The following is a 222,810-nucleotide window of genomic DNA, read 5'->3' as shown; positions in this document are numbered from 1 at the left end:
TAAATCAACAGCACCATATGATAGACAGCTGAGAACCAGTAGAGATTTAAGTCAAAGCAGACGAATAGGATCAGTGAGGTTGGTGAAAGCAAAATCTTTTTCTTGGTGCCTAAGTAGAGAATTGAATGTTTTGCTTTTATTATCTAAGTCGTACACATTCATACTCAAACCTATTTGGAAATAGAGAAGCTTTTAAAGCCAAACAACCAGGTATTTTTAAAACATCCGATAGTTTCATTAAATTGAGCCTGTTGTTTCCGAAACAATAAATTGTTTAAATTCAATCATTTAAAAATAACAATTATACCTCATCAGGGTCTGAGAATATAGTACTATGTCAGTTTTTCATATCAAAGATAAAACTGGTGAAACTCACTTTTCTTTCATCTAACAACCTCTACAATTCCCTTTGTGTGTTGGGGCGGGGGATATGTATGTGTTCCCTTTTCATGGGCAACAACATCAAGATCAGAACATCAGGAAAGAAGCAGATAACATAAAGAACATGTAGCGGAGCCTCAAAAGAAAATGACTGTTCAATATTTGCAATTGACAAAAAGGTCAAAATACTGAAGTACATTCATTATTTTAGATCTATCAGAGCATTCAAGCCACTAAGTAGATTCAAAGGCTTTGTTGTTACTTCAGAAATGGAGGCAGCTCACAGAGAACATTAAACTCTTCTTGCAGTCTCATAACAGGTTGTCACTGTGCAACTAATGTATATGGCATTGCACGGTTTATGAAATATATATTTCTTATTGATTCTATGCTTTCAAGTTGAATTTTCAATCCAGGAATCAATAATTTATGGAATTAATTTTTCATTGTAACTTTCTCACAGCTGCTGAAATAGGAATGTTCTGACACTAAGCAGGAATATAAATTGAACATATTTCTGTGTAGCATTCTAGGGAGTAGTGAATCAGGAAGTTAAGCTGTTACAGAATTGTCAAATATATTTGTGTATTCAATTTCAATACATTTGGGCCTGAATCATGAAGACACCTCTAAAAGCACAACTTAAACAGCTTTATTTGTTCTATAAATGAATGAATTGTGGTAATACATAAACTCCTGAATAAAAATTCATTAGCAGGATTAACTGTTAAACTTTTATTTCTAGCAAATATCTCACAAGTTAGTTAGCCCTAACCCAAGAGATTAAAGCTTGAAATAAATTAATTCAAGCCTAAAAGTAATAAGGGTAAGAATTTTAATAAAAATAGAGGCCTCAATTGGTACTATTCAACTTACAACTACTAACATTCAATGAAGTCTGATACGTTAATATTGAGACATAAGCCCAGTGGGACTTTCTAAGTAAGAGTAAATACTTCAGTGTTTGACTATACTTATTCTATACTTTTTAGGGCTTCCCTGGTGGCTCAGATGGTGAAGAATCTGCCTGCAGTGCAGGAGACCTGGGTTTGATCCCTGGGTCAGGAAGTTCCCCGGAGAAGGGAATGGCAACCCACTCCAGTATTCTTGCCTGGAAAATCTCATAGACAGAGGAGCCTGGTGGGGTACAGTCCACGGGGTCGCAAAGAGTTGGACACGACTGAGCAGCTAACACTTTTCATTAGTGCTTAAGAGGTACCAGACATTGTAATAAATGAAAGAGATTCATCAGCGGACAAAAGAGAAAAAAAAGCCCTGCTGTTGTGGAGTTTACATTCCAGTGAAAGAACAAAGGCTATAAACAATAAACACAGTAAGTACATGCATTATACAGCATGTTAGAGGGTGATGAATGCTATTAAAAAACAAAAGAGGCTAACACAGATCAAGAATGGTTCCAGTTTTAAATGAGCAAACCAGGGTGGGTGGGTTTCACTGGAAAGATGACAGAGTTAAGATGTGAAGGGCAGAGAAAGTGAGTTAAGAATATATGGTTGGCGGTGGGGGTTAGGCGGGGGGCTGGCTGAGTGGTAAACAATCTGCCTGCCAATGCCAGAGACATGGGTTTAATGCCTGGTCTGGAAGATCCCACATGCTGAGGGGCAACTAAGCCGGTATGCCACAACTATTAAGCCTGTGCCCTAGAACCCGGAAGCCACAACTGTTGATCTCGTGTGCCCCAACTACTGAAGCCTGTGTGCCCTACGGCCTGTGCCCCACAACAAGAGAAGCCACCACCACGAGAACCCCACACTAGAGAGTAGCCCTGCTCTCTGCAACTAGAGAAAAGTTCACACAGCAATGAAGACCCAGTACAGCCAAAAATAAATAAAATTATATATGTGTAAAAAGAATATGTCTGGGGAGAAAACACTTTAGACAGAAGAGCTGGTGCAAAAGCAGGAGCACACCTGGTAGGTATGAAGAGCAGGAAGGGAGTCAGTGTGAAACAGAAGAAGCAAGTGAGAGAGACAGTAGTAGGAACGATAGGGAAACTGGGTCACATAGGACCTTGTAGATCATCATGAGGACTTTAGCTTTAATTCTGAGAGCTGAGAGCCATTAGAGGGTTTTAAGCAGAGGGAAAACAAAATCCATGTTCTGCTTTAACCAGATTACCCTGGTTGCTACATTGAAAAATGACTTTAGGGAGCAAGGCATACATAAACATGGAAACGTGTTAGGAGGCTAATGCAATAATCCAGATGAGAGTTGATAGTGGCTCAGACAAGGGAGGTGGTTGGGCTCTGAATATTTTAATATTTTGAAAGTACAGGCAAGATTTTCTGATGAGTGAGAGAAAGAGAGGCAAATAAGAGAGAGGCAAGGTATTTAAATCTAACAACAGGAAAAATGTGAGTTATTAACAGAAATGGGGAAGACTAGGGGAGATACAGGTTTGCAGGAGAAATTAGAAGTTGTCTTGACCATGTGAAATTTGAGATGTCTGCTGGTGAAAATATTAAATAGGCAGTTGTTTATACCAACCTGAAGGAGAAAAGCTAAGGCTGGTGATAGAAATTTGGGATTTGTTAGCATACTGATTACCTCTAAAGCCATGAGTTGATGAGATCACTGAGGGAGTGAATAAGTGGACTCTTGAACAACACAAGGGTTAGAGGCACAATCAGAAATCTGTATACAACTTTTGACTCCCCCACAACTTAACTGCTAATAGGCCACTGTTGACTAGAAATCTTACCAATAACATGAACAGTTGATTAACATATTATATGTGTGATACGCACTACAATAAAGTAATCTGGGTCTTCCCTGGTGACTCAGACAATAAAGAACCCATCTGCATTGCAGGAGACAAGGCCTTGATCCCTGGGTTGAGAAGATCCCCTGGAGAAGGGAATAGCTACCCAACACCAGTATTCTTGCCTGAAGAATTCCATGGACAGAGGAGCCTGGCAGGCTACAGTCCATGGGGTGCTAAAGAGTCAGACATGACTGACCAACTAACGCTTTCAAAGTTAGCTAGAGGAAAGAAAATATTATTAAGAAAATCATAAAAGAAAATACATTTACAGTACAGTAGTGTACAGTATTTATTGGTACCATAAGTTTGCACAATTTATTTACAAGATGAATCATGTCAGTACCTGTATTAATACCGTCTTTTTTTGTTGTTGTCATTTCAGTACTTGGGCTCTCTCTAGTTGCCCTGAAGCATGTGGGATCTTGCTTCCCCTATGAAAGTGAATCACGTCTGACTCTTTGTGACATCATGGATGCCTCAGTCCTTGCCAGGCTCCTCTGTCCATGGTGATTCTTCAGGCAAGAATCCTGGAGTGGGATCCATGCCCTCCTCCAGGGGATCTTCCCAACCCAGGGAATGAACTCAGGTCTCCCTTGTTGCAGATGGATTCTTTACTATCTGAGCCACCAGGGAAGCACATTAGTTCCCCTATCAGGGATCAAACCCATGTTCCCTGCATTGCAAGGTGGATTCTTAACCACTGGACCACCAGGAAAGTCCCAATATTGTCTTATATGATACAAAACACTGTAGATGTTATATGTATTACTAACATTAGACATCAAAATGGAAAAGATAATGTGAAAATAAATTAATTTTTATTTACAGGTATAACAATTCATGCATTGATAACAAAGCAGTAATATGATTGCTCTATGGTAGACTAATGTTTTTGACACAGTTACTTCGTGGTCGGCCATGGTTCCATGGTGTAATGATGAGCACTCTGGCATCTGAATCCAGCAATCCGAGTTCAAGTCTCGGTGGGACCTTTTCCTTTAGGCCACACTGATTGATTCTGGGGCTTCCCAGGTGGCTCAGTGGTAGAGAATCTGCCAGTCAATGTAGGAGCCACAGGAGATATGGGTTTGATCCCTGGGTCGGGAAAATTCCCTAGAGGAGGAAATGGCAACCCACTCTAGTATTCTTGCCTGGGAAATCCCATGGATAGAGGAGCCTAGCGGGCTACAGTCCATGGGGTCAGAAAAGAATCGGACACACTGAGCGACTGAGCATGCACTTCATGGTAGCCTGGCCTATACACTAATGAATGAATCATTATAAACATTTTATGGCATTCTTATTAGTCATTATAATACAGTACTGGAAACATTGTTACTTACACACACACACACACACACACACACACACACACACTTACCTGTGATGATAGGCGATACTGCAGTTTCTCCAACCACGAGAAAGAGGCATACTATATGGTAATATAATTCTTTGAAAGCAAAGTTATGGAACTGTAAGAAAACTAACACTATTAATTTTACATTAACAATCACTCTTCTTGGATTTCCTTGGTGGTACAGTGGATAAGAATCCGCCTGTCAGTGCAGGGGACACGGGTTTGATCTTTGGTCTGGGAAGATTCCACATGCCTCGGGCAACTAAAGTCCGTGTGGCTCAACTGATGAGCCCATGTATTGCAACTACTGAAGCCCATATGCCTAGAGCCTGTGCTCTGCCACAAGAGAAGCCCCACAGCGAGAAGCCTGGGCACTGCAACAAAGAGTAACCCTTGCTTTCTGTAACTAGAGAAAACCTGCGTGCAGCAACAAAGACCCAGCACAACCAAAAACAAATAAAATATCACTTATGTCTGTGTAAAGACAGACTAGTATTTACATATATTTTATGCATTCATGACATGTCTAAATTTTTTCTGTATTTCTAGCTTAATGATTTGTGAGTTTCTTCAAATTGTCACAATTCTCCCCCAAATTTTCCAATATTTTTATCGAAAAAAATTCATGTATAAATGGACCCATGCAGTTCAAGAGTCAACTGTTTGGTGAGAGAAGAAACAGATGCAAGAATTGCACTTGGGGTGCTTCCAAGAGTTTGGATATTGAGGGAAAAACAACAAAGGATGTTGCAAAGTGGCCTGTGAGGTTAAAGGAAAACCTTGAGCACTTGGTGTGGGAAAGCCAAGGAAGAACATGTTTCCAAGAGAAGGAAGTGATCAACTGCAACAAATTAACGCTGATTGAGTAAGTAAAATCGTATTGAAAACTGCTGAATTTAGCAAGGATCTTGAAGAGAGCAATTTCTGTGGCATGGAGGAAATTTTAAAAACCTAACCAGTATGTTTAAGAAAGAATGGGAGAAGAGAGGTTAAGAACAGAAATTATAATCCTTTTGAGTTTTACTGTAAGGACAGCAGAGAAATAGGATGGTTAGTTGGAGCTGGAAATTGGGTCAAGAGATTTGAAGATGGGCGAAATAACAGCATATTTATTTGCTATTGAGAATGGTCCAGTGTAGAGAAGAAAATTGTTATTGTGCAAGATACAAGACAGAATTACTGGAACTGTGTTCTTGAGTAAACAAGAGATGGGGTCTAGTGTCCACCTGGAGAACTGATCTTAAATAACAGCATGAACAGTTCATTTCATATAATCGGAGGGTAAGCAAAATTTGTGGGCACAGATGATGAAAGATGAATACATGTGTTTATGTGCCTCTGTGGAAGTTCATTTCCATTTCTGGACGATCTTATTTATCTCATTTAATTAGTAAACAAGATCTACAGCTGAAAGTAAGGATGAAGAAGAGATCTGTAGAGAGGAAAAGGTATGAAACAGTTATCTACAAGAGTGGGAGAATGAATGGACTGGGCAAACAATACAATTGCCTGATATCATTAAGGGAACATTTAAACAATAATGAAAACAGCAGGTAAACCTATTAAGTACTCATGTTTTAAGCACTATTCTAAAAGACTGACATACATCAACCCATAAACTGGCAGAATTATTATCCTAATGTTAAGATATGAAAACTGAGAAGTCTCATGGCTCAGTAAACGCTGGGGGCATGATACGGAGCCAAGTTGTTTGACTCCACAGACTAGGCTCATTCTTTTATGAAATCAAATATTTGTTGATTGATTGAATGAAGGAAAAAAGGATAAATTAAAGACAGGGAGACTAATCAATGCTATCTCCATGGTATGTGACTGACTAAGTCATTTTTGCTACACATGCGACGTAAATGTTGTGTTCCAGATCTTCTAACTGGGTCCATATGAGCAGGAGAGGTAGAGGTAGGGATGTGGTCTATACATTTGAAAGACTTAGGCATGAACCCCAGCTCTTTTATCACTAGCTATATTTTCAAGGCCAGTAACTATTTCTCTAAGCTCCAGTTTTTTGAAATAACACATGTTTTACAGCCTTTATGGGGAAGATTAATATAATCATTTACGTAAAGAACCTGGTATAGTACCTGGTACAGAGTAGATTTTCAATATCATTAGTTTTCTTTTCCCTCCATATTCTGGTGTGTTGCCCAAAAACTTCAGTACCCTCCCCAGCACAGACCCTTCTTTGCACTTGTCAGTTTCCCTATCACAACTGGAGTCTCTGCTCTCAACCCAGCTGAGACTCCTTGTAGCATCACAGTTAAAGAGGGAACTGCCATCCTGCACTCCGCCTGCTGAAACCCTCTTCAGTTTAATCTTGAATGTCTCCTCTACTCCTCTGCTATTAGCCTGCTCTGAAACGTGAGGACCTTCCAAGGAGAGGTCCTCCAAACCCTCCTGCCCACACCAGCTGCTGACTCAATTCCTTGAGTTCGCAAACCCAGGTGGTGTGGCTCCAGCCAGGTCTTGACTCCTCTGGTGTGTCTTGTCATGTCTTAACTGTCCAAAAGAGGCAGCAAAAGAGTGCATCTAATTTTAATATCATTTATAGAAAACTCCACATTATACAAAATGGCTACTTAAGGGTATAATTAATCGTATCACAAGAGTTCCGCAGAGGATTTTTTCCTGGAGCACTTTCTCTCCATCTTTTATAAAGGAAGACATAGAAATCATTTCGTACTCTAGCCATTAGGCTCTAGGCAAGTGGTGGTTTTCCTTTTTCCTTATTTTTGAATTTTTACAATTGTGAGCACCAGTGCCTAATAATTTGCTGAGCTTCATTTAGGTTTGAAACAACAGAGTCCCAAGAGGAAATACACAGGTCTCTATACGTAACATTTACAGCTATTAATGAAACCGTATTTTTTCATAATTTGAATAAACTGGAGGTCACTTTGATTTTATGTTCACAGTAGTACTATACGAATTGAGCCTAAATTTAATAAATTGTGAAAAATCAGTTCCAGGCAGCTAAATCTAACGTGAAAAATCCCTTGCATTTTCTTACACACTTTCTGGTAGGAGCCAATTTTGCGCTCTAAAGAGGGAGACACGTGGGCGTGGTTGTTCGTCTGCGGCTGCGCAGAAGCCTTGAAAGCGGAGCGTGCGGAGGCGGCCTGGGCCTCCTGTGCCGCCAACAGGGCTTCTTCTGGAAAGTTCCTGAAGCTTGCGAGCAGCGGAGCTGTCTCCGTGCAGATTAGGTGTGTTTGCAAGTTTGGGAATGAGGCTGCGGATAACCTGGTTCTTCTGCCAGTGTGGTTTTTCCTCAGTCTTGAAAAACCTTGAGGTAAAGGTCAGCGGACAGATCTTTACCTCAGAGATTTAGCGGGTGAGAAAGGATCCTCCGCAGCCTTTTCTTCGTTTGGGAGCTGTGTGGAAACGGGATTTCTCGGGTTGTTCATGTAAGATTGGGGAACAGCTTTCTTTTCCAAAGCTCTGACTTCCACCGCGTGGTTTATATTCTCCTTCGGTGTAGTTTCTATTTCTTCATACCTCCCACTCCTGGGAGGTTGGGGAAGGGGAGGGGATGGGGTGGGGAAGATTCTTCTAGAAAGTAGGAAATCGAGGAGGCTGTGAAGATTTGTAGGCCAGTCCCTGTGACTTGACTGATGAGGAGACTGAGCGGTAAAGCGAGTTACAGTAAAGAGGTTATTGTGCAATGTTAAATTTATTTAAATTTGAAAACTTGGGAAAGACAAAACCATAACGACAAAAGCCCAGAATATTAGGGCCTTGGACCTGGCAGATGAGGCCATTGGGTCCAACCTTTGATTTTCAGATGAGGAAACAGGCCACCTGGATCAGAAACAAAGGATTTTTTGAAAATTGGTGGCAAAGCAGTAACCAAAGTTTCAGATTCTTGTTGGTTCCTCTGGCCCCCAAATCCCAGAGGGATCTGAGAATAACATAAGTAGACCTCAGTGAAGGTACATTCAGTTCCTTGTGTTAACAGAGATAAACACTGAGTGGAAGAACGCTTATTAATTACTAGTGACAAGCCTACTTGCCTGATTTCTCAGTTTTGCTTATTACACGTGAAAAATATTCTATACAATCCAGCAAAAACCTGCAGGAACACTAAAGGCCCCTTAAAACTTATCTATCCCATTAATCTCTAATTATTTTCCAAAATGCCTGTATCAGTTTACATTTTAACTACCTATGTGTAAGAATCCTCGTTGCTTTATATCCTTGTCAGTTTTTTTTTTAACTTTTTTTAAATTTTTGTCACTCTTATTGCAGCTGTTCTCAACAGTTCTATGAGATAATTAAACCTGCAAAACATGATTTGAGAGATTATTTTCTCATGACTATTACCATTCTAGATGTATAGAAGAAAAGCAAAATCATGATATATCATGGATATCTTAGGGAGGGCTAGGCAAACTGTGACCCTTGAGCTGAATCTGGCCCTCCACATTTGGAGCCAAGAATAGTTGTGGATCAAGTGATTGAGAAAAAAAATCAAAGAAAAGTAATACTTGTGACACATGAACATTATATGAAATTCCTATCTTAGTGTACTTAAAGTTTTAAGAAATACAGTCACATTCATTTGTTTCCTTTTTACCTATAGCTGCTTTCATGCTGCAGTGGCAGAGCTGAGTCGTTGCAACTGAAATTAAATGGCTCACAAAGCCTGAAATATTTACTCTCCAGCCTTATACAAAAAAGTTTCCTCACCTTGGTCTAATGGCATTAGAGTTTCATATCCCAGAACCCTAATTAGGAAGGCTCTCATGGGTACAAAATAATACTTCCCTGTCATCTTAATCTGCATGTAATTTAACTTTTTGAGTGTGTTATAAGTGAGCTTTTAAAAAGTAGGTAGAATTTTAGCAGGCAGAGATCAGGATGGTTGTTTCAGATAGAAGAAAATAGTATGGTATGGTAGTGAGGTGAGAAAGTATAGTGTTTCTCTGTTATAGAGGGAGGGTTGACTATATATAACTTACAGGCCCAGTGTGAAATGAAAACAGAACCTCTTCGTTAAAAATTCACATTCTCAAGAAAGCAATAGGAGAATAATAGCAATAAACCAAGTATAGATAAATAAATAAATATGCCATAAAATATAACTACACCATAATATAATGTAAATATATCATATAAATATAAATAAATAAATAAACCAATCCTTTTAAGTGTGGGGCCCTATGAGACTACACAGATTGCATGTCAGTGAAGCTGCCCCTGTTAGTGGGAAGTAATTCTGGAAAGGAAACATGGGGCCAGATTTTGGGAAGAGGAGTTTGAATGCTAGGCTAACAAATTTGGATTTAATTTCTTAAGCCTTAGGAAACCATTGAAGTTTTCTGGACAGAAGAGTGATATAGCTATAACTCAAGTTTTAGGAAAATTATTTGAGAAGAGTTTGTAGAATGGATTTGAAAGGAGGGTTAGGAGGTAATTACAGTAGTTCAGGCATGAGGTAATAAACATGGTACTAATTGAAAAAGGAAAAGAGCTAGATCCAGATTTGGACTCATTCACTTTTTTTTTTTTCATTTATTATGGAAAGAATACTTAATATAGATCTACCCTCTTAATACAACTGTAAGTATATATTATAGTGTTGTGTACTCCTAGGTGGCACAATAGTAAAGAATCCGCCTGCCAATGCAGGAGACACAAGGGATGTCGGTTCAGTCCTTGGGTTGAGAAGATCCTCTGGAGTAGGAAATGGCAACCCATTCCAGTATTCTTGCCTGGAAAATCCCATGGACAGAAAAGCCTGGCCGGCTACGGTCCATGGGGTCAGAAAGAGTTGGACATGACTGATTGAGCACATACACAGTGTTGTACAGATCTCTAGAGCTTATTCATCCATGGAAGAAAATTACCTGAGTGTAATAAAAGCCATAAGTGATGAGCTCACAGCTAGTAACATGCTCAAAGGTGAAAAAGTGAAAATTTTTCCTGTTAAGACCAGGAACAAGGCAGATATGTCCACCTTCACCATTTCCATTCTGCATAGTACTAGAAGTCCTGGCCAGATCAGTTAGGCAAGAAAAAAACTGTTAGAAATAATACATCAATTCAGTAAAGTTGCAGAGTACAAAATCCACATATAAAAATCAGTTGCATTTCTGTATACAAACAAACTACATGAAAAGGAAATTAGGAAAATAATTCCATTTATAAAAGCACAAAAAGAGTAAAATATTTAGGAATACACTTTACTAAGGAGGTGAAAGACTTGTATACTGAAAACTACAGAATATCAATGAAAGAAATGGAAGAAACAAGTAAATGGAATGATATCTTGCGTCCATGGATTGGAAGACTTAATAACTGTTAACATGTCCAGTCTACCAAAAGTAAACCCATTCATATTCATTCTGTAGGTATATATGCCCTTTGACACCATCCTCTCTCAGCCTGAATTTCCTAATATGTATAATTATATAGTCTTTTCCTTTTCACATTTGTTGTTGAAGAACCAACCAAAACTGAAGTTCAGTGCTCAGTTTCTTGTATTCTCTTTTGAGCATTCCTCACGTTATAAAATATATATATTTAAATATGTGTGTATACACATTCCATATCTAACTGATCTTTTGTTTTGTGATGGTTATGTCTCTATTCTGAGCAGCCTTTAATTTTATTATCAAGTTTGAATCACTTCTGCTTTCTCTCTCTTTTTCTTTCCAAACTGGCCTTTCTAGAAGGAAAAGCCTGGTTTGTGGATGCCAACTAAATCAAGTAACAAAACATTTATAAACTATCTACTGTGGACTAGTATGGAGGAAGAACAAAAAATGAAATATCATTAGAAAAGGTTTCATGGAAATGCTGAGGCATAATCTAAACTACAGCATAAAAAAAAATAAAATAAAAAATAAACTACAGCATAACCATAAGATTTGAACGTTCTAAGGAGTGGAAATAACAGACATGAAATTCTGTTATTTATAAGACATGGGCCAGCTTTCCTTTAAGCCCGCAAACTTTCTGTTTAAAAAAATAAAAATTACATGTTTAGAAATAACAGTCTAATGTACATTGTGCTTTTTGCTTACCAGTATTTAGCATTTATTGAAACTTACTATTTAATTATTAATGCAGTACACATTTCAATAATAATTACCACTTATTATGTGCTCTGCTGTTTTACATGATCTATGTATAACACATTGATCTTCTTAATAGCTCTGTGGGGCAGGAAATATCCTCATTTTAAAGATGAGCAAACTGCTGCATGAAGAAGTTAAGTGATTTTCCCAAGGTCAGATCATTTACCAGTGACAGGTAGCAGAGCCAAGGATTCAAATCAGGCAGCCTGGCTCCAGAGGCCACTCTTTTAACCAGTACACTATCTTGCTACTTTATGATCTGATTTAATCCTCACAGGAATGTTGTAAAAGAGGGTGTTTTCTCTGCATTTTAAATTGAAGACACCTGAGGTTTAGAGAAGTAACTTGCCCAAGTGCATATCAGCTGGTAGGTGACAGAACCAGGATTTGAACCTAGGGTCTTCCCTGGTGGCTCAGTCTGCCTGCAGTGCAGGAGACCCAGGTTCAATCCCTGGGTTGGGAAGATCCTATGGAGAAGGAAATGGCAACTCACTCCAGTATTCTTGCTTGGAGAATTCCATAGACAGAGGAGCCTGGTGGGCTACAGTCCATGGGGTCACAAAGAGTTGGATACGACTCAGTGACTAACACTTTACTTTCACTCCAACCCCAGAATTTGTGTTCTTGACCACTATGTTATACTGCACTGACGATGACTAAGACAGTCTTTTTAAGTAATTTTAAAAAAATAATTACTTATTTTTGGTTGTGCCAAGTCTTCGTTGCTGCCTGGGCTTTTCTCTAGTTTCAGCGAATGGGAACTACTCTGTTGCATTGTGTTGCAATGCATGGGCTTTTCATTGTGGTAACTTCTCTTGTCGCCTAGGCTCTAGGGCACATGGGCTTCAGTAGGTGCAGCTCCTAGACCTCAGAGCACAGGCTCAATAGTTGTGCTGCATGGGCTTAGTTGCTGCACAGCATGTAGGATCTTCCGAGATCAATGATCAAATCCGTGTCTCCTACATTGGCAGGTGGATTCTTTACCTCTGAGTCACTAGGGAAGCCCTATCATAGTCTTTATAAAAATAAGCCCAAAACTGCATATTTTAGCCTTTAAAAAATCTAGATACTCTTGATCCCATTTACTTTGTGTTTTGATTTTATGTTTGAGAATTCCCAGTATCTGTAGCTCCCAAAGCCATACTGGGTAGGTCTCCGTGCCAGATAAACATTGTGCTCTCTGAGTTTGTCTCAATTTCCAGTCCAGAAAGGTATACCTCTTTGGGGCCTTCTTTCCTCCTCTAAGAGCTCACCTTAGTCCTATCTTCTTACCTCCATGTAGATAGAATTTATTATAGATATATCCTCATCATAGTAATTTCTGTGTTTTAAGAACATGAAAAAAAGCTGCTTCTAATAGAAATTTAGGAGATTCCTGTTTTGATAATTAGACATCTTCAGTTTCATACTATTGTAAAAGATCTTACCACTTGAAAAAAGATGCTGTAGAAGCAAAGATTGTTTCCTAGCCATATAAGCAGTACAGGTTATTTTATCCAGAAGTTCAATGTGTTTTTCCTTTTGGAAAATAATTGGCATGTGGTAACTTTGGGGACCTTTTTCAATGACTGTCAAAGTGCTTCAAAAGGGTTATTTTTCACTTTTCAACGGAAGATTAGCTTTGCTTTCTTTGCTTGATTTCAGCTGCCTGGCATTAATTTTGGTTTTCATAGCAGCAAGAGTAAGAAACCGGTAATGAAGTAGATAGAATTACTGTAGATTTCAGAGTCCCACCACTGGAAACATTTTGAATAGCTCCAGTGTTGAACACCTGTGCTTCTTTTTTTGACACACAGAATTTGCTAATTGAAAAATGATACACTCATTATTATATGTAGCTATATTGTGGTATAATTGATGTGTAATTAATTGTAGTGTATATGATTTTTTGATACATTTGTACACCTTTGAAATCATCTTTACCAGTCAATATAATGAACGTAGCCATCATTCCCCAAAGTTTCCCCCTACCCTTTCTAATTCTTCCTTCTGTCATTACTCCTCCATCATTACCATTGTGTTTTCTGTCACTGTGTTAGTTTGCATTTTCCAGAGCTTTATAACAAAGGGAATCACATAGTAATCCTTTATATATATTTTTTGGCTTCTTTCACTCAGCATAATAATTTTTTAGATCCAGGTTGTTGTGTGAATTGGTAGTTTGTTCCTTTACATTGCTGGTGATGCTAGAGTATAGATATATCACAATATCCATTCTTCTGCTAAGGGATATTTGAGTTGTTTCCAGTTTGGGGGTATTATGAATAAAGCCTTTGTGTTTATCTCATTGTATAGACACAGGCTTTCTTTTGCCTTTGTAAAAATACCTAGGAGTGAAATGACTAGATTATATGGTAGGTGTATGATTAACTTTTAAAGAAGTTGCCAAGATATTTTCAAACTGATTGTACCACATATTTTATGAATCACAGTGTATGAAAGAGTTCCAGTTTCTCCACATCCTTATCAACACTTGATATTGTTTTTGTTGTTTAGTCACTTAAGTCATGTCTGACTCTTTTGTGACCCCATGGACTGTAGTTTGCCAGGCTCTTCAGTCCTTGAGATTTCCTGGGCAAGAATACTGGAGTCCATTACCATTTCCTTCTTCAGGGGATCTTCCTGATCCAGGGATCAAACCCAAGTCTCCTGCTTGGTGGGTGGATTCTTTACCACTGAGTCACCTGGGAAGCCCTGCCAATTAAATATAAGTGAAAGTGAAGTTGCTCAGTCATGTCCACCTCTTCGTGACCCCATGAACTGTAACCTACCAGGCTCCTCTGTCCATGGGATTTTCTAGGCAAGAGTACTGGAGTGGGTTGCCATTTCCTTCTCCAGGAGATCTTCCCCAACCCAGGGATCGAAGCTGGGTCTCCCTCATTGTAGGCAGACGCTTTACTGTCTGAACCACCAGGCAGTCTTTTTTAATATAGGGATTAAATATAGGGATAGGGTAAAGATTTCTTGGATATGCAGGGGGTCAAAGTGTATCTCTATATCTATTAATAAATGTATGTGTCATGCATTCTTTTTTCCAAAAAACAACTAAAGAATGCTTCTGCAAAATGAACAAATAAATCAAGGGAAAGATAGCTCTAACATAAGAGGGAGGAGAAAGGAATTCCCAGGATGACAGCTAATGAATCAGACCCAGATCTCCAGTTTATATTGAAGGGGGAAGGCTAGAGTTGAGTGAGAAGAGATCTATAGGGGAGAAAAATGTAACTGAGGGAGTATTTATGTTGGAGCATTTTAAAATACTGAAAGTCCTGTAAAAGTGATCTATTATTTTGTTTTGGCTTGGTTAAAGGAGTTGACAGAAGTATATAATGATGGTAATAATACAATATGTCATATTTATGTTTTCCTATGTATTATGCCATTTGATTTTTTAAACTATTCTGAGAAAATAGAAAGCCCAGTGTTATTCTTCTTCTTGTTTGTCATTATATTCCCATGAAAATATGCTCAAAGACATTGAATGATCACAGTAATAGATAACAAGACTAGATCCCTGGTCTAACTCCTGGCTACCAAAAAGTCTGAATGTGTGTCTTATATTATTCTCCTAAACTAATTTAAACCATCTCTGCACCTCAGATTTCTTAACACATAAGAAAGGCACATGGCAAAAATCTCCCTCTTCATGGCAGTCAACCAGTAACCCCCTGACTTGTTCCCAGTTTGCTATGACCTTTATTTTGCTTCTTATATCTGAACTTACTGTTTGAACTTCCTAAAAGTGCTGGGCACTGTGCTCAGCATTGGGAATACAAAGATGAATAAAACATGGTCCCACTCCTTGAGGAGCTTCCAGTGAGGAGTCTTTTCATTGAGAATACAGCTATATAAACAAATAAAACTATATTAATGATTGATATAATAAAGATATGTTTGGAGTACTATAGTTCTACGAAAGAGGAAGGTCCTAATTGCCTGTAGAGAATAGGAAAAGCACAAACTGTGTATTATTAAAATTACATAGGAATTGTCAAGGAGAGGAAGGGAGTTTTAGTTAAAAATATGTAAAGGGATGAGATGTGAAAAACATTTTGTTCAGGACTACAAGGTCTTCAGATTAGCTAGAGTATTGGTAATATGTTGAGGAATGGCAGGACATGAGGCTGAATAGGTAGGAATTTGTATAACTTCAGTTTAGACTTTGTTCTGTAAACCATGGTGAATTATTGAAGGATTTTAATTGGGGAGGAATATGATATTTATGAGTTGAATAGTTAAGAAAATCAAATGGCATAATACATAGGAAAACATAAATATGACATATTATATTATTACCATCATTATATACTTCTGTCAACTCCTTTAACCAAGCCAAAACAAAATAATAAATCACTTTTACAGGACTTTCGGTACTTTCTCAAATGATTCTGTGTATTGCAAAGTCAGTTGTAATTGGAAATTTGAGACCAGATCAAATGCCCAATTTAAATCACCAGTGATAATACAGTGAAGTGAAGTTGCTCAGTCATGTCCACCTCTTTGCGACCCCGTGGACTGTAGCCCACCAGGCTCCTCCATCCATGGAATTTTCTAGGCAAGAGTACTGGAGTGGGTTGCCATTTCCTTCTCCAGGGGATCTTCCTGGGTTCGAACCCCGGGTCTCCTGCACTGTGGGCAGACACTTTACCGTCTGAGCTACCAGGGAATCTTAGTAGTGATAATTGAAGGGTGGCAGAAATGCCACCCCAGAATATGCCTATTTGGCATAAGGATTATTTTGAGCTGATTATTTTTTAAAAAACAGACACAGAAGAAGCTCTGAAAACAGAATAGAAGTTACCCTTTTGTGAAGGATATTTACATTTATGAAGGAAATCTTTTGTAGGTGTCTTCGTCTCTGTTTCTGGGAAAGAAGGATGATTCTAAATCATAGAAAGCTCCTATCAGTGGAAATGGCACCAACTTAAATCTGCATAACAAAACTTACCCTTGGTACTGTGCCTTTCCTAATTGTTGTTCAGTTGATAATTCGTGTCTGACGGTGAATCCATGGATTGCAGCCCACCAGGCTCCTCTGTCCATGGAATTCTCCAAGCAGGAATACTGAAATGGGTAGCCATTCCCTTCTCCAGGGGATCTTCCTGACCCTGTGATCAAACCATGGTCTGCATCTGCAGGCAGATTCTTTACTGACTGAGCTATAGGGTCGCAAAGAGTTGGACACAACTGAAGTGACTTTAACAAAAACAGTGTATAACAAGACAGATACTCTTTTAGTGTCAAATTTTGACTGTCAAATATTCTTTAGAATGTCTCGATTACCCTAATTTTATTTCTTTCTGAAATTTACTCATTCATCAAGCAAACATTTCTATGTGTTATTTTTGCTGTTATTTTTCTCAGATTGTTGGCACCACTAGAAGCTGATTTGATCCAAAGAGATGGCTGAAAGTGATGGAAAACAAAAAATAAAATGGACAACCACCATTATTATTAGCTCATCTCTTAAGGTAAAAGAGGCATTTGGGCCATTGATCTTGAATTAAAAATTAAGCAATAGAACAGTATTTTAAAATACCTTTAGCTTGATTATCCAAAGTTGTGTGAATCAGCAAGTATATAATCTAAAATGTAAATTTTAAAGATAAATTAGGAAGATCACAGCATCCATTTTCCTACTTCTCTAAATACCTGAAAGTTGGACATTTTCTTAAGTTTTTCTCTTTTTTTTTTTTTTCCTCGCTAAGCCTATTCTAAGAGATGTTAAATGATTCCAGAAACACCGATTCATATGCACATACATTACTTAAGGTTTTTTGGAGAAGTAAACAACAGGAACTGACCTGTCTAGACTTAGTAGCATTGAGAGGAGGCTGTCTCCCTACAGCTTGAAGGGGGAAGGAATGGGAAGTTGAATGCCTGAGGGCAATTGATCAGTGCTTTAACTCTACAACTAGCAGGATCATCTAACCCTTTCCCTGATGTTTATCTAATGGATACCACCTAATGTCTAGAATGAGGGGGCAAGAGATGATTCTTCATGGTAAAGAAGAGAGAGGTTAGAATAAAACTTTGCATACGATTTTTAAAAATCTACCATGTTCTTTCATTGTTGCCTCAAGCTGCCCTCTGCTCTGTTGGCTTTAGCCATCTAGCTCCATACCCATTTTAAGACGGCCTTAAGTTTCATTGGAATTTTTCATGCTTCTTTTTGTTAGATTTCTGGAATCCGTATTTTTCTCCCGTATTTCTTGTTTCTTTAGCTTTGCCAGAGTGATTTTAAGAGAGGAAGCCAGCAACCAATACTAATTTGCCAAGAAAACTGCTTTTTATTTATTTATTATGTTTTATCTATCTTATTTGTCTCACCTTTTCTGTTTTTTTTTTTTTTTTTGCCTCTTTTTGTATTGATTGTTAATATTGTCTCATATTTTTTTTCCTTAACTAGCTTTGGAAGTTATATGCTCTATTTCTGTTTTTTTAATAGTTACCCTAGAAAATTTAACATACATACTTAGCCCCACAAAGTCCAAAGTAAATAATAATTTTTTGTTGTTGTTTTTGTTGTTCAGTCGTTCAGTTGTGTCTGACTCTTCACAACCTCATGGTCTGTAGCAGGCCAGGCTCCTCTGTTCTCTACTACCTCCCAAAGTTTGCTTTAATTCTTGTCCATAGAGTGGGTGATGTTTTTGCTTTTTAATATGCTGTCTAGGCTTGTCAAAGCTTTCCTTCCAAGAAGCAAGTGTCTTTTAATTTCATGGCTATAGTCACTGCAGTGATTTTGGAGCCAAAGAAAATAAAATCTGTCTCTGCTTCCACTTTTTTTCCCTTCTGTTTGCCATGAAGTGATGGGACTGGATGCCATGATCTTGTTTTTTTAATGTTGAGTTTCAGGCCAGCTTTTTCAGTCTCCTGTTTCATCCTCATCAAGAGGCTCCTTAGTTCCTCTTCACTTTCTGCCATCTCCATATTTGAGGTTGTTGATATTTCTCCTGGCAATCTTGATTCTATCTTGTGCTTCACCCAGCCTGGCATTTTGCATGATGTACTGTGCCTGTAGGTTAAATAAGATGACATTATATAGCCTTGTCATACTCCTTTCCCAATTAGGAACCAGTCCATTGTTCCTTGTCTGGTTTTAACTGTTGCTTCTTGACCCGCATACAATTTTCCACACTTGGTTGTGATCCACACAGTCAGTCTTTATCATAGTCAGTGAAGCAGGAGTAGATGTTTTTCTGAAACTCCCTTGCTTTTGCCATGATCCAACGAACATTGACAATTTGATCTCTGGTTCCTCTGCCTCTTTGAAATTCATCTTGTACTCTGAAAGTTCTTGATTCACCTACTGCTGAAGCCTAGCTTGAAAGATTTTGAGCATTACCTTGCTAGCATGTGAAATGAGCACACTTGTACAGTATTTTGAACATTCTTTGGCATTACCCTTCTTTGGGATTGGAATGAAAACTGACGACCTCCAGTCCTGTGGCCACTGATGAGTTTTCTAAATTTACTGACATAATTGAGTGCAGCACTTGAACAGCATCATCTTTTAGGATTTTAAATAGCGCATCTGGAATTCCATCACTTCCACTAGCCTTGTTTGTAGTAATGCTTTTTAAGGCCCATTTGACTTCACACAACTGGTGAAGAATCTGTCCGCAATGTGGGAGACCTGAGTTGGGAAGATCCCCTGGAGAAGGGAAAGGCTACCCACTCCAGTATTCTGGCTTGGAGAATTCCATGGACTGTATAGTCCATGGGGTTGCAAAGAGTCGGACACGAGTGAACAACTTTCACTTTCACTGACTTCACGCTCCAGGATGTCTGGCTTTAGGTGAGTCACCACACCATCATGATTATCTGGGTTATTAAGACCTTTTTTGTATAGTTCAGTATGTTCTTGCCACCTCTTCTTAATCTCTTCTGCTGTTAGGTCCTTACCATTTCTGTCCTGTATTGTGCCCATCTTTGCATGAAATGTTCCCTTGATATCCAGTTTTCTTGAAGAGATCTTTATCTTTCCCAATCTATTATTTTCCTCTCTTTCTTTGCATTGTTCATTTAAGAAGGCCTTCTTATCTCTCCTTGGTATTCTCTGGAACACCGCATTCATTTGGGAATATTTTCCCCTTTCTCCCTTTCTTTTCACTTCTTTATTCAGCTATTTGTAAAGCCTCCTCAGACAACCACTTTGCCTTCTTACATTTCTTTTTCTTTGGAATGGTTTTGGTCACTGCTTCCTGTACAATGTTACGAACCTCTCTCCATAGTTCTTCAGGCACTCTGTCTACCAGATCTAAATCTTTGAACCTATTCATCACTTCCACTGTATAATCAAAAGGATTTGATTCAGGTCATACGTGCATGGCGTCATGCTTTTCCCTACTTTCTTCAATTTAAGCCTAAATTTTGCAATAAGGACTTTAAGATCTGAACCACAATCAGCTCCAGGTCTTGTTTTTTGCTGACTATATAGAGCTTCTCCATCGTTGGCTACAAAAAACAATCAGTTTGATTTTGGTGTTCACCATCTGGTGATGTCCATGTATAGACTCATCTCTTGGGTTGCTGCAAAAGGCTGTTTGCTACTTATCTTCCTCTTACATGACAAATATTAGAACACTAATTCCAATCTTGAATGTGGAGTAGCTCCTCTCAGCCCTCCTGCGCCTGCGCAGCAGCTGCTCCTTGGCGGTGGGGTAGCTCCTCTAGGGTGGGGCCCCTGACCTCCAGGGTGGGGTAGTTCCTCTCGACCGCTGCCCCTGACCTCGGGCGTGTGGTAGCTCTTCTCTGTCACCACCCCTTACCTCGGACGTGCTAAACTGAAGAAAGTAGGGAAAACCACTAGACCATTCAGGTATGACCTAAATCAAATCCCTTATGACTATACAGTGGAAGTGAGAAATAGATTTAAGGGACTAGATCTGATAGACAGAGAGCCTGATGAACTATGGACGGAGGTTCGTGTCATTGTACAGGAGACAGGGATCAAGACCATCCTCATGGAAAAGAAATGCAAAAAGGCAAAATGGTTGTCTGAGGAGGCCTTACAAATAGCTGTGAAAGGAAGAGAAGTGAAAAGCAAAGAAGAAAAGGAAAGATACTCCCATTTGAATGCAGAATTCCAAATAATAGCCAGGAGAGATAAGAAAGCCGTCCTCAGCGATAAATGCAAAGAAATAGAGGAAAACAACAGAATGGAAAGACTAGAGATCTCTTCAAAAAATTAGAGCTACCAAGGAAATATTTCATGTAAAAATGGGCTCAATAAAGGACAGAAATGGTATGGACTTAACAGAAGCAGAAGATATTAAGAAGAGGTGGCAAGAGTACACAGAAGAACTGTACAAAAATCTTCACGACCCAGATAATCACAATGGTGTGATCAGTCACCTAGAGGCAGACATCCTGGAATGTGAAGTCAAGTGGGCCTTAGAAAGCATCACTACGAACAAAGCTAGTGGATGTGATGGAATTCTAGTTGAGCTATTTCAAATCCTGAAAGATGATGCTGTGAAAGTGCTGCACTCAATATACCAACAAATTTGGAAAACTCAGCAGTGGCCACAGGACTGGAAAATGTCAGTTTTCATTCCAGTCCCAAAGGAAGGCAATCCCAGAGAATGCTCAAACTACCACACAATTGCACTCATCTCACACGCTAGTAAGGTAATGCTCAAAATTCTCCAAGCCAGGCTTCAGCAATACGTGAACCGAGAACTTCCAGATGTTCAAGCTGGTTTTAGAAAAGTCAGAGGAACCAGAGATCAAATTGCCAATATCCGCTGGATCATCGAAAAAGCAAGAGAGTTCCAGAAGAACATCTATTTCTGCTTTATTGACTACGTGAAAGCCTTCGACTGTGTGGGTCACAATAAACTGTGGAAAATTTTGAAGGAGATGGGAATACCAGACCACCTGACCTGCATCTTGAGAAACCTGTATGCAGGTCAGGAAGCAACAGTTAGAACTGGACATGGAACAACAGATTGGTTCCAAACAGGGAAAGGAGTACGTCAAGCCTATATATTGTCACCCTGCTTATTTAACTTCTATGCAGAGTACATCATGAGAAATGCTGGGCTGGAAGAAGCACAAGCTGGAATCAAGATTGCTGGGAGAAATATCAATAACCTCAGATATGCAGATGACACCACCCTTATGGCAAAAAGTGAAGAGGAACTAAAAAGCCTCTTGATGAAAGTGAAAGAGGAGAGTGAAAAAGTTGGCTTAAAGCTTAACATTCAGAAAACTAAGATCATGGCATCTGGTCCAATCACTTTATGGGAAATAGATGGCAAGACAGTGGAAACAGTGTCAGACTTTATTTTGTGGGCTCCAAAATCACTGCAGATGGTGACTGCAGCCATGAAATTAAAAGGCGCTTACTCCTTGGAAGGAAAGTTATGACCAACCTAGATAGCATATTAAAAAGCAGAGACATTACTTTGCCAACAAAGGTCTGTCTGGTCAAGGCTATGGTTTTTACAGTGGTCATGTATGGATGTGAGAGTTGGACTGTGAAGAAAGCTGAGCGCCGAAAAATTGATGCTTTTGAACTGTGGTGTTGGAGAAGACTCTTGAGAGTCCCTTGGACTGCAGGGAGATCCAACTAGTCCATCCTAAAGGAGGTAAGTCCTGGGTGTTCATTGGAAGGACTGATGCTGAAGCTGAAGCTCCAATACTTTGGCCACCTCATGTGAAGAGTTGACTTGTTGGAAAAGACCCTGCTGCTGGGAGGGATTGGGGGCAGGAGGAGAAGGGGACAACAGAAGATAAGATGGCTGGATGGCATCACCGACTCGATGGGCATGAGTTTGAGTAAACTCTGGGAGTTTGTGATGGACAGGGAGGCCTGGCGTGCTGTGATTCATGGGGTCACAAAGAGTTGGACACGACTGAGCGACTGAACTGAACTGAATTCCAATCACCCTCTTCTGTATTTGTTATCATATAGTTTAATTTCCTCAATTTTTTAACTCCACAAAGCATTATTATTACTTTCTAAAGTTAGTATTTGTTTAGATTTACTCATGTCTTTGTTACTTTTTTTGCTCTTCTTTTGGCTCAAACCTTCTGTTTTGGATCATTTTCCTTTTTATCTGAAGAATATAATTTAGAAATTAGTTCAATGAGGACCATCTCAGTCCTCCTCTCAAAATACAGTTGACCCTTGAACAATGTGGGGGTTATAGGTGCTGATCCCTTCACAGCTGAAAATTCACCTTTAACTTTACATTTGGCCCATTGTATCAGCAGCTCTGCGTGTGAGGATACAGTGAACCTCAGATTGTGTAATATATGTATTTATTGAAAAAAATTCACATATAAATGGACCTACACAGTTCAAATCCATGTTGTACAAGAATCAACTATATTTTTGTTTCCCCTTGATCTTGAAAGATGTTTTAAAAATCAATTTAACTGAGGTGAGACTTATATACAATAAAATATACACATTTAAAGTGTAAGCTTAATGAATTTTGACAAATGTGTATACCCGTGTAACCATCACCCCAATCAAAATATATAGAACGTTTTCATTGCTCCAGAAAATTGTTTCATGCCCTTTTATAATCAGACCCTTTCCAGTTCCCTGCCTCAAGCAACCGTTGATCTGATTTATCTCAGATTTATAGTTAGTTTTGCCTGTTGTAGTTGTTCTGTTGCTCAGTCATGTCCAACTCTTTGCAACCCCATCAACTGTAGCATTCCAGGCTCCCTGTCCTTCACTATCTCCAGTAGTTTGCTCAGATTCATGTCCACTGAGTTGGTGATGCTGTCTAGCCATCTCATCCTGTGCCGCCCCCTTCTTCTTTTATCTTCAATCTTTCCCAATGAAAGTCGCTCAGTCATGTCCAACTCTACGCAACCCCATGGACTGTATAGTCCAGGGAATTCTCCAGGCCAGAATACTAGAGTAGGTAGTAGTTCCTGTCTCCAGGGGATTTCCCAACCCAGGGATCGAACTCAGGTCTCCCGCATCACAGGAGGATTCCTTACCAGCTGAGCCACAAGGGAAGCCCCGTCATTCCCAGCATCAGGGTCTTTTCTAGTGAGTCACCTCTTTGCATCAGGTGCCAAAAGTATTAGAGCTTGTTTCTCCATCAGTCCTTCCAGTGAATATTCAGGGTTGATTTCCTTTAGCATTGACTGGTTTGATCTGTTACATCCTTTTATATAATTTCTAATTCTTTGCTAAAATTCTCCATCTTGGCCTTTTCTCTCCTTGAATATAGTAAACATCTATTTTAAGATACATAGGTAACTTTACTGTATGTATGTCCTGTTACTGTTTCTATTACTTGTTGTTTCTCATAGTTCTCTTTTCATGTAATTTTGTCTCTTTATATGTCTGATTATTTTTGATTGATGGATGGAATTTGTATTTGAAAAAAAAGTGTTTGTAGAAATTATTTGAGGCCTACAATAGTGTTATATTCCTCTAGATAAACCTTAATTCTGAGAGAAAATTAAACCTTTAATTCTCTAAGCAGGGTTTCCAGATAAAATCTAGGACACTCAGTTAAACTTAAAAGTTTCAGGTAAATAATGAATTTAGTTTAAGTTCATCCCAAATATTGCATGGGACATACTTATATTAATACTAAAATATGTTTATCTGAAATTGAAATTTAATTGGATGTTCTATATTTTTATTTGCTGATCTGGCAACCCAGCTTCTATTGTATGTAATAAAGGAGCTTATGTCCTGTTCATTTCAGTGATACTTGTTATGTTTGAATTGCGAAAATATTCAGATAATTTTCTTTGTTCTGTAGCTGAAATGAGGAGACCTAATTGGGAAAGGTTGCTCTAGGGAGTGCTTCTGCAAGGTGCTTAGGAGCACTAGTAACACAGTATCACTTTAATCCAATTTCAGGGATTGAAATGGTTTGAAGCTAGGCTGCAGCCCCTATGAGAGCTGTTCCACTTTTGTCACAAGCTCTCTTCAGCCTCTCATCTGTCTCTTCCTGAATTGACAGACGCCCTCAGGGGAGAAAATGGCCTAAATGCCTATCTCTTATCTTTGAATTTCTGTATAGGTCTTGATCTTGTAATTTTTCACTAGCCTGCTAGCTCTCTGATGCATTCAAGCAGATTTTTGAAAATTTTCCAGCTTTCCTAGATGCCTTCAGCAGGAGAGTTGGCCTTATCTGCCATCACTGGAAGCAATGTATAATTTGAAAACAGCAGAAAACTCATGGGAAGAGTCTTAATTGAACTCTAAGTCAGGATCTGTTTGAGTAGCATAAAATACTCTATCTTTAAGAAGGAATCAAATATTTGGTACCTAATTCCAACCTGTATGCTTAAAATATACACAGGCAAATATAGAATAATAATGAGGCAAAATATAAAATGTGAGGGGTTTCTATCTACTTGGAGACTAACAAGCTTGAGTTTCAACCCGTCAATAAATACTATGAACCACTTATATTTTAATGCTTTGCTCAGTCACTTCAGTGGTGTCCAACTCTTCGCAACCCCATGGACTGTATCCCACCAGGCTTCTCTGTCCATGGGATTTTCCCGGCAAGAGTACTGGAGTGGGTTGCCATGACCCTCATCCAGGGGATCTTCCTCCTGTGTCTTCTGCATTGCAGGCGGATAATGAGTGCTGAGCCACTGGGGAAGTGCTTTAGGTAATATCTAATTGTTAATAGCTTCTTTTATAGCTGTACCATATATAGCTTAAAGATTTGATCATTGAGACACTAAATGTGGTCTCTCTATGGAGAAAAAAACTTAAAAAAAAAAAGTAAAAATATTTAGTTCTCCTGGAATACACCATGGGTTTGGAAATGAGTTGTGTTACTACAGCTATTACTTAAGGAAGAAATTAAGGACAATATGAAAGAATTAAACTATAAGAGCAAACACAAACTTCTTTTTAAAAAACAACTTAAAGATGGATTCTGACATGCATTAATGAATAAATAGAAGGTGACGTTTTTCTTAGATGTGGTGTGTTAGATGATTGACAGAACCGTGAAGTGCCATTCAGAAAACTACAAAGACACAATCAATTCTCCAGTTCGTCTGTTTACAGTTCCTTTTAGTAAACTTTTCAAATGTCTTAAGCACTTAGGTGAGTTAGAAAACATGTATGAAGACAATAGGACTTCTGGTTTAAATACTAAGCATCTAATTTCTAGACCTCAAATATTTCTAATTTCCTATTTATCCACATAATTATGGGTATGTGAAGAATCCATCTTCAAGTTGCCTTTTAAAAAGAAGTTTGTGTTTGCTCTTATAGTTTAATTCTTTAATATTGTCCTTAGTTTCTTCCCTAAGTAACATAACTAGTACACAACTCATTTTCAAACCCATAGTGTATTTTAGGAGAACTAAATATTTTTACTTTTTTTTCTTAAGTTTTTTTCCTCCATAGAGAGAGCACATTTAGTGTCTCAGTGATCAAATCTTTAGGTGTACAGTTATAAACAAAGCTATTAAACTTGATGTTTTTTCATTAGCTTTAATTAACTATTAAAAAGATGTCTTAAGTCTGTATTTCTGAAATTTTTTTTTTAAAGAGTTATGAAGTTGCAGCTGCCCTAGAAAATCGAAGGCACAAGGTTCGGTATTCAGATTCAGTGGAAAATGGATCAATTATATTTTCTCTTTCTGGTACAGTGTATTTGCTGACTTCCTTGATTTAAATTTGTTAATAAATACGTGCATGTAAATTCTAATTATTCGGTAGTTCAGTAACGGAGTAATAAGCTTAAGGTGTTATTTTTGGGGAAAGGTGAATGTGTAATAAAACTTGTTACTCCTACAAAAGCAGTACATGTGGCCAGTTGCAAAATACATTCCTTTTTAGATTATAATTGTTGAACTAAAGTTAAATCACTGGAGTCTAGTAGAGAATGGTACAAACTACTTGCTTTGAAACTAACATGAAAGTACAACAAAGCCACCCTCCCTAACAATCAACATTTAAAATGTTACTCATATTAACAAAGAGGCTAGCATCATATTGATCAAAATCCATATACAAAAACAATACAGGATGTAAAGCAATCATCCTTCAATTAAAAAATTAGGTGGGAAAAAAAACAATATAGAATGTTTTTCATGATTTTGTACAAGAGTTTACTGAACATAATATAAACAAATACTAACTAAAAGAAGCAAATGGGGACAAATGTTCCTGAAATCATAAAACTATACAACTGTGAGTCATAGGCCAAGGAATTAGATTAGGATATGAGAAAACTGGGGGCATGGGAAGGGGGCAGCTCTACTTGTGCTTGGAAAATGATAGAAGTGATAAAAAGATGTGGAGGTAAAGGATTTTATTAGAATGGTTATGAATAGACCTGTTGTCTAACAGATTTTGGAAGACAGCACTTTCAAAAGCTCCTAGAAATAGAGATCCAAGCTGAAAATGGTCCAACCTCAAATTCATCCTTCCTGGTTGGATAGAGAGCCCTCTAGAGAGAAGTAAAATATTTTTGGTAAATACCTACTCTATTGTATGCTTTGGTCACTTTATATACATTCTCTTATTTAAGCCTTTTAACAAACCTGTCAAAAAACTATTATTCCAACCTTACAGATGAGGTAATTTAGATTCAGAAAGGTTATATAAATTTTAACGTTAAGTTCATTCAATTAGTATAATCACATAGTTATTTACTTCCTGAGATTGTGTCTTCCACTCATCTTTTAAAGAACTAATCAGATTAAGCTTCTTTTCTGGACCATTCTTTTTTTTTGGAGGTGGGGGAAGACTGCCACATGGCGTGCAGGATCTTAGTTCCCTGACCAGGGATCGAACCTGTGCCCTCTGCAGTGGAAGCACTGAGTCCTAACCAGTGGACTACCAGGGAAGCCTTCTGGAGCATTCTTATACACTTGATACTGTTTCAGAGACCCTAGATATCTGCTCCTGAGTGTGTTAATTTATATAATGGTTTATGTTGTGATACAAAAGATTCTCCAAGAAATAACTAAAAGCTTGCTTAAAACTACTTTTCTTTAGTTGATTTCCGGCTTTTAAAAATTATAACATGAAAAACTAACATGTAACTAAAATTAGGCCTTACTTTCATTGTGGATAGTGCCTTAAAGGAAAAAAAGGGTTACTGACCCAGAAAGCGTTTTTCCCTAAAATATTTAAATTGTCATCCTTTTATTACAGAGCACTTCAAAGAACTACCTATTTTGCTGTGTAAGACTTTTGTTATAGTGATTTCCATCTGTTATGGGTTTAGGGCCTGGACACCTACAGATATGTTTAATTTATAGTTATTTTTGTTGATTTTACTAAGTTTATAAAAAATTTTTATTAATATGACAAAGTGACATTTTATATTACATTCACCTTTCCTAGGAGTTGCATTTTTATTGATGGATTCTAGAGAATGCTTTATGTCTGCTGAAGAAACATTTCTAGCCAAAATTGAGAAGTTTATTAACATTCACCAAAATAGTTTTTTGGTTCTGTCTGCTGCCCTGCATGGACCTGAAGAATGGAAACTGATGTTCAGGATTCAGCAGAGGTATGGACAGTAACACTACAGACCTGTTTTCCTTATTTTATGTACTTCTGAATTGTTTCAGGCAAGTGAATTATGTTTTGCCAAAAGATAAACTTCATAATGTTAACCTTCCATTTTTAATACAATGCAAGCCAAAGAGCTATTCTATGAATGAGAGTGACAAGTTTCAGAATGTATGCTGATTTATGGATTTCTTCAGCAAGACTAAATCAGAAGTGAACACTTTTTAGTCAAATAAGTTCTGGTTTTAAAGCCATATTAAATCCTCTGTGGAATAAGGCAGGCATGAATGAATAAACAAATGACAAACAAAGGATTTTTGTCTCTTCTTTCCACTTAGGATAACAAATGTTAAGTCATATGGTCTATTTAACTTAAATGATGTTTCCCTCCCTAGATTCCTGGGCAGTAACTTACGGATACTTCCAGTACACAACACAGGAAATGCTGTTAATCTTATGTGCACCATAGCTAAGGTAAGTCACCTGAGGAAAATCACATACATACACACACACTGATAAACTTTGAGATTCTTTACTTCAAAATGCATTCCCTATTCAATGGAACTGACAAATATTCTGTTTCCCTTAGAGAAGCTGCTATTTCCAAACACATGCAACTCTCCCAAGCCTGAACTTGGCCTCTCAAGTCTTCTCAATTCCAGTAGCAACTATCAGAATCACTCATTTAGGTCAAAAGAGCATTTGATCGTATATACATTGTGTTAGCCCTATTGGTAACTTAAATCTTCTTTCAGATTCTCAAGTGTAAATATTGGTAGTCATGAACTACAACATAATTCACTTGTCAGAGTGCAAACATGCTATTTTATAACTTGACTAGTTTCCACTTTTCTTTTCATGCTTCTTCTCCATAAAGTGTGCTCCCAACTCCTATAGGCAGAGTTAGGTGTTCCTTACTCTTTTACTTGGAACAGATCCCTGTTGAAGCAATTTTTTTTAAAGATTTTTTTCCCATTTATTTTTATTAGTTGGAGACTAATTACTTTACAATATTGTAGTGGTTTTTGCCATACATTGACATGAATCAGTCATGGATTTACATGCATCCCGATCCCCCCTCCCGCCTCCCTCCCCATCCCATCCCTCAGGGTCTTCCCAGTGCACCGGCCCAGAGCACTTGTCTCATGCATCCAACCTGGGCTGGTGGTCTGTTTCACCCTTGATAGTATACTTGTTTCAATGCTATTCTCTCAGATCATCCCACCCTCGCCTTCTCACGCAAAGTCCAAAAGTCTGTTCTGTACATCTGTGTCTCTTTTTCTGTTTTGCATATTGGGTTATCGTTACCATCTTTTTAAATTCCATATATATGCGTTAGTATACTGTATTGGTCTTTATCTTTCTGGTTTACTTCACTCTGTATAATGGGCTCCAGTTTCATCCATCTCATTAGAACTGATTCAAATGAATTCTTTTTAATGGCTGAGTAATATTCCATTGTGTGTATGTACCATAGCTTCCTTATCCATTCGCCTGCTGATGGGCATCTAGGTTGTGAAGCAATTCTTAATAGTACTCTACTTTTCTGGTTTGCATGTTTGAAATTCCATAAAGACAAAGATCAGGTATTTTTCTATTACTCTAATAACTCATACATAGTACTGATTAATACCTGTTGAATAAGTTAGGTATTTTATGATGTGACCCTGTAAAAATACCTTATTTCTTAAATGTTTCATGTTTATATCTTCTTCCAGATCACCTCCAAATCATACATAGATAGCATCTGCTACAGAATGATAACAACTAAAGCTTACATCATTGAGCAAAGTCCTGTGTGGAAAACACTTCAAAAGATAAAACTGAGTAGTGATACATTTAACCCAAATTAGATTATCAACTATAAATGTTCTTGGGAAGGATATTAAAATAAAATACATATAATTAAAAGTGATTTTACTTTCAGAGTTCTGTTAATTCCTTTAATAATGTTCAAAAAATATTGGTACATGTATATAAAACTTAGAAGCTTTTTAATGATACAAATTAAGTTGGAAGAACAAATGTTTAATTGCAAATAAGTATACAGCATTTTCTAATTAGCCCCTTGGGTTAAAGAAAAAGTCATATATACCTTTTTATAATACAAGCCAGCCACTATTTCTAAAATTAATCTTCACAGATACTTTCACACTGTAACTATTGCTGGAAAGCTGGTGATAGAGGACTGTCCTCTAAGACTCCTGAGGCAGGGAAAAAAAGGGAAATCAGGAGTAGTACACAGACTCAGAATTTTTCTTTAAGCTCTTACAGTGCTATGATAGCCAGTTTAACACTGAGAGTTCTAAAATAGCATCTAACTGGAACATAAAGTGTATCAGAATTTTTAGAAACTCACAACTGTATGAATAAAGGTAATTCCAGTACATTTTATGAAATCATAAAATTATTGATTCATATTAGATTTTTTCAACAGTAGTATTTAAAATACACATGGGCATTATTTACCATATAGATACCTTTTTAAAAGGAAACAATGCTACTGATCCATAATGTGTCATTGCTGAAACAGATAAGTAAGAGAAGCTACATTTATTTTCTATCAGTGTGTTTTACAGAAAAACTTCTATAAAGGTATTAAATAAACCATAATGAAAAATATAGTATATTACTAGTTTTTATTTAGGAGATGGAGCTTTCACTTTATCCCATATTTTCCTCAGAGGTAGACTTTGTTTTTGTTTCAATGAGTTCTTCTACTCGAGCCAGAACACTTTCAATCAAATCAAATGTGAAAAGAGCTGAATGTAGGACCTATAATGCCAAGAAAAATTAGTTACTAAGGCTGTGTTTAAAACAAAGCAAAGCAAAAAAGAGAAAAGAGTTCAATTGGATGTAGCTTAGGAAAATTTCATATCTACCTTAAGCTGCATTTCAGGAGGCATATTTGGGATCTCCTCTCTACCTACATTTAGTGAACAATGATCTTTAGACTTCTGGACTTCTGTAAGAGAAGGAAAAAACCGTGTCACACTTAACCATTAAAAATTCTCAGATTTCAATAAATTTATAATTTGTTTACTAACTTAAAAAAAAAAGCCAGTTATTTGTGTAAATTAAGTCTTATGGTTTTAATAGGTAGTTGTGTTGTTGTTGTTTAGTTGCCAAGTCATGTCTGACTCTTGGACTGTAGCCTGCTTGCTACGTCCTTTGTGGGATTTCCCAGGCAAGAATACTGGAGTGGGTTGCTATTTCCTTCTCCAGGGGATCTTTCTGACCTGGGATTGAACCCATGTCTCCTGCATTGGCAGGCAGATTCTTTACCACTGAGCCACCAGGGAAGATTTAATAGCTCAGGGTATGCTGAAAACTGGCTGTGAACAAATAAAAATATCAAAATTCTGTAACATGTGAATTAATGTTTCTTCAGGTGAGTAGCATTATTTTGGCATGTACATGATGAATGAAACTTTTGTCAACATAAAATCAGAATTATAACCTGTTACACTAAGACAAAATTTTTATTAATAGTGATGTCTATAGAAATATCACCATAGTTATATGGAAAAGATTACAAGATTATTAGAATAGAACTGCTGACTTTAAAAAGTAATTCTGGACCTAAGATTCTTTTTTGTAATTTGTACAAATTTAGTAGAGGTTGAGATTTAGTAAAGATATCATGGGGGATGGACCCTGCAATACTAAAAGAAGTACAGTGATATCCAAACAAATATTTGTGATACAATTAGATTCTAATCAGAACTTGAGGTTTTAAACCAGACTATGCTCCAGTTTGGTTTAAATATTTAACCCAATTTCAGTATTAATTGGAATATATATTCACAAAGAATCATTTTAATTATAAATAAAATGACTCAGTTGTCATGGTTCCTTGTTGGCTATAAGTTAGACAAGTACAAGATAAAGTTCTTTATTTCGAATATAAATGAGTTTAAAAAATCTAATTTTTAGGCTTAACTGGAAATGAAATTTCACATTACCAACCTTGGCTATTCTTAATTTCTGCTTCATAATGTGCTTTTGACATATTGAGTCCTGTATGGAGGGGCTTTAAGAAATTATTCTCAATCTTTTCAAGTTCTGTCCACAAACCGGTCTGTTTGGAAGAATTAATGAAACAATTAAGTTATTTCATTCAAGATTTATTGTCTACTAGTATTAAACAAGTGCTGAGTGTTGGAGAAACAGAAATGAGTAAGACATGATCCTTGCCTTTCAAAGTAGAGTTGACTGTTTGTTAATACATTCATTACTACATCTAGTTATTGTATGTAAATACCAATCAAAACAAAAACACACTGGTTTAGCATATTCATTATTGTGCCATTTGGACAGCTTCTAGTTTTGAGATCTATAACTTACAAGTTTTATCCATGAGAAAATTATCTGAAAATAATCCACATAGTCTGAGACATTTCTCTTTCCTTATAAACCATCTCCACAATGACTCTTAAGTTGTAAGTCCCTTCAACTCCTTATCTTTCAAATGATATCCTTGTCACAGATCTAGTGCCTTCTCTATTGATGGAAACTTCTAAGACAAAGCTGACTTAAGACTTTCTTGGTCATCATTAAAGATGGAGATTTTACCTGCCTGGGACAGTTTAGGATTATTTTGTCATTTGTATTAGAGATTTTTGTTCTAAGAGCACTTCTTCCTATAGTATGAAAAGGGAATCATGAAGTCTTAGTTTTTTTTTAAAAGAAGAAAAAGAAAATTCATTGGTATTGCTCAGTTTCCAGTTACTTATTACAAAGGAAAGTACCTTAGGCAAAAAATGAAAACTTAGGAATCCAATTATCCTTAACTAGAACTGGATGATATGGAAACCTATTTTGTAATTGAGCTTATTTTGATCCAAGTACTACATAACATTTAACATATATAGCCCTCAAAAATAAAATCTACATGTATCTGTGTTGAATAATCTATAATCGCACTGTCACATATATCCCTTTAATTTAAATCTGTCCTCTCTCATTATTCCTATATTATGAGGAAAAGTGGAGTTCTTGAGGAACTATCAAGAATCCACAATCTCAAAAATATGCATACTTTTCCACCCACCATCTATGAACTTAACCTGGGGAAGAATTAAAGATGTATGTTGTAATGATTTCACTGCAGATACATTTATAAAAATGTTTAAATAGTGAAAAATTGGAAATAATGACAGTTTTTCACATCAGGAGTGGGGTAACTTCCATATCCACACAATGGAACACTACACTGCTGTTAAAATAGTACTCTCCAGTACATATTGGTGAGTGGTAAAAAAGTGATAAAAAGGCAGCAGTATGACTCCTATAATATGATCTTTTAAAAAAAAGTATGTACAGATTTGCTGGTATAAAGCCTAAAAGGGCATACACTGTAATATCAAAAATAAATGGTGAGATTTTATTATTTTCTTTCTCCTTATTTATCCTGATTTTTAAACAGTGAACCTGTTTCAATTGTATACTTTAAAAAACATTTTTAAACATCCATTAAAACCTAAGGTTGTTGTCCGTACATGAAAAATGTGGGTTATGCATTAGTACAGCAGAAACTTCAACGAGTATAGTCACACAGGATATCAAGCATGTTACGCTACCATATGCACCCACTGCTTGCATTTCTCTTATGTTCCTCCCTCTCTCTCCAGCCTTTTCTTTTACCTTCTCTATCCCCACACCCACTTTTTATAACCTTCTTTCCCTTTTCCTCTAAGCTTAAAAGTAGAACCCATTGCTACTAACCAATAACACAGATGGCTTTCAAGGATGCAGGTACTGATGACCCTCTACAGATTAAAACACATTCAAACATAAAAAGTACAAAGAAAACACCTTTATGCTCACACTAAGCTAAAACACATTCAAACATAAAAAGTACAAAGAAAACACCTTTATACTCACACTAAGCTTTGTCAAATGCAAACATCTTGCCCTATCTACTTAAAAAGACAAATTAGATATGGTTGAAGCCCTCTTTATTCAAGAGTAAGCCATTAACTATGCAAAATTTTCTAAAACTTGAGGTTTAAGCAGTTAATATATTTATACATCCCAATTTTGCATGTTTAAAGATACATAAATGATATAAAAAAATACAAAAATGACATCCTACTTTAGCTCCCTTTTGTTCAATCCTATGTTTCTGAGGGTTATTTATGTTATAGCACTAATCCTTTCACTTTAACTGATATACAGGCATCCCACTATATGACTTATCCTATTACTAGTTTTCTTAAATATTTCAAGCAGTGCTCACTTAAACTGCTGCATATCTTTTCTTGTTCACGTGGGATAAGTTTTTCTAGGGTAGCATTTTTCAAAATATTTTTACCATGGCCCACAATAAGAAATATAACTTATATCACAACTCAACACACATTTATATAGTTGAAACAAATGTTTCACAAAATGTTCTATTTATAATAGCAAATATAATTCTATCAATATTTAAATATAATACAGAAAAACCCCAAAATAATTCCAAAATAAACATTAAGAGCATGGTGTGCCTGGAGTCACTGACATCTAGTCTGGTACTGAGCCTGGTCCTTTTCTTTCTACGTATTTTTTAAGGTCTGGTGTGTTGAGGTATCATTTACATACAGTAAGCTCTTCTTAGCTGTACAGTTCTGAGTTTTGACGAAGACATACAGCAGTATAACCACCTCCACTATACAGATAGTTTCATGACCCCAGAAGTTCCCTTGTGTCCCTTTGTAGTCTGTTTTCTTCCCCCACCCCAAAGAGCTACTAGTATTTGGTCTACATCCTGTTCCTGGCAAAGAGCTCCTAAAACTCTTGAATTTCCTAAGTGAAGAGTGGTCAAAGTGCATTTTGTTATTCATAACAAGCTCTTTCAGCCAGGAATATAACTGTTGGAATGCCCCTAATAAGAAGGGGGCTGGTTGTCAGAGGAACTGTGTGATTGGAGGCTTAAAACTGTCAGCTCCTCACCACAAACGCCTGGTAGGAGAGAGGGGCTGGAGACTGAGCTGTCACCAGTGATTTAATCAACCATGCTTACGTAACGAAACCTCCAAAAAACTCAAAAGAATGGGGTTCAGAGAGTTTCCTGGTTAATGAACAGGCAGAGGTGCTGGGAGAGTAGTTTCAAGGGAGGGCATGAAAACTCAGTGCTCCTTCCCTCACACCTTGCCTCATGCATCTCTTTTATCTGGCTGTGCTAAGTTACATCCTTTTACAATAAACCAGTGATCTAGTAAGTAAAATGTTCTGAGTTCTCTGAACAACTTTAGCAAATTAATTGAACCTGAGGAGGGGGTTGCGAGAACCTGTTTTAGCCAGTCTGTCAGAAGTCAGATCAATATCTGGACTTGTAATTGGCATCTGAAGAGGGAAGGGAGCTAATGTTGTGGGACTGAGCCCTGAGCCTCTGTAATCTGATGCTATCTCCAGGTAGAGTGTCAGAAGGGGACTGAATTGTAGGACATCTACTTGGTGTCAAAAAATTCCTTGATATAGGAAAATCTCTACACATTTGGTAACCAAAACTACAAAAAACGAGGTTAACATTGAGAGTAGAGCAGAAAAACAGGAATGTTGTTCCTCTACAGGTAGAAAGACAAAATTATCAAATGGAGAAGCAAAGGATCTAGAACAGCCAAAAATTTTTTTAAAGAACAAAGTTGGCATACTCACACGTAAGACTTACTATAAAGCTACAGTAATCAAAGTAAAAGAAGAGAGTTCAATGGAACAGAATAGAATCCAAAAGTACACCTATACTTATATGATCTTTTGATCTTTGACAAAGGTGACAAGACAATTTGATTATAGCCTTTTCAACAAATACTACTGGAGTCAAAACAAAACTACCTTAACCCATACTTCACCATATAAAAAATTTACTTCAAGTCAATCATAAGTATAAACATAAAAATCTAAATACTAAAACTTCTATTAGAAAATCTGTGATCTCGGATTAAAACAAAGATTTGTTAGAATCCAAAGAAATGATTTAAAAGAATAGAATTGATATGCTGGACTTCCTCAAAACTTAACATTTCTGTTCTTTAAAAAATTCTATTAAGATAATGAAAATATAAGCCACACACTGAAAGAAAATATAAAAACCATACCTAATAAAAGACTTATGTCCAGAATATAGGAAAGTTTCCTTTAAAAGATGTTGGTCTAAGTTGAAAAAATTTTCTTTCACTCTTAATTAGTAATAGAAGTTATTTGAAATCTTATTGTCAAAATGTTGATAAATTTAATGTCTTAATATTCATTCTTTGGTGTAAATGAAGAACTAAGCTTCCCTAATTAATTCTCTGAAGCCAACAGGTTTAACCTAACTACTGAGTCAGGATTTTAAAAAGGAAATGAATCTTTTATCAAATATTTTTCTTGAATTTTTAAATTTCTCCTTTAGGAAGTAATGACTAAAAGTTTACAACAGAAAAATGAGATGTAACAATGTATCTAATTTTATATTCAGATTGAATTCATTAACAATATTCTATTCAATAATGTCTGAAATATACATCAGTTAAAACAACTTAAGGTTTCCTTCTATAACAGTAATGTCTTCTACAACTGACAGATAAGTTTAACATATGAAAAATATACTCATGTTTTCCTGTGGTTTCAATTTTTATGTCTTAGGCGTGTCAGAAAATTAGATACATATGCCAATTTTGCCACTCAAAATTATCTTTGAAAATAACTGTCAAATAAGATTGCTTTTCAACTAGAAAACATGTACATTATCCTTGAGTTCTTATGTCCTACTTCAAACTTTCCAAAGGTACAATAAATGAACTCTGATATGATACATTGGTCATGCTTAGATCCAATCACTGAAAAAGTTTCAAGAGTTTGGTTTATCAGTGAACTGCTAAAATTAACAATTTTCACCACTTATACAATATAGTTATATCCAGAGGGATTTACTTGAAGACTAAAATTTTCCAATTGACTTAAAAACAACTTGCTAGGGCTTCTGACAATGTAAGAAGAGAATTGTTCACAGTTCTGCTCTGTCACTTATCATCGCTGTAAACTTTCTACTTTAAGTTTTAGTGACCCATGGTGTGTTTCCAGTTCAGTAAATATAGCTAATCTTTAGATGTATATACAGGTTAAGGTGAAACAATACAATCTCATATTGCTTTGCAAATACCAGATATCAATTTAAGTGCTACACAATTTATTTCATCAAGAAGCATCAGAACCTTTGCATCCATGTTTTGCAATATAGATTTTCTAAAACATGTTACCATTAAAACATACTTTTAAATAAATCAATAGACACAATCGAACACTGTATATGCTGGAAAAATAAACAGCGATTTTTCTCATTTGCTAAAGAATATGTAATTATATATGCTGATAATGAGACTAGAAGAATGTTAGTAACTTCATCTTTCAAACCATTATAGGGCCTCATTCACAAGTTCAGAATGTTGTTTCTAGATGTCTCTAATTTGGAAGGTTTTTAGCTTTCACTTGCAAAAAAAAGTATATTTTAGACCATCATTTTCATTGGGTATTTACTTTTGATGAAACCATCTTAAATAACCTTAGCTTTAAAGTTATATTCATTTTCTTCCTTTTTAGAATGTGGCTCAAATTAAGGCTAAGTCTACTAATTGTAGGGTTAGTATTTTTCTGAATATTGGCGCTCTTTACAGTTTCAGATCAACAGTTGAAAGTGAATGTTTCTATATTTTTCACTTATTTTTCTTATTGTCATAAATTTGGAAAAAAAAGTTTTCTCCCTCAGAGTTCATTCTGAAAATACACAGATTAAAATAATTTGTGAACTTTCACAATTTTACTGATAGGAGGTACAGTTTGCTTCCCACCTAACCACATACTATGTTACTATAAAATTAAACTGTACAGTATCATAGCCTTTCTGCTAACTGACCATTAAATACATCATAAGAGATATTGAAAAGCAACATACATCTTATTCCTAGCCAATCTGTCATATCCCTTCCATTTTCAAACCTTGTTCTTTGCAAGTGACCACAAAATTTGCTGCAATATCCATAACTCTTACTAAGAATCTGTGCAAACAACCTCAATTATATTCTATTTCATTTTGTAAAACTTGCCAATCTAAATTATTAAATTGATTTAAGGACTCAATAAGATGCCTTAAGACAGAAGGTGCTGAGTTAAAGAGTATTTATTCAATTTCACTGGATAATGCCAAATTGCCCAAAAATGATTATCCACTTTGTTTCATCACTGTTCTGTATCCACCTTTTTAACATTTGCCACTATGCTGGCTGTGAAACAGTATCTCGCTGCAGTTTTAAGTGTATATATACTTCCATAAACACAACTGATATTGGGAATACTGTCTTGTGGTTATTGGTCATTTGGGTTTCCTCTTCAGTAAGCTGCCTTACAATATCTGCATCCCTTACTTATTTTTCTTATTTGCGGTCTTGATTCTTGCTTTATAGTTATCTGATTTTTTGATACTAACTATTGGGCGGAGGAAGTATTTTGTTGTTTTTTTTCTCTCTCTTTTTGTGGCTTTTTCAGTTTGTATGCATTTTCTTTCCTTGAACAGGTTTTAGTTTCAATGTTACTAGTTTTATCAATCTATTCTTCTGTGGTTAGTGCTTCTTTACTTAAGAAACCCTTCTCTACCCTTGGGTTACACAGTATTTTAAACATTTCTAAATTCCTTTTCAATGTTAAGTCTTTATTTGGAATTTTGTATATTATGTGACATAGGCATATAATTCCCCCCTTCCCATATGTATGACAAATTACCCATCCTCATCATCTATTGAACAGTCCCATTCTTCCCCCATTTTTCCCCCTCATATTACACATATTTTTACATGTTTTTCTAAGTATCTCATATTTTTTGTTATAATTACAATAAAAATATTTTCTGCTGGACTAACATTTTTATCATGATTATATATTGAATATATTAAATGCTTTTTCTCTATAACTACTGGTATAATCAAGTACTTCCTCTACTTTAACCTACGAAATTATGTTACCTTACATTACCAGAATAAATCCAACTGAGTTTGATGACTTAGAACAAGTTTTTTTTGCTAGATCTGGTTTGGTAATATTAGTATCTATATATCTGCTTCCCTGAGTAGCTAAGCTGGTAAAGAATCTGCCTGCAATGCAGGAGACCCCAGTTTGATTCCTGAGTCATGAAGATCTGCTGGAGAAGGGACAGGCTACCCACTCCAGTATTCTTGGGCTTCCCCAGTGGCTCAGCTTGTTAAGAATCTGCCTGCAATGTGGGACAGCCTGTAATTTCAGTGAAGCACACGATCCTAAACTGTTTGGGTATTAAGGTCATACCTTACTAAACATAACATTTAGACACAACTACACATTTTCTAGTCTTTTGAATGTTTTGTATGAGACTTGAGTATATGTTTTTTGAAATTATGGTAAAAATTATCTGCCCTCTGATTTCTCTTAGTAGATTGCTGCAGTTTTGTTAGATTATATTTTCTAACAAATTCCGTTTTCTTGAAGTTGCAGAATTTATTGGAATATTTTCATGTAACTTTCCTTTTGTTCTTTAATCTGTGCTGTATTTATACTTCCTTTTTAATTAACATATTGTGTCTTCACCCATTTTTAATATCAATCTAAACAAGTACATATTAGGAATTTCTAAAAATTGAATTATGTAAACTATCCAGGTGATTTTTTATTAGACCCATATGCTGAGAAACAATGATCTAGAGTGATGCTGTCCAATGCCAAGGAGGAACTGAATTTTTAATTTAGAAAATTTAAAAATTAATTTAAAACTTAATAGTCATGTGTGGCTAATGTCTACTGGACAGTGTAACTCTAGGAGGTCTAATAGAGACCTCCTAAAATAAAAGACTTCAATAAAAGACTTTAGTTTCTCTTAATGGCAATAATTTAATACACAGTCCATAATCTAAAATTTACAATAAGGTAATAAAATGTGCCAAATTAGGCTAAAGAAAATTTGTGCACATTCAGTTCTGCATAATTTCACAAATTTTTCATGTGATGAATAACAGTAGTATTTTTTTAGAAACACGTAGGAGTGAAGAAGCTGTGGAAACAAGAATATTTTCTCTTTTACATTAAGATGGTGTGCGTGTGTACTGAGTCGCTCAGCTGCGTCTGACTCCTTGCAACCCCATGGGCTGTAGTTCACTAGGCTTCTCTGTCTATGGAATTTTCCAGGCAAGACTATTTGAGTGGGTTCCCATGCTCTCCTCCAGGGGAACTTCCCGACTCAGGGATTGAACCTGCGTCTCCTGCATTGCAGGGGGATTCTTTAAGATAATTAGATTTATTAAAAAAAAAAAAAAGAAGAAGAAAATCATCTTTTCCTTCAATGTCTAGAAAAAAGTAACAAGATTTTTACAAATAGTTCTAAGGATAAAAATTTGAAATGTTTACAAGTGCTTACTTTAAAATTTTATACCCAAGTTAACACACTGGTAGAGTAGTTCTGAGACCATTTCAGTTTTAGAGCTTAACTATACATTTCAAATTTCACTGTAGCTTGCTGCACAAAATAGAAAGGCAGTTTTATACCACAGTGAAATTTATTATGAGGACAGGGACCTTGCAAAGGACAGAGTCTACCATGATATTGAAAAATAAAAGGAAGGAAATGAATAAGACCCAGTTTTTCCCTTCTAATTTGTGTATCATGTCTTATTTATGAAACAATATTGTAGAACTTTATCACTCGTAATATTAAGGAAGGTTATAACCTTAAGTCATTTGGCTCTGCAAATAACACACAAGGTATGTTTTAATCTTGGAGGAAGAAATTTAAATGAGAACCTAAAATGTGGATTATATAGAACTATATGTATGTGGACCTGGACCTATGCCAGGTATTTATTGTTCTATCCTAAATGAAAAGTATATATGTGTACATTACATAATTCAATTTTTTAAAGTTCCTGATACACACTTATGGCCTTCACAGTCTTATATTCTTTCTTTTGATCCTGCTTTCTACATATTACAATCACAGATTATTTAGAAAAAAAATAGGTAAGCAGGGATAGGTAAGGAAATGAATAGATAGAAGGTGAGGGATAAATTATTATAGGCTGTGTATTAGAATAAATTACTGTAATTAAACAATTATCACTTATATAAAGATACCTACCAAATAATAGGGAACACTAGTCTAAAAATTAAGTTGGTTTTACCAGTAGAGAGAGATGGAGGTTTAAGATCCAAGAAGTTATGTGAAACTGAAGTGTGGGGAAAGTGCTTTTAAATTATTATGCAAAGAGATGAAGAGATGAAATAGTAAGGTGAGGAAGGGAATGATTTATGAAGAAAATCAGATGACAGTAACCCAAACTAGCAGGAAAAGAAATGGATCATTATTCAATTATGAATCACCTTGTTTTATATTTTAATGATCCTGTTCTTAGTTTTTCTGTACACTTTTTTTATTGCTTTTCAGCTTTTCATCTGACTAGTTACCACTATAGGATATTTAACTTAAAGACAGGTACTGGTAGGAGTCCTTTTGAATAAAACTACTCACAATTCAGCATCATTAGCATATCATTTTGCTTCTCCTTTAATCAAATATTTCTAAAAACTCAGAAGCTATTATTTTTTTGTTAACCACAGCAGATATGCCTCTCATTTATATTCATGACCTGCTTTGACTGCACTTGGGAGAAATGCTTCCATGATGAATAAGCTGCCTCAAAGATGTTAGGTTACCATCTTGGATTGATTTTTTGATTTGTTTTGGTTTTTTTTGCCAGTTTCCATGGTATGATAATTCTGTTTTTTTTTTTTTGGTATGATAATTCTTATGGTAACTTGCATGGCAATTCTATGGAATAGCTGATTCTTAAGAAAAAATTTTAAAACTTACATAAGAAGGCAGTCTTACAAGCTGGTTATATCCTTTTCTTTACTATCTAACATTCGAGCCAAGTAAATGTGAGGTATTGTCCGTGGATGTCAGAGTGGACACTGCACAATGCTGAGACTGCTCTGCCGTCCCTCTCTGCTGCCCCTGCGGTACACTGTGCTCCGTGCCAGCTAATAATAAGCCTATCACTCCTAATCAAGAAGATGCTTTCTCCCCCTGTCGGACAAATCAGATCATTTCTAGATATGGCCTCTTCCTGACGAGAGTAAAAACTCATACCATACTTTAAGGACACAATCCTGAAGCCTCAAGGCTTCCACTGCTCCTGAATTTACTACAAAAAAAAAAAAAAAAGAGGAAGTTCTAGTCACTGCATTTGGTCATGGCTATTTCTGCTTCTTGCTAATTATATGTCCTTGTGCAAGTTATAGATCCTTCCTGTGCTAACATTATCTATGAAAAATAAAAACTAAAGAGCACTAAGAGCATAGTGAAGAATATATGATAGCACCTGGACAGGGTAGAGCTGTCAGGGGCTAGGGATGGGTGTGAAATGATGACATCAGAATTAACTGGGAGGGAAAAAGCTTCTTGTGATGTTAGTAATGTCCTCTATTTGATAAGGATTTGGATAACAGATCTAAGCATTTGTTAAAACTCAGTTAATGTACAATTAAAATTTGGGCATTAAAAAAAAATTGGGGCATTAGATTTTATGTAAACTTTAACTCAAAGAAAAACTATACACAAATATTTAACTCTTTTGAATGAAATATGTGAAGTATTTATGGGAAAGTATGATGATGTTTGTAGTTTACCCTGAACTGCATCAAAAAAGAGAAGAGACTGAAGGATGCGTAGAGGATAGAGAGATGGATAAATGATAATAGCAGAGTAAAATGTTAACAGTAGAATCTCTGTAGTGCATAAAACAGTGATCACTGTGAAATTCTTTCAACTTGGCTTTATGTTTGAAAGAATGTTAGGAAAAAAAGCATCCTTGTTTATAGAGTATCCACTAGTCAGTGACAGCACATAACCATTTTTGGCTGAAGAGCAATAAATGGGAAGGCAAATCACTGAATCTAATAGATTCAGTCAAAAATCTACTGCTGCTTTTTCCATAAATGTTTGATCCCAAATCATGATTTACTTAAAAAAAAAATAAAGGCTCTGGCATTCTTATATAAAACTCAATTACTTTCATTTCATTTATTACTTTCTAAAAAGCTTAATCATGCATATAATTCAGGTAGTCACAGTTAATAAGATGACACATATAAAGAAAGCAACTATTAGAATAGAGTTAAGTAGAAAGAGAAGATAAAAAGCAAATATAATTTTGCTGTATGACAAATCTCTCTCAAATAGTTTTCTACTTATTAAATACCTCTTATGGTACACTATTTTTAAAAATTTCAACTTCCTACACATTATTCAAAAGGTGTTGTCAACAGATTTAGTGCTGAAAATGCTTCAGTTTGTCAAGTCCGATGAGGGGGATATCAGATTATTTTATATAGCTCAGACATAAATTATGAGCTATATAGATGAAGGTTAATGAACAAGGTAAGCAAACATATGCTGAGTGTTGAAAGGTTAGTTAACTTAGGAGCTGCAACTTACCTACCTAACAGAGCTGAGTGATGCTCACAGCGAGAGCACAGAGGCACAAGAGGAAAGGAAAGGGCAGCTGGATGTGGGGTGGTAAGGACTCCTGGGAATAAACGTCAACTTTAAAGAATAACTGTTGGCACTTACTGCAGCGGGGTAAAATATTACTCACTGGCTTAAGTAGGTATTGATAAGAAAATAACAAACCATTCCTTATGCATTAGAATAATACAGTTACTTTTACAAAAAACTCACTTACTTGGTTGTCTTTTTCATTATCTTTGATAACCAAATATCTCAATAAATTCAATGAAGCCATTATCCTGTTAATTAAAAAAAATATGATTTGTTACTTACAGTACAATTTTATATAATCAACAATTTCAGTGAATAAGGTTAAGTTAAAACCTTGGGTATACTTCTGCAATTATGTCTGGACATCTGAAACTTTTCCTTTAAAATATTTTATCACATATCTTCCTCCCTTAACATAATTTATTACTCTCGTTCTCCAAGTTCACAAAATTTAATTGTGAAAATTACTATTCTTTTTCCCCAAGGGAAACTTGTTATCTTTAATGTTTGAGAGTACCATCTTTTGCTTCTTGAATTTTAAGATTCCTTTTATACACAAGTATTTCTCAACATCCATTCTAGTAATACTAAAAGTAAAATTACATGTTGTATATGAAAAAAAAAATGTATGACTTGGAAAACAAAACAATAAAATCCAAACATATAAGCAACTAAAATTACTTAAACATGTAAATATGTAATTTTAAGAACTAACAATTAACTATAAAATCACAGGAAAATATGTTTTATTTTAGTTTAGGTTCCCAAAGCAGGGGTTTCACATTTTATTCTGAATTTACCATGTGAACCTTAGTTCACATCACCTCACCTATCTGAGTTTTGCAGTAGATCTGTTTCAGCACCCTCTGGGAGAAAGAGAACCAAATCTAGAAGGGAAATCAGCTGTGGTCCTGTGAACCATTTGTTATGTGTTTTCTGAGAAGCAAAAGAAAACATGAAAAAGGCGTTAAATAACAGGTTGATAAATATATGTGTTTTCCTAGTACCTTGATACTACAAAAATAAGCCATTACACATTTTAAATACATATTTTTAACTTTGATTTCCATTCTCTCATTCACTATTTCCAGGCACTTGGAAACAAACCCTGCTAGTTTGACAGCACTGGTATGCCTTCTCTGTCCTCTATATGGAATTACTGAGCATTTACAAACAGACTTCAGTTTCCATTAATATTTCACAAGTATGCAGCAAAAAAAAGAACTCATATTATTAGAACTAATACAATTTAAATCTATAGTTAACAAATTTCCAAATCCAAATTTTTAAAAAAGTAGAAATGGGGGGAAAATATACAAGCATACCTCATTTTACTGCTTTTACATATTGAAGGCTTATGGCAACTTTGTGTCAAGGAAGTCTATCAGCACCATGTTTCCAACAGTATTTATTCACTTCACATCTGTGTCACATTTTGCTAATTCTCCAAAATTTCAAACTCACTACTATATACTTGTCAGGGTGATCTGTGATCAGTGATCTTTGATGTTATTATCATCTACTGTTTTGGGGCACCATGAACCATGCTCACAGAAGACAGTGAACTTAAAAAGGGTGTGTGTTTTGACTGCTCCAATGTCTCGCCATTCCTCTCTCTCTCTCCCTCTCCTTGGTCTTCCCTATTTCCTGAGATATAGCAATACTGAAATTAGGCCAATTAATTACCCTACGATGTATTCAAGTAAAAGGAAGAGTCATATAAGCCTCATTTTAAATTAAAAGCTAGAAATGATTAAGCTTAGTGAGGAAGCATGTTGAAGGCCAAGCTAGGCCTCTTGTGCCAAAAACAGTTAGCCAAATTAGCCTAAATGCAAAGGAAAAGTTCTTGAAGGAAATTTAAGAGCTACTTCACTGAACACACAAATGATAAGAAAGTGAAACAGCCTTACTGCTGATATAGAGACAGTTTTAGTGGTCTGGATAGAAGATCAAACCAACCACAACATTCTCTTAAGCTAAAATGTAATCTAGGTCCATTTTATGAAGACTAAGAGAGGTGAGAAAGCTGCAGAAGGCAAGTTTGAAGCTAGTAGACGTTGGCTCATAAGCTTGAAGGAAAGCAACCAATTCCAGACCTAACAGTGCAAGGTGAAGCAGCAAGTGCAGATGTAGAAGCTGCAGTAAGTGATTCAGAAAATCTAGGAAGATAATTTGGGTTTCTCTCGTGGCTCAGATGGTAAAAAAAATCTGCCTGCAATGCAGGAGACCTGGGTTCGATTCTTGGGTTGGGAAGATCCTCTAGAGGAGGGCATGGCAACCCATTCCAGTATTAATCTAGGAAGATAATTTGGGTTTCTCTCGTGGCTCAGATGGTAAAAAAAAATCTGCCTGCAATGCAGGAGACCTGGGTTCAATCCTTGGGTTGGGAAGATCCTCTAGAGGAGGGCATGGCAACCCATTCCAGTATTCTTGCCTGGAGAATCCCTATGGACAGAGGAGCCTGGCAGGCTACTGTCCATGGGGTTGCAAACAGTTGGACACAACTCAGTGACCATGCACAGCACAAGAAGGTAATTAATGAACGCAGCTACACGAACCAAAGGATTTTCAATGTAGATACACGAACCAAAGGATTTTCAATGTAGATGAAAACAGACTTATACTGCAACAAGATGCCACCTAGGTTTTCACAGCTAGAGGAGAAAATGTCTGACTTTAAAGCTTCGAAGGACAGACTGACTGTCAAGAGTTAATACAGCTGGTGGCTTGAGGTTGAAACTAATGCTTAATTTTTACTGTTCCAAAAATCATAGGGCCTGTAACAATCATACCAAATCTACTCTGCCTATGCTGTATAATGGAACAATAAAACCTTGACAGCATATTTGTTTATAACATGGTTTACTAAACATTTTAACCCTACTCTTGAGATCTACTGCTCAGAATAAAGATTATTTTCAAAATATTACTACAGCTCACTGACAATATACTTTGCCACTTAAAAGATCTAATGGAGATATAAAATGAGATTGTCTTCATGCCTGCGAACACAATATCCATTCTGCAGACCATGGAAAAAGGAGTAATTTCAACTTTAAAGTCTTACTCTTTAAGAAATACATTTCATAAAGCTATTGCTTCAGAGACAGTGATTCTTCTGATGTATCTGGGCAGAGCAAACTGAAAACCTTCTGGAATCATTCATGATTCATGAGAAAAGGTCAAAATATCAACATTCAGAGGAATTTGGAAGAAACTGATTCCAACCCTCACAGATGACTTGGAAGAGTTCAAGACTTCAGTGGAGGGACTTCCCTGGTGGTCCACTGGTTAAGAATCCACCTTCCAATGCAGAGGATGTAGGTTCAATCCCTAGTCAGAGAACTAAGATCCCACATGCCACAAGGAAGACCCAGCACAGCCAAATTTTTTTTAAAAAAGGAATTAACAATAACTGTGGTGGAAACAGCAAGAGAACTAAAATTAGAAGTGGAGCCTGAAGATGTAAATGAACTGCTGCAATTTCAATGATAAAATCTGAACAGATGAGGAGCTGTTTCTCCTAGGTTGGCAAAGAAAATTGTGTCTTGAAACTGAATGGATTCCTGATGAAGATGCTATTCAGACTGTTGACAATGACAATGATAACAAAGGATTTAGAATATTACATAAACTTAGTTGATAAAGCAGTGGCAGAGTTTGAGAGGATTGACTTCAATAATCAAAGAACTTCTATTGTGGGTAAAATGCTGTGAGACAGCTTTGCATGCTGCAGAGAAATCATCTGTGAAAGAAACAGTCAATCGATCTGGCAAACTTTACTGCTGTCTTACTTTAAGAAATAGCCATAGCACCTTGATCAGTAGCCATCAACATCGACCTTCCACTAGGAAAAAGATTACAACTCCATGAAGGTTCAGATGATGGTTATCATTCATTTTAAAATTAAGGTATGTACATTTTTTTTTAGACATAATGCTACTGCACTTAATAGATTAAAATGTAGTCTAATTAACTTTGATATGCACTGGGAAACCAAAGATGTTGTGTGACTTGCTTTACTGAGATTTCTGCTTTATCATGATGATCTGGAGCCAGACCCATACTATCTCTGAGGTGTGCCATTAGAGACAGAAAAGGTCCATAGAGCAAGATTCCACATTAATGTATTTCCACAAATGAATAAATAAGTCCTACAAAATAAAAGAACAAATTGATAATTGACACCTTAGTTATGCTCTTACCTTTAATGACATGTCAATTTGATTTTTGATATTTTGAATAATAAAGGCCTCCACACCTGAGTGATTACTTGTATTCAGTAAGCACCTTTAAAACAAAATTACAATACATTTGAAATTATCCTGGACTGCATTATAATTAAATGATGATGAAAGTTTTACAAATTCATATGGGCCACGTGTTTTTTGCAGAAATGGGAAAAAAACAGTGCTGACAATGACAAAGTCACCTGTTGTGGCTACTGCCCTCACTAACTGGCAAATTCTATTTTAACTGGGTTTTTCCAAAAAGAAATTTCTATTAAACCAAATTTGAATCTTTTTATGCATGTAGTTGAAATGATCTAACATGGCAAGAATAGTCACTAGAATAATAGCTTAAAAACTCCCCAAATTATTCCCTGTTTGACTAGTCTGGTTAGATTAACTTAATTGCAAAGAAAGGAAACTCAATCTGATCAGTCTAAGAGGGAGTTTTCTGGGTAGGAATATAGGTAGATCAGAATAGGAAAGCTGGTATAAGACCTAAGCATCAAATGGAGATTTCATGAACCTACTCTGATTCTTCTCAAATAGAAATGAAGAAAAAAGGAATCAAGAGTGCTAATACTGGGCAATCCCAAAGAACACTTCTTACTTAGCATGTTAATGCTGCCCCAATTTGGTTTTAACTCATTTTTATTACTGAGGTATCAACAAACTAAGGTCTGCAGGCCAAATACAGCCTACTGGATTTGTTTTGTTTTATTGGACTACCCTTACTACAAACACAAAGTTGAGCAGTTGCAACAGAGGCTGTGTGGCTCATAAAGACTATATTTACTTATGGCCCTTTAAGAAAATTTGCTGATCTTCAAATCAGAGCTTTGCTGATTGCTCTGAATTGCTAGAATCTTTTGCTCCTCAAATTGTACTATTAATAAGCTCCACTATTAAAGTGAATAGGCTGTCAAAGGTTATAACTCCATTGATTTTAAGAGCCATTAATTTCAACTGTGAATAATGGATATTATTGACATATATAAAGTTCTAGCAGAAGCCTTACCAATCTCAGTTTAATCTTTTAAGTCTATTTTAACTTTAGAGTATTTCAATTAATTGAAATGAAGTGTATATATATGTTTATTTATTATGTAATATTCACATGTTTATATATGTATCCATAATTTTTGATTAATTCATCTCTACCTATTCCAGAGAAGAGAGTGGAATTACATGCAAAACATACCAAAATACAATAATCTTGAATAATTAATGGCATTAATTTGGTTTTTAATCAACCACACATTTCTCAATTAACCTTTGATACATACCTAAATAATGTATATTTGCCTTGTGGATCCAATTTGTTAATATATAGCTGAAGCACAGCTAAACCTTTTTTCCTCTAAAATGGAACAAATAATATTGTTACATAAATTAAAGATTAAATTATTAAAACTTTTCACTGCAACTCATTATTATTTAGTCCCAGATATTTACATACCAATGTCTCAATGGGGCAGAGGGTCATTACTTTGACTAAGCCCTGGAAATAAAAAAACAAATTTATTTCAAATACTAGATTATATTGACTACAAAGAAACAACTATCTTATTAATGTATACTAAAAATTCAGAGAAATGAATATAAGAGACTTAAAGCTGAAGTAATTTTTGCCTTAAGCCTTTCATTCTACTGTTATGCCCACAGGAAGCTAAGTACAATCCATTTTGTAACTGATATTGAGTGTGTGTTACCAAGTGTATAGTTAGAAGCACATAGTAATTTTCAATTATGTCTAGGGTGGCAAAAGAAATGAAATCAAACATGTAGAAATATAATCCATTAATTTAAAATAATCATAGATTTAGTATATACTAACAGAAGCCAAAAAAACATTTACTTTTGCTTTATTGACTATGCCAAAGCCTCTGACTGTAGATCACAACCAACTGTGGAAAATTCTTAAAGAGATGGGAATACCAGACAATCTGACCTGCCTCCTGAGAAATCTGTATGCGGGTCAAGAAACAACAGTTAGAACTGGACATGGAACAACAGACTGGTTCCAAATCGGGAAAGGAGTACGTCAAGTCTGTATACTGTCACCCTGCTTATTTAACTTAAATGCAGAGTACATTATGTGAAATGCCAGACTGGATGAAGCACAAGCTGGAATCAAGACTGCCGGGGAAATATCAATAAGCTCAGATACACAGATGACACCACCCTTATGGAAGAAAAGTGAAGAACAACTAAAGAGCCTCTTGATGAAAATAAAAGAGCAGAGTGAAAAAGTTGACTTAAAACTCAATATTCAGAAAACTTAAGATCATGGCATCCAGTGCCAACACTTCATGGCAAATAGATGGGGAAACAATGGAAACAGTGACAGACTAATCTTTTTTTTTTGGCTCCAAACTCACTGCAGATGGTGACTGCAGCCATGAAATTAAAAGATGCTTGCTCCCTGGAAGAAAATCTATGACCAACCTAGACAGCGTATTAAAAAGCAGAGACATTACTTTGCCAACAAAGGTCTGTCTAGTTGAAGCTACGGTTTTTGCAGTAGTCATGTATGGATGTGAGAATTGGACTATAAAGAAAGCTGAGCACCAAAGAATTGATGCTTTTGAACTGCAGTGTTGGAGAAGACTCTTGAGAGTTCCTTGGACTACAAGGAGATCCAACCAGTCCATCCTAAAGGAAATCAGTCCTGAATATTCACTGGAAGGACTATGCTGAAGGTGAAACTCCCATACTTTGGCCACCTGATGGGAAGAACAGACTCACTGGAAAAGACCCTGATGCTGGGAAAGATTCAAGGGAGGAGGAGAATGGGACGACAGAGGATGAGATAGTTGGATGGCATCACCGACACAATGGTCATGAGTCTGAGTAGGTTCCAGGAGTAGGTGATGGACAGGGAAGCCTGGCGTGCTACAGTCCATGGGGTTGCAGAGTGGGACACGACTGAGCAACTGAACTGAAACTGATTTTTCTATTTAAATAGTGGAAAAACAATTTGCTACATTGATATCTAAGACTTATTTGGCTATGCTAACAAATAACTAATAAACAGGGGTAAAACAAGTCACAGGAGAGAAAAACAAAACGTTTTCATAGTAATGAATTATATATGCTTTGATGGAGTCCTCAGGACCTGAGTTATGATAAAAGTAAAGGAGCTTCATTTTGCAAGGTTCCTACAGAACCAAAGTGTTAAAGAAGAAAGTTCTATTTCCCACTGGATGCTATACTGTCAAATATAGTAGCCACTAGCCACATATAGCTAGTTAAGGTTAAATTAAATAGAATTTAGAATTCAGTTCTTTATGTCACACCAGTCACGTTCCACGTGTTCAATATGGCTAGTGGCTTTCAAACTGTACAGCACAGAGAATAGGATACTTTTACCATCACAGAAAGTTCTACTGGACAGCGAGGTACCAGAGTTTTCAAAGGATATGGAGAAAAAAGCAGGAAAGGAGTCTGAGAAGAACTTTACTTTAGACTAGAAAAGTGGCACTTTTCAAGATCAGAATACATATTTTACTTACCTGAGGTACAGTAAGAAAACTCTTGATTTCTAAGTACTGGTGAAGTAGACTGCTATCCTCTATTCTCAGTAAACCATTCTCCAACAGATCCTACAGATTGAAATATATGCAGAGACACAAATATGATAATGTCAACAGCTGTATTTGTTAACATGACTGTGTATTTAAATTATAATCGTTGCAAACAAATCTTACCAATCCTTTGGAGAAAACAGACTCTTCTGTTCTGGAAGAGAGTATTAAAATTTATCAACATGGTTTTCTAAATTGCTTTAGAATTATTCTTCACTTTAGGAAAAATAAAGCAAAAATTGAATTTTAAATACTTTAAAAAAAAAGGAGAAATTCTGTTGAAGAACTTAGTCAAAATTCTTAATCCACCTTTGATCTGTCTTTCGATTTGGCTACTGATATCCAAATTTACCATAATCAGTCCACTCAGGGCTTATTTCCTGGTATCAGATCAGTAGAATTTCAACACCAAGTGCTAAGAAATAAATTATGCCTGATATAATGCCATGTATTCTAATTGAGTAATTGGTTAAATCTTTTGAATTCTTTATATATATATCTATATAAAGTAATGCTTTCCATTTATTTATTTTTTAAAGGTTTACAATCATTATTAATTAAATATTTAAGATCCGTGGCAAAACCTATGATCTTAGGCTCCAGATTCTTGTTCTAACCATAGAAGGAATTAAAAGTGTTCCGTTTTTTGCCTCAATGACTAAACAGTTTGGAAATTTTAAGACTATAGAACTAAATATTAAAATCAATACACATTCTCATTTTATGCAGATAACAGAAACTATGTAAAATCATTAACACATACACAATACAGTAAATTTACAGAGTAACTACTTGTGCCAGGAGACCCTTGGAAATTCCTGCCTTGTAGGCCGAGGCTTTGGACATTTGCCATGTAATAAATCTTCCTTCACCTGGGAAGAGATGGGATTAATAAACTGTCACTAGTATTCCTAGAGGACAGCACTGAAAGGCCCTGACTGATCTCAAGAGAGAGTTTCAACATGTTATAGAAAAAGAAAACAAAGCATAGAGTTGTGCAAGATTCTTAAATATCTATCTGGGGAAACTGCATACCTGTTACTTGGTAATTTTTTTTAAAAGAGAAAGTTTTTCTTCTTATTGGTGCCTCAAATGAGAAAAGTTATTGAATGATATCACTGTCAATAATCTAAGTTTTAAAAGGTAGAGTCAAGACTTCCTTTCTTTTGATGCAGTTCACAGATTGTATCCATGAAGCAAAACCATGGATTACTTACTTTCTTGACCACCTCTCCTTAGATTGGAAGAGGCTGCAGTGGGATAGAGGTATTTTAATTTACCAACTTCTGAAATAAGCAAAGAAACCCTAGAAGCAGATTACTGGAAATCTCCTTAAAAGACAATATTTTAATATTATCTTTAGTTTAAAATAAGAAATTTTGTTGTAAACATCCCTTTGGTTCATTTCTGTCTCTTGTGAATACTTGCGTCACTATTTTATAAAATAATTAATTAACTAGGGTCTGGCAAAGACAAAGTAGTTTCCCTTGATCTTGACAAGGACTATTTTAACACTATTATTTAATTCTGAGATGTCACTTAAATAATCTTACCTTTGTAAAAGGATGTCAATATGCCCCATATTAAATTGCAAAAGATATGATGGGCTAAAATAGAAAAAATGTATATATAAACACACACACGTTACACATGCACTTTTAGAAGCACATATCCACTCAGGATCACATTAATAATCCAGTTAAAAGATGATGGCAATTTAGACCACCCTATTGGCAACTTGTCCAGCAGCTTCAAAACCAAGCTTAGTTTAACACTTTCTGACTCTTGTCCCAATCATTCCTTATGTCTATTTCAACACCTACTCCACAACCCTTTTCACTACTGATGATTACTGGCTTTAAAAAGATTATAGGCAGTAATACTTAGGATAAAAATAGGTTTTGTTTAAACTTCACTGAAAATGTACTAATACATTAATAAATATATGTTGGACATTAGATAAATGAGTTTGATGCTATTCCTTTTAGAATACATAAACATTAACTCCTACCTTAAGACCATTGGAAGCTGATCAAGACTGATGCCCTGCACAAATACTAGATATGCCAGAGAAGCCATAGATTCTGATAATTGTTTGTCTTCTTCTTCCTCAAATTCAAGATAATTCCAAATCTTCTTTTTCCTTCCATGATTAAAAATCATTTTGGGAAAAGGGTATCCAATTGCTGACAAAAATCCCTGTGAAATGGATGAAAAAGGAAGCTACAGCAGACACACTACTGTGCCCTCTCCCGCCCCGTATTCATGTCCTATGTAATCCCCTCCTCTTGAGCATAGGTAGGACCTGTGAGACTTGTTTCTACCCAGCAGACTATGGCAAGATGCCACCCCATGATCAGACTGTGTTCTACAGCAAAAGTGAAGTGACTTTTGCAGATATAATTAGAGCCCCAAATCAACTGATCTCAGTTAAGAAGGGAGACTATCCTCTGTAGGTCTGACTTAAGAGGAGAACGTTTTAAAAGAGGATCCAGGCCCTCTTTAAGAGTCAGAAACTCATCTCTGCTGGCTTTAAAGAACTAAGCCGCCAAGTTGTCAGGGGGCCTAATTAGAGGGCTATCTGGCAGGGAACTACAGGCAGCTTCTAGAAACTGAAAGTGGTCCCTAGCCAGCAAGAAAATGGAGTGTGTGTGTGCTCAGTAGCTCAGTCATGTCTGACTCTTTGCAACTCCATAAACTGTGTGGCCCACTAGGCTCCTCTGTCCTTGGAATTTTCTAGGCAAGAAAACTGGAGTAGGTTGCCAAATGGAGACCTCAATCCTGTAACTTCAAGAAGATGAATTTCTGCCAACAACCTGAAGGAAATGAGTAGGAAGATGAGACAGTTCTGGAGATAGACGGTGGTGATGGTTACGCAACAATGTGAATGTACTTAATGCCACTGAACTATACAGTTAATGGTTAAAATGGTAAATTTTATGTATGTGTGTACTACTCAGTCATGTCCGACTTTTAGTACCCCATGGACTGTAGCCCGCCAGGCTCCTCTGTCCGTGGAATTCTCCAGGCAAGAATACTGGAGTAGGTAACCATTCCCTTCACCAGGGGAATCTTCCTGACCCAAGGATTGAACCCTGGTCTCCTGCATTGCAGGCAAATTCTTTACCGTCTTAGCAAATAATGGAATATTTTATCATAATTTAAAAAATGCTTCAGAGATACCTGAGAACCTAAACTTGTGAGACATACAAGTATCATGAAATGCCAGTAGGCTAGTTAAATGAATACTCTAGTAACAGTGCTCTACCGACCACTGTCTGCTGGATATGGACTGGCCGGTAGGCTCTTGTGTGGTAAGAGAAAGAGAAGCATCCCGACACATGTTAACTGACTACAGTTTCATGTTTGTTTTAAGAGGGGAAGGAAGGAGAAAAAGAGAGACTTAGGAAACACAAGACTGCTCCTGTGCCTTTATTCTATTTCCAGCATGCCAGAAAGCATCTGCTCTTCAGCATCCAATGAAATTACCCTGAGTTTTGGCTCTACCACTTATTAGCTGTGAAATACTGGGTTAGTTCTTCACCTCTCCAAAGCCTTAGTTTCCTTATAAAGAAAATGACATAAAACCTATGTCAATATTTATTGAGAAAGTTCCACCAAAAAAGTTCAAGAAAGTTAAAAGCTACAAGAAACTACTAAAATAGAAGTAAAAAGGGAATGACAAAAACAGCTAAATCAGAATGTTCCACCGACGTTCCACTGTACTGTTCCACTGTAACACTGATGTTCCACATAATCACTAATTTATTCAATAAATACTTGAGTGCCAGGTACTGGGCCTGATATTGTAGAGAATTAGAAAGTCAAATAAGACTTCTCCAGTCTTCAGGGAGTTAAAATCTGCCTATCCCAGATGGCTCCATTAGTCATTTCAAAACATAAAAATGAACCACGGAAACTCATCCTCAGTCACAAGAGACTGCTATTCAGCTACCAGATGCTAAATACATATTGATTTTCGAAGCTACACATTCTTGTTATAGCTATAAAACAAAAATTGACTATATTCAGATTCCAAATGTCCTCTTAATAAAGAAGTCTCATCTCTTTATCCAGCCAATACTAGATGTTGTTATTTTCCCCGCAGAGTAAGGTTAGTCTTTTTAAAAATCGCTGTATGTAACCAGATTCTACTGGGTAGACTATCTACTGTAGATATTCGGGGTCCACCTGTGTCCCAATTAGAGCCTTCACTGTCTATCCCGTATCACTCAGCTGACTTGCTCAGACCCAACATACCTGACCCTCTACAATTTCTCATGGCAGTCTTTGCCCTCTCATGAAATGTTCCTATGCTGCAGCCCTTGGGGCATTCGAGCAGTACTCTACCAAAACAGCTTGTGCCAGAGGGATGGCTGAGATGTGCCACATTTACCTATCCTTCACCAGCACCTTCTCACTTCATTTCGTGCCCCAATTTCATCTCTATTTCTTACCTGCTTTGTGCTTCTTCACTGCTGGCTCTACGTGTAATGCTCCTTCCACTGAGATCTTAGAACCTCTTCCTAACACCCTCAACCTCTTCATAGGATGTTTGTTGTATCTCAGTGCTCTAATTAAACCTGACTGGTTTCTGGTGGGAGCTGCTCACACTCACATCTCTTACATCACACAGCCAGTAAAGCAGCAGCAGGAAGGGGTGGTATGGGTAGAGGCTTAGTATTATCTTAGTTCTTCCTGCACTCTCAGGCAAAAGCACATTTTCCTTTGAAGCAGATGTCATACTGCCCTTTATCTGTCCCCATCTCTGTCATATGCAGACTTTCTGGTCACTTCCCCATGTTCACTGAAGGCTGGTATCTGCTCACATGCCTTTTCTCTATCCAGCTCCTGCTATGATCCTGGAGTTACGTAGATAACTCCTATAGCAGGTCAGCCTCATGGTGTTTCTGACCACTAAATTCTAATGACCTTAATTTCTAATCCATTTTGGCACCAAATTCCATCCTGGATCTCTATCAACATTTGGAGCGATTCCATATTATATACCTAAACTCCAGCATCTCATTTTCTGACCACAATTTCTTATCTTATCTCTCCTACCAACCTACTTATCTACCTCTGACTTCTCTAGTAGTATTATGCCTTCATTTTTAACCTACCCATCTGTCCCTCCTTAATCCGCTTCTTTCCCTAACCAACAATGCACTATTATTTGAACTATCCACACCCTGTATTTCCTTTAGCTACGTACATCCAATAAAATGCCAGCCTTGGAAAGACAGCTACAATTCACCTTTCTACTTCAACACCCAGACAGCTGATTCTGCTGGAGAAAAACCATACAAATACTTATTTCTACAGCTTCTGTCTCTAACAACAGACCCAAGTGCTCAGCACTACTGACTAATGCTTTCTTGGTCTTCTACCTCTCTTTTCTTTCCAATCAATATTCCAAACCTTTATCAGTTTTCTGAAGCCCCCTGTTCAATCCTCATTTCTACCTCCTCATTCTTAAGAGATATGAGACCAGTGGGTCTGATTCCCTTGATTATAACACTCCATTTCTGTTACAAATTTTTCTACATGCATATCCGTTCTACATGTTCTTCCTCTCGAGGTGTCCTCGATCTTTGCCCAGCAGTCTGCTCTCCTCCTGCCACATTACTTCAGTTATTCCATAACACTTTTCTTTTTCCCTCTGATGGTTTCCGCCTCTTTAGCCTATAAATATACTCAAGCGTCCCTATCTCTCCCAATTACCTTTATGTCTTCTCTACTGCCTTCTTTCTTACTCATCCACTCTTCTAAAGTATAGCTTATATTAGTTATCTCCTTTGTCTCATTTTTCATGAACTCCTTTATCTATTCAACTGGTTTTTGTTTCCCACACTCAACTCAAATTGCTCTTGCTAAGATTATCAATGCCATCTACTTCCTAAATCCAGTGGACGCTTTGCAACTCCAACTCTACAGACTACCTCTGCTGCGTTTAACAGTAACAATCATTTTTTTCTTCCTGAACTCTACCACCTCAGTTTCTGTGATATTTTCATCACGGCTTTGATTCTCCTTTCTTGGTCTCTCTGATGGGCTCATTTATGAGCTGGTACCCTACAGGGTAAAGCTGAAAGCTGAGCGCTGAAGAATTGATGATTCTGAACTGTGAAGTTGGAAAAGACTCTTGAGAGTCCCTTGGACTGCAAGGAAATCAAACCAGTTAATCCTAAAGGAAATCAGTCCTGAATATTCATTGGAAGGACTCATGCTGAAGCTGAAACTCCAACACTCTGGTCAGCTGATGTGAAGAACTGACTCATTGGAAAAGCCCCTGATGCTGGGAAAGATTGAAGGCAGGAGGAAAAGCGGACGACAGAGGATGAGATGGTTAGATGGCATCACTGACTTGATGGACATGCATTTGAGGAAGCTCCAGGGGTTGGTGATGGACAGGGAAGCCTGGCGTGTTGCAGTCCATGGGGTTGCAAAATGTTGGACATGACTGAACGACTGAATTTAACTGAACCCTACAAGGTTCAGCCCTGAACTCTCTCTTTTCTCACACCGATCCACCTCTTTAGGTGATCTCATCACTCTTATTCAAAATTTGCTCCTTAAAAACCTGCTCTTTGTGTATTAGATATACATACATATATATTTTAGAGATAACTGCTCATCTGGTTAGGTGTCATAATGGCATTGTGGTTGTTTTTGAAAAAGTCCTTACCAATTAGAGAAGCATACATAAAGACTCAGATGAAATGATATATCTAGGACTTGCTGTATAATACAACAGCAAAAAGCAGGGGAGGGACACATTGGGAGACTGAGCCTGACATATACACACTGCTATATATAAAATAGATAATTACTAAGAACCTATTATATAGCATAGGAACTCTACTCAATACTCTGTAATGACCTACAATGGAAAAAAAATCTAAAAAATAGTGCATATGTGAATAAGTGATTCACTTTGCTGTATTGTAGAAACTAACACAAAACTGTAAATCAACTATACTCCAATAAAAATTTAACAAAATTTAAAAAAAAATTAACTTTACATTGCTTATCAACTCAAAAAAAAAGAGGGAGGGAGGCTAGATAGACCAAGATCAGCAAAAACATTAATTGTTAAAGTGAGGAAAGGGGTACATGAGACTATGTTACATTGGTCCTTCTACCTTTATGAATGTTTTTAAATTTCCACAATGAAAAAAATTTAAAGCACAGAACCCCCTACTCCTTGCTTGTGTATTCTCTATCTCAATTATTGGAACCTTTACCTGTCCTGTTATTAACCAAAAAACCTTGTCCATAACTCAACTTTTTTACTGTTCTTCTAAATCCAGCCTATGACCAAACTTTGCAATTTTATCTACTTATAAAGTTCTCAAATCTGCCTTCTCTTCTTTCCATTCTCTCATCATTCTCTCTTAACTCTCATCATTCTCACTTAACTCCCAAAAGATACCTAACCGATCTCCCTACTTCCATTCTTATTGCAGTTAAGTTCATCCTCCATTAACGTGGTGAACTCAAAACAGTTTGATTACATCACTCCCAGCTTTAAGTTTCCAACTTTCATAGCCATCTTCTTAAAATGGGGTACATATATCACAAATGGTGAAGTCTGTACTGTTTGTAGAGGTTTATACTGTACTCTAACTTGCAACAATGAAGACGCCCCAGGTTCTTATATACTCCTGAGAAAACCCATTCCCTCTCTCTCTTCATCACTCATACCTCTTCACTACTATTTAACTACATATCTGTTTATATCAGTTACCAATCATCTCTTCTCTAAAGTTCTCGCATCTCCTCTCATAATTCCCCCATCCCTTCTCAAATTTCAAATTCTGAATACAGAGGGCAGACTATAAGATATACATGAATTCTGACTAAGCAGAGGTGTGGTGCCCCTACCCCCTAAACATGTTCAAGAGTCAACTATATGATAGGACCTTTAAAAAAAATTAATACATATATATATAAATAAAACTATTAAAGGAGAAAAACATCTGGAAGGTGTTGTGAGATAACAGAAAATTTATATGGGTCTCTGCTACTGGTTATTGGCACAGTGTTCCTGTTGTTCAGTCGCTAAGTCGCATCCAAACTCTTTGCAACCCCACAGGCTGCAGCATACCAAGATGCCCTCTCCTTCACTATGTCCCAGAGTTTGCTCAAATTCATGTCCATTGAGTCAGTGATGATTAACCATTGCATCCTCTCCCACCCCTTTCTTCTTTTGCCTTCAATCTTTCCCAGCATCAGGGTCTTTTCCAATGAGTCAGCTCTTCACATCAGGTGGCCAAAGTATTGGAGTTTCAGCTTCAGCATCAGTCCTTCCAGTGAATATTGACGGTTTATTTCCTTTAGGATTTATTAGTGTGATCCCCTTGCTGTGGAAAGGACTCTCAAGAGTCTTCTCCAGCACCACAATTCAAAAGCATCAATTTGGTGCTCAGCTTTCTTTATGGTCCAGTTCTCACATCCATACATGACTACTGGAAAAACCACAGCTTTGACTGTACAGACCTTTGTTGGCAAAGTGATGTCTTTGCTTTTTAATACGCTTGTCTAGGTTTGTCACAGCTTTCCTTCCAAGGAGCAAGCGTCTTTTAATTTCATGGCTGCAGTCATTGTCAGCAGTGATTCTGGAGCCCAAGAAAATAAAATCTGTCACTGCTTCTACTTTTCCCCCTTCTATAGTAATGGGACTGGATGCCATGATCTCAGTTCTTTGAATGTTGAGTTTTAAATCAACTTTTTCACTCTCCTCTTTCACCCTCAAGAGGCTCTTTATTTTCTCTTTACTTTCTGCCATTATAGTAGTATTATCTGCATATCTGGGGTTGTTGATACTTCTCCCAGCAATCCTGATTCCAGGTTGTGATTCATCCAGCCTAGCATTTTGCATGATGTTTCAGGGTTCCTGAAACCCTTATAATTTTCTAAGTGATAAGAGCACTAGGAACATCTGTTCTAATACTTGTGTTTAACCCTGTCCCTGACAAAGTGCTCTAACACCTCTGTAAATTTCTGTTGTAAGACACTAGGAGCATCTTTTGTTTTCGTAGAGACTCTAGTGGGCACTACGATGGCTCCTGGGTAGGGGTGGTAACCAGAAAGAGCAAGCCATGATGAGAAGCTTGGGATTTTGAGCCCCATCCCCCAGTTCTCTAGAGGGGGAGGGACTGGAAATGGAGTTAATGTCTTATCATGCCTAAACAAGGAAGTCTCAATAAAATCCCCAAAATATGAATTTCAGAGAGCTTCCAGGCTAGAGATCACAGTGTCCTGGGATCATGATGTATTCCAACGTCATGAGACTAGAAGTCCTGTGCTTGGGACCCTTGGACACCTCGCCTGTGCATTTCTTCATGGGCTGTTCTTCTGCGTCCCTTATCATACCATTTAATAAACTAGTAAAATAAAGGAAAGGTTTCCTTTTAATTCTGTGAGCTGCTGTAGCAAATAATTGAACCCAATGAGCGGGAGGTCATGGAATCTCCCATTTGTAGCCAAGTCAGACAGAAGTTGCGGGTAAACTGGGAACCTAAGACTAGCAATTGGCATCTGAAATAGGGAGCAGTCTCATGGGGCTAAGCCCTTAACCTGTGGAATCTGATACTATCTCCAGGTAGCTAAGTGTCAGAACTGAGTTAAACTATAGGATGCCCATTTGGCGCTGCAGGATTGTTTCATACGGGGGAAAAAAAACCCACACATTTTGTGACCAGAAATGTCAGAAGTGTTTTGAGTGAAAGTAAAGGAGAAAGACACAGGAAAACTGCAGAATTTTCCTGTACAGGTGTTAATATTATTTATATCTGGTTATTGAAATTATTGCTATTTATTTTTCATCTTTTTAACTATGTTCTATAAAAAATACATACTGCTTTATTAATACACATGTCAATTTACATGTCCATGTGCCGCAGATAAGAATATAGCAGGTAATATTTTAGATTACAGATTTTATAACAAATTAAATTAGCTGTACTTACTATTATTTCGGATGCAAAACACTTTAAAGGATCATCTCCAGCTTCTTCAGACTGCTCAAGGAATTGTGCTGTCAGCAAAGGCCATTTCAAGCTTTTCAAACAACTAAAATTTAAGAAATAGGTAACTATGAATACAACACTTCCTAAGTATAAAATAACTAGTCTTCACATGAAAAATAACATAAATAACATGAAAAATAACAATAAAAAATAAAATAACCAATAACTCAATGGTTTGTAAAACTGGTAATATAAGATTTTCCTTACTACTAATGGGGAGAGCATAAAAATACTTTGCTAGACTCACTGTGAAGAAAGTCACTTTCATGTCTGGACTATACTGATGCATACTGAATATTTGTCTTAGGACAGTGCTAGTGTATATGTAGTTTTCATAAGTTCAAGGAAAGTCAGGACAATGCAGTAATTTTTTTCCACAGAGCTGTATTTGTTTTATTTAGAAAACCAAACTTTATTCTGTGATTAAGCCCTACCCATTTCTTTAGTTAAAATATATTTTCTTTCATGAAATAGTGAGTTTTATAAATGGTAAAAAAAAAAAAAAAAAAAAAAAAAAAGGTTTAATATCCTAGCCTGACAAGACAGAAAGCTGACAGCAATTTTAGTCTCCAAAATTTTCAAACTAAAATTATTGGTACATGTAATTCAATATAATCCAGTCCGGCACTGTCTAACAGAGTCCTGTATATAATTAAAGCCCCACATGTAATTAAAAATTTGTTAGCAATCACACTAAAAATGTAGTAGGAGACAAGAGAAATTAATTTTAATAATTTATCTTATTAACCCATATATTAGAAACATCATTTCAATGTTATCAGTATAAAAATTATTAAGATATTGCAGTATTTCTTTTAATAACAGGTTGTTGAAATACAGGGAATATTTTACACTTACAGCACTAAATTTGGATTAACTATATGTCAAGTGCTTGACAACAATACACAGTACCCATGGTGTGAATGTTACTGGGTTCTCTGCTACTGTTTTTGTTATCAAATTGGAATTTCAACTGTCTGGTGCTTCTTCTGCGGCTTTCAAAGGGAGAGTAAAACAAAATTCCCCTGGAAAAAAAACATTCTCTGAGCTACAACCATCTATTCTCTCCACTGCTATTGTTCACTTACCATGATGAGTAAAGGCAATCTATAAAAGAATACAAGAAACTAAAGAAATGGATGTTGGTTTTAATTTTTTTGAAAAGTGAAAGTGACTCTGTTGTGTCCTGCTCTTTGTGACCCCATAGGTTGTGGCCTGCTAGGCTCCTCTGTCCATAGAATTCTCCAGACCAGAATACTGGAGTGGGTAGCTATTCCCTTTTCCAGGGGATCTTCCAACCCAGGTATCGAAACTAGGTCTGTTTCATTGCAGGTGGACTGTTTACCATCTGAGCCACATGTACATATGATACTTTATTTTTTTAAAGATCATTAAATGCCCATGTTATATCAACTGAACTCCATATTCTTCTAAAATTCAAATTTTGAAACTAGATTTAACATTTCCATCACAAATAAAACAAAGAAACATTTTAAATAACTGAACTATCAAATACTTAAGTTCATTATGAATTGTTCTTAAAAATATACTTACAATTTCAGTATTTCATCTTTTAATTTCTCATTTTCCCTTGAGTTTTCCTTGTTATCAATGACATCCTCCACAAAAGGTTTAGTGAACTCTATTAAGGCCTTGCAGCACTGACAAAGGCCATAGTCATCTGCCTGTATTTGTTCTTTTGAGTATGGAACCGGAAGGAGAGAGAGCTGTCTCCAAAGTGTAGACAGTGCTAACCCAACTGAATATGCCTTGTTGTTACGAAGTTTCTGAATCACTGAAACAGAGACCAAGTTGTTACTTGAGGCTGCCTCATGAAGTATCCTAAACCAAACAAGGAAGAATAAGTCCAATAAATGCCAGATTACCACATACAGTTCCCCCTCCACATTTTGACAACTCTGCTATCAGGATGACATATCATAGCCTAATCGGCAGTATTTTTTTCTTCCTTCTTGCTGCTGCTGCTGCTGAGTCACTTCAGTCGTGTCCGACTCTGTGCGACCCCACAGATGGCAGCCCACCAGGCTCCCGTGTCCCTGGGATTCTCCAGGCAAGAACACTGGAGTGGGTTGCCATTTCCTTCTCCAATTCGTGAAAGTGAAAAATGAAACTGAAGTCGCTCACTCGTGTCCAACTCTTAGCCACCCCATGGACTGTAGCCTACCAGGTTCCTCCGTCCATGGGATTTTCCAGGCAAGGGTACTGGAGTGGGGTGCCATTGCCTTCTCCGTTTCTCTGTCTTAGGGGTGCATGAAATAATAGAGCACCTTACAATCATGGCACTTTACAACATATGCCATGAAATTTTGTTTAGGTATGTTCATACCAGGTTACATACTTAAAACTTAAAGAAGTACTTCTTTCCATATTTTTTGGTTGTTATAGGCATAAAATAAGAACAAGTATCATGTAAACTATAAAGCACTGTAAAAATGAAATGTAGTAGTATTAGATTTTTCTTTCTAGAAGACTTTAAATATTTCAATTGATACAAATCTGCTGGGAATTCACATTTAAAACAAATTTACTCTAGTTTCTGATCCCAGGTCCTTCTGATAGACTTTGTTACTTGTTGGTTATAAAATGGCAGTCTCTTCCCATGCATAAATACTATCTGCCTTGGTTGCCAAAGTTGATTACTTACCAGAACTTTTTTTAACTCAGTCATGAAAACTTTTCTTTCCACTTGTTTAATTCTTCAGTAATACCTTTATCATTCCCAATCCCAACCTCCTAAAGCAGAGGCTGAGCAATGCCCTGCCTGATACCATTCTTAATTAAGATACAAGGCTACCACAACAAAATCAGACTGAGCAGTGCAGAACAGCCGAAACATATCCTTTAAATATGTTTACAGGAAAAATTCTAAACATAAGTTGCAGATAGAAAGGTTAAGCAAAAAGCTATAGGTCATAACAAAGCATGTGAAAAAGGGCATGACATTCAACAAAATATTTACTGGGTACCCACAGTGTGCCAGGTATTGCCGTCTTTCTATGAGCAGTAGGATTCAAGTTGGCATCGCTATTACTAGTTTAAGCAGAGTACTCCATAATTAGGCATAAACTATACTTTGGTAGAGTGTTGACATCTTGGAGTAATATCAAGGCACTTACACAAATAAAACAAGGAATACTTAGGTATCAATATACTCATTACCTGTTTGTAATGGCTGAAGTAAAAGAAGAATAATTTGGGATATCTGTTTTCCGGAGGGCTCTTCAATCAGTTCAAGCAAACCCAACAATAATTCCTTTGGATTACATAACTATAAAAATATTCACAATTGAACCTGTTTAATACAAGTTGTATTTAAAGCCACATTATTATTATTTTTAAAAGGCATATACTGAGACAATATAATTATTTTTGCTTAACAGTAAAACATCTCATAAAAGTGTTTTTAGAAAATACACTGGCAAAACCCAGAGTCTGTCACTCTATGAAAGCAAGCAGTCAAGGGTCTCCTAATGGACAGCTACATTTAAGAGACTTAAATTACTGATTAATGGAAAAGTTAGGGAAATAGGGGAAAGGACAGCCTGATCACTACTAGAGCTGAGGTTTCTTTTGCGCTTCGATGTCTATTCTGAAGGCTGCCTTCATTTCCCAGAGCTTCCAGCAGGTGGGACCTTTCCATCCCACACTGCCAGGGTGTTTAGATGAGTGCAGAGTTTCTTGTCTTTCCTGAACAAACGAAACTTTGCATTGCTTTCTGACTGGTCTTATCACCTCACTTCCCTTGTTCTTCTGAAAGCTCTCATAGTTAATAACTAAAACCTAGGGAGTTCCTTCTTTCCAAGTATGTATTTGTGTTTATTTACAGTGATCTCTAAGTGGCTTCTTATAATGTACTTTTCCTTAGAATTTCTCTCTTGACTATCATTTTAGGTTTATAACTCTATGAACCCTTCACTCGGAGCCTCTTTCTAAGGTGGTCAGTTACACCTAATCTATTCCCTACTTCTACATCTACTGCGATCACTGGCATTCTAGGTTTTATTTTTTAGATTTTTTTTGTGTGGTATATTCTTTTAGGGAACATACCACAGAAAAAAGAGGACTGGGATCTGACTTTACTTTCAACATTGCCAAAAGACCAGTGTGGCCATGACTACCTCTCTAAATTATCTAGAGCATGAATTTCACATCTATATAATAAGCTACTTAAAAAAAAAAAAAAAAAAAGATCTTTTTAGGTCTTTCTTTGAAGATTCTGAATCAGTGGATCTAAGATAAGGTCAATCTGATCACACGGACCACAGTTTGTCTGCCTCAATGAAACTAAGCCATGCCGTGTGAGGCCACCCAAGATGGACAGGTCATGGTGGAGAGGTCTGACAGGATGCGGTTCACTGGAGAAGGGAATGACAAACCACTTCAGTATTCTTGCCTTGAGAACCCCATGAACAGTATGAAAAGGCAAAAAGATAGGACACTGAAAGATGAACTCCCCAGGTCAATAGGTACCCAATAAGCTATTGGTGATCAGTGGAGAAATAACTCCAGAAAGAATGAAGAGACAGAGCCAAAGCAAAAACAACACCCAGCTGTGGATGTGACTGGTGACAGAAGCAAGGTCCGATGCTGTAAAGAGAAATATTGCCTAGGAACCTGGAATATCAGGCCCATGAATCAAGGCAAATTGGAAGTGGTCACACAGGAGATGGCAAGAGTGACTGTTGACATTCTAGGAATCAGTGAACTAAGATGAACTGGAATGGGTGAATTTAACTCAGATGACCATTATATCTACTACTGTGGGCAGGAATCCCTTAGGAGAAATGGGAGTAGCCATCATAGTCAACAAGAGAGTCCGAAATGCAGTACTTGGATGCAATCTTAAAAACAATAGAATGATCTCTGTTTGTTTCCAAGGCAAACCATTCAATATTACGGTAATTCAAGCCTATGCCCCAACCAGTAACACTGAAGAAGCTGAAGTTGAACAGTTCTATGAAGACCTATAAGACCTTCTAGAACTAACACCCAAAAAAGATGTCCTTTTCATTACAGGGGACTGGAATGCAAAAGTAGGAAGTCAAGAAATACCTGGACTAATTGGCAAATTTGGCCTTGGAGTACAGAATGAAACAGGGCAAAGGCTAACAGAGTTTTGCCAAGAGAATGCACTGGTCATAGCAAACACCCTCTTCCAATAACACAAGAGAAGGCTCTACACATGGACATCACCAGATGGTCAACACTGAAATCAGATTGATTATATTCTTTGCAGCCAAAGATGAAGAAGCTCTATACAGTCAGCAAAAACAGGACCGGGAGCTGACTGTGGCTCAGATCATGAATTCCTTATTGCCAAATTCAGACGTAAATTGAAGAAAGTGGGGAAAACCACTAGACCATTCAGGTATGACCTAAATCAAATCCCTTATTGACTACACAGTGGACGTGACAAATCGATTTAAGGGACTAGATCTGATAGAGTGCCTGAAGAACTATGGACGGAGGTTAGGGACACTGTACAGGAGACAGGGATCAAGACTATCTCCATGGAAAAGAAATGCAAAAAAGCAAAATGGCTGTCTGAGGAGGCCTTACAAATAGCTGTGAAAAGCAGAGAAGCGAAAAGCAAAGGAGAAAAGGAAAGATATTCCCATTTGAATGCAGAGTTCCAAAGAATAGCAAGGAGAGATAAGAAAGCCTTCCTCAGTGATCAATACAAAGAAATAGAGGAAAACAATAGAATAGGAATGACTAGAGATCTCCTCATGAAAATTAGAGATACCAAGGGAACATTTCATGCAAAGATGGGCTCAATAAAGGACAGAAATGGTATGGACCTAACAGAAGCAAAAGATATTAAGAAGAGATGGCAAGAATACACAGAACGATACAAAAAAGATCTTCATGACCCACACAATCATGATGATGTGATCACTCACCTAGAGCCAGACATTCTGGAATGTGAAGTCAAGTGGGCTTAGGAAGCATCACTACGAACAAAGCTAGCGGAGGTGATGGAATTCCAGTTGAGCTATTTCAAATCCTGAAAGATGATGCTGTGAAAGTGTTGCACTCAATATGCCAGCAAATCTGGAAAACTCAGCAGTGGCCAAAGGACTGGAAAAGGTCCGTTTTCATTCCAATCCCAAAAAAAGGCAATGTCAAAGAATGCTCAGACTACCACACAATTGCACTCATCTCACACGCTAGTGAAGTAATGCTCAAAATTCTCCAAGCCAGGCTTCAGCAATAAGTGAACCGTGAACTTCCAGATGTTCAAGCTGGTTTTAGAAAAGGCAGAGGGACCAGAGATCAAATTGCCAACATTTGCTGGATCATTGAAAAAGCAAGAGAGTTCCAGAAAAACATCTATTTCTGCTTTATTGACTATGCCAAAGCCTTTGACTGTGTGGATCACAATAAACTGTGGAAAATTCTTCAAGAGAAGGGAATACCAGACAACCTGACCTGCCTCTTGAGAAATCTGTATGCAGGTCAAGAAGCAACAGTTAGAACTGGACATGGAACAACAGACTGGTTCCAAATCGGGAAAGGAGTACGTCAAGGCTGTATACTGCCACCCTGCTTATTTAACTTATGTACAGAGTACATCATGAGAAATGCTGGGCTGGATGAAGCACCAGCTGGAATCAAGATTGCTGGGAGAAATATCAATAACTTCAGATATGCAGATGACATGACCCTTATGGCAGAAAGTGAAGAACTAAAGAGCGTCGTGATGAAAGTGAAAGAGGAGAGTGAAAAAGTTGGCTTAAAGCTCAACATTCAGAAAACTAAGACCATGGCATCTGGTCCCATCACTTCATGGCAAATAGATGCGAAACAGTGGCTGACTATTTTTTTGGGCTCCAAAATCACTACAGATGGTGATTGCAGCCATGAAGTTAAAAGATGCTTACTCCTTGGAAGGAAAGTTATGACCAACCTAGACAGCATATTAAAAAGCAGAGACATTACTTTGTCAACAAAGTTTCGTCTAGTCAAGGCTATGGTTTTTCCAGTGGTCATGTATGGATGTGAGAGTTGGACTATAAAGAGGGTTGAGCACAGAAGAATTGATGGTTTTGAACCGTGGTGTTGGAGAAGACTCTTGAGAGTCCCTTGGACTGCAAGGAGATCCAACCAGTCCATCCAAGGGAAATCAGTCCTGGGTGTTCATTGGAAGGACTGATGTTAAAACTGAAACTCCAGTATTTGGTCACCTGATGCAAAGAGCTGACTCATTTGAAAAGACCCTGATGTTGGGAAAGATTGAAGGCAGGAGGAGAAGATGGCATCACTGACTCAATGGACGTGAGTTTGGATAAACTCCGGGAGTTAGTGATAGACAGGGAGGCCTGGCATGCTGCAGTTCATGGGGTCACAAAGAGTCAGACACAACTGAGCGACTGAACTGAAGATAAGGTTGGATAACTCTTATATACAGAAAATTTGGGAAAAATGAAATGGAATTGCCCATCCAATAAATAAGGATGAGATTCTTCTCCAAAGAGTTTCCTCCTATATTTTCATGTACTAAAAGCTTTCTCACCAAAAACATTAAAGGAAATTATAAAATACTGCTGCATATTGCAACAAAGTGAATCTAGTTTTGTTAACTTACCTTTACCAATAAATCAAGCAGCAGGAAATGACACTTTCTTTTATCATCTTCCTGTTCATTCCTTAAAAGTGATCGAACAACAGGACCAACAAGATTCCAGCCCATATTCTTGACAATGACCTGTAAAAACATTTTCAGAGTAAAGCAAATACTGTCATCTACAGGACTCTCACAGTGAGCTTTCTTAACCTGGTGAAGCTTATAATTTCCTCAAAAACAGAAAAGATGAGGCCAAGTGTGTCCATGGACATCTCCCCATTGACTTCCTAGGACTGGCAGCTAAGAGATAACAAATTCTAAAATGGTTTTTAATACTTACACTGAGGAAAGGCAAATGAGTCTTTATTTTTAATCAGGTAAGTTAATCTTTCCCAGGATTTAAATAGTTCGTCTATTTCCAACTGGAGAGCTAATTGGCTTAATATGAGCAGTACTTAAAATTTTCATGGAGAATTTTGCTCCCAGTTCATAAAGAAATCCAGCCAACACTCATAAACCTTTTAAAGTTCATTGGAGAATCTCTAAGTATATTATAATCATGTCACTCTGTAAACATAAAGGGGATAACACTTCATCAACTTTCTCATCTACAAACAGCTTCTATTTTCAAAGATATTTCAGAATGCTTATACAACTAAAAGTTTAACTTATAATTAGTGACTCACACTGATTCTCTTTTCTTTCTAAAGCAATTATTTAATTAAAATGTATTATAGGCTGCCAACTGTTTGGAGCAAAGGGAAAGAATTCACCCCAGTTTCTCAACATCTGGCCTCTGAATGACTTAAAAAATAAAAGGAGATACGAGAAGGTTTTATGATTGAGGAATAATTTCTAGAAATTTTCCATTAAGTAGAAAAACTTTTTCAGTCATTTGCTCCTCATCATTAGAACTTGGTGACATGTTTTACTGTAACTGTTCAGCTTATTGAAATCCAACGCAAAATTGAAAATGTTGCAATGTAAAATAAAATGTCGGTGTTGTTTTCTTTTTTAAGGCAGTAAAGTCAGTTTTCTAGCCAATCTCTAGTTTCCCTTCAAGTGTATTAGTTTTCCACTTTCTCCTGGCCTATTTTTTAAAGTTTTCTTTCTTAATCTGGCTTTTTCAGACTCAACTTTAATAAACTGAAATTTCCTACTACCCATTCTAAACTTAGAAATCTTAAAGAACTTTTCAAAGAAAAAAATACAAGCCACCCTAGAGCAAAACCACTGATTTTCAAAACTATTAGCAATATACTCCACTTCTCTGACCTGCATTTTACTTCAACTCATTAGTATTTATCAAACATATTTGATAGGACCCTAGAATACTCTAGGTGCAGGAAGGAAAGCAAAAAACACATCAGATAAGCAATCTATCCTCAAAGAATTCATATTCTAGGTTCATTCAAAAGAAAATACATTGAGGAAGAATACAAATCAGTACAATACTCCCTGTATAAACTCGGTCTTATAAAATAATAAAGGTAGAGTATAAAGTATAGCAGAATAGTCACTTCTAACCAGGGAAAGCAAGAGAGGCTTCCCAAAACAGGGGATGGTTATGCTAAGGCTTGTTAAAGAAACAGAAGTTGATCAGGCATGAAAGTGAATGTGTTAGTTGCTCAGTCATGTCCAACTCTTTCTGACCCTGTGGACTGTAGCTCGCCAGGCTCCTCTGTCCATGGGATTCTCTAGGCAAGAATATTGGAGTGGGGTACCATTTCTTCTCCAGGGGATCTTCCCAACCCAGGGATTGAACCTGGGTCTCCTGCAAGGCAGGCAGATTCTTTTACCATCTGAGCCACCAGGGAAGCCCATCTCTGAGTATAATTAAGAGAAATTCCAGATTTGAATAAAATTGTACATATCTGAGTTGAAAAAAGAATTGTGACAACATTTCACACAATCATAATCTCAGTTGCAAGTTCCCCAGTAACTATCTTAAATAATGAATCGTTATGAGCAAGGAGAATACTAACTATCCAGAAGCTACATCTTGTTTAGTTTAATACAAACAACTGTACCAGGTAATAATAATTATTCCCAATTGACAGATGAGAATGCCAGAGTTTAGAGATTACTGAGATGCCTAACATCTACTCAAATGTGGCAGAATCAGGATTTGCCTATAAGGCTGTCCCACTCCAAAGCCCCCAGTTTTCCCACTGCATTAGTGGTTTCAATGGGGGTGCTTTTGTTCCCCATCAGGGGTCTTTTGGTAATGCCTGGAGATATTTTGGTTGTCATTACTGGGGTGGCAACTGCTACAAAATATCAATAGTACCAATGTTGAAAATCCCTGCACTATAACATCTTAGGACAAACTATCATTCCTGTGACTTTAAAAAACACTTTTTGTTATTTTTTACACAAAGTGGATTAATAGTAAATCTTGATCAATCTTGACTGTCACCTTTCTTAGAAAAGATATCTAAGGTGTACTTTTAAACTCTGTCTTATCAATATCTGAACCTTTGAATTGAGAAACCACACATGGGACTTCCCTGGTGGTCCAGTGGCTAAGGCTGTGCACTCCCAATGCAGGCTGGAGGGAGCCCAGGTTTGATCTCTGGTCAGGGAACTAGATCCCACATGCCACAATTTTAAAAAAAAAAAAAAAAAAAAAAAAAGATTCTACACACTGCAACCAAGAACCGGCTCAGCCAAAAAATAAACAACCAACCACACGTCACCAAGGTGATTCTCAAGCTATTAAGGTTAAGCCTCAATATGCTCAAGTCTATCACAATCACCTAATCTCTAACAGTCAGACACAAATCTACATCTTAATCTCCTATTTCAATTACCTATTGCATCTTAATCTCAACATTGCCAAACAATGCCAACTTCCTTGTCCTCCATCTAAGGAACATTCTCCCCTTCTTAAATTGCCTTTTTCTGTTCAGGATATACTATCTCCTCAGAGGCTAGAAACCCCATCATCTCTGTCACCTCTCTCAATCCCACAATCAGTCCTCTCTATTCTACTCTAAGACTTCCTGCAAGTGCTACACAGTGCTATGGAGGTTGACGAAAATAGTTAAGAGCTCTGAAACCAGGCTGTACAGATCTAAATGTCAGATGTCACATAAAAGCTAAGTAACTTGGGGCAAGTCACTAATTTTTCAGTGACACTTTCCTTATCTAGAAAATCCTATCAGGGGATTCAGGAGAGACTAAGTGAGTTAAAAGATGTAAAGCACCTAAGAGCATCTGGTATATAGCAGATACACAATAAATACTGTTAACTTTTATTAGTTATATTATGATTAGCCGAAAAATTGATGCTTTTGAACTGTGGTGTTGGAGAAGACTCTTGAGAGTCCCTTGGACAGAAAGGAGATCCAACCAGCCCATCCTAAAGGAGCTCAGTCCTGGGTGTTCACTGGAAGGAGTGATACTGAAGCTGAAACTCCAATACTTTGGCCACCTCATTCAAAGAGTTGACTCAATGGAAAAGATCCTGATGCTGGGAGGGGTTGGGGGCAGGAGGAGAAGGGGATGACAGAGGATGAGATGGCTGGATGGCATCACCGACTTGATGGACATGAGTTCGAGTAAACTCCGGGAGTTGGTGATGGACAGGCAGGCCTGGCGTGCTGCGATTCATGGGGTCGCAAAGAGTCAGACATGACTGAGCGACTGAACTGAACTGAAAAGTAAGGTACTCTCAAAGGTTATCCTCTGAGAATACAATTGGGAAAAACCAAGGAGTTAAAGAAAGCATTATTTTATTTGGGGCTACAGTGGTATTACAAATACATATCAAAAACAAATGTACTAAATAAAACGTCCTAATATTTACTAAAAAAAATTATAAATAAAAAGAGATAAGCCCTTTGAACTAGTAAGAGATTCTGTAACAATGTATGATTAAAAGGTTTTAGTAATCTAAACACAATCACGGTGCCCTATATGTAATCCTAGGCTAGCATGACTAGAATGTTATGACAAAGAAAAAAATTTTTTTTGGTGGAGCCACATGGCATGCCAGATTTTTGTTCCCTGATCAGGGATGGAACCTGTCCCCCCTGCAGAGGAAGCACCCAGTCTTAACCACTGGACTGCCAGGAAGTCCCTACAAAGAAAACGGTATTAAAAAATAGGACTATAAAGTATGTTCCTTGAAACAAGATGATCTCTAATATAGGAAGTATGGGGCTGGGATGGGTCCAAAGACAAAATTAGGTGGTGTTATAAACACTGTGTCCCACCTGTTCCTGATCCCAAGAAGATCCTTTCCCATTGTGCAGAATGATTTCTGAGACAATTATAGCTGGATGATATTGGCCAATAAGGTCATCCTGCTCTCCCAAAATATTATTTGCATTTTACTTATATTTCAACTGTAACACTTACTCTGGAGAAGCTAAATGAGTTAACAGATATAAACCACCTGTTTATTCTGCCTCTTTATTGCTAGTTCTTTACATGTTTGTATCTTCCACTAGACTGTAAGCACCTTAAAGGACATAATTGATCTTATTTCCTTTTTATTTTCCACAGTGGATATTTAAGTTGATTCTTAAATGCTTGCTGAAAAAAAGGAATGGATGAATGATAGTATCATGTGGCTATTCTCTTACTAGTAAAGACTGAAAAAGTACTTAGAAAGATTGTACTTACCTTATTCTTTTCATTCTGAATAATTTCTAACAGTTGATCTATGTGCCCTTCATCTATACATCTTTGGCCTGCTAACTGAAGCAGGCCAAAATCTTCCTCTTTAAAGTCTTGCTCTTCTAGGATTTGCTGGCAAAAACAAACAAAAAAACAAGTATGTTCAGGCAAATGGAAATTCAATAACTACTTGATTTTTCTCTAAAAAAAGAAATGTTTAAATTCTAAATAAGCTGCACATAAGCATATGTATGAAAATTAGGATTAGGTTAAAAAATACTTTAATAAATCACCTTGAAATCCACTATGCCAAGAAATCTATGATAAGGATCAGTATTAAAAGTGTAAAGATTATTTCCCCAAGTGACATATCCAATCTGTCTTCCTGCCTTCATGCTATTTATTCATAGGTCAAAAAAAGCAAGGATTAAAGAAGATTAACAATTTGAGTGACTGCAGATGTAATTAAAAATAATCTGTGCCCTTCCCATATTCTGAAAGGTTATTAAATGTCATTAAAAACAAAAACAGAAAAAATTACTTACACATCTCTGTATGATAGACTGTAGTTCCTCCACAGCCATTCCTTATTTTTTCCAGTTTTGATGCTGAAATTTATAATATAAATACACTGTTAACTATCAGTAATACTATACTGAATTATAAGTTACTTCATTCTGATGAATTATTGTATTTATATACAATATAAATATTGTATTTATATACAATAAAGAAAAAGGAAAGTTTTTAAAGCTGAAACTTTTTTTTACTGAAACGTTAGCCTAAGAAATTAAAACAAAAAACAAAAGAACAAAAACCTCTTGTTTCATCCTTCAAGTTTTTTTGGAGCATAATTTTGAAAGATAAACTGAAGGGGAAAGAAATTCTTTAGTTCACTCCCAAGAGGTAGCACAAATTTACCCTATAAGATCTTTTAAAAGACAGCCTTTCCCCCCCGCCACCCCCCAAAGGCGGGACTAAAATCAATTCTAATTATCGGGGAGCCTTTTTCTTTTCTTTTTTTTTTTTTTAAGTCTTACTTGGCAGAAATCGGAGTGTAACACCTGGAGGGGATGAAAGTTGAGATGTCTCCCACCCCAAGAGTAACAAGCATTACAGACCCAGGCATTTGTCTGTAACAGATGTACCGCGCCCCCTCCCCGCCCCCCATAATCAATCGTGATAGTGAAATCACTGTATCGCGCTAAGTCAGGCAATAGGCCCCCGTCAGGGCAACACCGCCCGGTTCCCAGCCCAGAAATAGAGGCGGGGTTCCGCCGGATCCTCACAGCACCGGGCTGCAGGGCGAATAAAACCCCAGCGCGCGGGCAGGCGGTATCCAAGGGAAGCCATTTCTCTCGGTTCCTGCCTGCGTCGGCCATTGGGCCCCAGACCTCACGGAGGCCTCGGCCCGGACGCCGGGTCCTCCGCGGCTCACCTCCCACCGCGAGCCCCGGCTGCCCGGAACCCCACGTGTATCCACCTACCGCCAGGCCTCTCGCCCCTCTCGCGGCTCTCCGCCGCCGCCGCCGCCGCGCTGCTTTCCGGGTCCCTCCCCTCCCAGCCGGCCCCGCCCCGCGCTGCGCGACGGGAGGCGGAGTCTTGGGGGAAAGACGCCAGGGTCGGTTCCGACACTGACGGCGCACCCCATGGCCGACTGGGTCGGATCGTGCTCTGCGGGCCGCAAAGCCCGGCGTCCCCGGGCCCCCCGAGACGTCGCAGGTAGGAGGAAGGGACTGTTCCCAAGTTTGGAACTGAGAATTCGATCCCGACAGAATTCCAGACGGAGGCCCGCGGGCGCTCCCGAAAGGCTGCCCCAGGGGAGGTGATCCTCGGGGGCAAGAAGGCCGAGAGCTTTCCACCGCCGAATTCTCGCCTTCTGAGAGAGACCTTCGTCCGAATCCCCATCTCTGGACGCTAGTCTTCCAAGATTTCCCCCAGAATGGGCTGGCTGTATTCCACTCCCTAAGGGAAAGGGCAGGAGAGGTCCTGAGAGCCTACCATCGGGGTCGTCCGAGTGGGCAGGTGACCAGGAGGCCGTTGGAAGGCCGAGTGCCGCTGGCATTCACCCTAGCACTGGTCCTCCTTGCAGATGGACTGCCCCTATGGTGCCCTGGGTCTCCGAGGGGGTCACACCCCTCTTTACCAGAGAGCGAACATTGAGGGGGACGGAGAGAGTTGCCCCCTGGATCTCAGGCTTTCAGGAGTGCTTAATTATGCAACTAGGATAACGAGAAAATTCAGTCGTGAAAGAGGTACGTTTTAACCAAGAAAAATAATTAGCTTGCAAAACCAAATTGGATTCCCTTCTCATTTCTTTTGATTTTCACACAGAGTTGGAAGGGAAGTGTTAGAGAAGAAGAAAAGATAGTCTACAGTTTATTTGGGCAAGAATCTGTCCCGTAACCTGGTGTTTGTTGTACACTTGACCTACTGATTTTTGTTTCTTTTAATTGTAGATACCAAGCAGACAAGTGCCTTGAACCAAGAAGATGCTTCTCAAAGGTATGAGAACTACATAGACAGCTGCTTTCACTTACCTGTTAATCACATACTAATTGAACTGTTTGTAAAAAGTGTAATAGGTGCTACCTCAGAGGAAATTATTTAGAGAGAAGGGGAAGATCTGGGAAGTACTGTAAACTCTCATGTAGACTGTTATTTCCCCTACTCTTCCATGCCTTAAGAAAACAAAGTTGACACTTTTAGATTGCTGGTGAATGTATGAATATCTGTAGAAAAATGTCAGTGGTAATAAACATTCCTGAATTAACTAGGTACCTTTTTTTCCATCTCTTCAGATACTTTCCTTTTTGTTTTATATACCAGACTCCAAAAAACTTTTTGTTGTTTTTCTTTGTTTACATCATGTCCATATTTTCAGCAAAAAGTTGTTCTATACTATTCAATGGGCATCTCCTAAAAAGGCAACCTTTATCTTCTGGCACAAAAGGTTCTTAGAATAGATGTCATCTTTGAGGATGATGTAACTGTATATAAGTTATGATTTTATGAAGCATTGGTTTTAGTTTAGATTTTATGAAGCATTTAGCTTTATGAAGCATATGATTTTATGAACTCATTCTTTTAAGAATTATTTACTGAATGTAAGGTATGCTAGATCTGTGTTAGTCCCTGTGGATAAGATTTTTTTAATTTTAATTGAACTCTAGTTGATTTACAATATTATATTAGTTTCAGATGTACAATATAGAGATTAAATATTTTTGCAGATTATATTCTATTTTAAGTTATTACAAAATAACAACTAAATTTTCCGTGCTATATAATACTTCCTTGTTGCTTATTTATTGTATACATAGTTTATATCTCTTAATCCCATACCCCACTCTTGCCCTTCCCCCTGCTGTTTCCCGTCTGGTAACCACTGATTTGTCCTCTATATAAGTGATCTCAGAATATTTGTCTTTCTCTGAGTTACTTCAGTAAGCATAATATTCTCTAGGTACATCCACGTTGTCGCAAATTGCAGAAGTTCATTCTTTTTTATAGCTGAGTAGTATTCTATGGCATGTATAAACCACATCATCTTTATCCGTTTGTCTGTTGATGGACACTTATATTGCTTCTGTATCTTGGCAATTATAAATTATGCTTTTATGAACATTGAGGTGCATGTGTCTTTTCAAACTAGTGTTGTAATTTTCTTCACGTATATACCCAGGAGTGAAGTTGCTGGATCATGTAGTTTTTAGTTTTCTAGGGAACCTCTATACTGTTTTCCGTAGTGGCTGTACCAGTTTATATTCCCACTAACAGTAGGAGGATTCCCTTTTCTCCACATCCTCCTCAACATTTGTTATTTGTAGACTTTTAAATGATAGCCTTTTTGACAGATGTGAGGTGATATTTCATTTTGTGGTTTCTATTTGCATTTCTCTGATAATTGGCTATGTTGAGCATTTTTTCATGCACCTGTTGGCCATCTATACATCCTTGGAAAAGTGTCCTGTTTCTTCTGCCCAGTTTTTAATTGGATGGTTTTTTTGATATTGAGTTGTGTGAGCTGTTTATATATTTTGGATATTAAACTCTAATTGGTCGTATCATTTGCAAATATTTTCTCCCCATCAATAGATTGTCTTTTCATTTTGTTGATGGTTTCCTTTTGTTTGCAAAAGTTTTTAAGTATAATCAGGTCCTTCCTGTTTGTTTATATTTGCTCATTTCCTTCACCTTGGGAGACAAACTTTAAAAAATTGCTAAGATTTATGTCAAAGGCTGTTCTGCCTGTGTTCTCTTTTGGGAGTTTTTCAGTTTCAGAGGCTCTGAGGATATGATTTTGAACAGTATAGACACAGTTCCTGTCTAGTAGAACAGAAATACCAATTAAATTATCACAAATAAATACATAATAACAAATGAAAAGACTCTGATGGAGGAACTAAAGACAGGAGAGGTTGGCAGGAAGGGCAGTATGTTTTCAGGGAAAAGCTTCTCTGAGAAAGTAATAGTTAAACTGACTGGAAGGCTAGATAGGCATTTACCAGACAGAGTAGTGAGAAGAGACCTCCAGCCAGAAGCACCAATATATGTGACAAGAAGAAGCTTGGTCATTTAAAGAAAGGAGAGATGCCCAAGGTCGTGTGAAGCATTCTGAGCAAAGGAAGAAAAGAGTGTAGGAATAAGTTAGAGGCAGGGTTGTATTCAAACAGTACCAGTAGACGGCGGTGAGAAATTCAGATTTTCTAAGTGCAAACAAAACTTCCAAGTAATAAAGTAATAGAATTTAAGTTTCAAAAGTGTTAAGGTGTTAGGGATAATGATCATTTGGGAGTGGAGAAATCAGATGAATTTGAGGTCTGTTTTCCTGTGGAGCAGAATGACTATACTTGGCTTCAGAAAATAATACAACAATAAAGTTTAGTTAATAATGATAATAGTAATTTGCAACTCTCTTCAACATGGATCTGACTGCACGCCCAAGGAGATTATCTTTTTATTCTAAGTACTACAATATGAAGAATATAGATAAGCTGAAATGTATTTCAAGCAGATCACCCAGGATGATGAAACAATTAAAAATCCTTGAGGGTAACCGACTAGGTGTTGAGAGAAGTGATCCTTCATGAATTTATTCCAACTGAAAAATACTTCTACGTTCAATCCAACTGAATAGTATTAAGCCAGAAATTAAAGAGCTTTGTGAAAACATAAAACAATTCTGTAATTCACACTGAAGTTTACATTTAAAAACATGTTAACGTGTAATGGATATATTACTATTAAATGAGTTCATGAGTGCTTGAAATTTTTCTCACCCTTAATCCCAGTACCATAACTATCAACAGATACAATCTGCATAAGCAAAAACTAAGATTATAAAGGACCACTGATGCCCAGAAGTTTGAGAAACACTGCTGTAGACCACACCACGTGTCGTCATGTGGGGTAGTAGGGAGCTCTGAGACAGGGCTGTCCGTGGGAAACAGCTGTAGGTATTCATCAGTTCAGAGGAGTCTGCTGTTCCTGCAGGTTGAGGTAATTAACTCCTTAAGTCAGCAACTCCTAATGCACATTCTATTTTGATCTTAGTGAATGACATAGCTTTTATTGATTGGTAAGCAGCAAAATGAGATAAATAATGTTTTTCATAGAGCTAAATATATTCAGTACAAAGAACTTTTGTACTGTACAGAAAACTTTTTTCATTACAAAGAATATTTAATCTGTGCCATGTCCTTTTTACATTTTTGATGTAAGTATGGTCTTTATGAAATGATGGGAGAACAGGTGTTAACTGCAATTTTCTTCTTTGTAGGGAAAGAGCAGTTTAACCAAAGAGGTGGGGTCGGGCTCTCTTGCCCCAGGGCATCTCGCTCTGACCCCAGGTTTTGTAAATACATGGTCTTGTAACAGCTGAGATAACTTATAGCACTGCGCATGCGAGTCACAATGTACCCACTTGGCTATGGGCCACTTTTGTTCTGTAAACAAATATGAGCTCCACCTGAAGAGTTTTTTGGCTGCGTTAGGGCTGTGTCCACTGGGTTAGTCATGAGAGGAGAGAATACAGTGTATCTGCTGCTACAGCTGTTGTTGCAGTCAGGAGAGCATAAATGTGTCTTCACTTACTATGACTCCTTGAGTTTTCTTCCGGCTTCCCTGCTAGTGCCTTGCCTACCCTGGGTTTAGCGAACAGTGTGAACAGTGAGACATTCTTGTTTTAATGTCCCTATTTGTCCCTAGCTGGCAGTCTTGTGTCAATTCTCCAAATTGTTTTTGTGAAACATATTGCTCCAGGCAAGAAATTAGGTGCTAAAGTCTTGGCAGTCAATAAAGGTAGGGAGAAAAGGTGAGTACGTTCTCAGTTAGGTTCAGTCACTTAATCATGTCCGACTCTTTGAGACCCCATGGACTGCAGTGCGCTAGGCTTCCCTGTCCATCACCAACTCCCAGAGCTTGCTCAAACTCATGTCCATTGTGTCGGTGATGCCATCCAACCATCTCATCCTCTGACGTCCCCTTCTCCTGCCTTCAATCTTTCCCAGCATCAGGGTCTTTTCCAATGAGTCCATTCTTTGCATCATGTGGCCAAAGTATTGGAGCTTCAGCATCAGTCTTTGCAATGAATATTCAGGACTGAGTACATTCTAAGTCCAGATATGAGAGCACTTAAGATCCAGGATGGCAGCAAGGTTGTTCTGGTGGGCGAGTAGAAACTAATGTAGCAAACAAGTCACCAAGATAGTTGGTATCTTTGTTCCCATGGTGCTGGTTCTCAACCCTGTTACACACTAGGTTTATCTGGAGCACCTTTAAGAAAACACCATTAATTAGGGCCCATCCTCAAAGATTCTTATTTAGTTAGCCTGCAGTGGGACCTGAACATGGTATCTTTTTAAAAAAAGGTCTCATCAGATGATTGTAAACTGCAGCTGGTATTGAGGACCACTGTCCTAGGACCATTTTTTGATCAGATAGCCTCTGCTTTTATATTCATGATGTGTGAGGCCCGCAGAGGCTGACAGATTTTCACTGGTGCCTCCTAGATTATTGTTTTCCTGAACCATAGAGTCATACTGGTATAGTTATTTAATAAGACTTTACAACAAAGGTAAGTAAATACTTCTTTTCGAATATGACTCTGTCCTGTTAAACCAGGCTGGCCATTTAGTTAACATTTGAGAATTAGCACAAAGAAATTTGTGTTTAAGAGAACAACCAACATCATATTTTTTCTCTCCATTCCCTTCTGATTTCTAATGATTTCAAGGGAAAAGCCTCCATTTTTAGGTAAAAGCTCAGAGGAATGATAGAGAATGATAGATTATCATTTCAATAATGATGGAGTCTTAACTGGCAAAAAAAGATTTTCTCCCATTTTCTTTTCTATAGGATATTCTAAATTCTTCCTTGTTCTCTGAGCCCTGGAACTCAAATAATCCTGTTACGACAGTCGTCAATAACAAGTAGCTTGTTTCCTTTTTGAAAAATACTGGATCTAAAGAAACAGCATTTAAAAATGTGCATTTAACCTTAATAGCAAAATAGTACATCATTAGTGTTAATTTTAAAATGTAGAAAATTGGCTATGCTAAAACTTTAGAATAACTTAAATACCTTTTTTTTTTTTTTTTTAATTTTAGGAAAGCAGAACTAGAAGCAGCTATCAGAAAGAAGATTGAGTTTGAGAGAAAAGCTCTACATATTGTGGAACAGCTTTTAGAAGAGAATATTTCAGAAGAATTCCTAAGGGAGTGTGTATGTATTGATAAATTATTACTTCTATAGTACGTTGTTTTCTTCAGTGGCTAAGTCATGTTGGAGTCTTTGCAACCCCATGTACTATAACACTCCAGGCTTCCCTATCCTTCACTATCTCCTGGGGTTTGCTCAAACTCATGTCCATTGAGTCGATGATACTGTCTAACCAACTCATCCTCTGCCCTCCTCTTTTTGTTTTGCATTCCATCTTTCATAGTGTCAGGGTATCTTATAATGAATCAGCCCTTCACTTTAGGTGGACAAAGTATTAGAGCTTTAGCATCAGTCCTTCCAGTGAATACTCAGGGTTGATTTCCTTTAGGATTGACTGATTTCATCTCCTTGCAGTCCAAGGGACTCTAGGAGTCTTCTCCAGCACCACAATTTGGAAGCATCAATTCTATGGCACTCAGCTTTCTTTATGGTCCAACTCTCACATCCATACATGACTACTGGAAAAACCATAGCTTTGACTATATATTGACCTTTGTTGGCAATGTGGTGTCCCTGCTTTTTAATGATGATGTCTAGGTTCGTCATAGCTTTTCTTCCAAGGAGCAAGCATCTGAATTTCATGGCTGCAGTCACCATCTTCGGTGATTTTAGAACCCAAGAAAATAAAATCTGCCACTGTTGCCATTTTTTCCCTGTCTGTTTGCCATGAAGTGATGGCACTGGATGCCATCATCTTAGTTTTTTGAATGTTGAGTTTTAAACCAGCTTTTTCACTCTCCTCCCTCACCCTCATCAAGCGGCTCTTTAGTTCCTCTTTTCTTTCTGCCATTAGGGTGGTATCATCTGCATATCTGAGATTATTGACATTTCTCCCAGCAATCTTGATTCCAACTTGTGATTCATCCAGCCCAGCATTTTGCAAGTTGTGCTCTGCTTATGTTAATTGAGCAGAGTGACAATATACAGCCTGAACATACTCCTTTCCCAGTTTTGAACCAGTCCATTGGTTCCATGTCTGGTTCCAACTATTGCTTCCTGACCTGCATACATGTTTCTCAGGAGGCAGGTAAGGTGGTAGTCTAGTATTCCCATCTCTTGAAGAATTTTCCACAGTTTGTTGTCAAAGGCTTTATTGTAGTCAATGCAGCAGAAGTAGATGTTTTTCTGGAATTCTCTCCCATTTTCTATGATCCAGTGAATGTTGGCAATTTGATCTCTGTTCCTCTGCCTTTTCTAAACCCAGCTTTTACATCTGGAAGTTATCAGTTCATGTACTGTTGAAGCCTCGCTTGAAAGATTTTGAGCATTACCTTGCAACGATATGAAATAAGCACAAAATTGTTTGTTAGTTTGAATATTCTTTGGCATTGCCCTTCTATGGGATTGGAATGAAAACTGACCTTTTCCAGTCCTGTGGCCACTGCTGAATTTTCCAAATTTGCTGACATATTGAGTGCAGCATTTTAACAGCATCATCTTTTAGGATTTGAAATAGCTGGAATTCCATCACCTCCACAAGCATTGTTTGTAGTAATGCTTCCTAAGGCCCGCTTGACTTCACACTCCAGGATGTCAGGCTCTAGGTAAGTGACCACACCATCGTGATTAACTGGATCATTAAGACCTTTTTTATATAGTTCTGTGTATTCTTGCCATCTCTTTTTAACCTTTTCCATTTCTGTCAGGTCTTTGCTGTGTCTGCCCTTTATTGTGCTCATCTTTGCATGAAATGTTCCCTTGGTATCTCCAGTTTTCCTGAAGAGATCTCTAATCTTTCCCATTCTGTTGTTTTCCTCTATTTCTTTGTGTTGTTCATTTAAGAAGGCTTTCTTATTTGCTATTCTTTGGAACTCTGCATTCAGTTGGGTGTGTCTTTCCCTTTCTCCTTTGCCTTTTGCTTTTCTTTTTTTCTCAGCTGTTTGTAAGGCCTCCTCAGACAACCGCTTTGCCTTCTTGGCATTTCTTTTTCTTTGGGATGGTTTTAATCACTGTCTCCTGTACAGTTACAAACCTCTGCCCATAGTTCTTCAGACACCCTTATCAGATCTAATCCGTTGAATCTATTTGTCACTTCCACTGTATAATCATAAGGGATTTGATTTAGGTCATACCTGAATGGCTGAGTGATTTTCCCTGTTTAAGTCTGAATTTTGCAATAAGGAGTTCGTGATCTGAGCCACAGTCAGCTCCCAGTCTTGTTTTTGCTGACTGTATAGAGGCTTTCCATCTTTGGCTGCAAAGAATATCATCAGTGTGATTTCAGTATTAACTATGTGGTGATGTCCACGTGTAGAGCCATCTCTTGTGTTTTGAAAGAGGATATTTGCTTTGATCAGTGTGTTCTCTTGGCAGAACTCTTGTGAGCTTTTGCCCTGCTTCATTTTGTACTGCAGGGCCAAACTTGCTAGATATTTCAGGTATCTCTTGACTTCCTGCTTTTGCTTTCCAATCCCCTGTAATGAAAAGGACATAGTTTTTTGGTGTCAGTTTTACAATGTCTTGCAGGTCTTCATAGAACATTCAACTTCAGAGTCAGTGGTTGGGGCATAGACTTGGATTACTGTGTTGTTGAATGATTTGTCTTGGAAACAAACCGAGATCATCCTCTCATTTTTGAGATTGCACCAAAGTACTGCATTTCAGACTCTTTTGTGACTATGAGGGCTACTCCATTTCTTCTAAGGGATTCTTGCCCACCATAGTAGACATAATGGTCATCTGAATTAAATTCACCCATCCCTGTCCATCATCACCTGTCCATGATTCCTAAGATGTCGATGTTCACTCTTGCCATCTCCTGGTTGGCCACACCTAATTTGCCTTGGTTCGTGGACCTGACAGTCCAGGTTCCCGTGCAGTGTTGTTCTTCACAGCCTCAGACTGGACACCACCAGACACAGCCACAACTAGGAGACGTCTCCACCTCGGTCCAGCCTCTTCATTCTTTCTGGAACTGTTTCTCCAGTAACATATTGGACACCCACTGACTTTGGGGGCTCATCTTTCAGTGTCATACCTTTTTGCCTTTTCATACTGTTCATGGGGTTCTCAAGGCAAAAACGCTGAAGTGGTTTGCCACCAGCTTCCCTGGTGGCTCAGATGGTGAAGGAACCGTGTACTATGCAGGAGACCTCAGTTTGACCTCTGGGTAGGGAAGATCCCCTGAAGAAGGAAATGACTACGCACTCCAGTATATTTTCCTGGAGAATCCCATGAACAGAAGAGCCTAGTGGGCTACAGTTCATTGGGTTGCAAAGAATCAGACATGACTGACTAACACTTTTATAGTATAAAGTCTTTAAATCTGTGTAACATGAAACTTCCTTGCATTATTGAAATCTTTGAATTTGTTGTCAGTCACACGCTATATAATTTGTGCATTTAAAGATAACCATTACTATTATGCATTCTTTGTTTTATGACTTTAAAATGTGCTTGAGAGAGGTAACATGCATATTTTATTCCTTCATAGTAGTTCTTTTAACCAGTCTGCTAATCTCACTTGATTTTCATTGCTTTGCACTGCTGACCACCATGTCATTTTTCATAGGCTGTATGTTGTCCTATTTTAGTAATAGAAAATCATCATTTCTGTTAATGTAATTTCATTAATTTTGATATTTTAAAACCATGAGATACAGATCCCCTATGGTTTAATCAACACATAATGAGAATTATCATTTGCATTAAAATTTTTTTTGTTTTCATTAATGGCTTTATTGCATTAAAAACTTGAAATGTGTGTTATATCCTCATAATCCTTATGAGAAAAAAGAAATGGAAAATTAAAGCTAGAGCTTTTATTGTAGAAATAATTCTTAGTGTGGCTCAGAGATTTTCCTAAACAAGAGGAATATAAATATGACAATATTTAAATTGATACGGGTAACTGCATCAGAATCTCCACACTTGATGACTCTAAAGACAAACCAGAAATGCTAGTTTGTCTCAAGAACTGAGGTTTGTTTGTTGTTTGTTTTTTTATTGAAGTTCCATTAGTTTACAATGTAATGTTAGTTTCTGGTATACAGCAAAGCGTTCAGTTATGCTTGTGTGTGTGTGCGCACATGCATGCTTAGTCACTCAGTCGTGTCTGACTCTGCTATAGTTCCCTGTGCTATACAGTAGGGCCTTGTTTGTATATTTTTTATATAGTATATATATCATTTATATCTGCAATTAGCACCCTTTTTAACCACCCACTGTCATTCTTGCCATCATTACTGCTTTTCCCAAGTCCATACTCCGTTTCTCTAAGCTCTTGCCTAATTCATGGAGAACACAGCAGACACCTGGATCTTTTTCTCTGCTGCACTCCCTTGCTCACCCTGTCACTTAGCTTACTTAGCCTCACCTTTACTCCTTCTCATCAGAAGAGGGGACATTCTTCTTTGCCTTGACCCATCCTTCCACCTATTGCCCAACTTCATCATCTTCCTCCTCTTCTGAGACCTTTCTTCATCACTCTCTCTCGTACATTTAAACATTCCCCTCTAGCCGACTGACATAGCCAACCCATCATTCTGGGTGGTAGATCTGAGATTATTTGAACAAGAAAATGTCAAAAATATTTGGTGTTAGCTTATTAACTGTCACCTCACTGTTCTGTTTTTTCAGAAGGTGGAAGATTTTGCACAAAAATTTGTTAAGGAGTCACAATGACACCTTAAATATACTTTGTTTATAAGACTGTGCTTTCAGAAATAGGTAAAATTGTATATAATTCTATTTTGTTTATTTTTGAGTAACAGTTTTAAAAATAAAAAATATACTATTAATATTTTCCTTTGGTAAAGCAGTCAGAATAGCATCACCTCTTCCTCCTGCCTCAGAATTATTTCATGAATTGTATAATCCACAAAGATGCATAGTTTACTGTGGCAGAAATTTTGGGAGTTTTATGGGTTTGTGTTTTTTTAAATAATAACTTACATTTTCTAAGTACTTAGAATGTGTCTAGAAGCACTTTTCTAAGTGCTTTTCCTTTATTTTCTCCTCTGATTCTATCAAATCTATGAGATAGGTAAATCAAACCTATGAGATAGGTACTTTTATGATCCCTGTGTTTTCATATGAGATCAATGAGGCCTAAAGACCTGATAAATAAACTTTTTGAATAATCTGGTAGAGTTAAGTGCCCCTCTCATTTCGTTGTAGGGGAAATTCATCACACCTGCTCACTATAGTGATGTCGTGGATGAGCGTTCTATTATCAAACTCTGTGGCTATCCTTTATGTCAGAACAAGCTAGGAATTGTAAGTAACTTTTTTTTTAACCTGTAGACTTTTAACTTTCATATTTAGCAAATACCATGTAAAAAGAACAATAAATAAAACTGAGGTCATGAACTGATGATGTGGGTTAGCCAATAATATAATATATAGATGACTTAATGTTAACCATAAAGTTCATGTTTACTACTTGAATTCTATCGTATGCTATGCTTTCTTTTCTTTAGGTACCAAAACAGAAATACAAAATTTCTACCAAAGCTAATAAAGTCTATGATATTACTGAAAGAAAGGTAAGTTTAAAGATTATTATCAATGTGGGAGTTAATATTTAATATTATACTAAATGGAATTCTAAATATATCTGTTTAAAATCTTGCCTTTTAGAAGATGACTATGTTAAAAGATTTTCATTTATAAGTATGTATAGTGTTAAAAATTTTTTTGCTTACACTTTAGTTAGTATGTGAACATTTAAAAATTGCATATTGGCATGAATTCAGGTGAGTGACTCATAGAACAGAATAGAGAGCCAGAAGCAGACTTACACTACTTGTATGGACACTGAACATAAGACATCAGGAGTATCTTAGATCAGTGGAGAAGGGATGGGTTTTTTAATAAATTATACATGTCCAATTATCCATACAGAAAAAATGAAAACTGATTGCTCTTAGAGTGTGTATACAAAGATCAGTTTTAGGTAGATTAAGAACCTAAATGTAAAAAATACGTTTTCAGAACTTGGGTTGCAGAGAGTTTATTAAATAAGATAGAAAATTATAGACCATAGAGGAAAAACTGATAAATTTTTCTACATTAAAATAGAAAACAATATCCAAAACAGAAAAAGAGACACAGAAGTACAGAGCAGACTTTTGAACTCTGTGGGAGAAGGTGAGGGTGGGATATTTCGAAAGAACAGCATGTATATTATCTATAGTGAAACAGATCACCAGCCCAGGTGTGATGCATGAGACAAGTGCTCGGGCCTGGTGCACTGGGACAACCCAGAGGAGTCGGGTGGAGAGGGAGGTGGGAGCGGGGATCGGGATGGGGAATACATGTAACTCCATGGCTGATTAATGTCAATGTATGACAAAACCCACTGAAATGTTGTGAAGTAATTAGCCTCCAACTAATAAAAAAAAAATAAAAAAATAAAATAAAATAGAAAACATTTGCTCATTAGAAGTTCTAAAACAAGAGTGAAAAGATAAGCTAAAAGTTAGGAGTTATATTTCTCACATATAACTAACCACAGATTCATAACCAGAATGCATCATCTATAAGAAAAAGACAAAATTTAGATTAAAAAATTTTACAGAAGGAACTTGAATGACTAATGAATATGTGAAAAGATGCTCAGCCTTATCATTAATCAGGAAAATAGCAAATTAGAACACACTGAGTTATTTACATTTTTATAGCTCCCAAATTAGTAAAAGTATAAAAATTTGACAACATTAGTGACTCTTTATACTTCAGGTCAAATAAATATTGGTACAACCTTCCTGAGAAACTGTTTGGCAAAATCAAATTTGTTAAAGTCAAATTTATGCATTCTTTGTGACCATTCTATTTTTTGGTATAAACTCTTTCTTGTTTAACCTGTGTACACAAGTACATGTGTGCATGAATGTTCCTTGTGCTAAGTTGCTCAGATATGTCCAACTCTTTTGCAGCCCCACAGACTGTGGCCTGCTGCTTGGTTGCTCAGATGTGTTTGACTCTTTTGCGACCCCATGAGCTGTACCTGCCAGGCTCTTTTGTCCATGGGGTTTTCCAGACAAGAATACTGGGGTGGGTTACCATTCATCCTCCAGGGGATCTTCCTGACCCAGGGATGGAACCTGGGTCTCCTTCATTGCAGGCAGATTTTTTACCATCAGAACTACCAGGGAAGTCCATGGATGTTCCTAGTACGATAAACAAAATACAGTGCATATTCAGTACATAGAATAGAACGTTATTTAGCCTTAAAAAGGAAGGGAATTCTGACACAGCTACAACTGAATGAATTTTGAAGACATTGTTCTAAGTGAGATAAGCCAGTACAAAAGGAAAAATAGTCTATGATTCTACCTATGTAACATAATTGAGAGTAGTCAAATTTATGGAGACAGAAAGTAAAATGGTTTTTGTCACAGGAGATGGAAATGGGGAGTTATAGTTTAATAGGTGTGGAGTCCCAGTTTTGTAAGATGAAAAGAGTTCTGGAGTTGAATGATGGTGATAGATGCAAAATAGTAAGAAGGTACTTAAAGCCACTGAACTGAACACTTAAAACTGTGTAAGATGACGAATTTTATGTATCATATCACAATTTTTTTAATGTAAAAATTGTAATTAAAAAAAGGTTCATGTAACATGATAATGGCAACAAAAAATAACAACTCATTGTCCTTAAACAGTAACTAAAAGGTAGTAATACTTAGGCACTGGAATATAATACACAGTGTAAATGCATACGCTATAGCTACATAAATGACTCTGAAAAACATAATGTGGAACAGAATACAAGGATACATAATAATACTCCATTTAAACAAAGTTTAAAAATAGGCAAAACCAAATGTCAGAAGCAAGACTGAAAGAAAGCAAAGGAATGAGTAACACAGAATTTGTGATAGTGGTTATCTCTGGGGAATGTGGAGAGCCATGCAATTGGGGAGGGACACAGAAAAGCCTTCAAAGGTACTAAATCTTATTTCTTGGGTGGTCGATTCTTGATTTTTTTTTTTCTGTGAACTACATATTTATGTTTTATATTCTCTTCTGTACATAAATTGTATTTCACAATAAGAACAAAATAAGTTGCTTGTTTTAAAATGTTCTTTTCAGTGTTTTTGCAGCAATTTTTGTTATAAAGCATCTAAATTTTTTGAAGCACAAATTCCTAAAAGTCCAGTGTGGGTTCGCGAGGAAGAAAGGTAATTTAAATCATGATGTATATATTTGTTCATGTATTTCTTTATAGTTTTTGAAATATGTAAAGAGTAGGTTAGTTTTCTTTGGAATGCATTTATTATACACATTTTCATTGTGGGGAAATGGTTATATTTCAAGCAGAGCTTTTAAGGATTTTACACTTAAAATCAGAAAGTACATACAGATGTTACTTGTTTTCTATTTTAGCTTTAAGAACAAAATGTACTTTGCTTCCTGCTTTGATAGTTATTTCTATTAATCCTAATAATACAGTAATCCTGGGATGAGAATTTTAAATTTTTCCAGAAGGTACAGGATCTTAGATCCAACTGAACTTATACTTTGTTAGGAAACTGTATGTGCATGCCACGTGCTAAGTTGCTTCAGTTGTGTCAAACTCTTTGTAACCCCATTGACTGTTATCTAACATGCTCCTCCATCCATGGTATTTTCCAGGCAAGAATTTTGGAGTGGGTTGCCATGCCCTCCTCCAGGTGATCTCCCCAACTCAGGGATCAAACCCATGTCTCTGTCTCCTGCATTGGTAGAAGGGTTCATTACCTCTCGTCCCTCCTAGGGAACTGTATCTTGTTGTTCTGTTACTAAGTCATGTCTTAGTCATGACTAAGACTCTTTGCATGGCAAGACTCTTGCAGTGCCACCCTGTGCTTCACTCTCTTCTGGAGTTTGCTCAACGTCCATTGAGTGGGTGTTGCTCTCCAACCATCTCGTCTTCTGCCACTCTCTTCTCCTTTTGTCTTCAATCTTTCCCAGCTTCAGGGTCTTTTACAACGAGTTGGCTCTTCAGATCAGGTGGCCAAAGTATTGGAGCTTCAGCATCAGTCTTTCCAATGAATTTTCAGGGTTGATTTCCTTTAGGATGATTGACCGGTTTAATCTCCTTGCTGTCCAAGGGACTCTCGAGTCTTCTCTAGCACCACAGTTCGAAAGTCCAATTCTTTGGCACTCAGCCTTTTTTATGGTCCAACTCTCACATCTGTACATGACTACAGGAAAAACCATAGCTTTGACTAGACAGACCTGTGTTGGCAAAGTGGTGTCTCTGCTTTTTATTACGCTGTCTAGGTTGGTTGCAGCTTTTCTTCCAAGGAGCGAGCGTCTTGTAATTTCATGGCTGCAGTCACCATCTGCAGTGATTTTGGAGCTCAAGAAAATAAAATCTGCCAGTGCTTCCTTCCACTTTTCCCCCATCTATTTGCCTTGAAGTGATGGGACTGGATGCCATGATCTTTGTTTTTTGTACGCTGAGTTTTCAGCCACCTTTTTCATTCTCCACTTTCATCCCCATCAAGAGGCTTTTTAGTTCCTCTACACTTTCTACCATTAGAGTGGTGTCATCTCCATATCTGAGGTTGTTGATATTTCTCCTGTCAGTCTTGATTCCAGTTTGTGATTTATCCATCCTGGCATTTCTCATGATGTACTCGGCATATAAATTAAATAAGCAGAGTGACAATATACAGCCTAATCGTACCCCTTTCCCCGTTTGGAACTAGTCAGTTGTTCCATGTGAGGTTCTAACCATTACTTCTTGACTCACATACAGGTTTCTCAAGTAAGGTGGTTTGGTATTTCCATCTCTTTAAGAATATTCCAATTTGTTGTGATCCATACAGTCAAAGGCTTTAGCAAAGTCAATGAGTCAGAAGTAGATTTTTTTCTGGAATTGCCTTGCTTTCTCTGTCATCCAAAGTATCTTGGTAATTTGATCTCTGGTTCCTCTGTCTTTTCTAAATGCAGCATGTACATCTGAAAGTTTTCAGTTCACCACTGCTGAAGCCTAGCTTGAAGGATTTTGAGTATAACCTTGGTAGCATGCAAAATGAGCACAATTGTACAGTATTTTGAACATTCTTTGGCATTACCCTTCTTTGGGATTGGAGTGAAAACTGACCTTTTCCAGTCATGTGGCCATTGCTGATTTTTCCAAATTTGCTGGCATACTGAGTGCAGCACTTTAACAGCATCATCTTTTAGTATTTAAAATAGCTCAGCTGGAATTCCATCACCTCCACTAGGCTTGTTTGTAATAATGCTTTCTAAGACCCACTTGACTTCAGACTCTAGGTGAGTGACCACTTCATTGTGGTTTTGGGGTCATTAAGGTCTTTATGTGTAGTCTTTCTGTACATTCTTGCCACCTCTTCTTAATCTCTTTGCTTCTGTTAGGTCCTTACCATTTCTGTCCTTTATCATGCCCATCCTTACATGAAATGTTCCCTTGGTATCTCTAATTTTCTTGAAGAGATCTCTAGTCTTTCCCATTCTATTTTTTTCGTCTGCTTCTTTGCACTCTTCATTTAAGAAGGCTTTCTTATCTCCTTGCTGCTCTCTAGAACTCTGCATTCAGTTGGTTATTTCTTTCCCTTTCTCCTTTGCTTTTTGCTTCTCTTCTTTCCTAAGCTATGTGTAATGCCATTCAGACAGCCACTTTGCCTTCTTGTATTTCTTTTTCTTTGGGATGGTTTTGGTCACTGCCTCCTGTACAGTGTTATGAACCTCTGTACATAGTTCTTAATAAAGTACTAAGGTCAAAAAGTTCTAATTTATTTAATTACAGCTAATTTATTTAGTTTAGTAATTTACTTATTTCTAATTTGTTTTCTAATTTATTTATTAAATAATTTTTATTTGTTTAATTTATTTAATCTTTATTAAAAGTCAGTATAACATTTTATAAATTTTAAAAAGCCAATTTAAAGAGTCATTTTTAGCAAAAAAAAAAAGTTTATAGACATTCATGGGTTGTTGCCTTTTGAGAAATGTTTGAACATTTATAACATTTTAGTAGTTGCTGAATTTGAAAGAGAATTCATCACTGAGGGGAAGTTGGCATAATAATGTTAAAAAGGAAACAAAAATTATTGTTATGTATCTATACAAAGGCTTAAATTAATGAGATAATGTCTCAAGTAATTCATGTTTAATAGAGACTATTATAACACAAGGCAGTGTTATTTGAGGTAAAATAAGATATATGCTAAATAATCTTACTGGATACTCAAGTAACATCACTACTGTATGTTCAGCTAGCATCAGTTGTAATGGTGACAGTAGCTTTGTTTGCAGACACCTTTGTTTGCTGATCCAATTCTATGTGGTTTAGAATATGCTAAATATACTACAGTGTGGCCTTTGTTTGTTGAATTAAACATTATAGAGACTAAATTGCTCATCATTTCTCTGCCAGCCTGACTTTCTTATTTGGAGATAAAAGATTGTAGCATTGTCCAAACTTTCTGGAAACTTATGAGCACCTTTTTAACTATCATTTTTTCTCTTAATATTTTTTCTAAATTCCTTTCACCAGAGCTGCTGTTGCCTCCTCAGCTCTAATGAGAGCAACAATACTACATTTCCCAGTGTTCAAACTGATGTTTGCTTGAGTTCTTAGTTTCGCTTCCAGAGATTTTTTTTCTACTTCTTCAAGTTAGTGCGCTCATTTAGTCCATCCGCATATCTGCTTCAAAACCATTTATCAAAGGACCTTTCCTGTCATCTCTGTTTTCTTCAGATATAGTTATTGGTACTTCCTTTAACTAATTTTAAAAAGTTCCTTCCTCTAAACTTTTTCCCCAAATCTTACCATCCTATCTTCAGAATGCCTACTTTTTTCCCAAAATATGAAGCTCTGTAACTTTATGTTTATGGTTCTTGAAATTCTACTTTATGTACCCTTCACCACCTCACTAAAATGAAAGATGAAAATGCCCTTGGTTTTTTTTTTTGAAACTTACCAACTTAATTTACATTTAAAGTGTGTAGGGACTTTCCTGGTGGTCCACCCCTCTGTGCTTCCATTGCAGGGGGGTGCAGGTTCCATCCCTGCTCTGGGAACTAAGACCTGCATGCTGCACAGCGCAGCCAAAAAATAAAAACAAGGAGGTAGGTACAGTGGTGTACTCTTACTACCCAGCAAGATGCACATGTGTCTGCTTGTGCACACACGTATGTGAAAGCCAACCTCTGTGGTTAAGTTTCAGTCTCATTGGGATGGCAAAACAAATACACCTGAGTGAAACAAATTTGACTCATTCTAATGGGCACCTGTAATGTAAGTTAGTGAGGTTAAAACACCGCATAATGAAAAACTTTAAGCAGAGATGAGAAAATAAACTCACAGGAGTAGTTTGGGTATCGAAAATAGTGAGAACATTAACTCATTTGAAATAAGGGATGTATTGGGGAAAAAATAGAAAATGATAGATATCAAGGGGCCAAGCTAAGTTTGGTATGTAGTCAAGAGCTGGGGAACCACTGAACATTTGTTAATAGAATTTAGTCTGGCATTGGTATACAAGATGAATTAAAGGATCACAATGAGAGAACTGAAAGGGTCCTTAGAGATAATTTAATCCAACTTCAGTATCACACAAGATCAGAAAGAGTAAGTGTATTCCTGAAGCTAGTGATAGATTCTGAACAAAGCTAGGATTCTTTCTTGATTGTAAGTAACCAGTGAGCAATTTATAAATATACAATTATCACATTTTACATAGTGTAACTGTAGCCCTTATTTATGTATAATAGTTGTCTGTATACCATGTCGGTATTTTTCATAACTGGATGCATCAGTGTTACCTTAATTTCTAAATTCTTAGAGGCAAACATTATGTCACTTTATTTAATCCACTAGAGGTCACTGTTTTTTCACAAAAAATGTTTGGTATTTTTATGTGTGCTAATGATCAGAACTCTGGAATTCAATATTTTCTTAAAAAGCTTGTCTAGATATTGTACGTATAAGCTTTACAGAAATGTATTTTAAAGAAAGTCTTTTCACATAGGTTATGAATGTTACACCCCATAGCATATCTTTTAAAGGCAAAAAATGGCTTTTTTTAAAAAAAAAAAAAGCTAACATTTAGTATTTAATACAGAGATATTTTTATTAGTTTTGAATGAGTTGTAATAAATAAGCTATGTCACCATAATTACAAGTTATAATTTTATTAATATTGCTATTATAATTTAAAAATAATAAATTTGAAAATCCATTCAAGAATTAGATATTTTATTTAGTCATTTGTAATGACTTCCAAAATCTTTTCTGAATTGAAATATAGTTGACATATAGTGTTATATATTAGGCTCCGGTGTACTCGTGGTGATTTCATAATTGCATACATTATGGAATGATTACCATAATAGGTCCAGTAACCATCTGTTCCCATACAAAGTTACTACAGTATTATTGACCATATTCCTTATGCTGTACTTTACATCTCCATGGCTTATTCCTTTTTAACTGGAGGTTTGTACCTCTTAATCCCCTTCACCTATTTCATCGACACATACACCCCTCTCCCTTCTGGCAACCACTTGTTTCTTCTCTGTATTCATGAACGATTTCCAGAATTTTTGACCATTTTACCTTATCCAACACATACATAGAACTGAAGAAAAAGTTTTATGAAATCATTTTATCCTCCCTACCTTGGAAGCCTGTTATTTTCTACTCTGTTGCTTTTTTTGAAATGCTGGTAGCAACCTCCTTAATTGGTTGGTCCTGATCTGCAGAGCACTGTTTTGTTGAATCCAGCTTAGGATTTTAGTATTGTTTTACTCTAGGAAAGTCTTATCAGCATTGAACCTCATTTTCCTCATTTGTAAAGTAGAAACTTGCATTCAACCTTAGATCCCTTTCATTTTAACGTTTTACAGTTCTAAGTCAGTCACTGCTGCTATAGTTGAAAGTTTTCTGGATAAGAATTGTCTCATTTATAAAAATGATGAAAATTAAAAATATCAGCATAAGCCTAGGGAAATTTATACTACCTTTTAGGGAAGTCTGTCTCATTTAAGAGTTTAGAATAAAAATGACTGACTTTAAATAGTTAAAATTCTTTAGTCTTGTAGAAGACTGATAAAAGACTGAATTAAAGTTTTTATATTATGAATAAAAACCAAGAATTTTTATATTTTATAGTATGTCCCAGACAACTTGAAATTTACATATTCAGAAACACGATGATCTTACCATTTGTCAATAGAATGTTAAATTTGACTCAGTTTGGTTTTTCTTACATTATTGTGAAAGCTAATGTTAATCTATCTTAATACTAAAGCCTATATTATCTCCTAAAATTTATAAAATATTATTTTGTACCATAATAAACTCACTGCCACCTTGGTAAAAATGTATAAAGCAGCTTAGGAAAAATTTAGACAAATTCATGAATTCTAGCTCCATATTTCTATTGAGGCTTTAGAGTTAGAAAGGGTCTTAGAGGTTTTGTGTTCCCTCGTTTTCATTATTTAAGGTAAAAATACCTGGAGTGTGTCTTGAATGTCGTGGACAGCAGCAGTGCTTTACACAGAAAGGCTCCTGATGCCCTGGCAGAGACAAAACATTGACCCAGATGGCCCGAGTCATGACACAGTGTGAGGTTTCACTTGTTGTGAGTTAGAAAATTTTCACACACTTGGTGGCCAGAACCAGACCACATACAGTTTTGTTCCTGAGACAGCATGCTCCTTTAGGTAGTAATATTATATAGTTTTATAAATATTATATATTTATAAACCCTGTGGTTAACTGGAGGCTCTGACAAGTCTTTGAAGGAGGGAAGCTTCTAAGATTGTAATTAAAAAATCAGGAGTTAAAGCTAAAGAGGAAAGACAAATGTTTAGAATCGAAGTTTGATTTAAAAGATGAAATTGGGGTAAATGGTTAATGCTGACAGAGCTGAAAGCGCCATCATGTGGCCCAGCGTAGGGGGTTTTCACACATGTTTCTTGGCAATAAACACGGTATAATCTCAGAGGTGCGGAAGCCTAAAACCTCTGCAGAACAACTTCTATAACCTCTTCCTGAACAGTCACCTCTGTTGCTTGGTAGACAGAATAAAAACTTTCTGAAACAGCTTTTAACATATTTGAAAAACTCCCACCACAGGAGGGAATTGCAGTCTGCTCCTTCCGTTGGTTTATTTATAATAATTCTAAGTGATATATACACACACACATCAAGGTCTTTTGGTGTGCTTTTTCTAGTTTTAGACTTACTTTGGTAAAGTTACAGTTAATCATCTAATTTATAATTTAGTGAAAAGAATATGTTTATGGAGAACCAGCTTGAAAGTATTCTTTAACATGGTTACTTTTTTTAAAAATTGAAATTATCTTGGTTAAATGTCTCAGGACAACATAAACTTTGAAGGGAATGGAAGGTACCTAGATTGAAGAGAAATGGTATTTTTAACAAAAAGCTTTTGAATTTCATCTAAACATAAAAGAAAGAGCAATGTGACTTGGTACCTTGTTTCTAAAACAGCTCTAGCAAAAACCAAAGTTTTATATGGAATCTTTTGTCCTCATTAAACTCAATTTTAGTTTATTTTAGTGTCAGGTACCACTCTCTCTTTTATAGATTGGAAATCAGAGTATTAAGTTCATTCCTAAAGCATATAGAAACAATGTTCAATATAGTTTTCTTTACATGAAGTCAGAAAACTGAAACAAGAGAGAGGAAAATAATGAAGTATATTGAATTCCTGTGGGAGGGGTTATGTAAAGACAGTTTCATCACAACTTTGGGGGTTCCTTTTTCTGGCTTTAATTAGAGGCAACATTTTAGAACTTAGCCTTTGAGAGACCTAAATTCAAATCTTAGATTTATTGCTTGAGACATGTAGTGATCTTGGGAACCCCCTTAAGGATCACTTTACTCCTCAGAGCTTCAGTTTCCTCATCTATAAAAATAAAGTTGTGAGTTATGTGAGGATCAAATGATATAATATATGGAGCCACGTAGCAGAAAATGTGGGAGAATGAAAAGGTCCTGGAGATGGATGGTGATAGTTGTGCAATAATGTAAATGTACTTGATACCACTGGACTGTTGCTAAAACAGTTTAAATGGTCAGTTTTATGTTTTATATATATATATTTTTAACCACAATTTTAAAAACATTTACCACATAAAAAGCACTCAGTATATCAATTTCCCCCATTCATTAGAGATTGCGTTTTCTTTTAATTCTTAAGTGTTTTTCTCAAAAAATATCAAGTTGCATTGCTGGAGATGTCTTATAGGACTACTTAAATTATCTTCATGATTTAGAATAATGTGTACGTTTGTATTACTCTTGATTCAACCATACTTGGACCTTATTCTTATTTGGAACTATTCTGCCTCCAAGATCTTGAAATAAGAGCTTCCCGTCTCTGACCACAACCTCTATCTCATCTACAGCTGTCACTCCTGAGTGTGCTCTGTGACCTCATTTTGACCTTCTGTCTCTACCTTAGCTCTGTTCTTCTAGGGTGGGAGACCCTCATTAAATTTGTTTTCTTGAGCTCCATGGTAAGCAGTTGTAATATCATCCTCTCAAACAATCCCAGATTCTTTCTCCCTTAGCCTTCTACCGTGTCCACCTTCCCAAAATTCAGTCATCCTTTTTTTCCTGTTTTTCAAGATTATTAGGTAAAATTCTCAAATAAGACCATTAGCACTTTAGATACGCTGTCTCATTTATTTCAGTCCTCACAACATACTCGGGAAGTATTGGTACCCATTTTATGGATGGTGAAACTGAGGCTTTAGCGACTCACTCAGGAACACTTAGCTCATGTATATAGATTTGGGATTTAAATCCAGATTTATCTGGCGCCAAAGCCTACACTCCTGTGGCCCTGTTCCAGTTGATTCTCTCTAGTCTCAACAGTGTGCTCACATGTTTATTCTTTCTTGATGACTATGATATGTTCAGACCTTTTCTCCTCTCCTTAAGTGTTGAAGCCCCCCACCCCCAACTCCTAGTAGATACAACCTACTACTTAAGTGAAATGATTGAGGACATCCATCAGGATCTCCTTCATTATTTTCTTCATATACTCTCTCATTTCTCTGCCTTCTCATTGCTAATATAGTACCCTGTATGTTCCCGATTCTATTCTCCTCTCACCAAGGATTTGTGATTTATTCCTATTTTCTTCCTTTTGCAAACCCTTCCTTTAATTCTTCTTCCTCTACTTTAAAAAGGGGGAAAAAAATCTGAAAATTATTCTTTAGATTGAGCAACCCTATGGTAATTTGTGATCTTAGCAAGAGCCATTTTAGTAGAGTAATGCATACAGATATCAGGAGGTAGAGGGCTGAGGACTGAATAGGAGATAATGGAATTGGAAGTGATGAATGTAGCTTTCTTTAAAGAAGTCTGTCAATGAAAGGGGGAGGGTTATATGGCTCAAGGACAGAGTTGTTTTCTATGTGTGTGTATATGTGTTTTTTTTTTAAGAAATATAGACTAGATTTAACCTTGGTAACTTACCAAAAGGAAAGAGAAAAAAGGGAGAGGTTTGTGGAGGTTCAAAAGGGAGGGGATATATGTATACCTATGACTGATTCATGTTGAGGTTTGACAGAAAACAACAAAACTCTGTAAACCAATTATCCTTCAATTAAAAAAAAAAAAAGAAATTAACAACCAGTCCAGAAATAAAAAGTGAAAAGGGAAAAAAAAACCTCCCTGTAAAATTAATAGGATTCACCTCAAACGCCTTTACGTATAAACTATATTGTTCTTTAGAGGCACAGCTGAATCTGAAGCTTGTCATCATTGGCTCAGCAGGAAGTTTTTCTTCTCTTAATTTCCTGTAGCAGCTCATCTCTCTCAGGGTACTTATTACATATTCTGTTGAATTATACGATGCAAGAGTGCAGTTCTTGTGAGCCAGGCTGGCTGGGTTGATACCTGCGTTTACCACTTACCAGCTGTGTGACTTTCTGCACGCTACTCAGTCCTTCAGTACTCAGCCTTTTTATCTGTAACGTGGGATGACAGTAGTAGCCACATCATTCTCATGAGGATGGTTACTTGTAAATCTCTCAGAACGTGCATTTTCCTCCTACTAAATTGTAATGTCCTTAAAAATAGAAACTTATTCCTTGTATTATTTAACATACCCAGAATAGTCTATGTGTATAATATTTCAAAATTTTATTTTTGGAGGAATTTTTTGAGTGATGGAATATACCCTGTATTTACAGGTTAGCCATTTAGTTAGTACAAGAATCTAGTTGAGAATCACTGTGTCTATACACATTTTTTTCTCTTACACTGATACTCATATCCCAGGGTAGGACCAAATGCCAGACAGCTGCATAGTACTGGACCTTGATAATTTTAGCCTAGGAGACTTGGGCGAGGATGTGGGATAGGAAGAGTGAGAAAACTACAAATGGAAGTGGGAGGAAGTAGTCAACAGGCAATAAAACACTCTGTTGTAGACGTTAGCATATTATTTAGTATGCTAAAAAAGCTCTTAATGGGAGTTATAAATATCCGCTGGAGTAGTCAAGACTTGTCACCATCCAAGCAGTGTCATTTGTTTTCTTTGAGTGACACCGAACCAAGGTAGCTTTTGTGACTAGAGTTTTCATGAGTGGGAAGAAGCAGGGTAAACAGGGTCATTTGGATGATTGCAAAAGGACAGGTCTTGATTGACTGAAGGACTAAGGAAAGGAAAAAATAGAGTAAATTTTTATTTTCAGGGAACTCTCTGATTATTGCCTTATTTTGTCTTTTTCTTCTAAATTTTTTATTATTGGTCTTGGGGGAATTTCTGAACTGTAGGGGAATCTCTGGAACAGGAATATATGCTTATGGGTGGTTCTTAGATGTTTAATGGGAAAGAGTAACTTGATCAGCTAGCAGTGCCTCCCATAACTAAGGAGAGGATTGGCAATGAATCCATCCCCTACAGTGCCTTGTATGCTAAACAAAAGATGAATGGATTATCTAGGCAATATATGATTGATGCTATGATGTTTAATTATATAGAATAATACTTTCAACTCTGATGTTTTTGATTAACAGCCTTTAAATGTCATAACTCAAATGACTTCTGATTCCATACATCTATTTAGTTTCACTTTTTAAAATAGAAATTCTTTGCACTATTACCTTCATTGCAGCCCTATTTTTCCTTTTAAATGGAGTTTATGTTCAGTGACTTAGTTTCTCTTTAGTGCACATCTATTTCCTTGTACTAACTCTTTTTTTTTTTTTCCTATTAACTGACTTTGTTTTCTAGAGCAATTTTAGGGTCACAGCAAAATGGAGAGGAAGACACAGAGATTTTCCCATAAAGCCCCTGCCCACACACATGCCTAACATGCCCTACTATCAGTATCCCCCATCAAAGTGAGCCTACATATATGAACCTACATTGACACATAATTATCACCCACACCCATGGTTTACACTAGGGCTCACTCTTGGTGAACAGTTTGGGGTTTGGACAAATGTATAATGATTTGAACATACCGTTACACTATCATACAGAGTAGTTTTATAGCCCTAACAATCCTTTGTGTTCTACCTATTCATCTCCTACTCTCAAACTTATGTAACTGCTTATCTTAGTACTGTCCCAATAGCTAGACCTTTTCTAAATGTCATATAGTTGGAGTCCTATATAGTATGTAGTCCTATACAGTATGTAGCCTTTTCAAACTGGATTCTGTCACTTAACACATTTAATTTTTTCCCTGTTTTTTCATAATTTGGTGGCTCTTTTCTTCTTAGCACTGAATAAAATTTCATTGTCTGAATTTACTGTAGAATTTATCCATTTACCTACTGAAGGATATCCTGGTTGCTTCCAAGTTTTGACATATATGAATAGAGCCGCTGTAAGCATAGCATACAGGTTTTTGTGTAGACATAAGTTTTCAACTTCTTTGGGTAAATACCGCAGTGTGTGATTTCTGTATTGTGTGGTAAAGAGTATGTTTAGTTTTTGTAAGATGTCTCCAAGATGTCTTCCAAAGTGATTGTACCATTTTGCATTCCCACCAGCAATGAATGAGAATTTCTTTTTCTTCACATCCTTACCAGCATTTGATAGTGTTAGTGTTCTGTCTGGATTTTGGCTATAATAGGTGTTCATTAATATCTCATTATTTTATTTGCACTTCTGATGTCACATGAGGTGGAGCATCTTTTCATATGCTTGTGTGCCATCTGTATATCTGCTTTGGGGAGCTCTTGGGTGCATGTCTTAGTCTGTTCAGGCTGGTACAACAAAATGGCATGGACTGGGTAGCTTATAAGCAAGAAGAATTTCTTCTCACAGCTATAGAGATTTTAAATCTGAGATCAGGGTGCCAGTGTGATTGGGTGAGGACCTCTTCTGGGTTGAAGACTTCTGGTTTTGGCCTCACGTGGTAGGATGGGGAGGGATTTCTCTGGCCTCACTTATAAAAACACTAATCTCATTCAAGAAATATTTGCCCCTGTGACCTAATCACCTCCAAAGGGCTCACCTCCTAATACTGTCCCATTGAGTTAGGATTTAACATATGAATTTGGTGACGAGGGGACACAAACATTCAGACCTTTTGATCTTATTGGTGGTCTGGATTTTGGTTATTCCTAAAGATGTATAGTGATGTCTCTCTGTTTTGTTTGTTTTTCCATTATTTTTTAAATTTGCATTTCCCTGATGAACTGTGGTGTAGAGCATCTGCTCATATACTTATTTATCATCTGTTTATCTTCTTTGGTGAGGTATCTGTTAAGGTCTTGGGCCTATGTTTTAATTGAGTTTGTTTTCTTGTTGAGTTTTAAGTGGGCTTTGATATTTTGGATAACAGTCTTTTATTAAATATGTCTTTTGCAAATGTTTTCTCCTAGTTTGTGTCTTATATTTTTATTCTCTTGACAGTATTTTTCACAGAACAGAAACTTTTAATAAAGTCTGACTCATCAATTCTTTTTTTCATGGATCATGCCTGAGTATAAGGTCTCTGTCTAGAATAATTTTTTTGCATGTGGAACATCATTTTTTGAAACGACTATTTTCTCCATTGTGTTGCCTTTACTTCTTTGTCAAAAACGTATTGACTGTGTCCATGTGGGATGCTTCTGGCCTCTCTGTTTTCTCCCACTGATCTTTCTTGTCTCTTTTTCACCAGTGCCACACTGCCCTGTCTTGATTACTGTAGTTTTATAGTAAGTCTTGGAGTCAGGAAGTGTCACTCTCCCACTTTGTTCTTCTTCAGTATTGTGTTAGCTATTCTGGGTCTTTGTCTCTCCATAAAAACTTTAGGATCAGTTCGTCAATATCCATAAAATAATATGCTGGGATTTTGATTGGAGTTGCATTGAATCTGTAGATAGAGTTGAGAAGAACTGACTCCTTGACAAGACTGAATCTGTTGGTAAATACGTAGAATACTGATCCATTTATTTAGTTCTTTGTAGTTTTTAGAATGTACTTTTTCTGAGTACTTCTGTAGTACTTTACAGAATTTTCATATCTCTTGAACTCATTTGCTGTTGTATTGGTTCCTTTTGTACTTGGCTTTGTAAGAACTTTTTCCTCCTGTTTTTGATATCCTTGATGCCCAGCTAAATGTGATCTTGATATTACAAGGCAAAATTTTCCTAGAGTTAAATCACCTGACCTACATACCTCACAACAATGCTGCAGTACAACTGCTTTATCAATTAAGGCAAAAAGTCTTACTGACTATATAAACAAAATACAGGAGAGTTATAATAATCTCTGCCCTCAACAAGCTTGTAGTCTAGTTAAGAAACTAGACTTAAACATATGAAAAAAGACATTTAGATAAAATTTCTGTATTAGGTCATAGAAGAGTACATGATTAATGTGTATCAACTGCAAAGACAATGATGACTGAAATTTAGAGAAGGGAGAGATTTACTTTAGCAGGTTAGTGAGGGAAACTCTTTGGGCTTGTAGAACTTAGTCCAGAAATAGAGAAAATTTGGATAAAAAAGATTAATCCAGATTTCTTGTGGATGAGTTTTACAATATGTTGTCATTTATATTTTTTCTTAAAAAATTTTATATAAAAAATTTTATCTGAACTGTTTCCTTTTTGTTATGTTGTCTATGCAAAGTGGTTATAATGAACCACTTTCAAGTGTTTGACATATCAGGGCTTTCAATTTTTTATTCCTGTGTTCTTGTTACAGACATCCTGATTTTCAGCTGCTACAGGAAGGACAAAGGTATGGTTGAATCAGTATCACTTACCTTCTGTATATTCTTGTTAATAGAAACATTAAGAGTAAACCAGGTGATATGAACTCTTGGACTTCCTGTGCTAGTGCATTATGTAAGTGCCCATTCTAGCCCACACAAAGAAATATTTGCCTTGTACAGCTTTTTTTCTTTTGTGATGGTAAGATGATGTGTTTGATCTGTATGATTTACTGTACAGCTGTTCCTACCAAGGAAGTCTAATTGAACCTGTTGAAATACGACACAAACACAGCTTCCATCTGAGATACTGTGCTTCTTTGTCAACCAAATTGTGCCAATTACATTTGTTGAAAGGTTTTTATGGCCTTATTTTGTAGAATTTCAAAACATTAATGTATCGGTTATTTAATTATTTGAACGAGTGTTTAAAGCATTAATAGAAATTCTGAGTTATTTTTTTCCCTAAACTTTCCTAGTGACATTGCTTGCCCAGCCATGATCATCTCTCAAAACATACCATTTTATCTTCCAGAGTAAATTTTCCTGGTTATAACTTAATAACCTTAGTTATATGGAATTGAGCACAAGTGAGATACTCTTTTAATTGATATAAATCTTCAACTTATGGGTTTGAAATAGTAAAGAAAAATATAATTACCTTATAATTTCAAGAGAAAGTATACATGAAAATTTAGTTCTAAGTTTTTTGAAATTGTACTTCAGTTACAGTAGAAAGTTCATGACTGTCTAGGCTAAATTCTAGCTTAAAAACTATTACCTGATACTGAATAAACTTACTATCTTTTTTTCTCCATTTCCATCCAGAACCTTGTTTTCAACTCTGCTTTTATTCTTCTTTTATACTTTCCCCAAGCATGCTTTTTTGTTTATTGCTGAATTATTTTATCTCATTTTAAAAACCTTTTTAAAAATTGCAATAGCCACTTTTGGAGAGCAGTTTTAAGTTTACAGAAAAATTGTGTGAAAAGTCGAGTTCCTATATACCTTTTCCTGACTCTTCCAGTACTTCTTGACCCAGAATCCTTCCCATCCTGACCTTTTAAAGTTCTGTTTTGTGCATTTGCTTAAGGTTAATTGATCTCCTCCCCTCATCTATCTCAAGTTTGTATAGGCAATGCTTCTCCTTGCCTTTACTCTTTCATATTTTTAATCTTTTATAAACCTAATCTGAAAATTAAAGGAACATAATCAAAGGGAAAACTGTTGTCTTTAATTATTATCCTTGTGTCTTAATTCTGGACTTTCAAGTATCTTTCATTGATTAATGTTGATTTGCCAACTTTTTCTTTTGAGTGACTTTCTTATATTTGTCATTTAATGCAATTTTCTATATAACTATCAGCCAGAATTGGAAAATGCTTAAACATCTTTTTTTAAATATTCAAAATCTAAACAGAGTTCCTACAGTTTTTTGTGGGTTTTTTGTTTTGTTTTTTTTTTGAGAAACCAGTAATGAAGTTATCAAAAGAAACCTTAAAAAAAACTGGATTCGTTACAGAAATGGAGTGAGAAAAAATCAGAATAATTCAGTAGGATGGAATTATCGAGTGTTGGTTTGTGGGATTTTGTTTGTGCGGGTATGGTTTGATTTTTTGTTTTGCTTTTCTTCTTTTTGCTCAACTCTTATAACACTTTTAAAATGATTAAGGAGAAAAGATAAGGGAAGAAGATGGAAAGAGAACTATATCAAATATGTAGAGAAATTACAGAATTATAACTTTCTTCTGAAATGTGTGTGTATGTATATATAGGCCTAGGTAAATATTAGCTTATAAATAAAGCCTTGCCTGGGAAATAAAATTTTTATCTTGAAAGTTACAAAGTATAAATTCTCTGGGACATTTTGTTATTGTGTTACAGTTGTTTTTATTTCTTTCTCTCAACAGTGGTCCTTCTGGAGAAGAAATACAGTTATGCAGCAAAGCCATTAAAACATCAGATATTGACAATCCTGGCCATTTTGAGAAGCATTATGAATCTAGTTCTTCTAGCACTCATAGTGATAGTAGCAGTGATAATGAGCAAGACTTTGTTTCCTCCATTCTACCAGGAAACAGACCAAATGCAACGAGTATAAGGCCACAGCTGCACAAAAAAAGCATAATGAAAAAGAAAGCTGGTCAAAAAGTTAACTCTCAACATGAAAGCAAAGAGCAAACAGTAGTAGATGTCATTGAGCAGTTAGGCAATTGCAGATTAGATAATCGGGAGAAAGCTACGGCTTATGAACTTCCTTTACAGAATGTAAATACACAGATTTCTTCAAATAGTTCTCTGCAAGAAAAATTAGAAGCTTCAGAAATTTCTGATATTAAATACAGTAGTTCAAAAGTAACTCTTGTAGGCATAAGTAAGAAAAGTGCTGAGCATTTTAAGAGGAAATTTGCCAAATCAAACCAAGTTTCTGGGTCAGCTTCCAGTTCATTGCAGGTGTGCCCTGAAATTGCAAAGGCAAACTTACTTAAAACCCTGAAGGAGACTTTGATTGAGTGGAAGACAGAAGAAACTTTGAGGTTTTTGTATGGCCAGAATTACGCATCTGTATGTCTAAAATCCTCCTCAACCCCTCTGGTTAAAGAAGAACTTGATGAAGATGATACAAACTGTGACCCAGATAGTCATTCCCCTGCCTTGCAGGAGTTGAACAGCTTGGATGAGTCTTTACAATTTAGAGCCTCAGATACAGCCATTAAACCACTGCCAAGTTATGAGAACTTGAAAAAAGAAACTGAAACGTTAAATTTAAGGATCAGGGAGTTTTATAGAGGACGATATGTTTTGAATGAAGAAACCACCAAATCACAAGACTCAGAAGAGGTATGTCTTAATGACAGTTTTCTTTTAACATTGATTTATTTGGCTGCACCAGGTCTTAGCTGCGGCATGTGGGATCTTCAGTCTTTGTTGTGGTGTGCAGGAATCTTTTTTTATTAGTTGGCGGCATGCAAACTCATAGTTGTAGCATATGGGATCTAGGTCCCCGACCAGAGATCAAACCCAGCCCCACTGAATTGGGAGGGTGAAGTCCTAGCCACTGGACAACAAGGGAAGTCCCTTAATGATGATGATTTTTCCATACTGCTAATATATGGAACAATCACCATAGTAAATCTTAGAGCAAGAAGAAAAGTACCGAAATAAGAAAGAAGATTCCCTTAATCATTTGTTTTAAAATGCCATCTCCAGTATTGACATTGAAAGTTGAAAGTGAAAGTTGCTCAGTCGTGTCCGACTCTTTGTGACCCCATGGACTGTACAGTCCATGGAATTCTCCAGGCCAGAATACTGGAGTGGGTAGCCTTTCCCTTCTCCAGGGGACCTTCCCAACCCAGGGATCTGGCATTGCAGGTGGATTCTTTACCAGCTGAGCCACAAGGGAAGCCCAGGAATACTGGAGTGGGTAGCCTATCCCTTCTCCAGCAGATCTTCCCAACCCAGAAATCGAACCGGGGTCTCCTGCATTGCAGGCGGATTCTTTACCAACTGAGCTATCAGGGAAGCCCAGTATTAGCATTATTATTTTCAAAATAAGTTTGTCCTAGAATATTTTCATAAACATTTAACCTTTTTTCGCTAATGTAGGAATAGCCTAGAATTGTGGGACAAAGTTTTCTTTAAAACCTAGTTTTCATGAACTATCTAGACTCTGAAAAGACTTCTTTTTTCTTTGTTGATGTATATGCTTTCAGATTTCTACATAGGTTGTATATCTTTGTGTTTTATTTCCAATGGGACTATGAACATTTATGGGAGTAAATTTGCTAATTGAATAGTGAAATATTTGGTTAATATTTGGAAAGCATGCTCACTTAAAATATGAATGAAAATGACTCAGTAAAGGAGACATATTGGGAAAATAGAGGACATAGGAGAAAATGGAAAGAGCACATTTGGGTAAACCTAGATTTGAATATCTGCTCTCTCATTTACTAGCTGTATGAAAACTTAGTCTCTTGAGTCTAATTGCTTATCTGTAAATGGGATTATAAATGGCTTTCCTTGCTCAGAAGTTAAGAGTTTTAAAAGTAATGCATATAAAGGATTTATCACAGTACCTGACATATAATTGGTATTCAGTTATATGTAAATAGTTATATGTAGAAAGCAATGTATGCCACTGAGATTTAACAGGGGTCTTTCAATATTTCCATTATCCTATTTTGGTTGATGTGTAGTTTGGGAAATGAAGTAATTTGGCATGAAGACAAATAGGTGATAACCTTGTTTTTAGCCCAGAAGTTTGTTACTAAAGATTTCTGAGTAAATTAATGACACATTGGAGATTTTAAAAGATTTTACTATATTTAAAAATATAGTAAAAAATTTAGAAGTTTCTTATATTTCTACAGAATGTTACCTACCCTAACAGTATACTTGTATTATTAGACAGCATCCGTAAATTTTACATGAAGCTTGGAAAAACATTGATCTCTGCCATTCAGCTGTATAGGCTTTTATGCCTATATCATTTTTATGCTTATAAGCCTTACAAAGGAAAAATTAATCCCTAAATTTGATTGCTTCTGTTTTTAAACCTCTTTCCCTGAAGTATAACACAAATTGTAAATGTACAGCTCATTGCATTATCGTAAGTGAATATACCAGTGTAATCACTACCCAGGCTACAAAATTTGAGTAAACCAGAAGGTCCAGTATGTCTCCTACAAATCATTACCTCTTTCCAGAGTTAATGACTATTAACAATAGCATAGTTTTCCCAATTTTGAACTATATGTAAATAGATGCACTATGTATATAATTTATTTCATGCAACATTGTGCTATATGTACTAAATCATTTCAGTCATGTCTGACTCTTTGCAGCCCCATGGACTGTAACCTGCCAGGCTCCTCTGTGCATGGGATTCTCTAGGCAAGAACAATGGATTGGTTTGCCATGCCTTTCTCTAGGGATCTTCCCGACCTAGGGATTGAACCTGCATCTCTTATGTCTCCTGCATTAGCAGGCGGGTTCTCTACCACTAGCGCCACCTGGGAAGTCCTTGGAAATTCCCTGTCAGTTCAGTGCTTGGGACTTGGCTTTCACTGCAAGGGCCAGCATTCGATCCCTGGTTGAGGAACTAAGATCCCACAAACCACACAGTGTAGCCAAAAAAAACAAAAACCATTATGTATGTAGGTGTTGCATATAGTTGTAATTCATAATTTTATTCCTGCATGGTATTCCATTCTATAAATATACCATAATTTATTAATGTTAATGAGTATTTAGGCTGTTTCCAGTTTGGGGCTATTAAGAACTATGCTATTATGAAGTTTTCTTGTATATATCTCTCAATGTGTATGCATTTCTGTTGGGTATGTATCTAGGACTAGAATTTTTGGGTCATGTACACATATATGCAACAATACTAATTGTTGCCAAACAGTTTTCCAAAATGGTTCTGCATTGTATTTTCTGCTATCACTCTATGACAGTTTCCATGATTCTGCATTCTCACCAATACTTGATATTGTTACTTTTCACCATTTCTGATGGTATTGCTGTTAGGTTATAGTACATTTCTCTGATGATTGAGTTGAGCACTGTTTCATCTGCTTATTGGCCATTTGGATTGTTTTGTCAAGTACCTGTTCTAGTCTTTTTTCCATTCATCTGTTGGTGCTGGGTGCTGGGGAGTTCCTGTTGATTTGTCAGAATTCTGTGTGCAGATTTCAAACCCATTTTTGTGTATTACAGCTATCTTCCACTGAGATTTTCCTTTTCACTTTTATTAACAGTGTCTTGAACCCAGTTTATTAATTGTTCCCTTTAGTGACTTCTTTAAGAAATCTTTACTTAGCTTGGATTATTTCATCTTCTAGAAGCTTTGTTGTGTTTCCTTTAACATTTAGGTCTGTAATTTATCTGGAATTCATTTTTGTTTATGGTGGGGAGTATCAGTCAGATTTCTTATTTCTCTCTGGGGAAATGTGTGCACATTACAGTTTGAGAAGCACTGTTGATTTTTCTTTTCTTTCTTGTTTGTTAGTTTGCTTATTCCATAAGTTACTGAGAAAGATGGGAAAGGTTGGTCGAGATTTATCACCATAATTATAAATTGATTATTTTCCCCTTTAGTTTTCTGAATTTTAATACTTTGAGACCATGTTCTTAGGTGTAAATGTGAGATTGTTATGTCTTCTTGGTAAATCAAACCTCTTAGCATATGGAGTAATTTTTCTCTACATTTATTTATTTATTTAATTTTGGTCTTAAAAGATCTACTTTGACACTAGCATTCTTTCATTAGTATTTTCAAGGACTGTCTTTAAAAAAAAAAAGAAAAGCCTAGGCTGATAATCTATGTCCTTTGTGTGAAGAATTTTGTCTATTTACATTTAATGTCATAATTTTATATATTTAGGCTTAAATCTGCCATCTCAGTTGTTGCTTTCTGCATGTCCCATCTGTTCTGTGTTCTTTCTCTCCTTTCTTTCTTTGGATCCAGTATCAGTATTCCATTTTTTTGTCCTCTGTTAGCTTGTTTTTATATATTCTTTTACTAATCATTAATTGGTTTCCCTAAAGATTAAAACTTGAATCTTTGTCTTACTAAAATTTAATATAAGTTAATACTTTGATTCCTGGACAGTTAGTACCTTAGAAACTTACATTTACCCACTCGACTTAACATGCTCTTACTGTTGTGCACTTTTATTCTCTCTATATTTTTAAATCCTACAAGATTGTTTATAATCAGTGTTCAATTGGATTTGCCCAATTAATTACTCTTTTACTGTTCTTCATGTCTTCTGCATCTCTGTTCTTTGATCCAGGATCATTCACCATGGGCCTGAAGAATATCCTTTTTTTTAATTAGTGCCAGTTTGCTAATGGTGAATCTTCCCAGTTTTATTTATCAGGAAATTATTTTACTTTCACTTTTGAAAGATATTTCCCTGGACATTAAATTCTAAATTAGCAGTTATTTTCTTGCAGCCCACTAAAAATACATATTCATTATCTTTTGGCCTCTATTTATTTCTCTTATTTGAAAATACTTTCTTCCTTTAGCTACTTTTAAGATTTTGTTTTTTTGCCCCCTTTGTTGCCATCAGTTTTTGATTGCTTTGCCTAGATGTGATTATATTTGTATTTATTATTTTGGCTGTTATATATACTTAAATCTGTGATGACTTCTTTCATTAGTTTTGGAATATTCTCAGGTATTACCTCTTCAGGTATTGTTTCTGTCCCATTTTCCTTTTCCTCTCTACCTAGTACTCCAATTGCAGATATGTTAGTCTTTTTCACTGTATCTTCTGTCTTTTATATTCTCCTGCACTTTGCATTACCCCTGGTGGGGAGAGGTGTGTGACTGTGTTTCATTTTGGATATTTTCCAAATGAATATTCTCTCTTCAGTCCTTTCTACTATGTTATTAAATCTATCCATCGAGTTATTTTAAATATGATATTTTTCAGTTACTGGGGGTTTCATTTCTTTCTTTAATATAGTTTCCCATTCTCTGCTAAAATTTTCCATCTTGCCGTTTTTTTAATATATTCAGCATAGTTATTCTAAATAAGGCTGATAGTTTCATTACATGGATTTCCTTAGGGGTTGATTTTATGAACTCGTGTTTCAGATTATGATCATATTGTCGTACTTTATGTGGCAAACATCGTATAATAAAAAATTACAGAGATAACTTGAAACCCAGGCTGATGTTATCTTCCTCTAGAACAGATTTGTGTTTGCTTCTGGCAGATTTGCAGCCATCCCAAATCACTTTAATCCAGTCAGTGATTAAGGTGATTTGAAGCTGGGCTTCAGTCCCTGTAGCAGCGAGTCTGTTTCCTATTCATTCTTATTGATCTCAAGCTTGGGGAAGGTTGACAGTACCTCTTCCTTTTTGGCATGCCCCAAACTCTGATGCTTAGGTTCTCAGTATCTAAATTGCCTCTTCTAGAATTAGTCAGTGCCTTCTCTGGAATTACTTTCTCCAAAATCTCAGACATAATTCTTTACTGTCTTATTAGCTCTCTGATGCTTTCAAACAAATGTGGGTTTTTTCCCAGCTTTTTCAGTTCTCAGCAAGAAGAGTGGTTTGAATTGTCTTGTCTGCCATTTCTAGAAGTGGAGTTTCCCAAATTATATTTATAGTATTTGATAATTTTAGTCCTTTAATCTCCTACATTTATGCGACATTTAGCATTTTATAAAGTCTTTTTCTATACATTTTCAGCATTTAATAAAGAAGGTGTTAGTATCCCTATTACACAGATGAGAAAAGACTCTCAAAAGAGGGCAGATGATTCAAGCAAGTTCACACCAGCCTGCTGACTAAGTGGATAGTCAAATTTAAATCTCCTTCTGAAGTCTGATTTTTATTCTACATATCATAGGTATAAACTTTTGTGTTTCAATGTGTTACTGTCAAAGAAAGAATATAAATTTATTATTTTATTTTGCTTTGTTTAAAAATGTGATAGCATGATCCCACCTTTCCACTGATAGATTCAAGTTCTCAGAACCAGATCAGAAAACGCATCGTACTTGAAAAACTGAATAAAGTGTAAGTATGTAATTATCATTCCACTTTTATAATATCTAAAAATCAATTTGATATTTGTGGGTTTATAACATATAGGTGTAATCCTTGATTTTTTAATTTTGAAAAATAATACGTAAAGTTTACAGGGATTTCTTCACTTGAGAAACTTGTATTTTTAAGGTGTTCTACCAAAATGTGTTGAAATTGTTTTGTGCTGAAGACAGAGACATAATAAAGACAAAAGTTGAGATTATGGGAATAGAAAACCAAACTACCTCACTTCCATTCAATAATCCAGTGAAGTCAGGGAAAAAAGTATCAGAGCTGGACCTATTTAAATACTGATTTGTGGTAAATGTGTCATCAGTTTCACATGTGAATAAGATTTTATAAAGGTTTAACGGTTTATTGACTTACTCGGTATATACGCATATTCAGAGAACCATTTCACACTCAGAAGCTTGAGTGTTGCACTTTAGTTTTGAGCTTCCCGTAGTGGAAATTGTTGTTCTTGTAATTAGCCCAGTCATAAATGACATTTGAAAATTGCAATCTTGGTTTCTCTTTCAAAAGGAGCTTGAAAATCTTTTTTCCAGAGATGTGACGGATGTCTTGAACTTTTCAACTTGCGTTTTTTTTCTTCAGCAGAAAAGACAGAACAGTTTTTTCACGCGTTGCTGAAGGTGTTGTGCACATGAAGTCTTAATTTTATAGTAGTGCAAAAATTAAAAAGCCTTTTCTAGAAGCCTTAGTATTTTGAATACTTTACTTTTCTAAAGTTTGCATTTTAAATAAGTGTTTAAATGTAATATTTATTGCATGCTTGTCATGTGTTAAGACTCTTCATTATATAATAAATCTGTTTTGCCTTTTTTCTGTTCTTCATACTTGTTTCCGTTAAAATTTAATTTATATAACAATATAAGTTACCAACTGTCTGACTTAGGATAAGAAGGTATCAATCCTTCATTTTCGTTACATAGGTTTTGAAAGTTGGGATAGATTAACTATGCTAGCGTGTAATTAATAGGTAGGGATTTATGTGAAAATAGTTTTCTAGACTTTAGCTGATGAAAGTACCCACTTTTAAATTTAAGACCACACAGCCATGTCACTGAAGGAATTCTGTTCCTTGTGGATTTTAGCTGCAGCAGGAGATCCCAAAAGGAACCTTGCTAGAATACCAAGTTATTAATATTAGAGTGACAACTAAATCTGAGAAGAGGTAGAATAACTTAAAGAAGAAGCACAAAGAATACTGGAAACAAAATGATAGTGACATAGGGATTTTTTTTGTTTCATTGTTTATGAAAGCAGTTAATTATTTTTCTTATTATGAAAGTTAACACTTTATTATAAAAGTAAGACCCTTTCTGGTCTCTGGAACACACCAATTATACAAAAAATTTATTTTAGAGAATCAAAGAAAGTGAACTATGCATGGGGTATTAGATGATATTAAGGAACCATTATTGGTTAAATGTGATGATTTTATTATGGTTTTATACAAAATGCACTTGTATTTAGAGATACATAAAGAGTAATTTAGGGGTCAAAGAAATGACATGGTTTACTTGAAGATGTCGCAAAAAAAAAAAAAAAAAGGAAAAATGAAGCAAATGGAACAAAATATTGGGAGGCTAAATCTGGGAATAGAAATGAGGGGTTATTATTGTTTCTCTATTTTGGAACATGTTTTAAACTTATGTAACTTTGTTTTAAGTAATATTCCAGAAGGGTTAGGCTGTGCAAAATGATATAATTAAAGAAGTGAAAATCACTGTAATCACAATAATTACTATTAATATTTTGATGTTCATCCCTGACATATATGTGATGTGTGTATATTCATTCCCTTTGGTTCCATCTTTATTATAGTCTAAACCTAGAGAAAATGACATGCTTGATATATACTGTGTGTGATACACAATTGCATTATAATATGTATGTTTTTATAAAAAATGTGACAACTTCATGTGCATTTTCTTGCCTGGAGAATCCCATGGATGGAGGGGCCTGGTGGGCTGTATTCTATGGGGTTGCAAAGACTCGGACACAGTTAAGCAACTAACACACACGCACAGGTGCATTTTCCACTTAACGTTTATCATGAATATCTTTCCACATTAAAATACATAGATTTATATTTTAAAGGTTTTATTATTTTGTGGTTACATCATAATTTATGTAACCATCTACTGACAGACATTTGTTGCCAGTTTTTCACTACTAAAATATTTCTCCAATAACCGTCTTTTTTTATGTTTGATTATTTCTTTAGGATAAATTTTGTATAGTATTGATTAAAACTGTTGGGTCAAACAGTGTCTGCATTAAAATGTTAGTATATATTGTCAAATTGCTGTCTCGAAATGTACCAGTTTTTACCTTACCTTAAGGATTTAATAAGAAATATTAAATCCACGTTCCCATAATGCTCCATTTGGAGGGCAATTCCTCTAGCCTATGTTCTTTCCATTTATTTAATATTTGAAAGTGAAAAGGTGAGAAAGAGACAAGAATATAGATAGCAGCCAAAATATTTTTTCATTTCAGTGCTTCTTTCTGTAGCATAAACTACAAAATAGAGTGTAGAGTTACTTTGAAATATTTCTTTATGACTTCTCACCAGTTAAATCTGGCTTAGCTGTCTCCACCTCAGTGGCATGGTTACCTACCTATGAAATATCCAAACTTAGGCAAGAACCCCCCAAATATATGTATATAGTTATATTCTTTAAATGTATCTACATAATTATATTTTAATAGAAATTTATTTTTTTTTAAAGAAATGTAATTTTTATTTTCAGATTGCCTGGGCTTTTGGGACCTCTTCAGATTACATTAGGAGATGTTTACACACAACTTAAAAATCTTATCCAAACTTTCAGGTTAGTATTACTACTACGATTTTCCTTCTCAGTTATTTTGACTTTATGTAATTGCCTTGCAGAATCCATAGTAGACTAAGGCATGAAGAAAGTAAATGATTTACCTTCATTGTCTTAAATCTTAATATACTGTTTTCTCTTCCACTAAACAACATTAATTATATCTTTGGGGGTTTTTGTTTGTTTTATTTTTAAATTTTTATTGGAATACAGTTGATTTACAATGTTGTGTTAGTTTTAGGTGTACAACAAAGTGAATCAGTTATACATATATCCATTCTTTTTTAGTCTTTTCCCATATGAGCCATTATGGAGTACTGAGCAGAGCTCCCTGTGCTGTACACTAGGTCCTTACTGGTATCTTAATGTTTATGTAATTCCCAGTCTCCCAGTTTGTCCCTCCCCCTCCCCCACACATATCTTTTGTTAAATGCAGCTCCTTATTTGCTTAAACTTTGATATGTTTAGCTTTGGATAGTTTATTTATGGAATAATCTAAAATTAAGGAGAATGATATATGAGACACAAAGGTAGCTAGTCAGTAATATCTTGGATTTTACTGAACTAGTAAATATATATTAAATGACCGGCACTTCTGTATTGTTCAGCACTATGGACAATATAGAAGAAGCCTAATGCCCATCCTCGAGGAAGAACTCCTATGAGAAGACAAGGTGAGCACAGGGAACAGTGCAAAACAGTGGATAATTTAGTTTTGAGTAGTGTAGAACAGACTTTGAGTGATAAAGACAGGCAAAGGAAAACTAGAGAATATCAGTTATGAAGTGGAACAGTTGGGATTTTTCTACAACTATCAAGGTAAAAATACTCCACCAGGCTAAGACAAGATTCTCTACTAGGAAACAATAGAGATAAGCTGCTACATACATCATGAGTAGAGGTGTATACCAGATGTACATTTTGACCCAGTGCCAATGACCAAAAATGCAATTAGTTTTTATCTAATTGCATCAAGATAGGATGAGCTTCTAGAGTAGAAGAATCATTTCATCCAAAAAATTAACTATTACTATAGTTTATTGCTAACAATAGTAGCATTGACATGTTCAGTTCAGTTCAGTCGCTCAGTCATGTCCGACTCTTTGTGACCCCATGAACCGCAGCATGCCAGGCCTCTCTATCAATCACCAACTCCCAGAGTTTACCCAAACCCATGTTCATTGAATCGGTGATGCCATCCAACCATCTCATCCTCTGTCGTCCCCTTCTCCTGCCCTCAATCTTTCCCAGCATCAGGGTCTTTTCAAATGAGTCAGCTCTTCGCATCAGGTGGCCAAACTGGTTGAAATGGAGTAAAAATGTTCTTATATGCTCATTTTATCAGTCAGTAGAAGAGTAGAATGCTGTAGTAATTATGTTGCTTGTGAAATCTTAATTTTATATATAAAAAATTTGTAAAATCTTTCAGTTATTTAGCAAAATAAATTGACAGTTAATACAAACATTCAGAAAAATGTTTCCAATAAATTATTTAGTAGGAACTAGGATTCAAAGTTTAGGTGTGTCCCAAAAATTCATCTTCAGCTATTGAAAAGGATCATTTGTAACACTTTATGATTAAATCTTCAGCCTTCATAGACTTAAGACAATTATAAGTTGTCTAAGACATTCTCGTGGCGTCTACAATGTTTATATTTGAAAGTGAATATTCAGGGAATAACAGACTTGAATGATATGATTGTTTTAATTACTGAGATTGTTACACCCATGCAATCACAAGATCAGTGATCACACACAGGTTTATAAATGCCAGAAATGGTTGCTCTATTTGGGCTAGACCTTTGGAATACTAACTGCTTTGCTAAAAGGAGGATTTGGACCAAATACCAAGACCAAAGCCGAACTTCTCTGCATTCCTGTTTAATGAAAGTAAATGAAATGTCTCTGCATTCCTTTTTCGTTAAAAGAGAGAGTCTGTGTCATATACCTACCACAAAACCATACATCCAAAAGAAGAAAAAAAAAAGTGTTTTCAACTGTCTATTGTGATGATAAAGTTTGAATGCACAGTGTGGTTGCACCGAAGTTTAGGATTTGTTCAGAATTTATTAAGGAAGTAAATATATTAAGATACCTTAACTGAGGGAAGATGAAGACCAGGTGTTGCTCTGTTTCATTGATTTTTTTTTTTTTTTTAAAGGACTTGGCATTCAGTTTCTTGCAGACAGTATTTAATTACCATTCTGAGCAAACTGGTTAAGACTCATTAGAAAAGATATAAGAATAATACCTTTGACCTTGAACTACAGATAGGAACTTTGTACTTCATTTTTAACCCTACTCACTTAGAATAAATGAACAAGTGATTCAATTTATTCTGACTGTATTTTCTAGCACTATTTTTCTGTCTAATTGCATGTTTTCTTTTTTCTATTCTGAGGGTCTCAGAACTTACTTGAAACCTGTTGAAAAGAAATGTATGGCTACAACTCAAGATTGCCACATTATTACTTTTATATGCCCAAAGAATTTAGGTGTTGCAGGTTGGAAACTACTCACTGTCCAGGCTATTTGTTATTTCGGTGTTTTGAAGCAGCCCTGATAATAACATTTAGTTCATGTCAGTACATGGAATCACTGTGGTAACTACTATGTGCTGGATTGTGCTTGGCACTTTACACGTTATCTAATTTCCAAAAAATAGTGGTATTATCCTCATTTTACAGGAGAGAGATGACAGATTAAGTAATTTGAAATTACACAACTAGTGGTTGGGTTTAGACCCCAAATCTAAGTCAAGAAGAGAGGTGTTAAGTGGTCTTATCACCAAAAAAAGAAAATGGTAACTGTATGTGATGGAAATGTTAATTCGCTTGATTATGGTTGTCATTTCACAATGTATACATATATCAAAACATCAAGTTGTATACCTTAAATATATATAATTATTATGTGTCAATTATACCTCAGGAAAGCTGGAAAAAAAATTTAAAGAATTTACTGTTGGTTGTCTTGGTAATTATCAGTATTAAAGGTTTTTTTTTAAGTAATTTGATTTATTACCTCTCTAGATCCCAGGTAAGAACTCCACTTGAAATGGTTGTTACCTGTGAAACTAAACCTCTGTGACATCTAAGCTAGCCAAGACAAGAGGTACAGTGTTCCTTAGTCTAGTAAGAGGTAACCAACAGATTGTAGAAATGAGGAAACTCACATGTCATTTTCCTTTTATATTTATAAACTGTTATCACCTTTTTCTGTCATTCTTACTATGTAAATCTTTTCAGGGTACTTTCTGCATTGTTTACATTAAATTAAAGCCTAGGTGAAGCAATATGATCACGTGTGGGATTTGCTTCATAATTATCAAGGTTAGGGGATGTTGAATATGAGGTTATATAGATGAAATATGATTGACCAGGATTTGATAATTCTCAGTTGTGATGACTATATGGGAGTTGATTTTATGTTCTATTTTTATATATGTTTGAAATAAATTTCAATTATAATTTTTAAAAAGTTTCAGGGAAATAAGCCAAAAAACTCTTGGTGTGTGCTTAGTTGCTCAGTTGTCTCTGACTCTTTGTGACCCCATGGACCCGCCAGGCTCAATTCTGTCCGTGGGATTCTCCTGGCAAGAATACTGGAATGGGTTGCCATGCCCTCCTCAAGGGGAACTTCCCAATCCAGGGATCGAACCCTGGTCTCCTACATTGCACATGGATTCTTTACCCTCTGAGCCACCAGGGAAGTCTGTTTTGGTGGAGGGGATGTTACAAAACCTTGTTGGTTTTTCCAAATATTTACTCTTTATTTAGTACCTGCATGTCAAAATCTTTTGCTTAAATTGAGTTTGCTCTTTTCAGTAAAATGTCAGTTACTTATAATACAGAGAGACCTCTGGTAAGATAATGCATTTTGGGGTCTTCAGATTCAGGCAGGACAGTTTTAACAGGTATGTGACTGTAGGCCAAGGCTTCTAGGTGAAGTCTCTGAGGAAACACCGTATAAATGACAGGGACTAGTGTTGGGAGAGCTTTTCAGTCAATACTGGTGGTGGGAAAGAGTTGACATAAATAACCATATCTTTCTCTTTGAAATGGCAATCAATAATTGGAACTTGTAGAACAATGATTCTTAAGCCAGTTGTGCAGCAGAATTACTTGGGGAGCTTTTAACGATGACAGATGCCTGGCTTCACCCCCTAGAGATTGAGTTTCATTTGGTTAGGGTTGGGCCCAGACATTAGTATTTTTCAAAAGCCCCCCAGGTGCTTCTAATGTGCAGCCAGAGTTGAGAGCATGTTAGAACTAAACATAAAGCAGCTTTTTCACCTTTTTGAAGAATCTTTCCCCAGTGAGTAGAGCTGTCCTTTCCACTGAACTGCTTCATAGGCATTTATCTGGAATGTTACATTGATTTACCTTCTCATAGTGGTTCCATCAGAAGTTACTTGGTAATGATCAGGTGTCGTCAGTGTTGAAGCAAGATATTTTCTAAATATAATTTGAATTAAAATTGTATTTTGACATGAGTCTTTTTTAAATTTCATCAGTGATGACTGAAGGTATTTTCTTCTAAATCTATATTGAATTTCCAATTATATTTTGAAGCTATGGTTTTAAAATGTTTCCTTTCAAATATTACTGTTTTAATTTTTGAATTAGCACTCAAAATAGTGTTTGTTTAGCATTTGTGCTTGAAATTTATTTTGGTTCTGCAAAAGGGAAAAATGTGATAGCAGGTAAAATTTTGCTGTTCTGCTGTATAAAATGCTTTGAAGTAAAAGCAAAGACCTTGTTCCTCAGTACCTGAAACAGTTTAGAGCAGGCATTCAGTAGATTTTTTTGTTGACCCAGTAAATAAATTCATGAAATCTAAAATTTGTCTTAGCTTTGAGAGATTTGAGTATTACAGAAAAGGAAATTCTATTAACTGCTTTTGCTATTTTATTTTATCCTTCTTTGCTTATCCTTCTTTGGCCTTTTTTGGTTATGTGCTAGATTTTGTTTTAGTTGCTACAGGTAAAACACCTGAACAAAATAAAGAAAATTCCTTCTATCAAGGAACTATTTTAATAGAGAGGATATGTAAAATTTTAAAGACAATATATGTGTTATTATTATGTTGTGATACACCCTTTTCCCAGTCCCATCACCTCCTTTTCTCCTCAGAAGCTGGGAAAGAGGGGAGGTACTAAGGAGGGAGGAAGTTGTGATTTTATATGGGCTAGTCAGGGAAGACCTCATTAAGAAGATCCTATTTGTATAAAGACCTCAAGGTTGTTAAGGGAACAAGCCATGTTGCTATTGGTGAAAATATATCAGACAAGGAACAACAGGTAAAAATGCCCTGAGGCAGAAGCAGGCCAGGTATATTCACAGAATGTTAAGGATGCTGTTGAGGCTGGAGAAATGAGCGAGGCAACAATACAAAGAGATATGGTTAGAGAAGTAAAGGGCAGGGATTGGCTGTAGTATAGTTATATAATCCTTGGAACCATGGTCGTTCTTTGACTTTTACTCCAACTGATATGGAGAGCAGTTTGTGGATTCTGAATAGAAAGCTGACATGATCTGACGTATTTTGGCAGTATCACTCTGGCTGCTGACTTGAGAATTATAGTAGATGGTCAAAGGCAGGAAGACTATCTAGGATGCTCTTTCTGTAATCTAGGCAAGACATGATGTTAAGGTGAAAACAGGGAAGTAATAAGTGATCAGATTTAATTTTGAAAATAGAACCATCAGAATTTGATGACTGATTTTGACATGGGCTATGAAGAGAGTCAAAGTTTTGGGCCTGAGCAACTGGATGGATTCTGAAGGACTGGGTAGCCATTCACTTAGGGGGAGATACTTGCAAGAGAACGCAGTTTGGAGAGGAAATAAGGAGCTCAGTTTTGGCTGTACTAAAATTTTGAGATGCCTGTTAGACATTCAAGTGGAAATGAAGGTAGATGATGAGTCCAAGTCTGGAATTCAAGGAGGAGGTCCAGGCTAGAGGTAATGAATTTGAGAGTTGTGAACAAGACACCGCCAGGGGAATGGGCATATATAGAGGTGAGGAGTGACCTAAGAGCAGAGACCGTGGGGTGATCCAAAATTAAAAGGTCTCTGAAGGCATGCCAGGGAGAGGAAGGGGAAATTAGGCAAGCAGAAACCAGATGAAGAGTGTCTCCTAAAGAGAAAGGAGTGACCAGCCGTGTCAAATGCCTCTTGTAGACTAAGGTGAGAACTGAGAAATGTCCATTGGATTTGGCAACATGGATGTCTTTTGTACATTTAATCCTCACAAGAACCCTATGAGGTAGATAGTACTATTGTCCCCAATTTACTAAATTTAAAAAAAAAAAGTATTACAGTTACTGACTATGTCCAAGGTAAAACAGATCTGACTATGGAAACCATCTCTGTCAGACGCTTCAACTGCTATTCTTGCTTTTTTTCCCTTTTAACATTTACTTTGCAGTGTTCGGATTTTTTTTTTCTTCAGTTGCAGCATGTGGAATCTTTAATTGCATCATGTGGGGTCTAGTTCCCTGACCAGGGGTCGAATCTAGCACCTTCATTGGGAGTGTGGAGTCCCTATACTTGCTTTTTATATCAAGTATACTTTTTGTAGACGTTTTAATTATGGAAAAAAATTGAGTTAATATAACAAAGATATGCTTATTCACTCAAAATTAATAGATTTTAATATTTTATAAGTTTTGATTTGCATACATTTTTAATTAAATATAGGTTAATTCATTCAAAAAATTAATTGAACCTCTTCTGTCAGGGATTTGTTCTGGGCATTTGGAGTAAATATATGAGGAACACAATATTTCTGCCCTCAGTCAAGGTAAAACAGATAATAAACAATAATTATATGTTAGAAGGTGAGAAGTAGTACGAGGATAAAGTAAAATATATAACAGAAAGGGAAGCTAGGAGTGTGGGGCTGGGAGGTGGAGAGAGTCACACTTGCTAATGGTGTGGCCCAAGTAGACCCTGCTGCAAAAGTGATGTAAGAAAACTTTTCAGACAGTTGGAATCACCAGTTCCAAAGACCTAAGACATGAAGTCCTCTTTGTCTCTTCCCCAGTCCATTCTCCTTTGCTCCCCAGAAGCAGTCAATACTCTGAGTTTCATATGTATCTTTCCAGTCTTCATTTTTATACTTGTACTACATACATTTATGTCCATAAATATGAGTATCTGTTCTTGATTTGTATAATGTCATCCCATACTTGCTGTTTCATTCAAATTATCATGAGCAAAATGTGTAAGTTTAGTTCCTTCATTTTAACAGCTATTTAATATTCTATAAAAATGCCACAATTTATTATGTTTCTGTTATAAGCAGTGTCACATCAAATATCTTCATGTACATTTCCTTATGCATAGCAAGAGTTTAAGGTTTATATTTGGAAGTTATTCATTTTCAGTTTTATTGGGTATTGCTAAATTGACTACTCACATCAACAGCATATTTAAAAGTAAAATTTCTTCGTGTCCTCAAAAACCCTTAGTATTGTTAATCTTTTATTTTCACCAAAGTAATGGAGTGAATTACTGTTTTTATATTAATTCCTCAGCTTAATGATGAGATTGAGCTCCTTTTCAAATGTTTACTGGCCATTCAGCTTTCCTTCTCTCTAAATTGCCTGCTCAAGTTAGTTTATTTATTGGCTGGTTTTTTTCCCCCTCCAAAGACTTTATTTAAGATCAATTATAGGTTCATAGCAAAATTGAGAGAAGGGTGCATTTACTTACGTCCTCTGGCCCCATATGTGTGGCCTTCCCCATTAAAACCATCTGCCACCAGAGTCATACATTTGCTACAATTGATGTACCTACATTAATGACATCATTATCAGTCAGAGTCCATGGTTCATTCTTGGTGTTGTGCATTCTATGGGTTTGGACAAATATTGAATGACATCTATCCACTATTATAGTATCATAAGGTATTTTCACTGACCTAAACATCCTCTGTGTTCTACCTATTCATTTATCCTCCCTTGCCTCACAGTTCCTGGCACCACTCCCTTTTTACTAATATCTCCATTATTTTACTTTTTCTAGAATGTCATATACTTGGAATCATACAGTTTGTAGCCTTTTCAGACTGGCTTTTTTCACTTAAATAATATGCATTTGAAATATCTCCATGTCTTCATGGCTTGATAGGTCATTTCTTTTTCGGGCTGAATAATATTCTAGGGTCTGGATGTACCACAGTTTATTTATCCATTACCTACTGAAAGATATCTTGGTTGCTTCCCAGTTTTCACAGGGTATAGATAGAGCTGCTATAGACATCTGTGTGCGGATTTTTGTGTTGACATTAAGTTTTCAACTCCTTTCGGTAAAGAGACACCAAGGAGTATGATTGTTGGATTGTATAGTGGGAGTATGTTTAGTTTTCAAGAAATACCAGATTGTCATCCAAAGTTGCTGTGCTATTTTTTTTCCACCAGCAATAAATGAGAGTTCTTACTTGACATCCTCGACAGCATTTGATTTTGTTGATTATCGGGATTTTGGCAATTCTAAAAGTGTAGGGTATTTCATTGTTTTAATTTCCACCTCCCTGATGACATATGATGTAAAGCATCTTTTCGTATGCTTATTTGCCATCTTTTTTTAAAATTTATTTTTAATTAGAGGATAATTGCTTTACAATGTTGTGTTGGTTTCTGCCGTATAACAACATAAATCAGCCATTAAGTAAACATATTTCCCCTCCCTCTTGAGGTTCCCTCCCACCCCCAAGCCCCTATGTATCTTCTTTATATATATATATATATATGTGTGTGTGTGTGTATATATATGTAAAATTTTATTTAGTTAGCTATTTTTGGCTGTGCTGGGTCTCACCATGGAGGGAGCACAGGCTCTCGTCACACGGGCTTCAGTAGTTCCAGCACAGGGACTCAGTAGTTGTGGCTCTCGGGTTTGGAGCGCAGGCTTAGTAGTTGGGGCCCAGGGGTTAGTTGCCCCGTGGCATATGGAATCTTCTCGGACCAGGGATCAAGCCCGTGTCCCCTGCACTGGCAGGCGGATTCTCCTTTCATTGCGCCACCAGGGAAGTCCCTCTACAGGTTTGTTAATGAAGTGTCTCTTGAGGTCTTGGACCCATTTTTTAATTGGGCATTTTGTTTTCTCATTGTTAAGTTTTAAGATTTCTTTGATATTTTGAATAACAATCCTTTATCAGATATTTTTGACTGCTTTTTATCAGCTTATATCTTTTTTTTTTATTTAGAGTGATCCTTCTAAATGTTTTCTGAGAAATAAGATGACGACAATGTATTTTATTGTCATCAACTGCTAAGTGATAGATTTTACTTCTAATTTTTTAAAACTTTTCTTGAATAAAGATACCTAGTCTTAAAATTTATCAAGTCAACTCTGATTTCTGAAAATTATGGATTATGACATTCCTTAATTGCCTGCTGCCAACCTAGCAAAAGCTGAATTAAAATCAGAAATTGTTTACTTGTCAGTTTTAATAAAACATTTGATTAGGGAAAAACAAAAGATATGGTTACAGGGAGGCATGGTATGTGTTCGTGTGTTTTAATAAACCATTCCGTTTACTTCCTCATATTGTTCCTATATCCCCATCTTGTTTAACAGTGGTATTGTTATAAATATATAAATGTGAGGCTAGAACACTTCCTTCTGAATATCAAGCCACAGTATTATACTGTTGATTCTTTTCCATCAAATATAGCAAGGATTAAAAAAGTGTCCTTTAACACATGATATCATAAAACTGAGTTTATCTGAAAATAGAAAGTTTATGTATTTAACTGTAACAATCTTTTGGTAAATTTTACATGTCTTTCAGATTAACAAATAGAAATATTATACATAAACCTGCAGAGTGGACCTTAATTGCTTTGGTGTTGCTGTCAATGTAAGTACTCTTTCAGATTTTTAATTCTAAATACTAAATATGAAGAATTTGATTAGGGAAAAACAGTTAATTCAGTAGTTTTCTAAACTTCTTTGGAGAATATACCTTTATTTTGCACCAATTTTCCTTATGATAGAATAACTTTCATGTAAAGTGATATGCTGTATTTTGATAAGCTATTGTCATTCTCTTTATATGTTTTACTATCTTTTCTTCTCAGGGCATTTTTTTTCTCAAATATTATTTGTAATCACTTGAAAGAAAAAAACACCTCCATGTGGGATATAACACAGGCTAGTCTGTTAATTTTATTTTTAACAGTGCATTTATTTTATTAATATTAAATGGTCTCATTATTTTGCATCTACATTTTTACCAATATAGCTAATGCTATTTTATTTTTCATCAGCATTCTTATTAATATCAGAAAAGTTTTGTTTTCAAAATTAATGTAAAATCAAACAGATTTAAAGGAACTAAAGTAGATACTACACAAGCATATATAAAACATTTAATACTCGTTCACCTTTTAAGAAATCACTAGTGGTTTCTAAGGCTGTCTTTCAATAGAGTTAAAACCATCTAGTAAGTGTAGTGTTTTTCAGCTTGAATTGCAAAAGTCTTTCTCTTGAAGACCATTCATTACTGCATTACTGTTATTACTTGGTGCTTGTTAGGTCATTGAAGCCCATAGGACATTGAATACTTACTGGACACTCACAGGTCAAGAAGTGTTATGAGTCAACCTCCTAGCATCTCCAGCCCTACTTTTGTTTCTTTGATATTACTTCAGTCTGACACATTATTCTGGCTTCACTGTCCCAAGGAAGGCTGTGCTGGGAGGCATTAGAGTAGGCTTCACTGAGCCAGCATCTGTGTCGCCCAGCGAGATACAACTCACATGATTCATTAAATCAGAACACAGAAAATAACTTTACTTGAATGCCCTGACATAAATTTTTTATCAACCATAAGAACAAATCTTTTGTCATTTTTACTATTCAATGTTCCAGTTGAATTGGTAATTTATGAAACAGATCTTATTAATTTTTTAGAAAGTTCTTTCCATTTTATGAAATTTGTAAATATTTTGCTCACTGGCAAAAAAAAAAAATCAGTATCTCTGCTCACCCACCATATCCTATGCCTGCTAATAAACCCTCATAGATAACTGTTTAACTGTACTTCTGCAATTCATTACACTAAAGGGGAAGTAACTTTTTTGGTTGACAAGTCAGAGGCCCAAGGCTTAGAAGTAATCTCAGAATCTTGCTTTCTAAGCCGGTGACTGGAAGTATTATCTTAATGAGCAGCTGCTTACTGAGGATGCACGTTAGGTCCTACTTCTTTTTGTATCAAACTCTTGCCACATCTTCTCCAAAATGTATAACAAGGAACAAAAAATAGTATGGAAAATGAAACTTTAAAGCTGCTATCGAAACTTCATATGATTATTTCATATAAAAGTAATTTTATTTTAATAGAAGCACCCATGTGGCCCAAAACACTAAAAGCTTTGCTAGTTCTTTTATGTATTAATACTATTTGTCTTCTCTCACTTTGGATTTAGTGTAGGGGTTTCAAGGGTCAGTGACCCATGAAAACGGTAATTTAATTGAAGAAACAAAACTGCACATTTTAGGTGTATTGCATATTTCACATTATGTAATCTAGCTTAAAGATGTAGCAGTAAACACTGTTTCCTTTTGTCATTCACCTTGAATTATTTTTCATTATTCCCCAAGCCCTACAGTTAGTTAGATCTACCCATCTTTCTCTAGTCTTTGGTACTTTTGAGCCCTTGACAACTAAAAACCTTTCCAGTTAGGGCCCTTTTGACTTCTTTTAAAATCTTTAGTCACTTGTAGACACGAAGTTAGCTGGTACTTCTTTGTTTTTGCCTTCCAAATCTTGTTTTCTGATAATTTTCTCATAACTTTTGCTATAGGCCCTCTTGAACATTCTTTATCTTCCCTAACTGAATCTCCTTTCTCCTTATTTTTTCGTCATTTGTTCTCTTAAGACTTCTGTCCCCATACTATTTTATTTCTTACTTCCTCACTTCTCAGCAAATTCCCTTTAGCTTTTCATCTTTCTCCCCCCTAGGGAATCTATGGCTCAGTTGATAGCCCTTTTCCTTCTTAGCCTGTCATCATCATTTTACAGTAAATATTACCATATGAGATGGGAGTAAAATGAAAATACACATCCATCATATTAAAACTCATCCCACTGGCTTCTGTAAAGTGTAACTATACTTTATATTCGCACTCTTCTTTCCTCCCATTTCCAGTTCACACTTTTTTATACATAAAATTTTATTTATTATTGGCTGTGCTGGGTATATTTTGCAGCAGGCTTTTCTCTAGTTGTTGCAAACGGGCTACTCTCTAGTTGCAGTGTGTAGACTTTTCATTGCAGTGGTTTCTCTTGTTGCCAAGTACAGGCTTAGTAGTTGGGACACTCGGACTTAGTTGCTCTGTGGCATATGGGATCTTCTGGATCAGGAATTGAACCCACGTCTCCTGCATTGGCAGGCGATTGCTTACCACTGAGTCACCAGAGAAGCCCCACAGTTACTTTTTTGGGAAGACATTATTGTCATTGAGGAAAGAAAAAGCAGGTGTGAAGGCTAGCATTAGATAAACAACCTTAAATCCTGGTAAAATATGGAGACTTCACACATTCCAAGAGGCATGTACATATAAAAAGAAAGAAGGTAAACATATATTTGTGGAATAGTAACTCATCATTCAGTCTTTTAATTTATTGCCACTAAGATTGAGCATAGGCATCCATGGAATTTACCCTTTTTTCATTTAATTATCCTATGATTCAGAAAATCTTTGCATCTACTCTCAAATTGCCAATGGAATTTTTTAAGTCATTGTAGACATTTCTGAAATTCATATTAAGAAGTGAACTTTCTTTAAGTCTTAATAGCTAGGAAGGAGGTCCTGAATGGTAGTTGTAGACCCTGAAGATGAATACAGTAAGGTCGTATGTTTAGTGTTATTATAACAATGGTACTATTCTTTGTGAATATTGCAGATTTTTACTATTTTTAGCATTAGTTTAATGCATGAAAGCTGTTTTCAAAATTCCTTATGAGAAGCACTTAGAAGAGGATACCTATACACATGTAATTAGGAAAGTAAATGGGTCAAATCTAACTCATGTTAGAAGGGAAAAATCAACATTTTAAGCAAAACATGATAGTCCAGACAAGAAAGCTGGGTCCTGAATTTTCACATCTGTTTTCTTAAGAATAAATAAGGCGTGTCTGTAGTTTCCTGGTAACTTCCCTCGAACTTTCACAGACATTAACACTAAAAATTTGAATCACTGTGTGTACTTTATCAGTGTGCACTGATGGGAATTTTATACCCATATAATCTCAAAGAAATTGATGAAATCAAGGTGATATTCTTGATCAGTTCATACTCTGTTCATTTAGATTTCTCACTTACTCCATAGTGAGGAGTGGAATGGCCAGTGTGACTGCAGCATTTATTGATATGTATACTCTGTATTCAAACCTAAGCCATTACCAAAAGCACACTTAAAACCTCTTAAAGCTTGAGCAGTGTACCTTTATTTAACAATGAAGGAATCAATCTGCCTTTGCTACTCACGTTTTTATTTAGTAAATGTTATAATTAACAAAGATAAGTTCTCAAGAACTCCTTACATGTAGAAGAACTTACAGTGGTGATTAACACTAATTTTTTTTTTAATAACTGACTAGAAATGCAATAAAATAACCTGGTAGTTGGTGTTATTGCTTAAGCTCTTAGCTATAACAACTTTGTCTTTGTTGAACTTTATTAGTACTTTATGATTACAGATTATATGTTGAATAATATGAAGTTGAATCTGATTTTCTCACATCAGTATGCTCTAGTAAAGATATTACTATCTTTCCACAGTCCTGATGCATGATTTTTATTAAAATGTATGTAAGTGTATAGTCTCCTGTAAATGTGTTAGTACCTAAATATGCTATTGTGTAAAACTTGTTAATGTATTTGTATATTTCAGTGTTGTTTATACATCAGATTAGAAAGCACAATAAGTGAAGTCGCTCAGTCGTGTCCGACTCTTTGAGACCCCATGGACTGACTGTAGCCTGCCAGGCTCCTCCATCCATGGGATTTTCCAGGCTAGGATACTGGGGTGGGTTGCCATTTCCTTCTCCAGGGGATCTTCCCAACCCAGGGATCAAACCTGGGTCTCCCTCACTGCAGGCAGACTCTTTACTATCTGAGCCAGCCCAATAAATTACACTAAAGTATGTTTGTTTTCAGATGCCTTCTCATAGTGTATCATATATTGGTTTTTATATTCCTCATAATTCTCATCTGTCCTCAGTATAGGGAAACAGAAACTGAAGAATCACTGTCTATCATGGTCATGGTTTTCAGAGTAGTTTCTTTGAGAAGATTTTGACTGGTATTTTGAGATTTTGTAGCTGTAGGGCACCCCGCCCCCCCCAGCTCAATCCTCTTCCTCCTTTCTTTCTTCCCTTTGGTCTTAGTCTTCCCAGTCTTTGACCTCTGTCATTATACTTGAGCCTATAACATGCAAATGTTAGGAAAGCTGAGAAATCTAGGGAAGAGTCCAGACCAAGTCTGGCAGCCAAAATGAAACAATATAGGAGGCTATGAAGAAACAAATTGATTGGCTTGAGTTCCTTTATGTGTAGCACTTGTGCTAGAAGTGGGAATCAGTTTCTCCAGTAACTTCTTGTATCTAAAATGTAATTTTTTCACCAGAGTTTAATGTGGAACCTTTGTAGAAAGACCACTGCTTATGTAATGTGATGACCTATAGCTAACTGTACCATAGGAGTCAAATGTCTCTTAGTGGATAGCTAGAGAGAGGTGTTATTGTATTCCATGGGAATGATTTGGTTATCTAATGAAGGAAGAAGTAAGTAAATACTTAGTTACGTTGTACTACTTAGAAAGAATGGAGGGTAGAAAGTGACTTGTAGTCTAACATGGATATATGCTATTCCTAGTTTTATGCCCTTGATGTTCTCTAATGGAAAGCTTTCAAGATCATCTCCAAAAATGTCTGCTTTCATTTTATTTATCTGAACTGTCTGTTTCCAGTGAACTGTGGCCCACTTCCTAGACACAGACCACGCAATAGTTTATTCCCCCTAAAAGCTTTGAGTATTCCCGTCGTTCTGGGAGTAGCATGTAAGTCCTGGGAAATGGTATTTAAATAAGCTCAACTTGACCATGATCACTAAACAAAAGCCTTCACTGGACGTGGGCAGCCACTTTAGGTAACCATCATACAGATAGACACTCAGGAGAGTCACTTCCCTAGGGTACGAGGCATGAACAGAAAGATGTGACTACAGCTTTTTGCTTCAGCAGATTGTTTTTTATAGTGCACCCGTCACTAATTTCCTTAGAGAAATTTGTGAGCACACCATGAAAAATGAAGATATGGTTCCTTAGAAATTTATTGGTTCTCAGAAGAATTCCAAAGCCTTTCTCTTAATATTCCCAATTTAGTTCTCAGTATTTGAGACCATAATAGCAGATCACTGAAATAATTTTGTTTCCTTATAATTATAGGTTTTATATTTAATTGAATTTTATTGAGATATAATTCATATAACAAAATGCATTATTTTAAAATGTACAGTTCACTGGTTTTTAGTATACTCACTGTTTTGTGAGTGTGAGTATACAGCAACTGTCACTACTGCCTCATTAAAGAACACTTCATCATCCCCCAAATTATCTTCATATCCATTACCTTAGTCCCAGTTTTCCCTTCCTCCATCCCCTGGCAATCACTAATCTACTTTCTGTCTCTATGGATTTTCACCTATTCTGAACATGTCATATGAATGGAATCATATAATATGTGACTTTTGTGTCTGACTTCTCTCACTTAATGTATTGTAGGTTCATTTCATGTTGTAGCATGTAGCAGTACTCCATCCCTTTTTATGGCCGAGTAATACTCCATTGTATGGATATACCACATTTTATTTATCCGTTTATCAATTAATGGACATCTGGGTTCTTTCCATTCTTTGGTTCTTATGAACATTTGTGTGTAAGTTTTTGTGAGAACATAAGTTTTCGATTCTCTTAGTGGAATTAGTGGATCTGTGATAACTGTGTTTATCTGAGGAACTGCTAAAGTGTCTTCCACAATAAATGCATTGTTTTAAATTTCCTTGGGCACTTTGTGAAGACTCCATAGATTGAATTGTCTCATACCCAGCAGCCCCACCAGGCTTTTGCTTGTAGTTTTCCAAACTTTAAATATGCTGTTCTGATTAAATTTAGACCTTCATGGACCTGTAACATCAATTTTTTATGTTCTAGGAATTTCTACTACATATGCAAAATAAGCCCCCTCACTAACATCATTGTGAAGTTTAAGTAAAGTACCTACTTACTGAGTATTAAATAATAATTAGATTATTCCTAAGTCCCCTATACTTATGGCTGGCTGACTTATAAGAAAAATATAATGTTTTTTAATTGAAGTAACTGTATCCTCAGCCACCAAGCTGTATGGGAACCCAGATATTTTCTAAAGGAAAAATAGTACTTCTTTAAATTTTTAACCAAGCCTACTTTCTTCACTGATTTTTTTTCCCTCAAAATTTCTCAAATTTTTGGCAATTTTATAATATTGGTTTTTTAATCCATAAGTAGCTAAGAGTCCCCAACCTTGGGCCAGAATACATATTAAAGTCACCAAGTGTCTTCAGCAAAAAGATGAAGCAGCCTCCCCTTCGCAAGCAGCACAGGAACAGCAGTGGGGACAGCTGGTAGCAGGCAGCACTTGTCCCTTACCAGTCACACCTCGACGTGAGAAGTCAGTCTCCCTCCCTACCTGCTCTTGACATCTTCACAGCCTGACTGACGCACTGAGAGCATGGCCAGGAGGCCAGGAAGCATGAGGCTTGACTAAGGGCACTGTTATCCCTAGCCTCGGGTTCTGTACCGTCAAAGTGTGGTAATTATTGTGGACACTGCTGGTTGGTTCCATTTCTGTCTTAGAGCACTGAAAAAGTTGTAGCCACTATGCTGAGAGAATTGTTTCATAGCAATAATTACAAAGAAAAGTTTTTCTAACACATCTCCAAAGCTGCTCTATAGAGCTGTCACAAACAGGATTTAGATATAAAGTTTAAACTTAAGCCCAGCCCTTTAAGCAAACCAATGTGTAATATATCACTACTAAGTGAGCTACAAAGAACTTGTTTCTTTTGAATTAGAAATATCAATGGAAAGCATCCCTGCTTCCTTATTAATAGGTAATCCCAAAGCATTCAATGCAAACATTATCAGGACATAAACCATCTGTTAGAAAAAAAACATTTTATTTTATTTGGCTATTGTGGTCTTTTATAACAAAGTTTTTATCTCAGTTTTCTAGATAATAGTTCTGAAATAGAAAGTTCATAATAATATACTTCTTCATGGTATGTTCTTCTTTCAGAAATCCTTAACAGTAATAGCCTCACATGCCTCTTGGTCTTTCAAATTTTGAGACTTTAGATTTGTGCCTTTGATAAAATTAAATTTATGTAAATTATTATTAAGTATTATATTTTTGTAAATGTAATTCCCTTACCCCAAAGACCACCTTAACTATGCAAGGGTTCTTAAAAACCCTAAATTCAGTTCTCATTCTGGATTATATCTTATTTTTTCCCTTGCATTAGCAGTTCAGCCTTGCACAAGTTTCTTAACTTCATTGTGCATTTTTTTGGTCCTGTTAGTAATAAGAGAGGGACTAAATCCTGGTTAAATTAACTTGACAGTGTGAATTCAACTATGACATCTTGTAAGTAAGAAACTGTTTTAATGCAGTATGTCAAAGGCTACTGAAGGAGACAATGAAGATAATTATTTTAGCATAGGAACCACTGTAACTGTGCTGATAGTCATGATGACACTTGTCCAAGTGTTACTGCTTTGTTTGGTATTTAGTCCTTAAGCTTGGCAAGAAATACATTAATACTGCTAGCCATTCCTTCTGTGGAAAGATTGCAGAGTGCTCATTTAAGTAAATGGGATGAATACCCCCAAGATTCCTTTAGTCTCTTTCTACTGTAGGCCTTGCTGACGTTATATTGCTCTCCACATCAAAGATGAGGAAGCTGCTCTGGATGCCAAAGGGAACAGTGAAGTGATTTAGTACCTCAGCATTATACTAAAGGTGGTGAAGAGCAAAGTAGAATGTGTAAGTTGATTTTTTTAAATTTCAAATTGTTTCCGATTGTTCAGATCACATTTATAGACGTTTTTTAAAGTAATTCTATAATAATGCCCTTTTTTTTTTTTCCTTTCATTGATGAAAAGATCCCAACCATTCATTGATAGAACTTCTTTGAACTAGGTATGGTAGAGTAATATGTGTTTCAACTCAGATAGTACCATTTGATTGTTAGCTAAAGGATTGATAAGCTACCTTGCCTGTTGCCCTGATTTTTAGTCTAAAGAGTTTGTTAGGACCTTTTTGTTTGTTTGTTTGTTTTTAATATCATGCCATAAAAACCAGCATAAGAAGAGCCCACATTATACCAGGAATGATGAGACTCACATTTTGCTACTGCATCAGAACTGTGAATCTATGTAGAGGCTGGCGTCTACACAATAATGGAAATGTTTTCAGATATTAGAAATATGACTGTAAAATGTTTATTGAGCAGCTGCTATCAGTAAGATTGTGGGGAATACCGAAATTAAATAAAGACAAAGACCCTGCCCTCCAAGACTACTGAGGAAAGGGGGAGAACTGTATGTTCACAGGTAACTACAGGCAAGAAAGAAACACAGACTGTCGTGGGACTTCAAAGAAGCAAAATAGCTCTATTAGGAAGATCAAAAAAGATTTCACAGAAGTGGGATTTGTGATGGGCCCCCAAAAGAGAAAGGGTTTAAAGAAATAGAAATGAAAGGTTGAGAGCATTCTAGGAAGTACCTGTATAATGAAAAAAGCAAAGAGACGAGATGTAGTGACGAGTAAAGATAACTGGAACTGGAAAGAGTGGTTGGAAAGTTAGGTGTATTGTAGAGTTAGAGCCTTTAACAGCAAGGAAACTTAATTTAGTGGACAGTGAAAATCACTGAAGTTTTGAGCAGAGAGTACTATCCTGAAGCCAGTGCTTTAGGAAGATCAGTCTTAACTGGAGTCATATCTGATCCTATCTTCCACTTTACACCAGTCCTTCCAAGGCTTCCACTTGCTCTTATTGTGGCCCTGTGTGGTTCAGCCTTAGCTTATACCACCCTACCTTGTTCTCATTCCTACCACTCCAGCCCTTCTCATCATCATTTTCTCTCACCATAGGACCCAGATTGTTCCCTTTATCCAGAATGTTCTTCCCACTCCTATTCCTTTGGTTAATTCCCCCTCATCTCTCAGAAGTTGAGGAAGTGTTCCTTTCTCAAAAAACATTTCCTGGACTTCCCTGACTAGATCAAAACATTTTATAATAGGCCATAACACCACTTATCTTTCCTAACACTTACCCTGTTTTCAGTTTTATATTGAATTGTATGATTACTTGATTAATGTCTGTCTCACTCAACTTGAAGATTTTAGGACTTCCCTGGCAGTCCAGTATTAAGACTCCCCACTTCCAATGCAGGGGATGTGTGAGTTAGATCCCTGGTCAGGGAACTGAGATCCTACATGCTGCATGCACAGCCAAAAAAAAAACTTGAAGATTGTAGGGGCAGGTTCTATGTCTGATTTTATGCAGCATTATATACCCTGCACTTTAGCATCACAGATTTAAAATAAATAGCTAACAGTGAACCATAGAATGAATTATTAGGAAGCAATCATTTCTGACTTTTGGTTGACTCTTTCCTTCCTGCCTCTCAAGTGCTTCCCTTCTGCCTACAACTGCTTATTCATTTTTTAAAGTTTAAAAAACAGAAAGGAAAAAATACCTATCCTTTCTCCATAACCTTGCTGAGCTTCCCAGACTATCATCCTTTCACTTGCCGAACTTCTTGAAGGAGCTAGTCTGCTGTCAGTGATTGCAGTGCTTTTCATTGATCCCTTGCATTCTGGTTCTTGCCCACAGCATTGATGAAATTGATTTTCTCAAGTCCTGCACTAGTAACAGCCTAGTTAACCAAAGAACACTGAGTGAGTGAAATAAAATGATTACAGTGAAAATGAAATGAGACACACAGACGATGAGAGACATTACAGCTCCAGATACAAAGTTTAGCAATGGAGATAAGGGAGGGACAAACATGATTTCACAAAATTAAGACAGATAACTGGGAAAGATGCTAATTCTTCGAGAGAAGAGAGTATCAGGAACTAATTGAAGGAGATACTAGATTTGATTTAACCTGTTCTCCAAGCACTGAGACTATTCCTATTCAGGCATATTTAAGGTGGTAGTTATTGTCCAGTTGTTAAGTCATGTCCGACTCCTTGCGACCCTATGGACTGCAGCATGGCAGGTTTCCCTGTCCTTCACTTTCTCCTGGAGTTTTCTCAAACTCATGCCCATTGAGTTGATGATGCCATCCAAACATCCCATCCTCTGTTGCTCCCTTCTTCTCCTGCCTTTAATCTTCCCCCACATCAGGGTCTTTTCCAGTGAGTCGGCTTTTCACATCAGGTGGCCAAAGTATTGGAGCCTCAGCATCAGTCCTTCCAGTGAATATTCAGGGTTGATTTCCTTCAGGATTGACTGGTTTGATCTTCTTGAAGTCCAAGGGACTCTTAAAAGGCTTCTCCAGCACCAGAATGTGAAAGCATCAATTCTTTGGCACTCAGCTTTCTTCACAGTCCAACTCTCACATCCATACATGACTACTGGAAAAACCATAGCTTTGACTATACAGACCTTTGTTGACAAAGTGATATCTCTGCTTTTTAATATACTGTCTAGGTTTGTACAAAATGAAGCAGGGCAAAGACTAACAGAGTTATGCCAAGAGAACACACTGGTCATAGCAAACACCCTCTTCCAGCAACACAAGAGATGACTCTATGTAAAGCAATTATTCTTCAATTAAAAAATAAATTTAAAATTAAAAAAAGACTCTACTCATGGACATCAGCAGACAGTCAATACCAAAATCAGACTGATTATGTACTTTGCAGCCAAAGAGAGAAGCTCTATACAGTCTGCCGACTGTGGCTCAGATCATGAGTTCCTTATTGCAAAATTCAGGCTTAAATTGAGGAAAGTAGGGAAAATCACTAGACCATTCAGGTATGACCTAAATCAAATCCCTTACAATTGATTATACAGTGGAGGTGACAAGTAGATTCAAGGGACTAGATCTGGTAGACAGAGTGCCTGAAGAACTCTGAACAGAGGTTCATAACACTGTACAGGAGACAGTGACCAAAGCCGTCCCCAAGAAAAAGAAATGCAAAAAGGCGGAATGGTTGTCTGAGGAGGCCTTACAAATAGCTGTGAAAAGAAGAGAAGCTAGAGGCAAAGGAGAAAGGGAAAGATACACCTCCCAACTGAATGCAGAGTTCCGGAGAATAGCAAGGAGAGATAAGAAAGTCTTCTTAAGTGAACAGTGCAAAGAAATAGAGGGAAAACACTAGAATGGGAAAGACTAGAGATCTGTTTAAGAAAATTGGAAATATCAAGGGAACATATCATGAAAAATGGGCATAATAAAGGACAGAACTGGCAAGGACCTGACAGAAGCAGAAAAGATTAAAAAGAGGTGGCAAGAATACACAGGAGAACTGTACAAAAAAAGTCTTAATGATCTGGATAACTATGATGGTAACGGTCACTCACCTAGAGCCAGACATCCTAGAGTGTGAAGTCAAGTGGGCCTTAGGAAGCATTACTACAAACAAAGCTAGTGAAGGTGATAGAATTCCAAGCTGAGCTGTTTCAAATCCTAAAAGGTGATGCTGTTAACAGCGATGTGTTCAATATGCCAGCAAATTTGGAAACCTCAGCAGTGGCCACAGGACTGGAAAAGGTCAGTTTTCATTCCAATCCCAAAGAAAGGCAATGCCAAAGAATGTTCAAACTACTGCACAGTTACCCATTCACATGCCAGCAAGGCTATGCTGGAAATCCTTCAAACTAGGCTTCAGCAGTGAACTGAGAACTTCGATCTTCAAGCTGGATTTAGAAAGATCAAAGGAACCAGAGACCAAATTGCCAACATCTGTTGGATCACAGAAAAAGCAAGGGAATTCCAGAAAAAAATCTACTTCGGCTTTGTTGACTACACTAAATAGAGTCTTTGACTGTGTAGATCACAACAAACTGGAAAATTAAAGAGACAGGAATACCAAACCACCTTATCTGCCTCCTGATAAATGTGTATGCAAGTAAGAAGCAACAGTTAGAACCGGACATAGAACAACGGACTGGTTCAAAACTGGGAAAGGAGTACGTAAAGGCTGTATGCTGTCACCCTGCTTACCAACTTCTATGCAGAGTACATCATGCGAAATGCCAGGCTGAATGAATCACAAGCTGGAATCAAGATTGCCAGGAGAAATGTCAACAACCTCAGATACACAAATGATACCATTCCAATGGCAGAAAGTGAAGAGGAACTAAAGAGCCTCTTGATGAGGGCCAAAGAGGAGAGTGAAAAAGCTGGCTTAAAACTCAACATTCGAAAAACAAAGATCCTGGCATCTGGTCCCATCACTTCATGGCAAATAGATGGTGGGGAATGAAAACAGTGACACTTTATCTTCTTGGGCTCCAAAATCACTGCAGACAGTGACTGCAGCTGCAAAAATAAAAAGGCACTTGCTCCTTGGAAGAAAAGCCATGACAAACCTAGACAATGTATTAAAAAGATTTAGGGTTAAGGCAGTTGAAAAGGTGGAATAGAAGCTACCAAGTGGTAAGAAAAATCATAGTCATTATTGAGATGAGTGAGTATTAAATGCAGTGAAACAGAGCTGCCTCTATGCCAAGGCTGCCTGAGCAATACAGAAGAAAGCAGAAAGGGGGAAGAAGAAATAATTTTTTGAACACCATCTGTGTGTAATCGTGCTAGATTCTTGACATTATTTCATTTGATCCTCACAATTCAGTGAGGTCAGTGGTGGTGTCCCACTTCCAGAGAAAAGAAAGAGACTAGGAAGATAAGCACTTTGTCCAAGGTCACATCTGGGACTTTGATTTCAAAATGTGTGCACTTTCCACTGCCCAGTGTTCCTTAGGAAGAGAACATTGACAAGGAATCCAAAGCGGGTTTGATGTTCAAGAAAGAGGTGGTAACTACCTTCCTGAAAAACCAAGCAGTTATCCTTTGCTGAACAAAGACAAGAACTGAATAAACACTATGGTTTAGTCAGTTGTGATTGTGGGTGACCTTCCAGGAAGCAGTTTACATAGAATGATGATTGAGACCCGGATTGCAAGGGCTGCGCTAGTAGACTGTTGTAAAGACACTAGACACAGCAGACGTTGACTACTTCATATGGTTGGCATAAGAGAAAAGGAGAGAGGGATTATAATCCAGTTCAGTTCAGTCACTCAGTCATGTCCGACTCTTTGCAACCCCATGAATCGCTGCACGCCAGGCCTCCCTGTCCATCACCAACTCCCAGAGTTTACTCAAACTCATGTCCATCGAGTTGGTGATGCCAACCAGCCATCTTATCCTCTGTCGTCCCCTTCTCCTCCTGCCCTCAATCCTTCCCAGCATCAGGGTCTTTTCCAGTGAGTCAACTCTTCGCATGAGGTAGCCAAAGTATTGCAGTTTCAGCTTCAGCATCAGTCCTTCCATTGAACACCCAGGACTGATCTCCTTTAGGATGGACTGGTTGGATCTCCTTGCAGTCCAAGGGACTCTCAAGAGTCTTCTCCAACAACACAGTTCAAGAGCATCAATTCTTCGGTGCTCAGCTTTCTTCACAGTCCAACTCTCACATCCATTCATGACCACTGGAAAAACCATAGCCTTGACTAGATGAACCTTTGTTGGCAAAGTAATGTCTCTGCTTTTTAATATGCTATCTAAGTTGGTCACAACTTCCTTCCAAGGAGTAAGCGTCTTTTAATTTCATGGCTGCAGTCACCATCTGCAGTGATTTTGGAGCCCAGAAAAATAAAGTCTGACACTGTTTCCCCATCTATTTCCCATGAAGTGATGGGACCAGATGCCATGATCTTAGTTTTCTGAATGTTGAACTTTAAGACAACTTTTTCAGTCTCCTCTTTCACTTTCATCAAGAGGCTTTTTAGTTCTTCATCGCTTTCTGCCATAAGGGTGGTGTCATCTGCATATCCAGTAGGATATGGTAAATCTTCAGAACACTTTTCAGAATAATGGAGGCTTGAGCATTTGGCAACAAAGGAGGAGATGTCAGACAGGCAGGATTTGGAGTATTGAAAAAACACTGTAACTGTGAGATCAAACAAGACCAAAAAAAAAGAAAAAACACTGTAACTGATGAAGAATTCTTAACACTGATGAAGTAATAGGCAAATATTACTTTACCTAGATAAAGTAATAGGCGAATATGCCTTTGATGACATTCCCAGTTTTTTCATCTTTCCCGCTTTTCTCCACATGTTTCTCCTTGCCTTGAATGTCAGTGTTGTTTGGTAACATTTTGCCTCTTGTACTTAATTTCAGAAGTGAATGAATCAAATCTTGTATATTGCCTCTTCCAAAAACCCATCTTATTATCATTTCATTACTTGTTCTAGTTTATTCTTATCCCCCTCCACTACAGGTTAGTGATATGCTTTAGGAAAATTAACTTAGGGCAGCATTTCTAAGTTTGATCTATACAGCCACTGTGTTTAATCTGGTGTCTCACTTTCTTTTTTCTTTCATATTTTGTGCTTTTTACCTTCTCTGCCTTCTTGTCTTTTATAATCCACAAGTCAGTCTTAGGAACATACACACATACTTCACCAAAAAATACACACATACACAGTTTCTACATAAGAGTAAGAGACTTTCCAGTCATCCAGAAGTTGTGTTTGGACAATGTATAAACAACACTAAACCAGTAAAGATGACTACAGTAAGTGAGGCAGATTTGAAACTGTTTTCTTACCAAAACAATCTCCATGCAACCAAGCACATTATCTGGATTACTTTTGTCTCCCTAGGGCCAAGCACTCAGTCTAGCATTTAGTAAACACTGAGTTAGTATTTGTGGAATAAATCAGATAAATGAATGGACAGGGAAAACTTGATTAAATTATTGTTGATATTATGAACTTCAAAACAGAATGGGTAGCACTGGTAATATTGCACAGGAAAAAATGAAAATAGTTGCTTACTGTCATGAGTCAAAAGAAAGACTGTAACCTTTGTCTTGGTAATGATTCATATCTTCCAGGATGAATATTGTCTGATAAGGATGTAAATAGCCTAAAAACAGTTGCTACTTTTAACCAAACCTAGCATAGCTTTTTTGCAAATAGATATTTATAAAACCTTTTAAAAATTAATGAAAAACAAAACTAGACATCTGACTCGGAGATTATCTTTTAACTCATACAATTATAAAGTTAGTAAGCATTTTAATTTTTAATGTCTTTGATTTAAATACTTTATACTTCAAATATTGCTTTTCTCTGATTTTGATGGACTTATTCTTTCATGTTCTATGGACTGATAAATAGAAGAATTGGTTATAGAGCAGTTAATCACCAAGTATGTAGATACAACACTAAATCTTGTATTTCTCTGATGCCTCACAGACACATTTCTGGAGACTTCTTCAAATGTTTTACATGTTGGTATTTGTTCGTTGAATTGGAAGCATTTATCAAATATTAATGGATCTTAATGGAAAAATTCACTCTAGAGGCAGACTCTTCTTTAACTAGTCTTACTGAATATGTTTTTATTAACTAGTCTTGCAAACTTGCATGAAAATTAGAAGGGGAAAAAATTTCATTCCCAGGTATGTTGAGTGCTTCTTAAATTCAAGAAACCTAGTTGCCTGGGGTGTTTTTTCTCTGTTGTCTTTAAACACTTCCGTTTAGATTGTGTATTATAGAGACTTAACACCTTTTTAATATTCTTCCTGCCTCTGACTTTTCTCATTCTGATAGTTCTAGTTAACAGTAGCAGTAAACTCATATGATTCTTGCAGGCAAAATTAAAATGCTTCTGATTTATTCCTAGTTTAAATATTGATATTTTTGCAAAGTTTTAGAACAGATTATAAAGACCAAAAGGTAAGAGGCGGATTACTATTTTCTAGTTCTCACTATTGCTATTTGTGTAGTCCCATTTTCAGGGAGCAGTATGAGTTTCTCTTTGTCATGCTGGTACAGCTCGGGTATCAGTTCAGTTCACTTGCTCAGTTGTGTCTGACTCTTTGCAACCCCATGGACTGTAGCATGCCAGGCTTCCCTGTTCATCAGCAACTCCTGGAGCTTGCTGAAATTCATGTCCATCAAGTCAGTAATGCCATCCAACCATCTCATCCTCTGCCATCCCCTTCTCCTCCTGCCTTCGGTCTTTTCCAGAGTCATTTCTTCACATCAGGTAGCCAAAGTATTTGAGCTTCAGCTTCAGCATCAGTCCTTCCAATGACTCAGTACTGATTTCCTTTAGGATTGACTGGTTTGATCTCTTTGCAGTCCAAGAGACTCTCAACAGTCTTCTCGAGCACCACAGTTCAAAAGCATCAATTGTTCGGCGCTCAGCTTTCTTTATGGTCCAACTCTCACATCCACACATGACTACTGGAAAAACCATAGCTTTCGAGATCAGACGATATCAGATGTGTTCAGGGTGGTATGGACGTAGACGAAAAACCATAGCTTTAACTAGACAGACCTTTGTTGGCAAAGTAATGTCTGTTTTTTAAGCTCAGGTATATTATGCCTTAAAAGGCAAGACATATCAAAATACATAAAGCTTAATACTGAAAATTACATTGGAGCAAAAGTACTCAGGAAACCGCTACAAACTGCTTGAACACCCATAATTTCTGTGGAGGTGAAATCACATTATAGTAACTGAATTGTACAATTTTATTTACTGATTTTCTTTCTAATGAGTTTTTCAGTTCTCCATGTTATGATACTGTTTGCCACATGGAGGTTTTCCATTACAATGCATGACAAATCAGCTACACTGCAAAAATGTTTCATAAGAATAAAGCAGCTGCCACATATTCCTGTGGTTTCAGTGCAGAGAAGTATGTTGCTCATCCAAAACACTAGCTCATACAACTTTCACATACTCCGAAATTACTCAAACTGCCTAAAACTAAATGCCACTAACCCTCTACAGCTCACATTATTGATTGAGAGATACATTAAAACATTGAAAGTAGAAATAAAGTTATGTATTCCTTTCCCCAAAGGGAAAGAAATACACATTTGAAAAGAAAAAAACTGTGTAATTTTGAAGAATCTTACAAAACTCAATATCCCAGGTTAACAAGAGGAAGTGGAGTTAGCAAATGTACATTTCTCTTTTGAGAAAATTGATGATAAGAGTAGGAAAGAAATTGAAAAGTTACAGTCTGTTTTGCATAAAATACTTAAGTATGTTTGTAGGGTACAGAGAAGAATTTTAATAAGAATTTGAAACTGAGGGCAGAGTTGGGGGGTAGACATAATGGTGGAACAGGGTCCCAGAAGAGACACAAAGAAGTGAAAGTGTTAGTTGCTCAGTTGTGTCTGACTCTTTGTGACCCCATGAACTGTAGCCCACCAGGCTCCTCTGTCCGTGGAATTTTGCAGACAAGAATACTGGGGAGGTAGCCATTCCTTTCTCCAGGGGATCTTCCCGACTCAGGGATTGAACCTGGGTCTTCTGCATTGCAGGCAGATTCTTTACCGTCTGAGCCACCAAGGAAGCTCATATAATAGAGTGCACTGTCCCTTCAGTTGTGTCCAAGTCTTTGCAACCCTGTGGACTGTAGTCCACCAGGCTTCTCTGTCCATGGGATTCTCCAGGCAGGAATACTGGAGTGGGTTGCTATGCCCTCCTCCAGGGAATCTTCCTGACCCAGGAAACAAACCCCTGTCTCTCATGTCTCCTGCATTGGCAGGTGCTGGGAAGCCCATAATCAAAGAAGTGAGATCATGGTCAAATAGAGAGACACATTATCTTCTGAGGCCGGAAGAAAATAAGTGAAGAATAAATCCCGTGGACAGAGGAGCCTGGTGGGCTGCAGTCCATGTGGTCACAAAAGAGTTGAACAGGACTTAGTGACTAAACAAGTGTGGCTATAGGTAAGTTTGTAAGTAGAAGGGAGATTTTAAAATCATTCCTGACAATTTCATTTTCCAATAAAGTTGATGTTTTCAATGAATATGATATTGGGTTCTGAAACTAAAGAGATGATGGTTGAGTAGGGTGTGAAAGAAAGTGGTTACAGTCACTGAGAGTATCCAGAAAAGGACCTAACCAAGTGCCAGAGAAAACTGACAAGTAACCCAGATGAGGCCAGAGATCATGGATTTGTAATGGTATCAATTTTTGAAGTTCCCTTCTTCCTCCCACACTCCTACCCTCCAGTACTTTTCAGCCATCCTGTTGTAGGTGTGGAGAAAGCAAATATGTAGCACTGATCTCAGATTGTAGTTTGGATGAATAGGAAAGTTAAGACAAGGATGCAAGAGATTCTGAAGTGTGCTGGTGAAAGGTTAGTTCAAGAAATCAGGAAAATATAATTGGTAGCCAATAAAGGAGACATCTTAGGAATATAATTGGTTGTCCTAATGAAATATTTCTTTTGTCCTTCCCTGAAAGTTGTATCTTCAGTTCTGACATCTCTTCTAGGTTGCAAACCAAAATTTTATTTGGGGGAAGGGAGATCTCCATTTGGATATCACTAAAGCAGTTCACTCTCTCAAATCTGAGATTTAGGTGATCTCTTCCTAATTACCCAGAATTGAAGTCTGAAGTTGGCTTTGGTGCCTCTCTTGCCCTTACCTCCCATGTCTAATCAATTGCTAAATCCTTCGTTTGTAATTTCTCTTACCCAGTTGTTTTTCTCCCTTCCCATTGCTACCAACCCACATCAGGCTTTCATTACTTGCCTAGACTGCTGCAATCATAACCTTCTTAAACAGGTCTCTGGCCAAGTGTTTCTTCCCTCAAAGTAGCCCATCCTTTCTCCAACTGCAAAAGTAATCTCACTAAAGCTTAATTCTGATCAGGGCAGGCCTTTGTTCAGAAACCTAGTGACACCCCCATTTCCTATCATGTGATTTTGCTTGAAATTCAAAGCCCTCCTAATAGAGCCCCAACCTGCTTACCCAACTTATTTCTCTTTTGTGTCCTTGTGTTCTCTGTTCGCTTTTATCATTGTGGACTGTGCTTAAAATGCCTTTCCTTTTCATGTTTGCCTGTCCTAGCCTTCAAGACCCACTTCTAATGTCACTGCGTCCTTAGAAGTCTTTCTTAACCCCCCAGAGGTACAAATAATATCTTCCTTTTACAAATTCCTATAGGTGAGACCCTTCTTTTGGACTGTATTATCTTCTACTTTGGTAGAGGTATCTATATAAAAATCTCATTTTCTTTGCCATTGGGTTTCTTCCAGCAGTGTGGATAACAAGTATAACAAATGATCAGAACTGCACAGATTATGTCAATTCTGAAATTCAACATTGGTTCTAAACACTGGTTGTCCATTAGAATCACATAGAAAGTGTTTAAAAATTACTAATATTTGGGAATTCCCTGACGGTAAAGTGGCTAGGACCCCACACTTTCACTACTGTGGGTGTAAGTTTAATCCCTGCTTGGGGAACTAATGTCCTGCAAGCCTCATGGCATAGCCAAAAAAAATAAAAATTACTTTGCATATATATATACATACACACTCACACATACATATCTGTATATGTATAGAAAGAAAGAAGTCGCTCAGTCATGTCTGACTCTTTGCTACCCCGTGGACTGTAGCCTGCCAGGCTCCTTCATCCATGGGATTCTCCAGGCAAGAGTACTGGAGTGGGTTGCCATTTCGTCCTCCAGTGGATCATCCCGACCCAGGGTTCAAACCCGGGTCTCCCACATTGCAGGCAGACTCTACCATCTGAGCCACCAGGGAATCCGTGTGTGTGTGTCTGTGTGTGTGTGGGGGGGGGGGGGGTCTCCCACATTGCAGGCAGACTCTACCATCTGAGCCACCAGGGAATCCGTGTGTGTGTGTGTCTGTGTGTGTGGGGGGGGGGGCGTCTCCCACATTGCAGGCAGACTCTACCATCTGAGCCACCAGGGAATCCGTGTGTGTGTGTGTGTAAAATGTATAATACCTGATTCAAAGATTTTAACTGAATGGTCTAGGATGGACCCTGGACATATATTTTTAAGTTCCCCAAGTGGTTGTAATTTGTGCAGACAAAATTGACAACCACTGTCCTTGATTCTAGTGCAGTTATTAGTGTGCTAGATAAAGATACGCTAAATCAGTTAATTTAGTTGTATCTGCCAGGATTTGGTTGCTTAGAGGCATTTCCTAGGTTTCTTCTAAAGTCTCAGTAGTTAATGATGTTGGAAGATGTTTTTTGGCTATTACAGAAAGGATGAATTAATTAGAAAAAATAGAATTGTTTTCATTAGCATGTTTTACTTTGTAATGACAGATTTCAAAAATTATTTGAAGAGCATTGACAAGTGGGCCTTTGAAATCATAAAGTCTACTCAGTTCTTAAAATGAATCAGACCTGTGAGCTCGTGTGCTCTGGTGGTTAGACGTGTAGACCTGTGGGTACTTCTGGGGCTTATTTGCTCATCTCTTAATAACTACGTGACCTTAAGAAAGTCACTTGAGCCTCACTTTGGAGTTAACACTTGGTGTAACTTCACAGAAAGGTGGAAGATCAACAAGTTAGTTTCATAAAGAAAAGTTTCTTTTTACAAACTTGGAAATCACTGTAGCTGCTTATGTTTGACTCAGTGGCTGAGATCCTGCCACAAAAGGAATAGCTGGGGAAGAAATTGGCATTCTTCAAGGCAACCTAATTCACTTGCTCTAATTTAGAAAGCCACCTATTTTAAAGTATCTGAATTTTAAACTGAGCTCTGGCCTCTTGTCATTTGTTTCTTTGTCAAACAAGAGTGAAACCATGTTTGAAAGTAAAAGAAAGTGAAGCCGCTTAGTTGTGTCTGACTCTTCGCAACTCCATGGACTGTAGCCCACCAGGCTTCTCCATCCATGGGGTTTTCCAGGCAAGAATACTGGAGTGGGTTGCCATTTCCTTCTCCCTGGGATCTTCCCACCCAGGGCTTCAACCCAGGTCTCCGGCATTGCAGGCAGATGCTTTACCCTCTCAGCCATCAGGGAAGCTCTGGATGTTGTTTTTAAGTAAACATGGTTTACTTATAAAACAACATCCAGAGCAGCTACTTAAAAACAACATCCAGAGCAACTTAAGGAAGTGCCATGAAGGAGTTAATACCTCTGCACATGGCCCACTACATGTTATTTTATGGAAAAAGAAAAGCTCTTCCAAAGGCTGACTTTTTTTGTTGTTCTTTCCCTGTGCCCCTGGGGCCACTGTGTTACTTCAAGGAAGAGGCTAGGAGTCACAGATTAGATAAATGTTTTTAGAGAAATCACTGACATATATAGTTGAATAATCATCTACCTTCTCCCCAGTAAGAAACACTCAGGGTAGAAAAAGAGTTATGTTAAATATGAGCCCTGAACATACAGATGATATCCTTTTTGAAAGTTTATACTAAAAAAATTTTCTTTAGTATCTGAGAGGGATGTTTTGTAAAATGCCTTGGGTTTGTGTGAGGCCTCAAATTTCTGAAAATAGATGACATTTTGACCCATTGTGTTACTTACTGGTCACAGCTCTCCTTTGTTTCAGTTTTGAGTGTGTGTTTTCACGGAGGTCATCCTTTTATCATTTAGCACTTGTTCATGTAGAGAAGGAGGGAGAATCCCAGCTCATTTTCTTAAAGAAGACATAGTAAGGGTAAAGTGGCAACTGTTGCTGTAGTGCAGGAAGGAGTATCCAGACTTGATAGATAAGCAAGATACCTCTGTGATAAAAGGTGTCCACTTTTAGCACTGTTCTTAACCAGTGTGACCCTGGATGAATCCCTTACCCTGCCCACCTCAGTTGTCAAAAGGAAACTAGCTGGATAGGTCACATTTGAAGAAACTAAGTGGAATAGCCTCTTCAAAGAAGACTGTGCAGTTAGACCTCATGTTTCGGATTTCTCACTTACTCAGGCCAGTATCAATAAAGATGCCTCATCTGTCCCAAAAGACGTTTGGCTTTGTTTGATTTTAAGCCCCTGAAATGTCAGGTACTGTAGTGTCTATTCTGTTTTCATTGGTAAAGTAACAGGCATAGTGCTTGTGCGTGTACATATTGAAGGTACTTCCTTTTAACAGAAGTATTCCTCTTACCTTCTCCTTCCCAGCCCTAACTTCTGAAGGATGAGAGTGTCAAAAAATTTCTTTTAAGCCCAGCATTATCTTTTGGCAGTCCCTGCATATTCATCACCTTTATGTGTGGTAATCAGCAGAACAGGTTTCCCTGCTGCAACAGAACTCTGTATGAACCTAGTAATTTCTCAAATCTGATAATACAGAAAAGTGTGGCTTTTCACTTCCTGTCCCTTCCTCCAACCCCAAACCATAGAGAAGCACGCTTTCTGGTGACATTTATTCACATAGACATTCTCACAGCATTTTTTTCACTTAAGATTATACTGAATATGAAGAGTGTGGTTCAGTGTCATTTTACAGCAGCCTACCAGCTTGATTCTGCAAGTTTAGGAAACTTAAGAGTTACTGCTGCTTAGTGTTGATGGTCAGGTTAAGGGATGTCTGTGCTGTTTCATTGAAGATAAGTGCCTGATGTGATCTTCACACATATTACCCAGATTATTCAGGAAAGGATCGATCAGACCAGGCTGCGATTTCTGGTGTTGCAAGAGCTGCATTGTATGCTCCCCAGTGGAAATGTGCAGTAAGCAAAGCAGTACAGCCACATTGGGAAGGCCATTTAAAATTCCAAGTTAATTACTGGTTTTTAATGCACTACAGGAGATGGATAACCTTGAGTCCCATCAGTTGTTTACCTCCACTTGTTCAGTAAACTACAACTTTAATTCTTCATACAGCTTTCTCTGTCGATACGAAACAAACCAGTGACTCACAGTCACAGATAACTTTCTTCTGAGGCTTAATCAAGAGTTTGTATAGCTCTCAATCCGTGGATATAAGGATTTATAAAAAGGCCACTTTTAATTAAAAATCTCTTGTTTCAGTTGTCAAACTTTGAAACTCTTCCCAGTTCTGTGTACAATAATTCCTGTTAACCAGATGTTGTTTGATAGCTCAGTAATAACAAATAGAGGGTACCTGTCCTAGCCTGACTTCAGACGCTCCTTTTGATGCGTAGCATATGTGGAGCAGTCAGCTAAATAAAGGTCTTATCAATAAGATGCAGTTTGACACTTCGGTTTTTTTTATTCTGTTGTCATGCCGTTGACCATATGGTAAAGAACTAGTTATAGAAGGCTGCCTTTCTTTTCAGGATAGAGATTTGAATCAGTGGAGTTCTCACGAGAAGTTTCCTGGCTTGTTTGTGATTTATACATTTGCAGATTACATCGTTTTTGTCAAATTATATTCTCCAACATAAAGACTATTTGTGGTAAACTATCCTTTTTGTGTCACCTTTAGAGGTTTTTATTCATCTTTAAAAGTACACAAAGGAAATAAATGGAAACAAAAATCTTTTGTTTTTACTCACTGCCAGTCACATTTTCTATTGATTAAAGGCATTTCCTACATAAAGCACACTGTTAAATACCAACTATGCTATATTACTATTTTATTTAAGTAGAGTAGTTATTTGGGCCCAGTTATTGTTTCCTTTGATATTCACTATTAGAAGTTGTTGGACTGGAACAGAGGTTTGAGTCCCTTTAAATATATAATAGGGTGGGAGTTCTTTAATTAAAAGGGTAAACAGGTGATTAGCGTATACATCTGTATATGCATTTAAAGTACTGAAAGGAGCCTGGGGACTCAATTTAACAAAAAAGGGAGAGGATTGATAAGATTCTGAGGTTTTACTTCAAAGATAACTTAGATGTGAAAGATTTTACATCATGATATCTTTCTCTGAAGATGTATTTTTGTTGTGAAGTAATGAATTTGAACAGTATATTCTGGGGCACTGAATTTTAGGAAAGTGAGAAGCTAGAATTATGGATATAGGGAAGAACACCAGTCTGAATAAGGAGCAGTTAGATGGCATCTATTAGGAAATAATAAAATGACTTGGAATTAATTGAGAACCATTTTCAAGAATATGAAGGAATAACTCTTAAGTGCTGCCTCTCCCTCCCTCACACACACACACACACACCCTACCACCTCCATATTCTTCAAGGGCCATTTACATTATATATAAGAAACAATGTCCAGGATTTAAAGCCTATTAACCATTGCAACATGCTACACACATAGAAGAAAAGAATCTCCCTCCTTCAAGGTCATGGAGGTAGTTTATTAACTATCTTGTGTAAAGGGTCCAAATCACTACATTAAGAAATGATCTTGAGTCTGTTTTCTTAGATCTTTTAACTTAATGGGAGGGGACTGAAAGGGAGTATAACTTTGCAGCTACACTCTGTTCCTTTCATTGACCTAAAAAGAGTAAGAACACACCCCATTCAAGAACAGTAGTAACCAACCAGAAATACACAGAAATAATGACCTATATTAGTTGGACTGTAGAAATTCTAAAGTGCTCTTCCTTTTGGCCAAGTGTCATTTTCATATTTAACCTATGAAGCTAAAGTACTTTTGCTCCAGAGGAAGGCACCAGGCAACCACTTGAGGAACAGCCCCTTGCTCCACAGTTTCCTCTACAGGACTGGAGTGAATTAAAGCTATAAACCAAGCCTGCTCAGTGGCTCTCAGTCCTACTCACCCTTGGCCAACACTGAGTTTCAGGACAAATGGAAGTGAGGAGGAGAAATGGAGAAACAAGTGGTAGATCTTGATTTAATGCTTGGCCTACCTAATGAATTTGAAGCTCATCTCACCTCACTGATAGATTTTCTGAAATATTCTAGCAAGAAGATGATACTGTGTGGAGCCAGGAGGAGGCATCAAGAAAATGTTTCCTCCCTTCCTTCCTCTAAAATTGAAAGGAGAAAAATATTTTGAGGAAAAAAAAAATATTTCACTAAACACAACAAATTTGTGACCTCTTAAGCCATTTCTTCTCGTTAAACAAGTAATTAGTGATCACCTACAGTGTGCCAGACACAAAGGACACAGTGAATGCAGTAAATACACGAGTCACTACCCTCGCGACATTCACCTTCTTTTGGATGAGAGATAGTAAACAAGCAAACAACAGAACTAGAAAATAGTGAGGACTGTGACGACAAAGTAAGTAGGTAGAGAAGGTAAAAGAGACGATGGGTTTCAGATAGAAAAGGTGACATTTAAACAAAAAACTGCATTACATGAAGGAGTCCACCATGTAGATATTTGAGGAAAGAGCACCCCTTAGAAAGAACACAGCCAGCTCTTAAGTGAGGACAAACCAAACCTTGGCGTAATTGAGGCAATTTTGCTCAGCTTGGCTAGAGTGAAGTAAATCAGGGAAAGTTCTCTCTCCAGCTGGTAGATTTTATGAGATATTTTTGGTTTTGTTAAGCATCTTCCATACTTTAGTGGTCTAGGGTGTAGAAGATCTTTCACAGACCAGATCTTAAATATCCTGCAGCCAAATGATTGCTTTGGATTTCTCATCTCGTGTTAGTTGCTCCCATCATCAGACTTATAGCATATAAAGCACTGTATTAGTGACTGAGTTATTCACTTTAAATTAAAATTGGTGCATATTAATCTTCTAGTCTAAGAGTGTGCAAACTTTCTGTGACGGGCCAGATTATATCTTCATCTTTGCTGGCCCTACAGTCCCAGCTACTCAGCTCTGCCGTTGGAACACAAAAGCAGCTACAGAATACATAAATAAATGGGCATGACTGTTTTTCAATTCTATTTACAAAAGTAACAAGCAGCAGGCCAGATTTGGCCCACAGACCATCGTTTGTCCAGGACCATGTGGCTCACTGGTAAAAGAACACACCTGCCAAAGCAGGAGTTGCAGGAGACCCTGGTTAGATTCGGAAAATCCCCTGGAGAAGAAATGGCAATCTTCTCCAGTATTCTTGCCTGGAGAACCCCATGGACAAAGAGCATGGCAGCCTATAGTGCATAGGGTCACAGAGTCACTCACAACTAAGCACGCACACATACCCATGCATCTTATAGTACCCTGACAAGTGCTAGTATGGCACAGCAGCAGTTTCAGTTCTGTAATCATCCACCAAATTATGTATTACTATTAAGGGAACAAGCCTGCGGGGAATACAAAGAAGGATGAATAAATATCCAAGTTTTCCACCTTTCTGCTTGATGAGAAAAAAATATACAGCTAACTATATATTTTCATATTATTTGAAATATTTATAAGAATGTCTATGTGATAGAAATGAAAAATAAAAGGTCCAAAGAAATTTGGTTTCTCCTATGAGCACTTATCAAAGAGAGTGACTTAATCAGATCTATGAGAGAGGATTGTGGTGGCAGTGTGGAGACTGGAATGGAGTGGGAGACCACTTAGGAGGCTGAGGTGGTAGTCTCAGGAGGAGGTGATTCATCTGAATTAGACAATGAGAGTGGGGGAAATGAAATGGATTCAAGAAGCACATCAGAGGAGAATGGGGAGGACTTGGTAATTGATTGAACAAAGAACATTAAGGGTTAAGAGTTAAAAGATGACTGAGATTTCTAATACCAGAAGGTTTTGATGAAAATGAGAAGTCAGAATTTCAGGTTTGAACAGAATGTATTTGAGGTACCTTTTAGACATCCAAAGTGTAAAAAAATCCAAAGAGAGAAGATAAGAGATTTGAATCACTGGTAGTCAGAGCCACGAGATAGGATTTAATGCAGAAGAGGGTCAATGTGAAACTTTAGGTAAGACCTGTCATTATTAATGGGCTGGTTAAAAAAAAAAAATGCCAGCAAGAGAGATCATAAAAGTTCAGGAGTAGGAGGAAAACTGAGATAAGAGTGCCTGAAAAGTCAAAGAAGGAGAATTCTAGAAAAGGAGGAAGTGAATGAGGACATCAAATACTGCAATCAACTGGAAAAAGAACTAACGAGAGGCTGTCAGATGTGGCAGTGAAGAGACCATGTAAAGAACAGTTCCAGTAATAAGTCTTTGTTCGTTTGTCCTTGGACCTGGTTCTAAGCACACACAGACTGTGTTGCTCAGTGCTCTGTGCTTTCCAAAGCCGCCTTCCATGGTCACTGCTAACAATAGCAGATTCTGCACAGAACCCTGTCTCCAAGCTCAATGCAGTGCTCCTCTACATCAGACAGGTCCACCCACCCAGTCAGCCAATAGTACCTATCATTAAGGTGGTGTGTGCCCTAAAAATAATCCTTGCTTTGTCAGTGACAGAAGCATCATTGTCAATGACAACAACCAACTCTTATCATTAACCAAAACCGTAAAGTCTGATACAAAGTTATGATCTTGTCTCAGATTCATCTCTGCAAACAGGCACAGAGGCCTCTCACTGCAGTGATGACATAGATGTGGAAATCCAGCAGATATCCAGTGAGCAGTCAGTCTGGAAGAGTGCCAGTTGCTTGCTATTAAGTAATAAAACATACTAAAGTAGACAAGTCAAGGAATCTGGAAAACAAAGGTTATATATAGCTCTTATTCAACTTTAAATGTAAATAACTTTGGAGATAGACGCAAATCATAATTCTTTTGAATGAATTATTAATAAAATTACTAGTCTTCAGGGTTTAGCATCTTCCCTGACATATTATTATGACTTTATAGCTTGTCAAAACCGTTTTTTTTTTTTTTTTTTTTTTTTTTGTATTTGTGAGCCTGGTTTCTATGGAAAGAAAAACAATTTTTACATGACTCCCCAAAAGTAATCCACTGGGTTACTAATGTTTAGAGGTACACAGGCACTATTATTTATTTCTTTATACCTCAGCTTATTCCAAAAAGGATTTAAGTCAAAAATTTTAGAAAGGTAACATATATTTCTTACTACATTCTGTGTTAGGGACTTGGGGGTAGGGAAGAAATCTTTTCAGATAAAGATTAAAAGGACACGGGAATAAATAAAGGAAATCTCATTGGCTCACTTTCCAGGAGTAAAATTATGCGACAACACTTAAGGCTCAAGTGTTAAGAGAAGTCAGGAAATCCTGGCTCCAGATGCCTAAGGATTGCTATCTGTTTGATGACTTGCTGCAGAAATCCCCAGACCCCAAAACTGCTATTACTGTCTCCTAACAAACACCAGACCTTGTTTGATTTCTCCATTAGCATTTCCTTCTGCTGCTAGCTACTTTGTTGTCCTTCTAGTTCTCTAAAGCAGTTAAAACATTCTGTTTCTTCTGCATGTTCACTGAGGGCACAGTAGTGAAGGGCATAAGTGAAGATTAAATTTATATAGTATTCTGTAGCCTACAAAGAATGAAAGCTTGCGTATTAGCCAGGAGTATGGGCATTTTGAGATACAGTGCTGGGTTTCAAAGCCGTGACATGACACTTTCTACCTTTGTGACTTTGGGGAAGGTGCTTACATTTTTTTGTGCCTTTATTTCCTTCCTCATAAAATGGGAACAGTATATATTCTTCAGCGTCATTGCGCAGTTTAAAAGAGATAATTCATACTTAGAACAAGTACACACTAAATCTCCTAGGTAGCACATGATAAATGTTATTATCATTATCATAATTGATTTTTTTAACAACCTATTTATAGTATCCTTTTGCAATAATAACTTTTAAGGAAGTTAAGTACTATTAGCTCCATTTTAGAGATACACCCTAGGGCTTTGATACTCATCTTGTGAGAAAACATAACAGATTGCTGCTCAGAGCCATGTTTTTGAGGAGTCTCAAAACAGGTCCACACTCATTAAGAAAAGAATGACTGGTTGCCTAGCTGTATGTGGCATGGGCTCAGGAGCAAGATTGCATTGTTGGAAAAGTTTCTCAATAACCCTGGTTTTTCTTTATGAACAAAACTTTTAGGTAAATTTGAATATATCAGAGAAGGGAATGGCAACCCACTGTAGTATTCTTGCCTAGAGAATCCCATGGACGGAGGAGCCTGGTGGGCTACAGTCCATGGGGTTGGAATGAGTTGGACATGACTGAAGCAACTTAGCATGCATGCACGGACATATCTTATAATTATTTATATAATAATGTTAACCTTATAAGTTTGTTAGAGAAGTGTTACTATTCCCAAAATATTTTCTAACTAGGGTAATTGATAGAATAGTTCTCTTACAAACTCTTTCTCTATAACACTTATTGTTTTCTGCTTTCATATGGGCACACAGGTTGAAAAATCTAGTAGTCAACCTTTATTTCTAATTTGAGGAAGTTTTAAAACATATTAATGGCACTTTGAGAAGTAATTGAGGAAACTTTGTTTTCATATATTAACCAAACTATATGTTTTCATATAGTCTTGAAAATCAGAGACATTGTTTTGGATATGTCATTACCATTTTTGAAACACACAAAAGCTAGGTTTCTGTGAAGTTGACATCTGATCTGACTGCCCTGACTTCTTGTTGTTAGCCAATGTTGTCCCATCCCCAGCACCTTTGGTCTTACTGTGGAGAAGCAGCACCTTGATATTTTAAATGTTGGCATCACCTAAGTATGAGAAAAGCCAAAAGAGTTGACTTCTAGGTTCTACTTTCTCCACAGGAAAAGCTGGCCACAACTGCCTATAAGTTCACCCAAGCGCCCAGCTTGAACTTGGCATTAGAATGCTTGGATAGAGGGATTTCCAAGTATGAACTGCCTTTGGGGAATACCTGCAGACAAGGCTCGTGAAATACGAGAACCTAGTACTCCATCCACTAGCTATAAATAAATATTAGAGGAGAGATGGGTAAGGAAATCATTGGTTTTCTTGGGTAGCACTCTGGATTTCACTGGACAGAGTCACCCCATCTCCAGTTCTTGCTAAAATACCTTCAGGAATATAGAGAGTCTACTCAGAGTCTAGGGCATCTTTGGACAATGACAATTTTTTCCTTTTGTTTCTGCTTGAAATACTAAGCAAGGAAGAAGTCTGACTCAGAAAATAACATTTCTCATTCCCACACTCACTTCTGTGGAACTCCTCTGCTCTGATTTCTTGAGCTATATTGATTGAAATCAGAGTTATTTTATTTATATTTGATGTGCCCACTGGCAATGGCCAAGGTTAAGTAAGCATCTGTAAGAACTTTGTATGAGAAGTGTAGACTGGGTGAAAAATAATTTTTTTTCAAAAAGCTTTCTAGAATGTACTTGGAAAAAGGCTCTGTGAAGCATGCTCATGCTCTCTGGAGAAAAAAATTTATGAAAAGGAATGGTTTGCAGTCTTTGTGATTAGATATTCTTCACTTTTTAAAAAATCATGTTTGCTAATCACATTCATGAAAATTATTTCTCTGACTGTTATATATGTAATCAGTATTTAGGGATAGTTACTGGAAATGGTTAAAGAAAGCTTTGTTTTCCTTCTGAAGTTTTGTACTAAGTACCTTGTAAGATGCAATTCATCTGTTCAGTATTACAAAAATAAAAATGTTTAAATAAATAAAAATGTTAAGGTTTCATCCAAAAGCAGTCTTTTTTGTTTATTGTCTGTTTTTCAAGTGATACAACCTAAACAGTTGATACAAATTATGTTTTTTAAAGCAATTCTCAGCTCTAAGCTTCTCTACACAGCCTCCTTTTCTCATGTGGAAAGACTTCATCAATGTTCTTTTCTGAGCAGAATTTTGGTAGCTTTTGCTGTCATAATGACTGACATGTTTTAGATTAAGACTTTTAAGCTTCTTTCCTTATGTAACAGTAGGTTTGGTCTTTCAGTTTTTTTCATGAGATTTCTCTTCAGCTTTAGTACAAGATCCTCTCTCTGTGGATTTTACTAAATCAGAGAGACTTCATTATTCTCAGAAAAATCCCTTCTGCCATGTTAAAGACTGGAGCCCCTTAGTCCTTCCAATTTCATGGATATGCATTTAATATTTTTGTTGTTTCAGACTGACCTCAACTCTTGGCATTCAGAAGCTTTCTCAGGAAAATGTGATGTTTACACAGTTCATGACCACCCTGCTTGAAGAACTGCATTTAAAAAATGAAGACCTTGAAAGTTTAACCATCATATTTAGAACCAGCTGTTAACCAGAATGGTCAGTTGACTTTTTTACTTTTTTGTTTGTTTTTTTATTTGTTGCCCGTTTGGATTCTGTATTCATGTTGGAAATTTTAAAAACCAACTAGAGACCTCCATACATCTTCAGCTTGTCCAGCTTCAGGCAGCTTACATCCCAGCTGCCCCAGTCATTTCCTGTCCACTCTTGTCACTCCATGTCCCATCTTTTTTGTTATTTTTCCTTTATAGGATACCACAGTTGGTTCTGTTTCTTACAATCCAGGAAACTCCCCACTATCAGCTTCATACTCAAATCTAGACCATCCCACCCTGCATGTCCCATCTGATTAGTTTCTGCCCAGGAAATAGCAGTTTACTTCAACCAAAAGCTGCAGTGATCTTTGAGAATATCCTCACCCTACTTCCCTCTTCAGCCTAGCCAATACCTTAGTCATCTCATGTACAGATAAGCAGGTGAGTTTACAAGTCTGGCTTTATTGATTCCTGACCCTGCTCCCAGATACATAGCCCTCCTCTACTGTCCCACGTTTTTGTCTCTTTAAGAACTGTCCATACGAATGTCCCCTCCCTTATCCACAACTTTCCATCGCTTCTTCCCTTTACTTTCTATTTCACATACTCTCAAGTGCTCAGATAGGTATTAAGTTAATGTTTTGATTAAAAGAAATTCATTCTAAACCATGAATGAGATCCCTTTATGGAGCATTTCCTTTTTTTTAAGTTTTCAACTGTTTTTTAAATTATAAAAGCAATACAGGCTTGTCAAAATTAAACAGTACAGAACTACATGTATAATTTTGAAAAGCAAAATTCCCCTATCACTTCTATCTTGAATCTTTTCTCCTCCCAGAAGCACACGACTGATTGATATCATTTTACATTTTGATATTTGAATTTTTGAGGAAGAAAACAACCACTTTGAAGCAAATCTTTAAATATATGACAAGGATATTTGAGAGGTGTATTTTGGCAGACAAGAAAGAATGCCATTATCCTTTCATTGAACTTCCTAGAAAATAGAACATAAGGACTTAGCACTGTTACTGACTCCAGACTTACACCTAATGACCATTTCATGCAACCCTGCTCCCCTGAGAACCCTCTAAAGCAAGACTTGTATTTAGGCAGTGAACTCAGCTTGGCTGGTGGAAGCACCACTTCAAGCCCCTTTCTAAGAATATAGTAAGTTTTGAGTTTTGTGTTTTTTTGTTTTATTGAGCTTCAGGTACAGAATATTGAATTAATCATACCCCTCAATTCATGACACCCTATGTCCATTGGTTGAAAGGTTGCTTTTCCAGATAGACTAAGAACAAAGTGTGCCTAATCAGATGTCCTTGCAGATCTGCTTTAATGACTATGTATCAATTAAGAGCCCTCTTAAATTAGCATATTTAATGCTTGAAGATAAACAAATGGTGTTAAAGTTTCTTAAGGATCCAATCCAGGCCCTGGCAGTGAAAGTGCTGAGTCCTAACCGCTGACAGAGAATTCCCTAAACAGTAGATGTTTTAAGTGGACTTAGTAGTTGCCCTGTGATCATTGTTGTTATTGTTTTTTTACATTGTTTATTTGTGTAATAATTAAAGGTGAATCTTTGCCCAGACTTTGTCAATATTATAAGGGATACTGAATGAATGAGGCCTTATTACATAATTTTCCATATGAGAAATGAAGATGGTTATGAATGGATAGGTGGGGGGGGGGGGTTGTTTGTATATTTGTAAACCTTAAGTTCACAAAATTATTTGTGTACAATGTCTTATAGCCTTTTCAAGATTAGATTACTAGTAGCTAGCATATGTTAATGTGCTTTCAGTTACAAATAACAGGAAAAAAAACCGCTCAAACTAACTTTTCTTATGATAGTATCTTTTGCTGCTTAACAAATTATTATAAAATTAAGTGGCTTAAAACAACAAACTTTTTTTAAAATCTGTTTCTGTGAGTCAGGAATCTGGGCACAATTTAGCTTAGGGCCTCTGCCTCAGACTCTCTCATGAGGTTGTATTAAAGCTCTCTGACAGGGCTGCAAGGTCATCTGAAGGCTCAAGGAGAGAAAGAGGTCCTTCTAAGCTCACTCATGTGGTTATTGGCAGGATTTAGTTCTTCTCGGGCTGAATTTAGAGCCTCAGTTTCTCACTCTTTGCTGTCCAGACACCTCTCCCAGTTCCTTGCCATATGGATCGCTCCATTGTGGCCCACAGCTTGACATGTGGCTTCCCTGAGAGTGCAAGTGAGAGGAAATGCAAGATGAAAGCCACAGTCCTTTTGCAACTAGTCTCAGAAGTAACATCCATCACTTTTTCTGTATCCTGTGACTAGTTAGAAACTAATCACTAGGTCCGGCCCATGTTGAAGGTGAGTGAATTGTATAAGGGAATGAATACCAGAAGGCAGAGGTCACTGGGGGCCATTTTAGAATCTACTAGAGGTGGCAGAATCATTCAGTAGTTCCCAGCTTTATAGCATATCACACTGTCCTAGTGAGAGTCGTCAACTTTTCACACTAATTCAGGGCACTTCTGAACTAATCTACATGGCTATGAAATGCTATGAGCTTAACCCAGTCATTCTAGCAAGGAGTAGGAGAGAAAGATTTTCTTATTGACCTAGATCAGGGTCTGCTCCTCGAGCCGAGTATGAATTACCCAAACCATTATTGCTACATAATGGGGGGCAGTGGAGTGTATACTGGGGAGACAACACAGTGTTCCCCAAAACTGGTAAAAATACTTTAGGTGTTTGATTCAAGTGTCATTTTTCCTTCCCAGGTATATTCCGTGAAGACCAAATAGATGAGCTTCCATTCACCATTTCTTGAATTCTAGCCACAATAATTGTATAGCTAGAGCTACTTATTAGTTATCACCAGACAGAGTGACTTGCAGAGATAGAGAACCATTATCCCAACAAGGATAACCAAGTCCTTGCATCCTAGGTATAAGATAGTATTTTTATTTATATGAAAATAAAAGTTGAAATAAACTGAAACTTGAATATTTGAGAAAATATAACAAGCTGTCATTTTTCTGGATGATACCAGTTGTCTTATCAGTTGACTAGAAAATTTAGAAAAGTCCCATTTTAGCCTCATAGTTGAACTCTAGATACTAAAGAACACAGTAAAGACTGAGGTCAGTAAATACAATTTAAGATAAGGCTTTTTGGTAGTCTAGTCTTTATTCTTTTAAAGAAGCTTGCTATTCTATGAAGTGGTCCTGAGCAATGTACACCTGAAACAACTTAAACAATACTACATTGGCCATAAAGTTCGTTCAGCTTTTTTGTAAGATGTTATGGTAAACCCCAAACTTTTTGGCCAACCCAATAGGGGAAAAAAAGTGAATTGACAAACCAGACTGGGTAAATATTTCCAAATCATATTTGATAAACAACTTATATCCAGATTACATATTCTTAAAACTCAAAAGTAAGACAACTGCATTTTTAAGTGGGCAAAAATTTTGAATAGACATTTCAGCAAAGAAGGTATCCAGTGCCTTAGCATATGAAAAGCTTCTCAGCATCACTAGTCATTAGAGAAATGCAAATTAAAACCAAAAGCACACACACTAGCATGGCTATGATAAGGACAAAGATAGTGTTGGTGAGAATATGGAGAAACTGGAGGCCTTAATACACTGCTGGTAGAAATGTAAAATGACACAGCCACTATGGAAAATGGTCTTGACAGTTTCTTAAAAAGTTAAGCAGTTTACCATATGATCCAGCAAATTCCATTCAGTGTTTCATCCTAAGAGAAGTAAAAACTGTTCACCGAAACTGTAGATGAATGCTTATAACATTATTTATACTAGTGAAAAAGTAGAAACAATCCAAATGATCATTAACTGGTAAATGGTAAATAAAAAATTCATAAAATAGAACACTGATGTATGCTGCTATATGGATGAACCTCAGAAACATCATGCTAAGTAGAAGAATTCTGACACATAAACCATATAATGTGTGATTCTATTTATAATGACAGAAGAAAATATCTAAAACAGATACTACATTAGCGGTTACACGGGAGTGGGAAGGACTTCCCTGGTGGCTCAGATGGTAAAGAATCTGCCTGCAATGCGAGAGACCTGGGTTTGATCCCTTTTGCACAGTTTTATAAACTTCAAAAATAGTTGTGCACCTAAAACAGCTGAATGTAATATATGTAAATTACACCTTAATAAAGTCGTTAGAAATAATATGTGATGTCCATACTATCAAAGCAATCTACAAATTCAGTGCAATCCATATCAAAATTCCAATGTCATTTTTTCATAGAACTAATAATCTGAAACTCTGTATGGAACTACAAAAGATCATGAATAGCCAAATCAATCTTGAAAAAGAACAAAGCCAGAGACGTTATATGTCCTGTTTTCAAACTACATTATAAAGCTATAGTAATCAAAACTGTGTGGTACTGCCTCAAAAACAGATACATAGATCAATGGAACAGAGTAGATATAAACCCATGCATGTATAGTCAGACATACATACATGACACATGAGCGAAGAATATACAGTGGGGAAAGGACACGCTTCAGTAAATGGTTTTGGGAAAACTGGACCACCATCTCACACCTTCAGTTCAGTTCAGTTGCTCAGTTGTGTCCAACTTTCTGCGACCCCATGGACTGCAGCAATGCCAGGCCTCTCTATCCATCACCAACTCCCAGAGTTTGCTCAGACTCATGTCCATTGAATCAGTGATGCCATCCAACCATCTCATCCTGTGTCTTGCCCTTCTCCTCCTGCCTTCAGTCTCATACCTTGCACAAAGATTAATTCAAAATGGATTAAAGACTTGGACATAAGACATGAAACATAAATCTCCTAGAAGAAAACATAGGCACTGAGCCTCTAAATCAGTCTTGACAATATTCTGGATTTGACCAATCAAAAACAAGTGGGGTTACATCAAACTAAAAAGCTGCTGTGCCCCAAAAGAAACCATCAACTAAATGAAAAGGCAGCCTACTGAATGGGAGAAAATATTTGCAAATCATATATCTGATAAGGGGTTAATATCAAAATATATAAAGTCATACAACTCAGTAGCAAAAAAAAAAATCATTTTAAAATGGGCAGAGGATCTACAGAGACTTTTTTTCTTTAACCAAGAAGGCATACAGATGACCAACAGGCAGTTGAAAAGATATTCATCACTAATCAGGCAAAGGCAAATCAAAATAAAAAATCACCTCACACTTGTTAGAATGGCTGTTACTAAAAAGACAAGTAACAAGTGCAGGTAAGAATGTGGAGAAAAGGGAGCCTCTGTGCATTGTTGGTAGGAATATAAATTGATACAGCCACTGTGAAAACAGTATGGAGGTTCCTCAAAAAACTTAGAATTACCATATGATCCAGCAAGTCTACTTTTGGCTATTTAGCCTCAAAAATGAAAACACTAATTCAAAAAGATACACCTCTGTGTTCACTGTAGTATTATTTATAATAACCAAGATATGCAGACAACCTAAGTGACCAGAGATGAATGAATGGGTAAAGAAGATGTAGTGTGTATTTATACAGTGGAATATTATTGACCCTTGAAAAAGAAGATATTGCCATTTGTGACAATATGGATGGAATGTGTGAGCATTATGCTAAGTGAAATAAGTCAAAGACAAATACTATATGATGTCACAAGTGGAATTTATTTTTTTTAAGACTCATAGATGGAATCTATTTTTAAAAACAAAAACTCAGGTACAGAGAACAGACCTTAGTGGTTGCCAGAGGCAGAGTGTCAGGGATAGCCAAAATGGGTGAAAGGGCCTAAAGGTACAAACTTCCAATTATAAAATAAGTCATGGAGATGCAATGTACAGCATGGTGACTGTAGTCAATAATACTGTGTTACATATTTGAAAGTTGCTAAAATATCTTGAAATCTCTCATTACAAACATTTATATGGCAATGGATGTTAACTATACTTACATGATTATAATTTTGTAACATATCAAATCATGTTATAAATCTGAAACAATGTGATTTTTTATAATTATTTATTTATGGTTGCACTGGATTTTCGTTGCTGTGCAAGGGCTTTCTCTCGTTGCAGTGAGTGGGGGCTCCTCTAGTTGTGCTCAGACTTCTCATTGTTACGGCTGTTGTTGCAGAGCTCAGTCTCTGGAGTGCTGGCTCAGTTGTGGCACCCAGGCTTAGCTGCTCCTCGGCATGTGGAATCTTCCTGGACCAGGAACCAAACCTGTGTCCCCTGCATTGGCAGGTGGGTTCTTTTCCACTGCGCCTCCAAGGAAGTCCCACTAGTGTGATTTTAAATGTCAGTTATACCTCACATGGGCTTCCCAGGTGGCTCAGTAGTAAGGAATCCACCTGCCAAGCAGGAGACACGGGTTCAGTCTCTGGGTCGGGAGTATCCACTGGAGAAGGAAATGGCAACCCACTCCAGTATTCTTGCCTGGAAAATCCCATGGACAGAGGATCCTGGTGCGCTACAATCCATGGGGTCTCAGAGTCAGACACAACTGAGCAACTGAGCATGCATGCACGCGTACCTCACATACTATAATTATATCCCAACAAATTGGACAAAGCAGAACAAGTGGACAAATTTTGAGAAACATATAGCCTCCCTAAACTGAATAATGAAACAGCAATATGAACAGAACCATCACTCGTAGTGAAACTGAATTTGTAACAACAAAAAACTTGCAGCAAACTAAAATCCAGGGCCAGACAACTTCACAGGGGAATTCTACCAAACATATAAGGAAAAGCTAATACCTATCCTCAGACCATTCCAAAAACTTGAAGGAGAGGGAACACTCCCAATTCCATTCTGTAAGGCCACAATTACCCTGATACCAAAACCAGGCAAAGAAACTAAACAAAAGGAAAATTACAGGTCAGTGTCTCTAATGAATATAGATCCAAAAATCTTCAACAAAATATTAGCAAACTGAATCCAACAATAATATCAAAAGGATCATACTCCATGATCAAGTGGGATTTACCCCAGAGATGCAAGGATGGTTCAGTAGCCACAATCAGTGTGATATACCACATTAACAAAAAGAAGAATAAAAATCATATGATCATCTCAAATGATGCAGAGAAACATTTGACAAAATACAACATCCATTCATGATAAAAAAACTCTCATCAAAGCTGTTACAATGTGGGTTGGGGAGGGATGTAGGAGGGATGCTCAGGTGGGAGGGGACATAGGTAAACCTATGGCTGACTCAAGTTGATATTTGTAGAAACCAATGCAGTACTGTAAAGCAATTATCTTTCAATTAATAATTTTTTAAAAACTGTTACAGAGAACACATCTCAACATAATAAAGGCCATTTGTGACAAACCCACAGCTAATAGTATATTCAGCAGTGAAAAGCTAAAAGCTTTTCTTCTTAAATCAAGAATAAGAAAAGAATACCTACACTCACCCCTTCTATTTAATGTAGTATTGGAAGCCCTAGCCACAGCAGATAAGAAAAAGAAATAAAAGGTATCCAAATTGTAAGGGTAGAAGTAATATCATCACTGTTTATGGATGACATGATACTATATTCAGCAAACCCTAAAATATTCATCAAAAAAACTATTAGAAATGAATTCAGTAAAGTTGCAGGATACAAGATTAACATACAGAAATCATTTATGATGGCATCAAAAAGAATAAAATACCTAGAAATGACTTAAAGAGGTGAGCAAACTATACTCTGAAAATCATAAGATATTGATGAAGGAAATGGGAGACAAGAAGAATTAATAGTTAAAATGTCCATACTACCCAAATCTACAAATTTAATTCAATTCCTATCAAAACACCCATGACATTTTCCACAGAACTAGAACAAATAATCCTAAAATACATATGGAACCACAGAAGACCCCAAAGAGCCAAAGTAATTTTGAGAAAAAAGAACAAAGTATGCTGCCTGACTTCAGACCATACTACAAAGCCACAGTAGTCAGAAAAGTGTAGTATCAGCACAGAAACAGACATGGATCAGTGGAGCAGCACAGAGAGCCCAGGAGTAAGTCCTGCACCTACAGTCAGTCAGTCTACAACAAAAAAGGCAAGAGCATACAGGTAGTGGGAAAACTGGGCAGTTACACTGTAAAAGAGTGAAATCAGAGCATTTTATCACCTTAAAAAAAAAAGCTCAACATGAATTAAAGTTCTAAATGTAAGACTAGAAACCATAAAGCTCCTTGAAGAAATCATAGGTAGATACTTTTTGACATAAATTGTAACTATTTTGGGGGCATCTGTCTCATAAGGCAAAGGAAACAAAAGCAAAAGTAAAAAATGGGATCTAATTAAATTTAAAAGCTTTGGCACAGCAAAGGAAACCAACAACAAAATGAAAAAACAGGGGAAAATACTTGCAAAGCATATAACTGATATGCAGTTAATATTCAATATAACATAGTCATCATACAACTCAATAGCAAAAAAAAAATTTTTTTAATGAGATAATCTAATCTGAAGAGACATTTTTACAAAAGAAACAAAGATGGCCAATAGGCACATGAAAAGATGCTCAGCATCACTAATCACCACAGAAATGCAAACCAAAACAGTAAGATATCGCCTCGCATCTGTCAGAATGTCTATCATCAAAAAGTTTACAAATGAAAAATGCTGGTGAGGATGTTGAGAAAAGGGAGCCCTTGTACATTGTTGGTAGGAATGTAAATAGATGCAACCGTTAATGGAAAACAGTATGGAGATTCCCCAAAATACTGAAAATAGAAATGCCATGTGATCCAACAATTCCACTCCTGAGAATATATATGAACAGAATGAAAACACTAATTTGGTATATAGATACATGCACCTCAATGTTCATTTCATAGCTGCATTATTTACAATAGCCAGGAGACTTAAGTGTCCATCAACAGATGAACAGATAAAAAAGGTATGATGTGTATGTATGTATGTATGTGCACGCATACTCAGTTAGGTCAGACTTTTTGTGACTCCATGAACTATAGACCGCTAGACTCCTCTGTCCATGGCAATTTCCAGGCAAGAATACGGGAGTGGGTTGCCATTTCCTACTCCAGGGGATCTTCTGGATCCAGGAATTGAACCCGTATGTCTTGTGTCTCCTGAATTGGCGGGCAGATTCTTTACCACTGCACTACCTGGGAACCCCATGTATACACACAAACACATACACACACACTATGGAATATTACTCATCCATAAAACAGAATGAAATTCTTCAATTTGCAACAAAGCAGATAGACCTACTAAGAGTATTATGCTTGGTGAAATAAATCAGAAAGACATTTATCACTTATGTGAAGGAGCTAAAAAATAAATGTATATAACTAGAGAAACAGATTCATGGATACAGAGACAAACTAGTGGGAAGAGGGAAGACAGGAGGGGCAAGGTAAGGATAGGGGATAAAGAGGTACAGACTACTGTGTATAAGATAAGGCACAGGGACATATCGTATAGTAAAATATAGCCATCCTTTTATTAACTTTAAATATAGTATAGTTAATCTATAACAATACTGAATCACTCTGATGTATACCTCAGACCAATATTGTAAATAAACTATAATTAAAAATAAAGTAACATTTCATATTACTAAATAATTTAATTTGCTCTATACTCTTGAGAGTCTCTTGGACTTCAAGGAGATCAAACCAGTCAATCCTAAAGGAAATCAACCATGAATATTCACTGAATACTGTTGAAGCTGAAGCTCCAATACTTTGGTCACCTGATGCAAAGAGCCAACTCATTGGAAAAGACCCTGATACTGGGCAAGGTTGAAGTCAGAGGAGAAGGGGGCAACAGGATGAGATGGTTGGATGGCACCACTGACTTAATGGACATGAATTTGACCAAACTCTGAGAGAAAGGGGAGGACAGAGGAACCTGGCATGCTGCAGTTGCAAAGAGTTGGACATGACTTGGTGACTGAACAATAACATACATTATTTATAAGAACTTACTCTATACTCCGCAAAATAATCAATTATGACTCCACTGAAATACTGCAATTTATGAACACATATTCTATGCATTTAAACACACAATACTATTTTTATAAATTTGTTAATTCAGATAAATCTAAAATTGCAAAATGTCACTTACATCACAGTTTTTAAAAATTAAAATTTGAAAAATCATACATGACAGGGCCCCTCCTCTAACCTGTTAGTGGCAGCTTTCCAGGATAAAGAGGAGAAGCAGCTGCTGTATCCCACTGCTTCCCTCCCTGGGCCCAGAAACACCTCTTTAGTTACCTCCCACACCCTGCAGGTCTAGGGCCTCAGGTGAAGGGCCAGTGGCTCACGAGAAACAGAAACCAAATGGACTGATGCCCAAATGGACCACTACTGCTTCTGCCACAAGGTCACTGTGGGGCCAGCAGCTTTTCCAGGTGCTGCGTCTGCCTCCCGCACACTTCTGCCGTGTTTATGTTAACTTGGGAACACCTGAGCAGAATTCAGTTTAGCTCAGAGAGCTATGCTAGATCTTAGTTTCAAAATGTCATTAAAGGAGCCAAATGTCATAAAAGGAAGATCTTTGGGAAAATAACTAGTTCTAGGACTAGGGCAGAGAAAATACAACACAAGTCTGGAGCACTTTGTAATACCATAAGGTGAGGTGTTAGTCGCTTCAGTCATGTCTGACTGTCTGCGGCCCCATAAAATGTAGCCCACCAGGCTCCTCTGTCCATGGGATTTCCCAGCCAAGAATACTGGAGTGAGTTGCCATTTCCTTCTCCAGGGGGTCTTCCTGACCCAGGGATCAAATCCAGATCTCCTGCATCTCAGGCAGATTCTTTAAGGTAAGCAAGTGCTCAAAAACCAAAAGAAAGTATGTCAAAGGGACACAGGAACCAACCTGAAAGCTCCCAATGGCCAATGCCATGATAATTCCAACAATGAAATAAATAACAATATAGTACTGAATCGTGACCCAAAGTATAAAAGAAATATACACACTGATATAAGTGACTGAAAAGTAAATGAGGTAGAAGAGACAAATCTTCCTTACAGAAGAACTCCAAGTAATATATGTAGAGTCGTCCTGTACTACCCAGAGAGGGATCTATATGACATTGTCCCCTATCCCCATAACTTAAAGGGAAATTTTCATGATGTCTACAATTCTCAGTGTCCTGTATATGAAAGAGGAGGATGTCCTCAAATTCCTAGCAGCAGGAACACACTTAAGTGGTACAAACCTTGACTTTCAAGTGGAACATTGCATGTACAAAAGGAAACGTGATGGCATCTATCATAAATCTAGAGGACTTGGGAGAGGCTTCCATTGACAGCTCATGCCATTGTTGCCATTGAAAAACTGGTTGATGCCACTGTCATCCTTCTGGGATACTGGCCAGCAGACTTCATTGAAGTTCGTTGCTCCCGCCACTGGAGCCACTCCCCAGGTGCCTCACTCCTGGAACCTACACTAATCAGATCCAGACAGCTTCCGGGAGCCTCATTTTTCTGGTGATTATTACCCCAGGGCTTACCACCAGCCTTTTATGTTAACCTGTCTACCGTCACTCTGTGTAACACATTCTTCATTTGGCTATGTGGACACTCATCCCCTGCAATGACAAGGGAGCCCACTCAGTAGGCCTGATGTAGTGGATACTGGTCTGGGAAGTGTTCTGCACAGTCTGCAGGTCATGTCTGGTCTCTCCTTAGAGATCCTGAGAAGACTGAAAAAGAAGAGCGAGGCATGCTCAAAAGGCTGTGACTGTGGAGGCATTTCCAAGCGAATGAACTGCTCTAGCTCCTGAGTTTACTGCTCCTCAACCTGAGGTTACAGGCTAGCCTGAAGGCAGGCTGGGGCCCTCTGTGCCTATTCAGTTGTTGCCTGCAGAACACTGGAGTGCCCAGCCTGCCACTGAAGGCTGGTTTGAAGCTCCCACTTGTCAGGCCACTGAATGGATGGGAACAATCACTGGGTGGCCTTAAGCTGTTCTTCCACAGGCTCTTAAACAGAAAACAGAGATAAGGTTGTCAGAATCAGTTTGGAAACAAATGAATAAAACTATATATATGGACTTCCCTGGTGGTCCAGTGGTTAAGAATCTACTTTCTAGGGGCTTTCCTGTTGGCTCGGTGGTAAAGAATCTGCCTGCCAATGCAGGAGATACAGGTTCAATCCCTAATCTGGGAAGATACCACATGCCACTGAACAGCTAATTCTGTGCACTACAGCTACTGAGCCTGTGCTTTACAGCCTGGGAGCCACAACTACTGAAGCCCATGCTCCACAATGAGAGAAGCCACAACAGTGAGAAGCCTACACACCACAACTGGAGAGTAGCCACGACTCACCACAACTAGAAAAAAGCCCGAGCAGCAACAAAGACTCAGCACTGCCAAAAATAAAATGTTTTAATTTTTTTAAAAAAAGAATCTGGAACCAGCAATACCACTTCTGGGCATACACACTGAGGAATCCAGATCTGAAAGAGACACGTGCACCCCAATGTTCATTGCAGCACTGTTTATAATAGCCAGGACACGGAAGCAACCTAGATGCCCATCAGCAGATGAATGGATAAGCAAGCTGTGGTACATATACACCATGGAATATTACTCAGCCATTAAAAAGAATTCATTTGAATCAGTTCTAATGAGATGGATGAAACTGGAGCCCATTATACAGAGTGAGGTGAGCCAGAAAGATAAAGAACATTACAGCATACTAACACATATATATGGAATTTAGAAAGATGGTAACGATAACCCTATATGCAAAACAGAAAAAGAGACACAGAAGTACAGAACAGACTTTTGAACTCTGTGGGAGAAGGTGAGGGTGGGATGTTTTGAAAGAACAGCATGTATATTATCTAGGGTGAAACGGATTACCAGCCCAGGCTGGATGCATGAGACAAGTGCTCAGGCCTGGTGCACTGGGAAGACCCAGAGGAATCGGGTGGGAGGGGGGATCGGGATGGGGAATACATGTAACTCTATGGCTGATTCATATCAATGTATGACAGAACCCACTGAAAAATTTAAAAAAATTTTTAAAAATAAAATAAAAATAAAAAAAGAATCTACCTTTTAATGCAGGGGGTGCAGATTCCATCTCTGCCCAGGGAACTAACATCCCACGTGCCACAGGGTAGCTAAGTCCACTTGCCACAACCAGAGAAGCCTGCACACCACAATGAAGACCCAAAACAGCCAGGAAAAAGAAAAAAAAAAAAAATGTAGATACTCTCCCTTCCAGGAGGTAGAGTCAGAGGTTCTTAAACTCAGCGACTTGCTCCCAATGAACAGCACAGGGACAGAAAGAACTCCTTTCCCAAATGACGAAAGCCCACATCCCCACTGACGCCATGTGCACGTGTCGCCCTGATATATATGACGAAAAGGGCACTTCACCTCTGTGGTCTTCTTACCCTAAAAACAACCTCGGTCTAACCATGAGAAAAAACAAATCAAGTTTAGGGGACATTTCTGCAGGAAATTTTGTGAATACCTCAAGACGGTCATGAAAAACTAGGAAAGAATAAAATGTCACATTCTAGGGGAGCCATGTAAACCAAATGCAGTGTAGTGTCATGGTCTGAACCAGAACAGGAAGAGGACATTAATGAAAAAACTGGTGAAATCCAAATACAGTCTGATGTTTAATTAATAGCAACAAACCAAGGCGGTTTCTTAATTTTAACAAATGTATCATGGAAATATAAAATATAAACAATGGGGGAAATTGGGTGAGGGGTAAACAGGAACTCTGTACTATCTTTGCCAGTTTCTAGAAATCTAAAATTATTTCAAAATAAAAAGTTTATTTTTTAAAAGATACTAACTGGATATGAGAAGGGATGCAAACATGAGACAGTCATGCCCTCAGGATCTTCAGCCTGCCTATGGGAGAGGCAAGACTTCAGTAAATGACCTGAAGAGGAACATCCGTCCTAACTTGTCTGGGATAGTCCCGAGTATATAAATGTAAGCTCAGCATCATTTTTAATTACAAGTACCCTCTTTTACTTTCAAAAGTATTCTGATTTAGACATTAAATTATATGATATTACCACCAAAAAAGGCACAGGGTATGCTGTGGTGGTGGTCAGAGATAGGAGGGGACATTTGTGATATCATGGAAGAATGGATGGGAGTTATGAAGTGGAGAGAGAAGTCAGAGAGTTAGGAAGGGATGGAGGGTATGGTCCAGGCAGGGCAGCTTCAAGAAGAACGTCCCAGAGGTGGGTAAGACCCAGGGTATGTTCTTTTCAAGACAAAGGCATCTGAAATTAGAGAAAACTCTGAGGAAATTGGCAAACATGATTAAAAAGAAAGGATCAACTACAGTTTCATTTCAGTTCAGTTCAGTCACTCAATCGTGTCTGACTCTTTGCAACCCCATGGACCGCAGCACGCCAGGCTTCCCTGTCCATCACCAAATCCCACAGCCTACTCAAACTCATGTCCACTGCATTGGTGATGCCATCCAACCATCTCATCCTCTGTTGTCCCCTTCTGCTCCTGCTTTTGATCTTTCCTAGCATCAGGGTCTTTTCCAGTGAGTCGGTTCTTGGCATCAGGTGGCCAAAGTACTGGAGTTTCAGCTTCAGCATCAGTCATTCCAATGAATATTTAGGACTGCTTTCCTTTAGGACAGACTGGTTGGATCCCCTTCCTGTCCAAGGGACTCTCAAGAGTCTTCAACACCACAGTTCAATGCATCAATTCTTCGGCATTCAGCTTTCTTTATAGTCCAACTCTCACATCCATACATGACTACTGGAAAAACCATAGCTTTGACTAGACGAACCTTTGTTGGTAAGGTAATGTCTCTGCTTGGTCATAGCTTTTCTTCCAAGGAGCAAGCGTCTTTTAATTTCATGGCTGCAGTCACCTTCTGCAGTGATTTTGGAGCCCAAGAAAATAAAGTCGGCCACTGTTTACACTGTTTCCCCATCTATTTGCCATGAAGTGATGGGACCGGATGCCATGATCTTAGCTTTCTGAATGTTGAGTTTTAAGCCAACTTTTTCACTCTCCTCTTTCACTTTCGTTAAGAGGCTCCTTAGTTCTTCACTTTCTGCCGTAAGGGTGGTGTCATCTGCATATCTGAGGTTATTGATATTTCTCCCGGCAATCTTGATTCCAGCTTGTGCTTCATCCAGCCTGGCATTTCACATGATATTCAGTTAAGTTCAGTCACTCAGTCATGTCATGTACTCTGCATATAAGTTAAATAAGCAGGTTGACAAAATACAGCCTTGACGTACTCCTTTCCCAATTTGGAACCAGTCTGTTGTTTCATGTCCAATTCTAACTGTTGCTGCTTGACCTACATCCAGATTTCTCAGGAGGCAGGTTAGGTGGTCTGGTATTCCCATCTCTTGAAGAATTTTCCACAGTTTGTTGTGATCCACACAGTCAAAGGCTTTGACATAGTCAATAAAGCAGATGTTTTTCTGGGACTCTCTTGCTTTTTTGATGATCCAGTGGATGTTGGCAATTTGATCTCTGCTTCCTCTGCCTTTTCTAAAACCAGCTTGAACATCTGGAAGTTCATGGTTCACGTACTGTTGAAGGCTGGCTTGGAGACTTTTGAGCATTACTTTGCTAGTGTGTGAGATGAGTGCAATTGTGCTGTAGTTTGAGCATTCTTTGGCATTGCCTTCCTTTGGGACTAGAATGAAAACTGACCTTTTCCAGTCCTGTGGTCACTGCTGGGTTTTCCAGATTTGCTGGCATATTAAGTGCAGCACTTTCATAGCATCATCTTTTAGGATTTGAAATAGCTCAACTGGAATTCCATCACATCCACTAGCGTTGTTCATAGTGATGCTTCCTAAGGCCCACTTGACTTCACATTCCACGATGTCTGGCTCTAGGTGAGTGATCATACTATCGTGGTTATCTGGGTCGTGAAGATCTTTTTTGTATAGTTCTGTGTATTCTTGCCACCTCTTCTTAATATCATCTGCTTCTGTTAGGTCCATACCATTTCTATCCTTTATTGAGCCCATCTTTGCATGAAATATTCCCCTGGTATCTCTGATTTTCTTGAGGACATCTCTAGTCTTTCCCATTCTGTTGTTTTCCATTTCTTTGCATTGATCACTGAGGAAGGCTTTCTTATCTCTCCTTGCTATTCTTCGGAACTCTGCATTCAAATGGGAATATCTTTCCTTTTCTCCTTTGCCTTTAGCGTCTCTTCTTTTCTCAGCTATTTGTAAGGCCTCCTCAGACAACCATTTTGCCTTTTTGCTTTCTCTTTCTTGGGGATGGTCTTGATCATTGCCTCCTGTACAATGTCATGAACCTCTGTCCATAGTTCTTCAGGCACTCCGTCAGATCTAATCCCTTGACTCTATTTGTCACTTCCACTGTATAATTGTGAGGGATTTGATTTAAGTTATACCTGAATGACCTAGTGGTTTTCCCTATTTTCTTCATTTAAGTCTGAATTTGACAATAAGCAGTTCATGATCTGAGCCACAGTCAGCTCCTGGTCTTGTTTTTGCTGACTGTATAGAGTCTCTCCATCTTTGGCTGCAAAGAATATAATCAGTCTGATTTCGGTATTGGCCATCTGGTAATGTCCATGTGTAGAGTCTTCTCTTGTGTTGTTGGAAGAGGGTGTTTGCTATGACCAGTGCGTTCTCTTGGCAGAACTCTATCGGCCTTTGACCTGCTTTGTTTTGTACTCCAAGGCCAAATTTGCCTGTTTCTCCAGGTAGCTCAACTTCCTACTTTTGCATTCCAGTTCCTTCTAATGAAGAGGACATATTTTTGGGGTGTTAGTTCTAGAAGGTCTTGTAGGTCTTCATAGAACCATTCAACTTCAGCTTCTTCAGCATTACTGGTTGGGGCATAGACTTGGATCACCATGATATTGAACGGTTTGCCTTGGAAACGAAGAGAGATCATTCTATCGTTTTTGCGATTGCATCCAAGTACTGCATTTCGGACTCTTTTGTTGACTATGATGGCTATTCCATTTCTTCTAAGGGATTCTTGCCCACAGTAGTAGGTATATAATGGTCATTGGAGTTAAATTCACCCATTCCAGTCCATTTTAGTTCACTGATTCCTAAAATGTCGATGTTCACTCTTGCCGTCTCCTATTTGACCTCTTCTAATTTGCCTTGATTCATGGACCTAACATTTCAGGTTCCTATGCAATATTGCTCTTTACAGCATCGGACTTTATTTTCATCCCTTGTCACATCCACAACTGGGTGGTGTTTTATCTTCTGCTCCGTCTCTTCATTCTTTCTGAAGTTATTTCTCTACTCTTCTCCAGTAGCTACTGGGCATCTACTGACCTGGGGAGTTCATCTTTCAGTGTCATACCTTTTTGTTTTTTCATACTGGTCATGGGGTTCTCAAGGCAAGAATACTGAAGTGGTTTGCCATTCCCTTTTCCAGTGGACCAACTGTCCATCGTGACCCATCCAGGCTAAATGAACTAGCATTGTTGGGGCAGTAATTTATTCTCAGGCACACAGAAGGGAAAGTGAGCAAACCACCCTACAAATGAAAAACTTATAAAATTAATTTTCTTAAGAAAGGTCTTTTTTTGCCCTTGTATATCTATTCTTTGCCTAACTTTCCCTGTACTCTCTCTAGGCCCTTTGATACACACTGAGTTGCAGCTCACCTAAGCTAACTCCAAAATGTATTGTGAGACTGCTCAAAACACTGGCATTGCCATTTACCAAGCTCTCAACCAGCACAGGATTGAGCAGCTGCTTTCTAGGCCTTGGGTGTCTGACCCAATCTGTGTTTCAGTCATGTGCTCTGCTGACTCAGAGCATACCCTGGTCTTCTCTCCAGAACACAACTCCTTGACCCCATCTGGCATTCTTCATTATTGAAGTGTTACTTCAATAAGGCATAACCCCCAGGTTTTCATATGAACTCTGAATTTCAAAGAACAGAAAGGAATATTTTACAAAATCCCTGTTACTCTTTCAGGGAAAATTTGAATTCTCAATAGCTTTTACTCTGAAAAGTAAACAGTATGATTCAGTTTCACTTTCTATTAAAGTACTTCAGCAACTAGCCCATATGCTGTTATAGTCAGAGAATGGTGACTTTTTAAAAAATCTTTCCCTTTGAATAATTCCATTCCCTTCGTACACTCAAACACTTAAAATCCTCACTAGGCTTAATATATTTAGTGGAATCTCTATAAGGTATTATTTAGCATCTTCTCCTTACGGTCATGTCCAAAAACTAGGTAATTTTCCTACTCATTAGGGAACAGGATCCATTCTCTATAAAGATTTACCTAAACTCAAGGAAAGTGATACTATTGTGAAGTTTTAAAATCTTTAAGAGTTTCACATTATAAGCCCTGGTAGAAAAAGAGGAGGTAGGATGTCTAGAAGGCCACCTCTGCTGGGCTGAGGGTGGAGTGAGGAGCAGGGGTGACTTTCATCTGAAATGTGCCTAGAAAGGGCTGAGTGATGTTGAAACAGGTTCCTGGGGGCCTCTGATGTCCAGGTTCTCTTCTTAATGCAGTACCACCTGGAGCTAAGAGATATGGAACAGTGACGACCAATGTGAATGTTGATGAAATATGTTCTTCTTCAATAAAGCTTGTTTTCTGTGGGAATTCCACAGAATTCTGTGGGAATTGTATCCTTTTCCAAATTAAAATAGCAAAACAAGAACTTCTGTAAAACCTCAGTCATCCAGCTCTCTGCTCTCCAAATTTTCAAGCCTTTGCATCTCCTACCTTCAGCAAAAACACTTGTGTTTCGGAAAACTGATTGCCAGTGAAGCAGCAAGGAGGTGGAACTGGATCACAGTACCTTTAGCTGAAAGCAGTGGCACCAAGCTCTTCCCTCCAAAGGAGCCTGCCTCGCCTCTGGTGGACCTATGGAGAAAAGCCTGCTTCAAGGTGCTAGTTTTCAGTTTGCTTCCCAGCACCTCTGCAGTCATAACTAAAGCAAAGGAGAATATTGCATGACTTCAGAAGAAAGTCAGCCACCTTGCAACATCTTCAGGAAATTCTGCACTCCCCTAGGGCTTGCAAAACTCCCTATGTCTTGCAGACCAAAGGCAAGATCTCAGTCGCCTAGCTCTAGTTTGCATAAATAAAGAAAGTGGAAGCTGGTTATTTTCTGGGTGACCCTTGACTCAACCAAGCTTATAGAGCCTATCACAAAAATAAGACAGCATAAACTGAAGTGTTGTAGCAGTGAAAACTTTTATTATTTAAATGGGCAGGAAAAGCCAGGTCCCTGGATGGATACCCATCTGAGCCCTGACCTGCTAGGGTCATACAGCCAAGACAGTGTTCACTTAACTATAATGTTATTCTTTTGAGTTGACATACAAACAACAATAAAATTTCATATAATTTGTAAGACATTTCAGAGAAAGAGTACTAATATCTTCTACTATACCATCTATCTCCATTTTTCATATGCAAAGCATAGCCAATGAGTTGTTAACTCACTCCCTCCCACATTCTTACCTCTTTATTTTCTTCCTCCCATTATCCTATTAACGTATTATCCATCTTTGGGGGAAAAAATTAAAACCAAATTTTAAAACTGCATTCGATATGGCCACATGGTAGAGGAGAGAGTCCACCTTCAGAAGTCAAGCAGCTCTACCTCTTTTCCGTAGCAGGCATCCAGATAGATTTCCTTTGCCAGAGTCTTGCAACTTGGGGAAAGGATATGAAAAGCCCTGCTGCTGCTGCTAAGTCACTTCAGTTGTGTCCGACTCTGTGCGACCCCATAGTTGGCAGCCCACCAGGCTCCTCTGTCCCTGGGATTCTTCAGGCAAGAATACTGGAGTGGGTTGAAAAGCGCTGGGCTGGTCTAAGTCCCTGACTATAAGAAAGCACAGACTAAGACCCAGAGTTGACACAAGTTCAAGCCACTTTTAGCAGAGAGATTGCTAGAAACCAAGTTTCAAACTCATAGTCTATGGCAACAAAAAAGCTCAATGAGCTTTGAAGAGAGAGACAGGAGCACAAAACAGGACTCTTTGAATCAAAACCCACCTGGGATCAGGGCAGCCACCCTGTCTGGGTGAGCTAAACTGAGATTCCTCCACCTCCACCCCCACTTCCGTTTTAGAACAAGGGTCACTGCCACAGAGAGAGCTGAACTTGTAGACAGGGTTTGGATTTGAGTCAGAACAATTTGGTTTTAAGGTTCAGATATTTCTGTTTGAAGCATCCAGGCTTGGTTAGAGGTTAAAAGACCATGGGGCCACCCAGCAGCCCTTGGTTTTCTAGAGTTTGGGAAAACAGCTCAGTTTCATTAGAAATTTCTCGGGGAAAACCTGTAGGACAGAGAAGGAATATTTACTAACTGGAAGAAGAAGCATTTGCTGACGACCTTTCTAACCCATTTCTGAGAGTTTCAACTCAATAAACCAGCAAACACATGTATCACAACTTTGTTCTTTCTGTGATTAAAGCCTTAAGTTTTTTTGTGAAAAATGAAATGCCAAGAAAGCTCGCTCATGTTGGTGAGAGAAGTAAGGTTCTGGGACATCTGGGTGGGGGGAGTGGGAGAAATCAGTTAGCATTACTGTGAGGACCCCAAATTAAAATTCTGGGTTAATTTATTTTTTAGGAGTATATGGAATTAACTGGCTGGATAAATGTCACACTCAGTCTTCAGCTTGTTCAGCTTCATGCCCTGGGATGGGGGTGGTCAGGCCTGACAGAGCAGTGTGGAGCTTTAGAGTCTCCCCTGAAGCTGTTTCCTCACCGCCGCCGCCGCCCCCCCCCCCCCCCAACAGCCTGCATTCCCGAGGAGCACTTTATTTTTTTAATTAATTTATTTTAATTGGAGGCTAATTACAATATTGTATTGGTTTTGCCATACATTGACATGAATCAGCCATGGGTGTACATGTGTCCCCCATCCTGAACCCCCCTCCCACCTCCCTCCCCATCCCATCTCTCAGGGTCATCCCAGTGCACCAGCCTTGAGTGCCCTGTCTCATGCATCGAACCCGGACTGGCGATCGTTTCACATATGATAATTCACATGTTTCAATGCTATTCTCTCAAATCATCCCATTCTCGCCTTCTCCCACAGAGTCCAAAAGTCTGTTCTTTATATCTGCGTCTCTTTTTTGCTGTCTCGCATATAAGGTCATCTGAGGAGCACTTTAAAATCTGCCCAGAAGATGAAAACCTGTGCATGTAAGCACTTCTACTTAACACATCACTCTGTTTGACGCCCCCCCAAATTCAAATTCTATGTAATTATTTTATATTGTTAAGTTAATCATGTTCCCATTATGGCTTGCAGTTGTAATTTTATTTTTTGTCTGGCTATTGATTGTGAAAACTGATAAACATCTTTTACTATTACTATTGTGATTATGTAACTATTACTCACTTAATACCACTGGTCAAAAGAAAAATAATAGAATTCTGTATCACCAAAACTAGGATTTAACAGAAAAACCTGTAATCACTTTTTAAGACCCATATGCATATCAGAATTATCTTGAAATTTTCTGAAAAATGCAAATGCCCAGGTATTGGCTTTTTTTTTTTCCTCCAGAGCACCAGCTATGTTTCTGATGAGTAGTCATGTTCAAAACCAACTGGACTATATGATGATATTTTACTTTTATCTAGTTCGTTTCACTTTTTCTATTTCATATTCAGTTCTCCCAATTCATTTAGTTTATGTTTTCCAACTTCTCCATCTTTTTTTCTTGGTGTTCTTTATCAAGCATAGTAGAAAAACCTTTATATATATATATATGTAATATGTATAATATATATATTTTGGAAAATTTATACATTTTTGCCTAACTAAAAACTTTATGACATTTGGATGAAACTGGAGCCCATTATACAGAGTGAAGTAAGCCAGAAAGATAAAGAACATTACAGCATACTAACACATATATACGGAATTTAGAAAGATGGTCATGATGGCCCTATATGCAGGGCAGAAGAAGAGACGCAGAAGTACAGAACAGACTTCTGAACTCTGTGGGAGAAGGTGAGGGTGGGATGTTTCGAAAGAACCGCATGTATATTATCTGTGGTGAAACAGACCACCAGCCCAGGTGGGATGCATGAGTCAAGTGCTCGGGCCTGGTGGGCTGGGAAGACCCAGAGAAATCGGGTGGAGAGGGAGGTGGGAGGGGGGATCGAGATGGGGAATACATGTAACTCTATGGCTGATTCATATCAATGTATGACAAAACCCACTGAAAAATAAAAATAAAAAAAACAAAAAAACTTTATGACATTTTGATTTCACTTGTTTGACTTAATATGAATAGAATGCTAGATTTCTAATTAAAAAATAGCTATGCGACATATGCTATGTATAGCACTGGGAACTATAGTCAGTATCTTGTAATAGCCTATAATGGAAAATAATTTCAAAAATAATATATGTGTATATGTATAACTGAATCACCTTCTGTGCACCTGAAACACTGTAAGTCAACTCTACTTCAATGAAATATATATATTAAGAAAAAACAAATCTACCCAGGGCTTCAGAATCCCACACACACATGCATTCATTTAACCTGTATTAATGAGCACTCACCAGGGGCCAGGCCTCCCCATCTGTGATTACTCACTGAGTGTGTTCCATGATGCCCTGCGCAGTTTCTCTGTGAGGTGTGTGGGACTGTACTGTGTTCACTCCCTCGCTCCCCCACAAAAACTTGTGGGCTGCCTTGGCTTGTGAAACACTCAGTAAACTGTGAGCCCGGAGGCAAGTGGGAAAAGGCTGGGATTTGTGGCTGGGTTGGCTCAGTTGAAATCCTAACACTGGGGCTATTGACAATAACTAGCTGGTTGATCTTGGGTAGGTGGTTAACTTCTCTGAGCCTCAGCTTATTTGAAAATGGAGAATAATAAAAATACATTCCTTACAGGGTTATTTATTTAATAGGACTTAAAGATACAGAGATCACCAATATTAGGTAAATACATAGGGGCCACAACATCAGGTAAAAGCTTTGAAGATTCAGCACTATTTTTGTTTTTATTTTCATTTTAATACTTTTCAAAGTAAAGGCTGTATAAAATTATAACAGAAACACTTACACAGCACTTACTTTGTACCAGACACTATCCCAAGTATTTTGCATAGATTAAATTAGTTCACTCTAAAAACAAACTTCCTGAGGAAAGCACAATTATTACACTAATTTTCAACGAAAGATGTAACTGAGGCACAGAGAGGTTAAGTGATCAAAGTCACACAATTAGTAAGTGGCAATACGAGGCTTCAAATCATGTTCATATGCATAGTTCAAGAAACTCAAAATATTCTACAAGACATGAAAAACAGCCACCTTCTGCACTCCCTTCCCTACCTTTCCCACTCTATATATTCAACTAACTTGCTTATAGAAGATGAGGACGTAAGTCTTTTACTACTACTAGAAACCACCATATACCTGATGCTCCACATTTTCCCTCTTCCATCCTTTCAATATCATTTCTAAATAGATTAATATTCAGTGTTTACATTTTTATCGTCGATTAATATTCAGTGTTTACATTTTTATCGTCTGTAATGCTATTACAGGCAGGCCATGCAGTATGGTTTCTCATTCCTCCTTTTACAACTAGTAACTAGAATTAATACTTGTCTTAGTTTTCTTAGTTTCTACCATCTTTCACTAATCCATTACCAAACTCTCCACCCTGTTAATCTCCACTCCTTCTATTTAAACACATCAGAAGTCTATCAGTCCCTTGAACACAGCTTTCCCAGAGCCCTTCTGTTCCCGTATGCACAGGATGCCTCTAGTTCTTCTGCACAGTGATCTGAGGCATTCCTTTCATCACCTCTGTAAGTACATTTGCTTCTTACTTGGGCTAGTTTACCTGGGCTCTTTAAATTTTGATACATTCTTTAAATTTTCATTTGTGGTTTTTTTGTATGCTACTGAAGAAATATTTGCCTATTCCAGAGTTGCGAAATTTTTTTCTCTTAAGTTTTCTTCTAGATAAAAGCTTTATAATTTAAGCTTTTATGTTTAGGTCTGGGATCCATTTCTGTTACTTTTTGTATGGTGGAAGGTTAGGGATAAGGTTGTTTCCATATAGCTATCCAGTTGATACGGCATCATTTCTTGAAAAGATTTTCCTTTTCCCCACTGAAATACCTCAGACACTGACTACAGAACTTCCCTGGTGGTACAGTGGATGAGAATCTACCTGCCAATGCAGAGGACACAGGTTCACTCCCTGGTCTGGGAAGATTCCACATGCCACAGAGCAACTAAACCCAGGCACCACCCTGCTGAGCGCGAGTGCTGCAACAACTCAAGCCCGCACACCTAGAGCCTGTACTCCACAACAAGAGAAGCCCACGTACCTAGAGCCAGGGCTCTGCATCTAGTTGCTCCAGTGAGAAGCCCGCAACCACAAAGAGTAGCCCCTGCTCACAGCAACTAAAGAAAGCTCACGTGCAGGAACGAAGTCCTAGCGCAGCCATAAATAAATAAATAATCTTTTTTAAAAAAGAGCCATCTTTTTTAAAAAATCAATTTACAGTACATGTTTGGATCTGTAACAAATCTCTTATTATCTTCTATTGACCCATATATCTATCTTTATGCCAATACCAAGAATGTCTTGATAACTGTAACGTAAGTCTTCAAATTAAGTAGTGTAAGACTTCCTTCTTTGTTCTTTTCAAAATTGTTTTGGCCATTCTAGCTCTTTTGCATTACACTGTAAATTTTAGAATCAGCTTGATTATGATTACATTGAATTTACAAGCCAGTTTGGAGAAACAGATGTCTCAGAAATATTGTCTTCCAATTCATGAAGATGCCATACCTCTCCATTTATTTAGGTCTCCTTTGCTTTATCTTAGCAGTGTTTTGTAGTTTTTAGTATACAAGTCTCAACTTAAATCTTGGAAAATATGTCCCTGAATATTTCATGTGTTTTTTTGAAATAATAAACTTTAGGTTTTAAAGCAGTTTTAGATCCATGGCAAAATGCAAGTACAGCGGGTTCCCATATACCCCACCCCCACATGCACACAACCACCCCCACGAGAGTATTCACCTATACCTGAGTATTTTTTATGTTACTGTCGTGTTAGTCGCTCACTTGTGTCTGACTCTTTGCGACCCCACAGACTGTAGCTTGGCAGGCTTCTCTGTACATGCGATTTCCCAGGCAAGAATCCAGGAGTGGGTTGCCATTCCCTTCTCCTGGGGATCTTCCCAACCCAGGTCTCTCACAAGTGGATTCTTTACCACCTGAGCCACCAGGGAAGCCCTATGTTATGATAAGTGGTATTTTAAATTTTTCATCTCCAATTATTCATTGCTGGTATAAAGAAAAATAATTTTTGTATCCTGTGAACTTTACATTAGTTCTAGCAGCTTTTCTGGAAGAAGGCAATGGCAACCCACTCCAGTGTTCTTGCCTGGAGAATCCCAGGGATGGGGGAGCCTGGTGGGCTGCCGTCTATGGGGTCGCACAGAGTCTGGACATGACTGAAGCAACTTAGCAGCAGCAGCAGCTTTCCTATAGAATCAGAATTTTCTACATAGTTAACCATGTCATCTGCAAATAATATTATTTCATTTCTTCTTTGCCAATCTCTATGTCTTGCCTTATCACCCTGGATAGGATCGTCACAATATTAAAAAATAAGTGGTGAAAAAAAGAGCAGTGGTGGACTTCCCAGGCAGTACAGTAGATAAGAATTCGCCTGCCAGTGCAAGGGACACAGGTTCAATCCCTGGTCTGGGAAGATTTTATATGCCATGGAGCAACTAAGCCCGAGAACCACAACTACTGAGCCTGCATGCTGCAACTACTGAAGCCCGTATCCTAGGGCCTGCGCTTTACAACAAGAGAAGCCACCACAATGAGAAGCCCGTACACCACAATAAAGAGTAGCCCTTGCTTGCCACAACTAGCGAAAGCCCATGTGTAGCAATGAAGACCCAGCTCAACCAAAAACAAATAAATAAACTATTAAAAAAGGAAGAACAGTGGTGAGAGCATTGATCCTTAGATCTTGGAAAACAGTCTTTCACCATTAAGAATAAAATGTAGGTTTTCATGAAAAACCTTTATCAAGTTGAATAAGTTCCTTGTATTCAGTTTACTATAAGATTTTCATAATGGGTGTTGAATTTTGACAAAAGGCTTTCATGCATATCTATAAAGATATTTTTTCTTTATTTCTGCTAATGTAAGTTATACTTATTGATACTTAAATGTTAAATTAACCTTGCATCCCTCGGATAAGTCCTGAATCATGACATATTTACCTTTTATTAATAGTATATTGCTGTTTCATAGTTTGTTAAGGATTTTTGCCTGTTCCTAAGAGACATTGTTTTATAATTTTTTTCTTATAATGTCTTTGTCTGGTTTAATATCAGTCTCATAAAATGAACTGGAAAGTATACTATCCAATTCTATTTTCTGAAAGTTCTTCAGGGGTAAAGGATTGGTATTATCTCTTAAATTTTTGGCAGAATTCATCAATAATACCATCTGGGCCTAGGAATTTTCTTTGTGAAAACATTTCTTAATATGAATTTAATCACTTTCATTGATATATGGATATTCAGAAATGTTTCTTCTTGAGTCAGTACTGGAAAACTGTCTTCCAAGGAATTTTTCCATTTCATCTAAGCTGTCAAACATATTTGCACAGTTATTCATAATATCTTTTTATTATTCCCTTAATTAACACAGGGTTTTAATATTATTTTCTATTTTTCTGAAAGATACTGAAAATTTGTCTTTTTTATTGATCATTCTATGTAATGTTGCAACTTTATTGATTTAAAAAACCTAAATTTTTTATTTCATTAATTTTCTTTCTTTTCTGTTTTCTTTTATTATTTCCATCCTTCCACTTCCTTTGGACTCAAATTGCTTCTCTTCTCCTAATTTCTTAAGGTGAAAGCCTCGGTCATTGATTGGAGAACTTTCTTCTTTTCTTCTTTTACATATCTACTAAGCTGTATCCCATGAATTCTGAAAAGTTTCTTCATCTTTATTCAAAATATTTTAAAGTTTCTTTTGTTATTTCTAATTTGATCCTTACCTTATTTAAAGATGTGCTATTTTTACCAAATATCTTTGTTAATAATTTTAAATTCCATTCTTATTAGAAAACATACTCTGTATGATTTTAATGTTTTACATTTATTGAGACTTGTTTTATAATTCATAACATGACCTAATGCTGTTGTTGAGTAGAGTGTTCTATAAATGTCAACTGGGTCATGTTGGTTGATAGTATTATTAATATCATCCAAATCCTTACTGATATTGTCAGTTTATCCCATTATTTACTAAAGGAAGAATGTTGAAACCTCTAACAGTAACAGTGGGTTTGTTAATTTTTTTGTGTGTGTGTGTGGTTTTTGCCATACATTGACATGAATCAGTCGTGGATTTACATGTGTTCCCCTTCCCGATCCCTCTGGGTCTTCCCAGTGCACCAGCCCTGTTAATTTCTTTATCAGTTTTTGTTGCATGTATTTTGAAGCTTTGTTTTTGCTTTTTTTTTTTAGTGAGTGCTCTAAGGTTTAAAAATGCATATTTTATCTATCACATTGCACCTTCAAATAATATCACTTGAAATATAATATAAAAACCTAATAATAAACTTTATAACTATCATCTCATTCCTTCCATCTGTGCTACTATTGTCATACATGTCACTTCTATATATGATCTAAACCCTGGCATGCATATAATTTTTGCTTTAAATAGTCAATTGTATTTTAAATAAAAATTTTAATGAGAAGGAAGATAGTCTTTTATATTTACTCACATTTATGCCATTTCAAGTACTCTTCATTCTTTTGTGTAGATCCACATTTCCACCTGATTTTTTTCTTTCTGCCTGAATAACTTAATATTTCTCATAGAGCAGTATATTTATAAATTCTTTCAACTTTATTTGTTGGAAAAAAAACTATTGTTTTGCCTTCACTTTTGTTTTTATTGTTGTTTGTTTTGGGTTTTTATTGGCCACACCATGTGGTTTGTAGGATCGTAGTTGCCCAACCAAGAATTGAACTTGGGCCCTGGCAGCAATAACAATGAGTCATAACCACTGGACCACCAGGGAATTCCCTTGCCTGCACTTTTGAAGAATGCTTTCACTTATTTCCAAGCTATCATTTTCTTTTAGCAAATTAAAGATGCCATTCTATTGTCTCTGGCTTGCATAGCTTTAGACAATAAGTCTACAGTGATCCTTACCTTTAGTTTTCTGTATATACTGTCTTTTCTTCCCCCTAGCTGCTTTTAAATTTCTTTATCATTGGTTTTCAGCAACTTGATTATGATGGGGTTTGGTGTGAGTTTCAGGGTTTGCAGGTTTATCCTGCTTGGGGTTCACCAAGCTTCTTAGATCACTGTCTTAGCATTTTTATCAAATTTAGAAAGATTTTCACCATTGTTTCTTAGTAGTATTTCTTGGTATTCAGAAAAGATTTAACATTTCTGGAGCTCTTTTTCTGCATAACTGTCTCTTGCATGGAATTCTTCCTCACAACTTTTAACTGCTTCAACCTCCCTGACGTCCAGTCTCTCTCCCCTCCAGTCAATGAGACCATTGTGCTTTACTTGCGACTCCCCCAGACCCTGCTCCATGATCCAGAATGTACCTCTAGGTAAAAGCTTAGGTGATGACGGAGCTCACTTCATTTGTCTCTCTTCCCTCAGGGATCACAATCCTGTACTACTACTAATCCAACATCAGAAAACAGGTGTTTCATACATTTTGTACAGTTTCTGATTGTTTACTGTGGCAGGGTAAATGTGATCCCTATTACTCCATGATAAATTAAAGCAGAAGTACACTTATCCTTTTTTAAAAATCCATTTACTAACAATTTTGAGGAAGTAGTGGAAAGTAAATATGAGTTCAATCTACCACAGTTAGCTGGAAATTCACTTCAATTTTTAAAATTATAAACAAGACATAATAGTTTTTAAAATAATAATTACCGCAAAACAGTGAGAAGGATAAAAACTGTTTTCAACTTTTCACTGGATAGTCAACGTGTCTATACAGTCTAAATGAGTCATAAGTCATTTTCTTTACTAACTTTTGGAGGATCTCCTGATAAAAAGAATTGTGCCCAAAGCTTATTCTGCTTTGTCTCCAAACATAACACCATTACTTAAGCTTAAGCTAGTTATTCAAGTGTCTTCATGGCAATGTAACTTGTATGATTTTGCTCTAAGAAGTACAATTTTGAACAATATTTTTGTAGTTCTGGTCTCCTCTCTACCTTTACTGACAAAATCAGTTTCCTACACTTATTCTGGAAAACATAATTGAATTTAACAGAAAAGTAGCCATACTTTGTTTTAAAATTGTGGGGAGTTCCCTGGTACCTAGTTGTTAAGATTCTGGACTTTCACTGCCATTGCCCAGATCAGTCCCTGGGTGGGTAACTGAGATGCCACAAGCCAAGTGAACTGCCAAAAAAAGAGAAAAAAAAGTGTCAAAGTTTTATGGCTTTGTGCCACCATAGGACAGAGTATCACAAGAAATAATACCCTTAGGGATCATTACAACAAAATCCATAAAGTCCACTTTTCAAACATTCAGCACTTTATTTCTTATTTGAACTTCTCATTTTCAGCTATGATGCCAAGTCAACAGTCCTATAAATTATTTTGTCCCCTAGCTCATAAAGATTCATGGTGTATATTCAAACTGTAGCCTATTCAACATTTACAGTTACAGAGTTATTTTGTATTGCACTATTTCATCATTAATTTTACTCTTCAATGAACTACTTTTGAATCATGACAAATTTAATGCAACACAATAGTAACAGTAAAAATACAGGTTTTTACAATTAAGAATTTTAACACTATCCTGAAACAAAACACATTATCCCAAATAATCTATAGTTGATAACTGAAATTATCAACCAATGCAGTCCCTGCAGTGAATAAAAAGAAACAATTATTAAGAAGGTAACATGGCAACCCACTCCAGTACTCTTGCCTGGAGAATCCCTTGGACAGAGGAGCCTGGCCAGCTACAGTCCATGGGGTCACAGAGTCAAACACCACTGAGCAACTGACACACACACAAAATTGAGGAGATACTTGATGACACAAGCGTACATTGTATCTACTCTCCCACCTCCTGCAGGAAGCAGGATGGGGCAGGCACCACCCAGGAGGCAGGATCCTAACCCCCACCCCTCCATCCCTTCCGGACATCTTGGGGCCTCAGTACCTGCAACAGCTGGCCTTGGGCAAATACAAGACTAAGTTGTTTACTGGCAAAAAAAAAAGAAGAAGAAGAAGGTAACAGAACTTCCTGCTCACTTCACATTCTAAATAAGGTTATGCTCAAAATCCTTCAAGCTAAGCTTCAACAACAGTACATGAACCAAGAATTTCCAGATGTCCCAGCTGGGTTTAGAAAAAGCAGAGGAACCAGAGATCAAATTGCCAATATTTATTGGATCATGGAGAAAGCATGGGAGTTCCCGAAAAACATCTACTTCTGCTTCATTGACTATGCTAAAGCTATTGACTTGTGTAGATCACAACAAACTGTGGAAAATTCAAGAGATGGGAATACTCGACCACCTTACCTGTCTCCTGAGAAACTTGTATGTGGGTCAAGAAGCAACAGTTAGAACTGGATACGGCAAAACTGACTGGTACAAAATTTGGAAAGGAGTACAACAAGGCTGTATGTTGTCACCCTGCTTAACTTCTATGCAGTGTACGTCATGCCAAGTGCTGGTCTGGATGAATCACAAGCTGGAATCAAGATTTCTGGGAGAAATATCAATAACCTCAGATATGCAGATTACCTCTCTAATGGCAGAAAGCAAGGAGGAACTAAAGAGCCTCCTGATGACAGTGAAAGAGGAAAGTGAAAAGGCTGGTTTAAAGTCAACATTCAAAAGACTAGACATTAAAAAACTAAATATTAAGATGATGGCATCAGTTCCCATCACTTCACAGCAAATAGAAGGGGGGGAAAATGGAAGCCATGATAGATTTTATTCTCTTGGGTTCCCCAATCACTGCAGCCAGTGACTGCAGCCATGAATTAAAAGATGCCTGCTTCTTGGAAGGAAAGCTATGACAAACCTAGACAGCACATTGAAAGAAGAGACATCACTTTGCTGATAAAGGTCTGTATAGTCAAAGCTATGGATTTTCCAATAGTCAAGTACAGATGTGAAAATTGGACCAAAAACAAGGTGGAGCACTGAAGAATTGATGCTCTTGAATTGTGATACTGGAGAAGACGCCTGAGAGTCCCTTCGACAGTAAGGAGATCAAACCAGTCAATCCTAAAGGAAATCAACCCTGAATATTCATTGGAAGGACTGACGCTGAAGCTCCAATACTTTGGCCACCTGAGGCAAACAGCCAACTCATTGGAAAAAACTCTGATGCTGGGACAGATTGAGGGTAGAAGTGGGTGGCAGAGGATGAGATGGTTAGATAGTATCACCGACCCAACGGACATGAATTTGAGCAAACTCAGGGAGACAGTGGAGAACAGAGGAGCCTGGCATGCTGCAGTTCGTGGAGTAACAAAATATTGGACATGACTAAGTGACTGAACAACAGCAACAAATAAAAATTCTATGGAAATTTTAACTAATCTTACATTTTAAATTTGTTAAGTGTATGTGAACAAAATTGGCCCATCAGTTTTTCCTCAAACCATCAAATCACTTGCAAACTCCTTGACACAGCACCAGAGTTTGTGGACTACCTTTGAGAAACTCTATTTTAAAAATAGGCATTCATATCTCTAATCAGAAGTACTTACTGCTTATCAGTACTTCACACAAAGAAGATATTTAATACCCATATAATAAATTTTTAAACAATATTTTTTAGTTTTTTATATGGTAAGCTATTCTAGACTCTGAGGTTACAGTGGTGAAAAAGATGGGTATTGTCTTTCTCTCTACTGGAAAGAAGCAGACAATATGAAGAAAACAGGTAAGTTCATAAAATGTTAATGACATAAAAGAAATAGTGTAATGAGATAAAGTGTGACTTGAGGAGAGCAGGAACTAATTTAGATAGAGTGTTCCGGGAAGATCACACTAAGAAGGCCACAGCTGAAAACAATGCTGAAATGAGAAGGAAGCAGGCACTGAGGAACTGAAATCATACGAGGCAGAAGACCCAGAAAGAGAAAAGAACCTGAGGCAGTGACAGTGGTTTGGCCTTTCGGGGGGAACAGAGAGAAGGTTGAGGGGTGTAAAGCAGAATGAGCAAGAGAAATGAGAGGATGAGAAGAGGCTGGGAGAACACTCAAGTGCCAGATTAGCAGAGCCTTCTGGGCTGTGGTGAGTTTGGGAAGCTACTAGAAGACTGCAAGCAAAAGAATGACAGGGGCTAATTCATCTATTACAAAAGTTTGCTGGATGCTCCACAGAGTATGAAAAAGTTGGAGAGATGCAGAGCAAAAGAAAACTCTTGAGAGTTCCTTGGAATGAAAGGGAATCAAACCAATTAATCCTAAAGGAAATCAACCCTGAGTATTCATTGGAAGGACTGATGCTGAAGCTGAAGCTCCAATATTTTGGCCACCTGATATGAAGACTGACTTATTGGAAAAGACCCTGATGCTAGGAAAGATTGAGGGCAGGAGAAGAAGGGGACAACAGAGGATGAAACGGTTGGATGGCATCATCGATTCAATGAACAAGAGTTTGAGCAAACTCCAGGAGATAGTAAAGAACAGGGAAGCCTGGCATGCTGCAGTCCACGGGGTTGCAAGGAGTCGGACAATTGAGTGACTGAACAATAACAAAGAGCAAGAGCAAAGAGACCAGTTACAAGGATATTTAATAATTCAAGCAAGAGGTGACTAGGGTGGAAGCAGTAGAGATGGACAGAACTAAATGAATTTAGGAAGTACTTTTTGTATAGAATGGGTAAGACTTGCCAATGCACTGAATAAAGTAATGAATGACGTAATTAATGAATAGTCAGTAAAATAGGAGATCCACAAGGAGAAAGGTCAGCATGCACTGTAGAAGTTAAGGAAAGCTTTCTGGAGGAGGCAGATGAGAGCTGGCCTTGAGAGATGATCTAGCTATGGCTAAGAAGTAAAGACGTAGGGATCCAAACTACAGACAAACCAATGAAGTAGGACTGAGTTTCTATGTGTTTGGAGACTCATGAGTTGCCAGTTTTGTGGAGGTGTTGACTGTCGAGGAACAAGCAAGATAAAGTGTACAATGGGATGGGAAGGAGTTGAATCATGGAGTATTTGGAAAGCCCAGAAGGATGAACTTTTATGTCTACACCTGACACAATCCCCAGGACAGCTGTACCTTAGGCTTCCTACCAAGCAGACTGCCAATGAGCCCTTTATCAAGTTCCATGCCTGGACCCAGGCACCCTTCTTACTGCCTCCCAGGAAAGGCCCAGAGCACTCACTGGTGACATCAGGGCGACCTGTGAGTCAGCAGGCTGGGAGCTGGAACAGGTCCTGTTCCAGGAACCTGTCCCTGGCAGGTATGGCACACCTAACACTCTATAAATGCCTCAGATAACAGGTAAGTTATCCCATATGTTCTAAGTTAGAGGGGACACAAAAACAACTCACTGCCTAAATAGCTCTCGTGGAGGTCTGCTCACTACTCCCTCCAAGGAAACAACAGCTGCCTTTTACTCAATTGTGTACAGAGTACAGCACAAGGTGCCAGGCACATTTCCCACATTAGCTCATTTAATAGTCACAACGTCCACCCTCTAATGAGCTCGTATCTGTATTTTACTGATGAGGAAACTGAAGGGCAGACAACTTAAGGTCACATTGTTAGCAAGACTCAGAGCCAGGACTCCTACCCAGAGTTGACTGACCCCAAAGCCCTCATCCTTTCAGATCACAGTCCTAAAGCAATTTCATGGGCCAAAGCAACTGGAGTGTCAAACCTACCACTCTGGAGGGCAATTCAGCAGCTCTTGAGCTCGCCTTCCCACCTTAGCAGGAAGCCGTTTATCAGATTAACAACCCACCTGCTCCCACAGCAAAGAGCAGGGTCCTGAGGAAACAGAACTTGGATTGGCTGGAGCTTCTGTAATGACAAAGGACACAAGGATACTTTGGGCCTCGGAGCAGGGAAGCAACTTTGAGCTTTTCCCCTCCCCAGGAGGAGACTGGGATGTGTCCTGTGACTTAAGTGTCAGCATTGAGTAATAAAAAGAAAACAGGATTTGGAGCCAGACAGATGTGAGTTTGAGTTACAACACATCTGTGACATTGGACAAACAACTTAGCCTCTCCATGTCTCAGTTGCTTCAGCTAAAGAATGGTTTAATGCCACCTCCCTCATGGGACTGTCTTGGGCATTAAATGAGATGGCATATTTAAGATCCTTTCTCCACAACTCAAGCAAGAGCTGCCCTTTTCTCTCTCTCTCAACTGGGTAGGGCAGCCATTACTGGTCCCAGTTGTCATATGAACAAACTGAGACTCCAAAGATTGAGAAGCCTACTTAGAAGTAGAGGTCATCTCCTAACTCACAAAATGAGGCTCTTTCCACTGCTTTTTTTTCTTCTTCTGGTTCCTCAAAAGCAGAAACAGCAAGCCCCCTAAAACTTGTAGTTTTGCCTTGAGTATATAGCTGTCTGGAGCCTCCTCTTATTCTTGCTCCCCTTTCCCGAATTCTTATCTCACCAGTCTCTTTGCACACAAATCAGACTGATCATCATAAAGCAATAGAGAGGTTCACGGGCAGAATAGGAGGTAAACACAATTCTCTCCACAAGCAAGACAAACCCTCTCTGTTGGTGCAAAATCATGACTCACTCAAGACCTTTTATGAGGGCCAGATGCTGAGCATGTCTAAATTGCTACAAATTGCTTCTATGGTGTGTGTTGGTGGAGGGGAGGGGACCAACCAACATCTATATATATTTATACATCTACCAGGAAACGTGTTTATATTGTTTTCCAATCAGGATTTACCACACGCCAGGAGTTCCACACCTAATGAACAGGCAAAACCCAGCCCATTGTCAACAGAGAAAAATCTATCTCAAACACAAAAGATTTTAAATCAAAATGGATGTTAGATGAGCAGGATTCCTAGTATTGCTGGGCAGCCAGGGCTGTCTCCAGCAGCTGACAGGGTGAGTGATAGCTGTTTCTGAGCTCAGACTTCATCCTGGAATGCTTAGAATCTTGATTTGGATAAGTCTTTTTAATCTTTAGAATTTTCCTCTTGAATAAAAATATTCCCCAACATTTCTTGGAGGCAGACGACCACATATAACTTAGTTCCAACCAACAGGATAAGCAGAATTGTTTGGCAACTTCTGGGAAATTTCTTTAAGATACACCCTAGATATGCCCTTTGTCTCTCCCTCCCCATCCCTCATCCTCCTGCTTGGAACATGGATGAGATGCCTTGAGTTCATCTAGGACCATAACGACGAGGGCCACATCTGAAGGACGGCAGAATGTAAAGCTAGAAGCAGTCTGAATTCCTGAGTACTACAGAGCCTGAACTGCCCACAATAGACTTTTACATAAGACAGAAATAAATGTTATTCTGTTTAATCCACTGTTTTCAGGTCTTTGCTACTCAGCACTGCTCACAATAGAACTAAACATAACACAGTGCCCTAAACACACAATCAGTTCTTCTTTCCCTTCGTCTGCTTTCTTTCCTGACACCCTGAGGCTCCAGGCCAAGCTAGCCCTGTGCTTCATAGCCCCCAACACGTTTAATCCCCACATCTTCCCCAATCTCACTAAGTAATCTTATATTCTTCGGTAAGGGGCTGGGTATAAAATAAACATTAAAATTTATTAATGTAATAATTTTAACAATAAAATAATTTTATTATATTGGAAAACAGTAGAAAAGGAAATGAGGAAAGCATTACATTAAACAATCAAAATAATGCCAGTGTGTCCACATCTGCCCCTTTGCCCAGCCCTCCCTATTTCTGTATTTAAAGTTTCTGAGGCCCAATAAAATAGTACATGTTGTCTGCAAAAAAAGAAAAAGATATATATATATATATATATATATATAACACAGAGATCTATATAATAAGAAAGATACAGGACTTAAATGAAGTAAATGTATTCAGTTCAGTTCAGTTCAGTCTCTCAGTCGTGTCTGACTCTTTGTGACCCCATGAATCGCAGCACACCAGGCCTCTCTGTCCATCTCCAACTCCCGAAGTATACTCAAATTCATGCCCATCAAGTCGGTGATGCCATCCAGCCATCTCATCCTCTGTTAGAATATATAAAACAAGATCTAGACAATGGAAAATTATACTGTGTTCTTGGAGCAGAAGACCTACTAGTTTAAAAGGCCAGTTTCCTCAAATTATTAATATATATGACAAATTAGTTCCAATCAGAATATAAACAACATATTCAATGGAATTTTATAAAATCATCTTCAAATTTATGTGAAGAATGACTGAAAATAGCCAAGAAAACTGTAAAAAAGAAGAACAGTTAAAGAGTCTTGCCTTACCAGAACATATTATAGAGTCAAACAGAAATAGAAAAACATTTGTTAAAAAAAAAAGAAAAGAAAAGAAAATCCACAATCAATAGCAATGTTTATGAAAAGTTAACATCATAATTCCCAGTGGTTAGGACTCTGTGCTTTCATTGCTGAGGGCCATGAATCAATTCTTGGTCAGGGAACTAAGATCCCACAGGCTATGTGGCAAGGCCAAAAAAATAAAAAGTTAACACATGATAATATATGGAAATTCAGTTTGGTAGGAAGAGAATGGACTATTTAATAAATGATGCTAGTACAACTGGTTTTCCATATGGGAGAAAGTAAAAAGGGACTCTAATCTTATACATTATTAAAAAGAAAAAATTCCACACAGATTTAAAAAACACAGAAGTAAAGAGCAGTTAAAGAGTGAAAAAAATACATTGCAAGAAAACTTTGGAGACTACATTAAAAACTGAAGATGGGGGGACATTTCTAACAAAGACTGGAAACCTGGAGACTCTAAAAAAGATGAAAGATTATTTTACCTGTATAAATGTTTACAACTTTCATGCCATAAACAAAAGCCATAGAGAAATAAGATATCTGGGAAAATATTTGTAAGATAGATTTAAAAGTTAATTTGGATTTTTTTAAGTAAGAAAATATGATGCAAAATTATGATACATTAAAATGATTCCAAGATCATTTGTATATATGTGTTTGTATGAATGTCTGCAAAGATTATATTGGGGCTCCAAGAAGTCCTCTATGAATAGCACCCCTTTTTCTTGCTCAAGGTTCTGAAAAAGTTAAAAGTAAACAAATAGTATATATGGGGACCAAAATGTCCTATTTTTAATAACAGAGGTAGAGTCCCCTTTACTGTATTCCACCCAGACCCTTAAGCCTCTTCACTATTAAACTCTAGGTTGCTCATAGCCAGGCTGAATACCTATATATTTCCTCATTCAGTTACCTAGAAAAGATGACTCTTCTGGTAACTCTCAAAATTTCTAATTTCTCGTTGATTCTTTGTTTCAGAGTACACTGTACCCCCATTCCTGAGTTGACCACAGTATCAGAACGAGATCTACTGATTGAATTAAATAGTCAAGGCTGTATATTGTCACCCATGCAAAGTACAACATGTGAAATTCCTGGCTGGATGAAGCACAAGCTGGAATCAAGATAGCTGGGAGAAATATCAGTAACCTCAGAAAGGCAGATGACACCACCCTCATCACAGAAAGTGAAGAGGAACTATAGAGCCTCTTGATGAAGGTAAAAGAGTAGAGTGAAAAAGCTGGCTTCAAACTCAGCATTGAAAAAACAAAGATCATAGGCTCTGGTCCCATCACTTCATGGCAAATAGATGGGGAAAAATGGAAACTGACAGACTTTTATTTACTTGGGCTCCCCAATCATTGTGGACAGTGACTGCAGTCATGAAATTAAAAGACACTTGCTCCTTGGAAGAAAAGCTATGACCAACCTAGACAGCATATTAAAAAGCAGAGATATAACTTTGCCAACAAAGGTCCATCTAGTCAAAGCTATGATTTTTCCAGTAGTCAAGTACAGATGTGAGAGTTGGACCATAAAGAAGACTGATCGCAGAATTGATGCTTTCGAACTGTGCTATTGGATAAGACTCTTGAGAGTAGACTGCACGGAGATCAAACCAATCAATCCTAAAGGAAATCAACCCTGAATATTCATTGTAAATGTCCTTGCAATGAATTGAATGCTGCAGTGAATTCCTGATGCTGAAGGTGAAGTTTCAATACTTTGGCCACCTGATGTGAAGAGTCGACTCACTGGAAAAGACCCTGATGCTGGGAAGGACTGAGGGCAGGAGGAGAAGGGGGTGGCAGAGGAAGAGATGGTTGGATAGCATCATCAACTCAATGGACATGAGTTTGAGCAAACTCCAGTAGACAGTGAAGGACACAGAAGTTTGGCATGCTGCAGTCCATGGGGCTGCAAAGAGACAGACACAAACGAGTGACTGAACAACAAATCAAACCCATGCCTGGAGCTGGAGGCATGTCAGGTGGGGTGTCAGTCATACTAACTGGGAAACTAACTATGGGGGGGGCAGTGGATTTCCCAAACAAGAAGTCCAAGAACATCCTGTAAGAGATGAGGGGAAATAAAGCTCCCTACCCAGCAGCAGTGTGAACTCCCCAGCCTTGGACAGCCAGGTGACAGGCAAGTTGAGACCTGAAGAATGAAAAGGAGTTAGCATCGGAAAGGAGGGGTCGAAGGCATTCAAGGCAGAGCAAACAGCATGTATTAGGCATGCAGAAACTGCTAGTATTTCTGTATGTCTGGAGCACAGAGTGAGATGGGCACTGACAAGAGATGATGTGGTGTGGGCAGAGAGCATGCTGACAGGACTGTGAACTTCCTGATGACTGTTGTTTTTCTGTCGCTAAGTCATGTCCAATTCCTTGGGACCTCATGAACTGCAGCAGGCCAGGGTCCTCTGCCCTCCACTATCTCCTGGAATTTGCTCAAATTCATGTCTATTGAGTCAGTGAAGCTATCTAACCATCTCTTCCTCTGCCGCTGCTTTCTCCTGCCTTCAGTCTTTCCCAGCATCAGGGTCTTTTCCAGTGAGTCGCCTCTTCACATCAGGTGACCCAAGTATTGATGATGAGGACACAATTTATATTTCTAGGCAGTTTACCACTGGCTTGAGATACACAGATGTGGGATTGGGTTCAAGCTCAATTCTCTCTCAATGGTTATGGGCAACTTCTCTGAGCTTCAGGGTTTTTTTTTCCTTTTTTTAAACTATCTAATCCATAAAATGCAACTATTACTAGCTCTCTCACAGAGTTACTGGAGGATTAAATGACAGGGTGTATGTATGGCCTCTGACATATATATGGTCTGGATAAAACATAGCTGTTATTATTATCATCAGTGCCTCTCTCAGGCCTAGCATTCCTGCCCTCAAAGACCAAACAATAGGTAGGATCAGTAAACACTGTAGACTGAAGCATTAGCATCCGCTGTGAATCTGCTTTGCCCCTGAACACAGCTCCTTACTCCAGCAGCCCCTTAGCACCCTTGACCCTGTTCCCTGGTACCCTCCTAAATCTCAAGGTATTTCTAAACCTCAGCTATCAAAGGGCTGGGGCCCCAGACTCCTGAGCCTCCAGAGGTGACTCTGCCCCATAGATGTGCTTTGACTGGCAGTGAAATGACAAAGCAACCAGGGCTAATCTGGACTGGGGAGGAGCCAAGAGGGAACTAAGGATAGTCACAGCTGCCTGAGGGAGATCTGAGGAAAGCTGGGCTGGGTGAAACTTCTCAGAACCTTTGCTGGCCTTTTCTGGAAGATTAACTCCCTGCAGCAGGAACTGAAGTTTTAGCACCCCTTTCAAAGTCTATGCAAGTGAAAAGGCTTACCATGTCTGAAAGTTTGGACTTTAGGTCTGTAACTCACATCTCCCCAGAGGCTGAAGGCCTTTCAGTGTCTCTATTCAGAGGTTGCTAGACACAGACTTTTTCCAGGCACTCCTGAAAGGTATAGTGGCAGATGTTGACTTTACTGTACTTACTTGATCACCAATATGCACTCTGTAAAAGCTTCAACTTTGAAGTCACACAAAACTGGGTCTGAAACTCAGCTATGCTCCTCAATCACTGTAAAACTTTGGGAAAAGTACTCTACCCCCTGATCCTCAATTTTCTCATCTGTAAAATGGGAACAGTATTGTTAAGAAGATTAAATAATATATGAGAGGTGCTAGGTATTATCGTTCATAAATAGCAGTTCTTTTCCTTCCTTTGATGCTACCAAGCTCCTTTGCCCACTCTTGGATCCTTTCTCTTACTCTTTAGCCCCTTTCTTGTTTCCTATTCTTGCTGTGAACTGACCATCAGAAAGCTTCACAGTCCACTGGGAACAATTCCCTCTCCAACCCAAGGCACTTGCACTCAGGCAGTAATAAAAGCCACAATCACTCCATCATGTAAATTAAGTACTATGAGGATGAGGGATACTGTGAAGAATAATGTACAATCTCTTCCTTAAGAATCTCTTCCCTAGTGGGAGAAAGCAGCAGAAAAGAGCTCACAATAATACAGTGAGAGTGATAAAGGGGAAGTTACCCAGAGAGTCAGGGGGCATTTAAGGAGATGATACATGCAGTAACTCGAAAAGGATGAGTAGGTATTCTCTGGAAGACACTGAGGGAAGAGCAAAGGAAAGACATGAGCAAAATCAAGGAGGGGACCTAGATCTTGGCTTGTGCAAAGAAATGGGCACTTCTGGATTCCTGGACAATAAAGTAGCATATAGCAGATGCCCAGTTAATATATGTTTTGGAAAAGCACAGAAAAGAGTGTGATAGGAAATACACCAAACTATTCACCTGCATTGAGGCTGGAGATATGGAGGCAGACTTTCAGTTGTTACTTTATATTCTACTATATTATGTGTTACAAGTACATATCAATTTTTTTTCATATCAATTTTATAATTTAAAAATACACTTTTTAATGCAGAAAAAAGTTAATTTGGACTACAGTGCACAGAACAAGTTGGAGTGGGGTAGGTCTGAAGCAGGGAGACCAGTTCCAAGGCTATTGCAGGGGACAATGTGCTAAACCACAGAAGTAGCTGTGGGGATGAGGAAAAAGAGAAGTCAGGAGTACCAACACTGTAGAGCCGTGTGGGTGGTGGTACCTGTACCGAAAAAGTGATCATGAGTGAAAATCAACTTCAGTAAGGAGGGCAGGAGAGGTAGAGAGACAAGGAGAGCAATTTTGCCCTTGTGGACACCGAGGTACCCTACCCATCAGATATCCAAGTGGAGCTGCCCAGCTGGTGACCTGAATATACAGGCCTGATGTTTAGGGAAAGATAAAGAGAAAGGAGGTAGGATGGTGAGAAGTAGCAGCATGTAAATCATTAAAGCCATGGGGACAGATGACATCTATCTATCCCCAGCAAGCGTACAACACAGGTGAAAGAGAGAGGGTCCAGGGTGGACACCAGCCTTAAAACCAGGCAGAAAAAGGACTCATGAAGGTGTCAGAGAAGGAACAGCCAGAGGATTAAGAAGAAAATCAAGAGGTCACGATGCCTCAGAGGAAAAACAGTTTGGAAGAGGGGATGAATAATAGTGTCAAACAGTTCTGAGAGGTCAAGGGAGATGAAGACTCAAAAGTGACTTTGACATGCCCACCAAGATCTCTGGGTTTCCAGGGAGGTACCACTCAGAATGATCCTAGATAGGAAGGACAGGCTATGGAGCCTCCATCCTGCTTATGGCTGTATCTGAGCTGACGTTCACCCTTTGCTTTCTAGCCCCAGTAGTGCAGGACCCAAACCTTGTCACTACATTGGCTCTATTCCTGGCCTGTTACATTCTGAGTTTTATAAAATCTCAAATGGAATGGGCTGCAAATCATGAGGAGAGCACACAGAACACACCTAGGCATCCTGGGAAAGGCACCAGTCCTGGTGCATCTGTAATTCTTTCTTAGATCCTGAGCAAGCCATAGTTCCTTAATGAGCCTCCGTTTTCCCATCAGTAACTTAAGAGGATCAGAAGGGATCATCTTTAAGGTGTCCTTCCAGCCCTCATATTCATTCCATGATCCAATAAGCCACATGAAGAGACAGACTCTTGCTTTGCTTTTCCTGAGCAGAGACCATTTGAAAATCTGGCTTTCTGAAGTAAAAAGTTTGTTCAGAAATCACAGGCTGTGTGTTAATTAGCCATGGGTAAGAAAGTAGAAGCCCGCCGGAGTGACTCCCTTACTCTGCATCCAAGTGTAGGACCTACAGTCATGTAGATTTCAAACACAATGAAGAAAAGAGATCACACTGAATTGATGTCTGACTTCAGAGAAAGCCCTGCTCTTTAAGCCCTTCCTTCATGTCAGTGTCCAATGAGAGAGAGCATAAGAGGGGGGACTATGCCCAGCTTCAAATCCCTACTTATGAGTTGTGTTGCCTCAGGCAAATTATCTAGCCTTTCTGTATATTGCCTTTCTCAGCTGTAAAATAAGGATAATAAGTACTTCGTAAGATTGATATGATGATTAAATGAGTTAATATTTATAAAGCATGTAGAACAGCACCTGGTACTTTGTTAAGAAACATAACACACATGATTGTTAAATAATAATAACACATACATGCATGCATGCATAAACTAATTCACTCTCTCTGTTCTGTAATCCAGGATGTCAGCTTCACCCTCTAAACACAGTCAAGCAGTTCTAACCCACTCTGTCATACTAGCAAAATGGTTAAACATCTCTACCTTGAATCTTTACACTATAACATGTAGGGGAAGAGAAAGACATCTTCTAACAGCTATTACAGAACAAAAATAAAGCTTTTATTTATTTTAAAGTGTGCTTATAACTGGGGGACTGTGGTCAATAAGGATCTACCCCTTCAGCAGGGATTAGGTCAGTCCCACTCAAACCTACAGTTCAGGATTAAAGCAGTGGAGAGGTTCCCAGAGGAAGATCAGATGATTTGATTTGATTTGATATGATTTGATTAAGGGATGGAAGATGTTTTGCACAAATCTCTACTAGATGACAAGTATCATGCTATACTATGGGAATATAATCCTCGAAGTTATAATTCCTGCCCTCCAGGAATTCACAGCTTATAGGAGGAGACAGACAGTTATAACACAGCACAAGAAAAGAAACACAAACATGAGAGTATAGAGAAGGGTGACCTCAGTCAGCCAGGCCAAGAGACAAAGACACATTAAAGAGAGCAGGGTAGGTGGTTGTCAAGGAGCTTCCTAAAAGAGGTGAATTTTGAAGGATAAGCAGAACTTCATCAAGTGAAGAAGGGGAGAAGGAATTTCTAAGCACAGAGAACAGAATGATCAAAAGCATAGTAAAAACAATTAGTTCAGAGTGACTGATACATAAAGCATGTGTATGGATGGGGAGAGCAAGCTGTTGGGGAAGAGTGGTGAAATGTGAGGATGGAGAGGCCAGCAGACCCCACATCAGGTCAGATTTATGCTGAGAGCTATGTGGCAGTGGCAGGAACTCAAGAGTTGAAAATCTAGAGTGAGGGTAAAGTAAAAGATGAGGCAGAAGAAAAGGAACCAGGAAAATGTGTTACCAGAGAAGTTAAAGGACTCAGGTAAAATAGAAGAGAAAAACATTTTTAAAAGAAAATGACAACCAATGGTATTTTTCACAGAACTAGAACAAATAATTTCACAATTTGTATGGAAATACAAAAAACCTCGAATAGCCAAAGTAATCTTGAGAAAGAACAATGAAACTGGAGGAATCAACCTGCCTGACTTCAGACTATACTACAAAGCCACAGTCATCAAGACAGTATGGTACTGGCACAAAGACAGAAATATAGACCAATGGAACAGGATAGAAAGCCCAGAGATAAATCCACGAACCTATGGACACCTTATGTTCAACAAAGGAGGCAAGGATATACAATGGAAAAAAAGACAACCTCTTTAACAAGTGGTGCTGGGAAAACTGGTCAACCACTTGTAAAAGAATGAAACTAGAACCCTTTCTAACACCATACACAAAAATAAACTCAAAATGGATTAAAGATCTAAATGTAAGATCAGAAACTATAAAACTCCCAGAGGAGAACATAGGCAAAACACTCTCCAACATAAATCACAGCAAGATCCTCTATGACCCACCTCCCAGAATATTGGAAATTAAAGCAAAACTAAACAAATGGGACCTAATGAAACTTAAAAGCTTTTGCACAACAAAGGAAACTATAAGGTGAAAAGACAGCCCTCAGATTGGGAGAAAATGATAGCAAATGAAGAAACAGACAAAGGATTAATCTCAAAAATACACAAGCAACTCCTGAAGCTCAATTCCAGAAAAATAAATGACCCAATCAAAAAATGGGCTAAAGAACTAAACAGACATTTCTCCAAAGAAGACATACAGATGGCTAACAAACACATGAAAAGATGCTCAACATCACTCATTATCAGAGAAATGCAAATCAAAACCACAATGAGGTACCATTACACGCCAGTCAGGATGGCTGCTATCCAAAAGTCTACAAGCAATAAATGCTGGAGAGGGTGTGGAGAAAAGGGAACCCTCTTACACTGTTGGTGGGAATGCAAACTAGTACAGCCACTATGGAAAACAGTGTGGAGATTTCTTAAAAAACTGGAAACAGAACTGCCAATATGACCCAGCAATCCCACTTCTGGGCATACACACTGAGGAAACCAGATCTGAAAGAGACACGTGCACCCCAATGTTCATCACAGCACTGTTTATAATAGCCAGGACATGGAAGCAACCTAGATGCCCATCAGCAGACGAATGGATAAGGAAGCTGTGGTACATATACACCATGGAATATTACTCAGTCGTTAAAAAGAATTCATTTGAATCAGTTCTAATGAGATGGATGAAACTGGAGCCCATTATACAGAGTGAAGTAAACCAGAAAGATAAAGAACATTACAGCATACTAACACATATATATGGAATTTAGAAAGATGGTAATGATAACCCTATATGCAAAACAGAAAAAGAGACACAGAAGTACAGAACAGACATTTGAACTCTGTGGGAGAAGGTGAGGGTGGGATGTTTCGAAAGAATAGCATGTGTATTATCTATGGTGAAACAGATCACTAGCCCAGGTGAGATGCATGAGACAAGTGCTCGGGCCTTGTGCACTGGGAAGACTCAGAGGAATTGGGTGGAGAGGGAGGTGGGAGGGGGGACCGGGATGGGGAATACGTGTAACTCTATGGCTGATTCATATCAATGTATGACAAAACCCACTGAAATGTTGTGAAGTAATTAGCCTCCAACTAATAAAAGAAATAAAATAAATAAATAAATAAAAAAGAAAATGACAGAAAGTGGTAGTTGCTGCAACGAGATTAGGCTGGATAAAGTTTGGGAAGACTTGTGATGAGTAATTGATGTTGACCTTAACCTCTGACAGAGCAGCTTCAGTGATGGTAGAAGGACCAGGATTGCCTGGAAGTTAGTGAATGGGAGTTAAAAGTTGAAAGAATGACAGTACACTACTCTTTCAACAATGTTTATATTTTGCAGTAAATACACACTCAGGAACTTCCCTTCAGAAATTTATACTAAAGAAAAAAATGGGAATATGTGAAAAGACTTATTTGCAAAGGTTGTACTGTAATGTTAATTATAACAAATAATGGAAAATAACCCTATGATTATGGTTTAAAAGGGCTAAATTACAATGCATCCATACAATGAAAATTTTCATACAGTAATTAAAAAATAACATAGAATACTCATTGACAGAAGTGTCAACTTACAAAATAGAATACCCAGAATGCTTTCAATGTTGACATAAATGACTATTATAAGTGCATAGAAATAATACTGGGAGGATACAAACCCAAATGTTAACACTGGTGATTACTTTCCAGAAGTGTGATTATGAATGTTTGAAATATGTTCCATTATTTATACTTCCCAATTTTTCTACTACTTTATTACTTTTATAATGAAAAAAAAAGCTTGCCCATAGTGAAAGGAGAAATAAATTAACTTCAAAGCAAGTATGCTTAGGCTTCTCTAGGTTGGAGAATATTTGAGCTCATTTACAGTTGAAAGAAACAGAAGAGGTAAGATTGAAGCTAGGGGAGACAGAGGAGACAGACCCTGAAAGATAAGGGGGTACGCAGGGACAAGGTCCCAAGGGACATGAGGTGAGGAGGACAGGACCCAAAGGCGATGGAAGAGAGAAGTGATTACGGAGGCACGATCACCTGCCACTCGGTGTGAGGAGAGCAAGGAGAAGATTAAGGGGACGGAGGGGAGGGGAAGAGGTTTGCTTACAACAGCTGCTGTGCGGAATTAGGAAATCAATTAACAATAAGTGAAAGGATTGTAAAGAGGCTCCAAGGGAGGGCCCAGCTGCCACAGAGGAGCAGGAATTGACCCCACTGTCAGTTAATTTATTAGCTACAGCTAAAGAGAAATATTGTGGCCTGGATCCATCCAATGCATGTCCAAATGATATCCAGAAGACCTGACCCAGACTAAGTACACCCACTAAGGACTAATGCATTGGCTAATATAAGCCCCATCTCTTCTAGTTTGGTCTCATGCAGTTGTACATATTCACTGCAATCATTATCAAAAAATAAAACAAAATAAAGGAAATGAGTAAAGCTAGTAAAATGAAAAAGTTTAAGGAAAAGACACTTTATCAGCCAAAATGATGAAATGTTAAAAGATCACTAACACATTGAACCAAAAAACACAGCCAGCTGTTTCCAGGACTGCTGGTGCTTGTTCAGTTTCTCAATGAGTGACTGTAAAACTTGTCCTAGTGTCTGATTATTTATAGTCTCCGGCAGGTAGATGATTACAAGATATCCCTGTCTCATATGGTATCAGACTTTCCTATCTGACTAGTATAATCATTCCTATTAACCTTGTAAGGGAAGTATCAGCAAATTCAAGATTATTAGAAACCAAGCAGAATCCTCATATTATGTAGCTTGTGTTTTTTGGACTCACTCCTTGAACTGAAGGAAAGGATTTACTTAACATGTTAAGCATCTACTGTGTATATTCTTCATTAGGCTCTTTACGTTTACTATTCTCATTTAACCCTCAAAACAGCTCTGCAAGGTAGATACAATTTTCTTCAATTTATAGATCATAAAAGAAGCTCAGGGATGGTTAAAGTGATAAAAATGATAGCACCTACCTCATAAGACTGTTTTGAGTATTAAGTAAGATACTACATGTAAAACATTTAACACAGAGCAGTACTCTTGCCTGGAGAATCCCATGGACGGAGGAGCCTGGTAGGCTACAGTCCATGGGGTCGCTAAGAGTCGGACATCACTGAGCGACTTCACTTTCACTTTCCACTTTCATGCACTGGAGAAGAAAATGGCAACCCACTCCAGTATTCTTGCCTGGAGAATCCCAGGGATGGGGGAGCCTGGTGGGCTGCCGTCTATGGGGTCGCACAAAGTTGGACATGACTGACGTGACTTAGCAGCAGCAGCACTTAGTACTCTCTTCATAAACATTAACCACAATAATGACTATTAGCCATAATAATATTCCAGCATTTGTGCTATTGTTTGGTAAAACAAGGTAGGTCGTCTTCTCATCATCCTCATTTCACAACAAATGAAACTGGTTTAACTGAGGTTCCAGCAAGCTCTCTATAGTCAATAATCGAACTACCACTTTCACAAGACTCTGCTGAGACACCATGCTTCAGTACTAAATAAGTTCATCATGTCTTCATTTTGTTCCCAGTTAAATAACTTTACAATCCCTTGAGCACACACCTGTGAGGGTGAGGAAACCCCAAGAAGCAGTCTGGGCTTCAGCCAGAAAAAGTCTGGCATCAGAAAAGCACTACACATGAGAAAAAGAAAGTCTTTTCAACAAACAGTGCCCAAACTGGATATGAACGTACAAAAGATTGAAGTTGGACTCTTACAATACATCACACACACAAAAATTAACTCAAAATGGGTTAAAGACTTAAAAGTGAGACCTTAAAAAAGAACCCATAAAACTCATAGAAGAAAACATAGGGAAAAGTTTCATGACATTGGATTTGCCAATGGCTTCTTGGATATGACACCAAAAGCAGAGACAACAACAACAACAAAAACATAAACTGGATTTCTTCAAAATTAAAAAAATAGTGCAAAGAACACTATCAATAGAAAGAAAAGAAATTACAGAATGGGCCAAAATACTTGCAAATCATGTATCTGATAAGGGACTGATATTAAGAATATATAAAAACTCGTACAATACAAAAACAAATATAACCCAATTAAAAAGTGTACAAAGGACAGGAATAGACATTTCTCCAAAGAACATACAGTAATAGCCAACAGACACATGAAAATGTGCTCAATACCACTAGAGAAATACAAATCAAAACCAGTGAGATTCCAGTTCACACCCATTAGGATGGAGATTATTATTATTTTTTTAAAAGGTAAAAAAACAAGTGTTGGCAAATTTGGAAACTTTATGCACTGCTAGTGGGAATGTAAAATGATGTAGCTGCTGTCAAAAACAGTGTGGTCCATAAGAAATTAACCATAGAATTAGCATATGATTGAGCAACGCTCTTTTTGGATATATATCCGAGGAACTGAAATCAGGAATTCGAACAGATATTTCTAAACCAATGTTCATAACAATATTATTCACAATAGCCAAAAGCTGAAAATAACTCGAATGTCCTTTGATGAATGAATAAACAAAACGCACATATTTACAAAGGTTTTTTGTTCAGCCTTAAAATAATGAAATTCTGATACATAATACAACATGGATAAATCTTAAAAACATAGCCAGAAATAAATAAGCCAGAAACAAAAAGACAAATATTCCATGATTTCACTTGTATGAGATAACTGTGTTCAGTCACTCAGTCATGACCCCATGGGTTATAGCCCACCAGGCTTCTCCCTCCATGGGATTCTCCAGGCAAGGATATTGGAGTGGGTTGCCATTTCCTTCTCCAATGAGGTAACTAAAGTAGTTAAATTCACAGAGACAGAAAGTAGTCTAGTGGCTATTTGTATCTGGGGGAGAGAAGAATGGGGGGTTATTACTGAATAGATACAGAGTTTCAGTTTGGGATGATGAAAAAGTTCTGATGTTGGAAAGTCAGGATGGATGCACAATAATGTGAATGTACTTAACAGCTGCTGAAATATATACTTAAAAATGGTTAAATGGTATATTTTATATTATATATATTTTATCACAATAGAAGAGTCTATTTAAAAAGGCTGAACATACAAAAAAAGATGGGAAAGTACAGTTAAATGTTCACAGTGGTTACCTTTAGGGCTTGGTTTACAGGTTCTTTTTTTTTCTTTACACTATTATTTTCCACATTATTAACTTCTGAAATGAGAAAAAAAAGTGGCTTTTTTTTAAACTGCTGTACCTTCCGATGAAAAATATTTTCATCAAGCACCAATTTTTAAAATGTCAATAATGATTTTTTTCCAGAGCAAATATGGAGTTTACTTAAGCATTATGCAAAAATAGTTAAAAGTAGTCTGAATAGCAGGGAAGCAATTTTGATATTTTTTTGGTGGAGTCTAACGTGGAATATCTTTTTTCTTTCAGATGATTATTTACTGTGTCAGCAATAAACTTTAAATTATCAATATATACTGAAGATAAGATCCAACTTCTTAATCAATTCAACAAACAGTTGAAGACTCAGGATGTATTGGACCTGAGCCAAGCTGCTCAAAAAACACTTGCCCTTTGAGTCTAAATTATAAGGGGTGATCTTGATTGACTGAAAGTTTTTTCACCCTTTGCTATCACCACTTCTATCCCTGGGGGTAACCATGGTTAGTAATTTGGAGTATATGCCTAAAAACCTTTTTCAGTGCACACCATATGTTCTTTTTGACAAATATAGTTTTAAAAATTACTTTCTAAATTCCACACTAGCATCTTTCTATGTTAGTACAGGAAGAACTACCTTTTGTTTGAAGTTACAAAGTAGTTCAAAGTAAAGGTAGTCCATTATTTATTATCTATTTAGCCATTTTCTCACTGATGTATATTTAAACTGCCTACCATGTTTTTTGCACAACTACAAAAATGACACAACAAAAATCCTTGAATATTTATCCTTGTAAGCTCCTGCAACTACTTCTGAAGCATGAATACCTAAAAGTGAAATTACTAGATCATGTCATACACTTTGAATTTATGCTACTTAGCTGTATTTTATAATCCATGTGTGCTACCTTAAATCTTTCCTGGAACAATGTGTTTATGTGTTTATACACAGAGTGGGGATTTTACTTTCAAAAGACACAAAACTGAAAGAGGGAACTTTGTCTTTTTAGGAAGCCCACAGAACTGGAAGTGGGTCAGGAATGTTTGGTGGAGGCAGGGTAGACTGAGAGATTTTATTCTTTGTGTTGCTCAACTCCTTTTAACCTTTTTTCTTATTTAGACAATACAAAACGATTTTGGGCAACTGCCTATAGCTTGTACCAACAAATAAAAAGACATTCTTACTGGTGAAGCTGCCCACCAACAAAATGGAGATCCCCTAGAAGCTTCCCATTATAGGAACTGTCCAAGCTGAGGTGAAATAGCCCATAAAAGAGGCCACACATTGTGCTGGTTAAAAACACAGACCCAGGAGTCAGGATGTCTAGATTTGAGTCCTGGTTCTGATACTTAGCTGAAAGACATTGGGCACATTACTGAATCATTTTATGCCCCAGTTTCTTCATCAGTAAAACAGGAATAGTAACAGTACCTTCCTGATAGAGTTGTTATGCATCATTTGTTCTCTCCATGTTTAAAAATATCTTTCAAAAGAAAGGAGGAGGAAATTCACATCCTAAGATTATATACCTTGTATCAGTTTTTTAAAAATACCCATAAAAGTTAAATCACCCAAGATGGGGTTGGGAGAGAAAAGGTCTTGAGAGTAAGGCACTGATGAAGAATTCTGGCTCCCAATCCCTCAGAAGTGGGTGAATTCCAGAGTTGTTTGGGGAGCAACATCATAACAAGGAAACCAGCAAAACACAGGACTTGGAGAGACCATCGTGAGAGAATATGCAAAGTAATTTTAGGAAATTCTCTGGAGGGAAACAGCAAGTTAAGCATCATATCTCATCACGGTGAAGTGGAAAGAAAACCGGATGGCAGTCAGAGAATGGGGTTTTGGTTCTAAATCTAACACTTGTGCCACCTTGGTCAACTGACTTCACCTGTCTGAGCCTCATTTTCTTAAAACAAAATTACTCTGTACCTTACTCTCTTCTGCTGTCAAAATCTTTGATTCTGGCAATCATTAACCAAATTTAGGAGACATTTGATAGTCATGGCCCTCACACTAAGGTAAATGAAATGCTGTAGTATATAGTCCTTTCATTAAGGAGGTCAGACAAGGAAATCCTGGAAGGCTGAGATGTGGAATTGGGTGCTCACTGAGGGATATTCTCTAGGGAATAATATGCTTAGTTGCCTCTTTCAAAGTCACAGAACCATAGACTGCCAAAACTGGAATGTATCCAGTCTCATCTTCTCATCCTGCAGATAACAGGAGGCTCAGAAAAGTTCAGTGACCTGGCCAAGGTCATTTAGCAATATGGCAGAGCCAAGACTAGGCCTCAACCCTCTTAACAGGTCAGAGTTTCCCCCACTATCCCTGCTGTCTGTAAATGTGAGGCCACAAGGGCCTAGCACATAGTAAGTATTCACTTAGATATGATTTTTAATTGAACAGTATGTTGCACACAAGCAGGGCTGGGGCTAAGGTAAGGCAAAGGAGGTACTACTGCCAGGTGCCAATTCAAAGGGGGAACACAAAAAACTCAGCATTCGAAACATAATATTTTAATGCACTATCTAAAAAATGAAAAATCCATGGACAAAACACACAATATCAAAATTCTAAAGAAAGACAGAATTGGACTCTGCACTTGTGCAAACCTGCCTCACCCATCTCATCCACCTGGAACTCTGGTTACAATAAAATTTTGTTTACAAAAGAAGATGACTAGCCACAGCTATAGTTTGCACATTTGTTTATAATACTGCATTAAAACATTATCTTGATTTCTGATCTTTTTGATGTCCCCTTAAATTTTGCACTTATGGGGAATGCCTTACTCTTTACACCCTAGTGTTGCCCCTGGGCAAGACAAGGAATATCCCTATCCTCAGGTCCAGGGCATACTATACCTAAAAACCCAAGGTTTCCTGGCCTGGGGTGGAAGGCTCCCGCAAGGGAATCTGGGAGAGGGATGGGTTTTGAGGATACACGAATTTCCTCAGATTATAGTCAAGATGTTGTGGTCACAAACCTTTCCCTGGGGAAAAGATTTTTTTTCCCATTTAATTGGTTTATTTGTTGTTAATAAATTGGCAACACGTGAAGAAGTGAGGGTGTGCTCCCAGGCAGGCTCCTGGGTGCAGCGAGTCTCAGGCCAGAGACACTGCCTTGAGGCGGCGGCAGGACACAACCTGGCACCACCAACCTGCGCCACAGGGATGGAAGGAAAAGCCCCCACACACACACACACTTCTGGGGGAACCTCCTTGGAATGAACACAGTGGAAACACAGCATCAGACCTTAGTTTTCATAGTCTTCATAGTCATAAAAGGACCCCCAAAAGATTAAGAAACCCTGCCACAGAATGAGGGAAGAAGTCTGCTTCTGATGTACATCCACCCTACTCTCCTCATCTTCCTGACTCCTCATTTCTCCTTCATTATTCCTCCTGCATTAAATGCGCCTCTTTGAGAAAAAAAAAGACTTTCTCACCGAAGTGCAAATGACTTCATTTCACTCAAAAGCTGAATAGCACTGAAACATGTATATTATCATATGTGAAACAGATCACCAGTCCAGGTTCGATGCATGAGACAGGGCACTCAGGGCTGGTGCACCGGGATGACCCAGAGGGATGGGATGGGGAGGAAGATGGGAGGGGGGTTCAGGATGGGGAACACATGTAGACCCATGGCTGATTCATGTCAATGTATGGCAAAAACCACTACAATATTGTAAAGTAATTAGCCTCCAATTAAAAAAAAAAAAAAGACCGTCGGCCAATGTTAAGAGTCTCTTAAGGTAGCAATTTAAATAATAGGAATAAGCGTTTGGCGGCTTCTCCCTGGCCTTCCACCTCAAATCCCTTCCATCATCACGCGTCTTCAGGGGCTTCCTAACCCTTCCCTGGTGTGTCTCAACACTTCCAAATAGCCACAACCAACACCATCTCACAAGGTGACAAGTCGTGGAGAGTAAGTAAAAGACAACACCTGGCTGAAAAAGAAACATTCTCGCAGAAGGAGGCAAGTCAGCACACCAGTTACCTCTCTTCCCTGGGCTTTGCCTTCACAGGCCTTAGAACGGCTCAGGTCCCAAGCACGCAGGACCGGAAGTGCAGGGGCGGGGCCCGTGCAGGGGCTCACGGGAATGGGCAGGGCCTCGACACCCATACAGCTGCCGTGGCCCTGATTGAAAGTTGATTAATGGTTCCTTGCTTCTGGCTACCAATGTTACTGCAATCGAACTGGCAAATATTTACCTTGGAATCCGAGTGACTGAAAATATTTGGTTGGAGCCAGATGCGTCGCGTGTCTGTCCCAGAACTATTAGCTAAAGGAGTGATTTAGGAAAATAAAATGGTGGGTGGGGTGCCTGCCTGACGGAGATGTTTACTTTCCTCTGGCTCCTGCAGATCAAGTGGAGCTGCTGAAAATCCCAGAGGGAATGTGGACAGCTGTGAAGCAGGCCAGACTGGGAGAGACAGCGCGTCAGTTTTGGTTTGGGGCAGATAGTTTTACAAAAATCAAAGATGTGGAAATTGCATCTTCGTTAGTCGCTCAGTCGTGTCCGACTTTTCGAGACCACATGGACTATATAGCCCGCCAGACTCCTCTCTTAGTAATGCTCTCAAAACAATTGACCCTGGAGGAATAAATTGTGAAGTGGTTTTGTTATATTTTTACGTCTAGAGCTCATCTAAAGTAAGAGCACGGTACTAGGGCCTGGGAGCCAACGACTCCTATTAGAAATGCTGTTTTCTGAGCGGCTTGTCTGTCCTGAGGTGTGCGTGAGACAATATATACTCTACTTTGAACAAGATGCTGACAACATGCCTGGCACTGTGGTCAACTCCATTGGCCCACTGTTTAGCAAGTCTCACAACCAGCACACACCTGGATGAGTTATTATTAGTTAGCTGTATTTCATAGATGAGAATAAGCTACAGAAACACTGAATGACTTTGCCAAGATTTCAAGACTCATGAGTGGCAGAACTGGGATTGAAACTTAGTCTGACTAGGTTCTTTGCCTCCCCTTGAGAGCGTCAGTGATTTTGAGGTGCATTTACTGGCCTGTAATTCTACAGTTGAAGGGAATGAGACTCCTGCTGCTAATTAGGAGGCTTTGTGTCTGTAGCCAAAGATAACTTCTTTCACTGATCCCTATTGCTATCATACGTGGCGCTGGAAGATGCTGCTTGTGAGGAAAGTAAAACTTAAATGTAACTAAAATAAGCCTCTAGTAAAGAATTCAAAAAAAGGAGTCAATATTTGATTTCTTTTTCAAATGTAAAGAGAATAAAGGATATGTGGGGGTTTGGACTCAAGTAACAGTCTTCACTTCTCAAGGTAAGAAACAAAGCCTCAGAGGAGGCAAATTGAATACCTGGGATCGATTACATAATGGACCCACTTTCTCCAACCACCCTTAATATAATCTTAAACTAGAATCTGTGTCTAAAAACATGACTTTTTAAAAGAGTGTATATTCAATCAAATAGTTACTTTGAGGAGAACTGATTTTTAAATCAACTGTTTTAAATTTAACTAATTATTTTTCTAGCTCTGATTCTGTTAACAGAAACTATGTGATATCCAATTAAAGTTACCAAAATATAATTTCTGGATTCCCAGTCTCTTAGCCTAAAAACCTTCAAATTGGGCTCCCCTAGTGTCTTGCCTGGAGCATCCCAGGGATGGAGGAGCCTGGTAGGCTGCCCTCTATGGGGTCTCACAGAGTTGGACATGACTGAAGCGACTTAGCAGTAGCAGCAGCAGCAGTGGCTCAGCAGTAAGGAATCTGCCTGCCACTGCAAGAGACATGGGCTCAATCCCTATCCAGGAAGATCCCACATGCTCCAGGGCAACTAAGCACGTGAGCCACAACTACCGTGCCTGTGCTCTAAAGCCCAGGAGCCACAATCACTGAGCCTCATATGCCACAACTACTGAAGCCCACATGCCCTGGAGACTGTGCTCCCAGCAAAAGAAGCTGCCATAGTGAGAAGCCTGGGCACCCCAAGGAAGAGCAGCACCCGCTTGCCTCAACCAGGGAAAAGCCTGGGCAGCAACGAAGACCAAGCACAGCCAAATAAATATAAAATCATTAAAAACAAAAAACTTCAAATCATCTTAGCGCCTATCTCACCTTTCTCAGCTACTCACATATGCCTCAAAACTTTCAGTGACTCTCCTCTGTGTTAAGATGACTACCCAGCTCTAGCCTACCATTCTAGGCACCCCTTAATCTGTCCCAGGCTAACTGGATGCTCAAGTATGAGAACCAGGGTTTATTATCCAGTCTAGCAACTGCATCAGCTGCTAGCTCACCCTCCTTGGGAGCACAAAGCCATATTTGGATCATCTATTAGTATACACTTTCAGGGTCTCGGTAACATCTTTCTATCCTCTCCAATGCCACACACAAAAAGAAGGCATTAAAGAGCAGCAGATAATAAATGGGAATTAGATGTTAGCTTGTGTTAACTGCCAGTAAGTAGTATATACCTATTAAATGTAAGCTATGTTTTAAATGTAAGCTATGTTTTAATGATGTAATAATATGTAATATGTATGTATGTAATATGTACATGAATAGATGTCTATTGAATGAGTGGATGAATGAAATAAATTGCAAACAAAAAAAATTATACAAATATGCCAAGTTTTGTTAGGCTAAGTCTGGAGACAAAGTAAAAGTACATATATATACTCCCTGGAAATATCCAGTATACTGAGGCAATATTTGGGGTCAAAATTTCCGGTTGTGCATGTATAGACATGTTTAAGATATAAAAAGCCATAGGAACCTTAAAGTTTTGAATGGATGGATAGTCTACATCAGATTTTAATCTCAGCACCTTGAAGTTCTCCTTTCTTTCTGTTGCAATAAATATCCTCACAAATTGAGTAGTTTTTTTTTTAAAAGTAAACTCTAAAATAGAATTTTACTTCCAGGAAAAAAAAAAAAAGACTTTATCAGTTTAGCCAAAGGTGATATATAAATGAATTTCAAACTCCTCAGTGGTCAAATACCACAGTGAGCTACCTCAAGTATTTTAATATATAAATGCCTACTGGTACAACAGGTTCTGTTGAGGACAGAGCCATTACAAATGAGTGAAGGCAATAAGTTGCTGCTGCATGTTGTGGAATAAAACCTGCAACTACGGAAACAGACTGCCTCTCTCCAGGAAAAAAGCTTTGCATGCAAGCACCTCAGCCCTAATCCTCACCTTGGCTAATGAGAGGGTACAACATCAAGACCAGGGATCCAGGGAATGAAGAAATGTTTCTAATACTATTTTTCTTTCCTTCCTTCCTTCTTCTTTTGATCCAAAAGGAAAACAAAGTTATATAAAATTGAAACATTGTAAACACAACACTCAGTGAAGTCTCTCCAAATTCCATCCCACTTCACTCATCCCCAGGTATCACTGTTAACCTTTTGATCCACATTCCTTCAATTTTTCCCCTATCATATGCTAAAATTATTGTTACCATTGATTTTCATCAGAATGGAATCATTACTTTATATACCAAAGACTTGCTTTGCTACATGTTGAATTTCTAGCATTACAATATATAGCCCAGGACTCTACTGATGGGTTTTTACTGATATTTCACAATTTTAAACAATGCTCTGGTAGACATCCTTGTACACATATCATTTTGCTTATGACACTGCTTTCAGACAGGGCAGATCCCATGTTCAGAAACTGCAGAGGAGGAACTTTAGTTCAATAGATTCTTTTATAGTGATAATGCAGTCAGTCAATGGAGCACTTTCTAGGCAGATTAGATAAAACCCTTCTTGGGAACAGAAGGAATCATGCCACACGTAAATTCAAGGGAACTTTGCAAGAAGCTCTCTGCCTTCTTCTCTCAGCAGCCATCACACAGACCAGGTTTATCTCTGGAAGTTGAGTCAGCTATCTTTGATACCTGAGTTTCCTTGGCAATGCCTAGATCTGGAGAACACCATCATGCGTGTGTAAAATGCATAAAGGGCACACATTTGTGAATTAGGAGAATGTCAGGGAGGGGGACTCAAAAAATCTGACAGGGGTGCATTTGAAAGTCTTTTGTAATTAGGGGGAAAGAAAGTGGGTTTGATTGATAGCTTCAGGCTGTCTGGCAGCCGAACCCCAGGGCTTTGATGCAGAGCCCTGAGCCTGCTGGCTTCTCTGACAGTCTCCAGAATACCTGCCATCCTAGCTGGGCCCGGTTCCTTTGACAAGTCTCCTCTAAGTGGGGGCTTTCCTTTGTCCCTAGTCAGTGGCCTCCAAGCTTGTCAAGTTCTGGTATAGAGCAAAAAAGACTTGACTGCTTCCTACTCCATGGGGACTGAACTTCTTGTGAGTGTCTGTTGTGAGTGCTGTGAAAAGACCACTCACCCAAACTATTTCTGAAACACACACCCCATTTTTTGTTTGTTTTTGGTTTGAGTAAGAAGATTTTCTTGTTATTTTGGTTAATGAGGATTTAAAAATACAGAACCACCCAATTTGAACTTGTCTTCCAACTCCCTCCAGCTCCCTCATTTTACAGATGAGCAAACTAAGGCCCCAAGTGTGAATGCCTAGTCTAAGATTATACACCTTGAGAAAAATAGAGCTTTTAAATTCCTACAGATTTTAATTAGTCTGTCTTTTAAATAGTATTACTGACTTGTTAATATCAAGGAACCATGAGAATTAGTAGAACATGCTTGTTAAAAAGGTCCTTGTCAGTAAAAGGAATCCAGATAGGAAAAGAAGAAGTGAAACTCTCGCTGTTTGCAGATGACATGATCCTCTACATAGAAAACCCTAAAGACTCTTCCAGAAAATTACTAGAGCTAATCAATGAGTATAGTAAAGTTGCAGCATATAAAATTAACACAGAGAAATCTCTTGCATTCCTATATACTAACAATGAAAAAACAGAAAGAGAAATTAAGGAAACAATACCATTCACCATTGCAACAAAAGAATAAAATACTTAGGAGTATATCTACCTAAAGAAACAAAAGACCTATACACAGAAAACTATAAAACACTGATGAAAGAAATCAAAGAGGACACAAACAGATGGAGAAACATACCGTGTTCGTGGATTGGAAGAATCAATATTGTCAAAATGGCTATTCTACCCAAAGCAATCTATAGATTCAATGCAATCGCTATCAAGCTACCAATGGTATTTTTCACAGAACTAGAACAAATAATTTCACAATTTGTATGGAAATACAAAAAACCTTGAATAGCCAAAGTAATCTTGAGAAAGAAGAATGGAACTGGAGGAATCAACCTGCCTGATTTCAGACTCTACTACAAAGCCACAGTCATCAAGACAGTATGGTACTGGCACAAAGACAGAAATATAGATCAATGGAACAGAATAGAAAGCCCAGAGATAAATCCATGAACCTATGGACACCTTGTCTTTGACAAAGGAGGCAAGGATATACAATGGAAAAAAGACAACCTCTTTAACAAGTGGTGCTGGGAAAACTGGTCAACCACTTGTGAAAGAATGAAACTAGAACCCTTTCTAACACCATACAGAAAAATAAACTCAAAATGGATTAAAGATCTAAATGTAAGACCAGAAACTATAAAACTCCTAGAAGAGAACATAGGCAAAACACTCTCTGACATAAATCACAGCAAGATCCTCTATGACCCACCTCCCAGAATATTGGAAATAAAAGCAAAAAATAAACAAATGAGACCTAATGAAACTTAAAAGCTTTTGCACAACAAAGGAAACTATAAGTAAGGTGAAAAGACAGCCCTCAGATTGGGAGAAAATAATAGCAAATGAGGAAACAGACAAAGGATTAATCTCAAAAATATACAAGCAACTCCTGAAGCTCAATTCCAGAAAAATAAATGACCCAATCAAAAAATGGGTCAAAGAACTAAACAGATATTTCTCCAAAGAAGACATACAGATGGCTAACAAACACATGAAAAGATGCTCAACATCACTCATCATCAGAGAAATGCAAATCAAAACCACAATGAGGTACCATTACACGCCAGTCAGGATGGCTGCTATCCAAAAGTCTACAAGCAATAAATGCTGGAGAGGGTGTGGAGAAAAGGGAACCCTCTTACACTGTTGGTGGGAATGCAAACTAGTACAGCCACTATGGAGAACAGTGTGGAGATTTCTTAAAAAACTGGAAATAGTACTGCCATATGACCCAGCAATACCACTTCTGGGCATACACACTGAGAAAACCAGATCTGAAAGAGATACGTGCACCCCAATGTTCATCACAGCACTGTTTATAATAGCCAGGACATGGAAGCAACCTAGATGCCCATCAGCAGACGAATGGATAAGGAAGCTGTGGTACATATACACCATGGAATATTACTCAGCCATTAAAAAGAATTCATTTGAATCAGTTCTAATGAGATGGATGAAACTGGAGCCCATTATACAGAGTGAAGTAAGCCAGAAAGATAAAGAGCATTACAGCATACTAACACATACATATGGAATTTAGAAAGATGGTAATGATAACCCTATATGCAAAACAGAAAAAGAGACACAGAAGTACAGAACAGACTTTTGAACTCTGTGGGAGAAGGTGAGGGTGGGATGTTTTGAAAGAACAGCATGTATATTATCTATGGTGAAACAGATCACCAGCCCAGGTGAGATGCATGAGTCAAGTGCTCGGGCCTGGTGCACTGGGAAGACCCAGAGGAATTGGGTGGAAAGGGAGGTGGGAGGGGGGATCGGGATGGGGAATACGTGTAACTCTATGGCTGATTCATATCAATGTATGACAAAACCCACTGGGAAAAAAAAAAAAAAGGTCCTTGTCTTGAATGCCACAGAGAGATTTACCAACACAGAAATAACAGTTATAACAATAACTGTTATTTGTTGTATATCATTATTTGTTAGTAAAAGAATAATTATTATTAAAATGATGATATGTCAGACATCATTCTAAATGCACTAGATTCCATTACTATCTGTTACTTTTTCCCCTCTGTCTTGCTTTGCTTCCTCTTACTAAATTTGGCCATGCCACGTGGCGTGTGGGAATCTTAGTTCCTTGACCAGGGATTGACCCTGTGGCCCTTGCACTGGAAGCACAGTCTCAACCACTGGATCACCCTGGAACTCCTTTTCTTTGCCTCCTCTTGAATTGATTTTTTTTTTTTCTACTTCCATTTCCCTCTATTTGTTTGAATAATAATATATCCACTGTTTATTATTTCAGGGATTCCACTAGCTGGTTGAACATGTTGACTTAAAGTCTAAAGTAATTCTCCTGACCTATCTTGGTCCCTGCTGCGGCCGTAGTGTGTCTGGAGCTGCAAGTCCACTCTGGTCTAGATGAGAGGGGATCTGCTGGACCTAAGGCCGAGTTCCACCCTGACTTCCTGAGATGTTGGTGGCTTTCGTACTGGACTGGCTGAGAGGGAAGGCAGAAGTCAATCAGGAGACCATCCAGCAGCTCCTGGAGGAGAATGACCAGCTGATTCACTGCATTGCGGAATATCAGAACAAAGGCCGGGCGAATGAGTGCGTCCAGTACCAGCATGTGTTACACAGAAATCTCATTTATTTGGCTACCATCGCAGATGCCAACCCAACCAGTGCTTCATAAGCAATGGAATAGTCTTCCAGTTGGCTGTTGTGAGGAGTAATTGAATGTGATCTATGTCCTATGAAATGGATTTTTGCCAACGCAACTGCTTAGAATGTGAATGGAACCTCTGTGGCTCTTTTAAAAATGTGAAAATGTGAAGAAAGCTACTAACTTAACCATATTCTCAGTATAAATATTTAACAATTAAGTGGATTCCCTCAATTAAGTTGACTCAAGTATCCTCCATCCTGAAATAAGTGTGTTTGGATAACAGATATAATGGGCATCTTCAAGTCAACCTTTTTAGTTTCAGCCTGAAGAGGAAACTGAGCAGGTATTGGGCGATCAGTAGGAATTGGTGAGACTTTCCACTGAGACACTGTTTCTCCCTCCTACCAGTTTGTGGTTGTGGACCCCGACTGCTCTTTTCATGTTGCTTGGAAATAGAGCTTGCCTTTCCATAAAAATAAATAAATAAATAAAGTAATTCTCCTTACTTTACTCCTAAATAACCAAGGACCTTGGACAATTTTAATTCTACTATAAGCCCAGTATTTTCACTCTAGTCTATTTTCCCTCCAAAAATTAGACTTTGTTATAGTATGTTTTACCATGGTCTATATTTGAGATATGACTTCATATTTACTGATATGTTTACTTAACATTCTTTTTTGTATCTCAAGTTTTTCACTTTGTAGCTAAAGTACATCCTTTAGGATCCCCTTTAATGAGGGTCTTATTATGATATACTCTCTCAGGTTACTGGGAGCAGGACAGGATGTTTTTATTGCTTTTCTCTGTTTTGATTTCCTAGAAATATTTTCTTGTGTAATAACTTTCCATGAAATAAAGCTTTATGGGACATGGAGTTCTAGATTGATAGCTATCTTTTCTCAGCACATTGAAGAAATTCGTACAATGTGTTTTCTTCGAGACTTGTTCTTACAGAGTGAATTATGAGTCTAATTGCTCATTTTTATAGGTGATTTTTCTCTTCTCTCTGGGTACTTTAATATCTCACTCTCAATCTCTTGCTCTCTTTCAATTTGTTTGTATTCTACTGTTTTGCTATGATTTCACTATTATATGTCTAGGAGAGAATATATTTTAACATATGCTGCTTGAAATTCACTGTTTCCTGGATCTAAGAAATACTGGCTCTTTTGCATTCTTACTATATTTTCCTAGAACTCTGCTTATTGGACCTTTACATTAGCCTAAGATACATTAGCATCTTAGGTTACTGAAATATCAATAACATCAGATACGCAGATGATACCGCCCTTATTGCAGAAAGAGAAGAGGAACTAAAGAGCCTTGATGAAAGTGAAAGAGGAGAGTGAAAAAGCTGGCTTAAAACTCAACATTCAGAAAACTAAGATCATGGCATCTGGTCCCATCACTTCATGCCAAATAGATGGGAAACAGTGGAAACAGTGTCAGACTTTATTTTGGAGGGCTCCAAAATCACTGCAGATGGTACTGCAGTCATGAAATTAAAAGATGTTTACTCCTTGGCAGGAAAGTTATGTCCAACCTAGACAGCATATTAAAACGCAGAGACATTACTTTGCCAACAAAGGTCCGTCTAGTCAAGGCTATGGTTTTTCCAGTAGCCATGTATGAATGTGAGAGTTGGACTATAAAGAAAGCTGAACGCCGAAGAACTGATGCTTTTGAACTGTGTTGTTGGAGAAGACTCTTGAGAGTCCCTTGGACTGCAAGGACATCCAACCAGTCCATCCTAAAGGAAATCAGTCCTGAATATTCACTGGAAGGACTGATGCTGAAGCTGAAACTCCAATACTTTGGCCACCTAATGAGAAGAACTGACTCATTTGAAAAGACCCTGATTCTGGGAAAGATTGAAGGCAGGAGGAGAAGGGGATGACAGAGGATGAGATGGTTGGATGGCATCACCAACTCAATGGACATGAGTCTGAGCAAGCTCCAGGAGTTGGTGATGGACAGGGAAGCCTGGCATGCTGCAGTCCATGGGGTCACACAGAGTCAGACACGACTGAGCGACTGAACTGAACTCAACTGAACTAGTCTCTTTATAATATGATTCTCTTTTTATCTCAGTCTAATACATGTGGAAATATCTTCAGATATTCAGTTCTCTGATTTTCTTCATCTATGACTAACTTCTTTTTAATGCATTGAGGGGTTGTGGTACAGCTTTATTGAGGCATAATCAACATAAAATAAACTGTACATATTCAGGGTGTACACTTTGATGGATTTTGACATACAGATATACTCATGAAATCATCACGGCAACCAAAATAATAAATAAATCGCTTATCCCTAAAACTTTCCTTTCGTCACTTTGTAATTCTTTTCTCCAGTTTTTCCCTACTACTACCTCTTTTCAAACAATCATTGATTTGCTTCTATCGTTATAGATTAATTTGCATTTTCTAGAATTTTATACATATGGAATTATACAGCATGATTTCTTTTTTTTTTAAGTGTGATTTCTTTCACTCAACACAATTATTCTGAGAATTTGTCAATGTTGTTAAGTCTATCAATTGTTGCTGTTTTTATTGCTGAGTAGTACTTCACTATACAGATATAACACTGTTGATCTTGTCACTTGTTGGGTATTTCCAGTTCTTGGCTCTTACAAATTAAGTTGTTATGAACATTTCATGCACATCTTGTTAGGGACATATGCTTTCATTTCTTAGATAAATATTTAGGAATGGGATAGCTGAATTATATTGTACACATACTTTTAACTTCTTTTAAAGACACTGCCAAAGGTTTTCCAAAGTGATTGTACCATTTTACATTTCCATCAGCAGTGAATGAGAGTTTCCAGTTCTCCACATCCTTGTGAGGCTTTTTGCTTGTAGCTATTCTAGTTGATATGTAGTTGTATTACACTGTGTTTTTTTAAATTTTATTTAAATGTTATTTTTTGGCTTCCCTAGGTTTTTGTTGCTGTATGTGGGCTTTCTCTAGTTGCAGCAAGTGGGGGCTACTCTCTAGTTGCACTGTACAAGCTTTTCATTGCAGTGGCTTCTTTTGTTGCAGAGCACCAGCTCTAGGGCACATGGGCTCAAAAGTTGTGGTGCACGGTCTTAGCTGCCCCATGGCATGTGGAATCTTCCTGGACCAGGGGTCGAAGCCATGTCCCCTTCATCGGCAGGCAGATTTTTAACCACTGGACCACCAAGGAAGTCCTGGTCTTATCTTTTTATTGCCTTCCTCCTGCTTACTTTCAGTGTAGTTTATTCTTCCTTTTCTAGTTTCTGGGGATATAAAGATTTTAATATAGGTATTCAATGATATAAATTTCCCTCTAAGCACTCTTTGCTGAAACCCACAGATGTTGATGTGATGATACACATCAATTCAAAATACTTTCTAAATTCCCTTTTGATTTCTTCCTTGACTCATGTGATACTTAGAAGCATGATATTTCACTTCTAAATAGTAGGATGTTTCAAGATATCTTTGTTATTGATTTGTAATTTAATTCCATTATGATCAGAAATAAAATTCGCATATTTGAATCACTTAAAATATATTGGTATTTCTTCTGTGGCTCAGAATATGGTCTATGTTGGTAAATAATCTTTTTTTTTTTTAAGAATATGTGTTTTATGTGTACTTTAAAATAATATGTATTCTACTCCTGTTGGATAGGAATGTTCTGTATATATGTCAGTTGACTAAGTTTATTGAATACTGTTACTTATGTCTATTTGTTCTACCAATTATTTAGAGAATATGTGTGTGTTAGTTGTTCAGTTGTGTCCAACTCATTGCGACCCCATGGACTGTAGCCTACCAGGCTCCTCTGTCCATGGAATTCTCCAGGCAAGAATACTGGTATGGGTTAACATTTCCTACTTCAGGGGATCGTCCCAACCCAGGGATCAAACCCACGTTTCCAGCATTGCAGGCAGATTCTTTACCGTCAAAGTCACCACGGAGGTCTATTAGAGAACAGAGTTGCAAAATCTGACTATAATTGTATATCTTTTTCCTTTCAGTTTTATTAGTTTTTGTCACATATATTTTTAAGCCCTGCTTTTAGTTGCATAATATTTAAGATTATAACATTTTCTTGAGTTCTTGTCCCTTCTGTTCCTATGAATCATTCTCTTTATCTTTGGTGATTTTTTGCTCTGTAATCAGTTTGGTCTGACATTAATACAGGTAGATCAGCCTTCTTTTAACTAGTTTTATCATGATATATATCCATTATATATATCTACTATTCTCTTACTTTTAACCTATTTGTGTCTATATTTAAGATAGATCTTTGTAGTAGGTAGCATATAATTAGATCTTGCTTTGTCATCTACTCAGATAATCTCTGCCTTTTAATCGGAATGTTTGGAACTGTGCTGTCCAATACAGTAGCCACCAGCCACTTCAGTTCAGTTCAATTCAGTTGCTCAGTTATGTCCGACTCTTTGTGACCCCATGAACTGCAGCACGCCAGGCTTCCCTGTCCTGGAGCCTCCAACTCCCGGAGTTTACCCTAACTCATGTCCATTGAGTCTGTGATGCCATCCAACCATCTCATCCTCTGTCATCCCCTTCTCCTCCTGCCTTCAATCTTTCCCAGCATCAGGGTCTTTTCAAATGAGTCAGTTCTTCTCATTAGGTGGCCAAAGTATTGGAGTTTCAGCTTCAACATCAGTCCTTCCAATGAATATTCAGGACTGATTTCCTTTAGGATGGACTGGTTGGATCGCCTTGCAGTCCAAGGAACTCTCAAGTGTCTTCTCCAACACCACAGTTCAAAAGCATCAATTCTTTGGCGTTCAGCTTTCTTTACAGTCCAACTCTCACATCCATACATGACTACTGGAAAAACCATAGCCTTGGTTAGACGGACATTTTTTGGCAAAGTAATGTCTCTGCGTTTTAATATGCTGTCTAGGTTGGACATAACTTTCCTGCCAAGGAGTAAGCATCTTTTAATTTCATGGCTGCAGTCACCATCTGCAGTGATTTTGGACTTATGCCTATTTAAATTAATAAAATTTAAAAATCAGTTCCTCAGTCACACTAACTGCATTTAAAATGCACAATAGCCACATGTGGCTAGTAGCTTCTGTATTGCACAGCACTGGTTTAAATAGTTTACCTTTCTATATAATGGGAATATTGGTATGGCTGGGTTTGTATCTAACATCTTGCTATTAAAAATTGTTTTCTATTTATCCCATCTGTTCTTTGTTCCCTTTTTACTTCTACAAGTTCTATTTTCTTTCAAATCTGCATAGTCATTCTTTATTGTCATTATTCTCTGTTCATAATGTCAAACATTCATTTAATTTCTTAGATATATTAAATATAGATATTTCCTTATCTGACTTAAGAGAGAATGTCTGTTTTGAACTATTTGGTTAGTAGTTTCCTGTTATTCTCAACATACAAAGAATGTACACATTTTGTTACCCATAAAAGATTTATCAATTTTATCACCTAAATATCACATTGATATTTCTTCTATTTTGTTTTACCCTGTTATGTAAACTTTTTGCAAATATGACTCAAATCCTTAGCGACATGAATATGTTAAAGTCGAGTCACCTACTTAGAAGTTAGCTAAATAAACAAAAAATTTAAGAAGTTAGCTAAACACTTCCATATAAGCAAAAACTTTAAAATACTTCATGGTATTTTACTCTGGTATGTATTTTATATGTGGTATAAAATACTCTGATATAGAGTGAGCCAGAGATGTTGATGGGAGGGGCAGGCAGATAATATAGTGTTTTTTGTTTTGTTTTGTTCTTCTATATGGGAAAGCAGGAAGAAAAAACTGTCTTTAATTAGAATGAATCAGAGTTAATACATGCCCTAATACAGTCCCTCCTGCTTCAGTCACCTCAAGGTAGTTTCAGTCCCTGGCACTGAACAGTCTTTACAGGGCAGCATCCAT

At 37.5% G+C, this 222,810-nt stretch overlaps 3 protein-coding genes and 2 pseudogenes across 12 annotated transcripts; 4 read left to right on the top strand and 1 right to left on the bottom strand.

Moving 5' to 3' along the window:
* The first annotated feature begins 17,022 nt into the window (after positions 1–17,022).
* On the top strand, positions 17,023–29,982 carry C1H1orf146 (chromosome 1 C1orf146 homolog). The gene is made up of 5 exons (XM_065908775.1): positions 17,023–17,091; positions 26,128–26,221; positions 27,933–28,101; positions 28,499–28,577; positions 29,822–29,982. The coding sequence occupies exons 1-5, from the start codon at positions 17,023–17,025 to the stop codon at positions 29,954–29,956; spliced, it is 546 nt and encodes a 181-aa protein (XP_065764847.1). The 3' UTR covers positions 29,957–29,982.
* Positions 29,983–30,080: 98 nt separating this feature from the next.
* GLMN (glomulin, FKBP associated protein) lies at positions 30,081–75,263 on the bottom strand. 3 transcript variants are annotated; one of them, XM_065908756.1, is made up of 19 exons: positions 75,196–75,263; positions 74,254–74,316; positions 73,715–73,840; positions 69,104–69,223; positions 64,675–64,783; positions 63,049–63,289; positions 61,435–61,537; positions 53,472–53,659; positions 53,014–53,067; positions 51,584–51,614; positions 51,389–51,478; positions 49,333–49,374; positions 49,160–49,233; positions 47,850–47,934; positions 44,474–44,580; positions 43,829–43,892; positions 32,073–32,184; positions 30,986–31,068; positions 30,081–30,878 (listed from the first exon to the last, which is right to left on the bottom strand). In XM_065908756.1, exons 2-19 carry the CDS (start codon positions 74,290–74,292, stop codon positions 30,768–30,770), a joined length of 1,779 nt encoding a protein of 592 aa, XP_065764828.1. In that variant the 5' UTR covers positions 74,293–74,316; positions 75,196–75,263; the 3' UTR covers positions 30,081–30,767. The 3 variants fall into 3 exon arrangements, with proteins under 3 accessions (XP_065764828.1, XP_065764818.1, XP_065764834.1); XM_065908746.1 differs by lacking the exons at positions 74,254–74,316; positions 75,196–75,263 and adding an exon at positions 70,736–70,908; XM_065908762.1 differs by lacking the exons at positions 74,254–74,316; positions 75,196–75,263 and adding an exon at positions 70,736–70,856 and having other exon boundaries at positions 73,715–73,813.
* Positions 75,264–75,317: 54 nt separating this feature from the next.
* RPAP2 (RNA polymerase II associated protein 2) lies at positions 75,318–205,730 on the top strand. 8 transcript variants are annotated; one of them, XR_010659624.1, is made up of 14 exons: positions 75,318–75,430; positions 76,168–76,213; positions 81,319–81,433; positions 86,549–86,647; positions 86,851–86,916; positions 89,468–89,556; positions 103,530–103,565; positions 105,447–106,377; positions 111,999–112,081; positions 114,871–114,951; positions 124,756–124,824; positions 155,890–156,039; positions 158,181–158,384; positions 158,798–165,628. XR_010659624.1 is itself a non-coding variant. In XM_065908929.1 (13 exons), the coding sequence occupies exons 1-12, from the start codon at positions 75,358–75,360 to the stop codon at positions 156,029–156,031; spliced, it is 1,830 nt and encodes a 609-aa protein (XP_065765001.1). In that variant the 5' UTR covers positions 75,318–75,357; the 3' UTR covers positions 156,032–156,039; positions 205,601–205,730. The 8 variants fall into 8 exon arrangements, 6 of the variants coding, with proteins under 6 accessions (XP_065765001.1, XP_065765010.1, XP_065765020.1 ...); XR_010659623.1 differs by lacking the exon at positions 158,181–158,384 and adding an exon at positions 156,252–156,476; XM_065908929.1 differs by lacking the exons at positions 158,181–158,384; positions 158,798–165,628 and adding an exon at positions 205,601–205,730.
* On the top strand, positions 166,896–168,334 carry LOC136163410 (small ribosomal subunit protein uS2-like; annotated as a pseudogene).
* Positions 205,731–216,689: 10,959 nt separating the features above from the next.
* On the top strand, positions 216,690–217,426 carry LOC136163405 (SS18-like protein 2 pseudogene; annotated as a pseudogene).
* The last annotated feature ends 5,384 nt before the right edge of the window (positions 217,427–222,810 follow it).

The sequence above is a fragment of the Muntiacus reevesi genome, chromosome 1 (assembly GCF_963930625.1).
Source record: "Muntiacus reevesi chromosome 1, mMunRee1.1, whole genome shotgun sequence".
NCBI classification, from domain to species: Eukaryota; Metazoa; Chordata; class Mammalia; order Artiodactyla; family Cervidae; genus Muntiacus; species Muntiacus reevesi.
Note: the sequence above shows the minus strand (reverse complement) of the source record. Positions and strands in the feature narration are given on the sequence as shown.

Coding starts and splice junctions, on each gene's coding strand:
- C1H1orf146 (XM_065908775.1), top strand. CDS start 17,023: ATGGCTGAAAGTGATGGAAAACAAAAAATAAAATGGACAACCACCATT. Junction 26,222..27,932: donor AATTATATTTTCTCTTTCTG/GTACAGTGTATT, acceptor CACCTTTCCTAG/GAGTTGCATTTTTATTGATG. Junction 28,578..29,821: donor TTATGTGCACCATAGCTAAG/GTAAGTCACCTG, acceptor ATCTTCTTCCAG/ATCACCTCCAAATCATACAT.
- GLMN (XM_065908746.1), bottom strand. CDS start 70,906: ATGGGCTTCCCTGGTGGCTCAGATGGTAAAAGAATCTGCCTGCCTTGC. Junction 32,185..43,828: donor ATAATGAAAAAGACAACCAA/GTAAGTGAGTTT, acceptor TCTTCCAAACAG/ACCGGTTTGTGGACAGAACT. Junction 30,879..30,985: donor CTCCTGAAATGCAGCTTAAG/GTAGATATGAAA, acceptor TTGGCATTATAG/GTCCTACATTCAGCTCTTTT.
- RPAP2 (XM_065908929.1), top strand. CDS start 75,358: ATGGCCGACTGGGTCGGATCGTGCTCTGCGGGCCGCAAAGCCCGGCGT. Junction 86,917..89,467: donor ATGATATTACTGAAAGAAAG/GTAAGTTTAAAG, acceptor TGTTCTTTTCAG/TGTTTTTGCAGCAATTTTTG. Junction 89,557..103,529: donor TGGGTTCGCGAGGAAGAAAG/GTAATTTAAATC, acceptor TTCTTGTTACAG/ACATCCTGATTTTCAGCTGC.